At 40.5% G+C, this 226,244-nt stretch overlaps 5 protein-coding genes across 18 annotated transcripts in view; 3 read left to right on the top strand and 2 right to left on the bottom strand.

The window, feature by feature from the left end:
• Positions 1–28,657: 28,657 nt before the first annotated feature.
• add3a (adducin 3 (gamma) a) lies at positions 28,658–128,017 on the bottom strand. Of its 14 annotated transcripts, none has more exons than XM_020084132.2 (17): positions 127,912–128,012; positions 111,450–111,487; positions 65,912–66,149; positions 53,930–54,068; positions 53,062–53,213; positions 51,004–51,084; positions 45,759–45,908; positions 44,533–44,676; positions 43,854–43,952; positions 42,437–42,613; positions 40,821–41,075; positions 39,833–39,937; positions 39,524–39,610; positions 38,499–38,522; positions 37,678–37,801; positions 34,247–34,339; positions 28,658–31,618 (listed from the first exon to the last, which is right to left on the bottom strand). In XM_020084132.2, exons 3-17 carry the CDS (start codon positions 66,104–66,106, stop codon positions 31,374–31,376), a joined length of 2,070 nt encoding a protein of 689 aa, XP_019939691.1. In that variant the 5' UTR covers positions 66,107–66,149; positions 111,450–111,487; positions 127,912–128,012; the 3' UTR covers positions 28,658–31,373. The 14 variants fall into 14 exon arrangements, with proteins under 14 accessions (XP_019939691.1, XP_069385991.1, XP_019939696.1 ...); XM_069529890.1 differs by lacking the exon at positions 38,499–38,522 and adding an exon at positions 96,445–96,744 and having other exon boundaries at positions 127,912–127,976; XM_020084137.2 differs by lacking the exon at positions 38,499–38,522 and having other exon boundaries at positions 127,912–128,017.
• A 3,395-nt stretch (positions 128,018–131,412) lies between these two features.
• cusr (Copper-only SOD repeat protein) lies at positions 131,413–145,674 on the top strand. The gene is made up of 10 exons (XM_069530756.1): positions 131,413–131,584; positions 134,248–136,315; positions 136,851–136,950; positions 140,700–140,774; positions 141,549–141,644; positions 142,147–142,279; positions 142,381–142,495; positions 143,404–143,528; positions 144,617–144,697; positions 145,184–145,674. Exons 1-10 carry the CDS (start codon positions 131,545–131,547, stop codon positions 145,273–145,275), a joined length of 2,925 nt encoding a protein of 974 aa, XP_069386857.1. The 5' UTR covers positions 131,413–131,544; the 3' UTR covers positions 145,276–145,674.
• Positions 145,675–147,257: 1,583 nt separating this feature from the next.
• On the top strand, positions 147,258–158,024 carry xpnpep1 (X-prolyl aminopeptidase (aminopeptidase P) 1, soluble). Its single transcript, XM_020084469.2, has 20 exons — positions 147,258–147,415; positions 148,517–148,641; positions 149,258–149,321; positions 150,284–150,388; positions 150,774–150,866; positions 151,273–151,416; positions 151,764–151,859; positions 152,913–152,994; positions 153,627–153,837; positions 154,273–154,362; positions 154,476–154,526; positions 154,851–154,909; positions 155,201–155,278; positions 155,389–155,460; positions 155,637–155,697; positions 155,863–155,932; positions 156,529–156,702; positions 157,129–157,205; positions 157,444–157,542; positions 157,751–158,024. The coding sequence occupies exons 2-20, from the start codon at positions 148,525–148,527 to the stop codon at positions 157,868–157,870; spliced, it is 1,863 nt and encodes a 620-aa protein (XP_019940028.2). The 5' UTR covers positions 147,258–147,415; positions 148,517–148,524; the 3' UTR covers positions 157,871–158,024.
• A 794-nt stretch (positions 158,025–158,818) lies between these two features.
• Positions 158,819–160,613, bottom strand: LOC138411204 (uncharacterized). Its single transcript, XM_069530593.1, has 3 exons — positions 160,405–160,613; positions 160,113–160,209; positions 158,819–159,302 (listed from the first exon to the last, which is right to left on the bottom strand). Exons 1-3 carry the CDS (start codon positions 160,538–160,540, stop codon positions 158,966–158,968), a joined length of 570 nt encoding a protein of 189 aa, XP_069386694.1. The 5' UTR covers positions 160,541–160,613; the 3' UTR covers positions 158,819–158,965.
• A 57,323-nt stretch (positions 160,614–217,936) lies between these two features.
• The window catches only part of cxcl12b (chemokine (C-X-C motif) ligand 12b (stromal cell-derived factor 1)), a 13,232-nt gene continuing 4,924 nt past the window's right edge, over positions 217,937–226,244 (top strand). Inside the window, exons 1-3 of the mRNA XM_020084401.2 lie at positions 217,937–218,106; positions 220,419–220,536; positions 225,094–225,177. Coding sequence (XP_019939960.1) covers positions 218,040–218,106; positions 220,419–220,536; positions 225,094–225,177 — 269 coding nt within the window. The 5' untranslated portion in view covers positions 217,937–218,039. The remainder of the gene's footprint in view (positions 218,107–220,418; positions 220,537–225,093; positions 225,178–226,244) is intronic.

Here is a 226,244-nt window from a genome sequence, read left to right on the forward strand (position 1 = left end):
AGGACGGTCAATTACCTGTAATGGCCTTTGATCATCAATTAAAAATGCCCTGCAGTTGATTTAATAATTGAAATCATTCTTTGATGAAAAATTAAGTGATATCTTCAAATTGCTTTTTTGTCTGACCAGTAGTCTAAAACCCAAAAATCTGTTATCAAAATAAAAAAAGCAGTAAATTACATTGGAGAAGTTCACACCAGGGAATTTTTTTTTTACATGTTACATGGATAGTATTTCAATAGAATAACCCAGCAACTATTGGATGTTATGCTATCAAAGTCCATACTGATGTTCATGATTCTTCACTTCTGTGATCCCTTGACCTTTCATTTAACACTGTAGGTCAAAGTAGTAAGTTGTTTCCATAGCTAATCAGTTTGTGGTCACCTGCGAAGCTAATGATATTTCCATCAGCATCAGTTGTATATTAGTGCTAATTGACAAATGTTAGTATTGTTTAACTTAGCTGGTGAACATAACTTCTTATAAAAATCTGCATATAATCAGCAGCTCAAAGCTCTTCTGTGCTTAATTACAATTTCCCTGAAGAAATCAGAGGGGCTGTATGTGAGAGAGCAAATGAGGGAGTTGCTCCAGACATTTTCCGCAACTTTTTCTGTGTGAGTAGGCGTGTTGATGACATATCTCAACATGATCAAGAGGTGCGATACATTCCATAGGTCCCATACAAGGCGCTAAAAAAGAAGATGACTTGGAAAGACAACTTGATTCGAGAGCTTTTTGCAATAAGGACAGATGCAAGTGTTGATTGGCTGTAAACAAAAACCGAATAGTACGTTATGTCCTCGCTCCTGCATGCTCTACCAAAATGCCACAACTTGCCTAAAGGCTCTGATTATTTTCCTGTTGTTGCAAACAGGTCTGACCAGGACAATCTCCTGTTATGTTCTTCATATGTGAAAGTCTGTAAAATGTCCAGAACCAATTTCCTGAATGCTGATGACAATGTTTGCCCACAACTTTGTTTTCAGAGGATTTAAAAAACACTCAGAGGCATGTTGAACATTCATCTAATTGCATTTTTCCTGGGAGAAATTGCAAACTTTGTTTTACAGGAACCGTTTTGCATCATTCTTGAGTCAACACCATCTATTCAGCCTCTGTGGACTTAGGCCATATTACAGTACCCAGCTAAATGAAAGTCAAATCTTCTGAAGGCGGTCACATTGGGATGGAAGACGCATTGACACAATAAAAACGCTCAGCTGTAATGGGGTCTCTCTCTTCCGTTATCGCTTCCTCAGAAAACTCATTGACATTTTCGTAAATGCCAGCGATTTACATCATTCTCGGAGGACCACTTCAGCTGTTGGTGTTCATGGGTAATTTGGCAACACCCACCATGTGCACCTCTGCAACACAGGCAGGAAGAGCTGGTGGAAGGGATAGAAACAAAGTGGAAATGAATGATATGAGGGGGAGGAAAGAGAGGAAGAGAAATTGAAGGATGGTTGGAGAATATTTTTACGATAAACACGACCAGCTCTCCAAAGGGAAACCTTTTGTCCTGGCAGCGGGGCGTAGAGAACGAAGAGTGGCCATTCATGCTGCTGACCTTTTTACAGCCTTGTATTTCTGTCTGTTGAGCTTTCCAAAACACCAGAAGCACCCTCCTGCTTCCCATTCACACAAGTGGCCTTTTGACCTCAGCCTACACTATGTCCATGAGGTGAATGAGTTTGAGTATGAACTTTATTTATGACAGGAGGAAACTACAGGAGGAAATTACAGTTAAAGCATTTCTAAAGTATTAAAATACAGTAAGCACATCACATTAAATGTGATGCATTTCATTAAATGTGATGCATATCAAAGTACATTGTAAACAGTTATTTCCCAAATGAGGAGATAGAGAACGTGAGCGTCAGCTGAATGATCGCACCATCCTAAATCAACCTCTGTCTTTTGTTTTGGCCCCTGTCAACTGGTGTGGTTAACTAGGCCTCTGAAAGAGACCCTTATCCTTAACCTTTATGTCCACTTCTCATCAGCCACAATAGGTATTTGTTCTCCATGGGAGGTCAAGCCTGATCACACAAAGACTGAATACGTGTCCTGCCTGCTGTTTTCTTTCCAGCAGATCAATTACTGTAATTGTTGGCTTACACATGAACCAGCCATGGTGGCGCACACACACACACACACACAAATATGCAAATCCCAGGTTGAATTGACCCAGCTACACAATGAAAAGCTACCACTGTTTTTCAGTTGAATCTTATTTACAAAACTCGCTGTGCAAACTGACTGCAAGCTTGCACAGGTGTCTGTGCGTAATCGCTGCCTGCTCAAAACACCGTCCATCAGATAGAGGGAAAACTAACTCCAGGGAAATGACTGGGTCGGGGTGACAAAGCATTTTTTCATGGGAGCCTCTTCCACTGACCTCATGTTGACACCACCAGGCTATGCTACTGTCAGTGCGCTTATTTTCCCAAGGGTCTCCGGCTGTATGGTTGTCTGCTTTGTCAGGACTTTCTAGCCGAGATACTAATCTGTCTTCCATCAAGATTGCAGTCAGGCTTTTCTTTTGTTTGGCTCAAACCGTGAGGCCACTGGGGAAAGGCTTCCTGGGTATTATCTCCATTCCAGGATATTCTCAGCCCTGCCTTGTGATACAGTATCAAAACAACACATTACACAGCTGCACCCCACCCTCTTCCTTAAATCAGGGCTGCTGATTCGGCTGCTCCTGCACCTCTCAATCTCAATTCTCACTTCCTGTTTCAACACTCTCCCAGGTGCATGTATTCATCATTTCTTTCTTTTAAATTTCACTTCAGTGTCCTGAGGTGAGGAGAGACACCCGCAACACTCACAGCACCCACTCGCAAACATGCTGATGAAACGACAGGGTGGATGAAACATAAACCTGTTAGACGACAGACTGGTGTCGCCCCTCCCCAGGCGATTGCCCTTTGGCTCTTGGTGACCATTGTTTGCCTCTGTTCCCAGGCACTGACATCTGGTGACAATAGCCACCGCGGGAAAGAGGAAAGCGAGTGCACACATGCACAAATTCATACATACAAACACAAGCGCAGACATTTGCAGCCTTAGAGAAACAAACAAACTTAGGTGCACACAGAACCAATACAATATGGCAGGAGCTGAGTGAAGAAACACGTACGTACATGTGCACAAATTTTGCACACAGAAATGAACTCAAAGGCAAGAGCTAAACCTAAAATGAATGACAACACAAACAAACACACACATTTGCAGACGTTTACACACACTCCCCAAGGCATGGGAGGGGCGAGATACATAGTGGGTGGACACATACACAAACATGTAGCCAAACACACACAGAGGTACATCGAGAGCCTTACAAAGTGGTGTACACATAAGTAAGATGTTTAGATGCTTATTAAGAGTTTAAAGGATCACACAAAATCAGCACACACAAATACACAGAGTCATGCATGTTAAGGGGAAAGTTAGACTGTATAAGCAGAGAAGAGGAAACACATATTCAGCTCATCCTTTCTCTCTTATCAGTGGCACCAGCGTCAACACACCAGTCAGAACATTGTTTGCTTCAGGTGCTGTGCAAACCTGTCATTTATCCACGGGGGCCTCAGACTGCTGTCTCTGTACGTCTCTCTGTACGTCTGTGGCACCACACTCCCCCCAAACATCAAAACAAGCCCCCTCGCAGCCACCCAACTCTACCACAATGTCTCTGATGTGGGGAGCTGCCAAATTAGCGAGGGGGGCCTTGAGGCAATGTGTCTCCTTTGCAAATTAAAGAGGAGAGCAAAGGCAGACCAGAAAGAGAGAAAGAGAGAGGGTGTGCACAGGGAGAAAGAAATACAATGACGGGAGGTAGAGGTGTTGCAGGTTCAAAGAACCAATGACCTGCATAGGTGGGGAGCTGTAACGGGAGTTGTGTAGAGGGAGTCGGTGGACAAATACATGAAGGATGAGACGTGACCTCATCCTTCTCCATTGTTTAGCCTGATCAGACCAGGAAGTCCCACGATGACATCCAGGTTCACATCCTTACAACATACAGGGTCCTGGAACATATCCATATACAACAAGCTCCCCGTCACTGTGCTCATTTGAGAAAATGTATTTGCATCATCCACTCCTGACTCAAGACTGTTTGTAAACCACCCTGTATCTCTTCATGGAGCTGTTTATACTTCAGCAGAGTAAGCTGATATTATTTTGGATGATGTGACGCAGCCATTATCATACCCTCCTCCACTATCGCACACTTGGATTCTGTCCGTTCCCTCGATAATTTGTGTGATAATTAATCACAGAAAATTTGGCATTTGGATTTTGTGTGTCAAATTTGACCAAACTTGATTTCTACAACTAACCAAGACTCTGCATGAATTGATTTCACTTCAGTGAGCAAATTCACTGTGATTCCAATGAATAGAATTGGAATTAAATTCAGGTCACATTGGGAATTAACAGTGTGTTGGTTTCTCTATGAATATGTCAAGGACTCTCTGATCGACTGTGTGTGCGGCACTCATTCCCAAATCCATCTGAAGAGGTACATCTTTAAAACACAAACATGTTCTTTCATTTGTTTTTCAGCTAATGCTACTCAAATAGAAATGGAGCAATTATTGGGTACTACTTTCTGGTGTGGATCAATCCACAATTTGGTGCCCTAGCAAATGCGTTTAAACCAAAATGAATTAAGGTGCATTTACGTGGAACATGTTACCCAGTGCAATGATATGTCAAATACAGTTTTTGGACAATGGAGACATGGCAAAGGGGAAATAAATATTTCAGGCTTCAGCTCTAAAAACGGTCCTTTTTAATATGAAAAAATAATTGATGGCCTTTCCGAGGAAGTCATTGACAACAAGAAAACTAAAGAATATCACCTGACTTATCCTTGAAGTGTTGCAGATTTTATTTTCTCCCTGATGAAACCATAGTGCCACAAATAGCATTGGAGTTGCTTTTGGACAGTAAATACTCATGAAGGTTTGGCATGACTTGCAGGAAAAATAGTTCTATGTCTTTGTTCTGAAGTTGATTTGTTGGAAGAATGTCTGAAAAATGTCTGTCAGCCAGAAATGTGAGAAGCTTCAAGTGTAACCTGCTGGCTGTGGTTGCATGGTCATTAGTTTGTATGTTAAAACACAGCATGAGTATATTTCTTTGTTCTCCTTTTTCAAATGAGAGAATTCAGCATGGCCAACACCAATACACAAACCACAAGCATGGCTTTCATCCTCAGCTCTCACACACACACACACACACACACACACACACACACACACACACACACACACACACACACACACACACACACACGTGCAGTTAAGCCTCCTGCTCTCATCTTTCTTGTAGCTGTAGACAAGATGCCTCAGACCCTGGAGACACCACAGCACGATGACTGTGTGCATCCAGAGAGGCTGATGGACAGGTGTGAAGAGGAGCCAGAGGAGAGGAAGAAACCAACAAGGAAATGGAGGAGAGGAGAAGACAGGGGAGGAGATGCTGTGGGAATCCTCCCGCTGTTGTTTTCACACTGGCTTCCTGTTGTCACTGCTCCCATTTCCTGTCCCAGAGGAACTCTGCCCGCACATCCCATAATTCTCCACTTCGCTTGTGTTTATCTCGCAGCCTGGTCTTGTAAACACATTTTCTTATTTTTGGGAGTTACTACCTGTGGCAGTCTGAATTCATGAATAGAAAAGAGACCATTCTCGGTGTCTTTGTCAGGAAATCGTGTCCTCAAGAAGTAAACACAGATCGCAAGATACATACAGACAAGTTGAAATGCGAACCTGAAGACTGAGTGTGCCTTCATCCATAGGGCACGAGGGGTCATGGATGGTTAGATATATATAGGTATAGAAATGGTGTGAGTCATGTGAAGTGATCTCCACAGTCACCAGATCTCAACACATCTAATCACCTATGGACGATTTTGCACAGCTTTGTCAGACAGCATCTCCACTACCATCATCATGACACCAAGTGGAGTTTACATCTTTTAGAAGAGTTCATTGTGGAATCAATGCAAGGGTGCATTGTGGCTGTTCTGGTGGCATGCAGTCGCTGAACACCTTAGCTGGCCTTGATCAGCCTTGGTATCAACACTGGTCCTGAATGTGTCACTTCCCAGCTCTATATGCAAATATGCATGCCTGTAAGATTAAAATGAAACAAGATTTTACTCATTTGAAAACAAAAGAGAATTAACATGTAGAAGTCAGTGTAAATATTGAGGCTTTGGCCTCAAAAAGATGAATCTATGGGAAACACTGAGGTGAAATATAAAAACACTTGGGTTCATTGTGAAATTGTGGTGGGTCAGAGGATGTCAGATGAGTAGGCGGCTCTTATGTGGACCGATCACGCCAGACCACATTCAGAGGTGGTCAGGGCCACACGTATCCACATTCTTTAAGCAGTGTGAAGTTAATACCATGGTCTGAACAGGGTCAAAAAAGCAACTGTAGTGCATCTTGGGTTCGTTCACACATGCTTAGAGCTGACCAATTGTGATTGAAGCACTTACAAATGTTATTACCAGGTCTGAATAGAGGTTATGTTGTTTTATCCTTTATTTCCCTGCTGTCTGTAACGTTTACTGGTCAAATGGCCCCACACACATCGCTCCTCTATTGTGTCTTCCCCTCAAAAACCTGCCTCTCTCGGTTTTTCTTTTTAATTCTTCAAGTCACTGTCTGTATATGTATCCTCCTCCTCCTCCCCTCCTCGTCCTCCTCTCTGTGGTTTTCTGTCTGTTTACTGAGGCAGGGAGTGAAGCAGACCAACGGGGGATTCTGCCTGCTAGAGGAGCAGTAACCTTTCTTTGGGTCCTTGCTGATTTCATTATTTTCATTATTGGGCGACTTCCACTGTGGCAATCCCATTAGGATAAGACGGGGCCCAGTAGGGTAGGGCACGCTGTCTGTGGGAGGGGGTCGGGAGTTTATGTGTGTGTGTACGTGAGTTTATGGCTTGGGTGTCCCCCCAGGATGAGAGTCTAAACTTAAGCATGGCTGCATTTACCCAGATTGTCAGGGGGTCTAATTTCTTCATGTCTCAGTTGTGATATTTGCCTCCATGTTCAACTTTAACAGCTGGAAAAATGGGGTTTTCACACTGATTGGTTAATAGGGTTCTAAGATGTAAATGTGCTAATAGGAAATCTAAATAACACATGAAGCCACTGCAGTAATTTGCAGTTGTTAGATATGATTAGATTTCAAGCTGATGTGCTTTATTTGTCCTTGAGCAAATACAACTTCACACCAATGCAATGGGATCACTCCAGCTGTGATGCCTGTCAAAACATTGATGTTCCAACCCATGAGTTCCCACTAGTACTACAACAGTAGAAAAGTTTCAACTAAAGCAAAGATGTCACACAACTCTATTCTAAAAAATATTTCCATTCACATGAACTTCATTTTATAAAATAGGTCTGTCCAGACAAGAACACGAATACTATAACAAAATGCTCAAACAAAGTTGATGGTGACAATTTCTCAACAATCCATCAAATATCAGCGGAGAATATTGTGAGCGTGCTCAGAGCTTATTCTCTTTTGGTGTTGTGGTCCAAGTAACATTGGATGGGTCTGTTAATGCCAGTAATTTGGTGCAGCAATGCTACATTTAGCTGCACACTCGTAATTAGACCTTACAATGCTAACCAGATGTAGAGAATCTGGTACATAGTCGCCATTGTTGTCTTGAGCATGCTCATTACGCAAAGCCGTGTCGGCATGCGCAAAGTAAGCTCTGATGTCATTGTTTCCCAGATTACATGTACAAACAAATATGTTCACGAGAGGCCTAAACGCAGAGAGAAAAAATTTGTTTTGCAAAATATCCACACTAGTGTTGACAGGGCCATAGTGCTAACTTGATCCTGAAAACACAACAGAGTTCCTTCTGTCACCTCTCAGCTCCTCTGTGCGTCAGATGAAAGCCTTTAAGAGCTGGTGAGGATCAGGTTTGCTTTCAAGTATGAAACACTGCAGGAGGCTTCAGTGGCTGAAGTAAAACTTGATGTTTGCAGAGGCTGTGATTACAACACGGACACTGGTACATCCTCTATAAAAGCTTTCCACCTACATCAAAGCATCTCTATGGGGTAAACAAAAAGGAGCAGAAAAGCAGATGTATTTCAGAAACATGCAAAGACGCTTGACATATTAGTATCCGGGTAAAAAGCATTTAAGTGGATAAGACTAGCCTGAATGGATGTAACCAGGTGTCAAATCTAATCCAGTTACCACCGATGAACTTTCCCCTGGAGACATACAATTACATGTATGTTCCTTTTTTCATGCTCGGGAAGTCCTGTTCATTTAATTACATCTTTTCCGATAAATCCTCCTGTTGGTCCAAGTTCTTCATCTATTTCTCAGAGCTGTGTTTTTATATAAACCGCAGTGCTCTAAATGAATCTAGCAGCAGGCACTTTATTATTATTTTCATGCTAATACTTCACTTAGCTATCATTTACAGCCACATCCCTTCGCTCACTTGCATCTCTGATGAGGCTCAGAGGGAGCAGAGGAGTGTAGCTGCCAATGAATCATCATGAAACTGAGGGGGTGTGACCCTCTGTGGCCTCCTTATAACATCATCATTTGGAGCCGTACTCTGGCCCTGCGCTCACCATTTAAATGCCCCATTTAACATCCTTTCTGTGTGTGTGTGTGTGTGTGTGTGTGTGTGACTGTGTGTGTAGGAGGACAGCAGGAGTGGGTGAATGGCTGAGGGGCCTCATTTTAACCTAAGGGAGTGCAGACACATACAGACACATGTATATACATACATTCAAGCAGACCAAATACTACTGGCAACACCACTACAGATACACAAATATACATAGATGTACACAAATGCATATGCACAGAGCCAGCCCACCCTATAATGGCCTTTGGCACAAACAAACCCATGCCTTCTAAACACATGACTGCAGCTGCTAAATCCTTATGAATCTAATACTTCAATGTCGCTGTCAGCCAAATAAAACAGCCTACATGCCACTTATTTGAAATTACAGGATGCCTGGGTCGCGCAAGTCCTGACCACAGGAAATGCATGTACAGAGTTTTTGTTGACAAGATTTTGATCAATAGAACACATATCTAACCCCCTTCCTATGACTCATCCATCACTGGTACTTGTTTTGCTATTTTGAACTTGTTCTTTTCCTCTAAAGGAAATTCTTGTTCTTATGAAATCTCCACTTTGTCTCACAGATTTTTTTCCTCCTTCACCCGTTAAAGACATTATCTAGACTGTTGGACCAAACATTTTAATAAGTATGAAAATTTTCTTGCTTCAATTGATTCACTGGAAAAAATGTAAGCATAGATTAGTACAACCACTCATCAATTGTCTCCAATTTCCAAACTCCTGATTCTATCAAGAGTTTTGGAGAAAGTTTTATTCATATAATTGCAATCATTTTTGACCCACATCACTGAATCTGCATTTTCAATCTTTTGTGAGGGGATTCAGGGATTCCACCAGTCTCATGGATTTAGCTCTCACAGCTGCATTCAACACCATAGTATCCTCATTGCTCACCTGGAGCATTTGGGGTAGGTTACTGCTGTGGAATTGATTTGGTCTTATTTGTCTGACAGATGTTTTTTCTGTCGGCCTTGGTGACCCTGAATCCTCATCTGCACCTCTCCAACCCTGAGTCCCTCAGGGCTCTATTCTCGCCCAATCCAGTGATGAAAAACATCCCCATCATCCTTTCATCCACTGTTTGGTAGATGACTTACCTGCCTTTGAAACCGAAAGATGCACATTATTTAAAAACATTGTTAGACTTTCTCAAAAATAAGAACAAGAAAAGAATAACCTAAAGTCCTTATATTTGGCCCTCGTTTTGCCTGTGACATCCATCAGAGGAACTGTGTTGTCTGGAACCATGTGTAGAACCCTGTGAAAAATAATCTGGATGTAATAAGGTACAGTGATTTCATATTGGACAAACAAATAAGTTCATTTTTTCCAGCTAAGGCTCTAAGTTCATATCATTTTATTATGAATGATTTTTTAAAAGTTTCTCTTGTTTTGACTTGACTGCTGTAATGCCCTTTATATCGGTGTTAACCAGGCCCCAAGTCTAGCAGTTGTCCACAATGCTGCTACTCATCTTCAAACAGGAAAACAGTACTGAGAATGTATTTTCCCCTAAATGACCTGGCTCCCTGCACGTTTTAGGATTGATTGATTGATATAATTGTTTGCCTACAAATCATTAAATGGGCCAGCCCCAACTTGTATCTCTGACCTTTAGAGCCACGTGTCCCAGCACGATCACTCAGGTCTGCTGACCAGTTTTTCTAAGTTCTTCCAAGATCAAAGTTGAAGCACATATTTCCTACCTTTGTAGTTGTAGCCCCTAAATTCTGGAAGGAGTTCCCTGTTAGGGACCACACTGCCTCCCTTTGCGTCTTTTTGATTGGTCTTAATGTTCTTTAATTGTGTTTTCCACTATTTTGTTTGTACAGCACCTTTGTCACTTATTGTTGTATTAACTGTGCTTTATTACAACCCGACTCAACATCCAATAGTATATCTGGAAAATGTTCAAAAAGGACTGAAATGGTAAAGAGAGGTTGCATGCGGATAAAATCTTAATGATGGGTTGAGACTGCAACACACTGTTAGTTATCCTCTTGGTAACCATGGTGATAAAGATCAGGTGTCACCACTACACACACACACACCCTTGGACACTATCTTCATGAGGATTTCTGACTTTAGACTTAATTGTAAACATAACTCCTAAATGCAGATAAACAACTGAAGAGGTGAGTCATAGCAATAACCAGAACCATCTGTTCGCTCAAAATTGCACACTGAAGATGTGACTCAACCTGTTTTTTCTAAATGAACAAACAATTGAAAGTCGTCAGTGCAGTTAAGGGTTGCTCTTCAACAGTTGAATGTGACTCAGGAAAAACAATGTTAATCATTGCATGTTGCACAGTCATTGGATTTGGCAAAATGAAGCTGCACTAACCAATCCAATACATGACCAAAGTCAACTAATTACACCTCAATCCAATTAAAAACACTCATTGCTATAGCACAACTGTTGAGGCAGAGAAATGAATAATTGTGTTCATTGGTTGGTGACGTCAAGTCTAGGTCATGTGTGAAGCCACCGTTCCACACACAGAGACAAAGAGCACAGAGGGGGAATTTCATGAGCAGAAGTGAATGAAGGAGATGCCATCTATACTAGAAAACCTATCTTATTGCATTTGTACTAATACTTTGCAAAACAAAATCACTGATACTGAAAATTCTTTCTGTAAACTATATTGTAGCATATCCTTGTGCAATCATGGTGTAAGGCAACACAATGGTTTTCAGCAATTCGTTGAGCTTACTTGTTTGCTTTGACAAACCGTTTGTGGAGGTTTTTCCATAGTTTCCGTCTTCTCCCTCCATGAGCCATCTGTGGACCTGACATTAATGAGGGAGCTTAGAGATGTCTGTAGAGACAATCATGGCTCCAGCTCAATTCATTCACAAAGTCAAAAAAAGTTGGGAGATGTGCGATCTGCCGAAACAACGCCGCTTGCAAGGACAGGAATGACGAGCATAAAATAAGCTTAATGGTGCCAATGATTGAGCCACTAATATGGCTGCAGCAGGTCTCATGCATAGATATGAGAGCCCTTACATACTACATTCATTAGTTCTTTAAAAGTTTAAATTAAGAAATGTTATGTTTTGTGTTCTGGTGAAAAGTAAACTAACTTGCATCATGTAAAACACTGCCATTGCTTTCAGCAAACCAAGTTCTTAACACTTGTTGTAATAGCCATAAAGTTAGCTCAACTCAACAGAATTTTTTACAATACAATACAAGATGGACTTCATCAATAAGATACTGTGTTGGGGCCTCCAGTGAGGCAGAGGCCCGGCCAAACAATAGGAGCCAAAGAGAAAGAGTGGTGGTGAGGGTCCTCCAGCCTCTACGGCCAAAACTAGGTCTTCTATTCACTGAGCTGTTCTCCACAGACAATGGGACTGAGTGAGTGAGTGAGTGAGTGAGTGAGTGACTGAGTGACTGAGTGAGTGAGTGAATGAGGGAGCATGTTGAAATTGACCGTGCCAAGTGTACACGGGTAAATTCCTTTTTTTCTGGATCTACATAAGCTATATACCCACTCATGCACACAAACACAGATAGAAGGAGCCCCTATAGCCACGCCTTGCAACCCGGTCACGGGTTCTCCACAGTCTAGATATGTCTCCCTATTGAACATCTGTGCATTATCCAAAGTGAAAGGCTCTCCTTAATAATCTCACACTCTTATTGCTTGTGAATGGTGATTTGATGTGTCTTGTTCGGCCCTCTGGTCGTGAACCCTGCTCTGGGATTTTTTACTCCCAGGGACATTTTTGGAATGGTCCTTTATTTTCCAATTTCCATGGCTGATTACACTTTTTTCACTCTTTTATCCATTCTGATTATCACCGCATATTAAAATGAGTTATGGTTCAAGCTATGGCTGGGAGACATTTGTTTTTTTAACTTTTCTGATTTTGGCTTTGCATCATGTTTGATATTCAAATGTACCAATCTTAACCCACTGTTTAGTGAAAATGACTTTGGTGAGAAGGTACTTCTCTGTTGAATTATTCAAACATAATCTTTCAGAAGGTGGTGTCTGGTATTTCTTTCCTCAAAAAGTCTTTGCACAAACAATGAGCTATGGGAACAAATTTGGCGAGTCAATCGGCAACTCCCAGGCAAACACAGCCGGTCATTGTGTGGCAGTGAGATGGGACGGAGGAGAAGAAAGAAGAGTGAAAAGTTGATATTTCAAGTGAGAGGAGGAGCAGTGCTGAACTAAGGCACCTGTCTCAATAGGAATCATTTTTCTTTCTTTCTTTCATTCTCAAGATGGAGAAATATTGAGGGATACAAGTAGTTATAGGGGTGAAGTCTCTTCAACCTTGAAGGAAAATCTTTAATTCTGTCCCTCTCTTGCAGGGTTTCCTTCGTGTGTGTGGGGGGGAGGGGGTGTTTGTGTGTGTAGGGGTGCATAGAAAAGAAACGAGGTGGCTATATCCCCCTCCTTAGACAAAGGGCGCAGATGGCTAGCCCTCCTCAGCTTTGGGGTGGGGCGGTGTGGGCAGACGCCTGCGACGGCGCGCTGTGCCCTCCCATGGAGTTCATTTCAGTTCCCCACTGAAAGAGACAGCAGACAGGGGGGCCCTGCCTATAACAAGAAGAACTTAGAAACCCCCTTCAACACCCCGACGCACCCTCACCACTGGCCTGTGACCCTTGCTCCTCACTAGGTCACATACACAGTTACGAAGGTGGGAGGAATGCCAAAGCAGAGGAGGGAGAGGGTCAGGCAGAGAACACCGCCGAGAAATAAAAACTGGACAGTTTAAGAAGAAAGAAGAACTCATTTTACTGTACTGTAAGAGAGATGAGAGCCTAACAGAATGAATAAAACATACCGTGTGTTACTAGTTATTTAAACCTAGCAACATTAAGTGAAACTTAGATTTCACTGCAAACTTTGACAATGTAGTTCCACTTCAATGTAAATGCATGCATGTAATTCAATGTAGTCTTTACACTAAGCTCTCTTTATGCTGAGCCTGCTGACTCTCGATTCATTTACAAAGAGTTTTAAACATTATAACTGACTCTTGGCAAATAAGACTAATATTCAAAATGACAAAATAATTGAATGTGTCATGGTTAAAAACTACAACAATGCTGACGATCAGACCACACACATACAGCATCAACACAGGGCAACATAAGGTGACAGAGACAGAGAAGCTGTTTTCAGACATGAGACCGGAAAATAGGGTTCAGATATTTTCACATACGAAGAAAGCAGCAGAGATTTTCCAGGCCAGACATGATCACAACAACAGGAAAATATCTGGAAAAGTCTGGCGAGGGAAGTGAATGCCTGAAGCAGGACATATAACGTATAAATTGCGGAAACCAGTGTTTTTGTTAACAGCACGTCAACACCAGCCTCAGCCCTTTGAACCAAAAGCTCTCGCATCACATTATCTTTCCAAGTGGATATCCTAGAACAAAAAGCTCCAAAAAGAATATTTCAACGCGCAGAAGATGTTGAAACAACAGTTGCTGGCTTTGACATTTTCCTGCTGTAGTCTCCCATGTATGTTCAGACTTCAGTACATGTCTGGAAGAAACTATACACAAGAAAGAAAGACACAACAGGGAGGAGAATGATTAGAAGATTGACACTGACCCAGAATTATCAGTCCCCTCCACCTATCTCAAATACTTTCTAAATCTTTTGAGGAGTTTGTTTGACAGTGTGTTTATGTTCATGTCCCAATCATCCCTCCTTAACTTCTGTTCTGACAGTCTAACCTACTTCGGTTGGCTCGTTCTTGTTTCAGAAGATCTTTCAGTTCCACGGCAACAACATGGTCAAACTGTTACAACTTGCCTGATTAGTGGTTAGCCGATCCCGCTCATGTTTAGCCTACGCCAAAACAAGTCAACACACCCTGTCTACTTTCTCTAAGAGGAGTTTGATTAAGGGCAGCATTCGACCAGGGATAATCTGCAGGTGATTATCTGTGGTAGACAGGGAAGAGGAGCCGGGATGCACATCCATAATTCCTATGTAATACACAGCACTTAGTCCCTTTGACCCAATGACCCATATCCTGTCTTGTAGAAGGGGGAGCCTATATTGTGATAGTGAAAGGCTTACAATGGCTTATCTGGAGGGACCTCAGGCACAGTGAGGCGCTTGTCAGCCCACTCCTGATCCAGGGGATTTGACCACAATGTGTGCATTATAATGGGCAGTGGGATGTATGTAGGCACTCTAGCAGCTGCCCCATACACTGTACAGAAAGTATAGTCATGTGTGTTAATGGAGGAAGAAGGGAGGGGGGTTGTTTTTAAGAAAAGACTGAAAAAGTAGGAGATTATTGTTTGGCATGTTGAAGGGGGCAAGTATTGTGTGATATTTATTGTATAAGTGTGTGCCTTTATGGGCATCAGTGTGTGTGTGTGTGTTGTACAAACCAATTCCGGCTGGGGTAAGAAGAGGACATGCACATACATATTAAACATTTATGAATATGTACACCCAGATGAAGATTGTTTGCAATTCTGAGTATGTAGTGTTCAGTGTGTGTGTGTGTGTGTGTGTGTGTGTGTGTGTGTGTGCGTTGGTGTGAGTAGTTTGAGAGATAAAGGACAGATTGTTGTCAAGCCTGTGAGCATGAGGGAGACGTAGTGAGTAAAAAAAGGTTTTGTGTTACGGTTGCACAGTGTGTGTGTGTGTGTTGTGTAGTGTTACAGTGCGTAGGGGTGGAGTCCTTGTTAGTATCTTGTGAAGGATGTCAGTGTGACTCCTGGATAGCAGGGATGAGACAGGAAAACATGACAGCGGGATCGACAACTTCTCCTCATCTCTCTCTTTCTTTCCACTTCTCTTCTCCTTCAGTCAGTTGACCCCCTCCTCCCTCCGTCCCTGGTCTCAGTCATGTTTCAAACCAGGGGAACTGCCTTGTAACCCAATTACTGTATAGCTATTAGATATGACTGTGTGTAACTTTACAAATATAAAAGCAGGAAATTGCTTTCCCAAGCACAATCCGACAGTGAAAAAGACCACTATTCAGATAAAAGAGAGAAAGTAAGGACTGTAGTTCAGGGTGTAAAGAGATAAATTAAAATGTAGCCACCACCGGGTCAGCATAGTTTTTTTTTTTAACTGTTCAACAAATCTTGACTACAACTTTTAAGTCAGTCGACACAGACGTACTCGACTCTTTCAGGCCCCTGCAGTGACCCTGCATGTTTGACACTGGTGTGAACGGGTCAACAACTGAACTGACCCATGACCCTGCTTCACACCTGTGTTTGATGTGGGTCACAAGCTGCTCAGCTCTGGTAGGACTTGGCGAACAGACATGGGTTGGATGCTTGTGCAGAATCCCACTTCAAACGCGACCTGTTTTTGGGTGAAAGTGGTGTTAGTCTAATCAGCCAATGTGGATGATTTCCCCTGTGGGGAACATGAAATTGGGCAAATTCTTTTTTACCCCTGTTTTTATATAATCCACAATAGATGTTACATAAATTATTCTTATAATATGTTTGGCAATTAATATATGGTCCACTTTTTGCTTAAATACAATTTTTGTCACACAAAAAATAGACCTTAATATCTTATAGTCACATGGGACGTATACATGTATTTATTCATGCATTTCTTATGTCATGAGTCTCTCCACATCAGCCAGAGATCAGTGTATATAATATACATGCGAATGGAGCACGGAGGGAAATTGATTTGGAGGCAGTAATATGAATTTAAACCACCCAAGTTAATATTATCTGTATTTTCATGGGATGGCTGTAAACATCTTTGATTTAAAAGTGCATTTTTGTTCTCCAGAAAATGCAAAAACCTATTTTTCATTGTGCTGTCTCTGCTCTGACCCCATCTCTTCTATTTCTCTGTTACGATGCCGCTCACTTGCAAGCAGCAGATCAATTTCCTCAAAAGCACCAAGATAGCCCCGGCAGAAAGTTTATCCTGATCCATATCCCCCCATAACTCATCTCTCTGCCCCCCGCAGTCCTCAAGCTCTTTTCCGCCTCTCACACCTCTCCTCTGTGTGCTACACCTTCAGTCCCCCTGTGCCCTTCATCCCCTCCATCCACCTCTCCCTCTTTTTTTCTTCCTTTTCTCACCTTAGCACAGAGAGATCGAGAGAGAGAGAGAGAGAGAGAGAGAGAGAGAGAGATGCTCACTGGGGAGTCACACTTCTGTCCCTCCTCCCTCCTCCCTTTCAAAACTCCCCACTGCTGTTGCCCTCCAAATCTCTGCTGGCAGACTATGGAGAGAGAGAGAGGAGGAGAGACAGAAAGCAATAGACTTCGGCCTCCCCCCTACTCCAGCCCACACACCCCCCCCTCCCCTCCCCTCACCATCCCCCACTGTTGTTACTGTTGTCGCCCCCTTCAAATGTCTGCAGGCCGGCTCTTGAAAGCTAGAGAGAGAGACATTGAGGGAAGGTGGAGGTTTGGGAGTCTTCGCAACAGGGGGATAGTTCTCAGGATGGCAGGAAATAACCCGTGTTGTGTTTTTTTTTTTTTGGTAATCCTTTTTTAATATCAGGTTTTGGGACTGTGGGGGTGGGAGAGGATAAGAAGGCGGAGTGGGGAGAGAGACAAAAGAGGGATACAGGCCAGACAAAACGATTGGCGGCTCCCAGGGGGACGATATGGTGTCTGTGTGTACATAACACACATCTCAAGAGGTGGAAATGAATAGCATTATGAGACTCACACAGTATGTCTTTGCTGCTCAGTGATATAACTGCAATGAATAATAAGTTTTTCTCTTTTTCTTTTTAAATTTGCAAAGCTCTTTTCTAAAAAGATAAATAAATTATTGAAAGACATACAGACTTCTATGTCATCCACATAATTCAGATACTCAATGTGACGGCTTTAAATTAGCTTTCCTCGTTTGGTAATAATATTTGAATCATGATTTTGCCATATTGTTTTTAGTATTTCACAATTTAACTAAGTTACAAAAGTTTGATGCTGCATCAATCAATGGTTTATATCACTAATAAAAGCATTATGTATGATTTGAAATGTGTCACATAGAATTATCAATTTGTCTCTGCAGTGTCCCCAAAAACCTTGTTCCTATACCCGCCAAGCTGTGGCCAACCTCGTCAGAATCATAAGGCAGGCAAATGTTTTAGCAGCTGACTGGTCTAAAAAGTTTAAATTTTGCAGCTAGAGATCATAATAAATTTAGTTTATTCAGAAAATTGTGACCAAAACAGAGCTATACTAAGATAAAAGTAGAAACATGACTTTAAATGAATGTGATTGTTGCTCTTCCCCTGCTGGATGGTCAAACCAGACTAGACTAGACTAAAGAGGCAACTTGCCATAGCATCTATGTAATATGACACAAGGTGTCTTCAGCTTCGGTGATTCCTTCTTTCTAAAAACAAGCCAAAAGCTATGAAATGAACCTATAGCTTGTTTCCTTTCATTCAAAAATCCAATAGAAACAAACCTATAAACATTTTTTAAGTTCACTAATCAGCAACTCAACAAATGAGTTAATGAACATAGTGCAACATTCACTGTAACTGCTAAAGAACAACATATTGACCCCAGGAGTTGGTGCCTGGAGACCAGACTGAAGTTAAAAGGAGAATGATTATTGGAGTTACACTTGGTGACCAGAGAAGTGACTCCAAATGCTAATGTTGCTCCATGTGTGCTTGATGTGTAAACAGGCAACTGCTTGCTATCACTTTTGCCTCAATAACTTAACACAAAGAGGTGAAACATGACATCACACTTGTTGATTCCTATAGATGCTCACAGGTTCTGCTGGACTGTTAAGTTAAGATACGTGTTCACATTTGACTCAGATATTAAAGGTGAGTTTCCTGTATAAAATGAAACGTCCGTACTTTCAAACTGTTCAGTACTGCAGCAGCTAAATCCAGTTCATCACAGTGGTTATGTTATAATGACAAATGTACTCATCAGTGTTCTCTGTATCACTCGGGTGAATGTACGTCCTTACAGACACAAGAAAGTAATGATCCCATGATATTAAGAGGCTTAAGTACCTCACATTTCTTTTAACATTTAAATCTTATAAGTACAGACCTTGATCCAATAACCACTTAACCTTATATATCCCTTATATCCCCACTAATCTTGGCTGAAGTGGTCTCAGGTACTTTATACCATTCAAACTAAATTAATTGTAAAACTTCATTATCTGCTGGGGGTTTTTCAGACTCTCATTTCCATTAGTTGATCCTTAGTTGTATCATGTTTGTTTCCTGTGAACAAGAGATCTCATTCTCAATTAGACGACCTATTCGAATAAAGCTTCAAATAAGGAATTTAAAACATGGTGTGTTTACAGCTTGGTGGGCTCCCACAACAGGCCTCAAACAAGTGACGATGCTTCAAACTGTCAAGACTTCAGATAAACTTTATTCCACTTCCAAAAAGTCGAAACATTCCTTCAAAGGCACACTTCATGCTTCAGGGCCAGATAAGTACGGCCTCACACTGATAAGGGAGAGAAGGACCTGCCCTCTTTCTCAGTCATTAATCAGTGTCACTTAGCGAAATCTAAGCCTCCCATTAGCGTGCCATTGTAGAGATAGTGGCTGACACAAAAGAGGAGGATCAGCCCACAAGACACAGCTCACAGTAGCCTGGTTGTACCTTATTGACCCCCTTTATGGCAGATGCACCCTTTTCGTAAAGGAGTTAGGCATCTGCCTTGGCTGTCTTCCTCTCCTCCCCCACCCCCTTTCTTATATGGGGTGTGGCGGATAGAGAGAGGAACAAAAAAAAGAAGGGCAAGAGGCAAAAAGAGAACGATACAGTGTCTCTATTAAGTCATTGTCAGTAAACTCTCTTTTCAGGATGCCTCGTGACCCAAGCATTTAGCACAGCAGTGATATATATACACACTCACCACACATGTGCGCAGTATTTGTCCAGCAGCAGTCGGATAATTGCTGAAATTCCCGGTGTTCGGGGAAGAGGAGTGGTTCACTCAGCTCAGTGCAACATGTACGTCCTGTGACATAAAGCCTGTGGGCCGAGTTAGTTTGAAAATCTGCCATGGAATTACAAAGTGCAGTGATGACATGTTGCATTATGTGACGTGTTCAGCTTTCCTTCAGTTCGATTTTTCTTAGGATCAAACGTCCTGGTTTAAAAAGTAGTACAGAGTGTAACAGTGACGTTAAGATTCATTTTCTCCATTCACACTTCACAAAGTCCTCATGGAAAGAGCTTTGAGTCTGGAACCAGGTCGACCAGCAACGGGACAATCGTGACCATAAAACCTTTGATTTAGAGCCAAATTTTTTATTGGAAAATAGAAAACAGGTACATGTACAAGACTGTTTACATAAATATTTCAAGGCTGAAGCCATAAACCATTGCGAATGATCCTTTTCCAATGACTTCCAGTCTGTTACTATGTGTATACAATTGTAACAATGAATGATCTGATTGCAGCCAATCATAGCCATGTTCTCAGTTGTGGTTAACATTTCCATGGTAACAGCAAGCTCCACCAATCAGAGACATCACTATTACACCTAAGGATTGTGGGAAGTGTAGTACAAATAATGTTAAAATAATATAAGACATGTTTTCTTAAAACGCAGTTGATATCATACAGACTTGTACAGGCAAATATATTGTTTCACAATGTTACAGCTAGTTGTGAGTTTATGGCTGATAATCAAAATCTTTTTTACTTCCAGAATCACACTGTTGAGCTCTTTTTGAGGCATTACAGCATCAATATCTGATATATCATATCTAAATACTTTGAATTTGAGTCTAGATCTATAGTCTAGATGACTTACACATATTCTTAGTATCTTTACTTTCTGTAATTTCTATAGATTTTACATTTTTATTTTGTATAGAGAGATAATTACAAAACATTTGGTGAAAAAATAGCTACCATAAAGTCAAACAAGGGTCAGATTGAAGGAAAATCCTACATGGATTATAACTTTAGCATACTGATATCTAACCATGGCTGTGGAGGGATGTTTAAAATTAAATCTAGCTAATCCTAAATTAATACAAATTGAATTATTTCTGTATTTAATTCCAGTCAAGTACGTTTCATTCTAATCACACTCATTTTAGATGAGATTAGTCCTGTAAATTCACTCGTCCAATCCAATGCGACTGAGTTCAGTTTCACCGAGTGGAGTCATCCCCAGGGCAATCAAATCCTGCTCAATTTAGTCCACTATACCATAACCTACTTCCGTCCAGCCCAACAGTCTGACCAAGTTAAGCCTTGAACGTTTTCGCCAGTTCATCCCTGTCATCTTAACCTCCATGACTACAACAGTGTAACGCTGTGAGTCGATCCCTGCTCAGATCAGCACACTTCAGGCCCTTCTCTGTCTCTTCCTTCCTGGATCCCTGGTTTCTGTTGATAAGGAGGTTAAAGGGCGGCATGTGTGCGTATGTGTGTGTGTGGGGGGGGTGTTTAATAGACTGTAGATCATAGTGAGTGGCCATAGTTCTTCCTTTTTCTGCTGAGGATGCACAAAAAAACACTGTCATCATCCACTTTGTGAAACAACATTGATCCCTACAACAGTTTACAGCAATATTATGAGATAATCAGGTCAGGTTGATTGAGGTGACATGGTCCAGTGTACTTAACATAAGTACACAATGTCACTTACACTCAAACAATGTACAGAGTTAATCCATTCTATTGTAAGAAAGCTTTTCCTCAATGAAAAAAATCAACATATTGTGTTATGTATATTAAAATGTACACATATATACAGTCCACATTAGTACTATGCTGAATTCTTGACAAGTGAAGAGGAAATTGGATGCTATTGATCTCCGATGGAGGATTAGATTTCCAATAGCAAAAGGATGCATGTCTCATTGTACACTGGGAGGAGCATATGACAGAGTGGCCTATATATAACCCATAACAGGGAGTCAATAGCTAGGGAAACAAATAACTCTGTGGCCAAAGGCAATCTATGCCACTAGTTCCTCTCAGCAGTTGCAGCATTTGTCACTTGGATCTCTTAATTGTAAGAGTGCAAATCAGGTCGCCCTCCGTTTACAAAGCTGAAGTCAGTGGGATCTCCTGCATGGTTTTAGTTTAAGGCCACTTCATATCAGTCACTGTTGATTATAGCTCCTTTTTGTGAGCTAAGTGGAAAATATCATGGACATTTATATCATTATTTAATTGTAGTTCTGTTTCATATACTGTATTTATATTTGTAAACCTGTCTACTTTGAACAAGTGGCAACAACAATATTGTTGTTATGTTTTTCTGTCCAGTTGGTTTCTGCCATTGCCCTACTTGGTAGAGCCTATAGCCTGTGGGGGTTGTATGCTGTAGAGACTGTACCAGCTTCTGAAAACAAACTTATAAAGTTGTAGAGTATTCAAAAATGTGACTATGATTTTCAACTAAAAAAAAAAAGCTGTGTATAAGTTAAAATAAATGTATAATCTAATTTTGACAAGTTCTACCATGTATTACTTCAGGTAATACATGGTAGAACTACTGTTCACATTAATTGTTGAAGGATTGATAAGTATCTTTTACATGCATACTTCAAGTAATGTCAGTAACTGGCCTTAATTTTGGGAAAATGTAGGTATACAGTGGCGGATCTAGGATTTTTCTAAATCAGGGGCCATGAAGGGGCCACAATTCACACAGTGGGACCAGTTATATGTCCAACATCCATCCATGATTTTTTGACAATTATTCCATGTTCAAGTAAATTGTATACTTCAAAAAGCTTAGAGAATAAAAATCCTGAACAAATTATTCAAATTATTGTGACAAAGTACTTTATTGGAAAAGTGACTGCGACAGGGTCATTCAGATTTCAACTGGGGCCAGTGCCCCCTGGCCCCGCCCCTTCACCCCCAGGTATGTAATGCACTCTAGAGTTTTTTATTCTTCTTCATTGGTCAATAACATCATATTTTCAACACTGTCTTTGTGGCAACCACTATTCGATACTGAAGATAAACAGCTTTATATGCTGAGGAACTGCACATGCACAAATTGTGCAAAATTGTTAGAAATTAAACACATGAATTGATTTGCAAATGCAATAACATTGTTTATGAAACTAAATCATATCAGAAAGTCAGGACGAAAGTGATCTGCTGCATGTTTGTGAAAAGTTTGGCTGTAGACAACTTGTTGACAGTAACAAGTCAGTCAGCTCAGTACTAAATGAATCGAGTTCTATTTTTTCCATTGTGTTGCTAAGTTTGAATGCAGAGTCTGACTTCCTCCTCTGACAAATCAATCACAAACTTACTTCTCTAACCAACAGACCATGGTTGAGGGCTCCCCTGCCCTTGAATGTCTGGTTAAAAAAATGGCACTGGGCTCCATACTGGGAGAGGAATGATAAAACACTGAGATAATGCTGCTCAGCACACTTCTCTGTCTTGGTTTCCCCAAACAACATCTATAATCTCTGTCCAACAGCCTTCAAGGAATTAAAGATTAAAGGGCAATAAGTGAGATCCTTACTGCCCCATAGCACCAAATGAACTCAATACATCTTCAAGGATTTCAAGGAGCAGCTGATCAATAACAGTGACTCCACAAAATAATCTAACTCACACACACTGACTTGCACTTTCCCCTCCTCCTCCTCCTCCTCCTCACTGACGGAGCACAGTGTTATAAGGAGACCATTATGTTCTCAGGCCAACAAAGCCAATAACAGCAGCATTAAAATCATAGTGTAATGCATTCTATTATCTGTTGCCCCATCCCAGAACTCTGCTGCTGGAGTTTTAATTAGTTATCTATCCCATCTCTGCTGTGAAATTTGACTTCATTAGTTTTGTTGCTTACAGGCCACTGGGAACTTTAATATTGCAGCGTGTGTAGAGTGTGCTTTTATAAGGTGGTGATTTGAGGTCATAGATAACTGAGCATTATGTCAGTTTAACTCTGTGATGAAGGGCGGCGTGTGTGTGTGTGTGTATATACATATATATATATATATATATGTGTGTGTGTGTGTGTGTGTGTGTGTGTGTGTATATATACAGTGAAGGAAATAATTATTTGGTCCCTAGCAGATTTGTCCACTGACAAAGAAATGATAATAATAATTGTAATGGTAATGTAATGTAATCCTGCCTCTAACAGTGAGAGACAGAATAAAAAAAGAATCCACAAAATCACATCATATCAAAGTTATAAACTGATTTGCATTTCATTGTGTGAAATAAGTATGTGGGCAAACTTACAAAATTGGCAAGAGATCAAATAATCATTTCCTACACTGTATATATATATATATATATATATATATATATATATATGCGTTTGGCTGGCATATCTCAAGAACTGTTCATCTTATCGACTTTTCATAAGAAGAAGAATTAGATGTGATTTCGACATGTGATACATTTAACATTAAGCTTTGAACAAACAGACGAGCAGCTAAACTTCTGTAGCAGCACCGCGGTACAAGTGACAAAGACAACTTCATTACCAACAAAGAGTGCGTTCATGGCAAAGGCGATGAATTCTCCAGTTCAGGGTTCTGTGAGTCAAGCATAATCCAACTTTGAATAAACAGGTGATCAGCTCTTTGAGCAGCAGCGACTTCAGGGTTCTGCAGACTGAGTCCTGCAGCCGGTCTGCTGCAGCTCTCTTTCTCAGTTTAAAAAACAAGGCGGCAACCAGCATCACCACAGGCCAAGCAAACAGTCCATTCCAAACGAGGGGTTGGCAAATTATACTGCACTAGTTGAAATAATAAAAAAATGAACTAATTCATCAGCTATAGCCTGTTTGTTCAGTTTATCAGAAAATACCAACTGATTCTGTTGAAGACATGTACTTAGGTGGTAAACCGATGACTTTTAATTCATTCGTTGGCATTTTGAGGTCAGGCCTTTACTCCTCTTGTCACCTCATGTTCTCTCTCACACAGGAGGCTCTTTGGATGCACAGAATGTACCAGCACCAGCTTGTGTGTGCGTGGGTGGTCCCATGGGGTGTGCGTTTGGGCACAGACCTAACTGACCCCTTATGTTGTTTATCAGGCCCTAATTCAGCCCCGTGGCATCTGGGCATCACTGCAGTCTCAGGAAGCTGTGAAGCACAGTAGTGGGGTGTCTAGCCGGGTGTGTTTGGGTGGGGCATGGACATATGCATGTGTGTGTATATATTTACAGGGGAGTGGGGGTTGTCCCCACCCTAATATGGCCTATCATGATTTCCCCACTCCCCTAACAGAGCATCCATCTGGACACAAGTAGGCTCATTGTTTTGACACTCACAGTGTGGTGCTGTCTGGAGAGGAGAGGAGACACCGCTCTTCACTTCCGTAATTGTGCTGAACATGATGCAATGGGACGGACGTGTGTATAATGTATGAGTGTTTGTATCTGCGTCGCTTTGTGGTCAATTTAAAGTGTTTCAATCAATCACTTGTAATAATCCTTGAGATTTTGCCTAAGCTGAATGATAAACCTCAATTGTTTTGTTGTATCAACAGAGTTGATGTGATACCATTGCGAAGGCCCTGCTCACCATTCCTACAGTCCCAGCTGAGGACCAGAGGTGGCCGGGCCATTTTCAGTGGGGGTCCCCACTCTATGGAACAATCAGGAGATCTGTCTGACAAACTCCTTCTCCTCTTTCACATCTTTCTTAAAGACACATTTTTGTGATTTCTATGATCTTTGTCCTGATAATTTTATGATGTATTGTTTGATCTTGTTTTTTTTCTTCTCATCTGTAACATTTTTTATTTTTGTATCAGTGCTCTAATGCTGTGTGATCTTCTCATTGCTTTTAATTGTTTCCAATTGTTTACTATTAGGCCTAATGAACATATTTTCCATTTTTCTTAATGGAACAGTGTGTAGAATTTAGTGATATCTAGAGTTGGAATTCCATGTTGCAGCTGAACACCCCTCACCTCACCCTCCCCTTCCAAACAGGAAAAAGAAACTGTGGTAGCTTCAGTTGTCATAAAAACTCAAAAGTTGTTTAGTTTGTCCAGTCTGGACTAATGTAAAAAAGATGGTGGCCTCTGTAGAAAGGACCCCCTCGATGTAAATATAAAGTAAAGAAAACTACAATTCATACAATTTAGATGTAATAATCTAGTGAAAACATCATGAGGATTATTCTACATAAAATTTCTGCCAATAGTTCCCTTTCACCTAAATCTTACACACTGGACCTTTAAATTCCTCTCGTCTGCAAAAATGGAAGAGTAATACATGATGAGCAGGCCCAAACTAAATTTGCAGATTTTTTTAGTTTTGTACTCGAGGAAAATCTGTGAAATGTTTTAATATAATGTGTTAGGTAATACTCATTAAAGATAACAACGATTGTTAATGCAACTGATCCCACGGGGAGATATTGAGATATTTTTAACCATTAAATTTGATCTTAAAAAATCTAACATCTGCAGAGGCGTAGTCAGAATTCCACAGGTTGCGCAGGCCTGAATGTATACAGGAGCTTTATTGGTCCCCCAGAGGATCAACAGTTTCACATCCTGCATTGTCATTTGGGTTTTAATATACTACAGTTAAACAATGAACAACGCACAAGTCAAACTACCACAGAATCATCATGTGTAACACAAATCACATCACACTGAAGGTTTCTGGAGCCAGATGGAGGCTTCATTACTTCATCTGAAGTCGTGACAACCACAAAATGCACTGAGTCACAGTATCGCTCATAGTTTTTATTGTTTATATATCAGGAACGTTGCCAAATAAAGTGCCATATCACATTCACTGACGCCAGGACAGGATTACAACGTTGTAAATACTTTATATGGAAGCTACACCTAGTGATATGGAAAACTTAAATGATCCTAGACACGGACAGTCCAGTTTTCATTCTCTCCACACACCAACACAACCCCTGATGTGTCTCACTGGGCCTCAGTCAAATGAAAGTTGATGGTGATTGATTGATTTTTGCTGTAGTTATTATTCTCCTTTGAATACCACAGAGATGTCAGAACTTTACTTTCCCTAAAATGACATTTAGATGATTTTCTCTACAACTATTCAAACATTCCTTAAAATCTCAAACAAAATCATTTGGTGCACACATTCTTGACAGTAGCTGATTTATATTGTTTTCCCCAGAGGAGTGATGTGTTTTTTGCATATTTTATTTTGTATCTGTGGATATAAATGCAGTCAAGGCACATTGGCTGCTCTCGTGCACACAAAGTCCGCCGGTTGCCTGGATACTCACAGTGCAACATAAACGCCATGTTGTGTTAAGCCATGTTCTAGTTTTACCAACATGACCAGGACACAGATGTGGCATCATATGTTTGTCCTGTGGATTTCAGAGTGAAGGACTTTTTGGTGGTGAAGTGAGCAGCTGTAGTCACATTGAAACAAAGTTGAAAACTAGAACACAAACAATATTTGTAGCAGCTACCTCAACCTTTCTTGGATTTGACCCGTTAAAAAGGGAACTCCACCAATTTATTCCAGTCTCTTACAGAGACACAAGTCGTGCAAAGTATTCGGTGGCTCCTGTGTGAAACCTGATAAGTGTCCTCATGAGAGGTCACTTGATGTCACTGTGGGTGTGGAAAAAGGAAGAGATGAGCTAACCAGCAACCTGCTTCTCATCTCTGCTCCAGGCTGCATTAGCCACTGACACACCCGATTCTCTGACTGATCTGCAGCTGAGATGCATTGTGGGTAATGTAGGTCACAAAAGGACTGTATGAAATAAAGCTGACCTAAACAGAAGTTGTGATAATGGTGACATGTCACGTACACGGTGTGTCACAGTTAACACAAACTCAGGAAATGCAATAACGAAAGAGAGAAAAGAGGAGTCAGGAATATCAACATTTTCCTCAGAGGTTTTTGAAGAACTGCACCACGCAGAAATGTCCGGGGGCTCCTAAAACCGAGAAATTCAAAGATCTTATTTCAAGTGATATGTTGCTTTAATTTTGCATTAATTAGGCTCTCAAGATCTCAAGAATTGATGTGCTTGAAATGACTGTTGGATAATGACATCTTATCACGTGAAACTCAATAACCTCAGTGGCAGCCAAATTAAATGATAATTTGAATTTATTACTACTTGTGAGCCATTTGAAATCTCAGAGATCCAAAGTTGTAAACATGCAGAGAAGGAGGGTTCACGGTTAATGCGAACCAATTTAAGAGCAGAAAAAAATAGTTATTTTTTAAAAATTGTGCAGCGCTATGATAAATTGGTGGAGCACTCTTTTAAGATAAAGTGGCTGCTGACATCCCACATGTCATCTGTGAATTGTGAGCAGAGTATTTTTCTCTTGACAGATTGTTTGACTTTTTTAAGAGGTAAAAACTATGCAGTAAGAAGCAAGAGTTGGAGAACAGTTGGAACAATAGAAATAATTTGGGGTAGCAGAATTTAGTTTCCTGCGAGTCACCATCTCACAGGACCCTTGTAGAACTTTGGAAACTGGCTCAACCACGAGTTCACATGTAATCAAAACGACATACTGTATTTATAGCGTGTGAATAACAAAATATAGTTTTTAAAGAAATCTGTGTGTTTTCAAAATGAAAACACAAAGATGTTCTCCTACACGTCACTCTATATTCCACAGAACAAACCCTCCCTTGTTATGGCCTCAAACAGAACGATGCATACATTTTGTGTCAAAGGAGTCTACTCTCCACTTGACATTTCTATCCAGTGCTTCCACATTTCCTGTGCTTCCTCATTTGCATGTATGCCATCTATTCACACATACAGTACACTCACTATTATCTTTCATCGTCATGAAAAAAGACAAAAAAGGCACCAGTCAGTTTTTCCTGCTCGATCAACATTAAAGTTCTGTGGCATAGGTCCTAATCTATGAAACTGTTCCACAATGTCATGAAATTATCAGCAGCATTAAGTTCTTTGCATTAAAATGCTCAAGTCATGATCGTGGTATAATGTGAAATGAGTGTGTATGGATATTCTCGAACTTAAAGACAACTTAAAGAATGACGTGGACTGTCATGCACAAACATGAAAAAATGAGCTTCCGTTTCTTAAAATACAGTTTTATTTGTGAATGTACACTGATTAGCAATACATCTAAAAGCAACTCCATTAGATAACCATTTATATAGGATTTTCACAGGTCACAAAGTAGCTTGGCTCATTCTGGCATGCCAAAGCAAAACTCGATCTTTTTTTTTCTTTTTTTTTTTAACAGAAAAAAAGGTGGATAGAGGCATTAGTAAAGCAAGGTGCAAACAGCTGGAAACAGAAGAGGAGAAAATAAAAAGGATGCAATGCATATTCAGTTCATCTGGAAGCAACGTATGCTCATAAAATGGCTGATTAAAAAAAAAGTCTTGTGCCCTTTGCAAAGTAAGAGATGAAAAAGAAAGCGTACTGCGATACAAATGGAGGATGGGAAAAACATTTTCAGGAGAGATGGTTTGAAAGAAAAAAAAAGAGACAAGTCTGCGTGATGAAAACATGGTGCGTTAGTCAGGTTGTCTTTACCCCGTGCCCCGTCTCTACTTCTCTGTCACTCTCTCACACTCACACTCGCTCGCACACACGCGCACACACACAGATGCACTTTAATTTCCAAACTCACACCTCTCTTCTCCATCACTCACTTGTGTGACCTCAGCTCCTCGCCTTAAGCCGAAAGCGCCAAACATGGCTAAAGATGAGTCTCGAAACCCTCCCTCTATCCCTCCGTCCAAATCCAATACTTCACATTGCTAGCTGGGATATTGGTATATCTGGTTAAACTCCGGGGGAGGGAAGATGTGTGTCAACCCATCACGCTTTTGCAGAGTTCAACTATGGGTCGTCTGATGGTTGCACCACAATCTTGTTTGCAGGAGAAATTACATGAGGGGAGGCTTTAGAAACTGAAAAGACGACCGGGCTTGCAGAGTGATATAAAAAAAAAAAACTGTCCATACGACCTCACTCAAATGGTTCCAGTACCATTAGAAAGTTAATGACAAAATTAAGCGAGGAAGTGTAGCTACTGTGAATGTAGCTACTGAAAACAAGAGTTTTTTTTGGGGGGGGGGGGAAGCCTGAGAGATGTGAATGCAGTCACTGGGGTGATTTAACATAAGTCTTATAAGGGTCCTTGACGGCTGCACAGGCAGACGAGATTTGCAACCCTTGTCTCATCATTTAAAAGAAAATTAAATGGTGGAAAAAAAATTACAATATGGCTTTAAAAACAAACACACAAACACACCAAAAACAAATGTCACCACTCCACAACCTGTGATTCTCATTTCAGCAAATGACTGCGGACAGTTCGATGCAGTATTTCAATGCTACACTCCCTGTTTTCTGTTATTTCTGTTGACTTACTGATCACTTCTCATGTGCGACACCGATGAAAGATTTTTCTTTCTGTCTTCATGTGACTCACTTTCTGGGCCCCTGACTATGCCTTGCTTTGCTACTTTTACCAAATACTTCACAATCTCCTTCACTGGTGAAACCACCTGCATCTAAAATGTGTTACATACCATGAGAAAAGTGCAGCACAATAAAATAAAAAATATATAGTTAAAAATCTATAGCCAACATATCCAGTTTTCATGTTATATAGTAGATTTGTGTACTCTGAAGACTAGAATATAATTTGAGCAATCAGGCATCACTACAGCCGTAGAAATTCAGCTCTCGCAAAAAAGAGAAAACATGCGTAACATCCGTATTCTCTGTAAAAGCTTAAAAATGAGTACAAAACATAGTCCACTAATACCAAATTTGTCTTCAGTAAAAAAGTTTAAATTTCATGAGATGACAAACTAAGAGTGAAGCTTTACTAAAATGATAGTTTTTTTTCCATTCTTTCATTTAGTTTGGCAAAAAACACTGAGATGAAGAAAAGACATGAAAATGCTACATAAATATATTTATTAGGTCGGCAGCTCGTATGAGATAATGTCGACTTGGCCGTGACGGACCAGCAGCCTTCATCCTGACCCTCTAGTCCAGTTTGTTAACTCGTTAACTCGTCAAACACCATCGGCCGAGGAGAAGGTTTGTATCTTATGCCTGCGTCTAAAGAAGCCTGAAGAGTGTGAAGCGAGGCGGAGAGATAAACTACCCTCACAGTAAATGAATCAACACAAACCCATTCCAGTGTGAATTCAAATTTCATGTGGCCGTTCGGTTCCCGATGAGTCAGGTGACCAGAATGTGAAAAAAAACAAAAACCTGAAAAGACCCGGAAGCCTGGACAGATTTAAAGAAAAAGGTTTTAGTTTCGACTCTGAGCAGTTTTACAACATTCAGGTTGCAATCCAATCATTTCATAAAATTGGATTTTGAAGCAAGAGATACGCTCTGTGGTTTCAAGTTCGGATTTTCAGACGAGGGGAGACAATTCAGGAGGAGCCAGTTCCTCAGGATCTAAATGGCCTCAAATGGCACTTGCTGGCTTCTATGGAGCCCTGTTAGAGAACTGCATGGGTGTTTAGTTGTGTAGACCAAACATCTATCCACTGCAGTTTTAATATGTGGACCCCCACAATCATCCCAAATTCCCCGAACATACTGTCGTCGTTACAAACCAATTCTTTTTTTTCTGTAATCCTTTCTTTTGCCTTTTGCACATAAAACCTTTTGTTAAAAAAATCTAATAAAATTAAAAACATGAAAGGACATTAAAAACGGAGACAAAATAAAAACACAGACGCTTTAACAGAAACGTCCCTCACTCTTCTACACAGAAGGATTTCCCCGCCTGCCTCGCTACTTTAATCTCAGGCTTCCGTCTTCTTTTTGTTCTTCTTCAGGAAGGAAGGGGTGCGGAACTTCTTCTTCTTCTTGGTGTTGGGGGATTTGGAGGGCGAGCTCTCGGGAGACAGCGCCTCCTCGATCTTCTCGCCGGAGCGCACTGTTATTTCCACGCTCTCCACGCTGGTGGTCAGCTGGCTGACGCGCTTGGTTAGCTCCTCGTCCGCGTCCCTGTGGTTGTCTTTGCCGTTCATCAGGCCCGCGTGGTTCTCTGAGGGAGGAGTACGACACAGGTTAGGTGAGGGCAAGAAAACACAGGAGGGGCCTTCATTCTGCAAACCACACCCTTTAACAGACAGCAACCACAATCATACATAATCATAGGACTAACAGATTAAGATAAAACATCTGATCAATTTTTACTGTGGGACATTACAGTCTGGAGCTTACAGGAAACACATCAATTGCATTTTCTAATCAAATAGTTTAAGAAAGTCAGAATTGAACAGAATTTTTTTTTGTTTTTATCAAAGAATTTGGACGTGCAATACTTTCAATATTAATACAATTTAAAGAATCAGACGACCAGCGCTCTGTAGCAGCAGCAGCTGGGACTCTGTGACGTTGTCGATCGTGACAACTACGTGTTCTTGACGGCAGGCACGTTCACGGCAACGACAACTGATTCTCCAGTTCAGGTTCTGCTCCACTGAGCTTTGAATAAACAGGTGACCAGCTCCTTGTGCAGCAACAGTGATGCAGCTTCAGGATTCTGTGAACTGAGTCTTTATTTGCTGCAGCTAAGTCTCTGCAGGTCACTTTTACAGTTTCAGAAAGAAAAGCTCACACCAGCATCACCACAGCCCATTCCAAACGGACAGGTTTAGAACAAGCCCAGTTTTACATAAATTCTATACCACTTCATAATGTATGCTTTATATTATAATAAATTATCATATAAAAATGTATAAAAACTTAAATAACGCATTCTACATAAATAATACAATTATTAAATATCTAACAAATCATTTCTGTAAGCTTCTTAACATTTACCCTCATGTAGTAAATTCATAGCATATATTGGGTTCATGTCTTGTCAAACACTATATACTTGTGTCAACACCTGTAAGACATAGTTTCTAATAGAGCAGAGCATTAAAAGCTTCAGCAGAGCAATAACAGTTTGATTTACTGCAGGACCATTGCATTGGGCTCTATTAAATCCTACAAGTGTTGTGCTTGAATGTCTCTCAGCCTCCTGATGCGAGGCTCCTCTGTCCCTGACACACTAATTCTTTTTCAAATGTGTATTCAGCTTCACGGAGACGTGCAGTCCCTGTGCTCTACATATTTCGTAACATGCCTGCGTAAGGCCCCAGTGACCTAATAGCCCAGTGTCTGTCCTCCTTTCACCTCAAAAAAAAAAAAAAGGGCTTTGAACAGTGGACTACACCCACACTGCCTTAACGACTCCTCACCAAACAGGCCTACTGGTGTGGCATCCTTTTCTCTGGGCTGCGAATGGGAGTTACATGGGGAATGCGAGGCAGTGGCGTCATGTTACTACACTGAAACACAAAGCCGATGATGACTTCATCTTAGCACAATAAGTAAAAAAATAAATAAAAATGGAGCCTTTTACAATAATTGACCTGAATTCAAACACAACGACTCACTGACCTCACAGCGATGGCGTCAGAAAATATGGGTCCCCTGAGCCGGTGCGCTGTCCTGGGTTAATTGTTCCTCATTGTGTGGTTTTTGCGTGTTTGTGCTGGAGGGAAGCTGACAGGAAGTCAATCCCATAGTGTCGTTATTTACAACCTGCACTGTGGCCGCTGTGATCTTTGTCTTTCTTGGAGGTTCAAATGTCAGACACGAGAATGTCTGTGTAACAGATGAAAGTTCTATTGTCTTTTTTCAGATATATGATCTGCTGAAGTCATAGTTTGATATTTTATTGTTATTGTGCGATATTAAACACTTTTATGGCTTTTTGTATTTTCGAATGATTCTGTGATTTCATAGATATTTATATATATTCTTTCATATTTTTGGCTTGTTTAGCACATGAGTCAAATGTGGTTGTTTTAAACGTGCTGTACAAGTAAATAAACTTTGACTTGACTTTTTTGTTTCTTGGCGAGAGCTTGGAGAGAAGATCGATACCACTCTCACGTCAAAGCCTTAAGTGATTAAAAAGTTGAACATTTGACTGACATTGTTACGACAAATTGATGTTTTGATGATTTGGTTTATTTATAGCCTGATTTTGAACTGATTTCTGAGTTGCGTGACTCATTTAACACTTAAAAGACTGAATTTCAACTTCGCTGTATGTTGTTGCAGTGTATAGTGGGGTGCGAGGAGCGATCAGTTCCTCATCGGACATGTCAGAAATTTGACACCTATGATCAGGCAGCTTGTTTCTCTCTTGTTAGTATTGTTGGGAAACAAACTTCAACTTCTTCTTTGAAAAGAACACCAGCCTGTAACTGGTCCGGAGGAGGTGGGGACAATGTACTGTGTGAGTGGTTGGATTGTGTCAGACGCTTGGACTGTAGTCTGAGCTCATCAACATTTCTACAGTCGCACTGGGCGGACGGGCTTTCATTATCAACAACAGAAATGTGAAAAAAGCACAAAGGAGGTCTTTATAGTGGAGATGGGAAACTGTTCTCTGATTTTTTTGTCAAGACAAATCATTAATGCAGAACAAACCTATAACACAGATCAGCAGTGTAGTGTAGTGCATTCAATTCTGAGTTCAGTTAGTTCATTTCATTTAGTTAAACGTACACTTCTCATGCACACACGTCAGATCTTAAAGACAAACACAGCATGACAGTGAAGATCATTCTGACAAGTGTCTCTCAGTCCCTCTGTGAGTGAGTGATACCTTCTTTAGCCGGAGTGCTTTGCGGGGACTGGGTGAGAGACAGAGACTGAGAGAGAGTGGAGCCGTCGTCGGAGGTTAGCTCGTGCTCGCCATCTGCGGGGGTTGGAGGGTTGAGGGACAGGGCAGGGGATTGGAGCGGAGGGACGACAGCACGGGTGAGTGGGATGAGAGGTTGGGGTGGTGGTTATGGAAGGATTTGGTATGATGGGTCAGAGGGGGGTGAGGGAGTGGGGGTGGGGGGGGTGAGAGATTAGTGGTAACACACATGTTAGAATCAGGCCATGCACAGCTGCTTTTCCACAAAATTTCACCAAATCCCTCTGATGATGGTCAGGACCTCTGAGTGCCATCACTCGTTTGTGCGCTGCAACATTTTGTTGATCTATAATAACCCGAAGATGGGACAGATGTCCTGAAAAGTAACTTAAGCATCGCAGGTTTGATCCCCAGAGCAGCAAATGTATCCTTTCGCTACATGCTAACACTCAACATGTAAAAAAACAAGACAATTGATTGGCTTTTAGGGACAGAGTCTTAAAATCAGACAGAATCAAGAAAAAAACCTCACAGATTAAAAACATTGTGATATTCTTGACCACATTATGTTGTCCAAAATTGTGTCATTGAGATAATCAACATTATAATGAGGCTGTTGCAATTTCAATTTAATTAATGCCTGAAAAAGAAGATTTTTAAAAAGCCTCCTTCTCCTTTTTTTTTAAAATTTCCCTTCCTGTCATCATTTCTTCATCTTCAAGAAAACCCATCACATTGTGGTTCCTGACTCTTAATGCAGGACAAACTCATAGTACATCTCTTGATTATTAAGAACCAGTTTGCAGCAGCTTTTCAAACCATGTTTGTAAGTGCAGTATATGTTACAGACCAGTCCAGCATTAGCAGCTTCATTAGTTAAACACTGAGCAGTGTGAATGAATAGCATTCCCATGGGCACATTCAGGGTTACACATTCAGGGTTACACACTGGCTGAGATGTCACAGTCACAACTCCATCATGGAGAGTGTGTCGCACACGATTACATAAGATTCTGTGCTGTCAAAGTCTTCATATGTGAAAATAAAAAGTGTACACGTAAAAAGACGCCGCATAAAAAATTATAAGATTAGAGAAATTCAATTCACAGCTGTTCTTTTTGAGGTTTAAAGTTGGAAACATTACTCAACCCAATACACACAACTATTTAGAATTGCCCTCCAGGGACAAATAAAGTTGTTTTGAATTTTTGAATTGAATTTTGTATTTACAGAAGGTAGTTTTAAATTGACAGCGTAATATGCACATACACGATATGTGCGTCAGTTATCTCAGCTTTGATTTTATTTGTGTAAAATAATCACATTTTAGTTTACATTATTTATACAGAGAGCGGACTACACACCACAGGTTAACACTGTGTGTGTGTGTGTGTGTGTGTGTGTGTGTAGCCCAGGCATCTATCAGGCCATTCCAGACGGTCTCCAGCTTGCATCCAGATTGGTCACCGGGGATTCATGGGGCTGTGGGGGCATCAGTGTCATAGCAACGGGCTCCACTCATGTGGCGGGTGTGAAGACCTGCTGTCTGCTCGATCTGCCATCTTAGTCATACCGACCTCTCACTCACACACATTTACACTTTCCACTGTGTTTCATGTGCACGTAAGAACACTTTGATGATTCCATAAAAACACATGAACACATGCGCATGCTGATGTATACGTGTGTACACACACACACACACACACACACACATTTGTACTTATATCTTAGTGGGGACACTCACTAGCCCCTTACACTTACCCTAACCATCCAAACTAAATGCCTAACCCTAACCCTTAACCTAACCTAAACCTAAAACCAAGTCTAAACCCCTAAACAGTCCATTAAAGTTGGGTCAGAAAGTGAGGACCAGCCAAAATGTCCTCAATTTCCCAAAATGTCCTCACTCTGTAGGTTGTAGGCTCAAACTGGTCCTCACAAAGACAGCTGTATAAGAGCACGAGCACACACACACACACACACGCACACACACACACACTGACATATATACAAATTACAAATACACACATTCATCTGGTTGAACGTGGAAGCAGCTCTACACAATGAGGACTGGTGGGTAACCCCATTTACTATCTATACTATTGATTTTTCCCTTGTCTCTCTGAAAGGCAGTGGGACAGAGGGCTAATATGATTAGCACTGACTGTGTGTGTGTGTGTGTGTGTGTGTGTGTGTGAGTACAGGAGGTTAATGCAGCAGATGAAGGCATTGGTAGAGCCCGTGGGGACAAACCCTCATGTTAAAAGGAATATGTGTGTGTAAGTGTGTGTGTGTGTGTGTGTGTGTGATACCAGGCAGTATTAGAGTATAGGACTGTCCACTGTGACTGCTGCTAAGGCAACTGTGCTACAGACCCTGGATTATATGGACGTTTTTAAAAACCAAAACAGCTGACAGAGAGAACACAGCAAACTGAGGATGTGCAGTGATAAATCTGCAAGTCATGGTTTGAGGAGATGCTGTCACAGATGTTTGAATATAGAATATTTTAGAAATCCTGATTTAGTTTAAGCTCATTTGAAATCTGATTTTAACAGCTAGGACACTGCAAATATCTGCTTGTTAGGGTTGTGTCTATTCTTGCAGTTAAAGTCGAGTGGGGAAGTCTATTGACAAGTTTTATCAGTATTCAATTTGACTTATAAGATATCCAAATTCTAAATTTCTACATATTTAATTTAAATTATTATTTCAATGACAGTCAAAGTAACAATCATCTTTCTAATTTGACAGTCTATTTAAACAGTTAAGCAAAAATATATCATTAATAACGATACATCTAAACCCAATATATTAAATTATATAAAACTGCTCTACAATTGCTTTCCGCTGACATACACATGGATAAAGTAAGTATTGGCTGGTTACAGTGGCCCTGCTGATACATCAGTTGTGCTCTAATACAAACTGCCAAAGACTGAAAGCACACATTTTATTTAAAGATCTGCTACTCAATCAAATCTAGTGACACAATTCATCCTGATGGCTCAAATTCATCTCATGTGCGCTTCAAATTGAGCCTTACAGATTGATTATTGATCCGATATTAAGCCTGGTCAATAGTTTGTTGTGAAGTGAACATTCAGATTGATAGGGCTGCTTGTTGCTGACACAGAGGGATATGTTTTTGGCACAGAGTCCAGGTCAATGTGACTGTGTGTGTGTGTGTGTGTGTGTGTGTGTGTGTGTGTGTGTGTGTGTGCGTGTGTGTGAGAGCATGTGCAGTCCATATGTCTCTGAGGGTGACTGGCCTCTTGCAGTATTTTCATCACATGAAAACCCATGATCGTCCATGCAGTTATGGACTGGTTGGTATGCGTTTGCATGTTTGTTTAAGTGTGTGTACTTTTCTGTACGTGTGCGTGTCGTACCACTGAGTCCCAGTTGCCTCCTCTCTGCGTTCTTGCGGTACTCCTCCTGGTCCTTCTCCAGCAGCTCACTGAAGGGGTTGGGAGGCAGGGGAGCCATCTGCTCCTCCTCTGTGGGCACGTATGGCTGGGGAGGAGAAAAGGAGAAAGGTAAGCATGGGATCAAACACATACACCCACGTGCACTCACACACTCCCACGTGCACTCTCTCTCACACACACACTGAATTGAAGTGCAAAAGCAATGCACAAATTACACACAAATGGTACAGTGCATAGCATAAATGCATGCACACATAAATAGCTCTTACATACACACTCAGACAATGAGTTAAATACACAACCTTACAAATCACACACACACTTCATTACAGGCTTCTTACATAAAGATAAAACATGAGTGTTGACCACATCACACAGAACTCATCTAATCACCAGCTCTGCACTGAGTTTCTCATCCAATTACTGCCGACCCTGACATCTTTACAACAGACATATGAAGACAATTGTACCCACAAAACAAGTCACACACACGCAAACCAAACACACACTCTTTTTCAACATGTCGGCTCAGGCTTGCGAGTAACAATATGTCCATTGTCCAACACACATGGGAACGAAAAAGAAGTGCAAATTCATCTTAAGCAAAAATAAAACTTGTGCACATAAATTGAAATCGGTGTCAGTCTAAATAACACAACTCACACATGCAGTAATTTAATTCTGAGCAGGCAAAGAGTGTCAGATAAGTCCCCAAACATACAAGTGAGTGAAATGAAAATATCACAGCAAACATGAACAAATACAAAACTCTGGATATTTACCAGAACTTTAATCTGCACCAGATCCTTCAGGACAAGATACGAACCACAAAACCATCAACATCAACACGAGTACATTTAAATGTATTCTATCTATTATTTCCTTATTTTCTTTTGATATGTGAAGCTTACTAGTTGCTACTATCAGCATAAGTGAGTCCCTCCATCTCTGCATGGTGTGCTCACTTGACTCCCCCTAGTGGTCAGGACGTGTCATTATACTGGCAGTGCTGTTTGGTGAGCTACCTGAGCACAATGAAGTAACCTCTGTTTTCACTTGTTTGATTCCATCTCCTCTCATGACTGTATCAGCTCTAATATGAATTTTTCTTGTTTCACTGTTATGATTATTATCTCTCACCTCAGGTCATTTCCAGCACTACTTTACCAAAATGCAGCCTGAACTGATTTCCAATCATTAGTAAACACATCCGCGTTACTGCTCAGTATGGAAGTAAATAAGAAAATCTGTTCTTATTGCTTCAGTGCAGCAGGACGGCTGTGAATCCTGCATAAACCACTGCATGTCCATAAACTGACACATACTGATGTGTTTATTAAAAGCTGATACCTCAATATGGAGTAAGAGTCTTTGACTCTGCCATCAAGAAATAAAACACTACAGGAAAGCAATTAGAAAAGAAATTTAAAACAGGTAAAAATGGATAAAAGTCTGGATGAAAATCAGATTTTGTAGTTTCTCAGTTTAGTTGAAAATACAGAAGTAACAGATCTATATAATAATCAGCAGCTCTTTTGCCTTTCGTCAAACTTCTGTCATCAAATAAAACACGGGTCAATGCAGCCTCTAATGTCACTGCTAGTTTCCTTTCCTACTCTTCCTTCTCGTGTAAATGACCAATAGCAGACATTAGATGTGTTAGGACACAACAACAGTTACGTTGAAAATCAATCTAAAACAAACAGGCTTTGGTGTCCGACACTCACGACTTTAGAAATTAGGTTATAAGGCTGTAGATTGTTAGGATTGTTTCCTAAAGTGGTGACATCACAAAGCTCATCCTCACCTGTCGTGGTGCGTCGACAGGGATTCCTGCGAGGTGCTGAGAGCGTGGACCTGACGTCATCACATCAAACCGGTTCTGCTCTCTGATCTGCAGCAGGATAAAACACACCGGGATGTTATCAGCAAAGAGGGAAGCACCACAAGAGACTGTGAATCATACTATGGTCACAGAAAAAAAGATCTTTCCACGTTCAGTCTCATCATTTTGATGATTGATTTTAAATGTTTAACCACTTAAATGGCAGCGAATCACTACAACTATACGTGTGTAAAATTTCATCCTGAGCAAGAGGAAAGAGTTAAAACTCACTTTGTTCCTCTTCAGCAGAACCTCACTGGGGTCTGTGTTGAGAGGGACAAACTGATTGGGGTCCTCGATCCTGATCGGGGTTCCTGTCTCTTCCGCCTTCATCCACTGTCAAAGGTCAAAACAGATCAGATCAGAACATACAAACTGCAACCAAGCACTTCTAAACACTCTATTGTCTGCCAACTGGATACAATCTCTATTCTGTAATCTGTCTAGTTCACATATTCTTAATATAAATCATGGAGAGTTTCTCAAATGAAAGAGGCATTTTAAGATGAATTATGGGAATTGTATTAGTCACTTCAGTACTAGTCTTTGATTTTGATATTTAGTTTTTTAATCATATCTCATGTGAGCTTGCCAACATTGTTGGTTAAAAATACATAAATAAAGCCTCTTTTAAAAGTCTGATTCATTGTTGTGCACCAAGCTGACTGCTTCAAAGGTGATTGATTCACTGTAGGTCTCTGTTTGGCCAGTAGGTGGCGATCTAGTATCAACTTTTAAACACTAGGGAGCTGACAAGTGTCAAAACTCAGCTCTGTGAATTAAAGTGAAATTAATGTCATTTTAGTCCACAACTTACTCTTTGCAGTTTCATGTTTAGACTGACTACACCAGCTCACATGTAAACACGCGAATACACATTATTCTATGAAAAACACAGGAGCAAGGGTCATGTCCTCTTATATTTTCAAATCTTGCTTTGGTGGAACATTTGCACGAGGGGAGGCGACCACTGAAAACAGTACAAGACATATGTTGATTTTCCACATGAAGCTTGCTAACATGGAGGTCGTTGTTTCCCCGTTGTGAGGGGAATTATGATTAGGATTATACCCACAGTGTACATCTGATGAGTCAGACAAGCTTAACCCTGTTTTCACCTTAACATTTTATGTTTTATGTTACAGGGACTTATTCGTTGTCCCCATAAGGTGAGTGTGTAAGCAGATTTATGTCCCCACAAAACACACAAACATCTCACCGTGGTTGTCCGGCTATTGTAGCGCTCCTCGCCGCCCTCCACATTGACCTTGGTGTAGCTGTTCGGCGAGTTGAGCCAGCGCGTCTTCTCCCTCTGCTGCCGCTGCTGCAAAAACTTGAAGGGCAGGCGCGTGGCACAGTCCCCATCCTCCTCGAACAAAAACGCAGTGACGGTGGCAGGGATCTCCACATCGCTCTTGTGTCTCGGCTTCTCCCGGATGATGGGGTGTCTGTAGGCGTAACCCGTCCGGTAGCCCTGCGGCAGGAAACAAGATCATTCCATCAGATTTGGTCTGTTTGGGCTCACAACGAGCAACGACAAGGGAACAAAACCGCATGGCCTCAGAGGAAGCTAATTCATTTATTTGTACATGGTGTATGTTTATGTAGCCCCCCACTCTACTCCAGCTTCGACACGCTGCTGCAGCACAACAGAAATAAGCTCTTATTATTCTGTGACGTTTCCTTCCTGTAACGCTGGCTGAGCTGCCAGTTTCACAGTTAGTGAATGGAAAAGAAAGACAGAAACAGTGCAGTGGCCGCAGGGTTTCTGGCAGCGAGTCACAGTGTCATTTCCTGTCTGACCCTTTCTCTCTTGCAGTTCTCCCTCCATCCCCCTTTTATCCTCATTGTCCCTTTTCTCTTCTCTCTCTGTCTGTCGCCATCCTCTCACATGATCCCACTGGTTTTCAGATGTTTTTCCACATTAGGCTGACAGCTAAGATCCGTTCTTTTCTCTTTGGTCCTCTTCCTCTTCGTCTCAGCTGCACGGTCAAAGCTGACCTTTCAACTTGTATTCATCAGTTTTTATCTGGAAACAGTCAACAAGGTGGCCTAATCCTTTCCTGCAAAAATCCTGATATTCAGACAATCACAGCTGGAAGCTTGCTGCACATACTTGCTGTACTGCACTGGTTGTTAAAGGAGATTTAAGTTTGTGGATCCTTTATTTTCCTCCCACGTCTTTCTCATCACTGTATCTGGGTCTTGTGAAACTGAGAGCTTATCTGTGGCAAATGTTGTGTTTATGAAGTGAGCGAGAAGAGAGGGATGGTTAGAAAGGTCAGGAGACACAGAGACGAGCTGTTCTGAGGCTCGACGGGCTGATTTGTCGAGAGGGGGAAGAGCAGAGAAAGAGAGAAGGAAGAGAGGGAAATAGGCAGGCAAATGAAGTGTGTCGTGAAAGAGGTGACACGGCAATGAAACGCTGCCTCCAAGAAGTAACAAAGATGCTCTCTGATGTGACACACTCCAATCTTTGTGCCTCATTCCCCCATCTCTTTCATTCCTTTCCCAAATTACTTATCGTGTAAACGTGATTATTTTTTATTTGCTTGGATTTTTACCTTTGTCTTTCTGTCTGTTCATTTGCAGGATTACCAGGAAATTTGGGTGGAAGTATTAATAATAATAGCTTGAATTTATATAACGCCTTTCAAGAGACCCAAGGAAGCTATACATATGTCCGGTTAGTTAAGGTTAAGTGTTTATATAAAGTGTAGTTATCCAGTGAGCCCTAGGCCCTACGATACACAGTATACAGTATATTTATTTTTTAACAATGCATTTGTGCCAAATGGACGGATCTCAGTCTCACTCTGACGTCTGTGGACTCACCAGGTTATCCAGCATCCTCATCAGAGCCTCAAACTCCAGCTCCCCGGCCTTCCACCTGATCTCGCTCACCATGTTGATGTCACCTGCTGTGGATATGTCGGCCGTTCGTGATTTGTACTTCTCCTGGTCCAGCAAGATCAGGTTGTCCACGCCGCCGGCACACGAGATGGCGTTCACCTAAACCCACACAGTAAGGGACAGAGAATGTGAACCTCTGATGGAGACTGGTGACATACAGTATGTAGCATACATTTAATGGAAAGGCCTTTTTTTTAAATAACCAAGCATATGTGGTATCAGATCATGCATCTCTATAAACAACACAAAGGGGACAAACCACAATGCACCCACAAGAAAGATGAACATTTTGCACAAACAAAATGAGATCCACCCACCCCCATTCTGAACCCACCACAGCATCAAGGAATATACAGTACATGGCATGCAACACCCGTGGCTGGGGGGATTTATTTATAGAAATTAAGCTGGGTTTTGCAGGATGGATTAATGTTTTCCTTTGCTTGACTGTCTGGGGACAGTCAATCAGGATATTTGGTTTTGCCTGCTACAGCTGAGTTAGGGGAGGGGGGCAGCACAACAACAGCCCAAGAAAACTCAACACAAAGACGGACAAGAATCTGACAGTGCAGAGGGATCCTATGAAAGCAAAATAAACTGAACAATACACAATGATTAAAATAATAAAATAAAATAAAAAGGTACAACAAGAACGCCGTTATAAATTAAGTTCAACCCAAAAGCCAAGTAAAACACATTTATGATTATATGTTTGAAAAGCAACATGGTGTTCAGGTGTAGATGACTCAATATATATGAATTCTTTAAATCAAATTTCTGTTTTCACAAAAGTTGCACGACTTCTTCTTCTTTCCATGTAACCCATAACGACTGCAGAAGTCCTCCACGGCTACAGGTGAGAAACTGTAACTGTCTTATTTTTAAATATAACACATGAAATATGATTGTGAAGTATTAATACTAACTAATAATTAATTCTGAATAAATAAACAGTTAGATTTGTATTCCTCCCTCCTGATCCAGGCCTCCTGAAAAACCCTCCATCATATTGAGTAAAAGAGAGAACAGCCTCCTTGTCTTCTTTTTATGTTGCCTTGGATCAACAACAACATCAGCTTCTTACTCTAGCCTCTCTAGCCTGTTATAGGACTGTGTTTAGCCAACATGTTTCTACATGACAAGAGATTATGACTATTGGAGGAAAAAAAAGAGTGGAGAAATGTGACAGCGGCTGTGGGGAGATTAGATTTTGAAGGGCAAGCTGCCACCGTGCTGGTCTAATTCATGTGCAGGGGAAACTGTGCTGGAATGTGCTGGGTGCCCAAAAACAGCAGCATGCAGTTAGCTGCAATGTGTGTGTGTGTAAGTGTGTGTGTACCTGGATTTCGCAAGCATAGTGGACAGTGTAGACTTTATTAAATGCCTCTTCGACGTTTTCCCCAAGAGCAACCACACCATGATTCCTCAGCACCAACACCTGCAACACACACAGAAACAGTGATTTAACAGCAGATCAGAATGAATGTGACTAAACATTTTTGCCACAAGCCTTTTGATTTATTAGTGACCAAAAAAACGTTCTGGATGACTGCGGCAGGACCTGGCAAAAGGTGGTGGTGGAAATTTCCTTGATTATGTTTAAAACTATGAGCCCATTATTTTCAGCTTTCTGAAATGTTCACTCCTAATACTTTTTCTTGTTGTGAGAGTGAGTGTAAAGTTTGAGTGTAAATTATTTATACTGAAATGGAATAATTGAATAGCTTTAGAGGTACTGGGATTTAGAGCTTGTTTCCTTAAAGCTAGGGTTGGTAATCCTGGAAAAGCTAGCAAGAGCAAGCTACACTTTGAAAAAATGCAACCAATCTTCTGCTCCTTTTAGAATGATGCAGGGCGACCTTACTCAGTTAGAAAAAGCTGTATTGGTTCTGGCACCGTTTAGGCACCAGTACCCTAATTACTAATTTAGATCTATATAATAATTTAACAGTGGTATCGAAAAAAAATCCCAATGATAACCAACCCCACCAAACTCTTATATTTCTAGGTTTTCCTACCTTTGTTGTCGGCCCCAGGGCCTTCTGCAGGTCTCTGCGGTCCTCCTGGTCGTCCAGGCTGCCCTGGTAGTCGTAGTACGCTATGTCACCCAGGATCAATGCCTCCTGGGAAATGGGCAGGATTCCGCACTTCATAGATGACACCTAAATGATCAGAGAAGTGAGAAAAAAGGGAGGAGAGACATAGGAAGGTTTAGAGGCTTTGACAGCTGCATTGTAGCAGTTTCATTCATCCAAGTTTGTAGCCTCAATTCTCCTCAGATGTTTCTGTGTGAAGAGACTGTACTCTTTGCTTGCATGAGAGTCGTAAATGAATTCCTGCAGTGTAGGGTGCACATCACTATCACTTCAAGTATCAGTGCCTGTTTAGATAATTATTCCCTTTCAGTAGAGATGTTCAAGACGTTTTTCTCCAGTTTCATGAGTTCATCTGGGTTTGTTTGTTTGTCTAATATTTAGCGGCATTACCAAAAAACTACTGGATGGATCACCACGAAACTCGGATGTGGTATGGGTCAGTGAAGAACCCATTTTGGTGCAGATGTGGATCAGGGGGTGGATCCAGGAAACTTTTATTTCAGATTGCATGGTAGGACATTGTTGAACATTTTTGTGAATTTCTCAAGACATTATGCAGAGGTTAGTCATATGTACAACGCTAATATTTATGAACTGGTGAAAATTGGTGTCGATCTGGACAATTATCCGGATGTATCTTATGACAACTCATGATGAAGTGGCCAATCACCTTAAGGCACCCCTCGAGTATCCTTCAGTAATATGATTCCACAAATCTAATTTTTACATTTCCTTGAGAGAAAAACACTGTCTGATTTGGTTATCTATGAAAGCTGATTGCCTGAAAAAAAAAAAAAAATATATAAAAAGCCCTTTATATAACCAGGATGGAGAGGTTCGACTGTCATTTGCTTGTAGTGCAGGGTTAAAAACACATTGTAGTGTAAAAACTCAAAAGGAGTTTAGTTTGTCCAGTCTGAGCTACTGTAAAAAACATGGCGGCCTCCGTAGAGAGGACCCACTCCTGATGTTAATATAAAGTTGAAGTAAATATAAACAACTTATTCTAGGGCAGAGAAAACAGCAATTTGTACAATTCAGATAATCACACACTAGTGAAAAGATCCGTTGGATTAATTTACATTGAATTTCTGCCCATGAATCCCTTTCACCCAAATCTTACACACTGCACCTTTAAGTAAACTTACGGCAGCCGTGGCAGGAGTGTGCACATGTACGATGCAGCGTATGTCTGGACGCATTGAGTAGATGGCGGCGTGGGGGCTGAACCCTGCAGGGTCGACCCTCAGGTTGGTGGAGCCCTGCTCGATCACATCCCCGATGATGTTGACCTTCACCTGGGGAAACAACGAGAGGAGACGGAGTCAGTTCTGATGATTTCTGAGTTGGATCTGGTGCTGGTGGATGTAAATCTCTGAACAGTCTTTTCTAAAATGGTGCAGAAGCAATCAAACATAAGCTGTATGAGCTTCATGGAAGTTTTACAGCAGCATTATTTAGAGGGAAGGAGGAGGAATATAACAAGAGTGAAAGAGCGCACAAGGAGAAAACAGAAAAACTAACCAGGCCCTTATCAGTTTCATCAAATACACCCAGGTAATAACGGACATCCAGAGACTGACACACAACAAGATCCACATCCTCAAACACAAAAAAGACCTCCAACATTAACTCAAAAAACATGAATACAAGTTAAATCCAGTGCACGTTAAGACGCAAATCACATTATCAAACATTCCTCTCCTCTGTCTGCTTCTCCACACGAGATGAACATAATACTGTTAGAGACATGAACATGTCGACGTCTCCTATGAGTACTTCATTACCAGCCAGTTATTAGATTACACGACAGGAGAGAGGGAGGGAAAGATAGAGGTCGAAACCTGGAGGGAAGAGAGTCGGATAACCAGAGAGAATGAAGACAGAGAACTGGACAAAGAGACTAAGGCATAAAACCCGGAGCAAGAGCAATGACAAAACCCAGTGCAGATGTCAGTCCCTGCAGAAAGAAAACATATAACCGACAGAAAATCCATTTTTGCCTGCAGACCTCGTACAAAATTGATGTCACTGTTACCACATGTTCTGTGATATGAACCAGAACCTACGAGCTTGCATTTCTCTTTCATAATATAAAGCACAAGTCTGTGCTATCACAACAGGAAGGGACATCCATCATGTAGTCTGAGGCTAATGAAATACACCCAGTACAGCTGCAGTCTGGAAAACATGAACTGAGGCTCTACTTCTGTTACTCAGGGCATTTCTTCTGAGACAAGTTTTGTGTTCCAGTAATAACTTTTAAAGTAGAAGATGTACCAGAGTGTGTGCACCACCCATTTCCTCTCACCAGCCTCCCTCCCATGAAACCTCAGCTCCACTGGAAATATCTTGCAGACCAAAAATTCAATTTAAATCAAATATGGAGAAATTAGTAGGCATATCAATAAGCATATACACTACAAAAGTTATTTAAACTCAAGAAGAATAATTAACACTAATTAAAATCACATGATTAAGTAATCGATTAAACTTTAAATTAATGTTCTGTTTTAAACTATTAATAACCCAGGAGTAGCGCTTTTAACAGCCATATGGATGTGTGGATGAATGACTACATTGATCGTTAACCAACCAGAGGAAAGTGGATGGCACCAGCCGAGCGTAATTAAATACTGCCATCTTTGTCCCAGCGGTCAACGATCGAACATCGATTGGGTTACATCACATGTCTAATACAGTATTAGTTCACCCTGTTGCGTCCTTCAAAATGCTGCTCTCTCACCCCACAGCACCCTGTCAGAGACACAGTCTTACATCTGAGGGGCCCATCTGATATATAAAATATATATTAAAACTACCATGTCAAGACACGCATCAGAAAGAATCTGCAATGTGACTTGGTTTGATGTAGTTGAGTTGGTTATAAGTAATCTATAAAAAAAAAAAAAAAGGCCTGGCACAGAGAAAGAGGGCCCGAGGAAGGAGCTGAAACTTGGAACATGAAGTCACTGAATTCCTTGAGGAAAATTAAAAGATTCACTTCTGATGCAAAGTCACGCTCTGTCATTACTAAGATGATGTTTGAAGCCAAAGTCTGATGTCAAACTGAACTAAAACTAAGCTCAAACTACAATATTCACCGAAACAAATTTCCCTGTGAACTCAAATGACCCTACCTCCACCTCAGAGCTCAAACAGAGACAGGGAGAGGGAGAGGCAGATGGAAAATGACCAAAGACAACTGTACTTCAGCCCTCCTCAGATCCTCCAGAGCCTCCACCAAGCTGACCCCGACACGACCTCCAACACTCTTTATTCTGGACGACTTCCTTTTAATCAATCTGAACACTTGAGCTACGAGCCATGTGACTGTAGAGGTCGCTGGAGATAAGAGAGAAACAGCAGCGACGGACTACCTTCCAAATACAAACAAACTTAAACACAGTCAGAGAGAGCTGACAGATCTACGCAGACGACATCATTTTGTTCTGTCCGCCAGCAGTTACTGTGTTTGTGGTGATTCCCACTTATACAGACAACCACAGCAAAGATGGACACGATCCAGACGCACAAACTATAAATACTCCATTTTAAATAATGTTGCCTTAGGATTCTAACTACTGTATAATTTACTCCACCAAGGAAATTATGTTTCATTGCCGTGTGTCTGTCAGTCAGCAGGGTTACTCAAAAACAACTGGACCCATTTCCATTACATTTTGTAGAAGGGTGGAGGTTGATCCGAAGAAAAAAAAACATATATTTCTGGAGCGGATTCTGATAAACGGGCAGATTCAGGATTTCTTCTTCTTCATCTTTAACATGGTATGTTGGGGCGTTGGTGGGGGAATGCACTCTCTGTGCACCTTTCTAGTTTGTACTTTAAGTTGCTGTTTGTAAAATGTTTGATTTGGAGTAATTCAACTTGTACTATATGTGTTTGTAGTAGTTAAGACATTTTAGGCTCTAAATGAGTCATTTTTCAGACACTAAGAAACATAAAAGTGTTCAGTAAAAAATACTTCAGAACTGGTCAATGCACACTATGTACTCAACAAAGCAACACAAACTCTGGATGGGAAAAATAACTTTGTGATAAAAGTTTGTCAGTTATGTAATATACATGCTAATGAATAAAAAAAATACCTCAGACATTTGTTTCCTACAGTAGTGAATACTGTTTGACAACTGAAGTCATTTTAGAAACAGCTACAATAACCTGGCAGCGCAAATTAACTATTTACTTTTAGCTAACCATTAGCCAGCAAGACAGCCTAACTGCCTGTTTGGCATCAAAAACGGCACGTTTATTCTTCGTCATAATGTATTTTGTGAATAAAACATGAGTCTGTTTATTAAAGGATTGTGGTAACATGAACAGCATCATGCAATAATTAACACAAAAAGCTAGGAATTACAAAACAGTCATTTTGAAGCAGCCACTATGCATATTTTGCCCTGTAAGCTTGAGCCAAATTGTTACACACATTGTTGCTTTATTTTATTTGGAAGATAAAAACATACATGTATCTTTACTATGCCCAAATTATGTTCGATTCTGTAGTTTATTTTAATTTCTTAATAAAAGCGTAACTCAGCAATGAATCTGATTCACTTTTATGAGGCTTTGTTGTCAGACACCTGCAGAAGTTACCATCTGAACTTCAGCTGAGTTTCTTTGAATATCTCGTTCCTGCCAACAACTCTGGAGGGTCAAACAGTGAAATGTGTCTGTCAGCAGCAAGGCTACTACATCCACTGTCGGCCAACACCTGCAGTATCACTACACAGGTGTGTGTGGGTACTTGTACGGATATCTTTGAGAGCCCACAACCTACAGAGTGAGGACATTTTGGCCGGTTCTCGCTTTCTGACCCACTTTCAATGGGTTTGAGGGTTAATACTTGGTTTTAGGGTTAGAATTAGGTTTAGGTTAGGGTTAGGCATTTCGTTGTTATGGTTAAGAGCAGGGTAAGGGCTTAGGAAGAGCATTATGCCAATGAGTGTCCTCACTAAGATAGAAGTACAAACGTGTGTGTGTGTGTGTGTGTGTGTGTGTGTGTGTGTGTGTGTGTGTGTGTGTTTGTGTGTGCACAGGTGTTGCAGATAAAGTAGAACAAAGCAAACAGAACAGAAATGAGAAAAAAGAAAGAAGATATGATGTGTGAAGTAGCTTTTATGTAAACTTTTGCAATGTCACAAATCATAAAAGGTGAATTATGTGGGATTTTTGTGGCTTAGTTTGGCAGATAAAAATAAAGATGCTTTTCAGCAGAGAAACCACATCTGCAAGTAACACAAGAGACATTCAAAGAATTGTATTACTACAGGGCAAGTTAAATTGATTCTTTTAGTATCCTTTCATGCTTTCTTTATCTTTCTGATTTCATGGATTATATTAATCAAATAGAGTATTTAAAAAGTAATATTCACCTGCCTGGTCATAGCAAGCACATGCTTTTATTTTATCCCAGTTATTTAGTATGTCTGTCTTATGTCTTATTTGTTGCTTACATTATTATTTACATTATTGTTTTTATTAACATCCCCATAAGGGTATTAAATCTTGTTTTAACAATGGGATTTTTGTCATTTCACCCTTTTCAACTCATTGGAATAACAAGTGATGGAAACCAGGGACAGAAACAAGAGCGGGAGCAAAATAAAGAGACAAACAGATGGAAATACAAACTGAATTAGAAGGAGTTCAAATGCAAGGCAGGAGGAAATGAGGTTGCCAACAGATTATTAGGCAGGTTGTTACACATCTATCAGCACGGCAGCGCTGGGCGCTGTGACGACATGTGCACTCTCTGAACCAAAACTGGAGACAAACAGCCTGACCCACCCACGACATTTGCAGACTGGTTACAGGAAACCGCTCTCGTCAGACAAATGTCAATATGAGACCAACATGGCAAACACATAAACAGAGAGGGATACAGAGAGGGGGCGGGAGAGATGGAGGTATATTGTCTCTTGTGCTTATAGAAGACCAAAACACTGAACTGTGCTGTATCTACAATCTGCCCCCTTTATACAAGTCAAGGATTTTAATTGAAGGAAATAAATGGCTGATTATGCAAAGTAGAAAAGTACAAGCCCTGTCCACTGGAGACCAAAACTTTAATACGCATCATGATATTTACAACCTATTTCATTTGATCCAGACTACAATGCGATCAATGGGCTATATTAATCTTACACTATGAAGAAAATCAGTTTCTAAATGATCCTGTGCTTTGGGTTCAATTCTGGTGCTACACTACACGTAGAGCTATCTTCTTTTTACCTAGGCAGGTAAATAATCTCACTTTATTAACTAATGTTTTTGTTGCACTGCTGAAGTAAAATTATATTTTCTAATGCTGGGCATATAACTGAATATAAACAGTATGTTGATAATGGTCCACAGCTTATTTTTCTTACCAGGTTTGATGCAGATGCCTCAGCGTATGACAGACCTCTGGGGCTGATAAGGATGTGGTCTTGCTCTTTACTGACTCGGGCCTTAGAGAGAGAGAGGAAAAAGTCATTTTGTTATTTGAACAGATTCAAAAATAATGGCAACTGACCTGAGGAAGAATAGGTGTTTGAAGAATGAGAATTCAGAAGGTGACTATGTTAACATGAACACCAATATTCCGACTACTGACCTTATTTTGAATTTCGATTATGGTGTTTACTTAAGTTGCTACTAGAAAATTCCATTCCCTTTAACATGTTACAGAGCATAGTCTGATTCAAACTACTTGTTTACACTCGAACCCAGGGCATGTGTCATTAGGAGCTCTTAACCATCATGTGTTGATATCTACATAACGCGACTGATGTCTGGATACTACTCATTTCTTAATTAGAATTTAGTTCATTCCGAGTATGACCTTATTTGTGTTGAGTTAATCAGTAAATGCTGTTTAAAGTATTTGGACAGTGACATTGTAATTTGGCCTCTGTACATCACCACAATGGATTTGAAACAAAGCAATCAAGATGCAATTGAAGTGTAGAGTTTCAGCTTTAATTCAAGGGGTTTAACAAAAATATCACATCAATTGTATTGGAATTACACCCATTTTTATCCATAGTCCCTCCATTTACAGAGGTTCAGAAGTAACTGGACAATTTACTGAGTTGCAGTTTTATGGCCAGCTGTTACTTGGTCTGGAGTTTCTTCCAATTGATTTAATTTGCATTTGGTAGATGTTCATGGACGGTGTTAACATGCTGTCCAAAGAGATGCAGATGCAACTGAATGAGGCCATGATTAGGCTGACAAAACAAAACAAACCTATCAAACAGACAGTTGAAACTTTAGCAGTGGCCAAATCAACAATTTGGTACATTCTTAAAAATAAAGAATGCACTGGCTAGCTCAGCAACACCAAGAGCCCTGGAAAACCACAGAAGACAGAAAAAACATCTTAACATCTAGAAAGTCAAGAACACTCTCAAGGAGGCAGAAATATCATTGTTAAAGTCTACAATCAAGAGACGCCTTCATGAAGGGTTTACCAAAAGGAGTAAAACACTGGTAACACAGAACAGGAAGGCCAGATTAGACTACGCCAGAAAACATCTAAAAAAAACCTGGCCAGTTCTGAAAAAAGGTTCTTTGGAAAGATAAAACCCAGATGAATTTGTACCTGAATGATAGTAAGAGAAAAGTACGGAGAAAGGAAGGAACGGATCATGATCCAAAGCATACCACAACATCTGTCAAACATGCTGGAGGCAGTGTTATGGTATGGGCATATATGGCCACCAGTGGAACTAGGTCACTGGTGTGTATTGATGATGTGTAGCAGGATGAATTCTGAAGTGGGTCGTGCAGTACTATCTTCTCAGATTCAGCAAAATGCTTCAAAACTGATAGGACTGTGCTTCACAGTACAGATAGATAGTGACCCAGAACATACTGCGAAACCAACCCAAGAGCTTCTCGAGGCAAATGGGTTATTCTTCGTCAGTTCCCCCTCCCAACTGAGCATGTTTTTCACACACTGAAGACAAAACTGAAGGCAGAACGACAAACAAGCAGCAACCGAAGGCAGCTGTAGTAAAGGCCCTTATGTTAGTTTGTCCAATTACTTGTGAGCCTCTGAATATGGAGGGGTGATGTTTAAAAATGGCTCCAATTCCTAAACATTCATCACCCCCCACCCTCCCTTTAATTAAAGCTGAAAGTCTGCACTTTAATCACATCTTGACTTTCTTTGTTTCAAATCCACTGTGGTGATTTATAGAGGCAAAACTACAAAAACTGTTTCACTGTCCAAATACTTATGTACCTGACTGTATCTTGTAACTATATCAGTCAAAATCAAAGAGCACAGTAAGACTAACATGGAAATACAAGACAAATCAGTGATCCAATCTCATTAAATCAATCATATACTCATCTATTCATACTGTTTTCATAACTCACGAGTGTCCACACTTTAATCCCTCTTTTAATCCCCTGCCGCTCCTCCTGTGTTGACTTACCGTGATGTAAGTGTTAGTGAAGTGCGACCAGTTGAACAGGTCCACCAGTCTGTAGAGGCTGGCCAGTTTACAGCGCGTCAGCTTCTCGCCTTTCACCATCGTGGTGGATTCCACTCCGTACATGTCGTTGATGGGAGTGACCGCCCCCAGACCTGGAGTATGAGTATGAGGAGAATGAGTAGAGTTAAAAAAGAGATAACAAAGTTTTGCTGTGTTTTCTAATTGGGGGGGCGGTAAAACAATATTGTCTCCCTTGTGTAAGTGCAGACACTTTTATAGTTGCAGATCACATTCTCCACTAGTAATATTTGAAACTACACAGGGACTCAGGACTGCAACATCTGGATTTCTATTTAACGATTTCCTGTATCCAACACATCTGGCTCCATATCAAACATTTGACTAATTTACACACTGACATGTTTCTAACAACACTCCTTCCTTTGAAAGTGTGTTTACTGCCACGCCTCCTCAGACTCCCTCATTATAGTGGTATTATAGTGAAAGAGCTGAACTGAACTATTATATTGACTTTGACATTTTCTTCAGCATTAGTTGTGCATTCCAGCCCTGTGATTGGAAGCAGACTTCACATATGGACTCCTGGATAGAACTCACAAAGGATCAAAACTTCGGGAAAAATGCACGGCTCTTCCGGAGTCTGGGGTTGGGTTGTCTTTTGGTATTCGTGCCTTTAAGCGCACAAATCTCATGTTTGCATATCTTCTCTGTTCAAATAGTGATGCCGAGGGTTTGGTTTTTCAGTGCAGATCAAAACAGTGGCCTTCTGGGTGAGGGTGGTGTGTTCCTACTAAATGTCAGTGCCCGGTTGCCCCTGGTAGCGGGATGCAGCACTGTGTGCACTCACTGAGGGGGGAGCTGTTGAAACCAGCCACTGAGCTGGTCATGAAGAAGTCTGCAATCTGTCTGAGGGCGAGCAGGCCGCTTGGGTTGTTCCCCTTCTTCTGCTGCTCATGGATCAGACCCTCCAACTCCTCCTTGAAGGCCTGGGACAAAAGAGAGCAGAGTAAGAGTTGAGAGAAATAAGCCTCAGATTTTCCTAATCAAGAAGGGTCCAGGTCCTGCATAGGTTTTCGTCACTGTTGTCAAGCTTCATCCCACACACCAAATACATGGGAGTTAATTGATGACTCTAAATCGCCTGTAGGTGTAAATGCGAGTGTGGGCGGTTGTTTGTCTCTAGCCCTGTTAACATCCGTCCTGAGAGATCTGATCACAAGAGGACAGCACCAAGTATGTGTGTTCACACCAGGAATGAAAATGCGTCCCGAATGTGTCTCTTGTGACTGAATTTTATATGCAAATAATCATGTATGTCATTTGTTTTCACAAAGACCAAATGATGTTGTTTTTACCCAGTCTGACTTCACAGATGTCTGTGTGTGGGTGTTGGCAGGAGTGAGAGATGGAGAGAACGAAAGCGAGCTGAGTCATGGGGGCTGAATGAATACATGTGCCCAGCTATGAAGAAAGAGTGTAACCAATATAAAAAAACATATCCATCATTATGTGGTTATCAGTGTTTATATTGGAGCTGTGATTCCTCAGAGGAAATAAAAAATATGTTTGAACGGTAGCAGGACAGAGGACGTCAGCTGAGCGTTTGGTCCTTCACAATTGGCCGAGGACACATTTGCATTCCCACAGCGAAAAGAAAGAGGCCACATTCGTCCCAGACCGACCCTGCATGTGGCTGGAGTTAACATCTAAATGCATTTGGATAAATATTTCTTTTGATTTTAAAACCATTTTTCAAGCCAGAAAACAAACACTGTCATGTGACCAGTATCTCTGTGCTATAAAATCAAGCCTTCACTTTAAGTTACAATATACCATGCTTCAATGTGTGGCTTAAACTGTTAAAATTCCTTCAATTCACTTTAAAGAAGAAGCGTCAGGTATGTCAACTTCCTTGGGTTATCATCAAACTTAAAATGAAAAAAATGTGATGAGGCATTTGAGAGCAGAGGGCTGTAGAGAGCAGGGGATTAGTGGTGACAGTGATGACAGAGTGAAAAAGATGTGGGAACGTGTAGAGAGATGAGATGAGTGCAAATAAAGAGAGGAAGAATGAGGAGGATTACACACGCTCCTCTGGTGTCAGCGTGACGCGTCCTAACAGGGCACCAGATGAAGCTTGATCATGATAGGCTCGCTTCACAAGAAGCTGAGTCAGGACTGGCTGTGTGACGAGCTCTCAGCCTGCACTATGATTGGCTACTGGAAGTGACTGGGAGAGAGTGTGGATAATCCTGTCCCTGTCCAGACTGCAGTCATCAGCTGAATCCACAGACACAATAATACAGTATATGCTGACACGCTCTTATGCAAGACCAGATACACACACACAGCTGGATGCATTATGTCATGTCAAGCACTGTATGATTTGATGCTTTCACTTTCCTTCAAAGAAAACGTTCATGATCATGTAACAGCTCCTGAAATGTTCAAACAGCAAACACAGGCTGTGCAACTACTGCAGACATGTTATACACTCACCCAGCTGCAGCAGGAAACAACAGACCAGGTTATACTGTGTGTGTGTGTGTGTGTGTAGCTCCTGATAATCTCAGCGGTCACACTCATCTCTGCTGGCTAATGCAATTAAAGCTGTGACCAGGGCGGACGATTTCAACACGCAGACCCAAACAGGAACACATACTGTATGTGTATAAACCGAGCCACATCTTGCGAGTGGTAGATGTTCTCATTACAGCAAGAGAAAGCATATTAAACTGTCAAACATTTTAAAGTTATTATATATAGGGTTATATTGCCTTCATCTGACAGTAGCCTCTTTTCCACTTGTCAAATATCCCACTTTTACCTACTAATATCTGGCTTCTGTTTGCAATGGGAATGGACGCAATCAGAATTCAGTCCTAAGTTAAATGACTCTGCAGTAGACACAGGATTGAATCGGCTCCAATCGGAAGTTATGGAAACATGACACCAAGGTGAACTTGTTGGTGAGAGCACCTTGGTTTTTGGTGCGCTTGTGATGTCAAACCGGGAACAATCTGAAAGTCGATCACCTTTTATTAGAGGGTTAACCAGCTGTTAAAAAAGCTAGTTTTGGAGTAAATGAGGTAAGTGACAGTTGTGGGACGTGAGGGACGTGAGGGACGTGAGGGACGTGAGGGAGAGAAAGAAAGGAAAGAAAAGTCCACAGCCTGATTTGAAGCTGGGACATTGTGATTTGTTATTGGGATTGTAAGCACCTCAACTGTCTGCATTGCATCTTGCAACTTGTGGACAAGCAGATCATTGACAGAGCCATATTAATAGAAACACATGATGTTCTGATCTACAGCATGTTCATAAAGTTTCAAAGTAAAGCTGGAGTTTTTATGAGCTGAGTCGATATCCGACCACCGGTGGGGCTCCCGATAGTTCACCGTGCTGAGTGGGTAACCACGTACTGAGGACTCTGCAGCGGCTACAGGTTCAGTTCGGACACAGACCTGTGCTGCACGTCTTCCCTGCTCTCTCTTCCCCTTTCATGCCTGATTACTGTCCAATGAAACTCAAAGTGCCCAAACATATCATTCACATCATCATCAAACATTCCATGTTGCATGTTTATATTCTATGACTTATGACCTGCTCTTCTGACATTTTTCTTTTTTCTTTTTGGTATTCATGACTCAGAATTCTTTTGGTCTCAAGCAATGCTCAATCTTTCCAACATTCTAATGACGTTTTCTCCATCTGGTCAAACTTTCTATCAGAACAGTGTGAGAGTGAAAACAGGCCATGACACTGCGTCCATTTGATGACTCCTCTAACAGGGTGACATCAAATAGTCATACATTTACTTCATCTCAGTGTTTAGTTCAGTCAACACATTCCAATAGAGCTGTGTCTGCACAAAAACATCTCTGACATATAACTGCCTCTTGTCTTTGCCCTTCATGTCCCCTCCCATGGGACGCTCCATTAGTGTTACCCAATGGATTGGGGGGCCTTTAGTTTTATGCCCATGTGGTGGTGTTTTGTTGAAACTGAAGCAACCCGTACCCCCACCCCCTGTGTCAGGACACATGCAGTCCTGTGGCGCTGCTGGTTCTGAACCCCGGCCAGACATTCCTTTATCTCTAAAGACGAGGTTCCTCTGGAAACTGGCCTGTTGCGGATTTGTCTGACAGCGGAGGGGGTTCTTGTGCCATCACCCTGACATTGGACCCACTCTACCAAACTGTGACACTGACTTGACTGAAACATTTGCACATATGAGGTCCCGGCAGTGTCTAGAGAATCAGGCCCTTTATCACATCACATGCAGCACACAACTGTAGATCATCTGTGTGAGAAGTGTTCACACCTACCGGCTGGCTAGACTACAGGAGGCAGTATAGAAACGCCATCAATACGCCCACACACACTCTGCAATTCTCTGGACAATGACCGCCTCTATCCACACATTGGTTCAATCAGACATTATCCTCGTGAGACACCCCTTCCAGGCAGCAAAACTTTCATGACACTGGACTGTGGTGGTTTGGAGTGAAACCTATTAAAAAGCACATGAGCACAACCACACACAGAGCAGCAGGCATCTGCTCTACAGTTTGTGCATGTGTGTGTGTTCCCAAGAAGATTATGACAGCAGGGATTTGATTCCCATCATAGAAACAGATTAATCCAGGGACCTAAAGTGGATCGTATCATTCATATTTAGGCGAAATCCTGCACATCTGCAGCAGTGAAAACAACAGCACATGTCAAGTTTGTTTTTTAGCTGCTGCGGTGGCGTGTCTTCTTTTCTTTTTAAAATCACACTCTCACTTCAACAGAGAATGGAAGTCTGGTGATACAAAAAATGCCTTTACATTGTTACAGTTGCAGCTCAATCACACAAATGTATTCTACCCTGCCAGATTATAATCACTGACAACCAGGTAGAGCAGGTCTATGCACTTAGTGGTGGTTAAAAAATTCCATGGCTTCTCTGAAATGACAAAAGCTAATCTTTTAAAATGTAGCTGCGGCAGTCTTGAGGGTATTAAGTGGACCTGCGGACTGGAGCTTATCCAACTCCTCAGTGGAGACGTCCAAGCCAAAAACTGGGGAGAGAATAGAGATGTGGCTATGCACAGTAATACAATTTTACCATGAGAAATCTAACACAGATCCTTCTGAGGAACACAATCCGACAGAAAGGTTTCAGACATTCTTAATCTCAAATCTAGGTCCTTGTTACATTATTGGTTCTTGTGGGGATCACTGAATTCTGTGTTTCCTCCACTGGGCAGTCTGAATGATCTGCAGACAAGCACAGGATTCATGTCTCCGTTCAGGAAATTAAATCAGGGCCGATGTGACCTACAAGTGTTTCATCACCACTTCCCTGCTTGGTGCATGGTGAACAAAAAGACTTGTTCACCTGATTCTCTCTCGCTGAGAGACAATAGAAAGTTTCCTCCACCCTCTTACTATAACAGGAAGTTTCTAGTCTTCCAGGAGCTTGTGTCATCATTGCACTTCCAGAGAAGTTTCCTTTTGTTGTGATTCCCTTGTTTCTGCTGCAGTTATTGTTGCACATTCATGTGACGCTAGAAATGCTGCACGTCATCCTGTGGGAAAGGAAGGCAGGACTTTTTATATCTTGGTTGGGCCAAGGACTATACTGCACATTTGATTGTTTGGCCTGATCAAAGAATTGTGTGTCACTCCCAGTTTCATCATCTTCACATATAAAGTAACGCAGCAGGAGCTTGTTAACAAAAACACAAAAATGTCTGTAACATTCAGATGAGGGGTGGCGCCTGAGTAGAGCATGTAGGATAAGATAAGTGCTGCAGTGTTTTTGTTTACAGCACGTTGACACTGGCGTCTGTCCTTATCACCAGAAGCTCTCAAATCAAATTGTCTACCAAGACATCTTCCTTGGTGTCTTTTATGTGTATGACACCTGTTTTTCATTCTGAGACATTTGTATTCTTCCAGTTTTGCGTCATCAACACACCCACTGTGAATTCCCCTGCTGTTTGTTCACTCTGACATTTTCCTGACATTTTCCTAGGGTGCTGGCAGCAATGGACATGGACATTTGCATTCTCACATACAGTCCCTTCTGGATAGTTGTAGGAAAATGTCCCGGCTTCAGCGCATGTATGAAAGTGGCTTGAGAGTCAAGGAGCTTGTTGGTGTATCAATGCTAAAGGCTTCAGCTTCTAAATATCTAATGTCAGCTTTTCTTTTCTTATTCCCATGAGCATGTGTTTTGTTGTCCTGACCTGCAGCAGATTAGGGTTTTTTTTTAAGGTGATAAATTCCATTCACCTCTACGGGTCAAATAAATGAAAACCTCTTGCCGGAGTCTGAATAAAACCTCTTCAAACACGTCAGAAAGGACTGAAACGTACACAGAACGGTAGTTAAATGATAAAAGGCAAATGCACACTCAAGTTTTCCTAAAAGAAAAAACACACCAGGTAAGACCTGTAATTTCAGCCTCCCCACAGTTATGTCAGCACAATGCTTTTCTTTCAAGCAGTCCACGTGACAGTGCTACAAAGAAGCAGAGTGCCTTGCTGCAAGCTTGCAAGTGCTATTGACCCCCCCCCCACCTCAGAGGGTGCGTCAGTAAAATTGGTCCCCTGCCCTGACTGCAATGTCTCCCTACCCTGCATAAACTCCCTGCCTCGCTTGTATGCTGTGACAGAAAAGATGGACCCAAAAGATAATTTACACTTTAAAAGTCATAAGAAAGTATAATCTTTATCTCCTGTGGTTTGGTCACGTCATGGTCGATACTGATCTGGCATATTAGATCTGCAAATATTTTCATGCATCAGTTTCAACAATAAGTCTTTCATTACATTTATTTTTCTGAGTGACCAAAATACTTTACGTCTCTGGTAGAAGTATAAAGAGAAGATCCCAGGAGTCACAGGTGTTGAATAAGGCCGACGTCCAGGGAACGAAACACTAAGGTGCTCTGTGTTTGGATGAAATAATGTTTTTACTTTATTCCTCAAGCATGTAAGCAAATAAGCAGACCAATAAAGACCACCTGCCAGATCAGCTGGTGTCATGCAGCACTTCCTTTTCCCTCTGTAAACCATTTCTGTCCTTGGAGACAGATGGAGAAAGTAGTTTAAAGCTTATGGCCTCAACACAAAGGGTATTCCTCTGACTCCTGGCCTTTCCTTTTGAGTTTGTGCATGAGCTGAAGGGGACTTCGGTAACATTTCAATGTGTTGCCCTCTAACCCTGAGTGCACTGCTGGTGGTTTTACTAAATTCAGCACCCAAGAGATGTCGTGAAATGCCAAAGTTAAACATAGACATAGCTCTGAGAGGAAAGAGGGGTGGTATTAAAGAGTCTCTGGAGCGGGTTCAACCACTAATGTTCGATCAGATGAACCAAAAGGGCTTTTAAAAAGAAAAAGAGGAAAACAGAGCAGAGAGCAGCGCTGACATTTACCCGACACGAGAGAGTTCTCAACAGAAGCACCATAAAATATCCACTGGTGATTTTTGTCAACTGAGTGGGAGAGGAGAAAATGTGCACTCTCTCTCTGGGGTGCGGAGGTCTAAAGTGCAAATGAGGCTGAACAAATTTACCACTTGGTATTGCTAAATAATCTCAGTGGATGATGAACAAACTGTGTCACATGCTGGAGAAGAGCAGGAGACGCAAAAAATAGACTGAGCATGTGGAAGTGAAACACAAATTAAATTTCATCTGATTGAATCTCGAGCCTCAGAGAGTTATTTACCTTTTGACCCTTTGGGGCAAATAGAGACATGACAACCCAGAACCCAGCTACTACAGAGAAATTCATACAGTTATCAGACATCCACAAATTGTCTGGAATATTAGGTCTTGATATCTTCTGGAGTTTGCCTTTCACATATGAGGAACGCAGCAGGAGATTGTCCAGGTCAGACGCTCTCACAACAACAGGATAATATCCGGAGCATCCAGCAGAGGGGTGGGTTCTTATTAGAGCATGTACCAGACAGGTGATGAAACATGAATTCTGCTTTGGAAATTATATTTTTTTTTTGCAGCCATTGTCCAAATCGCCTAAAACTCTCGAATCTTGTATTTCCAAGTTGACATCTGCATCATCTACAAGTATTGCTGCTCTTAGTCATCCTGAGATATTTGGAGTCTTCCAGTTTTACAAACTGTGTTAGAAACCTCTTCATCGTGCTCACTCACTCACTGTGAATTTTCCTGCTGTATTCTCATGTGGGCTCAACAGGGACATTTTAGTGGTCGGAAAAGTTCGGAACAACTGACCCTGACATTTGCATTCTCACAAACAGCCCCTCCAGCAAATTTCATGAAAATGTCGGTAGTTCACCGCATGTCGGAAAGGAGCTAAAGAGAGACTGAGGGTGAAAGAGTGAGAGTGGGGCTTGACTTCAGAATTTAACAGGAACAAAATATCACGATTTAGAAACCGTGACATCATGAGACTTGGCTTTTCAGCCAGAAGTTGTATCCAAGCTCATTCTTGAGAAGAAAGTGCAAAAGAAAAGCAGCTAACCTCACATGTCAATACAAAATACTGGTTATGACCGCTGACATAAAAATGATCCTGTCTGCTCGCCTCCTCCTTCTTCCTTCCTCATGTGAATTTAAGTAAACAAAATAAATAAATCAAGTACAGCAAGTTGATACACAATGAGTTTTTTTAAAGATTGTATTTATTTTTACAAACATGACAATTTCACCCTACAATAGTTTTAATGGTCACTAACTAACTGCCTCCAGAATCTTGGACTTTGTTGGTCTAATTTCTATAAAAAAGATGTGATCATTACCTTGTGCTGGATAAAGCGACTGTGCCGAAAATGTATTTATTAGGTTTTATGTGAGCTGAGATTTTGTCCATGCAGCCTCGCAGGATGAGAAGACTTAAGGTCTTCAACGTTGAGCTGTAGCCATTGACTTTTAAAGGCAAACGCAGCTGCATGAATGAGGCGAGTGGATGAAGTCAGCTCAGTTGATTCAGTCCCGCCTGCTCTATATTGGTCCGACTTTAAGTACAACCTGCCATCTGAGCGCTGGAAACCATATAATCTGGAGCTGCCGCTAGTCCCATAACACTGGAATCAAAACAAACAGGGGTGGGGAGAGGGAGGGAGAGAGAGAGAGAGAGAGGCACATGTGTGGATGTCCAGCTGGTGACACGCATGTTGTTGTTTTTGTTGTATGCCGTTGAACTCGGTAGAGCGACAGGCAGAGAGATGGAGAAGAAATAGAAACGATAGGAAATAGAGAGAGAGAGAGAGACAGGGGGTGGATCGAGTGCACGTGTCCTGCTCAGCTGGTGACGCTTGTTATTGTTGTTGTCGTAGTTGAATATGAGTAAACCGGCGCTGTGAGGACGACTGTCCTGATGTGAGGGCTGCAAACAATCTGCGGCACGCGGGGAAGCACCTGTTACTGCTGACAGAGAGCTGATTGGCCAACGTTCAAAACCACATTAAGCTGCATAATATACTTGACAGCAAGTGAGACACAGACACCGACGCTCACAGTGTGATGTGGTGGTAAATGATAGTGTTGGGGAGCCTGTGAATGCATTTGTGACTTTAAACCAAAGGCAGCCAAAAAGAGATATTGATGAATTTGACATCTGTGACGTTTGTGCAGCTAACGTCAGCAAGCAGCTGCCTGCACATCAGGCAGACACAGCTCAACCATACATGGATTTAGTGTTGATGCCAATATTTATTCTCCCTTTTAGCTGTTTGGTCCCAGTTTGTTTGCCAGTTTGACTTGAATTAGTGGTCGTGCAGATCATGTACAGCAGGTTTTAGAGGTTTTTATCCCCAACAATTGGTTGCTTTGTTTGTTTGACAGCAGGATTACAAAAAAAACTACTGAACAGATTTCCATGACACTTGGTGGGAGGATGGGACATGGGCCAAGCAAGAACCCATTACATTTTGGCATGGATCTGGAGAAAGGGGAGAATCCAGGAATATTTTAATCACTTTCTTTAACATTTTAACTGATTTCCCAGAAATTAATTCATGGATGTTGTTGAAGAAAAATATGTTTAGGGGGATAATGAGTGAGTACAAATCGGTGAAAATCCAAGTGAAGATTCAGATCTAGTCTGGATGCACTCGACTGAGAACCATGACACTGGATCGAAATTGCAGGTCTCAAAACCAAAACCATTGAATGAGCTGAAAGACACTAAAACACTTCGCAGTGAGGCTGAACAGTCAGACAGATCTCTCTCTCTCTCTCCCACAGACTGCCTCTGCTTCTTTTCAACATGAACTGCAGCTGATAAGGACAAACTGCAGCCAGCTGTGTCAGACACACCGCAGAACATACCAGTGATGGTCGGGATCAGACGCTCCAATGGAGGCCCAGCAGTGCACTGCAGTCTACATAGAGCAGAGCCCTTTAATGTGCTCATTCATTTGCTCACCCTGAACTGCACTTGTGGTACTTAATCACACACAAACACACAAGGATACACACATACGCAGAGAGGATCAAGGAGAAACCTGCATCAGCAGCACCATGCTCCTGCCCCTCCAGACATCTGGTGCAAAAACGTTGTGTGCCAAGGAAACCACACTGGGCATGTGCAGAATGTGGACCACATTTAAAGCTAAAAAAAGAAACCGCAGCGCCGCCACTAACAAGTATCAATCACACACACACACACGATTCCAGACTTGTGTTACTGTACTTGTGAGGAACAGTTCATTCATGACATTCATTGCTGCAGCAGCACCTGACCTTATCCGGTACCAACTACCATAAATATAAGAGCTGTAACGATTCTCCAAATCCATAGTTCAGTTTGGACCTCAGTTTTTGAGCCATGGTTTTGTTCATAACTCTTTTTTTAAGGGTGCACTCATTGTTCTGAAGCTACTAGACACTTCTTTGTTGCTTCAGATTACACAGGGTTGTGATGGGATTGGAGTGTGATCGGACACATGCAACAGGCTGCACTTGAGTGGAATTCAGCAGGGAGATGTTTCGTAGTTCCATCTTTGTGAGTTGCGAACCGAATTGTGGTTGTTAAGACTGAGATTTGGGTTTAGGTTCGAGAATCATTACAGCCCTAATAAATGTCACTGCTGACTCCAAAACCATCAAAGTGTATTTGTCACTCCAACGCAAATTAACCTACAAATGCATATGGACAAACACCCTGTATCTACAAATGTAAGATCACATTTTAAACAGTGAGAAACACTCCCTCAGTCAAGAGACCAGCCCTGTGCCAATAGTGCAGAGTAAATATTCCTCATACTGTGTAAGTGGAGGTTGGGGGACTTGTTGTAAAATATCTGCACATGGTGACGCAACTGCTGAGAGGACACAAGCAAGAAAACAGAACAGTGCTGTGTTACGTATGCCATGACTTTGTCTCGGACTATGATTACCAGGATGAGGATGAAATGCATTTAGGGGCTAGATGAAAAAGAAGCATGGAAAACATCTATAGGGTACATGATGTGTTTCTTTGTTAAGTCTGATATTGTCGTGTATAGTTTGATGTTCAAGTGTTGCTTTAGCTCCGCACCTCTCTGAGCTTCTCCCGGTTATAATCACAACCTTTGCACTACATTCAGATCCTGGCAGAAGTTGCAGCCAACAACAAACCTACAGCAAGGACACAATATCCCCTTGTTTTGTACAATACCTCAAGTGCCTAAACAGTTAGTATGTGTCGCCCCAGCAGACCTGTAACTGTACCTTCAAAACTTAAAGCTTGGCTAGCGAAGCAACAGTAATTGTCAAGAATTCAGACCTCCGGGCAAAGAAAATCAAACAACAACAGTACTTGTGTTGGCTGAATTTTGCCCCATGCTCGCTGAATTTTTTACTTCAGCAAAATCTGACCGAGCATGGGAACCGCTGGCCTGGAGGGCAATCAGAGAGTGCCAGCAGTAAGCCTGAGTCAGGGCACGGCAGCTGGTGGTGATATTAGGGTGTTAGTGGGCTGCTGACTTACTTAGATTCTGTGGTCAGTGTCACAACATCAACACAAGCACATGTGATGCACTCACTGCTGCTGCTTTTTTAGAAATTACTTGATTGGGGAATAACAGTCAGAAAGAGAAAACGGGGAAGTGATTTCACAAATTGTTAGTCGGTAGGGTGAAAATTTCTCCATAATATCTTGTGTAATCTTGATCGTGCTACTCCTAAACTTCTTTTGCAAGAGTAACAGGCACCTTTCACTCAATCTGTCCATTAACGAATCAGTTGATCCTGTTCAGAACTGTGGGAAACTAGTGTGACAGTTGTAGAACATCCTGGATAAGATGTCAGTCTACAGAACCATTCAAACCCTTTTTAACTTGTCATAAAACCCACTAACACTTGCTAACATCTGCCTTTTGACTGCAGTAGGAATGGCTTCAATCAGCATATACTTCCAGGTCAAACGACTAATCAGGAAATACAGGTTGTAATTGACTTAATTGAATCAGCAGTGATGGAAACAACGACCTAATTTGGCAAGACAACGAGGTGAGGAAGCGCCTCAGTTCTCGGTGCTTTTGTGACATCGAAGTCAACGCCCCAGAGGAAAAACACAGAGGCAAACTTCTCTACTGCAATATACTACAACAGCAATGGGGGAGGAGTTGATCACCTTTTAGCTGAAGTTAAAAAACCTAATTTGCCACAAAATTGATCTGTGATCAACATTCTGTAGGGAGAAGCTTCTGTGAGCAGTCCCAGCAACCTGTCAGGATCAGTGACTATAAAGAGCTGGACAACATGGCAGCTCAACAAAAGTCATTGGTGTACAACTCTGTATACAAGTATACATTTATATTGTCTGGCCTGTGCATATTCTCTTTTCTCTCCTTTCACTTACGGGGCTCTGTAGTATCTGTGTGACACGTTTCTTCTGCTCCAGAACGTTGAAGTCCTGCCTCAGGTCGGGCGACATGTTCCTGGCCCTGATGTATTCAGGATCGTTGACATTGACCCGGTCGAAGTAGCGCTCCTTGGTCCCTCTGCCAGGCGGAGGAGGGGTGGTCACCACCTCCTGATGGCTGTCCGCACTCATGCCTGCTTCACCTCGCTCACTCACTCTATGGCTCGGACTCTACCTGAGAAGAGAGAAAGCAGGGAGGTGTACAGGTTAGAGCATGAATCATTTCATTTGAAAGAAGAAAAAGGTTCATATCGACGTTTCATAGCATGGACGAGGATTCAAACTCACAGCAAATAAAGCAGTAACCAAGATTCAAAACACTTTTGCTTCTTGAGGCAAAATGCAAATGAAAAGATTTGTGTATTTCTATTGTGGATATAAAAACAGGTTTCTGTACTGTCCTGGCCGTACAATTTTGCTCCATATGCACACTGTATACACTCACAACTGCACACTGCCAGGTCACTGTGACACACCTCCCAACAAAGCAGAGGAGAATAACAGGAGGACTTGCTTTGAACGTGCTGACCTTGACTGGTGAGCTGGTTTACTCCCACTGTTCATACTCAGGTCAGCTGGCAGAGACACAAACATTTCTCAGGATGCAGATTGTTAAAGTAAAATCAACGATTGTGACCGACCCTCTGAATGCCTTGTTGTCCTGCCAAGGGACACAGCCAATAAATAAATGAAGGAAATACTTAGACTTTATTATGTTTTCGAAAGACTCCACAAAAAAAGAAACGTGACGCAAACGGAATTTATAGAGGAATCTGACAAAGCACACAACAACACAAACTGGGAAAGACTATTTTTTCTTTTCAGTGGATAAAGATCATAATAACCTGCGCCAGGGTTATGTTTTCATCTGCATTTGTTTGTAAGTTAGAAGGATTACTCAACTGATTTCCATTACGTTTTGTCAGGAGGAAGGTTCAGGCAGCTGGGGACTGTTGGGAGGTGTGCACTCTACTGACAGCCATTCTAATTCCTAATCATTCCCAATCATGATTGCAGACTTGTTCTTTGACCAATGGGCTAACTCTGATATCCTGAAAACTAACGGGTAAACAAACACATGATACAAACACTTGTCCTCCTCCGTGAATGTAACACAGATTGATTCGCAGGAGGACAAAGACAAAACATATAAAACTGCAGTGTGGCTAAAGTTGTAGAAGTGGACCATAAGCTGGTGATGTATTAGGGAGAGGCGGGACTTATGGGATCTCTACCAGATGGCGTCTCTTAGGGGAATGAGAGAGAGAGAGAAAGAGAAAAAGAGAGAGAGACAGCAAGAGATCATTTAAGAAAAAGGGATCCCCGTTGCTTCCGGTAATCATATGACAGCAGGAGGCTCGAAAATGTAGGAGTTACTCCAGAATCGACCCCTTCTCTCCTTTTAACCTTCACTGCTGTTTACTTGCTGTGGTGGGAAACAGCGGCCGGAGAGGTGATTTGGTTTGACACATGCTGCTAAGCTACTCATTCAGGTCAAATGGCACTCAGAAAGATGGCTGAGATTAGTGGAGCGACACACAGATAAGTGAATAGAGAAGACATCCTCAGACCAAACAAACAGCCAGTTTAAAGAAATCCTTCTGAGTGGATGAACCCAGGCATGAGGAGTTTTTTGGGTTATTCTCTTCACTGGTTCCTGGGGAATAAAACCTTTCTCAACTTTGTTGAGACTTGAAATGTACAGTACTGCTACTGTACTAAATATGTAAAAAAAAGCCAGCAACAAGATTCAACACTTTTTGAGGAATTACAAAAGGCTCACTTTTTACTATATTGACTAACTTAAACATGACGTTTCTCGTAGTCAAACAATCAGACCTTAGTTGTACTCCTATACGACCACTGTTGCTTCTTTGGGTGTTTAATGCCTTGCTCAGAGTTTAGTAGAAGTTCAGTGTATTCATCAATCACTATATTTTCCCCATTTCCACTGGGAATTTGAACGGCCGACCCTCCCACATCCCCTCTCTGCAGATGATGGGTTTGTATTCTCACGACAGACATAGTAAAAAAAAAATAAAAAAAAAAGTACAACCTTATGTCGATCATATTTTAAAAAGCTAAAATATTTCTTCAAACTACCAGCGTTTTCTTGATGGTGTTATCTGGAAACAGGAAGCCTCTCGTTCTCGACCCGATCCCTCTACTAAAGCTGTGATTTATATTGTGGAAATGAATAAAAGCCCCATGAAAAATCCTCTTTAATTGAAGGCAGCTGGGCAGCAAAGAGTTATGTAACTTGATATTGAATCTGTCCTCCTGCGCCTCTGCACTATTCTGCTTTGTTTTTTTCTCGACCATAGTCACTGTAATTGGAAGTAGTATGGAGATATACTCTAAAACTGAGGGCAGAATGCATAATTAAACAGAAGGCAGACATGTGGCTGCAATCACTTCATGATCCTGTGCCAGAATCTTTAAAGTAAATAAAACTTAGAGCATAAATAAATACTCAAAAATACATCTAAGAATGTGCGACTGACAGAGCTCATGCCTGAAATTTTCTGTATGACTGGAATTCTGCACGGCCAGCTGTAGCCTCACCAAAATACCCCCCCCCCCCCCCGCGCTCCAAACCCAGCCTCTCAGTTCAACGCCCAATCACTGCTCTGTCACAAGACACACAACTCCAGCAGTCCCCAGCATGAGCCCCCCCTCCCCCCTCTGAACTCTCTGTCTCTGTCAATAGATCATTGTCCCCGTCCCGAAACCTCCCGGTCTGGTCTCATCCAGAGGGGTCGACGGTTGGGAGGTTTGAGAGGGTGAGGGGGGGGTTGTTGTGTGTGTGCATGTCAGAGAGCGCACAAATAATCTGAGTGAGAATGAAATCGGATCCTCATATTACAGCATCAATATTTACAATTCAAATGTCATGCGTGATGGTTTTATCTGTTTGTTTACTTCAATGAAACAAATTCAAAATCCACAACCACTCCAGAAGTTTGGAATTCTGAGTTTAGCGTCTAACCGGAAACTTGCAACACAACTGCCCTTCAAAGAAGTGGCATTAGAGCACTGTAATCTAATTGATTTAAGCACTGTTATTCTGCAGCAGATAGACGAGGCGAGCTGTGTTTTAGCTAGGGGCGCTAGACCGCAGCCCGAGGCAAGGTGACCGCAACCTCTCACCCCGTGACCTTTACTGACCCTCCCTCTACCTCACCCGTGTTCGGCAGCTCTGCAAACATAAACAGCCTTCATGTGTGGGGAGGCTGTCCAATTTTCTTGAACGTCCATGAAAACGTTCTCGCCCATAAACAGTTATTTAAAGAGTGCCATAAAACCAATCACTGCTGTAAACCAGAGAGCGCTAACGTGTTTTTGGTTACTATGAGTAACTGATGGAAAGTTTCATTCACTGACACTAAACCTCCATCTAGTCTGGATTTAAACTCCCGGTAAAAATAGCATGAGTGATACAGATTTATCAAATACACCGTAGGATTCTTTAATGTTTTATATTCACATTAAAGATTATTTTAATTATTGGTGAATCCACCAAATGCTTTCTCAAGTAATTTAAATGATAGATAATTCATTATTTGGTCTATAAAATGTCAGAAAATAATGATTCCATTTGCTAAATTCCAATGTCTTCAAACTACAGATCGAATAGAGTAGCTGACAATTAAGATGCTAGAATGAGAAACCCTAAATAAAAAAACCTAAATAATCAATAATTTAAACAGTTGTTGATTTAATTTCTGTCAATCAACTAACTGATTAATAGACTCATGATCTCAGCCCAACAATATACAAAAAATATATTTTTTTATAAATATGCATCAAGTTCTTTTTGTGTAGTGACATAAACAAACATTTGTGTGCTTTATAATTTTCGGTGAAATATCAGTGAGGCAACACTGCTGCGTTCTGGTCTTTCATATTTCCCTTTGATAGACGTTAGTTTCCTTCCCTCATCTCCGTTCTGTGTGTTTTATCCCAGAGTGATCACCCATAGTGCATCAGTCGTCCTCTGACATTTGGAGCTGGATAAGAGCCAGCGACTCAGGCAACACACTCCATCGGATGACAGGCGGCTAATCTGGAAACCAATCACTGTTTATTTGTCAGTTGCTGCATCTCTCGGTGTGGTGCCATCTCTCTGGTTTCCTACATCTCTCTCCAACTCTCCCTTTCTGACATTGTTTGTCACTGTTCTTTAACTGAATGCAGAAGATAACAGACGCTGTTTATTACCAGGCAGCAAACACAATTGATAAGTTGACCACCAACATTCACCCAGACAGTTAACCCTCATATCGTCATCTGGCCTGGGGTCAGCTTCAAAGCATGCGTGCTTGACTCTCCACGAGCTACCACCACTAAAAATAGGCAAACAGCCTTTTAGGTTGTGTTTCAAGCTGACGGCAACAATACCAGGAAAGAATCTGTATAGGGGCTAATTATATCCATACACACTGTAAATGGCAGAGTGAGCACACGCGCACAGATCTGCACACTGTGACCTGCAGAGTTAACCCTGTGAGAGCAACTCACACATGCAAGACACACACAAACAGAGGAGCAGGTGTGTACGTGTCTAAACATGACTGCATGACAGATCTAGCAGTGGAACTGGAACCAAATGCTCAGCAGCTTACAGATCATCCAGCAGCTTTACTATGAGATGAGGAAGACTTCTCCTGCGCCCAACAGCGAGCCGGCTGTGCAGCCCGTGTTTTGTCTGTTTGACACATGGAAACATCTGATTGTAGTTGGTGGTGTTTGTTTATTGTGCAACCCTTTTGTCAGTGGCAGCAGCTGTTTCTAACGCAGGTTAGAGTGCGCAAAATAATCTTATCTGGATATTTTTTCAAGTAGATATCCATCCAAAGGAATGTCTGCATGCTAAACGCTCACTTGTATCGCCACATGCCTCCAGCGCCCAGTGTTGGACACATCAGAGTTAACAGCCAGAGCTAATCTTCTCTGGTGCTCACACTCACTGCACTGTTACTGCCAAGCGTGTTTATAGTGCAGGAGTGTGTACTCGCCTGTGTGAGTGCCCAGGCGGCTGCACTAACTTGGAATTCCCCTAAAACTACAAGTCAGTTTTATGGATGGCAATCTGAAGGCAACTTATAATAAACAGAAATGAATGGGATTAAAATACTAGAAGATCTGAGCACCAGAGGGATCAAATTCCCAAAGAACTTTCCAAATATCACACGAGAGAACAAGAGAATAAGCCAGAGCCCAACCAACCTTGTGTTTCCTCCTCGGTCAGTGAATGGGAGAGCACAGGCAGTGGTAGTAGGCGGCTGAGGCAAAACACATGTCTCTGTTTTCCTCTGCTGCTCGCCGTCTGCGCTCAAAATTCCAACACTGAGTCCCAGAGAGAAGACGAGAGAGTCAAAGAGAAAGAGCGGGACAGAAAGTGAGAGGCAGGCAGCGATCACAGAGAACCAGTCCGTCCACTTGTCCCTCCAGGTTTTTCCAGCAGAGAACAGATTTGTTCCAATTCCTGCCGGCTCCTCTCCACGTCTGTACCGGTGTTCATCAGTGAGAGAGGAATCAACAGCTGTGAGTGTATATGTGAGGGGATGTGTGTGTATGTGTGTGTGTGCCTTCAGAGAATGAGGGTGTGTGTTTGTGTGGTAAAGAAGCTAAAGGGACCACGTGACGCAGGCTTAATCCCCCGCCCACTGGCTAGGGGCACATGAACACACACACACAGAATGATTCATGCAAATGCACACACACACACACACACACACACACACACACACACACACACACACACACACACACACACACACACACACACACACACACACACACACACACACACACAGGCAGCTGGACCAATCAGAGCTCCGGCTCACACACACTAATCACCCCTCCTCCTCCCTGCCTACTCCTGCTCTCTTTCTCTCTCTCTCTCTCTCTTTCACTCTGTCTGGTCTACTTGTCTTTTTTTCCTCATCTCTCTTTTTCCTCTGATCCATTCACTTTCTGCTCTCTCTTCCACATTCCACAACCCTCTCTCTTTATGCCTCTCATTCACACACCCCTCGCCACCCCCTAAGGGCGACTGTACTAAAGGTCAGTGTTTATGAGTCCGTCTCATTTATGAGCCACACAACCTGTCCACACGGCCACTGTGAATCAAAGCAACCTGTCGCTGCATTGAACTGAGACACCAGATGCCATAAAAAGTCAAGAGGACACTGTTGGAATGACTTTAAAATGGAAACGTCACAATTTAATGATTCTAGGTCACATCTCAGGTCAGAGGTCGGGGCCAGAACAGCTGTTGGTGCTTCAGTGTCTTGCCTGGAGGAGAATTCAGTTTGTTTTAGTTAAAACTGCGTCAGTAAACTACAATAGTGAATTGATACCCAATTCTATGACCATAGAGCAAATCCAAGACATACAGTCACATGTTTTAAAGTAGATCTTTGATTCTTTCACTGGCCTCGAAACTGAGTGAAAACAGAAAACCTTGGCCTTTAGAGGAGACTTCAGGATGTACATTGAAGACAAGGTCTTTTACTTAATGATTCACCAGCTATAAAACAAAGACCATGACCTGAACCCAGCCCACGGAGAAAGAACTGAGCCACAGACCAAGGAACCACCAGAGTAACACAACATCATTTCTCCTGTAATATTAAGCAGCACAAAAACCCCTGTCAGCCAAGCCTGAAGTGACTCTGCATCACACTTCACCTTGATCGTTCTGCAAATTTGGATCTCATTTACTTACGATAGCTGCTTTCAGACATGCACTGAACTGTGGACATTTTCCTGAGATTTTCTGGAGGGGCTTTTTGTGAAAATGCAATTGTCTTAGTTAGTTGCTACGGACATTTTCCAGCCCCCAGCTATCTCTCTTTTACTTTTTAACTTCAAACTGTCTTGTAAATCTGTGTCACAATATTTCTTTTTGGACTGAACTCAAAAAATATAACTTTCAGTTATCCAAGAGGAACTGCAGCTTTTTATGCCAAAGGATTTTGGCTCTGAGCTCCCAGGTAATGAACCTGTTGGTGTTGACTGTCAGCACCTGATAATAAGATAATAAGGAGCTTCCATTAAGGCTCCTGCAAGAGAAACTGTAACAACACTGCAACGACAGACGCCAAAGCCATCGGATGATCTGCACTGATGCTGAACTTCGAAATTAAACTTCAGCCCTGCACTGGTTTGAGAAATCAGACTCTGAATTTCATCCTGCTGCTTCTACAACTGTGTAAAGGAAGATTTCATGCAAAAACACAAGGTGGTTTTGTGATTGTTCAGATTGCCATTGAACCAAGTGTCAAACATCTTAGGCAAGTGGTGAAAATAAAAGTGCTGATTGTACACGATGGATGAATTGGTGGTGAGAGAATGATTAAGCCGAGATTAATGCCCAGACACAGCATTTTCAGGTGTGTGTGTGTGTGTGTGTGTGTGCACATCTGAGCCAACAGTTAAAATGATAGGGGCTGAGTTACTAACTGTTAACAGCTCAGAGGTGCTGTTCAATTCAAAACCTTAGTTGCAGGTCATAATACTGAAGTTTTTTTATAACAAATTAAAAGAAGTAATTTGTTGTGGTTTTAAACTGTTTCATATTTTCAGGTTTCTGGATACATCTTTGAGGTTTCCCTTTTGTTGAATTCAGGATAATAAACTTACTTAAACTCTAATGACTCAAACCCTGTACCCTCACAGACTTAATTGACTGAGAGTGACAGGCAGCAAAAGCTTGAAGTGGCAAAAATAGGACTGGGACAGCACGCTGCACCATATTACATAAGTTTGGGGCTTTTTATTGTATGTTGTTTACTTTCTTCACGGCCAAGTGGCTTGAGGGACTGGTATCCCCATGTTCCTGGTTCATGTCTTACAGAGAGGACGGGAGGTTATTTTAAATAATTAGCTTACTGTTTTTGGATCATCATTATGCAAAGACAAGTAATATACACCAACTCTTGACTATGAATTTTGGGTAAGTCCTATTGGCAAAGTCCGCAAAATGCAGACTTGTGTATAAAGGGCTCAGAAAGCCTGAGAGGGAACCCTGTCGCAATTTACAACTGGAACGCAACTCAAAGTCTCAGAGTCCTTGAGAGTGGACATTGGGACTGAGCCTATTTCACTATAAAGATAGTAAATGTTATTTATTGTCTTTTACTGTGTAAATGTTTTGTTCAGTGTCTTCACCAGACTGCAAGTTGTTGTGTCCGAAATCACAGCACTCACTATGCCCTACTTCACTGTATAGTGATGACTATATAGAGCACTACATAGTGAGCTCATCGGGAAAAGAACGCTACTCGGTGCATTTTCTCATTGTTGACGTACAACAATGAGGATAAAGTAAAAAAACATGTTGAATGATCATCTTTAAATGTAGAAGTAAACTTTGTGCTGTGATGCGCTGCTCTGCTTCTTTTTACATTCAAACGGCGCTGCCCTCGCTCCTCTTGTCTCTCCGCCACCAGTGCAATGCATGATGGTATATATTGCTCAGTTAGTGACCACCAGTTGTACAATACTTTTCATGATGCATTGTGGGTTACAATGAGTGTACTATGGGGTATAAAATTTTAACTAATCATTCGGATTGCACTACAAAATGGTGAACTCTCTATACAGTAATCAGTGAATGACAGCCCGTCACACTAACTAACACACACACTGTGATATACATTCTGCAGACATGATCTGGGAGCGGCTGGCGATGTCAAACAGGACGATTCCTCTAAATGGTATCAGATGCATGTGGAGGAAATAAGTGGAGTGATGGCTCAAGGGGCTGCAGCTGGTTTGTTCCAACAAACAAGAACTATCATCATCCTGCTGTCGCCACGTGACCTACTGTCTTCACCCACAAACTGAGCCCCCTACACAAATTCATAATAATAGGATATGCTTGCACTTTATAAAATTTCATTATAAGCAAAACAAGTTTTTATTCGTAAAAGGCCCATTCTAGGGAAAAGAAAACAACAATTTGTACAATTTAGATGAAACAGACGAGTAAAAACATCACTAGGATCTTTTTATATACAATTTCTGCCAATAGATCCCTTTCACCTAAATCTTACACACTGGACCTTTAAAGAGAACATTATTCTTCACCAGTGCAGCAGATATGCAGAGACTGGTGGTGACAGTGATTCACAAAGCCTCAGGCCCTTGTTCTGCACTACTGACCTCTGATGATGATTAAATATAAACATGCTTTTTTTAATTTCTAGGAAAATCTCATCTGACAAAAACTGTTTTTTGTTGTTGTTTTGGTCCTTATGTGCTCATCAATGTGCCTGTTTAATATATTGCAGACTTAGTTATACATTGATCTTGGTTCACATCTCAGCACTTTATGTCAAACTCCTGGACACACTCAAACAAACCTGCATAGTACTGAATGCACAGACTACAGCCACAGGTTGTATGTGCACATTTATCAAAGAACTGCATCTCCTGTGATTTTGATCAATAATATTTAAATTGTTTGTTTGAAAATGGTTCTAGCTGTCTAAGCACAGGGAACCCATTGAACTAGGACATTAAGTCTCAGGACAGTGTCCAGGCAGTTGCATCTCACTGGTCGATAACAGTAGGCTTGTCTCTTAACAACAGGTAATCATGAGCCTGTGGAAATTACTGTTATTGCTTTAGGTTGACTTATGTGACATATTACAGACAAAGTTAGACTAAACCCAGACGGGCGAGTGTGTGTTTGATACTCTACTGTCTCCATGCAACTGTTATCGAGTCTAAAGATTAATAAGTCCTTTGCACACAACAGTGCTCTTAAGTAATCCCATATTTTTGTGGAAGTCAGCCCCTCCTTGACCCCGGTGATAAGCTGCGGACAAAAGCACAACACGACAGAGAGGAGGACCTGAGCGTCAGCTGGCCCGAACGCTCGCTGGTATCCATTTACTGCCAAAGCCCTGCTATCAGCGTTCTGTCGGCGTTTCCCACAAAGTGGCGAACGGTAACAGGAGAAGAGCGAAGGGGCACGTTCACTGATGCTAACTGTTCAGGAATGTACAAAACACTTGAGCTCAGTAATGGGAATTCTGAGCTTTTCTCCCTAAGAACAGAAATCGGAGAGAAAAAAACTAACCGACAAGCGTGGGGACCCCACAGTGGGAAATGGATAGATGTGGTAATTCTTAAGAAAATAAAACTTGTTCGGTTAATGGCTGTGAGGCAGAACCTTTGACATCTAAGATGTATTTTTGTTGCACTCAGTTTTGACTAGTCTTACTTCAAACATTATTTTCCCGCATGACGCAGAGTTCAAGTTGATCCCTGGAGGACAGTATAAAGTCACACCCCGGCCTCCAAAATAACCCTGTGAAAAGCTTCTCAATGTATACATAACATCCTCGACATCGAGTCTAACCTGCAGGAGACATTTAGGATAACCAAGCATCAGCTGATCCATTGATCAGACTCGGATCCCTCCAAGCGTTACAGCTCCTTGTTCTTGGGTTCAATCGCAGGATTCAATATGAGGTTCTTGACGAGGTTTATGTTAATAAGTAACAAGAGAAATAGAGGGAAAGCAAACAATAAGGTTCACAGGTTCTTGTTGACTTCTTGTTATCAGCCTTTATGACTGTTAGGCCATCATCATTTTTTAACCCTGCAGGGCTGAAAAAAATATCCCATCGCCTGGTGTACAGATGCAAACACACGCAGACATGCACACACCCACTAAGTGTGGAGCCGTCACTCAACGGTTTATGCGGCTCTTAACAGCCTGTCTAGTTTTACGCTTGTATGGGAGTGATCCTAAGTAGCCACTAATCCGTGTTTGAGAGCAGCTAATGTTTAACGCACTGAGGAGCGTTCAGATTCACTTCCTGGAGCGCTCACCGGGAAGAATGCTGTCACTGTCTGAGCAGCTGTCTTACTTAGCAAACACACACACCAACACACACACACACACACCATTATAGGGAGGTACTCGAGTGTGACCAGGGGAAGTCTGATTCAGGTAGAGAGATAACAAAAAAATCTAGCAAGTAACAGCGTACTTGATGTGCGTGCCCGCATTTGTGTATTTTTACTGAGTCGTTGTTAATACTCATTTCCTCCTGATGGAGCAGATGTAACGAGGCATGGTGAGGACAATGGGAAGTCCCCACCCACTGGTTACCTGGGTCAAGTGTGCTATTCCAGGTCAAGTTGAACAACGGCTGACAACCACTTCTATGACAAATCGCTTAGGAGACAGAGTTTCCCTGCAGGAAATTTAGAACATAAACAGGAACTTTTCTCTCATCTCCAAGTGCTGATAATTAAAACTATGACAAAACAGCTAATAATAATGATTTCATCTTTTTTATATTTTTAAGTGACATAATGATTCTTGTCTTTTCTATCTTGTTAAAAATAGGCTCATCAAATAGGCTGAAATTTCAACTTTTCTTGAAGTTGAATTTCCTGTCAAAACTGGACAGTGAAAGAATCAATTTGAAGTAAATTAATCTGATTCATGATGTTGGCAATGCTTGTAAGTACAAGTCTATTCAGGCACCGAACAATGCATTTATCTGTGCTGTATATTGTATGTGGAGGCCCTGGACCCTTTCTAACTGGCGTCACTCCCACAGCCATCACAGCATACCAGATAACCTTATACACACTTGCATGGTCCGTTTCCACTCCCTGCTCACAATAGAATACCACACACACCTTGAGTCAACACAACAAAAGAAAAAAGGTTTACAATAGCTTCACCCCCTCTGGGTTTGAAAGTGGGTATATACATGTAATTTCAGATTTCATGAAATACTTTTGAATTGATTTTACTTAATAGAACTGAAATTAGTATGAAAAACTGAAAGGAGAACACAAAACAGACACATATTTCCAGAGGTCTTTCAGTCCTTGGTTGACTTTCTGTGGTCAGATTTTGAAGGAGCCATTGGGACCAAGTTTAACACATCAACATGTCAAAAGAAATTTCCTGTGACGGTTCAGCCCAGAATGACCAGACGTATTGGAGCCAAAACTGTCAATGAGTGTGGCACATTTGGTAGTTGTTCAATCTCACCATAGGAGCTTGAAGCAAATGTTATATTTCTGAAGTTCATGAGAACCAAGTCTATCTCAGGTTCCACTCAGTGCATGACTGAAACAAGGACATGAAAGCCAAAGAACTGCGATGCACACAAACCTTCACAAAACATAAAAGTGCTTTGTAGCTTCACATCTAGGCCAATTCCTCCGAATCAAAGCCGTGAAGGCAAGCGATTGCCCACTTTTATCTGTTGCACTGAAAGTTACTGTTCATGGAGCATGAAAGAACCCAGTGACCTTCAAACCAGGGGAATATGTGTGCTTGTGGGAGTCTGAAGCTGCTTTCAGACATGAACTGAAGTCCTGACATTTACCTGGAATCATCTCGAGGGGCTGTTTGTGAGAACTCAAATGTACGAGCAGGTTGCTGCGGACATTTAGCAGAGCTTTTTCTTGTCAGAACATTGAACACATTCTTAAGTCCACACGCTAAATGTTAAAAAAAAATAGCTTTCAGCTGGTTAGCTTAGCTTTGGACTTGTACTTAAACAAACCTTCCCAATACTGGCCGTTTGCAGTAATGTCACCAGGACAAGGTCAGTTATTATTTTACATTTAAGTTAATTGGGGCTGCTTTAGTATCTCTGACTCTGAAGGAACACACAATAAACCCATGTGAAACAGGAATTAAAGCGCACACACACACACACACACAAAGTTGGCTGCTAATCACTCTGTAATTATAGTAGGCAATGACAGAGCCACAGACAGAGCTTAACAGGCTCCTGTTGCTTCAGCCATGCAAACAAAAACAACCCATTTCCAAGTGTTGCAGCTGCAAACTGCTACCGTATGTCCTCTCATCCAGACACTGGGCTTTTCAGTTGGGCGGCAGTTAAACAGCAGAGCGCCCTGAGCTGCTCAATGGCTGCACAAGACAAGGTCGTTTTACAGACCTGTGCTGAATTAGCTTCAGGCCGAATTACTTGTCAAAGCTCTTATTGAGATCAATGCCTGATCTCGAGAGAGACAGAGAAAACATGTGGATTCTTGCTGCCATTACTAAGCCCTGATGGTTCCTGTTAACAAAATCACTTCACAGCAGTGGTCATGAAATCACTGCAAAACTCTGTACACAAAGCCTCAGGCCCTTGTTCTGCACTACTGACCTCTGATGAACTGGATTCACATCAGCAGTATCACCATGTTAACTCTCTAAATACAATTTTTCACGCTGTTCAGCTTCGGACTTGCACGTCTTCTCCCTTGCAAAGCTACATTAGTGTCAGATTATGCTCGATGAGAGCTACTTCAAACTATGTGTTGTCCGAGCATGTTGGAAGTGTTTACAGTTGTTCCAAACAGTCACAGTCTAATGTGGAGTGAAAGCTTTGGAGGGGGGATTTTTTTTTTAAGTGAAGAACATTGTGCACAATTTTAAATGTATGACTAATTTATCAGATATGTTAAAGTAATCAATATTCAGTCTTCGTGAACCAAAACTGCATTTTCTCTTCGGTTGTTATATCAAGGTTTGTACAGAAGAAACTTTAACAACTTTAATACAGTTTTATACAACTTTTAATATTTACAGCAGTAGCTCATACACTCTGCAGTAGAGCATAAGAATACACTGCTGTCCTGGATTTCCAACAAATAGACAAGCTATTTTCTAAATGGTCGTCTCCGGGGCAAAGACTTTGTCCCTATTCCAGTGACAGCTGATATGCCATATGGGAATGAAATGTTTCATTTTGTATGTTTAGGAATTAATCAATGTGAAGAATTATGAAGAATGATAAGTAGCTTTAATGCCAAATGATAAACAACCAAAAATAGACAGCTGCATTTCAAAGCATGGGTGTTGCACCATAAAACTCAAGGGCAAATTTAACAGGCAAATGGTTTCTGTAACAATCCCTCCATAACAATCTGAGCCTCTGTCTGCACCAGTCTGTACACACACTTTGCCTCAACTAAAATGTGGGAACAGATAGGCAAATTACCCATCCAGCACAAGGGGATTTCTGTGCTACTCTGCTGGAGTTGATACATGTTGGTAAAAATCCCAGACTTGATGCAACAACCTTTCAGACGGGACCAGTTAAAGACAAAACCAAGTCAGTTGTTATTCATTTTTTATTTATCCAGATTAACTTGGATTTTGAGTCAAATTTATAAAGCTGCACATAAAAAGACCAGTGGTCGTGTGAATCCATATGTAACTGATTTACTTTTCTGTGTTTTGAACAGTAATGCAAGTGACAACAAACAAGACGAATGCAGCAGCAGCAATGATCTATCATCTCAAGCATGTACGGAGCCAGTGTCTTTGGATGTGGCCTTTTCACAGTAACTATCGCCTTTTTATTGAAGGCCACAGTCACATGGCAGATCAATAATTGAGCCTTTAATAACTGTGTACGTTTATGCTTTGGGGGAGAGTACATCTTCCAGAAATCTCTGTGAAATGAAGCAGAAATTTCCCCCCTCACAGAGAGCGACATTCTTTATCCCACAGAAAAGATCTCTTAGAGCCGACTTGACTCTCCGCTGTAATAAATACACACAATAGCTGGGCTGTGCTCCACATTTTCACACTATCCTAGATTAGCAGCTGAGAAACGTCAAGTGTTTGACCCCGGGTGATGAGGTGGGAGTAGCAACAGTTTTGTAACAACATGAAACGCTGAAATACGGAACATGAGATATGTAAAGAGCTGTCAAGTGCAAGGGCTCGTTGTCAGTTCATGAACTTTCTTTCAACTATTCAACGCATGAGACATAATTCAGTTCAAATAAATCTAATTCTACATCTATATATCATAAGAAATCAAATAATGAAGCAGTCACACATTGTTCTTGATGTTAAATGAAGTTGTACTGTTGTTGCTAACTGGTGTATGGTCCAGCAGAGACAAACAACACTGAAGGGGCGTCGGCTCGAGGGCTGGCGTGTGTTTGGGGACTATCCATTACACAATCCGAGGAAGCAGACGGTTTCGATATGTCGGGGTCTGTGTGTGGATGAGGTCATTATGCATGAAGCAGAACTGCGGCCCTATCACACCAGCGCAAACACACACAGAGGAGCATGAGCACATTAACAGTCACACACTCACAAGTTTCTATGGCAACTCCAAACAAACAGTCCGTGCATGTGGTGACCCCACCCCTGGAGAGAAAAAACAGCGAAACCAAGACGCCGAGACAAAAACAGAACAGAAAAGGACATTATATATGATTCTGCAGCACCATATGCTTCATTTTATGCATGCTCTGTGTGTTAATCATAGCTGAGACAATAAAAAGAGATCACAAGCATTGAAAAAAGACTAAACTATATGCAAGTGTTTACCCCTCCACATACAGGTCCTAAACTTTTCACTTAACCATGCATTCATGTTCTTTAAATCTGTCTTAAAGATAAAAACTCCACGGCCTAGATTTGCTTGTTCATTCACTTGGAAAGACTTGATTTCACAAGAAGGCAGAGGAATTGTGAAATAACCTCATCCCACCAGCATCTCATGGGCCTCTTTTGTTGTTTCACCACTCAGTTTAGAGCCTGAACACACAACGACCACACATCAACCAGCGCCCCACCCCCCAAAAGGCTTTATAAATCACCTTCGAGCTCCAGAAACCAAAAGGAACAAACCAGCAATAGACGTGCAACTTGTATCAAAGTCAGGGTCGATTATTGAGGCTTAGCAACTTCCAAGTTCAATCGAGACTGAAGACGCCCACATCCGCACATGAAAAGGACCCTGGCATTTAGATGTTTTGATGGTTGAAGAAAAGTCTGACCACTTGGACGATTGGCATTTACCTTGTGTTTTGCAGAGTCTATTCTGTCTAGAAAATAACTACTTCTAACAACTAGGCATTTAAGGAATAATTTTTCTACTACTAAATATTTTATTCTTCCCATTTAGTTAAGTTCCTGCCAACAACTGCTTATATTGATGAACTGTCTTTTTTGTGATAGCACTAAAGGGGCGAAATAGCATCTTAAGAGCCACTGATATCCCACTAAATGCACTTTCACTGCTGCATAGGTAAAGGATGAAGCTGGGAATTCTTTGCTGTACTTATTGTCAACAATTATAATCTCTTACCTTCTGATGTATACCTCTCTCATCCCCCAGACTACTGAAAATGTGCACAGTCTCTTTGATTGGGTGATGAAAAAACAAGGGCATGAATAATGTACTCATATTGTATATTGTATAATCTCTGCACTATAGTATTGAGCAAACTTAACTTAAACAGGCATAAATGGTGCATCGGCTGGGGACTATTTTTCAGCTGCAGCTTAATCCACAATCAGCAGTCCATGGTATTCATGGTACTAGGATGGTGTGGGTCAGTCAAAATACCCATGTTCAGTTCTGTGACATGTCAGGCAGTACAGCTGATGTGTTTTTATAGTATCACAGTAGTGATAAGATCCATTCTTCTTCTTGATGAAAAGAAGCCAAAAGAAAATTACTATTCAAATCCAAAAAGAGCAGTGATGCAGATTACCAATCAGAATGAAGATCTGGCTGAAAAAAACTGCAAAACTGGTTCAACAAGCTTAAATATTTAGGATATTAGGAAAAAATCATTCAAAAGCAAAACACTGACTTGCATTCAAGTTCCAAAAGCTTCTCATTGGGCAAGACTTTCTGGACTACAGCAAGCTGTGGATCAAATGGGTGGTCGCCCAAGACTGGAACTCATCCTGGGGTGCTTTGATGAATGCTTGCTTTATTTGAAAGGACATCTCAGCATGTCTCTACCACAACAGGAAAGGAAACATGCAGAGTTCTCTCAGAGAGTCACTGTCACTGAGCTGTGCTTTGACCCCTTGTATCACATCTGACCGTTCAATGGCACGCTGTCAGAACAGAGTGAAAAGAGAGCCGCCAGAGTATGTGTGTGTGTGTGTGTGTGTTTCCGGGACTGCTGGGCTCAAGCCTTGAGGGTTTTGACATGAATCCATACAAAGCATTCATCAAGGAAAGGAAAGTGGCAGCAAACGATGATGTTGACATCCAGAAGGTCTGCCATCCTGCTGCATAGGCCCCTGAGGTTCTCTCTTTCCTCATCAGCTATTCACTCACTGACAATCACTGTCAGGGAGAGTCCAACAAACATTAAAGTGAATCTAATCCTTGAGGAGGGTCATGGCACTTAAAATCCCACGAAATAAGATTCACAATTCAATATGCATCAATATTATTAGTTACAGCATGGACACAGTCCTGAAAGTAATTATTGTGCAGAGGCACTTTGGGATCCCAGGACCTCAACATGTGTGCAGAAGTCCTGGTTCAATTTAGGCACCATTTCACCCATTTGTGGTGTATGTAATAAATTCTATTCATCCGTTTTAATCTCTGTCTCCTTATCACTGTTTTCTGACTGTACAAATGTGTGTGAAGGAAGGACAAGCTTCCTGTCAGGAAGTGGGCTCCAGCAGTTGGACAGTGGCATATCGCCAGAGGTCAGAACTTTCGGCTGAAATTTAGTGTTCCAGATCGAAGTCGTGTGTGTGTGTGTGTGTGTGTGTGTGTGTGTGTGTCGTGCATGCATTAATGTGCAGTTGCCCGTGTACTAATTGCTCTGACCATTGTCTGATTATACGTTGGTTGTTTCATCAACTTTGGGAAATTCTTTAGAAGGCTTCAATGGTCTATACAAACTCTAAATAATTAGACCACCATGGAGGAGGAAAATACTCAAGATCTTTGGCGTCATACAGTAGATGCCCTTTCTTCCTCTCTTCAGGCCTCTCTACTCTTTTACATTATATCTGCTCTCTACTTTCATCTCATCAAACTCTACATTCCCCTCGTGTCACCATTGTTCATGTTCTTCTTTGCTCATCTTTTAACCAGAGTAGTTAAACAGAAAACCTTCAGATTTGCACAAAAGATGAAATATAGTGAAAAATGTGTGATCCTGTTGAAAAATAATTATGCTATATTTTAGGGGTGAACAATCAGATTCAAGAGGAGGTGGAGCTGGTGCCATTAAAGACTCAATGTTGTGTGTACATTGGTAATGGTTCGGCTCTTCACAGTCTAATTCACAATGCAAAGATTATATATAAGCAGGGGGCAAAAGTTGGCACTTCTAAAGGTACAAATCTAGTCAAGAAAACTTAAGAAAAGTGCAGTGTTTCACTCAGGTTTGTACAATCTGACTCATCTGTCTCACACGAGGTCCCGAAATATAAAAGCCGCAAACGATGGACAGAGGTAACTGAGGAGTTTGAATTCTATCTTAAAAAGGATATGGTGTCAAAAAGCTGTGGATAATGTAAGATGTCTGATCTGTCAGTGTCTTATTGTGTTTGAACTATCAACTGTTCATTTGAAAATGTAGAAGAAAGATTAGAGTTCAGATTGTGGATTCGGATATCACATTAAAAACTTGGAAGACATTCCACCAATACTTTATTCACCGAGAAATGTAATGTAGCTTTAACTATTTACACAGCACATCAGGGGTTAAAGCGATACCGTGTCAAATACTGTGAAATCACAATTTTCTCAGAGCAACTTAGTGTCTGTGGCTGTCGGGTGTATGAGAAAAATTGTGATGTTCCCACTATCACAAGTTGTCCAAAGCAGATTCATGCTTTCATTGGCATAATCACACTTTTAAGCCATGAAAACACAGTAAAGGTGACAGAAGACAAATGACCACAGTCAGCACTGGACCATTTTAAAGGAATTTAAATGGAGACTGAACATACATACATGCTTCTTTAGGTAATAGATGCTATAAATTGGTACAATGTCAAGAGACATAACTTCTTTCTTTATAATTCTGTAAATAAATTTGTATTTGTCATTACCAGCTGTCCAGATGTCGATGATGGATTTGTGTGAACATGTATATGTGCCAGCAGGTCCAGCTGTTTCCTCACACATCCTTCACATCTACACTCACACACCAGCACAAACACTAACTACCATCCTTCCTGGTCAGGAAAAGCTTAAAGGATATCCAAAGAGAAGCAGTGTATTATTGTGGCTACGTATTGTTCCTGACAAAAGTGTGTCGTATGGCTCACAGTCACCAATGAGAACTAGTGATGCAATCAGGAAGGAAAACTTTGAGGCATGGCTGAACCAAGTAGCAACTACAACAGCTGAGTGCTGAACTAAATGTGCTTAAAACTTCTGTTCCTTGTACAAGTTTCTAGAGGAAACTCCAAATTCTTCTTCCTCTTCATATGTACTTTCATATATACTCTAAGACAATTGTTTTTGGAACATTTTGAATTGATGTAGTTTTGGGACATGTCTGCTCACCTCTTGAAGTGAACTGCCGGGCTGGTATAAAAACTAGAGCTTTGGTGTAGCATTCATCGCACTATTTTTTTTTTCGCAGAAGTAAAATAGTGAAAGTTTATTTTCATGCTGCAGGATATGTTCCAGCTCTGAACTTGTACAAAGCACATCAGTGGTAACACATGGTGTTCACCTGAATGTCTCGAACACATTCTTGCTCTTTTATCTACTTGGCATGTTGACAAGAGGATCTTAGATTCTCCAGTTGATCATCACACATGTCGACATCTTAGACTGACACAGAGTCTAACAAAGCATCTAGTGACAGATATCTCAAAGCCACTGTAGAAAGGGAGGCCTATAAAAAGGTAGAATAAGAGCAACGCAGGCAAAGAAAGGATTACACTTCTGATGGAGGATCATAAAGCACCAGGGATTATCTTTTCAACTTTCAGGCTTAGAAGTCTGATCTTTTCCTGCTGGGATAAAGATTACTCAGATGTTAATTCAAGAAAAACTCCTCCAGGCTAATGGTTACTAGGAACTTGTACAACTTGCCACTGTGCCTCATGGTCAACTCAAATTTGCTCAGCTCAGTTGTCTGAGAATTTCCCAGAAAACTGAGATGAATCAAGAGACAAACACATTTTATTGAGACAAAAGTCAACCAGGGTCAAATTTAGACTCAAGCTCATGCGATGGATGACAATGAATACCACTGAAGGAAAAGTTCAAATTTGCATATCACCAATGTTGGTAACATGTAGCTGGGGTTGTAGTGTTAAGATAATCAATCTGCTGAGCGCTTACAGTTGAAGCAATCACTTCCTATGGTCAAAGGCCTGGATACAGGAGACATTTCACACTTGATACAAATATGAAATCTTTTTCCTTGACCTCTTAATTTTTAAAAAGATGGAAAATAGAGGACAGACCTGGGATGGAATGCCTTATCTCCCGGACTACACATTACAAAACTCTTTGATGGATGGATGATTAAAATGTATTTACCAACTTCAGCACATGGGGATGATATTTCTAGTTTGTCTTTATGAACTCAAGATGAACTTTGCAGTGGAAGTTTTTTCACATTTTTAAACATCCTCATGAAACCCGATGCCAACCTCAGTAAACTCTTGGACATGTGTTTCTAAGTAATAGGTTTAATTTGCAATACCCTGCTGTTATTTTAAACATACCCAACTTCACGTCATTGGTATTAAGGAATGCAGCTGACCCAAGGCACTGATGTCATGTCTGATGTTGTGTCAGCTATGCATTGTAATAACTTAAACTGGCATCACAGACATGTAATTGGACACTTGAATCTATGTCAAAGGCCACTACCTTTAGGGAGGGTACATTGAGCCGGGAGGTAAATGTAAGGTCAAATGTTACATCTCAATTAGTCACTGATTTGTTGGCGAGGCAGGTAAATACCAGGGATCACCCCCAGAGTCCACATTGCAGTGTCACTTTCAATTAGAAATGATCAAACGCAGGAAAATGCAGAGAAAAAGAAAGAAAAAATGAGGAATAAGAGAAATGGAGATGGAGAATGACCTCACTGAAGGTCTGTTGTTGCAATCTCTGTCTCCTGGTCTAGGATGAGGGGAGTATCAGTGACGAGGAAGATCACTTTGATACATTTTTCAGCTGCGCAAGACGATACCACAACTATGCAGCATGAAATTCCACAACTCCCTTTTTCTCCCTCTGGCTCTCCATCCTCCAAAGCTGACAGCACCATCATCATCCCTCCATCCCTTCCCCCTGAGGTGTCCTTACAATCTCCTCATCCATTATCTCTGGTTAGTAGAGATGAATATGACAGAAAACATGGGGAAGAGTGGGAAGCACAACAATGGTCTGAATGTAGATAATCCAGCAACTATAATGTCAGATGGTATATGGAGTATTGTCACTAGACAAGAAAATGGATTCGATCAATCTTGAGGCAGTGACTAAACTCTGTTTAAAAGAAACCTGATGGAACATTGTGACGCCCCTTCCTCTGGCTTCGGAGGTTGTCTTGGAATACCATCATACAAACCAGGCGCTTCTGTGTGACACACTCACACAGAAAAACGGTAAATTAAAGTATCGGTTCTCCCTGGGTTAACATCCCACACCAATATTTCTTTAAAGTCATACCTTCTGTTTAAACAATCAAATAAAAACGCCCACCATCGCAGCAAGACGTCCATAGGTCTGGTGTTCAAAAAAAGCATGAAGGGATCTTTCCACATTTAAAATGAAGGCAAGGAGGATTTATGAGTAGTTGGTGGGCGATGTGCAGCATGACTGTGTGTTGCACACAGAGGAACTAACTTGCCATGATGCCATCTGAGGTCTGATTGTCCAGTTAGTATCATATGTGCATCTTGAAAAATTATTTAATATCTCAGTTTACTGCAACAGTAACAAGCACAACATAATTTTAAAAAAGAATCAGAAATCTTAATAAAATTTCATCATGTAACGAAAATATTTACAGTCAAAAATGGACAATTGTATTTCAAATGGTTGCACTCTCTGCAATTGAATGACTAGTTTTCTCTTTACAGACATAAGCACTTTATCTTATGTGATATATTATTCAGTTGGACAAGATGAAGCTATCGTCATTTAGCTACAGCTCTCTGTCCTTTTCTGCATCCCTCCCACTCTCCATTCCTCTCTCCATTCCTCTCTCGCCTCCAGCCTGTGTGTGAACCCATCCGTCTCTAATCCTCCTCTTGTACGGCTCACTGAAACCTCAACGTTCATTTTGCATCTCTTTGTTGGCATCCAGTTGAGGTTGTCTAGCCTCTCTCCCTCTTCATACTCTCCATTCATCCCTGCATCCTCCATTTCCGTCTTTCAACCACTTCCGCTCTCCCTCCATCCCCCCGGTCCCTCAATCCGTCTGTCCTCTGCCTCACTCGTTCCAACCCTCTCCCCTCATCTGTCTTTCATCTCCTTCCTCCATCAGGTCCTCCTCCTCGCTCACACAATGTCCATGCTCTTTTCTTGCTGAGAGGACAGTGCAGCGTCCTGGCAGCTTTCCACCCTCCCAGCCTGGGTGGAAAAATAAACAAGTGTCCACATGTTCTCAAGGAATTTTAATGACTTCCATGACTCGGGCTTCTTTACCTGCCAAACCCCAGGCAGTGTGAGGGAAGCAGCGGACTCCAGACAAGTCAGTGTAGCAGCACGGATGACGAGCGTTGTGAGACTGGGCCAAGTAACATCCTTTGAAGTGTTGAGCAGGATTCAAATGGGCTGGAGTTTTCTCATACAAGAAGCCATATAGACAAGTTTATGATCACACATCTTACTAAGAATATAATGTAATATAAAAATACTTGCTATGCTGGCAGACATGTGCCAAATCAACAGTAACATGCAGATGACAGATTTCTCTCTCATATATGCAGACACGCTACTTTCGATAACGCCCCAGGGAAGAGGGGGAAATTAAATGCCCCATTGTGTTGGCCTGGTATAGCATGTATTAGATGCGTAGTGATGTGCTGTGTCATGATCAATTCACCCTTACGGAGGAGGACCGCTGCAGAAAGACCAAACCATGACCGTCTTTGTCCTCAGCTGAGCTGTGTCACAATGCTAAATCGGTTTGACATTTGACAGGATACCACAGATCTATAAAAATATGCTTAACATAGTAGTTCTGTAGCTCTGTCGCTGTGGTTTGCCTCACTACCACATTAGAGGTCTTATTTTAATTTAACTATTTTCAGTTACACTCTATACCAACACTACTATAAGGGCTGTAGAACAATGCAGGCGAGCATGTTGGATTGTTGGTTTTGGGCACGTTACAAAAATTGTACCATAGAAAGGGGGTTTCAGATGCCATTTAATATACAGATGCCTTAACATAGACTTCTATTGTGCTTCTGCTATTTCTACTTAATAATAAGGTTTCCAATGGCAAACCTCTGGAAGACTTTCATCGTGAAGCAGTAGGCGCTCTGATAACTGTTGAGTAGAGTACGACATGTGGCGGATATCACAACCATATGGAGAGCATAAAGCATAAGTGAATCTTTTCCGGTGCAGGACGGTGTGCGGTGTGTGGATAAGATATCCACACACGATTTGGTTGTGTGTGAGTAAGAGACCCCACCGATCTGCACTGACTGAGGAGCGGGAGAGGCCGACAGGCTGTCAGGTGAGGAAACTCTTGTTGGGAGTGTATTTTAATAGGGCCATGACCCGTTGGATGTCAGGTCAGAGAGGAGACGGGGGTGTGAAGGAGGTGTCTGCCCTGGGCTGAGGCAGGGCAATAAATCTGTGGACTTAGTCCGTCAGGCTTCATATTGAAACCATTTTAAAAGAGCGAGGAACAGACGACGAACCAATGAATTCAGGAACTAGCTCATTAAATGCTCTATTTTCACTTTTGACAATAGCCAGTTAATTCCTCAGTTACTAACTTTTGATATTAATGGGATTATTACTCAATACACCAATCCTGTAACATGAGGTTGCGTTACATCTGTGCAGTTTTCTCCGGTTGGACCTTTCCTTCACCTTCATTAGCACCACATTACAACATTAGACATCTGTTATATTACAGTGTCAGGGGTGGGGAACCTGCTGGCAGGAGCGCTGTTTAGATTTCTGATCTCCTCGGTTATGTGGGACCAGCTGCAGAGGATAAGACAATATAAGGGGAAAACCACAGAGATTAATAACATCTATCGCTTACACACTCCCAATTTAATCATTTACTTCTCCCCTCATACAAAACTGGTCTTTTCCCCGCCCCATCTCTCAATCTGCACTTTCATCTACAGGGCTGTGACCCTCGGCCCATGAAAATGATCGACTTCACTCTGTCTTGCCAAAACTATGGAAGCTTGCACACTCACACAGATTCTGTTTTCTCTCCCCTTTAGACCCTGTCCTCAGTCATGCATAAGGCATCTGGGATGTGTTCTCCAACTTCAAGCCCAAAATGGTTGGTTCATTTTGGACAGTGGAACCACAGACCGCCGCCACCTTTCTGTCTTTTACTTGTAGTCCTCAGGTACACGCTGTATTTAAAACTCTCTCCTGCCACCATTGTTTCCAGCAAACCTGATTACAGAGCCTAAGATAAGTGAGTACAATGACAGAACAAACTTGAGTACAACGACAGAACAAACTGATCATCTCCTGGCTCTAATCCAGACAGGAAGAAGAGGAAGTTTCTTTTATAGCTGAGATGCGAGTTAAAGAATAACAGGATTCACAGTGAGTGGGAACCAATGGAAACTAAAAAAGGATAAAGGTTTGAACTGAAACCTGGAAACTGAGAAAAAAAAAAGTGTTCTTCTTGGAGAGAACTTTGAATGACAAGACCCAAGTTGGATTTGATTCCCTCGACAGTGAATTGACAATTCACCCAGACTTGAAACAGCAGGTGCCGTTTGAAATATACCTAGAAGTAGCACAAACTATTTGAAAATGTATCTAATCCTCTACCAAAAAGACAAAAGACCTAATATAAAGCCATAAAGGTATTCATCTTATTAAACATCCTGAGAATGAACTTCTGGCTTCCCTTGACTTGCTGTAATTGAACCCATAAAAAAATACAACACAATAAAGTCTGGCCATTTAAGTTTCTAGTGAACAGTATGTTTACTAACCCCTCCCCCCATATTTCTTTCTGTAACATCTACAGTGACTTAACGCCAACACCACTGACTTAAATTGCACATTTTCGTTTTACTAGCCTACAGGAAACTCTGTTAAAAAGACTGTGGCACAGCCTCTGCTTTAGTAACTATGTTTGGTTAAATCCAAACATCAAACCACAGCTGTTCCAGCTCTGAGATCTTCAGCTCCACTCTGATGCAATCCCCTTGATGGGAGGTGTGGGATGTCAAACTGAAGTCCCTACTCACTGAGGTCTACTCACATATCCACTTCTGGACGAGAGAAACCCCATCCTGACTTCATAAATTACTTCCAGGTTTTAGTTAAGGAAGGGGGAGGGAAGGAAGACAGGAATGATAGAAAAAAAAAGAAAAAAAAATAGATTTAAGGGGAAATTGGATGGCTGTGTGCTCAGCCTCTTTGCCACCAGAGTCAATATTTGCCAGGACAGAAAATCTTCACTGCTGGATGATGAAATCATTGTTTTTGAACTTCTAATAACAAGGTTCTGTGCAGAGGTTTTGCAGAATTTCCCATGGATGTACTGTAAGCTTGCACCTGTGTGTTTCTAGCTGGTTCGCATGATTCTCAGTTATGCAGGAACTGACAAGGTCAGAGAAATTAAAGCATTATCCTCATGCTCCATTTAAAGATCCCTGAACCTGCCACACATCAGATCAGTTTCAAATCCCTGCAGACAAATGTGACATCTGGAACACACTTCAAAACCTCTTTTTCTCTGAAATTCTCACTTTCTTCGCAAAACTTAGAGTACAAGTTTTTATACTAGGGGATTGAGAAATTAGTGCTTAATATGGCATTTTATAGCAACTGTGAAAGTCAATGGGGCCTTTACCATTGCAAAACAAACTCATAAAACACCTCAGTTCAGTTAGAACTTCTACAAGAAAACCCAAACATTTTAACCACTTGGTGAGTAGATACTTATTTGAGTAGATTGCGTCAGCATTAATAACTAATCCTAAGAAACACCTATATCCAGTTTTTGTACAAACAAAAACCTTGAAATTCCCCCTTAAACAGCTAATCTGGTGCAAGACACAAGATTATGTCTGTGACTCAGCAACAGTCTGATACTCTCACTGACAAGACAAGGAAGAAAAGCTACATCTTTGACAAATATGAGACTTGATTAAAACTTGATGCAAACACATGAAAAAAATAGAATAGTTCACTTGACTCGATTGTCTTGTCTTAAAATACATTAGCATGTACATGGTCATATTAACATGCAACTACCTCCAGAAGGTGGCAGTAAAGAACATAAAACCTGTTCGCTCACCGCCATATAATAACAAAAGAAGAAGAAGGAGAACGTGTTAGTATGAGGCCCCAGTTAATCATATGTGGTACTGTATATAAAGGACAAACTTTTGTCAAGAGGTTCTATGTAGAATTCCATCAACAAAGAAAAAATGTGGTGCAGTGCAAAATCTTCCAGCTAAATCTAAAACATCATTATATCAAAAAATAAATGTTGAATGATATTTTTGGTTGTAATTCCCATTACAAGCTACATCTATAAAATGTTTCATCGTGCATCTCAGTTCCAAGGTAAAATACAACTTTAGGATGTATGGCCAATCGTAGTTAATTGGTGTACAGTGATATTCATAGATGGAGACGTGAGCCCAAAAGGAACTTCAGCATAATGGGAAGTAAAGGTTGGTCATAACGGCTGTGGAGAAATGTCCTGTTGAACCGTCTCCCCGGGGCCTGAGTCATCTGGTGGTTTCGGTGAATACTGCCAAAAATTGTATTTAGTGGAAAAGTTAACTCATAGGCTCTTTCTAGACATGACCTCCTGGTAAAATCTGGAAAATTGGCCACAGAGTTTACCCGGAATACCCGCAGTCTGCCTTTTACACATGCACAACACAGCAGGAGGTTTTCTACAGAGACGCGTTCACGACAATCAAATCCTCTGCATTATTCAGGCGAGAGGTGGAGCAGCCGAGCAGCAGAGGCAGGAAGCGATGCATCATCTAGCCACTGAAATAATGTTTAGTCAGATTCAAGAGAACATTTACAGAATTGCAATTTCAACACAAGTCCAACAGGTGCATATAGAGTCTTCTCCTTCAACAAATAACTGAGATCCAATTTAGTGACAAGTCATGAGAAATATGTAAGCAGATCCAGTCACTTGATGAAGTTCAGCAAAGCTTTCCCATGAACTCTGACCTGGCCAGAGCCATCTATAAAAGTGTGGGGAGAAGTTAAAGTCAATACTGGTTTCACCCTACAAGTCTCAATCCACTGTGGTTGAGCGCAACTGGGAGCCCGGGATTAGAAGGGTCTGACCACTGTGGGTCACGAGCAGAGCCACCAGACATTTCAATTGGCATTAAGCCAGTTAACCGATATTATCAATGGATATAGTGAAGACAGTTTCTCTTTCTAGCACAGATCCTGTCTCAACATCCTCTCAGATATCAATCCAACACTCAGTGCTGATGCATGAGAGGTCCTCAGTAAATCAAACATCAAATCAACATCCCAGCCTCAGACTCTTTTCAGAGAAGTAACAGGCCGGTACCTTGTTGGAGAAGACAACAATGAGTCAATCTGTCTATGTCAACAAGAAAGCTGAAAGAAAACAGAGGATAGGTTTGAGGAGGATAGAGGATAGACCTCATTGCTTATTTAACAAAATTATCACGACTGCAAAACGTCATCCACTTTCACACTGCAAGTTCAAAGACGTTACGCTGCAAAGAAACCTGATCTTGGAGAGTTTGGGGTGCCATGTGTGCACCTGCATTAAATCTGTAATGGGTGCTGTCCTTTTGTCAAAACTCACATTTAAGCCCCTCACTGGGACCCAGCCCAAATACATTTGGTTTAACTTAAGAGTTGGACCACAGCGCTCCGTCAGACCCAAATCACAATCATGAAAGAGGAATGAAAAAAGAGTCAGAGCTTTTATCAGCCAGTAACTGACGGCTATGATTTCTTCGCTCTGTGGGCCAGCATGTGACTACAGAGTTTATTGAGTGTGCATTTTTAAGCAGACGATTTCGGACAAATTCAAAAGCTACAAATATATGTTGCGCGCGCCCACACAAACACACACACACACACACACACACACACATAAAGTAAACAAACACACAGACTGTACTTGGGGATGACTCTCTTGAAAGCAAAATTAAATGCAGCTGACTCGGACAGCTGGAGACCATGCTGAATGACATAATCGCAGGCGGGCTAGCCAAGCTATTTAACACACACACAAACCCAGAGTACCATTACATAACCAGTGATTTATAGCACAAGTTAGCATGAGGAGCAACACCCATTTCTTGGATGAGGAGACACACCCCTTAGTATCTTTTTGTAACACACACACGCACACACGCACACCTTTAGCCAAACCCCAAAGGTTGGAATATTGCAGCGTTGTTGCGCCTTATCATTTAATGTGCAATGTGGAGCATCTAGCCAGCAGACGTCCAAACGTCACTCACAGCATTAAGCTTGTTTGTCCATTTCAGTATAAACAAGCAAAGCTGGCAAAATAAGAGGTTTTCTTAACTGCAGTAAAGCAAGATCTCTGTTAGAAAGCTGCTGTACAGTCCATCATCCCTCCTAAAGTGGAAACATAAGGAGAAGAGTTGGAGAGGTGCTTAGGTCACTGGGGTTGATTGAGAAAGAGGGACCATACTTCACATGGAAGCACTCTGTGTTCACCTCCTCAGACTCTGCATGTGGAGAAAACTAACTTCCTTTGGCTACTTCTAAAATGTTATCGAATTACACGTCCAGGTTCGAAGAGCGATAAGTCACATGGAACGCTGAGAAATCTATCTTCCTACGCCACAACTTTGTATCTCAAACCTTGACCCCAAGAGCAGGCATGCAGTGTTGAATTCAGACAGATACAAACATCTCCTTGGGGGAGGAAATCAAGGCCAGCAGGGCTGCAAATCATTCGGCCTAAAGCCGCAATTTTCTCCAAGGAACCCGGCACACTGAGTCATTCCTGAAACAATAAGAAAACCTCAGAGAATGGCCAAAAGATGAAGACCAAACAAGGCTCGCAGCAAAAGTCCCCCTTTTATTGCTTCTCTGCAAAAGATCTCTGCACAAATATTTGATGAGCCATTTCAGGATTTGTTAGGGAACCAAGGCCATCACCATGTCAACCAGCGCCATGGAAGCAGCATACTCCACTACTGACAGAGTTACAACACAGAATGCTCTTTGGTTTCACATCTGCAAAGCAAGAGTATCACATAATGAAAATAGAGATAGCGCATTTCTAATTGAACTCATCAGAATTTGTGAGTAATGCACAGTTTGATGGTGACAAGATCCAATATCCTCCAACATTCAGCCATGATGAGAAGACAGAGGAAAGTGTTTCATGGTTAAGACAAAAGAAGATGTATTGCCACAGAACAGGAGGACAGATTTAAGGGGGTCACTGTCTTCAGGGGACAGCATCGTGGACACAGGTGGCACTGCGGTGAATCCATCATATCAGCACAGAGAAAACAAACATGACAGGAAGTCTGGATATATTCGCCTGTGGCTAGAAAGTTATGTAGCTGAACTCCTCAGGAGATAAAGTCAGATGACAGGGAGGGAGGGACACCAAAACCACTATTATTATATTATATAATAAGAGTTATTTCTATATGGACAAGAAACTGACATTTTGAAGCTTTGTTTGCTAATTACATCCAAGTTGTATTATTGCCCCATAGGACTGCAAGTTCTGCAAGCAACTCCTAACGTCTCCTTATTTCTGGCCAGTCATGAGTAAACAGACACCTATGAAAAGCCAGATCTACCACAGTACCTGACGTATCCTCCTTTCCCTCAGGGCGGTAAACAGTGGGACAGGAATCACTGAACGGGAAAGAGACTAAAATCCTGAGAATTGGAGAATTAAACACAGGTAGCACGCCACACATCGATGTGTCCCAGACGCATCAAATAAACCCAGCCACCCCCCTGCCGCAACACCCCCCCACCCCCTACCCACTGAGCATGCTGACACTTGAGAGGGCGGCACCTCTCCTCTGCACACAGAGAGCCAACCCAGACCCATTCACAGCTCCCAGCTCTATTCTTCTCCATGGTAAAAGAACCCTTGATCTGAAAGGAGGGAGAAGGGCCTCTGGTATTTCATTTAGCACGAAGCAACCAACAGAACAAAGTCTTCCACTCCCTGTTGGCAGCGTAAAAGTTTCTCATTTAGCCTTAACATTTTGCACATGCAGCAAAACACACACACAAACACCACATCTATGCCCCAGCCTCGAAAACATGTAAGAGATCATCACAGATTTGTGTTCTTTTACTTAGATCTGTCAGCTCGGGGAAATGTAGCAGCTGCAAAGAGGCAATGAAAGTAGTGAGATAACAGCCTAGATTGTGTAGAACACTGCATCTATTATATCAGACAGACACACACACACACACACACACACACACACACACACACAATATGCAACAATCAGCTATCACTATAAAAGTAACTGCAGCACAAACCTGCTGAACCGACGCTCAGAGTCAAACTGCTGCCTCTGAGTCGACCTCTTCACCACACGGCTGTGATCCACCTGCACTGCAGCGAGTTCCTCTGCCTCTCCGTCCGTCTCCCTCACTCTAACATGCCTCTCGCACTGTAGCAGTGTGAAACTGTTGCTGCCCTCCTTCCTCCACGCTCCTCCTCCAGTATCTCCCTCCTTTTTTTTTTATCTCTCTTTCACTCAATAAGGCAGGAGGAGCCGCTGAGCTTTATCTGTGCAGAATGGGGCCGAAGCAACACTGACAGACAGCACAACTTATCTGCAGCAGGGGACACAGACAACCAGCCCGCAGGGAGAGAGAGAGAGAGAGAGAACTGTGAATTCACTGGGTGCTGATTGTGGTGGTGCAGAGGGTAAGGGGGAGGGGTGGACCTGATTTAAATTCACACACACAGGGGTGAGATGGCAGAGTCTTTTGCCCCCCCCCCCGAGAGCTTCAGTGATCTTATGGTAAAAAAAAAAAAGCTTGACAAACAGCTTATTGATTGGTTCAGCCTTCACAGCAAAGTGACGAATCAGGGTAGAAGAAAAAGTTAAAGTCTCCTCAATTGAAGCTTTCTGGATTTACTCCCTCCATCCCTGTCTTTTACTTTATTTTCCTCCACCCAAACTCTCCATAAACCCTGTCATCCACCCCCTCCTTTCTTTTGAGACCAAACTTTTAATTCAAATCCCTCCTCTCCTGCAGTCAAAATCATTGTTGCTAAATTTCACAAAGTCTTTGGCAAGGCAGTAAGAACACGACCACTTGATCTAACTGGGTCTGACAAGAGGGCCGTCGGCTCCAGGGTCCCTCCCTCCCCACTTCACTTCCAAAAGACATCCAGCACTTTCCCTGAGAGCAGCTCGACCGTCTCGTCATATGAGACATTTCCATCCACTCGAGTGTGGAGGGAGATTTTTTTTTATAAACATTCAACAAGAACACATGGACAAAAAAAAAGCTGAATTCATTTCATCAATTATTGCAGCTCTACAAACAAGATGTAATGTGTTATGTCTTGGTTTAAACAAAACAACTTTTAGCCAATTTTCACCTCGTCAACACATGTTGTGAATCGTCAACAAAAGTTCCAGATCAAAGCAAAATCGGCATTTGATCAGCCAATATCCCATGTATTTGATTAAAAGTCAGATACAAATAAATGGTAAAATTTTGAATATAACTAATTGGTGAACATATTCGGGACTATACGTTTTTTTTACACGTTTTAAGAGGCTAAAGTTTTTTCACTGCTGTCACATTGTCGTGATAAGATCAATTTGTTAACTGGGTTGAAATAAAAGGAGGCCGGAGGAATGACATTAAATTAGCATGTGAATGGCTCAGTCACTAACCAGGCTGTCCATGCAAAGTTCAACTGAGGAGCCATTTCCACAGCCCTCCGACTTCTTAAGACATTATCAGACATCACCTGGTAAAATCCAAGGAATTGGCTATGGAGTTTACCCAGACTTTGCCTTTCGCACAACACAGCAGGAGGTTTTCTGCAAAGATGCATTCAACATCAAATCCTCTGCATTATTCAAGCGAGAGGTGATGCAGCTGAGGGCAGCAGGCAGAGGCAGGAAGTGATGTATACATGAGATCACAGACATCGGTGTCGGCTCTTATCACCACAAACTCTCTTGACATCTTCATCATTGTCTTCTGTGTGTGACACTGGAGATTTTTTTTACTTTTATTTAATTTTTATCATTTTTCTTTTAGTTTCTTTCAATTTTTTCCATCTGTCACGCGTTAGAAGCTTGTGGTTAATCCAGCGGGATCCCCTCCCCTGCTGTGTTCACACATCTACTTCTCCTGGATATCTATGGACATTATACTAGAAGGCCAGGCAGAGAAAGTCCGTAGAAACTGCAGAGTCTCTCTCACACATGCACTTCCTCTGTAGGAACTGTGGAGTTCAGTGCATGTCCGAAAGCAGCTTTATTGAAAGCAAATTGAAGTATTTTATGGACATTATTTCAGTAGCAGGTTTTTAGCAGCTTGTAAGAAGATTAAAACATTTGCAAGAGGCCTCAGTTTTCTCAGTCATGTTTAGAGGAATTAAAAGGGGCATTGACTGACATTGTGCAATTTATGGTCAGTGAGGGCAACAGAAAAAAATCTAAAAGGAAATTTTAAGTGCCACTTTGTTGAAAATGTTTCCATGTGCAGGATTAAAGCTTGGAGTCATTGCTGACCTGCAGAAAAACAAGGCTGACAACAATTACAGGAAGCAAAAATACATGGCAGTGCCCAAAAGCAACTGAGCCAGCTGAGCCCAAATCAATTCAGAATCAATTATTCAAGCTCAGAGAGGGGGATTATGGGGAGACTCAGTTCAGCCAAACTGTCTCACCAGCTATGAATTTCTAAAGCTGCTTTCAGACATGCACTGAACTCCACAACACCTTTGGACACATTTGGTAATGTCCGACCGTGAGAGCCTCAAGACTTTCTGCGGAGTTTCTCCGGCCAGGGACCTGGAAAAAACTCTGCAAAATGTCCGAATCAGCCAGTGAGAACACAGCAGGAGATCCTCCGCAGGATTCACCGAGAGCCAGCGGGGGTGTTGATGATGTTTCTAACACGCAGCAAACACAAAAATGAAAAATAATAACAAAAAGAAAAGAAATACCTTAGGATGAAAACGCGGAACCACACACTGACAACAATGTCAAGAGAGCCTTTTGTAATAAGGGCTGACACCAAAGTCAATGTGCCTTTAACAAAACATGTCATCTCTGCAGCAGAATCAATAAGCTACGTCTTGCATCTGCCTTCTGTCCCTCACCTGAATCCTCCATCCTTTCTGGATTGTTGTGAACGCGTCTGAGCCGAGAATCTCCTGCTGCGTGGTTCATGTGTGAAAGGTATACTCTAGAGGAAGTCCGGACCCAATTCTGCACCTTTCCCTTGACTGTGTTAGCTTATATTTTATACTTTATTAGCTTATATTAATATTTTATTTTGAAGTTGCCTATTATTTTATATTTCCTTAGCAAATCTTTATAACAGGCACAATTTGTTTTAATGATGACACTCACAATTTTGTTGCGTTTCCACATTGTCAATAAAGTTCTTGAATCTTGAATACTGCATGTGGTTACATATGATGTGTATCAATCCCTCATCAGGTCGGAGGAAAGTGAGTCATTGGAAACTGTGAACTAAAAAGCAGCTTCAGCATTGTCAAGAGTCATCTGTAGCTGTCAGCTAATGGACCGAGCTTCCAGAGAAATCCCAGACCTGTGTAGTCTTCCTTCACGGAGCTCACTGTCATGATGCCACTTCAGATGCAAACACTGCACCCATGCATCCATTAATCATGTAAGAACCAGGACCTCATCCCTCCAGCTCTCGGCGACAGTTCATACTTGTCCCAGAATAAACCTCGCCCTCTGGCCTCCTGCGGTAAAGCTGGAGCTGGATGCCTGGTCTAACATTAGCACATATCTGAGTGAAATGTGCAGGGGCCCGGCACTCACCATGGGTTAAAAAGGGAGGCATGTCTAGATTATTTATGAGTGAGATTGCTGGTTGTAACTTTCTACAATGCCACCTTTAAGGAGAGGAAGATGGAGGAGGGCACTTTGTAAATGGTGAATGTATAGTGCATGTTAAAAAGCACTCGTGCTGGTGGGTAATTATATGGTGCGTGGGGACAGAGTGAGTCCTAAAGTCAGTGTAGAGATATAAATCTGCAATGGTTGTTAATTCTGTGCTTACACATGAATCAACAAATCATCAAGTGCTTGTGCGTCAGTCTCCTTCCACTAATAGATCCAGACATAATGTTGCTCCCCTAAAAACTGCAGACTCAGCAACTGCACAGCAACCAGTGTTTGCATGTATGATGTGATGGACACTGACACAAGCTGAGGCTGAATATCAGCAGCTGTAGATCTGACTTCAGAATCTTAATGACTTTTACATGTACACAAGACTTTTAAAACATTTTAGGTTTCCATCACATCCACACTAAAACTACTTACATTTAGTTTTAAAGCAAAAAATAAATAAATCAAAACACAAACAAAAACGCATATCATGTGACCATTAATGTCCTCTGGGCATGTGTTTGTTAGTGTTAACAGGGACTATCTACTATCTACTCTGCGGTTGGTTGCTTGGTTACAGAAAATACTACAAACAAGTAACAACAATGGTGAAAAATAAGGGCGGGGATTTATTTTCTGGGACCAACAATGAAGTGGAATTATGGCTTTTACATCTTTTACACCAAAATTAGCAGGTATACACAGGATTTTATAAACACTGGTTAACCCACAAAAATGCAACATACTCATTTTTCATTGCCACTTGAAGAGTTTCTCTTTGTTTCCCTGGTGCGTTTGTGACATTAAAGATGATGCACCAGAAACTGAGAAGCTTTCTCACCCCAAGTGTTGCATCTTGCATGAAATGAAAAAAATATATACATGAATAAAAAATATTTCTATTTCATGTAGTTCCCAAGATGTAAAAAACAATAGATACACAAATGACAGTCTTATCATTGTTATGACAGTCTTATATGACAGTCTGTCATCATTTTGCAGTGGGAAATGTTGAGCGTCAAGACCACCAAAACAGAGAAGAAGAAATTAGTTATTGATGTTTCCATCACTGCTGATCATTGCCGGAGCCGATAAAAACCTGTGTTTACAGCAAAGTCATTTGACTTGAGATTGCATGTTGAAAGTATCCATTCCCATTGAAGACAAAAACCAGATGTTAGTGGGTGTTAGTAAGTTTTTTGATAAGTGGAAAAAGGCCTTTTGTTTCTGTTTTACCCATCAATACTTCAACCTTTACATACAGTCTATGACTTCAACTCAGAGATTTCAAAATAAACGTCTTCATTTTAGGTGCTCAAAAAGTCCAGAGTCGTGTGAACAGCAGGCGTAAACATAGCAACAGTGATGCATTTTAAAACTAAGATGCATTAGTGTGGATGTAAACCAAAAAACAACAGACTTTCTTCTCTCTCCTCTCAAGTTGACCAAAAAGCAAAGTGTCATCACAGTAAATGGAAGGGGACAGAGGGGGACAGTTACCATGCTGGGTCAGAGAGGGTTAAACCTCCACTGTGACATGAAAAAATAAAGCTGTTATGTGTGACATGTTATACTGACAATTACAATGAGATCTCAAAGAGAGTTAGAGGCAACAGAAAGTTGGCCTCTTAACACTAATTCTACAAAACAGCTGACGGTACCGAAGCAGACACACAATTTTCCCTGTCAACACTAAATTCAGAGATGCAAGAGCAGCGTTTTATTAAGTATTTACTCTGCTGAGTGTTTTTGATTCTGACTATTTGGACCAAGTTCATGCTGACACAGTATCCATTTTAATTTGTCGTTTGTCTCCTCTCAAGCCACAATAAATGCTCTTGCCACTGTTACATGTCACAAATATGCAGCTTTCCTAAATCAAAAACAACCAAGTACACACAAGGAGCAGTAAAAACACATACCAAACCCTTACAACTGCAGCATCAACAATAAAACAACAATACAATAGCTGTCTTTTGTATTTGCCTGCATATATTTTCATGAAAAAAGAACATACTGTGCCTAAAAGAAGATTGAGTGGGTACAAAAACAAAAGTCCTCTGCTCTGGCTTCAACCCTCTGCATGCAGAGTAAATAAACCCATTCTACTCCCTGCAAAGACCAGAGGATAGAAAAGCAACATAGCTGCTGACGCAAGTTCAAATCCCCTGAAAACCCCAGAGGAAGAGCTGGGATTCACCTGCAGCCACCTGCAGTGACCTGTCAGTCTGCATGCAGCATTGAAAGAGAAGTAGCTATGTGGAGTAGAGTGAAGTTGGTGCAGGAAAGGCCTGTATCACAGTGCGCTTGTTTGGAAATATGAACAATGTGTTGTCATATTGTTGATAAAATGATAATGGTGGAAGGATTTGTAGCAGCCAGAGTAGTTTGTGTGTTTGTGCATGTTGGAATAATCCAAAAAATGTGTTCCAGAATCAGCTTGGAAGTCACTGAGGTCATCACAAACGAATTCACCTAATTTACAATCAGCTCTAAATATTAGCATTAAGTCAATAGAGTTTCATGATTATCATGCATCATTTTTAAATGACTCTTTTTGCATACGCCACACCTCATCATTTTTCTTTGCTCTTCATTGCTATGCAAATTTTGGGAAATAAAACTATCCAGTTGTTGATTAAATAAACAAACATATTACAACCGATTTTGTTGACAGCATTCATGTTTTTTCCACATTGCGACTTCAATGTTGGAAAACAAACTCGGGAAACTGGACCTTCCGAGGAGCATGTGATATAAGTTGAGTAAATGTCATAAGTGAACCTGACAAATGGCCTGATTTTTCCCTTGTTTTTTCCCCGATTTCAGTCGACTTGTGTCCTGGGGCGTCACCCCCCCACGGCCAAGAGTCAAGGGGGTGTCGAGACTCAGAGCCTACGTGTGGGGGGTGGTGGGGGTAGTCTTTGATTCCCCTTGTTGACTGTAACACCATGTGACAAGAGATAAACATAGTGTTTCAGCTAATGAGTCCCTGTCTGGAGCAAGGTCAGGAGGTGCTCATTATGGTCAAGATGCACACTGTGACAGGGACCGAGAGTATGTTTCCAGGGTTACCTTAAATTTAATAATCTAAACTGCTGGTGACAAGGGTATGTTGTTTAAAAGTGACTTTAATTCAGCTGAACACGTATAAACCATCCACACAGAAAAACAACACACAAGTCGGCAGCTTCTGGGATAATTGTATCAGGTTTAGCGAGAACAAAAAGTCATCTACTGTCAACAGTTCATAAAAAATATGAACATCCAACCTAATCTCCCAGTGCGGTCCAGGAGGAGCAGTTAAAACATGAAGTAAATCTTACACACAGCCGAGAGGGTGGGGGAGAGAGCACCTCATCCACAGAAGGCCCAGGCCCGGAGCCCGTCTAACTCCAGTGGAGACGCGGAGCGAGACAAACAGAGGTCGCTGCCAAGCATCGTTACTTACAACACCCACTGCACTCCAGCGCACATTTCCACTGCTGGCTGCCAGACCCAGAGATGGTGACATTACATAAAAACAATCTGCTTAAGAAAATAACAGAAATCTCTCCCGCAGAGAAAATCTAATTAATTTGGGATGTGCTATTGGAAACAAAAGGGTGTTTTTGGAGTGTTTTTATGCATCAGGACCGTATGACTAAAGACTGTAAATATTTTTATATCACTGTGTGGCTCCATTTTGAAGAATTATGTGTAATGGAGGCTGTCCTCTAAATGTTCAGTTTTTGGACGAAGCAGAGAGCAAAATAAAGAGTTATGATGTTTGTATTGTGGATTTTTATGACGACTATGATGACACTAATGAAATTATAACATTTAGCCCTCTGAGCAGAACTGACCCACGATGGAGATAAATTATTTTCTCAGTTTTGGGATTCCTACTTAAGAGTTAATCATTTATCATCATTTATAAAATTTCAATTTAAGCTGATTACATCTAGAGCCTGATCGATAGTTGGCAGATAAGACTCTGGCAATATATGTTTTTCACAGATATATTGGTTTTGGTGTTCATGTTTACTGATATGAAAACTGATTTTACAGAGATGCAAGAAAGGTGTGTATTTATGTTTACAATTCACCATAAAAGTTGTCTTTTCTGTATTAAAGTATTGAGATAGATTTGTGTTTCTTTATTAGGAGTTATTTATTATTATAAAATGTATCGTTAAACTGTAAATATCAAACTTCAATTACATTCCTCTGTCTTCAGGGTGTGATGACAACTTATGAATCATGATAAATATATCCAGCCCACAGAAGCCTTTAATGACATTTATCTAAAATCATAAAAAGAGAAAAGGAACCTGGAAAGATTAACACAAGAAAAAAAAAGTTGTTATCAAAGATGTTATGAGGTGGGTGTTTTCCATTAAGACTGACCTGACCAGTGTCAGGTCATGTCAGACTGGAGGTGCAGAGCACTGAGCTGTAACGCTCCTCCTCATCCTCTCGTCCTCCCTTTAATGCAACTGCATTTTCTCTTCTGGTGTCATGAGGAGGCTCAAATGAATCAGCCTATTGAGCTGGGCAGAACTGTGCACTGGCTTTGACACTGCCCAAGTGTGTCCATGTGTGTGTGTGTGAGAGAGCAACAGAGCATGTATGTGTGTGTGTGTGTGTGTGCATGTGTGTGTGTGTGTGTGTGTGTATGTGTTGCGGTTCAACTTTCCCAGCCTTCCAGAACACAAAGCTGTCCTTTGTAGCCTCTCAGCACTACAAAGCCCCACAGGCCACCAGCGCTGAAAGTGAAAAGTGTGTGAGCTGTTGAGTGAGTTGAGTCTTTGACTGTCGGTGTCTATACGCTTATAACATGTGCACTTCACTAAATTGAACTAATTCAACTAAAAAACTACAGATAGTTAAGATAATCAAAGCAATCATCTGCATGAGTGCAGTATGTGTACATGGTCAACCTGTGGTCACAGACAGCACCGACTGCAGTTGGCTGGGATGCACCGAATGATTAAAAGACACACCGTGTGGCTCAGAACCAGAGTCGAACACAAACTCCACCACAAAAGCGCGGCACACAGACATACCGCTAAAGATATACGACCACATCGACAAGACACAACTATAAACAAAGAGCAACAACTCATATCAGACACGTCGTAAAACACAAACCAAATACACAACATGTGCAAACAGTCTTAGACACAGACACACACAGACACACACAGACACACACAGACACACACACACACACACACACACACACACACACACACCACCTTTAGCTGTTGATGAGTCACAGATGAGACGGCTGTTATTAATCAGGGACACACCCACACTGATTATAATAAAACTTTTTTATAACTACACATAAGTAGATGACAGATGTTGGAAAGACCCTTTTTCATTTATGTGTGTGCACGTGAGTGTGCGTTTTTCAAGGTCTGCAGAGAGAGAGAGAGAGAGTGGGAACTTTTCCATAATCATGTCTAACCACAGTTTTTTTTTTTTATACTGACTGAACCAAATATCTAAACAAAAACAGATACAACGGTTTTGTTCTGTCAAGATGTGAACACTTAAATCAATAGATTTGACACAACCGACAGGATTAACAGGAACAAACTTGTTATAAGCTCAACCCATTTCATGCTACAGGGTTTGGCTGAACATCATACACCACAATCGACGGTGGATGTGCATGGGAGTATCTATAACTTACAACAAAGACTCTCCCTAAAAGTCTGAGAACTGCATGCCTTTTATTGTTTCCACCCTTTATATAATCCATCTCTTTGGGCGGATGCCTGCAGGACTTATGTTTCTATAACTGCATCGGCCACCAGCTGTTCATCTCTGTAGTAAAACGTTTGCTAATTCAAAACCTCTGCCGGCTTGCAGAGTCGTCTCCAAACTGGAGCCAGTGTGCACGTCAATACTTGTGTTTGACAAAGACAAATACATGTCCCACTCAGAGATGAATGGTCGTTACTGTACAAAAACAGTACACAGGCTAATTGAAGTTTGGGATGACACTCCCTTTCAAATGTATCCGAAAGAAACACATCTCCAGAAACGATTAGACCACGTCAAAATAAAAACTCATGAACAGGAACCAAACTGCTCTGTCGCTTTCCATGAAGAAGGATGAAACGTTCAAATGGAGAGAGAGTGCATGCAGACTCAAAGTCATCAAACTGTGATAGAGGGTCATTAAGTATCAGTTATGTTCAGACTACTCTGTCTGGAATTAAATAGGGTTTACAGAAACTGAGGCACTGATTTTCTTAGGTCTCTGCATTCATATATCATGTGCTCAAAACAGCAACCACTGAAAATGTATTAGTTCTTCACTCATGTTAGGTCAATATTAGTGCCAGTATCTGTGCATATGTGGACTTTTTTTTCAGTTCTTATAAATTTACAGTAAGATTTAAACAGTAATGTTCGCTGTGTGATCCAGATCTGACACTATTCTCCACTCTATGTTAAGCGCCTTGAGATAATGTCTGTTGCGATTTGGTGCAAATGAATTGAATTGAAATATCATCTTCACACTGGTCCATTTCATACCAAAGACCAAGGTAATTTGTCTTCTAAAAACTATGCTTGTCAACAAATACATGTCATGAAATTGCAACTGAATTAAGTTTTCTTTTTATAATAAAGAGAATATGTTGTTAAAAGTTCAAAACACTTTGATAAAGAAGAAAATGTCCACAGACCATGTATTTGTTTTCTGCCAAAATGTAGCAGTATAAAAGTTTTTCATGGTTTTGGTAAGGCTCTCACAGTACTTCGGTAAGGTTAGGGTAAAAAAGTGGTCTTGTTAAATAATAATTTTCACAGTGACATCAAACACAATGTATAGAGCATGACTTTCCCCTGTAAGTACTTCTGTTACATCAATCTAACCACAGATGTTAATCTGGATGCAAACCTCAGGCTTTCGTGTGACAATTGTTTGTTTTGACTACCAAACCTTTGTGGAACCCCCAATCATTATCAATGTAGCATGTTGTTAACAAAAAAAAAACACGTATCCTGCCAGTGATTACAATGTCACCACAATGTAAACTAACTGGAAAAATAGTTCAATAGAAAATTAAAGTAATTTTGAAGTGACGTGTGTGTTTAGCTGATGGCCGCCTGGGTTTTTACAGGGAGGAGACTGGTGGCAGGTCTGAGTCTCCAGACCAGCTGGCAAATCATCATAAATGGAAAACTTTTTCAGGTAAATGATGCAAGTTCTCAGAGGGTGTGACATCAACAGAGGATGGATTGATCATGTCATCATTTTACAATGATTTTAATGTTGTGTACAAGAATATAAAAAGCTGAATAAGACACTATGAACAAAATCTCTTTTGTAGTCTGCTGTTATTTTCTGCCAGACTGTGGTGGACAAATGGCATTTAATTATGAACTGCTAGAATAACATGCAGAACTTAGTAACCCCCCCCCCAATATCACTGCTTTTGTTAACTTCAAAGTACAACACTTCAACCACTAGGGTACTCTCTAGAAAAATTACAAAAACAATCTAGTTTGATGACATCATGAAGCAGCATGGGATCATGGGAGTTTTGTCTGTTATGTATTTAGGTTGCATAGCAAATGGAAATGAATAATTGTGATCCAATATGAGTGACCAATAAAAAATAGAGCGGAAGGAAAAAAAAGCCGAAAAAGCCTGGCTAACTGGCTAACAGCGCGAATTTCCTTTGACAGACGTAATTTGTTCCATGAGTTATAGTAGAGACGAGCACAGCAGCAGCTAAAGTGGATAAGATACAATTAAAAATCGACCAAAATTAAATGTACCATTACCTTGAATAAAATTGTGGAGTTTGAATGTTGAGGTGATGTAAGTGCACAAGTCAACAAAATAGGTAGCACAGGTCTATGTAAGGTCTTCTAACAACATTTACATAATTTAGTTTATAAATTATCTTTTTCAATAAGTTCTATAAAAACTCAATATAATGACATATCATCCTGGTACATGACATCAGGACCAGGCTCCTTGCTGGGTAAAGTCAATGTAAAAGAGAAGAAGAAAATGGGCAGAGGAATGCAGGAGGAGAATAGACAATGAACAGTAATGGAAAATAACAGTGAGCGGAGAATACAGAAGAAGAAAGAAAAACAGAAAATGACCGATGGAAAGTTTTGACCTTAGCTTTCTAACTCCAGTAAATGGTTTTGCAGTCATATGCGCTTTATACCTCTGTTCTCTTTTTTTGTATTTCTGGCTACTTCTCAACTTTTCTTTCAGCTCTCCTCGTGCAGACACAGTCGAAACCCTCAGGAACGCCTGCTCTACTCTTTTTTCCTACCTCTGCTTCTGCCTTTGTTATCTGGTTACATGGACACCTAGACCACTTCATGAGACGCCAAGTGTTTCGCCTTTTCACTTTGGACAACTCTCACTGACTGAAATCACATGAGACTGGTTTACAGGAATAGTTTGTTGCTTGCTGAACAGAAAGATAAAGGAAACCGACGTATGTTTTTAGATTTTTTTTAACCATATTGTCATATTAGCAATATATGAAAGAACGTGCGTGATGTGCAGGAGACACTTCTAGAGACAAACCTACTGAAATTTCCCAGAGAACACAAATATCTGAATCAATTGCTCTGGACAATTTTGTGAAACCTTTCCTGCGAGGCTCCAAGCAAAATATCCAGAAAATGTCCAAGTGAGCCAATGTGAGAATACAGCTGGAAAATGTCTGGAAAATCACAGCAGCAGAGAGGACGTATTGATTACGTTTCAAACACATGATGGATGTAAAAATGAAAGAATACAAATATCTCAAGATGAAACAGAGCTGATGATACACGTAGAAGACACAGATGTAGGTGTCAACCCGTTTCCAAAATGTTCTGTACCACATTTTCCGGAGTTCATGTCTGAAAACAGCTTATATTTCAATATAACTATTAAATGTGAATGCAGATCAAAAGGCCTTATATGACTCATTCATGTCAATTGTGTGTATAACTGCTGAACTCCTGTTATCACCACAGACTAAATACCAGAAAGCACCACGAAACTCATTAAGGGATTAACATCAGCAGCTGTTAATCCACTTTCTATTATGGTGTAATTTATAAATGGAGCATAAGGAGCTTATCCAGATGTCTTTGCTGTCGTTCCCACTCTAAATGGCAAACACATCCAAACAGAGCTGACATCTCGAGTGGGAATCCTATGGCGGATTCGTGACAGTTTTTAAACAAGCTTAGACCGAGTTTAAAAAAATCTCAATGCACCCTTTAAGACAATTTGAGATTTACTACATTAGATCAAGGCAGATGTTGAGGAGATAAGAATATTTGAGAGCAATTGCTTCATGGAGACAATATTTAAGAGTTTTGGCCCTTGATGTCAGATAAAAAGAGGCTGCTATGATATGGATGGGCCGTTGATATTAAACGGATTATGCCAAAACACATTTGGAGTCTCAGGGGTAAACAGTGTTGCAGCCAAAGTGATCCCTTCACCTTCTCCATCTGCATAGTGGTGAGTAGATAACGAGTCATTTTTCAGTGACCTATCTCTTTAAAGACTAATTCATAAATAAGGCTGCAGCAGTACATCGTTCAACATACTGATCTAGATAGAAAGCACAATATTATCAACCAGCCAAAGCTGCAGTAATAAAGCAGCTAAACCTGGTTAATGTTCAAATGGTCCCATGCAGTGATGAAGAACCCAGATATGAGATCGACTGTCGCCCAGCTCAGACTGCAGCAGGACCCTGAGAGGTATTTGACACATTTGACACGTCAGCGAGCACAGCTGCAATGTTTCCCCTCTATGACCTCATGAGCTCTGGACCTGGGAGATTTGCCAAACTGGGACTGAAAGGATGAGAGAGATGCACTGAGAGTATCTGACAGAGAGCGAGGGAGAGTGGGAGGGTAAGATAAGACTTATGAGAGGAGGCAGATAAAGAGTAAGAGAGATGGAAAAAAGAGGATGGATTGACAGAGACGACCTTCCTCAGCGTGCATTCTTGCCCCTTATGACACATTTCACATGTTTCTGCTGATCTAAAGCAAAATACTACAAAGATACTCTTCTTGACATCTGCGTATGCATCCTACTGATTGTTGAGAACTAAAAACAAACTCTAAAATGCACTTAAAGGAGAAAGTAAAAAGCTCTAAATGGTGTTGTAGCCTTCCTTTCTCGAGACGTTCACTCTCTCAAGATGTTTTTGTGCTTTTTGGTTATGATGGTCATCAAAAAAGATAAAAAAGAAACCAGCTTCCAATTCGTTGTATATAGATTAGTAAGTTTTGAATTATGACAGAAGCAGAAAACTGACATCTTAAAATGCATAAGCAAGGCCGACACTCTACAAACAATCCAAGGAGTCAAATGTATCTTGGAAATTAAATATCTGTACCACTTGTCACACCTGTGCACAATACGTCTGCCATAGAAATCTAAATTTTACTATTTTTGTCATTCAACATAACATATATATCCCCAACTCTGAAGAACACTGACAACATGCTCAATACAAGAATTATTGTTTGCCTCTTTGTCTTTATGTAAATTAACCTCATTTGCAAGAAAACAATTCCTTGAAAGCTAAAAGTGAACATACTGACATGGCCTAGACACAGATAAATCACGAGAGGAATAAACAGTCAAGCAGTGACGTATTAAAGAGGGGAAAACAGAGAAGAAATCAGAACCACACATTGGGAATTGGAAAACTGACAAATATATGACTGTTAAAGCAGAAACTGCTGCAACAAATGATACTATCTCAGTTTAGTTTGTATAGGTTCTCAAGTTAATGTGCATGAAAGAAGAAAAGATCAGTTTATCAAAAAGTGGAAATGACGTCTGGCAGCTGTGGCCCGTGCAGCAAAAAGCTGTTCATGTGTTCTACCACTACAGAGGTGACACCATTGACTTAATCCAAAGGCTGAAAACACTAAAGTGTGACTTCAATGACTTGGAAGGTGTAGAAAGTGATACGCCCAATTTTCTGGGTAGAAGAAAGTTGTTTTTTTTCTCTTCATTGAAGTGAATGGGAAAGTGGTCTCAGACCTTTCTACAGAACAAACAGATGGACAGACAGATTGAATGCTGTCCCTCTGTCTTATACAGTATAAAATATATATATTTTATATATATATAATACAGTAAAGAGTCTGACTAGAGGCTGTTTATAAGCTTAGCACTGGCCATTTACATTTTGAGTCCTCGAAAAAAAACACAAGGAGTGTGGAGGTGGAGGCGATTGGTTGGCAGCCCCAAACTTTCCACTTCAGTCAACACTACATTGCAGATTTTCTTTCCCATCTACTGTGAGTGTTATGGCATAAATAATACTCCAGACAGAAATATGCTACTGATGCAATCAGCAGGTGTTTCAAAAGCTTGAGCAAGAGCTGAAATGGTGCGTGTTGATGTAAAAGTCTTACCTCCCGGGGGACTGTTTGAGTTAATGATGTCTCGACAACTAGGACAAAAACAGACACAAACATGTTATTACTTTCTGCATCCAAGTCTTCTGAGGCCTGCAGCAGCTAACCAGGACAGCTCTCAGCCATATTAAGTGTCTTAGGTGAAGAAAAATGTCACAACTAGATGCATACGTCAATTTGTTTTAAATAATTATTTTGAAGCCATTTTGTGTTTTTTGAAATTCAAGTACAATCACAAGTTAGGCAGAGTGAGTGAAGTCAAAATCTGAAATCACAGCTCTCAGAATAAAGTCTACTTTACATGCTGAGGGATGAAGGCTTTTCATTATCCTTGAAGACGCTGTATGCTCTTTAATTAAACATATTTCACATACTGAAAAATCGAATCAAAAAGATGAGACTCAACTTTAGCAAACACCTGTAATCTTTCTTTTTCAGCAAGTGCTCAGACATACCAGACCTTTGACACAATGGTATAAAAAAATACAGCCCCTTAAAGCATACCAGCAACAATCCTGGCAGTCATCATCTTCATAATGGTAATAATACATGTGTTTAATATTATGGAATGGTCACAACTTAGTTATTTATAGGAACAAAAATATTTGCTTGAGTCTATGAAAAGATCACGGTTTAGTTTCAAGTACTTCCTTAAGGTTAGAGGAACTTAGGGTTGTGGAATGGTCATGGACAAAGGAAACAAAATGGGAAATGAACAGCGATCCATTCACCCCATCCTTCTGCAAATGGAGAATAGGTCACATAGTATACTACACCACCTGAATTCGGCCTTTACTCCCATCATAATTACTACGGTCGCCTGGGTTTGCTTCACAATAAAATGTAACCATTACTGTGGGTCATCATTAGATGACCTGTGGGGTCTGTTTCATTTATAGGATTAGGGTTAGGACAGGTTTTTTTCTCTGGAGGTGCCTGACATGGATATATGCCTTGGGAATTTTTTTAATGCACGCAGCCTTAATTACAAACCAGCTGCCCTGTTTTGAGACACAGCAGACCTTGGACCAGCTTCCTTACAAGTGGTGCATATATTTCCATTATGATGTCCCTGCGGTCCCCATAATACAGGAGCCTCTGCCATCTCTGGATGTGATTCAATTACTACCTAGTATGCCAAGTGTATTTCCACTGGTGAATTCTCTTGAGGCTTCTACATATGTGTTCTTGGTCACAGCGGTCTGAAGTTTTAACTACTGAGATTGAGCTGTGCCTCTGTACTGTACTGGTGGCCACACAGAGCAGCAGGTGATCGGCCCCTGACAGCCATCTAGGTCATCTGCACAAACACCAACTGTGTCAACACCAGGGAGCACAGCTCACTGTAGGAGAACATGAGGGCTATTGATAGCATGTGAGATGTGTTATTGCTGAGGGCGCTACGCCTGCATTCCATTGTAATGATAATTGGCTACCGGCAATTTTGAGATTGGCCCAGAATAGCATGTCAAAATATTCCATATTTACCTCTAAAACAATATGTTGCGAGAACAACCTCTGCAACCATGAACGTTAGGATTTGGTTATGCCTAGTCAGAACTGGTTTGTAAGAGATGTCAACCTATTCTGAAACCACCAGACTCATTGGTTTGTAATTAGTAGAACAGTGAAAAGGTGATAAGTGTCTGTTCAGTTAAAGTTACATAACGGTGGGTACAACTGGAAGCGTTCTGCCTTCTGGGAGTTGTGCGAGAGGTTGTAGAACACCTGAAATGTGAAAAACCCCAGATGGTACAGCTGTGGAAATACATTTCTGTCCAGGTTGACTGAATAAAAAGGAAATTAAAACCACCTGTTGAATCTGGCAGGAATGTTTTCTTAGTGGAGATAGAGAAATGAATTTCCCTTCTCTGGTGTGCGATGACAATGAGCATTGTGAGAAGCTTGTGGACAGAAAGTCTGCATTCTTTCAAAGCTCAGACCTGTCCAGCCATATAAAAACAGTAAGAAGCCAGCAAATCACTCAGCTCATCTGTGAATGCCTGACAGAGAAATCCAGCGATTAACTTTCGTGACAACATTCTGCTCAAATCTCCGCTTTAGGTTGAAATCCAGGAGTGTTGCTCATTTCCTACCAAGAGCACCGTCCGTCATTTTCATACAGATTTTGTAAAAGCCTTTCGTCAAATCCTGGCCCTCTCTATCAAATAGCCCCTGCTCATTTGCTCAAGACTGTTTGCACTCAGATACTGTCGCCGCACAAATGTCCTGTGCCTTAGGTTCAGTCTGTGTGATCGCGAAACCTCTTCTCTCTGATTTCTGCCTTTGCTCTCTTCAGTGGCATGATGACCTTGTCAGAATTTCACAAAAAATACAACACCATGTATTGTATTTTACTTCTTACAGCGTCCCTTTCAGGTGGTTACTGGTTAAACCACCTTTAGTGGTCTTGTGTCTTGTGTGCATGCTGCTGCAGTCTGAATGTGGAATGAAGCCCTCTAAATGGAAGACTACACTTTTGAATAACGATAGAAAATAAGCTCCATTCGACAAAGGGTTCCTGATGTCCTGTAACCATTACAGTACCAAAACGGTGCCTTGATCAGTAAATGGAGCCTAGATTTCAGATGTGTTTTAAATGACAACTTGTAGCTTGTGGCTGAGAATCAGGAGGACTGACTGTCCAATTATCAAATGGTCCGATGGTTCAGTCCGCACCTCTCCATGTCCTACAAGTCTTCTCGTACCATGGATCACAGCATGTTTTTGCTTGGACAAAGGTCTGTGTTGAGTGTAAACCTTTTGTGTATTTAAATTCATCTTATGAATTCAGGGCTGTTTGAAATGTCCCAACCAGCCACATATCTTAGGGTCAACCAGTATTATAAAGTAACATCATTGCTTTAGTCTCTAGTCAGTGAATCAAACTAAGAACCACAACAAGGGCAGTTTTACTAACTCTACCCTGAACATTAGTCTAAAGACTGGGCTCACTGTCAGCAACACCTCTAACAATAGCAATGGGAACAACCAAAGTGAATTGCACCTCAAGTCATTGGAGTTGGACACTGGACTTGACGCAGGGATCACTCTTACTTTGGTAAAGATGCAGAGAGACAAGGAAAACCAGTACAGTTACATAACAACCTTTTTCTGCTGACCGCTGTGGTGGCCTCAGTTAATTGACTTAGTGGATGTGACTTCTCCACACACACAACACGTCCCCCTTTAGCCTCATTATGTAAAATACCAAAACATTTCAACCATTGGGTTTCCTGAATTATCCACTAGCCTTACCGGGGGGGTGACTTTCAATGAACAGGCATCACCTAAAGGTCTTTGACTTTTGGCCTGATGTATAAACTTACAAAACAAAAGCCCAGGAACAAAACAAGAGTTGACTTTGCTTATTTTGCCACAGTTACATAACAATCCCGACATTTCATTAGTGTGATTCTGTCAAACAGGTTAAGTGAGACAACGTGAGAGCTTCAGTGTCCAGTCTGTCATTCTCGGATGGTGGGGTGTTTGGAGATTCACTTAACTCAGGGTTATAAAGGGGATGACAGCTGATCCTTTCAGTGCTGCTGAGCTGATTTGTGCCTTTGGAACTGAGTTAGGAGAAGTCAGTGATTTGAGATGGCCGAGACATGGGGGAAGGCAGAGATAGGAGGCCAAGTTAACATGAGAGGTCAAATTGTAAGCAGAGAACCAAAATAAATTAGTCAAGCCTAAAGAAAACGCTGGCATGTGTTAGAATCTGTTTTACATCATCCAGAGCAGATGGCAGACAACACAGTCTGCCAGGACTGTGCTCATTTAGCTGGAAACATCCACAGATGACATTTTGTAAAATGTTGGTCGGGTGTGAAAATTAACCCATTTATCCAAGTAATCACACATGGACCCAGCAGCATCCGACTCACAGAAGTGACAGAACAGAATATTCTGCATTTGATACAGTTTGATGTAATTAAATTATGTTGACAGAAAACTGATCTGGAGAAGACTTGATGCAAAATATTCTCTAATTAAATCAGTTTCAATTTGAGGAGATAATATGCTTCATTGGTTTAGTATTCAATCATAATTATCTCATCCTGAGTTGACTTGTGGCATCTGAGTTTATTAGAATTAATTGCGTGTCGTGTCAAATTTGTCCTTCAAGTTTTCAAACTGGAATTTTTGGGAAAAGTGATAGTCCTAATCCCTTACACAAAAACAAAATTAGCAGTGTACACTTACATACTACAAACAATATCATTTAACAAGGGGAATCCCACCCATAAAAACCAACACAAAGCCATTTACAGCACTACAACTTTTATTCATATATTTTTCCACAGTGAAACCATTGGGTGTCCTGATAAACAGCTTTGGAGCGTCTGTGCTGTGTATGGAAACTTGTGGTGATGTGTTTGCAAACACAAATCAAAAGCAAATACTGCAAATACAGAATTCTTTAATGATACAGATCCTCATCAACACCAATAGTGTCCTCCTAAATTAATTCCTTTTAAAGTGATCATGCATTTCTTCACTAGATTTTGGTGGAAGGGACATATCCTGGCAGCATACGCAGAAAAGCATTGGGGTTTGTGGGGAGAAAGATGATACTGGGACCAGAGTGTCACAAGTTGGACTTCTGTCAGTGCTAATGTGTTGGACTAAACATTTTTCATCAGTGTAGGTGGGTCTGGATAACATCCATCTAGGCAATCATTAGCTGCACTGCCTAATCTCTGAGGCTCACAGGGGCTGGAGCCAGTCCCAGCTGATGTCACTGAATTCTACACACTGAACCTTTAAACACTCAATTTTGTTTTCATTTGTTTTTATCAATAACAACTTTTAAAATGTGATACTAATCCCAGCAGGCACACTCCTCTTTGGGGAGGTTATCGGTCAGGTTGAGCCTTACAGCACTGTCTCTGGAGCTGTTACACCAGGACACCATGTGATGAGGACACCATGTGATATAAGTCAAATACTGTAGTTCAACCATGTAACATCCAACCAAGCTGCCAAAATGGTTGGAAAGAAAAATGAAATATTTACTACAAACTCAACTATTCCAACATTTTAACACTTTTACACTTTAATCTTTCTCATTAAAATTCCCTGAATAAAGATATGTCAGAGAAAAAGAGAAAGTAAGATAATACTTGAACTGTTTGAATGGCTAATGTGAGACTAATGTTTCTTTAAATGTGGACCATTGTTTTCCAACCCACAAACTGTCAGGTCTGAGCAGCATTTGGTGCCTCTGAACTTAAACCAGATTCTCAGAGAGAAACTTTGCCAATCTCTGGAATCATGAAATATGAATGAAGAGAACTGCTTGCTGAAAAATCACAGTTAACAATTCTCATGACTCTTTTTAGGAAATTATAAGTCACTCATGTAAATCTGTGGCTAGAATAACCAGACATATCTGCACACACATACGCTTATTTTGTCATGTCTTCAAAAGCATTGGGTTGGACTCTTTCTCCCTAACCCCGACATCATCCATAAAAGTTTAACCATCATGAACCACATTGAAACCTAACAATCACAACCACTACTGTAACTGCAGCACTGAACCTAACCTTTCGCCAAGCAATAACATAGCATTAACCTTGTCAAAAAATATGGCCTTACTTGATTTATGGGATAGTCTTAGCTTATATGGATTGTTGTAGAAAGTTAGATGATTAAAATCCATTTCAGGTCTCAGGTGAGCTTTTTTTTTTTTAACAGAAGACATGATCGTTGTATCAGTCTTTTCATGAGTAAAGCCCAATTCATGCTTCTGCGTTGAAGCTACGCCATAGCCCACGTGTAGACTTTTACCCTGCGCAGAGCCCTACACCGTACCCTGATGTGTACCTCTCCAGGTGGTTGGTCCACTTGATAGCATCGCATTTCTGACATTTTTGAATTGAGTTGAAGGAACAAACACGGACGACATCTTTCATTTCCTCGTTGCAGTTCTTTCAGAAAAAGTAATTGCTCTTAAACATCTATCTGCTCCAAGTCCAACACGATCCACTTGGAAGACGATCGTCATTGTTCTGAAGTAAACAGAGACGCCAGAGAATTTTTAAATAAGCGAACCAGAAACCAGAAGACACTCAACACCAGCATAGGATAAGTGTATTTTCTTACACTAACTATCCCTTTAATGATTACCCCCCCACACACAGGTCTGTGAAGTTCACACGTAGTTGTGATTTCCCTTTGTTGGCTAGTTGTGAAATCATTCAGTCCCCATATTTATCACTTCAATGTAAGTCTATTAATTGAGAGCTACACTTTTGCTCCGCCAATGAAAATAGTAATAATATGTTCAGAGATGGATCAAAAAAACTCAGCATGTGAAGTGATAGGTTATAAAGTGATAACACAAATAGGGGTGGGCAAGCTGATTGAAGACGTTCACAATCTAACTTTCAAGCAAGACCAAAGAGAGTTTGAAATGTCCTCCTCTTGTTGTCATGTCCCAGAGGCCAAAAGGCAAACCAATGACATCATCTTTAGGACACGCCATAGCACGCCCTTGACTAACAAGATGACTGACATCACTTGTAAAAGTCGTAAACAATTGTTCTTGAAGCACCACATTGTGTCACTGGCCCATAAAGGCCACAGAAACATGCTAAGTTGCCATATCACATGACCTTGTGCTACATGCTGTGTTTGTCTAACTTCCCACTCAGAGTGAATCAGTGACCGTCCTGGAGGGGCAGAACAAAAGATGGGGTCCTATCCAGTGATTTCCTCTGCTGAGTTAAAGGAAATACAGCCATCCCATACTTCCCATCCTGCGACATGAGTCCGAGACGTGTGGCACGACACTACACACACATCTGACACGGTATCTCTCCCTGGCTCCAGCCAGATACATCCTCAGTGGAAACTCAGTGAGTGTAGGCGTCCATTCATCAGGAGGGGGAGCTGATAAGGTTGAGAGTGTATTTGTCAAGAGATTCTATTTATTGGCTTAAAGGAAAAATGGATTGAATTTCCATTTAATGAAGTATAGAAGCAGCTAATGTCAGGAGTTTAGTATGGGAACATGAGTTATAAATTCTTTGTCCCTCTCTGAAATTTGTAAGAAATGGGTAAACCTACAGGACTCTGTTATTAAAGCTACGAATCAAATTAGCTGATTTGTAAAAGATGTATGGATTTTTCACAGGACCCAAATATTTTAGGATGAAGCTTTCCTTTAAAGGCAGGGTTGTGTTGCCCTGTGAAAGTAATGCATCTCCTTAAGTAACTGAAACTGCAATCTTGGGTGCAAATTTGACTCTTCGTGTCAAGAATATTATTTAGGTTCTCAACATTTTACATGTTAGTGACAGCGATAAATAGTGTTGCGCTCTACAAACAAAATTTTATTCTATTGAATTCCTATTTTAAATATCTACTTAACTTACTTTAAAATGATCATAGGAGGACTAACCAATAAGAGTGTCAGTAAAGAACGGCATGAGGTGTATTGTATTGATAAGATGGATATTACAATATAAGGTCACACCCTGATGAGAGTACCCTCACTTCCTCACTGCTGCAACCTTTAAATAAACTCTCTAGAAGCTTAACACCCTGCATTCACACGCTCAGTATGCAAATACTTTGTTCTTAGATGGAGATGGAGCTCTGCATGCATGGAACATGCATCCACACCATTAAGATGAAGACCCAGCTATTTGTGCTAGTTAAATTAATTGATGTCTAATAGGTTGGGACTGTAAGGTTAGCTAGCACGATGGCTGAGGAGGACAGATCAACAATATAATACTGCACATTGTAGATATTCCTCTTTTCACACAGGTTTACTTTGGTGCCTTCTTGTGTACATCATGTGCTGAGTGGTATTTCTGGATGCATAGATGAGAGGTCATATTTGTAACTCAATAACGGCATAAAGGAACAAGACTATTTCAGATCCAGCAGAACGATGAAATACACAAACTGTGGATTGGCTCGATGGTGGCCCAGTGGATCAAATGTCACCACATAGCTCCCTCTCCCCCACCATTTACCCATGTGCTGTAGCTTTAAATACATCCTGTTACTATGACCAACCACCATGCTAAAAACACACACACACACATAATATATTATTGATATTAGCTCTCTCTCCCCCACCATTTAGCCACACATAATATACACGTAACACACGACTGTCGGAAAAGTGATCTCTGGGAAGCACAAGAACAAGAACACCACAGTTCAACCTATTCCAATTGTCTCCCATGTAAACAGCTGCACTGTTTTATGAAAAGACATTCGGCATTATATAACATCTTGTCATGTCCTTCCACACCATACATTCTAGTAAAGCTCATCGAATCAATTAGAAACCATAACTCAGAACAACAAATAACCAACAACACTCAGCAGTGCTGACTCAGCGTTTTATCCGAGGCGAATCGAGGAGGAGATTTGATGTTTACTACACAAGCTGACCCAGTTAGAGACGAGACAACAGAGGAGCACAACAGAGCACATACCCACATTAACACCAGGACACAGTCAGCGAGCCTCAGGGCTGCCAACTGGGATTTGTTAGTGGGTGCGTGATGTGACAATGCCACAGGGTGGGTGGGAGTGTGTGTGTGCACAAACAGGAACCGAGGCATGGGTGTGCCTGTTAAAACAGTGGTAGATGATGTGGTAAAAGTAGGTGTTAGGTCAGTGAGGCAATAAAGTGTGCTTCCTGGAGGCCAACAATAGTTCATATATGCACATATACACAAACACACACATTTTCATTTACTGGATTTAACTATAATTTAAACTTGATCACTGTTTAAGTAAAATTGAATGTGTGTGCAAGTAGAATTGCAACAATGAGTTATAATTCAGCCCTTTTTTCTATACTACACGTTCCTCAAATACCTCAATGGGTATTAGATATACAAACAATAAAACATCTACATTCAAATACAGAAGTTAAAACTGTAGCTAATGCCAAAATAACCCCAATGGTGGTTGACCTACTGAGAAAGTAATCAGTGCAACAAGTTGGTTCTACCACATTTAATTGTCATCACCCAGAATGCTTTTCACTAGCCCAGTACGGCCACCATCATGTTGTGTCCATAGTTGGTGAAGTCAAAATCCAGTGTGTGCGTCTCCTTTTAGAAAATGCACAATGCAAAGCAGCATGATGATTACACAGAAGGTTGGTTACAGAGTGATGTATATCTTTCTAAACAATTACAAAACAAAGGGTGTCCTCAGTGAAAGTCAAGAGAGTGAACAAAGCTCAGCGTCAGAGCTGAATGTCACAGCAGGATTCAGAGCCCAACTGGGAGGTTTAATGTGTTGCAGAAGAGTTATGTTTTAAATAGGACTTTTATAGCAGGGTAATAAAACAGCAGAGCAACATGGCACAATAGTAAGGAGAGTAGAGACGGTATTTAGCTGCGGTGCCCACGAGAGCACCAGCGCACTCATGCACGTACACACACACAAATTCAGAGGACATTGCCTTACATTAATTTACTACAGACTTAGGTACCCGAAACTAACTTTGCTCCAACTACAGATGAAACAGTGGGAATCACAATATCACCAGGTTCAATCCTATCGCAAGATTTTCAAAATGCATTGAAAATGTGCTGAAACACAAACTGAGGCAAGTTTGCTAGGTTTTATATTTAAGTCATATATTTATTATCACTAAACATAATAATATGGCACCATATAACACCTTATCAAACACTGAAGAATGGAGGCTTTGGTTTGCTCAAGCTTTTTTTTAAATCGAAAAATGAAAACTTCCGATATTGCTGGTTTATATAAACACAACCTTAAATATGTAAATCATATGTACTTACTAGCAGTTTCTAGATGTTAAATGAAACCGGTAACTGTTTCATCCATAACCTTAAAACATGTCTTCAGACCACACACAAGCGTGCACCCGCACACACACGCACAAGCACATACACACACACTTTCCATCACATTCAGAAATAGTGGCAGCATGTCTTTTACAGATCCCCCAACAGCCACGGGATCAACGTTTATAATAAAGGAATCCCTAGAATCTGCTCACATGGCCACTCACACATACGCACGTGTAAATACACACACACAGCTATAAATGAACCACACATTGAAATAATTCACACACTAATGAATACAAACCCCAGTGGTATATGCGCTTTGCCAGTGAATATTCAAAATGACAGTCTGTTAATTGAACAGATGAGGTGACCTGGAAGATTTCTAATATAATCTCCATATTAATGCAGACCCTCGGGGCAGAGTGTCGGGAAGCCCCCCTTCCCTCCTCCTTCATTCACAAACAGTGGCTGCACACTCGCTCTCATGACTGGCAAGCAGCCCAGGCAGAATAGCATTCCAAATCAGTGCCATTCTCCGCTCACAATGGCAGCATTTCATCAGTCAGTCAACAATAAGATCCACAATTAACTTTGATGAGTGAACAGGGATTTAAAGCTTCATGTATCTGCTGCATTTATGATCATAATTATCCAATGCTAAAATACGATTTGCCTTCTCACATGACTGAATTTCCATATCAAGTTCATAAACTCGAACCGATTCTGTCACAAGATTAAAGTCTAATTGTCTGGTGGAGTCGACATTCCCATGTCTGCTCTGAACTTTCACCATCTCAAACGTTCAACTCTCAGGGCGACACTTTAATAAGGTGACGACCACAGGGATCAAAAGAGCCGCTGTCTGCCTCAAAAGCTCGTTTGGCCCAAAACTTGGCACCTCTCCTCCTCCCATGGTCAGAGGCTGACCCCGTTGCCATGGTTACACCACTCTTAATATCTATGCAAACGCCTTCTCGCTGCACGGGGAAGACCCACTGCTGGACGGGGCCGATGCTCTGCCAGGGACTGCCCCCTCATGCACAAACAAAGAAAGGTCTGTGTAAACACAAACATGTTATGAGCTCAAACAGACACACATGCACATATCAATACACATGCACATGCAAAGTGATGGCATATGGATGCACATATGGACACTGACAGTCAGCTGTGCTCCATGTGGGGCCGGATGCTTTCAGTAATACATCCACCCACAAGTGTATTATAAAGTTATTCTAACCCCACCCTGCTGGGGCGTCTGGCTCTGACAACCAAACAACTGTGGAATCTAAACACAGCCCACACATGTATCACATCAAACAGCACCATGACTGTGGATGCACAATAGACACTTCAGTTTCATCTGACTCCTTCAGTCTGAGCATAAATAAATAAAACAATGAAGTTGGAGATCAGCTGCACAGCTCAATCGCACGTCATCAGAATCTGGAGGTAAACCGAACTGGCTTGAACCAAACAAACAAGCACATAAATGTAAGAAGGAGGAAACATGAAAAATAATAATAACTTGGTGCTGAGTTAAAACTTGGTCGGTTTTAATCTGCACTGTTGTCCTGTAGCAAGCCATTATAACAGTGTTGCCCTTTAACATAACAGTGATTCAGGGAGTCAAAAGTCAGGAGAGCTACTGTAGCTAATTTGCCATGTAATTGTGTGGTGTATTTCAATTTGAGCTCCTCGGTCGGAGAATGAAATGTTTCATAATAGAATAAAAACAAATTGGCAGTTAAGGACTGGAGTTAGTTAGAGTTAGTTTGTTACTTGTTTTGAATAAACTGTTAAAAGACATCGCCCCATTACCCCTCCTACTAACAAACTGGTAACCTGACCGCTACAAAGCAGTTAAGAAACTTAACAGAGAGCTTATTGACTGAAATGATGTACAATCCCTAAAAGATCCCCACACTGCCAGAAGGAGTAAAAGAAAATTAACTGATTCTCATAAAACAATTGTGACCATAGACTGAAAATAAAGATGGACGACACGTCTCCACATCCTCCCACTGTCCACAAATGAAGCCAAAATATCCCGGGTACCAACCAGTCAGTCTATTAGTCTTTTTACAGCATAAAATAACTGACTCAAATCAAATGAAAAAAAAGAACACTACCTAAAATGACATAAACCATCTTTTAGAAAGATTTATTTGATTTGAACTTTGACTTTTTTGCTTAGTCAATGCACGATCCACTAACATGGAGGAGATGGGGTTTATGACCTATTCTGCAGCCAGCCACCTTTACTTTTGGGGAGCTGTCATGTTGTCCATCTCTATATACACTCCATGTGACTAACCACAATTAGCATGATCCCAGCCAGAAAACTCGACTACTTTAGGCCATGCCTTAATTCCTAACATAATGCTTTAACTTTGCCATCAGATACCCAAACCTCAAGTCTATAGTCAGAAAGCGTTTTCTTTTTTTAGCTCATATCAGGAAACAGGAGCAGGATTTTATTTCATATGCTTCAGTTTCACTACCTGAAAAAACATCCAACTTTAGTCTTTTTTCTTTCTAATCTCCTCAAGACGCATAAGTTGACATTTGGAGAGACATGCTTATTTGGTTTCTCGTCCAGAGTTAAATGAGAAGATTGATGTCACACTCGTCTCTGTAAATGTGAAGCTACAGCAAGCAGCCAGTTAGCTCGATGTCTGTTGTGTTTTTTATTGGCTGTCATTGGGTGTAACAGACATGTACACACAAGCTGATGAGTATAATCCTGTTCAACTCAGCAGGTCCTCAGTCCTGTCTGACTGAACCCAGAGTTACTTGCTGAAGCAAAAATAAATGACAGTTGAGGCCAAAGCGCGCAGAGAGAGACGAGAAAATCCAACATAATAAAATGAAGCCTGGTTGCGCGCAAACACACGTCTTCCTCTAACAAAGGGAAAACATTGGAATCCAAGGTTCAATCAATCTGCAGTGTGCAGGGAGAGTGGAGCCACATGTTTTTGATAAGTCCTCTAGCAGAGCAGGGTGAGGTAATGATGAAGTCATCTCTGTCCTCTGGACAGGTTCAACTTCACTGGGCTGTGTGTCGAATGGCTTCAGGCTCACCAACACACACACACACACACACACACACACACACACACACACACACACACACTTTTTTATATGCGTTTTGCATAAAAAGCAATAAAAATTTACTGTAAGAAACATTTTACTTAACTTTTTGTATCGAGACCAGAAATGAAGGAGCTACAAGTTGTGAGCTGCCTTTTTACTCACTTGCAACACAAGATAAAAGTTCTTCAAATATTATGTTTTTAAGTTCCCTAAAACATTCCCGGGCAATCACGTCTTAGTATGGACACGCCTCATTAACGGTCCACTAAATGGGTCACTGCCCCTCCGTTATGGGACGGTCAATCTACTCCCTGACCATAAAGGACAATGTACTTCCTGTGTCTTGGCACCGATCTTAATGTTCACTGCGCTCAATCGTGCCTTGGGTTGTTATTATGAAACCATTCGTCAGGGGAGAGAAAATAGAAGAGAGGGAACTGCTCGGAGAAACAGACTGAGTTGAAAAAACAGATTAGCATCTGCTCAGCCCTATCTAAATGTTATTCTGTGAGCCTTGTAAAGGTCAAAACTATAAGCCTATTACAAACACAATATAGTCATGGAGTATACATTAAGCTTGGATGACCGCATGATTCTGATGTACATGTTGTTCTGAATAAATACAAATATCCAAGTTACACAAATAACCCCACAGTGTATATATTACCAGTCCCAGGGACAGACACCCAGGGAACCATGCACAGCTCAACTAACCGCTTAGAGTTCATTTTGGGTCTTTTCAAAGGTTTGGATGGTTAAAAAGTTCTTTTTTACAGTTTCCCCGGCTCTGTCAGTAAGTTACTGCTCCTCTCTGTGTCTCTATCATTTGCGCTCCACACTGCCAAACAAACTGAGCCAAACCAAGTGCCCCACCATCTCCTCCAGCTCTCCATATATTGTCTCAGTTCACAAATGATGTTGTTTTTACCCATTCTGAGTTTACACATGTGTCCTATGACACTGTTTGTGTGTGTGTAAGTGTGTTTGGCTGTCTGTGCGTCAGAGGTAGAGGGAGAGGGGGAGAGAGAAAGGGAAAGAGAGAGAGAGAGAGAGAGAGAGAGAGGCAGAAAAGTGTGTGGCTGTGTGTGTGTGGCTGTGTGTGTGTGTGTGTGTGTGTGTGTGTGTGTGTGTGTGTGTGTGTGTGTGTGTGTGTGTGTGCGCTGTTACCTTTCCCTCAAGTTCCAGGAGTATCATATGTAAGCTACACAACGATATATAGTAATCAACCGCTTATCGTGATGAATTTGGCCCGGGACAAATGTGATCACTATAAGTTGTTTCCACTGTGCTAGCATTTTGTCAGGAGGTGGAGGAGGCACGAAATTTGACGCAGGTCCGCCTTGCAATTCTCTATGCAGCTAAAACCCTGATTTAGGAAATTTTGGCCTCTCCTTTCACTTTACCCAGGTAAAGAGCGGAATCTGGCAGAGTCTGCTCCCTAACAAAGCCAGGGGGTGAGCCAGACTAGCTGCTTGGAGGCACTGCGCAAATGTTGAAAAATTGTGATGTCAAATTACATCACGAATCAGATGTATCGCCCGGATTACTGACGAGGTGTTTTCAGGAGCTACAGGAGCAGTGTTTTCAGTGGCGGAGATGAGCTTCCTATTATACACAAAAACCTTATATTGCACAGTAGAGGAATTAAACTGAAAAAGGCAAAGCAGGGCACAGAGCGGTCGGACTATTCTGCACAAGCTTTTGAGAGCAATCCAAAGGGCCTGTCATGAGCATTTTGAAGCTCATCTACTATGTCTACCAGAGTTCTGACCTGCAGAACCTGAAGGAAAGAAAAGAAAAAAAGGTTGCCAGAGACTGGCAGGAAGTGAGAAGAGTAACGCAGCTGTGGGCCATTTCACAGTTAAACTTTTATTCAGGACAGAGCTATTTACACACACTGTTGCATGTGAACCTCCACTGAGGAAGAATCACTGCAACACAATAAACCAGCTAACAACACTTAAACCAGTTATCTGCAGTCATGCAGCAAAAAGAATGGAAATATAGTTTCGCTCCAGTTTTCCTCCTTGATTTAGCACAAGTTCTACTGCAGAGTGAAGTTATTCTAATCCCAGTCATTATATTAACTACTGCTTGCTTCACTGTTTTATGATGACATCCACGTGTAACCAGCCTCAGCTTACGCTCATCAGGAGAAGTAAAGGTTTGCACGTGGACACGTACCAAAGCCTGGAACTGTCAATAACTGCACAATACAAATAATTAAAATAAATAATAAATAATTTTTCACATGGACACTTTTGCCAAAGAAAGAATTAACCTGCATCCTTAGACATTTTCAGAGTATAGTCAATAAAAGTAAAACCCTCAAAATTTACAGCATTTTAAACTCATGGTAAAACCCCTTAGAGTTAGAGTACTTGGAGATCTTCTATAAAATTTCACATCACATTAAATTATGTGTGAAACTGCATGAGTAAAACAACACAAAAAAGTCACATTGAACTATTAAAAACCTTAATAAAACTGTGTGCTTCTTCTCCACAGGTCATGAGACCAACTGTATAAATCATTTTTCCAGTATCTTACAGATTTTCCCATTGTGGGACTAATACAATATTATCTTATCTTAAAATAAAATTTAAAATATTTGCAGGGTTACAGTAACATATTAAAAATGAATTAAAGGTCCAGTTTGTAAGATTTAGGACAAAGGAAACTATTGGAAGAAATTTAATGTAGAATAATCCTCATGATGTTTTCACTAGTTCGTTTCATCTAAATTGAATGAATTGTAGTTTTCTTTACCCCAGAAAAGACCCTTTATATTTAAATACATTATATTTACATCGAGGGGACCCTCTCTACGGAGGCCGCCATGTTTTTGACATTAGTCCAGACTGGACAAACTAAACAACTTTTGAGTTTTATGACAACTGAAGCTACCACAGGTTCTTTTTTATGTTTGGAAGGGGAGGGTGAGGTGAGGGGTGTTCAGCTGCAACATGCAACTTCAACACTAGATATCACAAAATTCTACACACTGTACCTTTAAATAAAACAGATTGAGAATCCATTTAATTCAACGTAGTCAGAATATGTGAGAAAAGTGATCAGCTGCTGCACCTGCTCTACCGTGAAGAGCAGTGAACTAAACCTACAACATTTAATATAAGATATTATATTTGATATAAGATTTAATATATATATATTAAAACAAAATGAAAGGTATTATGCTGCTGTAGCCTAGACCTACAGTAGTTGTATTAAGTAATAAATAACCCAGTGTGGTTGAATATGATAGAGACAGTGTTTGTGTGATACTGTCTGTTGTTTACATGTCGTGACCAACTCATGCAATGAGCACATGGCTTCATGTTCTCAAAATCCCAACATCTTAGTAAATCAGTTTGAATGAGTGGCAGAGTTTCTGGTCACATGGCCACAACACGTCTCATTACATCCACCGCGTGAAACACCGGAGGTCCCAGCCCCTGCAGAACATGCTGCGCAATAATGTCAAAGCAACACACTGACGAGAGGTGTCTGTAAAACAATCACAGGCTGTTACATACAAAGACAATGACAGGTACCTGGAGGGAGGATGGTCCGCGTGAGGAGCTGACTGATCTGCAGACTCACAGGTGTCCCAGGACCTTTCCTGTCTCTGTGAACTCAGTGGTTCCGGTGTGTCGGGACACTTTCGCAGATGCACACAGGCTGTGGATGGTGCTCACCCGCCCCCTGCAGGCCGGCTCTGCAGCGCACATGCTGTGTAGATCTACTGGGGGGGAAACGGACTCACAATGTGGCAGGAAATGAGATTCCGCACTCTGAAACAAGAGGATCACCATTTTGCAAATCCCTCGCTGCTTCAAGCTGAGTACATGTGATTCAGGCAGGCTGCACGTGATGTGTATTATTTATGTTTGTCCTAATTCTGAGAGACAGACTTCCCATGATCAGCCTGGTTCCCCACACATAGCTCATAGTATGTTAACTCATTCCGGCATGACATCCTTTATATTATTCACAGAACAAAGCATACAAGTATATCAAACTGTCCCCCCTGTCCAAACAGGCCACAACCTAAACAGATAGGTTACTGCTCAGTATAATCTATAGGTTGTTTATTGTCATGACAAGTGTAACACGCTAATGTAGATTTCTCAGGCTCAGTGCAAGTGTACTGTGTACAGAAATCTCAAATATGACTTGTGCATATGGGCTGCTCTGACTCCATCTGGTGGCCTTAAAGGTGCTTGTGTAAAATGCCTCATATCCACTCCATCCCTCCACATGCTTTAAGGTGCAATGGCCCTTTAATGATGCTTACAGCTTTAATGTCATTATGGCAATTTCATTGTTCCTCAGTCTTAACTGCAGCTGTGTTAAGATGTGTGTATCAGGTTTTGCCGAAACAAATTCGGAGCTTGATAAACTGTGGCTTTAGTGTCTTTGATCGAAAGTACAGTCTGTATAAAAAGCATTCATTATTAATACTGAATAATAGGACGTAGTTCTGTTCGGTGCTCGTCTGGAATTAACAGGACAAAAGAATGAAAACAAAGTCAGCTGCAAGTGCCACAAATTGAAGTTCCCTTTTTTCAGCATCATACATTTTGCTCAGCTGAGGAAATTGTGCAAGAAAATGAAGTACAGGGATAAAAGTTTTGGTCTGGGCTTGATCACTGGGAAAGCACTGCCCCCACCCAAATGACAGAAGTATCTACCTTGATAAAAAAAACTGCCAGAACTTTAAAGTGAAGAGCAGACTCCTAAGCTTCCAGACAGCTCGATCAGCAGTCTGCTGCATATGAATGAGATGCTGGGAGGAGATCAATTTAGTACGAGAGCATCTGGCTTGTTCCTGAGGCCTTCAATAAATCTGGGATAGAATGTCCTCAGTGCTGCTAAGATATCTGAAATGTGAGGATTTGGTTTTCCTTGCATACAAAGAGGAACCCAGCTCCAAGACAAAGGATTATACATGTTTCCAATTTATTTTTCTGGAGGCAACCGGTTGTATGGATTACACGTGGGCAGAGGGGCCCCAGGAAGTAAATCAATAACAAAGTAATGAGCACGTTTTACTGTACCCTCCCCACTGGTGGAAAGGTCTGAAGATGATAGAGCAGGAGCTCCCTCTGTGGCTGATAAGGTAGACTGCAGGAGTGATTAAAATGACTACAAGCTAAAACTTCCTGAGTTCATTATTCTAACTCATTATTCTAAGATAATTCCTCACTTTATCCTTCTATGTGAACATTTTATACATGTATTCATTTATTCGCAAGAAAGGCATCCTGGCATTTTATAAAATAAACATAAGACAGTTCAAAATTTTTGTTTTATACATACGTTTTATAAAAGAAATAGCTGAATCACTTGATAGAGCACATCATCATTGTATTCTCAGTGTGAAATTAAACCTGTACATGTCCAAACCTTTAAAATTATGGTTCTGTATGTTTTCATGTTGAACTCTTCAGTTAACTTAGCTCCTGATCTTACATATTGTCATATCTTTTACATATCTTTTATTCCAAAAAATGATTGTGCCCATTGTGCCATATGGTAAATAGTAAATTAGACTCTATTCATATGGCACTTTTCCATTCTTATCAACCACTCAAATCACTTCACAGTACAAGTCACATTCACTCATTCATACAGCGCTATGCAGCACTTTATTTTTCGCACACTGTGATTGGGGCAATCTAGGGTTCAGTATCTGGCCTATCTTCAGTTAGTTCTTCCAGTATGTGTTTTTTCCTACAAGACCCTGTGTAATGAGGAGTTCTCCTCGTGGAGAAAACAGCCTGCGATATATCGTCTCTGCTCTGTTTCTACTTTCCCAATCTTCAGCAGTCACCACCTAAATTCTGGATGTGTGTGTGTGTTCTCATGTGTGCGTGTGAGTAAATGGTAAACTTGTGTGCACTTTCATGGACAGAGACACAGTCACGTCATGATTCCAGCTCCTGCCGCAATCAGATCTAAAGGAGCCAAGTGAAGCACCTGACCCACTTCACTGGTCCTCCAGTATGTGTAAACAGCTGCGTGGCCCACAACAAATAGCTCAAAATGATGGGTCATTGGCTGCTATTCTTGGAATAAGTTACTATTTTTATGCCTTAATTTTTCCTCAACTCTCTCACAAGGACAGTTAATGGATACTCTGTGACAGTGGTCACCAACCTTTGAAAGCACAAGATCACTTCTTAATTCCAAATGTAAGCCAAGATCTACCACCCTGATATCTTCCAAAAAACCCACTTAGGAGAGTCACATTTATTATTTTGGCAAATTCTGTTAAAGGCTCCATGTACGAGCATTAATATATACAAAAAAGGGCCATTGTGCTACTTTATCTGTTCAATGCACAATATTCCCATTAATATAAATTCATTTTTTGAATTGTTTTGTAGTTTTTATGTGTAATATTTTCTATAAATATATCTTATTGTGCTTTTATGTTGTGTCCATATTTATGCTGTGTATTGTATCAGCATGCCGCTGTTTTAAGTGCAAACCAAAAATGGGATAGTAAATAGGACAATGAAATTGAATCATTTGAAGCACTGGATAAAAATATTAGCAATGTATTTTAGCAATATTGAGGAGCAGGGAGTTCATTTTACATCCTTCTTTATTGTATTAAACAGCTCAGAGAATGAAAGTGTTATCTTACGAAACATAAAGCCTACTACATGTACCAGTTCACTAACTGAGGAAGTTTATCTTTAACTCTTGTACATTTCTGTTGAATAGGTTACATGTGTTCTGTGTGCACAGCCACTAAATGCTTCCTCTGCATCTTGCTGTGACTGAGCCCAGCAGAATATATTAATACTAAAACCACACCAGGGGCAGGCAGACCACCTCCACGCATCTGCTGCACTCAAATATTCCTCCTGCCTCCCTCCTGCATATGAGACTTGCCCTGTCAACCAATCACAGGCAGACACAGACAGAGTGCAGGCTGAAAAACAGTGGCACGGGGGAGGCTGCACGCATTTGAAAACCAGTCCCACATGACACGTTGCTGGAGCACACAGAAATAACCTCACACACACCATCATTTTGTCGTCACTGAACTTTTTGAATGACAGCAAACAGTTGTCTGCATCTTAGCTGTGTTCTTGACTCTCCTTTGCCATCAGTCAGGATTTACATGCCTGCAGTGAAGTTCTAATTCTTTTTTTCCCTGACACATCTGCAACATGTACCTTCTGAGAGGGGCCCTGGTGTTTTCTTTACTCTGTGAGTATTTTGTAAACTTTTACTTTGCTGAGGGTGCTAAGTGGGCCTCAAGGATGATTCATGTGTCATTATTTATGCATGTATGCCACAGTTTTTAAACTATGTGCCATGGAGGACAGAGAGTGTGTTCAGGTTTTCTTCTTCCAGCTGCTCATATCCACAGTTAGCTTTTGCTCTGTTTAGTGTTGCTGTGTTTGTTGGTGCCACCAGCTGCAGTTTCATTTTCTCTGTCTGAAGGGAAAACCAGTGGACTTTCATTTACTCAGTAGCTTGGACAATGGCAATCTTTTTGACAATGTTTAACTTGTTCTGAGACAGGTTTTCAGAAGTTACATCAGCAGATCAGTGTTATTGATGAAATCTTAATGGTTTACATCTCCCTCTGAGAATCTCACTCTGTTGTGAAAAGCCTTAATGCTATCTAAACGAATAATTTAGATGTCAAGGCACCATTATATGCTGAGTTTGCTGATATAACATGTGTTAATGGGCAATAACCGGCCAATTTGGTGGTACACCATTTATTCTGCATAAGTAATTCCCTGGATTAAATGTAAGTAAATCTAAGCATCTACACCTTGTACAGGGAAGCAAGATGGATTAAGGTTTTATATGAGTATGAAAATGATCTGTTATGATTTGTACGGGGACTGGACCCAAATGCACAATTAAGACAAAACCGGAACCCGGTTAACGAGTTGAGCATGTTTCATGATGAACAAATTGGCAGGACAAAAAATGATATGGCAGGAGAGTGAGTCCATTGTAGTGGGGGAGATTTCGAGATACTAAGAGATCTTGTCTTTGTTTAGCCCGATCGAGAGATAAAATAACTTGTCTAGTGTGGACCTCTATCATTCCAGCCCTGCCATTAACAGGGTGGTCAAAAACGTGTTCATTTCTTTCATAAAGGTTTTAGAAGAATTCCTGGTTTCAGCTGACCTGTTCCACAGCCAATTATGTATGCATTCTTAGGTCTATGTGATGCATATGTTAACGGCTGATTGGCCTATTTCAAAAACTATAGCATTGCAGAAGAAGTGCACTTGAACCCTATCATAACGCTGATATGTGAAAGATTACTCATGCTGACCAAACATAGCTGAGGGATAGGCAGAGTGTCTGGTTGCCCAGGTGGTTGTCTGAGCCTGCTGGGTCCATAGTGGCCAGAGTATTCTATTAGGGTCTGAACAGGAACTTGACTCAAACACACAACTCAGAAAACCCCAGAAGGTTCTAATGAAGCATTTTAAAATATAAAAGCTGCTGGTTCAGTGCTCATAGGTAATACGCAGACAGAATTCAGGCAGGACAGACAAGCAAACTAAACTATTTACATTATGTCATTTAGTGGATGCTGTTATTCAAAGCGACTTACAATAACTACATTCAACTATGAGGGGTCATTTGGGGGTTCAGTATCTTGCCCAACGACACTTCAGCATGCCAATGGGGAAAAACCACTGACCTTCTGGTTGGAGGACAACCGTTCTACCCCTCAGCCAGAGCGGCCCACCGGTAGGCAGCTAGTTACCTGAGGGAGGAAAAAAAGAAAAAGAAAATGAAAATACTTTTTCTACTAGTAGAACAAAATAATCAGCAGGGAGTGGAAGGCATACCAGGGTTCTTATGCCCAGAAATGCCATGCCAATCACGCACACACTCAAACATAATAAACATGCCACACCAGCCACATTCAAACATTCACTCACTCAGCAGCCAGGGTGCTACATTCGTACATCACATTTTAATTACAGGGAAGTGTCAGATATTCTAATCTGACACTACCCAAAACACATTTTTATCAAACACACCTTGATAAAAACATGTTCATCCAACATTGTATTTCTCATTAAAACAGTTGTCGGCATTACAATTGATCATGAACACTATTAAAAGGAAATACAAAAGACTTCCTCATAAATATAATGTGTGTGAGTGTTTGTGAGAGTCTGTGCGTGCGCATGCATTTGTATGTTTGTAAGCGTGTGTTCAAACTTTATGGTGTGTATTTCTATCAGAGGAAAAATAAATTATGATCACGCTGATTGATATGATTTACATCCACTGTCGATGCAGTGTGACATTTATGCAGTGTGACAAAAAGTAAAAGTGGAGACTGAGAGTCCATGTCAATGTCTCCAACCATTGAAGTAATCTTCACTAAAAAATGTGTTTTACTTATACTTTGATGGTAAAGAACTGTTCATGTACTGAAGGAGCATCCAAACTTCAATTTATACAGTAATCTGGAAGCTTGCATCCAGTACAAACACTCTAAAAATGTACTTCTCAGTTAAATGAGTTGTGTCCAATATCAAACGTTTGACATTAACAGTATCTGCCTGAGGGAGAAAGACTAGATCTATTTACATTTTTAACCATAGGAAATGTATTAGTTTTGGTGTAAAATATCAGTTGGACACAAATTATATCAAGCTGAGTAATTTTGTCATTTGAAATATATTTGAAACATGTCTACAGGGGACTTGTGATTGTATTTTTAATTCACTAGGAGAACCTTTCCTTAATCGAAACCAACTGCTGTAGTTATAACTATTTTTTAATGTGGACATATTAGCTGTCTTTATTGAAGTGGAATGTGCATTAAGAAGTGTTAGAACATATGATTATCATTGTTTCCTCCTTGTCGTCCTTTTCAGATTCCATCTCCTGTGTTCAGTTTCGGGCGCCTCTGAACATGCGTGGAGTCACAGGGCTGGTGGAGTTTAACTCCACCTCCCAGACAGCCACTGTCACTGTGTCTGGAGCTGGATCCTGTGGTTCAGTGAACTTTTCCCTCAGTGAGTTCCCTGTAATGTACGGACATTTTGCTCAGCCTTGCTCGGAAGCAAATATCGGCTCCAGCATTTTCACCTTCACAGCTGATCCTTCCTCAAGCTCCACCATTAACGTGTCACACCTCTTTGAACAAAGTCCAAACCTGGATGACCACTCGTTGACTTTGCAGACCTGTAGTGGCACTAAAGTGTGTACAGTTGTAAGTCGAGGGCAAACATTCTTGACTCGTCAGGCAAGGTTCTCTGGACCTATTGCTGGTAATGTGTACATCCGCCTCAACAAAGGAGAGACCAATCCCAGGCTTCTTGCAGACCTTGTTACAATCGGGCAGGTCAATGCCTCACAAACAACCATTACTCTCTTTGGATCTGCAAGCACTGCGGCAAACTGTGATGTTCTACTAGGAAGCTTAGATGTCTCGACTTTGACCACTTTGGGTGTGGTGAAGGTCGGAACACCTTTGCAATTGGAGAAGTCCCGGTTGAACGAGACCAGCTTCAACAACAGACCTGGCTTTCTTCTCTTACACATGGGATCTAGTTTTAAGTGTGCTCAGATTTATGATGTGCCAGAGAAAAAGGTGACTGCTGTTGTGAATATGAGAGGAATCAAAGGATACTTCAGCTTCCGCCAGGCTTCCTGTTTTGATGCGACAGAGCTGAGGTTGAACCTGACTAACTTACAGAGCAGAGTTGGCCCTTACCATGTCCACCTTTTTCCTGTCCCTTCACCGAGGCTGTGTTCAAATAATAATGTGGGTGGCCACTGGAACCCATTTAAAGTCAACACTAGTGACCCAACATACCCAGAAGTTCCTGGGTCAACACATGATATGTATGAGATTGGTGACCTAAGTGCCAAGCACATGTCGCTTGCAGGTAAAAATGAGACAGATATGGTGTTCACCGACTTCAACCTTCCTCTCTTTGGGCAAAACAGTATTGTAGGTCGCTCTGTTGTAATTCACCAAACAGATGGTTCCAGGTATGTTTGTGCCAGCATCAGCTATCCAGGCAGTGTAACAATTGGCAGAGCCAGATTTCAGGGCCCTGTGATTGGTGAGATCTTGTTTACCCAACTGAAGAACAACCCTCTGTCTGACGTATCCATCTTCATGGATCTGTCGTATGGAAATCCAAAAATGACACCAACCAGGAACCACAATTGGCATGTTCACACCTACCCAATTAGTTCAGAGAGGGATGATGATGAAAGGCGTTGCAGCACAACAGAAGGACACTGGAACCCCTTTAACATCAACACAGGAGACAACAGTTACAGTTTACACTGTTCCCCATCCAGTCCCTTCTCCTGTGAGGTGGCAGACTTTTCCAACAAACACAGCCCCATCAACCTCGGCACCAGAGTTGGTGTAGTGGAGGCAAAAAACTTCCTCACTGATGTCACCTCATGGCTGTCTGGATCAGGCATTATTGGTCGTTCTGCAGTCATCCATCAAGCAGACGGAGGAGGGCCAAGGATTGCTTGTGCCAATGTTACAATGGTGCGGGTCCGCAAAGCTAGCTTGGATAACTGGTTTGGCCCAGGGATGTCCAGTGGCCAAGTGCGGTTCTCCCAAGCTGTCCCACAGGGCCCCATGACAATCAATGTATCCCTGATGAACCTGAACTCCTTAGCTGGGGGCTACCATGTTCACATATTGCCCATCAAACCTGGCAGTGCACAGCCCTGCTCCGATGCAAACATCATGGGCCACTTCAACCCATTAGCTTGGAATGTATCAAACTCTCCCAAACCAGGAACTGGAACTGTAGACCAATATGAAGTTGGAGACATCAGTGGGAAGTTTGGGATGCTGAATGGCCTCAGCCAGTCAGAGGCTCTATATGAAGACCCTAATATGCAATTAAGTGGACCCTACAGCATAATGGGAAGGTCACTGGTGGTTCACTATGCCAATGGATCAAGGTGAGAACTTGTTTGTGCTGGGAGAGACAAAAAACAAATAACAAAGTGAAACAAAGAAGAAGGTGTTAAGGTAGATGGGGAAACATACACTAACACATGATGAGGATGACGGCAAGTTATATTATAAGATTAAATTGTAAGAAATGTCACTAACATGCTGTAGCCACTGACTAAACCTTCCCTAGAACATCAATATTTCATTTTTTAGTTCAATCATTGTACATTATATAACATAAACAAAAACATACAAAAAATGCATCAATTCTAGCCAACATTTACCCCCCTGAGGGACTGGCACAGTAGCAGACTTGGCCAGTCTGCTACTGGCAATAACAGGTATAAAATATCACAGACATTGAGTCACATCCCCATCATGTTAGATAATCTCCCCATTCATTAAGAATGACTCAACAAAAATATTGTGAAGTATAAAATCCTCATGGTTAACCCTATAGGATTTGAATGTGTTTTGCTTATCTTGTTTGTGTTTTTGTGTCTCTGTACGTGTGTGCATGAATCTATTCTCCCTCTGCAGAATGAGGTGTGCTGACATCTCAGCTGAAAGAGATACAGAAGGACAATGGACTACTGCCAAGGCTGTATTCACTGGTGCAGTAACAGGGACAGTCCGACTGGTAAGAAGTATTTTCCACTAAAAAAGTATACACATTCTTGCAGTAAAAGCTGCATATATTTTGCTGCATTAGTAATTTTGATAATCTTTCTATTTTGTGCAGCACACACCACGTTCAGCTCAGTTCTCTCTCGTGTGAGTCATTATCTATACAACATTATCTTTAAATTATAGACAAACATAAGATATTTAAGTTTGTTACTTTGTACTTTAGTAAAGCGCAAATGGTTTCTGCACCTGGTTTAGCTTTGAACTCGTTATATTGTAAGGCTCATGATGGCCTATGTTACCTACAACTTAAAGTCACCACCGACATCTCAGTCAAGGTTTCAGGTCTAAAGCCATACACCTTAGTCCGAGATAATTAGTGCACTGCACATGTCTGTTTACCTCACTTCTCTCTAATTTCACACCCCTAGATCTTGTTCATTTTTCAAATTTGAAATTAAATTTGAGATCATATGCTTTAGAGCAGTGGTAAGTGGCAAATTCTGTTAAAGGCTCAATGTACGAGCATTAATATACACAAAAAAGAGCCGTTCTGCTACTTTATCTGTTCAATGCACAATATTCCCATTAATATAAATTCATATTTACAGCATCTGTTCAATGCACACTATTTAGCTTTTCAGTTCAACAATATGTTTTGCAGAGGAGCTGCTACTGCAGCACAATATTTTTGCATACGCTTTGCATTATGGCCATAAATATACCGTGTATACCGTAATATACAATGAATACCATTGTAGTCATGCATCTTTTGCTCAGGCAAATATTTGGTCAACAGAAACGCTGGAGTGCTTTTATTTTGAAACACCTACAGAAAGTGTTTGTGACATAAATTCAGTAGATAAAAATTCAAACTCAGGTGAAAGGTCATTTTCTCTGCTTTATTATCTGTCCATGTCACAAACGTATTTACAACGCTTGTACCTGGTAAAAGTAAAAGCACTCCAGCATTTCACTTCTGAATCTATTCATTGGTTCTAACAGGGCTTTGATTGTTGTCAACAGACCGGAAGATGCACGCCTTCACACCGTAGTGTCCTCTCATTTAGTTTAGTCTATAACCCGACTTGTATTGAATGAAATGCAGGAGCTAAACCAGCAGCTCCGCAGACTGTGAGTCCAGAGATTTACAGTGATTGACGGTGAAGACTGTTGAGATGGAATGGTAGATTGCTTTAGACAGGTTAGCAACCTCTGCTTCAGACCCAACCAAACCTGACTGACATGGTTATTGAGGACAATTTCTAGATTCCACACAAGGCTGCCTCGGGAGCCTGACAAGGGTCGGTGCAACTTTGTTCACATATGCAGTGGCACTCACCAACACAGACTCTGACTCTGGTTTCCTTTAAGACAGACAACAGCGGTTCTTATCCCCAACACCACCAAGACTGCGTTAATCTGTGGCTGACTTACACCAACAATTATTGAAAATCTTAACTCAGCTGCCCTAATTTTATTTCACAAGGTCCGACTGCTGAACTTGCCACAGTTCAAAATATCAACACATTAAGAAGGGAGAAAAACAGTGTGGCACTTTGCAGCATTAAATGGAGAACAGTGGCATTTGTGTCTCTGCATCCAAGGTGGTAGCACTTTCTGTTTAATGAAATGCAAAGCCAGTTCAAGTCTTTGAGTTCAATTCAGCATTTGCAGATGAATTCAAGTATAGGCTTTTATACCTGCTGGTTTGGTCACATATTATCTAATGCTAAGCTAATGCTGAGTTACATCCTAAGATGCATCTGAGCATCTTCCATGCTATTTTATTTTGAGCTGTCATTGGACATTGAGTGAGGTGCTGCGAACTTGTTGTCTGCATGTTTTACTTCTCACATAAAGATGTGAAGGGTAAGTTTGATCACAGTAATTCAGCAGAATAAATAGGATCTAGGATCCAGCACCAACTATCATTATCAAAACACTATTACTATCATTATCCAAGTATTGTTTAAATGATAAATGACCACAATTTCACTTCATTACAGCTAAGCAGTAACAGTAAAATGTCAATTGTATCATGAAATGGTGGAGAGCACTCCTCCTTTATTGATAAATTCTCTGGTAGGCTTCTTTTCACCCAACTCGTTCTACAAAGCCTATCCCTCTGGAGTTTGAGCGTTCTTTCTTTTCTTTGTTGGTTGAGCAAGTAGTCATGCTATTTGAAATGTTCATTATATCAATAATGCGGTCTGTTTCGATGTTGTGAAAGACTTCTTGATTGGCAAGCATCACGCCCTGGATAACTACGTTTGATGAATCGGTGCCAACACAGCTCCTCAGATCTTCTGTCAGTCTAACAATAATAAGGTGACCTCTCTCCCAGACTGACGGTTTCTTGAGCTGGGGTGACATGAACACTTGGGGCTGTCTCTCACCCTCCCCTATACGCACCATGTCAGAGCAGGTTGAAATTCAGTGTATCTCTCTGTGCACCGTGTTTTCATTCACTGGTGCACCTCCAGTGATGGGTCATCTATCGGTTCAAGAACTCTAGATGAGCCCTTCCCTTTCTTCAGTTCATCCATTGGTCAGCAGGTTCTCAGGGCAGTTTTGTGCCATATGTCCTATTTTTTCCACACTTCACAGTCAGATCAATTAACCCTGACCTCTTCTTTGCCCTCTGCCACAATTTTCGTACACCATTAGCTGTGCCATCTGTCTGTCATCTGCACACTTTTCCTCCTTGTTTGGCGTTTAGCTACTTTCAAAAGTCTCCAGGTTTCTACAGTCCTAGTTAATTCAGTTGCGCTTTTCCTCTTCACTGATTTCTGGTTTTGATAAAGCGGTACAAGCTCTCCGTGGTACAGTTATTTCCTGTCTGAATATGGCGTTGTGATGTTCCTCCAGCCCTGAGTTTCAGATGTCCTCTCACACGAGTGATCCTGTTTACAAAGCCATGTTTGTGGTGACAATTTCCATTGAACAAAGAACAAATATGATTTGATTTGGTCAAAGTAATTCAACACAATACCAAGGGTCTAAAAATGTCCATTTTATAACTGAAATTGGCATCTGAAACTTATCATGTGTGTGTAATTGGTGACAGTTCACTCCTGACATTATGCAATGAATTTTGAAAAGCCATGAAGTCATCAACTCAACTTCAAGTTAAAAATTAACCCAGCCAGCCCATCACATCACAAGTTAAGTTACAAGATCTCACAGACAAGCATACAAGGTTTTCTTTCCTGCTAACTAAATGGGGGCCAAGCTGCCACAAAAACATGACAGAGTATTTCCTTTGTACTGGATAGGCAGTGAATATGTTATGCCCATGGCAGCTTGCATCAGAGAGCTACGGTTAGCATGCATCATCATTAGTTTCGCCGAGCGCATGTCTGCTACTGTCCAGGCTGTCTGAACTAGGAGGCTCACCGGGAACAGCTGTCCCTGTCAGCTGCCCTCCAGAGGCCCCATACTGAGCTCTGCACCACATCTATGGATAAGCGCTCATGATATGTCCAAAAAAAGGCATTTTTTGAGGGAAAAAATATATAATCATGTCGCCCCAAGTTTATTCAGCTAATTTTGCTCATTCAGATTGAGCAGACGGAAGGAGTGTTAGAATGCTTGAAGTATGCAACACACAACCATTTATAAATGCTGATATTTCAGCGAAAAAATCAGGTCACCCATTTTGTCTGAGCTCCTTGCAATGAGGATATTGCAATCAACTGTCGTTTGAATCCTTCTATTTGTCTACTAACGTTGGTGCATTCTGTCTTTTCTCTCATCCAGCGACAGCAGATGTTTCCTGATGGGAGTAACAGTGATATCACCGTGGACGTGACCCTTCAATCATCAAGACCAAATGTGGGTATAGAGTCATATACACATATACACACTAATGTAAAAATGTCCGAATTCAGATCAATTCTCAACAATCATCTTCAAAACTAAATTTCTATGTACAAGTAGCATTAACAGTCTAAGCCCATTTGACATAGAAAAGCTTGGAAAGGAATAACATGGAAAGTGATCAGGAAGAGAACTAATATCCAATATTCATTTGGCACCCGAAACTGCTGCCATGTTGACGCCATGTTGTCTCAGGAGGAGGAAACGCTCACAAAACAAAAAGTTCAACATCTATTGTGCCAGGGATGGTTTCATAAGTGACAAAAGAAAGGTGTTGAGTTTTCATACTCAGGATTTAGTTGCAGTATTGAGCTGAATCCAATGAAAAGAGGCTCTCACTCACTAAAACAAAGTATTGCTGCTGTTTTCTTGGGTTTTAGGACAGTGTGTGTAACCAGTGCCTTGTAATCTAGGAACAAGAGGTTGTGCATGAGGGTGGACAAATAATATGTTGCAGGTTGCAGTTCACAGATTATTTCCTTGTTTTTGACTAGGAAATAAACAAGAAATTATAAATGGAATAAAGACTAATATTCATATTGTATATATATATATATATATATATATAGTGAGAGTTTCTATCAGAATCATACTACAATTTACAAACACTTATTAAAGCTGCACATCTTTATGAGAACAGGATTCAGAGCAGATTAAAAATCGGTGTTTGAGGTCAATTGCTGTTTATGCATAACGAAACAAACACTCACTCCTTAACCTTTCCTGCAGACGACTGTGGCATCCTTGTTTATCACAAATCACCGTACACGCAGCCAGTGCAGCGATGTGGGGGACACGTACAATCCCTTCAACATGACATCAATGGTGAGTCCACACTCTTGCTTCTGCTCCTCTTTTCTCTCCGATTATAGAAGTTGACTGATAAAGATATGTTTCCTTCAGAAGCGGCTCGATAAATCAAAATCAGTGGGCCTGTTTCTTGATTCTTATTATTCTGTACATCTGAGGGATTTTATTTTATTCTATGCTGTGACACATTATGCAGAGCAGTTTACTGCTGGTATTCAAGTTTTATAACCATCTGGTTTTTGTGTATCAATATATTTCTTCCAGTGATCTTAAACAATACAATCTACATAAAAAAATAATTTCTACATTTTCTGAAGAAAGATCTTCAATGATAATTAATGCAATCAGAGGTTAAAAGGATATTTTCATTTGTCAGGTAAGCACTTGATCCTTTGATACATACAATAGGACCACATTTCAAGCAGTGCAGGTTGAGAAATGTGTTTCTCACAGAAACATTTTGATGTGTAAGAAATATGCAAACCAGCAACTATAATTTCTCTTTTGTGCCCTTCAGGACTCCAGGTGTTCAATAGAAAACCCTCTGAGCTGTGTGGTGGGGGAGATATCCATAAGGCAGGGCCTAGTCAGGCTGACGGAGGGTCAGTTCTTCACCGACAGTATCATCCAGCTCCATGGAGACAACACAGGTATGACACTGACAGAGCAGTTTCTAGTGACAATCTTGACAAATGTGTGTATTTAGCAGCAGTAGAAGCTCCTGCTTTAGTAGAGTTTCTTTTGTTCTTAGTGATCCACAGATCTCTGGTGCTGAAGAATGGAGGCAGCATCATTGCATGCACAGACATCCTCCCAGAATCCCCTGCAGCAGAGCAGATCTTTCCCAGAGTGACTGCCTTCAGCAGGTGAGTTCAATAACGATCAACTCACTTTCATGAGAACTTGATCCTCAATCAATTTAGTATATTTTCCACATTTGTCTGAGCAGATTAGCTTATTTTATATTGTTTGTGCTCAGGCTTGATGGCTTTTTTTTGTACGAAAAAGGTCTATGATTGTGATTGCATTTGTGACCTTTTTCCTGTAAATATTTTTCTGACTTCATACATTGGTTTGCCAAAACTACTTCAGTGACCCCAAATTATTTATATTATACGTACAGGCATTGTGAATAAATACTATGTCTAGGTGAATAAGTAGAAAAAGTGTAATGAAAATACTAATTAGGATAATATTAATTCAGGGAAATCCTACATGTTTAAGCCTTAAAATCAAAAGAACTCAAAAAGATGTAATCTAAATAACGGACAAACAGAAAGAAAGTTGTCACAGTCCAACCCTTGTTATCAATTAAGACATCTTTCCCTCACTATACAGAAAAATGTCTGAACCATTGGGGAAGATAACTTGTAGCCAAACAAGGGAAACACACAATAAACTTACTGATCAATTTAAATGTTATTATATTTCCTGATAGAAAGTGCCTCTCACTCAGTGATAACTACACTGTTATTTCTTCAACAGTTCTCCATCCACAGCCATACTAAAAGGATAAGATAACATAAGATAATCCTTTATTAATCCCACAACAGGGACATTTGCAATGTTACAGCAGCAAGAGGGCAGTCAAAAATAATCATCAGTAAGTAATAATAAATAAACATGCAATGCTATAATTATAGGGAAATGTAAAAAATATAAAAGAAGTTGCCTGGGTTAAGATGATAGTAGGGATTATAGCTTGAGTTTAATTGTACTTATTAGGCTATATTGTATTAGTACCAACTAAAACATGATATTCCTTTCTGCTCAGATATGACTTCCGTAAGAGAGTTGCAGATGTCCTGCAGTTGGAAATGGCAAGAGTCACCATCCTGCCCAGATCTCCCCTCTCTGCAGCAGATGCAAGGTGCCGACATGTCAACTTCATTGTATCTGGTAAGACAATATCAGTACAACTGTTTGTCTAATATGCAATAAAATGGACTATTGTAATATCATTTTACAAAACACAGCCCTTGCAGCATTTCAAATAGTTAGGCTGCAAGGACATGCCAGTGCCAATTCATAGAAAAAGCTTAATATTAGCATTGTAATATGTTATATACTCAGAAAATCCATTATTTACTGAATAAACTATATTTACTATATTATACACTTTTGACCCTTCAGATAAAAAGTAAATGTACATATGGAATAGAGGATTTAGGGAAAGTGCATCTTGTTGGATGAAAACCTGCAATATGGACAGTACCAATAGATCCTGTACCAATGAATACACAGAGGTTTTGGGTGATATAATATGAATCTATTCAACTCTATGTACAACATTTACATCTATAAACTCTTCAGAAGAATCAGGCCTCCTTATTATGGAGCTATCTGGGCAAGCAGTGTGTCCAGACTGGCTGTGTTCATCAGCACAATGAACAATTATGGGCATTGAAAAATCTTTAGAAATCCCCAAAAGTTGCTCAGTAACCTGATGCTGGAGTTGAGTGTCTGTGTCTCATTTTCTGTCCCTTGCTCCTTCCTGGAGGGGGGACAGAGAAGTATCTATACCGATGTTTCACACAGTAGAACAAAGGACTGGCATTTATTCCCTCAGAGGAAGACTTTACTATTCCTGAGAAGGCCTCCATTACTGAGACACTTATGTGTGTGACGCTAATGCAACAGAAAGACACACACAAGAGACTTCAGTGAGAGGAGTGGGATGAAAATGGAGCTTTGTTCACTTTCATAAACTGAAAAGCCAAAACAGTTATTATCTCAAGGGCTGTGCCTTTTTTTACAGAAATTACAGATAATGATACGTATGAAAAAGGTACCTGGAAGCAGAGTATATGACAACAAATGGAAATGAAAACATTACTTGCTATTACTGCATTTGTTATTTCTGATATGCACTGCAGGAAAAACCACAACTGCTTTTAGGCTCAGTAACTTTTATTATCAAGTATGAGAAATCTGTAGGCGTGTTTTAATGTGCTTTCGTCTAAATGAACATTGGCTGTCTCTTTAAGGGAACGTCAGCAGAGAACTTCTGAAGTCTGTCAAAACCAGTGAGAAGATGGGCAGCTACAGAGAGTCAGAGTCATGTACAAGTAAGTATGCTCCACATTGTAATTATAGCGTTCACCACACGTAAGCTCCATACTGAGAATGTGAAATGGTTCATGTACATTTAGAACAGAATGTTTACCCTCTTGCACACTTTTACTTGTATGTATGAAAATAACCAGCTCTTTTAAACTAACATCAGACAACCGTGTCAGATTGTCTACTCAAGTTTCAGATTTGTAAAAAGTAATGCAGAATTGAACTGCATTAACATCTATAAAGTATTGTAACATCACATAAGTTATTATTTAAAAAAAAAAAGAATCGTGAATTGTTTACCCAGTGCCAGGTTTTCACCCTTATTATCCATAGTTGTAATATTTCTAAACAAAGCCTTTAGTCATAGTCAAGTGATTTTTAATAAATAAATTACAGCAGCATCAAAATAACAGTCAGTGAGTCATGGCCTCTATTAATGTAAAACTCCTGGCTTTAATAACCTGTGCACACCTTTCTTTCGATGCCCTCAGGAAATGCTGTTGTGCCACTGATGCCGGGAGGTTTTCTTCTGGGCTTGATGTTTGCTGCCGCCTGCCTGCTGCCTTCGACAGCTTATTTATAGTTTTGACATTGAGACATGTTGTGCATCATTATCTGGGATATGTGGATCTTCATATTGTAAATCTGTGAATATGTATATGAAACGTAGCCCACAAAGTGGTGTGATCATCATCCGATCAATGATCCGATAAACAATAATCGTCTCTCTTCGTACAACATCTGTCACCCAATAAAGATCTTGCCTTTAACATTTAATTTTGTAATAACCATTTTAGGCAATGTGCTGTTCATTAACTGTCTGGTGTGGTTTTTATAAACAGGTTTTATTCATTTGGACTTCAGGGGAGTTAACATGTTACATTTTCAGGTTTCCAGATGTTTGTCTTTATGTATGCATCAATAAATCCAAGATTTGTGTAAATATACAGAAAGTTCTTGATTCAAATAAAGTAATGTTTGTATGACTTGTGTCAACGATCACTGTTTTTTTTGCTTCAAATCTCTGTGTATCCCTGTGAGAATACAATAAAGTGTCATTTGACATTTAATGTGTCACAGATCATTCAGAATAAAATCTATTTATTTACAGGCTATTTTCATTAGCAACTAATAACAGTGGATTATTGCAAAAACCTATATAAGCATTCTCTAAAGCTAGTTAATTGTTTATTTTATTAATAAAATGCATAAAATATATATATCAAACTAAGCAGTGTTTTATATATGCTGAAAGAAACATTAAAAAAATACACAAGGGCTTACTTAAACGTCAGATTGGCCAGAAATAACATTACATCAATAATAAACTGTTAAATAATGAAATGGAGAATAAAACTAAATGTAACACTTATAAAGTAATTGGTATGTTGGAAATATTTTTGTTCCATATACTGATTAATGATGAAATATGTACAAAACATAAATAGATGAATATAAAAATCGTGATATTATTATTCTTATTATTACTATTATTATTACTATTCTAGTGTATTTGGTCATATATGCACACATATATATTTTTACCTTGGATTAATATTCCCACACTAATATTCTGCTGTGTTTTTATTTTACACCTAGAATATTAATTGGAAGTATAATTTTGTACTTTGTATGCACTGTAACATAAAATAAGAATTATGGTTTATGATTCATCTTTTTTAATTGTCTTTGTATACAGTGAGAGTTTAAATCAGTTAAATTCACTTCAAACGTGAATACTTAAATCAGAGATATCTTATTTAAATATGATTATTTGATTTATTTTAAATGAATAATTAAATCCATTAGTTATCTTTTATATATGATTATTTTCTTTTATAAAATGATGTATGACCCATGTGTCATACATGACTGAATCAGTTATATATGTTTTCTTTATGATTATTTTCTTTATGTAAAGTGAATTATTAAATCAGTTAAGTATCTTTTATATAGGATTATTTGATTCATATAAAGTCCATGCAGTGAATGATTAAATCAGTAATGTATCTTTTATATAGGACTATTTGATTTACATAAAGTAATGATCCATGTAGTGAATGATTAAATCAGTAATGTATCTTTTATATAGGATTATTTAATTAATATAAAGTCCATGTAGTGAATGATTAAATCAGTAATGTATCTTTTATATAGGATTATTTGATTTATATAAAGTCCATGTAGTACTTGATTCCATCAGTAATGTATCTTTTATATAGGATTATTTAATTAATATAAAGTCCATGTAGTGAATGATTAAATCAGTAATGTATCTTTTATATAGGATTATTTGATTTATATAAAGTCCATGTAGTACTTGATTCCATCAGTAATGTATCTTTTATATAGGATTATTTAATTAATATAAAGTCCATGTAGTGAATGATTAAATCAGTAATGTATCTTTTATATAGGATTATTTGATTTATATAAAGTCCATGTAGTACTTGATTCCATCAGTAATGTATCTTTTATATAGGACTATTTGATTTATATAAAGTCCATGAATGGTTCCGCGTGGCTGCTCAGAAAAGGAGGCGTGTCTCGAGCGCTCCGCGTCTACTGGCAGAGGCTGCAGTCACGTGACCTGTGACGTCGGCGGTGACATGGCAGCCTCCTGTTTTGTAAATTAACACAAGGTCCAAGCTGGAGGAGCAGCCCCGCGTGTCTTCAGCCCTTTAACCCCGAGAGTCGCAGCTTTGACCAGGCGGAACCAGCGGGTGTGTATCCATCATTTCACGGGCTACACGTGGAGGGTCTTGGGGGGGTTTCAGCGGCTTGTGGAGCTCACGTCTCCCGGCGGTGCAGAGCGAGCTCGGGGTGATGTTGACGGTCTCCAGTCGAGGGGGAAGCGGATGCTCGTCTCACGCCTGCGCCTGCAGCGTGTTGTTCGGTCACTAAACTGAGTGAGGGCCGTCTTCATGGAGCTGAGAGGCGATTAAAAGCAGCGAGTAACTTCACACACATCCCACCGCCGAGCCACCACACCCACCGCTCAATGAATCAGTTGTTCATGCTCGGCCTGTTGACAACAATGTGTGAATAAAGAAAATGTCCGTCCACTTGTACAACCACCTGTAGTTTATTGAACATCTAGTAGAAGCAGCTGTGTAATGTTACTGTAGCTACTAAGCTAGCTAGTTGGTTAGATTGTGAACGTCCCAATTTCATCTGAAGCCAACTTGTAAACAACAATCGCATGTGGAGCGTTTAGCCAATGGGAGAGCTCATCGATGAGGATCTCTGCAATGTGATTGGTCGGTGTTACACCGCTGTACACAGGCTGCAGACTGTCACAGTGAATCCACTGCTCCGTGTCCCTCTCAGCTTAGTTTAAGGAGGTTATTGCTGTGGAAATACGCCATAAACCTACCCACTGGAGCTAATTACCACCTTCTTTTAATATTTAACCCTGGCTCCTCAGACAGTTGCTTCATCAACATGTTACAACAGGTTAAAGATCCAGGTGTGGACTGTGAGCTCCACGATAATAGTCTGCCAGTCAGTGTCCAGCTGCAGGCACCTGAAGTCAACATGGCTTCCCAGAAGTCAGGTAATCTGGATTATTAATGTGGGAATGTCTCTTTGCTTTTTGCTTAAACGGTTGATTTGTCTGTTATTGCATTTACTGCATTCGGAGCAAACAGATTATTTTCTAGTGACAAAACTGTCTGCAGCCTTTGAGATACTCCACATCATATGTTTTATTTTATATTAAGTACACTGCACCTATTTTAAGATAAAGTTTGGTATCAGGTGACATCAGCCTATTTGAAATGTACTATCATTTTAAATCATATCTCTCATCATCGTCCATACAGATACGGCCATGTCTCCAAAGATCACTGGAGAGCTGCTCAGGCAGCTTCGCCAAGCAATGAGGAATTGCAAATACTTCTCTGAGCCTATTCAGGCCTACATTGTTCCCTCTGGAGATGCCCACCAGGTAAGTGAGACCACACTCAACATAAGATAACTCTTAAAGGTTCATTGTGTAGAATTTAGTGACCTAGTGTGATCTAGTGATCTAGTGTTGAAGTTGCATGTTGCAGCTGAATACCCCTCACCTCACCCTTTCCTTCCAAACATGTAAGAGAACCTGTGGAAACCTTTAGTTGCCTTGAAAACTCAAAAGGTGTTCTCTTTGTCCAGTTTAGACCAATGTAAAACACATGGCAGCCTCCGTAGAGAGGACCCACTGTAAATATAAAGTATTTAAATACTACATTCAAAATCTACTAATCAAACCATTCACCTAAATCTTACACACTGAACCTTTGAATCAAAACAACGACATGTATGTATCATCTCTGTTGCTCCTCCTGTCTGTCTTAGTTCATGCATGTGTGTCAATTCACTTCTGATCGTCTTGTCTGACCTTTGCAATTAATTGTAGCCCTTTGCCCACCGCTCCTCCTTTTTCCCTCTTCAATGCACAAGATGTGGTGTGAGAAGAGCAGAGAAGGTGGCATTTAAAATGGCTGACTGGTTGATGGCCACTCCACGCTGATTGTTAATGAAGCTGATCTTTACCTGTCTCTCTCTGTCCCCGTGCCTCACAGAGTGAATACATCGCACCGTGTGACTGCAGACGTGAATTCATCTGTGGATTCAATGGCTCTGCAGGTAAATGTTGCAAGGGTGTGAGTTGAAATGAGCTCATAAGTGTAATACAATTTAGGATTTAAGTTGGAGAGTTGTGTAAGAAGCCAAGATCTAATTTCTGGTGTAGGTAATGTGATAAGGAAATGTGCAGATTCTGTCATGTTCACCCACTCAGGGTTAACCACCCACCTCCAAACACATCTCGTCTCATGTTCAGTTTAGTGGCAACAGTACATGACTTATGACGATGTTGGCGATAAAACACAGTGGGAACACTTCCCTGACACAAGTGCACTTTTATAAGGATAGAGGACTGTTGTTATGTTATAATTTTAGAAGTATGTGCTTCTTGGAGCGGATCACACAACTTTTGACCCCATGTCTTACTGATACCAATGACTAACATTGGAAATGCCTCTAATGCCATAAATGCCTGGGGGGGCAATGAAAAGTAAGCTAATCTATGTTCTGATTTGATACCACGTTAGATAAAACTAATATGATATAATATTAATAATATAATTTCCAATGTAACATCAGTTACACTATACTGCCACTGGCAAGTACTGTTTTTATAGTGGTTAAGAAGTGATTTCCGGTAGTGTAGCGTTAGCCAGAGCTAGCTAAAATGTCACCAATTTGGCGATATTTCACGCTGAAGTAAAACCATGACATGTGCAGTTTGCAAGTCTTCAGTTTAGAGGTTAAAATGAGCTGTTAAACTCCCTGATATAGGTTTTTTTTATGCATGGGTATTTGATCATACTTTGTATTAGCTCATATGCAAAGTCCAGATATCTGAATCATTATCAGGAAGGAAAAAGTGGAACATCTCTAGCACCAATACAACTGACACACCGGACATGTAAGAAACAGTAATACACCAGTGTTATTCGCAAATGTTTTTCATTCTTTCACATTCATCCATTGTACAAATAAGATCCAATGCATTTTTTAATGATGGGAAATTCTGTGATTTGTAGGTACGGCCATCGTCACGGAGCAGTATGCTGCGATGTGGACTGATGGGCGATATTTTCTTCAGGCCAGCCAGCAGATGGACAACAACTGGACCGTCATGAAGATGGGTAATGTCCCACTTGGTGTCTCTATTGCACATGATGAAAATGATAACTGCCTCAGTCAAGTTGACTTAGCTATAAATACAAACTGATTGTTGTTCTCATTTTAGAAGTTGTGCTTATGTTTGAGTTCAACTTTCATATTTTAAATATTTTAATTATAAATGACATTGGTCTTCAAACATAACACACTTCCTGAGCACTCTTTGCATCAAACTGGTTTCAGAGTAGTGATGATAAGATTTAAGAACAAGTGTCCCATGTTTTGCCCAGAAAAAGTGTTTCATTTATGTCTGCTTTGGGTGAAACAAATGTAATATTGTATGTTCTGCCTTGGCATGAATCAGGCTTGTAGTACATCTTTTTGTCTTTGGTGACATGTGACATATAGGACTGAAAGAGACGCCCTCTCAGGAGGACTGGCTGATCAGCGTCCTGCCAGAGAATTCCAAAGTGGGAGTAGATCCTTGGATCATCGCTGCTGGTAGGTTGTGGTCACATCTCCCTGAGGACAGTGGATTGGCAGTATTAGGCAGACATGACACACAGAACAATAAGAGCAGTGGGAGCACTGTGTTCTTCCTGGTATACTGCAGGAACTGTGTTCAGTGTATTTTACAATGTTTGGTAGGAAAATATCTATTTGCATACAGCACAGCTGATGGAATACAATAAACTGAACTCCACCTCCCTGCCCACTGCGACTGAGCATACAACCCAGTTCCTGTGCGTTTCCACCTTATCTAACTTTATTGCCAGCCATAGAAAATCCATGAGCTTCCCAACTGGTGCACTAATGCTGTGATTCACATTGCTTCTCTTGTCGTTCACAAAATGTTTTTAACCATAGTTTGTGCATTTGAACTCATTCCTCTGATGTTATGTTTCAGACCAGTGGAAGAATATGTCCAAGGCGCTGACCAGTGCAGGCCACTCCCTGGTGGCAGTGCAGGACAACCTGATCGATGCAGTTTGGACCGACCGTCCAAAAAGACCCAGCACGCAGCTCCGCACACTGGGATTAGAGTACACTGGTCTGTGCCCCTCTGCTTTATCACCTATATTACACACACGATTATTGTATTGTAGCTAATTAGGTTTGTTTAGGATAGATATTAAAAACATCAAAAATTAATGGAGATCTAACAAGAGCATTGGCACCATGTTTTTTATTCTTGTGGAATTCTGAATGATCTCAATTCTAGCAGATTTACTTCCTTTAACCTAGATTCTGTTTAATCCTGTCGGTCTTATCTTCTTTTTCATTTGTTTCAAAGCCAGACAAAACCAATTCTTCAGTTCCCTGCAACTATACTGTATGTGCATGATTTTGTAGAACCATGAATTCATTTACATGTCATGTTGATGCTTCTATTTGTAGGTTTGTCCTGGCAAGACAAGATCACCACTCTGCGAGCCAAGATGACTGATAGGAAAATCAACTGGATTGTTGCCACTGCATTGGACGAGATTGCATGTACGGTTAATTTTTCAGTATTACTTCGTAGTTTTTTTACTGCTGGCAATTATTAAGACAGTAATGAGTTGTTTTAGCCACTTGACTTACACCAACACTGTGTATATGTAGTAGCACAAGGTAACTAGGAACTTTAGTATTGTACCTACAATGGATATAACAAGTTTTCACAACTTTACTAAAATGGCAGGATTTAACCTGTTATGTCAACGGCAAAATCAAATAAACGTGCCCTTTTAACAATCCACTACTACAGTAACTGAGTAAATTAACTTTGTTACTGTCCATCTGGAAAATGCACAAATACGTTGTCAGCAATTAAGCCTTTAAAATGTTTAGAAGACTAACAAGTTTTTTTAATTTAACATTATATTTCAGTGATACCTCTTGAACCCACAGGTTCAAAATATCCAAATATTCCACTGGAGTAAAGACTCAGGGACTTGAGGCCAAACGGAACACAGACTGAAAATCCCTTGTGAGCACTCATTTGCAGAATTTATTGTTTTAGTATTTAGTAGTTTTTGGTTATTGGTGTAAAACTAGCAGCAGCTGTACCCTCTGTCACTTCTGTTACATAAGTCCGTTTTGATACACGATCACGATCCAAGGACCCAGGGATGCACGGGTGTCCCTCTCCATGTCTGTTTGAGCACCTCGTTCACTCTGCCTAATGAGCTCTTGTTTCTGATTGTTCGGTCTGAGAGCTTGTGTTAATTAGAGTGATGCTGATTTTGATTGTCATCAAGTAGCGTTTCGAGCAGAGAGTTTCAATGGGCAGTAAAATGAAGGAGATTTGCTGAGGCATCTACTGAGGAGGAGTGATGCTCTAATAATAACGTTGATATTCAACACCAAACGATGTGTTTGCAGGTTTGAGATGAGTCATAAAAATGGATTTTAAGGCAAATTGGGAAAGTCATGTGGCTAATTTAAATTGTAATGGCCATTAGGTGAATAAAACATTTTTCTTAATTATTTCTACATGTTACTTCTACACAAGTATTTTCTTCTAGTTAAAATGATATTTAAAATAATGTTTCCTTCTCTCAGGGCTTTTTAACCTCCGTGGTGCCGACATCGAGTACAACCCAGTTTTCTTTGCATATTCCATCGTGGGAATGAACACATTGAGGTAATGGGACATAACACAACATGACCGATCAGGGTTCTATTGATTGACATTCATGCTACCAACTGATGTGAAGGGCTTCAGGAATAAATTACGATGATGAATTTCAATAAAGCAATCAATATTTCAATTGACAGTTATTTATCTTTTTCTTTGGAAACATTCAAAATAAATGTTTGGATGTGTTTAAATCCCTGAGGATTGTGCGATAATTGTTTTTCTTTATTACTGCTCGGAATTTTTTAAATTAATTTTTAGACTGATAATTACCTTTTGAGTCTAAAATAAAGAAATACTAGTAAAGTACTGATTCTGCATAATTTGTAAGTAACAGGGTCTCATGTTTTTACATTTTACATATACTTTTTGAGATTAACTAAAAACTCTTTTATTTCATATAAATAATCTTAATTTTGTAACCACAGAAGATATACTACAGTATTTTATCATTTAATACATAACAATCTACTGGACAGCCGAAGCTCTTGGTCACAGGCTCTTTTGAGTTATGTTGAATAGTCAGTTAGAGGCAGCAGACATTAATGATAAATAATAAAAGATCTAACACAGATAACTCTATTCATTTATTCAAACCACTAAAACTTCGTCACCAACCGACCCCGTCCTCTCTGCAGGCTTTTCTTGGACCTAACCCGCCTCTCCGATCGCGCTCTGAGAGACCACCTGCAGCTGGACACTCCCAGCCAGCCTGAGCTGAGCATCCAGGTGTTCCCGTACGAGTCGGTCCACACCGAGCTCCAGGCCATCTGCGCGGCACTCGGCCCCAAGGAAAAAGTGTGGATCTGCGACAAGGCCAGCTGTGCTCTCACACAGGTCATCCCCAAGGTGAGAGAGCAGACTCATGAAGCAGCAGCATTCAGAAGAGCGTTCACAGCAGAGAATATAATAGCTTGACCGTGACTTGATTGTGTTTTCGTAATTCTTATGCTAAACTTCAAGAAACAAATGAAGAACTGCTGCATTTCAGATCTCATCAGTAGCCTCAAAGCTACTGAATTATTCTGTGGTTGTTTCCTGTTACTCTTTCAGATTTCTGTTAACAGTCTGCGCTTCAGTTTTTTGTGTGGGAAGACAGAGATGTATACTTTCACTTTCAAATAATATTAATGCCCATCTGACCTGTTCAAATGAGTGAAATGACAGAAAGGCTCTTTTTTAAATCATTTACAATATGCATCATTAAACCAGAGTTGTTTTATGAACCTCAACCTTTTCTTGTAACTACTTGCATCTGTAACGTTTCCTCTTGATCTATCTCAGGAGCACAGGACTCCGATTCCCTACACTCCACTCTGCCTCGCCAAGGCTGTGAAAAATACCACCGAGGTTCAAGGCATGAAAATTGCCCACGTAAGATTCTATAAACCTAAGATGTTTAGTGCATATTTGTTAATCTTTGATTTGGTTTATGACATCGAATGCAAAAAAAAAAATATCACCCTCTGCACTTTATTTCCCAACAGATCAAGGATGCAGTCGCTCTCTGTGAACTCTTTGCTTGGTTGGAAAAGGAGGTCAGTTTTAGATTCATGATGGAAATCAGTAGATTCCTCTTGTCTGTTTTCAAGGAAAATTAAAATGTACTGTTATAGATGTTTTTATTGATATAACAACAGTTTTCCACATTAATGATTAATGAATCAGAATTTTGATTCACCATTTTAAATATAACCGTATTTATTGTTTTGTATTCTTATAGCCTAGGCATACAAATCTTTTTTATTAACTGGAAAGTCACAGATTTCTGAGGTTGTCACCTAACTTTGCTCGTACTCGACCCATAGATTGTTTTTATGACTGCGATTGCGTGACTGACAGCGGCTATCATTGTTTTATAGATTCCTAAAGGCAACGTGACAGAAATCTCTGCTGCTGATAAGGCTGAAGAATTGCGCAGGTAGGTTTTTTCAAACTGATGTTTTACATGCTTTGGTAACAAGCTCATCAGGTTTATCTTGTCAGTTCTCAAACATAACAAGCTGCATCAAAATCTTCATTAGATAACAGATCCATTGGTCGCATTAGCTCTGATTGTGACTATTTTGGAGTTTTAGCCCCCTCTGCTGGACATGAAACAACATCTTTACTGAGGCTTTGTTCAGTTTATTTTACTTTCTCACGAAGCTGCTTTTAGAGTAATATTTTTTATATATTCATTCTGTTGACATCATGTGTGTGTCTTTTTCAGTCAACAGAAAGATTTTGTCGGCCTCAGTTTCCCCACAATCTCCAGTGTTGGTCCAAATGGAGCAATCATACATTACAGGTCAGTGGACAAAAGAAACATTTAAAAAAAATCTATATTTCCATTTATTATTGTTCTTTTGAAAATAGCTCACTAATCTTTTTTCCTTGACTTTTTCCTTTTTCCTTTAGACCACTGCCTGAAACCAACAGAACTCTCACCATGAATGAAGTTTACCTGATTGATTCTGGAGCTCAATATGTGTAAATAAGATATTTATACTACACAACAAATGCACTTAGACTAACCAGCCCTGTTTAGTATTAGACGTATTATCAGCTCCATTACTGTTAATACCAAGAACACAGACAACATAGTAATATCTCAGGTTCGTGTGCATGATTCCCTTACATTTGCATCCACATTGTGTCTTTGGCAGTGATGGAACCACAGACGTCACTCGCACCATGCACTTCGGGACACCATCTGCTTTTGAGAAGGTAAATTTGTGTGTTTGCAAATTAAATGTTATCTCACATTTGATTCACCAAATTTATCCCATTATGTAAAAATGTATCCACGAATCAGTGCTGTGTGAAATTGATCCTAAATGTGCATTCCACTTAGTTTTTAATATTGTGCCCTCTCTCCTTTATCCCCTGTAGGAATGCTTTACCTATGTACTGAAGGGACACATAGCTGTCAGTGCTGCTATTTTCCCCAATGGAACTAAAGGTGCCAGCCTGTGTATACCACTATGAAGAATTTTGTTGTTATATCAGAACATGTCAGATATACAGTATTTCTTGATTCGTTGTGTTGAATATTTTAAGTATTGTTTTAATCTCAGTTTCTAACAAAAACAAGACCTCTGTCAACATGTCATTCAAGAGTAATACAAGCGTCCTTTTTACAAGTTTGTATCTATTACTGTTACTCTCCGTGGACTGGACAATTTCCACCTCAAACATTCTTTAGAGAGGAGAGGACAGTGGGCTGTTTTCAAACCTCCAGCTAATATAATTAAACTTGCAGACGACCTTTTAATTCAAGCAGTCACATGAGGCCAATCATTTTAAAACATTGAAAACATGAGTTCAAGATACAGCGTGTCACAGAGGTTCAGGAAGCAGAGTAACAGAACAGCGTTACACATGTACAAAGATACTGTTTTTCATATCCAGGCAAAATGATGGTTCAATAATTTTATGCCATATAAATGTGAAAGAATTGAAAGGGTTCCTATTTTTATAAATATGTGTATATTGTATATCTGTATTATAGTTGATTACCACCTGATCTCGAATACGAAACCTCTGTGATCTTCTTAGGCCACCTGCTGGATTCGTTTGCCCGTGCAGCGCTGTGGGAGTCGGGGTTGGACTATCTTCACGGGACAGGCCATGGCGTTGGCTGCTTCCTCAACGTCCACGAGGGGCCCTGCGGCATCAGCTACAAGACCTTCGCTGATGAACCTCTGGAAGCCGGCATGATCGTCAGCGATGGTACAGCAGGTTTTTGAAGTAGTATTAGGAACCATTACCCAATATTTATTTTCACAATTTATATGCAAGTGTTGCCAAACATTTAGCCCATTATTTCAACTGACTGATTTGTTTGTTCTTCATTTCATTGATGTCACTGGTGACACAAGTGCAGGCTGTAATTTAATAATGCCTCACAAAAGTCTCAGTAGTGTCAGTGACTGCAGAGAGGAAGTGAAGAACAGGATACATGTGTACATTTTCTTATTAGGTGTGTATTTTCCTATAAGCAAATAAAAATTAAGCCCCTCTAATATTTCATTGAATGTTTGAAACGATTTTAGTCCTAGTGGAAGCAATAAACACCTCAACACAAAAACAGTGAATTTTTCGAAAACTTATCATATTTTCAATCTTCATCACATCTTGTCTTTCATTCTTTTCTAGAGCCTGGGTACTATGAAGATGGATCTTTCGGCATTCGTCTAGAGAACGTGGTTCTAGTTGTTCCGTCAAAGCCCAAAGTAAGTCTTTAAACTGAGAGCCAAATCAGAGGGGACTTCAAAAATATAGATCAGACTCTGATACTGAAGTATTTGATAATTCCTCTACTCAAACAGTAGTCAAAAAGGATTACTTATATAATAAGCACTATTTTAAAGCCATTATGCTTCATGAAGATCTTCTTTCCTGTTATATAAGTCAATAATAATAATATGCTGATAATGAAAATGTAATAAAAATGTTTTCGTTTGTGTGCAGTACAACTACAGAAACAGAGGAAGTCTGACATTTGAGCCCCTCACTCTGGTCCCTATCCAAGTCAAGATGATGAACACAGATCTGCTCACTCAGAAGGAGGTAAAGAATATCCAGCAAAAACACATTTTATTGGTAAAACACTTCAAATACAACAACACATTAAATGTAGCCTACTTAACATTGTGTCGGAGCAATAGGAGCAGTTTAGCTTAATATTACCTACATTAAAACCATTAATTATGGATTTGAATGTTTGATAATATTATTATATTATTCATGGTCTGATGTGCACTTCCCTGTGCTGCAGCGGGACTGGGTGAACGAGTACCACAGGAGGTGCCTGGAGGTGGTGGGAGCAGAGCTGGAGAGGCAGGGCAGGAGGGGGGCGCTGGAGTGGCTGGTCAGAGAGACCCAGCCAATCGTCTGAGGTCTGATCCAGTCACGTTGGGAAGGAGTGTGATGGATTGTTCTGAACTGATAATCGTTTGTATTTTTCATCTTTCTCTGTGTCTCACACTCGGCTTCTTTTTGTAAAGCACATTGTATCCGCAGTTTTATTAAAGATCAGTGAAACTAAAGAATCTATAGCTTGTCTTTACTACTCTGTCAGAAAAAGAACAGTTTTAAAAGAAGTATAAACATCCAGTGAGGTTACAAGGGGCTTTGTAGACAAAACAAAAAGTAGAAATAAAAATTTAAAATTATAAAGATAGCATTTATAAATACACACTATCCTAACATGCATTCAAACCCTAATATGTCATATACAAAATTATAGGGCCTCTTTGAAATAGCATAAATCCTTTACCTGATTTAACTATCTATTTAAGATATTCATCCACTTCTATCATCCCAAATTGTTATACTACTTTCTATTGGCTGAGCCTGTAAATCATTCACTTTATACAAACTACTGACGAGTAACTGTATCTGTGATGACTCTCAGTCATCCAGGTCAAGGCATCTTCAGGTTTTGTATGTTTGTGAATAGACAAACCAAGCATGTCAAGTTGTCTTTGTACACATGGTGAAGATGCTCATTTCTGTTTGTTTGTCAGCAGGATTACACAAAATCTACTCAGCCGATTTAATTGAAACTTAGTGGAAGGATGAAACAAGGAAAACCCAAATTGCTTGAATTTTTGTTATTAACACAAATCGTGTCTTTAAAACACTGGATTCTGCAATAATGTATAATTCATTGCATCTTTAAATTTTTATACTTTATACTTTTATACTTACTTTGGCCTTTTTGAATTAGTGGTCTCCGAGTGTATGCACAGATAATCCTCAGGACATTATGCGACTTCATATCTTAGACTTTACAAACCTCCAGAAAAGCCCCAGAAGACATTATATAACCACTTTCACATACGTATTAATCTCCCCATGACATATACATTTAACGTGTAAAATCTGTGGAGTGCCCCTTTAATGTGAGTCTCCTACAAATGGTGACTTCAGCTGCAGCCTGAAGACAAGTGTTTCTAACCAACCTCCCTCCTCCTAACCCCTCCACACTCTAAAGTTGCATGTAAAATATCGGAGGGTCCAGGATGACGCCACTGCCTGGATCGCTGGTGTACTCTTGGATCAACAGCGGCAGCGACAGTGCACATTTGTCCTCAGATCTCTGTGGGACTTTAATTTCCTCCTCTTCCTCCTCCTTCAGGCCCACAGGCAGTGGGTTACTGTAGATGTAATAGATCCTGGAGTTGTCCTTCGCTGCCTCCGGCTTCTTGAAGAAGGTCAGAGGGTTGAGAAAGCTGGTCGACCTCTTCACTGCTTTAACCGCCACGGGGTCGGCCGGCACCCCTCGGGTCACTGCGCTCTCATACACGTGGGCTCGCTTTGACTGCCTGATGAAGGAGATGGCACTAATTGGACAACTGAATTGAATGGAATTTCACATCGGTTTGTACTTTACAGCTGCTTTCAGACATGCACTGATAATCGACATCATCCGGAGCTGTATCCAAGCTGTATGTGAGAACTCTAATACCCAAGTGACAGCCTCCGGACCTTCTCCGGAGTTTCTCCCGCCAGCCCCCGAGTAAGAACTCAAAATAAAGTCCGACTGAGCCGATGTGAGGACAGAGCAGGAGATTCTCTGCAGGATTCACTGAGTAGGCTTGTTGATGATGTCTCTAACATGCGATTGAAAAATGAAAGAAACCAAAAGAAAACAAACATCTCAGGATGAAAAAGTGGAGCCACGCACATAGAGCTTTTGGCGATAAGGCCTGACACCGGTGTCGATGCGCTGTGGACAAAAACACCTCCCCATCAGGTTGAATATGTTGCATCCTGCCTCTGCCTGCTGCACCACAACTCACTTGAATGCTCCAGAGATTTTACTGCTGTTGTGACTCTCCTCCTGTTTTTTTTCATGTGCGAAAGACAAACTGTCAATCCAATTGTCCAGAAATGATCCAGAAATGATCCGGATCATGTCTGAAAACAGCTTATCTTAATTCACAGAAGAGTTATTATAGAGTCATTATAAAAAAAAACATCTTTCTCTGACAACATATACATCAGCTCACAGGATATGATGGAGCTATCCTAATTTTAAACCAGGGGATGAACCTACATAGAAACGTCTATTACAAGTGACAAAGTGATGGTGCAAATTCTGAAAGCATCAAACCATGGAGTGTGATGTTCACCTGGTGCGGTTGTAGCAGGCAGTGATGCAGTACAGGCCGGTGATGGTGAGGATACACAAGGCCAGACCGATGAGGACAATATTAAACACTTTGAATTCTAGAGAAAAGAGAAAAACACCAATGTTTCACTCAGAAGAACTCAAACATAGTAAGTTCAGACAAACTGTATGATGAGACTCAAACAATGTTGAAGACTAGTGAGCAATGACTACGCTTAAGTAGAAAACAGCAAGACACTGATAATCTCTTGTGTTCACACTGTCTGTAAAAGTGAAATGAGAACACAACACACCAAACACTGCTGTGTCCATGTCCTCGTCATGCAGACCCAAAGCGGTGGTCCCGTTCAGGAGGCTGTCCGCCGTCATGGCTCGGTCCTGTTGGGCTCCGCTCATGTCGCTGCCATTGGCATCCCCCAAAAAAAACATGTACTGAAGGCCCTGGAGCTCCGAGCCTCTTCTCACTGCTCTCAATAGAAACTCGGGCCCATGTGACTCGAGCAGCTCGACTCAGTTGCTGCGGAGACACCCCCTCTTTTGTCACCCCCCAGAGTAGCACAGCACCCCCCTCGTCTCCCCTTCTCCCTCCCCGCTAGTCCCCTTGTTTACTGCTCATTATTCTGTGCAGCTTTTTTGGATGGGTGGGGGGGTTGTTTGGGCCTTTCATACTCTTGGTAATAAGCGCTGAGTGGTGACCCAAAACCACAGAGTTTGCAGGCTTTCAGCTGAGACCACCAAGGAAACAAAGAGGAATTCATATGTGGTTTTAAGGTGAACCTGTCGAACAGCATCTGTCGAAAGTGTCCTGTAAAAAAAGTATGTAAAGATTTGTTACCTTCAGTAATCAGATTACATTTTATGTATGCGCCCTTTCCCCCTTAACACTTAAACAAGTTTACCCATGAGCTGCAAAATAACAATGTAAAACTAAGACCTGATCATAGCCAGTGCAATTTGTGGCTTATGACCTTTAAAGCAAAGCATGTCCACCTATACCTAGACCTATAGCTGCATATAAACCACTCAACTGAACTAACATATGAAGCTGTAAAACTACAACATCATAAAATATACCCATGATTAGAAAAATCTAGAAGAAACAGACTAAGAGACAAACTGACTGAAAGATTGGGACGCCCTTATTTTAGATCAATCCCAGATAATAATCAACGAATCACGTGTGGTCATGTCTGCTCTGTTGTTAAACGTGTTGTTGTCTGGGTGTTTGGAGGAGAGGGCTACACTGAACCAAATCCCACACACCAGAAAACCAGGACCACCTCCACAAGATGATATTTTCAGAGCCTCCACAACCAAAGCCAGTAAAACAGCAACAAAGAAATCATTCTGCTTTCCCCCCCGATGTCTCGCTTCACCCCACAGCACCATGGGAGATATTATGCAATTAGTTGAGAATCTAATTAAAAGTTTTGTTTTTTTGTTGGACGAGACGAGCGGCTCTATAGAGTGAACTTGGAGGGAATTTAATTCTGAGCGACCTTTGTGTCCCACTAGAAGTGTTTGGGAGGAGTTAGCATACAGGATGATTCACTATGTGGGCTATAAGTTCAGATAAGAGGAGGAGAGTCCATTCAGAACACTTCTGCCATGCCATCATGATAAAGACATGATTTTTGTGCAAAGAAGAATATTCATTATTTACTTTACTTTTTCAAGATGGTTATGTTTTTGCCCATGTCTGTTAATGTGTTTATTTGTCAGCAGGACTGAAAAAAAACGATTCCCATTAAACTTGGTGAAAGGTGGGACATGGGCCAAGAAAGAAATCATTTCTTTCACTTTTTTTTAACATCGAACAATGAAACAGTCTTCTTCCACTCTCGGCTTATTGGCAGGTGGCAACCAACGTTAAGAACGTCTTAAACATAATATCATAGACATAATCAATAAAGCATAGAACTAATTCAAAGGCATGTTCGTCTTCACAGGCAAAACACAATGTTTTGTTCGCCAGAAACAACACAAGTGTACAAATTCTCTAAAAACCTTAAAAATAATAAATGTTGAGTCTCTCTCTGTTTTAGGATCTGCTTCCTGATGCTGCACACTGGTTTTATTTATGATGTGGTTGTGAGTAATAGGTTGAGTGAAAATTACTTTAATTGGGAGAAATACTGTAATGATCTGTGAGTTATAGGACCAAGTGGACAATCACAGTCTTGAGCTGTCTCCACCTTTCACACATTACTTTAAACAAACATTTCTAACAGCTTTTCAATACAGAAAACTCCAGGTCTAAGTATTTACTACTTTAATAACTGCAACATACAACTAGTGTCACTTCAGTCTATAATCCTCCACTAGGTGTCAGTACTCGCCTGTATGACTGTACCTCAGTCATCAGTCCCACTGTAACTCTGTGAAGGAAGTTGTATTTATTCAAAACAAAGACAGAGAGATTGACTGAATGGGCAATAAGCAATGACACACAGACTGAAATATCTGTTTATTTACCTCCTGAACGTCGTCTGTTTAATTTTCACATCCACCGTGGTTCTCTGCAGACAGAAGCTGTTTTGATTTGAGGGGCATGTGGGTGGCATTAGGATGGTTTGGTTTATTTGAGCGGAGCAGTCTGCATAAACCAACTCTGTCGGTGGCAGCAATCATGAAAACAAGACTGGGCATATTCCCAACTGAGTTTCACCCAGAAATCAAAGTTTAAACCTGCGGAATTCATCCGTTTCTGTGGTGGGAGAAACATTTATTTATTTTATTTTTCCTTTCCCTTTTACCATGGTATTTGGTTTTGACTTTGCCCAAAAATGAACTGAACCCTGGTGCTGGGAAACTCCTCTTTAGTTTTAAACTGATGACAGTCATGTGGTTTTTATTAATAGTTTAGAGGAGCCTCCTGTACTTTTACAGATGAGCAAAAGCAGTTTCATTCAACTACTTTTACTCTTTGAACATGTTATTCCATACATTTATTGCTGTTTAAGTATATTTTCAGTAAAATGCTACTTATATAATTATATAAAAACTTAATTGACAACAATGGCACAAAATTCCCCCTTTAAGTTACTGCAGCAGCACCACATCATGAAGGTTACAATATATAAATAAAACAGACTTATAACGAGACTGATAAGATAAGAGTATAATAGACCAGATCAAAAAATAGATACGATTTAAAAAAATTGAAGACAAATAAAATGGCAGGAAAAGTGAAGGTATATCCTTCTTAAATTTAAAACATAAAATAATAAATCAAACAAAATACTGAGAACATTTTGATAGAAATAAGCCATTTAAAACTGTGACAGTTAAATAAACTAATTCATGGATGGAAAAATGCTCCTCATTTCATTTTAGTAAATCACTGTACTTCATTATGTTTAAACTGTATATACATAGTACTTTGCAATAACACATTTTTGAAGTGCAACACATACATAAAAACGTTGAATCCAATCAGAAAATGGAAACAAAAAAACTGTTTGCTCACTACCTTACACAATCATTACACATCTGGCACATCTGCCAGCTGCTTGCATTAGTAGGACGGACAGAAATCCAGAATTGAGGAGGGAGATTTTTCTACTGTTTATATAACATAAAGCTTCTGTGATGTGTCAGCTTCAGGAAACCCAGTGTATAAAATATTTAACATCAACGTTAATGTATGCTCTCATTCTCACAGCCCATCCACAGCCAGCACCTCATGGATCTGTGTAACACACTGTTCATATGCTGCCTCACAACTATTACCATACGTCTCTCCTATACACAACCATGAGGTCCCTTATCAGGACAAGAATCAAGATTCTGTGTTTTTATCTTCAGGTTTTAAGCGTGTTTCTCTCCTCAGCAGCTTAATGTGACGAAGCAGGTGAAATTGTTGCTCTATGACTCACAGTTATTAGACCTACCACCATAAGTCACTATTTCCTTCACTCATTTCCTCACTCGTATCCCTTTCCTCTCTCCTCTTCGTGTAAACTTCTACTTCAAATATTGGAATCAATCCAATAAAATCAGTGATCACCACCATTAAATTAAATGAAGGCTTCTTGTAATGGTGTTTCAAGGTCTTGATTGACCATACTGATGCTTTCACAGAGAGGATCCACCATGAGTGCCATACTCTGCCATGGGCCTTTCAATAGAATCCTTTATATTTTCTTTGACTCATAAAATGCAGCAATCAATCATCTCTCCTATAATCTCCCACAAACCCTCCTCATCCTTTTCTGACTGGTCAGTGAATTCCTGACCATCACTCATCGCCCAGCCTCACCCTTCCTCACCCTCTGGTACACTCTGCTCCTCTGCCTCCCCCTCCTGGTGTTTATACAGAGGCTGGTGGGGAATTAGCGTTCTGGCGAGATCCATTTGTTCTGATGTGGTTCAGCGGGAAGGTCCTGCCTTGATTTATTGCACTCGTCTGTTAAACTTGTGGAGGTGAATTTTAAGACACAAAAGCTGTGTGCCGTATGTTGGTTTGTTTTTCTTTCTCTCTCTCTATGATCTGATCTGACAAGAAAACAAGAGGACAAATTCAAATATCATACATTTGCCAGGTCGATCAGGTGTTTCAAAAAGAAATCCTGCAATGAGAAAAATTGAGCGGAAACTGACAGACCTTATTCTACTTCAGTGAAAAGTCTTACAGGTTGAAGCTGAGAAAAAAAAGGGTTTTAGAATGATCTGCTTCTCTTGGCAGCATGAATGTAAAACATTTGATGGTGAGGATGGATTCACAGTTTCTGAGACCAGAGACATTTAGTGTAATTTAACGATTCCTGCTCTCAACACTCTTCTGTCCCAAAAGACTCGAACACAGGATCGTGTGACCCTCAGTGAACGGCTGTGAGACTTTACCAAGTCGTATCAGAATGAGGCTCGTTCATGGTTCATGACCCATAAAACATGCTAATCCGCTACTTCCTTTTATCTGACCCTGAAAACCAAACCGTACTTCACAGGAAATGTGCTCTGAGCCAGATCAAGTTCAGTGTATTTACAGGTCGCTGTTAACAAACACAAGTCAGCACCAGGCAATAACACGGAAGTTACTGGGCCTGCGTATGTGTGTGTGTGTGTGTGTGTGTGAGTCACATGTTGTAGAAAACATTAATATTGTCTGTTTAAGCTGTTGTCAAAGATTTATGTAGAGATTTATTTATTTTCTCCTTTATGAAAACAAACTCTTGCCATGGACAGTATAGTCTATTGGTAATCTCTTAATATCTAATGGTATTATATGAGGGGTTTTGAAAATCTCTATTTCAATACACTTTCACTGATCCTGAGCCTGTCAGCCTCCAGGTACAGTCAAAGGTCGGCTTAAGATGTTGTAGCCTATACATCCTCAGGCTAGGCTTAACTTGTGTCAGTATGAGTATAAGAGACCTGTTGTTTCAAGTCTTTCACTATGTAAAAGGTTTTTAAAACAATCACGTTAATATTTGGTTTCTGGTTGCTGCTGGACATTAGATCACCACAGTCAAATGTTAATTTCATTTTACAGGCAGATTTCTTTAATATTTCAACTTGAGTAGCAAATCTGCACAAATCCTTGGGGGTTTATGAATTATGAAGAAATGAGAGAAAAGTGGGAAAGACCAGGGGGAAATAAGAACGAATTGTATTTTCTGATGAGTCCATTTATTCAGGGACTGAACACAAACACACCAAGGCTCATTTATGCTGCCTTTACGAACAAAAAGAGATACATGCATTTAAAATGATGGAACCATCACTGTTCACATGGCTCCATGAGTCTTTTGCATTGGCATGGTTATTAAGCAGTACATCTACTGTTCGAGTGTGCAGCACAGAGATGAGAGTTTCTGACAACAACAAATGCTGCGAGGGTGAAGGAGGTGGTGATAAGTATCTCGCAAAAAGACTTGAAATAAATTTCACCCTGTAGATATCTGTAGTTTCTTACAAACTTACTCGAACTTTAACCCAGATGTCCTGTCTGCACGTTATGTCTCAAGTTGTGTGCAAATGTCTTACTTTTAAATAATATTTTAGTGTTAAAATATGTGTCTCATGAACTCTAGAGCAAATCAAACGAACACAAAGTAAACTTCAAGTACTGTACAAGTCCTAATAACCTCTGATTAGTGTTGGTGTTTATCGTTAACATGTAAAGTGAGCGCAGGTCAGCGGGGGAGTGTGGAGGGAGGACATGCAGCAGGGTAATACAGCGCGGTACAAGGAGACCTGCAGAGCTCATAATGTGAGTCTGCACTGACCCTGAGGATGCAACAGAAAACGAAACACAGGAACAAAATAGCCATAAGCGATCCCCAACTCCATCTGTCAAGTCCAATAACAGGAGCTTTGTGTTCAGTCACGGTGCCCAGCTGCTGAGTAATAGCTTTAACATGTGAAAACTATTCAAACTATCTTGTTTCTATAATTATTTAAAGATTTGCTGCTTCTTCGTAGCCTTTGATTTGTACTTCATAGTGAGAGAACGTTTGTGGAACAAACAAGCATATTTTCTCAAATTTCACACATTTTCATTATAAACATTTTCACACACAATGTAACTGTATAAGTAAGTAGTTTACTTTGTGAAGCTGACATCTTGATTTTCTTTTCTTAATTTTCAGTAAAAAAGAATCCTGCACTTACACACAGACTATCTTCTTAAACTACCACCTGCAGTTTCACAGTGGTCATTTAAATCACTGAGCTGTCACCAGACTGTTGTAAGTCAACATGACGGAGCAGGACGGTCCGCCACCCCCCGAACCTCTGTACTCAGTTTCAGCTGGGCTCTGTGCTCCATTGGCTGGACACCAAGAAGCTGCTGCACCACTGAGGATGTCCAGGCCTAATGCTGTGCTTGCCAGTAGTAAATACAGTTTGGCAAATAGGCCTTGGAGAATGTGTGTGGGAACTGCAGCCGAAGGTTTTTGACAACTCCACACAGATTCTGTCTGTCTTAAGGCGGTCTACAAGCGGCTGTTGGGAGATGCTGGATGTCTCCAAAAGGAGGGAATTCAGTGTCCAAACATGAGTCATTAAGAGGAAGGAAGGGTAAAAAAAACATTTGTAAAACACTGTTGCTGGGAGTTAAGGCAAGAGGAGCTGAAAAGGAGCTGTGCAAATCTTTATGTTATGTATTATGCAAATAACATCGGGATGATACAGAGGGATCGGCCGAGCTACTGACGAGGTTTTTCAGGACCTTCCAAGCGGTGCTGTCGAAAAATCCCTTAAGACACTATAGAGGAAAGTAAAAAAAAATTCTTCTCAAACATAAAATCTGCATTAGATTTACTGGGCACACTGTGGTTCATGTAACGGATTTGCAGTTGTGCTCACAGGTTTTTCTCCTTCATACAGGAGAATAACATAATAATGAAATGCCTGCTGTTTTATAGCACACAGAGTTTGTCAAAATCCTAAAAGCCGTTAGAGGAAACAGTGAAGGTGTAAACACTGAAGCATTTGGTTCAAGTTCAGACTTTACCAAGTTCTGTTGATGTAAAAAGGATTAAGGGAGTAACTGATTGAAACAGGGGAGTAATGATCTGAAGCTGCAGCTCTCCATAAAAAGTCAACAGTGATCCACCGCTTGAACTCACTGTGATGTCAGAGCGAATGAAGAGCAGAGGCCACCTGAAGATTATCCTCATCACAATATGTTGCTCGCTTTAATTTGCTTAGTTTAAGATGAGAACAAGTTAAAGTTAAAAGTTCCTATAAACTCAGACCAGACAGTCTTTCTCCACAGTGAGAGGGGGTCTGCAACATTGCTTCACTTCAGCCTCTGAAACAACATTATGATATAAATAACCTGTCAGTTGAATAGACAGAGGTCAGAGGTGGACAGCAGACTGATGATTGTACTTGTTGATTTTATTTGATATATTGACATATACATTCAGAAAATGTTTAAGTGCAACATCCATTCTGTGCAGAAACTACTAGATAGCTGCTTCTATTTTAAAGTATTTATTAGTTTCATATTCACTGGCCTTTTGTCAGATTATTAACTTGAACTTGTTTATAATTTTAGAGAGTACTGCCCATCACCTGAAGTTCTTTACTCTGGTATGACTACTGTGTTTCTTTGTATAAAAGTAGCCTTCGACTCAAATATATACCTACAGTACTACAGTATGAAGCTGTGCATCTTCCACTCCTGCACATATTTCACAATTAGAACCTTTTAAATACAAATGAATGGATTCAACAGAAACGCAGTTTTTATTTTTAGAAAAACAAAACGGATAAAGGAAGTGTTGCAAACATTAATGTGACATATTCAACAGCAGAGCTTTGACGTTAACCTTCATTTCAATGAAAAAGAAAATACTATACTATGTTGAGCATGTGCATTCACTGGTTGCACTTGTCTGTGCGTGTGTGTTTGTGTGTGTTGACCCTGCAGGGTCCCAGTGAGTCAATTCTGTTATCTGAACAAAACCCATCAGACATCTATTTATCTTGGTGTGTGTGTCCGAGCAGGCTGGGGAGTCTTAATTCAACAGTTTCTTCAAAACAAACTCCTTCTGTCAAAGCTGCTGTTGGACAGAAGATGTCTGAGTCGCTGCGGAGGGGAACTGAGGCCAAAGATCCATTCTCTGGAGAGGAGTAAAAGACATCACAAGGCAAAAATGTAAATCTGGAGATGAGCTCAAGTAATGTACAAGTGTAGTTTTTAATATACGCAGCCAATGTAGAAAAGTAAATGTCTGACAAAGACAATGACTGTCCCAGATTGGAAAATGTTTCTCTTTATTTCTCTTCATCATTACTTTTGCTCTTGTAACTTTTAGCTCTAGTTTTTCGGTTCATACTTTCTTTTCCTCTCGAGAGCTCATTTATTACATTTGACAGGTGACTTTAACAGCGGGCCGCCTCTGTCTTGATCATGCACCTCTAATTTGAATGTATAAACCCCTGGACACGATCACACCACAGCTATCTGCAGTCCATCGTTATCCATTCTGAACGGCTCCCAGATGAGATAAGGACATCTTTTGGGGAAAACACTCTGAAGAATGTACAGTGAGAGTGAAGTAACAATCTAAATAACATTAGTGCAGATTGTATTGATATTATGCATCATTTATCATGAGTCTGAAGAAAGACAAATGAGCCGTGCACTTTGTGAGGAAAAATGTCATTAGCTGAGTTTCACTGTTGACCTTTGAGCAACCTGTTTAATGTATAAGACAAAAAAGTGGAGTGAAGTGAAGCTACATAAAATTTAGATTCAGAAAATTGATGATACATTTCCCGTGTGTTAACTCAATGCTTACCGTGTATAATGTTCTTAAAGGTACTTCACTCTAATTTACCTGCAGTCATGCAAGTTGTGCATTAAAAACACCTTTGAGAATCAGTCATTTTCAATTAATTTGTGTTAAAGTATTTTCTACAATTCACAAATACTTAGTCAAATACTTTGCAAATATCAGACCATGTACTTGACTGCTATGACACCATAGTCTCAAAGTGCAGCAAGTGGCATCTGCGATGAATGAAAACCCAGTAAGTATTATCTCTCATGGCTTCTGGAAGCTGCAAAATAAAACTCTTGCTGCAGTGAAGTGACTGGAAAGCCCCAAAGTTAATTCTATAAATACAAAGTACATCAGAGACGTAGTGTTTACTCAGACTGACAGCTCTGTCAATTTTCAGCACTCAGCAGAGGTCAGTGTCACTTGACCCACCTAAGCTTCATTTATCTCCCAACTCAACCAAATGCGGTGCTGTTAAAACAGAGCTGACTGGCAAACCCGATGAAGCTAATGATTTAAAACTTTGTGAAACTGAGGTATAATCATTTTAGCTGCTGCGCTCATATTGCTAAGTCAACTCACCTGTGGTGGAGGAAGTAATCCAACATTTTACCTATGTTAAAGTACAAATAAATAGTCAAACATTTTCAAAAGTAGTGAGAAAGTGTCACATTACTTGATTGAAGTACTTTCTAAAATACACTTTAAGTATTAAAGTAAAAGTACTTGCAGAGTGTAGCCTGTTCCCTATGCTGCTATGTCACCTCTCCACTCTGATCGGATCAGGGGAGGGTTGTGAATGAGGCCCAATGTGAACATGCAACTCAATGCATTGTATAAATGTAGTGGAGTAGAAAGTAAGGATATTTGCCGGTATATGTAATATGTGGAGTAAAAGTGAAAAGTACCTTAAAATCTTTACTATTTAAGAGAAGAACAAATATATACAAATTGACTTAAGTACAGTAACAATGTAACTTCCTTTGTTACACCCCAATCACTCTGTTATTTCCTGGTGAAGGCTGCAGTGACCGTGAGGAAGATCTCAGTAAAATTATCTATTGAGCTAAACTGGATCATTCACTCAAATGAAATCATTTCCATGTTGCCTCAGATCAGGACCTGCCTCCTGCTTCGACTTGTAAAGGCTTAATATGTCTAAAGAAGCTATTACAATCAAATTGAATGGCACCCCGGGATTAAAAGGTTTGTGAATGACGTCAGGGAGGACTGTGCTGTATCAGAGACGGGAGGACACACTGCTGCTCAGTTACACTTTACACACACTAAAGGTTGCCACAGTCAGCATGAGGAAAATAAAGATATGCAGCAGCCGGTAGTTTTCTTTTTTCCATTAAGTTGTCATCCCTTTCAACCACTTCTGCTTGAAATCTCTTACTGAGAGTTTTGCAATTCAAATTCACATGTAAATTATCATTTTGTTACAGTAAACAGTCAAAGTGATTGATTGGTTTTTGGATTGAGAAATTATTTTCCTCTTGTCTGCCGCCCTTGTGCTGATAAATGACTGGACATGAATAATAAGGAGCTGAAATCATATTCTTCTGCTCTCAGTGAAACAGTCTTTGCTTTGTACCATGTAGTCATTATTCTTCTTTATGATGTGTTACTCATCTGAAAACTATTTATCATATCCCCAATCAATCTTCCCTGCAGAGAAAACCTGCCAGATAATGATCCCACCTAGCAACAGGTAAGCTATTTTGTTATATGACGTATCGATCCACAAAAACACACATTTTATAAATTTAGCTCATTGGAATCATTCCATACGAGCTGAATAATCATTTCATTCATGATTTTCTTCAATGAAAAAAATATTTTTCCTTCCTGTAACTTTGCATCAGGTTCTTTTGACTAAAGACTAAATTGAGTTTGTTGCCAGTTTCAACAAAGGACCCAAAGGCAGATGATGGGTTCAGGTGAAAAACTAAAATGTCTTTTAAATGAAAGGCAAAGGTGCTTGAAATAAACAGTAGGGTCCAAAATAATAAATGAAGAAACAGTAAGAAAACTAAAAAACGTTGGCACAGACATAGAAAAGACAAAGTGACATGGGAAACACAGAGACTATATACACCAGGGCGGCAGGGAAGATTGAACACAGGTGAAACACATTGGGGACAGGTGCAGACGATCACATGGGCGGCACCGGACACAGGACAATGGCAGGACATAAAGCAGAAGATACACAAGGAGAGAACATTTCTGTGAGAGTTGAACAACCAAACAGAACACAAATCCAAACATAGGAAAAAAAAGACAAATGTCCATGAATTCAGAAGTCCATAAAAAAGAAAATCCAGACCAAAAAGCTTTCTCAATAACTCAATGTTCCAGGGGCAGAATCCAAATGTTTCAGTGCAAGTTAGAAAAATAACTGCTGACTCGCTGACCGGCTCTGAGTTGAGAGTTGAAAATGATGCAAAGATCTGTCAAACAAGCCCCGGAAAAAATGTACACTCTCCTGCGACCATTAACCCGAAACTCTATATTTTAATGGAAGCAAGTGGATTTGTTCTTATTTTGTTCAATTGTCCAGTTATCTGCACATCTGCAGCAGCTTGCAGTGCATGTATATTTTTAAGTGCTCTTAAAATGGTGACCTATCTTACTCGGCCAAGAAAACACATTTTGGCAGCAGCACAAAGGAAGATGATAATGTGAAGAAGAGACAAAGGTCAGTACAGATGGTTTCTGTACTGCATGGAGCTTCAAAGACATATCTGGCTCAAAACTCAAGTTAAATGTAAGCACTGTACTTATTAATCAGATTTAATGGTACGTAGTATTGATTACACTGTGATCTACATGTGAACGCGGCTCCAGAGGATAACAGAGAACATTTAGACTCAAAACATGTTGTAAATGAAGCTGTTTCAATAAAGGCTTCAGGACACTTTGACATCACAGGTGCAGTATGGAGGCATTTCATGTATTTTTCTGTTGTTTTTAATATGTTTGAAGAATCGCCCACCATCGACTAAAATTGTGTTGGATTTGGCTGCAACGCTGTTTTCCCCTGAAACTCCAAAAATGTTCTGTGGACTCAAACACTTCACCCACCCCTCCATCAGCATAGTGGTGCGTAGATAATGAGATAATTCTCATTTCTGGGTGAAGTATCTCTTTAAGTCAGCAGTTTCAGTAGAGACACAAATCTCTCAAGCGATCTTAATTACACCATGACATACATACAAGTAATTCATTAATTGATTTAATGAATATTACAAAACATGTACAAATCAGTGACAGATGTATCGTGCTTTGCAGCAGAGAATGTGGAGCTTCTGCACCTGAGACAACATTTTATTGGTTAAGATCCTTGTTGCACTTTCCACTACTGTCCTCAATCAGATGAATGTCAACTTTACTCAACATGACATGTTTATTTAGAGCTACAGTGAATCCTAAAGCGAGCTGAGAATTTGATGTTTTCCCACAACTTAAGTGGAATTGATTAGTCAGTAAAATCGTAATAAATCCCTGCTGTGCCTTGTAATAGGCTCAATTTGATGTATGTATCTAAACTGTGAGTGAGGCTAATCAGATGTATGCAAACACTAACTGCACATCTCAGTTGGTTTTCTCACCACGAGGTTCACTTCCACAAGGTAAATCTTGTCTCTGGGAACCACAGACTTGATGTGGAAGTGGCTTCATGACAAATAAAGATGACCCAGGACACGTGTATATACATAGATCTCTGGGAAAAAGATGTCGCCAGACACTCGAGGGGAATCATGCATGTGTGGGACGCAGGAGCTGTGCCAAAAATAAATACAGACCTCTTGTTTGGAGATGGTTTGAGGAATGCAGCCCCCCCCCACTTTCCCTTCTTCGACAAATTATTTTCACAGGATTGAGACGGGAAAAAAAGGCAAAGATCCTGCTGAAGCAGCAGCCACATCCAATCTCATCATATTGAGTTTTGTTAATTTGGGAATTTTTTATCAGGCCTCATCCCCGGAGAATGAAAACATTTTTGCTTTTGGTTTCAAAAAAATTAACTGAAAAACCTCTTTTTCCCAAAGGACATAATATAAACACAATAAATAGATAGATGGGATTAAGTAATATCACCAATTTGTAATATTTTACTCTGTGACAGACAGCAGTTTGTTTTTATTCATTTTTCAAGCAACAGATGAACTTTAAAAGATTTGAAAACAGAATAGAATAAATCCCCCATGAAAGTCAACGTAATTCATTGGTTAAAACTGCTTCATCCTCATGTTGTAATGCAGATATGATCTAGGACCATTGTGAAAGACCTCATTGTTCGCGTGTTTAAGGAAGTCCAGGCCTCTAACACTGGAGAGTCACACACTATAAAGTGGATGTGATTGAGGCTGTTTATTGAATTCAAATGTTGCTGTGTGGTAGGTGTTCAGGATCAACTGGATGGTAAAGTACATGAATAAGTGCATTATAAACTGACTGCATATAAATAAAAACTAAATAAAGGCAACAAAACATTACTTATAAATATAAATAAGATTTCTCAGGGTTCTTAAGATTTCTACAGGTTTATTAAATTCAAACTGAAATCAATGGGGACCATAAGCTCCCTTCAATTTATTGACCAATAATTTGAAAGATTTGTGTCAAACTAGAATGGCATGTAGAACACATACCTTAAATTCTGTCAATCTGCACCAAATTTCACAAGTGAATTATTCTCAGGGAAATTAGTGAAAATGTAAAACAAATGCTCTATCTTACAATGTTTAGAAGGAATTTGATTGTTTTTTCTTTGCATCATGCCGCAGCCCTCCCCAAACTTTTACAGAAATCAGTTGAGTAGTTTTTGTGTGATCCTGCTCACAAACATAAAAACCAACAAGCGGTCGAGCAGGGGGTGAAAACAACTCCTTGGCGGATGTAAAAACTATTTTCAAGTAGACCTGTTGCCAACAGGATAAAACATGCAAAACTACCAATAGCTGCTCTTAGCTGAACACCTTACAAAGAAAAACTGTCCCCTCCCCTCCACATACAGACATGACCTCTGTGCTACATTCACTGGATTCAGCTGTGAACATCAAAAACATGAGCAACTCATGACACAACACCACTGAAATGCTTCAGCACTGAAGCGATTGTTATGAATTATGCATCTATTGTACCTGAATACACAATGCACAGCTCCACACAACCAAACAGGGGATGTTTCACATAGCTGCACTGTGATGCCTGTCTTATCCCTCGCAGACCAGCAGGCTGCTCTTTAACACGCAGTCAGTTTTGCTGTGGGCTGCCAACCCAAACAGTGAAATCACATACTCCGCGGCTCATGGTACAGTGAGCGCACTCGTCCAAGCGTGGAGGGAGAAAAAGGAGGGAGGGAGGTATTAGGTTCTCTTCCCCGGAGATCAGACACACCGGAGGCACTCTGCTCGTAAGGTCTCAGCCAGCTGTATGGGCCTGTGCGATGGAGATCCACCACTCCTCCCGGATTGGAACACTGGGGGGAGTGAACCTTCAAATGAGCCTACACGGAGAAAGTAATATATTTATTTAGTAATTGAATTAGTCCAATTTAAAAAAGTATAAATCACCACATCCACCTTTTGGCCAGCACAAATTTGAGACAGATTTAGCTCAACAATAGGAGTTGGGAGTGGGTTGGTATGTTGTACCATGTTATATGCTGTAATTGTCTTAGTACATCATGATGCACTTTATGTTTATATATTATTTTACTATCTCATCTTGTGAAAACTACTAAACCAATTTCCATCAAACCTGTTGGAGGGATGGGGCCTGGGAAGAACCCATTCTGTTTTAGTGTGGATGTGGATTAAGGGGCGAACAAAAGACTTTTAAAAACATCTTATTTCACTATGTTTTAAATTATTTGGTTTATCAGACCAAACTCTTTTTTATATTTGTACCACAAGTACTAAACAATCATGTACGATTGTTTGGCCTTGAAAATGCCATATGTGTCTACTGTGTCCTTGGAGTCAACCATATATTTTTACTGTTGTGTGAAGAACAGTGCATTAGCACCACATCTTGTATGTTGTACCGCAACACACAACTTTTGTTCTGTGTTTTGAAAGCTGTGTTTAAACTACTTCAAATGAGTCAGGGAATACTTCTAAATTCTCCTGTTCAGGGTTTCATTTTTCATATTTCCAGACTGGAAACATAGAAAAAAATATTTTTAAAACAGGAAAAAGTTGTTTCTACATGGAAGTCTAGAGAAAATAGACGAGTGAAGGAAAACCCTTTAACTGCCCTCGTGAAAGCGGAGACTTGCAAGAATGCTTTTGATTTTTGGCATGGGGAACGAGTTGGCATGGTAACAGTCATTAGCACATTTTTGTGTTTGTCACAATGAGATAAATTTAAATCCTATTCTATATTGGTCTTGTACCATTGCTGTGTTCATTATTCTAATAGTGGTGGAGGCCATAGTATCTGAACACCCACATTTAACACAATGCAGAATTGTATATATCCTCCCTAAAGGCCCTGGTGTAGATTGTCACAGTCTGACATTCGTCCGGTAATGATGAATTATACTGTCAACAGATGTAAGTGAGGATGTAATATGATTTATTTTTGATTAATGAATATTTTTCTCCAAATAAATTTTATTGTTTTCTATCATTAAGTGTCTTAAGGTGAGCAAAGCTTTACCAGTGACAGTTTCATCAGGAATACGCGTTTCCCCACACTGAACATTTCTAATCATCGCAGAGCTCTACCAGAGGGAGACCTTTTAACCCTCACCTCTAAATTCATGTCACTGTTGTCACGCTGCTCACAGAGGCCTTCATGTGATCACAATCAGTGATGATGAATTACTGCAGCCTGAGTACATATTTGTCTTCATGGAGAATTTAGCACCAAACTGCATCATCAGCGTGATGATGGTTGCTGAAACACGAATCAGTGGAATTATAATTACTTTCATGCTCCAGTATAAAAACATCTAATATCCAAAAAATAACATTTCTATTATTACGTGAGTTTGAGAATTTTGATTTCAAAACACCACATGCATTAAAAAAGAAGATGTACTCAGGTCCTTATTGAAGCGCCATGTTTCTACAGAAGTGGATTCAGAGAGGGCCTTTAGCTGTCAGCCACAGTGTGTTCTCCTATGTGCTTGGAAAAGCTGGGTTAAAAGGTGTTTATTCAAATGGTTGCAATCTGCCACCTCATTACTACATGCCACTACTGTAAGTAGTACACTGGTCCTTTAAAAAGTATACAGTGTACTAATTATCCAAAATGTTTCGATAATGTTCAAAAACTTTAATCAAGGTAATGGCACATTTCATTGTGGTCGCCTTTTGATGGCGTCATATCCACTTTCCCCGTAGCTTCACTCGTCTCTGCTATAGAACACAGTGCTAGTCAGTAAGCCAGTTAAACAGCTTTTTCCCTCCACTGGTAGTCGATCACGATGATTCATTGTTTTCCGAGTAAAGTGAAAAAAACTTTAATACAGTGCCTCATCCGTGAAGATGTTTTGCACCTGAGTCGCATCGGGCAGATTTTCAACAGCAATGGTGGTGACGATAATAACTCCCATGATCACACACTGCTCCGTCATCAAACTAGGTCTTTATTGTTTTGATTGAGAGAAAGTTACATATTGTATATTTAAGTAAACACACTGAAACCTCAGTGGAAAAAATATTCCATTATAAGTAAGAGCACACAAGTATTAAGTTATTAAAGAAGTTGCAAATATAAAGTACTTTGAATCATTGAATCTCTCTTATTATTTTATACATCATATTACTTGGGAACTTATGTGTTACTGTCAGCAGCTGTTATGTTGTTTAAACCTTAACAAAGTATCATACATCACAAATGAACTATTAGTAACCCTGTTTACTTTTCAGTGTCAAATGTAGTAAAGAATGAATTAAAATACTGTGCCAGAATAGTACTTTAACAAATAGACCTTGCTACTTTCCATCTCTAAGCCCAATAATACCATCTGCAAATAGAATATATCTTAGTTCTTAGAGGTAACGGTATAGTGGGTACATCCGAGTGTGTGACTTCTTCCTGCCCCCAGCTCCATCTGGCCCACAGCCACGGTAAAGTTCTGCACATAATCGTCAATTGTAAACAGTGTGTCGACACTGAGAGGAAACTGTTGGAAGTCAAAGATTGTAGCCGGTTTATTCGGCCAAGATGTTGAACAACATGCTTAATGTGGCAATAGAAATGCTTTATGACTGTGATTGTTGAAGAGGGAGAAATACTCAGCGTACAGTACGTGAAGCAACTGGGCCTGTGTTATTACTGAATGCTCTCTGCACATTAAAGTGATTTATCAGAGGTAGATGTAATCATAAATTTGCAGCCTCAGTTGAGGTGGTTTAGTTTCGCCGTACGTTTTCTCCTTTCACACTTCACTGGAACAACAAGTGTAGAGCTGCCGCAGCCCCACATGACTAACTCCACTTAGAGGGTTTGTTTTGAGAAGCTAAGGTCAAACATCAGGTTGTAAAGGCTAAATTCCACCAAGTTCATAGTTGAATGGCCAAACGTCATATCTGGAAGATCGGAGGGGAATCCATGTCTCTATGTTGTCAAGTGAGATGGGGAGAGTGTCCATAAAATGTGCCGCAGCCATATACACAAGGGTCTGTAAAAAGAGGGAAGCGGCAACGAAACATGATTCATTCTGGACCTGTGAGCGATCACATGGATCCTCACCTCTGCTGAATACAATAAGGTCCACACAAGCAGGTTTGGGTGAACATAAAACAGAAGTGACCTTCTGCATTTGAGGGTCTCACTCCCACATCGCTCAGACATGGGCCCACCTCTCTACGAGCCCACTCTCGCTGGGAAAACAAGGACTCTCAGACACTGAGAATCCAGTCAAAGTACACCTCACAACGTGTTCTCCCAAACATTTTTTTAGCATCGTGCTGAATGCTGCGCTCAGCTTGTCAGTGTGGACGTCCCAGGTTGTGTTAGCTTTAACCACACCTCCCCCCTCAGCCAAAGTCATGAACCTGGGGAGAGTTTATTATTTCTACTCAATTAGAGCTTAACCTGATCCTCCAGAGGGCCTGTTCATAGCTCCGCACCCAAATATGAAAATGTATTTCATTCAGGGGAAGGCAAAGTGGCCCATTAACTATTTCCTTATCAGACTAATTGAGAATGGCATCAGAAGGACACTTGGCTTTGTAAGTCATTATCAAGTTCTCGTTTGGAAACAGACATCCACTAGGTGGGCCGCTTCAGAAACATGTTGTTGCCATAGTAACGATCACATCAGCGAATCACACCCTCGAGTTTGAAAATCATCTTCACCACGATAAGGAAGTGGAGGACATATTGATGCTCTCCAGAACTGTAATGTCTCCGTCAACATACGGCCTTTAACATCTTGTACTCACCATTAATTGCCATGGGGTTTGGTCACAACGTATCGATTTCACCATGATCCGCAGCCTCCATGTGTTTAAACGCAGAAAACCACCATGACTCATTAATGGAAACCAGCTGAGTACGGTTGGCACTTAAAAGTTAACATAAACTTTTTGTGCGGCTAATAAACTGAGCAGCAGTGATTATTGTGGAGGTGAAACTCTGAAATGTAGCTCCTTAGAGAAAACAATTAGAGGCCTTGATAAAAGATGGAAGAAAAGGGTGGAATCACACTGATGAGACCACAAGGTATTTTTTTACATCTGAATAAATACCAATGTTAATTAAAATCCATCTCTGCCAACACTCTGGCTGGTGATGGTTAATGAGCTCTTGGAGACAGTTAAACAAGCGGCCGGGTTGACATGTGGGTTAGGTTAAGATAACAACAGAAATGTTCCTTTTATGGGGACAAGGTGATTTCTGCATTGAAATATTCAAATGTCTTCATAATTATTATAAGTGTTTACATATTCCAGTCATTCACAACACCCTACAACTATCACAGCCCATTAGATTAAATCAAGTGATACCCCTCAACAACTGACATGTTCCTCATGTGTTCATTTAAATTAAATTAAATCACATTAAATAACAGCTTAAACATAATTAAGCCTTGAAATCCAAATGATCTTTATGATCAAGTTTCCCTTTCACACTTTTCACTTACAGTGCACAATTCAACCATTTCAAATAAAAAGATGACCAAATGTTAACTAATTCAAATAATAATCATTGACATTAGATTTATATCATTTTATTCCGGCAGTGTACAGAGAGATGAATGATAAAGTGCTGCACATAGATGCACTGTGTGAAAGGATGAATGGCAAAAAGCACTTTGAGTGCTCATCAAGACTAGAACGATGCTAAATAAACAATGATACTTTTTTCAACCAATGTTACTCAATTCACTTGCTTTCACACATACTCTCAGTAGCAGCACGTGGCGCTCATGTACAACTGACTCATGACAGTAAATCAGCATCGCACCAACATTATTTGCACAAAGATATTTTCAATACATTCTTTTACAAACTGAGCTATTCCACAGTCTTTCCACACACCCACTTGTCAACTGCAGAAGCGTAATCTTGGCTGCAAGTATTTGGGAATCATGGTTTATATATAAATATTTCAGTCTGGTAGTAAAAGGAGCATCTCAGTGATCCGAGCTGGACCGGCATAACAAGTCTGATAGTAAACTGAGGGGAATCCCATGTGGGCGTGTAGACAGTTGGAGCATTAACATGCTGATTGGCTGCAGATGCGGCAGGAGTATGAGGGTGTGAGGGTGGATCAGTTTCAGTATCAGTCCATAGATCAATAGCATGGCAGAACAGTCACACCAGTGCACACAGACAACAAATGCATTGATAGAAGGACCTTGTGAGAAAATGTGCCCTGCCTGTAAATCAGTGAAGGAGGAGCTTTAGCTGGGAGATCCTGCTCTGCTCTCTATCTCTGTCTTCATCTTGTTTCTTTTATTTTCCTAAATCAGGCTCATTGAATTCTTTTAATTAACTCCTGCATATTAAGTTGCAATGGCATATTTTTTGTCTTTTTTAATTTGGGTGACGGGATTACACATTATCAAAATAATGCTGAGATGAAAGTGAGAAAATTGGTTGAGACATTGAAATAAACCACTGGGCTTCTCTTATTGCCACGGTTACATTTCCTGCAGTGTTAACTACACTAGATAAACTAGAGCCAGTGTTTGTCCTGCCTCTACTGGCCGCACACAAGGGCACAACTAAATCCACACACATGCCATCCAATCATGTTAACTTGCAAACACATATAGGGTCCCTTACATCAACATATATGCATACATCCTAACCTCGACCCTGGTGTATTTAAATACAAACACACCCAGAACCGCCTGCGTGACTGCAGTAATGAAATAAAACATCCGGCGAATCACAGTGGTCCAGAAGGATTCATTTGATTGAGTTGATAAACATTTTTATGTTCTGAATCAGGACCCAGTGGACCACTCTCTAGAGGACGGTTGCTCTTTAGGGGCCAGTTGGTTTCCATCTTGTTCTTTTTCACAATGCAGCACGCACTTACTGTTTTAGCTCCTAGTCAGGAAAGTTTAAATTTGGGGGTGGCTTTAGTTTTCTCCTGTTGCTGCTTTCATAATAACCAGTCCTTCTGTTTAATGCAACATATCCCAGAGACCTCCTCTTCAACCCCGGGACATGGTGTCATGATGTTTCTGCCCCTTTGATAAATGACTGTCTGGAGCAGGTTCCCTCTCTGCAGTCCGTCCTCTTGATCACCTCCCAAATGCTGCACTGCTATCAACAACACTGTTTTACAAAAGACATGACATTCTCTTTTTGGTAAATTTGCTCAAGTATGATCAATATGTGCATCTCAACAGCTCGGCCTTTCTATGCTCCTACAGAGTGGTTTGGCAGAAATCTGTGCAGGAAAAATATCTGAATAAAGAGACAAGAACAAGTTACAATGGATAAAGGAAAGAAATGCTCAGTGGGTTTATTTGGCTACTATGTGAGGACACTCTAAATCCAATTTGTCCTCAATTTAACAATAAAGAAGGTTAAAAAGTAAAACCTCTAAAAACAAATCACACTGATATTAGATTTTCAGATTTTGTGATATTCTTCTTCGTCTTTGCAATTTCTTCCCTTTCATTTCCTCCTGCATTCAGATGAACAGTGTCCCCATTCAAAACTTGATTCTGAGACAATTTGACCTTTTTCCTCTTTACAGAGTCATTGGTAGCAATACAGAGAGTAACAGTGAAAGAAGGAAAAACAAGTGAGAACAAAATCCTGGATCTGCACCAAACTTGAATCTGTTCTTTTTTCAACTATACGTCATCCTTCCTCCGAGTTCATCTGCTAACTAACAGACAAACAAACAGAGGCAGACAAAACATAACCTCAACACATTGCAAGTTATGTCAAAACACAAACAAGTTCAGAAAACGTCTTCATCAATTTGATGTGTTTGCAGCATGTGTTGTCAAATTAGTTCATTTGGTTGTTCTTTCTAATTGAATGTTATTTCTTAACTTGCTGCGTATTGAACTTTCAGAGCCACCTCACAATTTATTTGATTTTAGTTGAAGTCACAACAAGAAGTCAAAAGTTATAGAGTTTGATGCAGCGCTGTGGTCTATGTTGGTCTTGGAGATTTTATAAAGTATCTCGACTGTGACAAACCAAACAGAATCAGATCTGCAGTGGAGAGAGACAGCGCTCAGTGGAACACAGGAATCACAGAGGGGAGCAGCCGTCACCACAACACAGGGCTGTGTGGCAGACAAGATCGGATCTGAACCATAAATCAGACCAAACAGACGAGCTGGAGTTCTCCATCTGGTCAAAAGTAAATAGACAAATCTGAATGTGAGTGGGTTTTAATGCTCTGAATTATTTAGTTTACAGTCGCCGCTCCGGCTAATGCAAAAATCACAGATTGCAATCTTATGTTGGTGTAAGCCTCATGTGTATCTATCCCACAGATCATTCATCAATGGCTGCTCTCTATCAAGGAGCAGGAACTACTGTAAGTGCCCTGCGCTTCAGAAAGAGCATTTAGTGATGAAGACATATGTTTTGAGTTATCGTCGTCTGATGAAGAGCCTCACTTCCTCATCATGATCCAAACTGATTATTTCATTGGGACACATTTTTGGAAATAAATGCTGATTTTAAAGCAGTCAAGCCATCTGAACTTTAAGATTTGATGCTCTACAGATTTCACCATATGGTGCAGTCTAGATCAATGGCAAAAGATTTAAAATGCACAAGATTTTCAGTGTGTGTCATTTTCTGTAATTTCAGAAATGAGACCTGAAAAATGAAATGAAAAACGTTTTCTTTTTATTTCTCTATCTGTCACAAAAATCATCAACACACCCGTTCACTCATTCTAAATCCTGTGGAGGATCTCCAGCTTTGTTCTCACATCAGCTGATTCAGACAGTCCACAGTTCTTACGAGAGGACTGGCCGGAGAAACTGTGAGGAAAGTCCGCAGGCTCTCTGTGGGACATTTGCATTCTAAAAAACAGCCCCTTAGTTATTAAGTTTGGTTTAGTTACTTTCAAAAACTTTATCCTCACATCTCTCCCATTTTAAAGTACAACAAATATCTGTAAATACACACATTTTTTCATCCTGGACACTTTAAAAAGATCCAATAAATGCTATCTGACATCTGTCAAAGGCCATAAATCATGATGGATGGAATTGTTGCCTTCTAAAGAAAAGAGGTTTGCGAGGCTCAATCACTTCCATATGCAACATGCAACACACACATGCATGTGCACATGCAGTCATACACACACCTGGGAAATGTGTGCATGAATAGAAGTTCAATGTAGTTAACATCCACTTCAGTATAATCGACTACACACACACAGGGGACAGTGATGTTTGCTGGTGTGTATTCAGATGTTAGGGGCGTTTGATTCTGTTCATCAGTGGGAAAACTCATTAAAATGTTCACGTCTGTGTTTGAATCAAATTTTTTCTGTCATTTATAATCTCTCATTGTATTAATAATTATATTAAAATATCTAAAAACTGTCTGTCCAACAAACTCTTTGTTAATTTATTTAAATGTGAAACGTTTTCTAAACCCTCAAAATAGACTCTGTCATCCTGCTCTGTTTTGTTTAAATTATGTTTAGCTTAACGTCCATATTACAGCCTGCAGCGTGGAGGAAAACACTTGGCCAATAATCGTATTGGATTAAACTTTGGCAAGCTTCTTGATCAACTAAGATATTCATTTATTCTCATGTGTTTTCTTGTTTAAGTGAGCTGATAGATTTGTTGTATTGTGAAATGAGAAACACATTCATATCCTCGTGTGCTTCAGGTCTTTGGCCGACTTTCAGTAGTTTCTGGACAAATGAAAAGCAAATCCTATGCTTTAGCCCGGCACTGAATGCATGTCGGCTAATCTTTTTTTCGGAAGACCCCCCTTGGAGTTTGCACAAAGACGTAATATTGCTTCAATATGATGTTTATTGTTCTCTGTGTAAGAAGCTTAAGTGCAGGCAGCACCGGGATGTACTGACTCTGCGGCTCTGTCTATAGTATGATGTTAATATAACATATGGTAAATACTTGAGATAAAAAACAATGTAGACACGCAGGTTTATTTAACAGCATAACACTCCTTGATCACATGATATGAGCTAGTGAGCCAGATATGTTCCTATAACAATAACTCACCAATATATCCTACACATGTTCCCATGAGCATGTCTCCACAGCGATAGCACTTCACTCATTAGATCATTATTACCCAGAGCAGCTTGAGTCCATTCACGGCTCCCTATACGCACTTTAGGTTGAAGTTAATTTGAGTTCCAGTGGGGATAACAGGACGTCAGGATTGACTCACGTAGATGCACCTTTGATTGGCAGCTCGCAGGAGAACTTTCCATTAAGGGAGCTAGACTTGACCTCTGACCTCATAGGAAGTGTAAATATCCCCATCGGCCTGAGGCTAAAAGCTCAGTCAGTAAATATACTCATGATGACCACAGTGTGGAGGTCAGGGGGGGCAGAGGTGGGAGGAAATGAGGTATTGACCTGAGACCTGAAGGACCGTACATGGCATTTCCTCTGACTCACCAATGCTGTGGTAAATCTCAAAGACTTCTGATACTATAATCACAGATATGATCACAAACATCATTAGAATATAAGAGAGTAGTGGTGTCTAATTATCTAGCTACCATGTCAATCAGTTTGTAAGGGCTGGAGTATGTGTATTGGCAACTACTGACTGTTTATAAAGATGGACACCATGTCTGCACTTCCTCCCATTGCACAAAAGTGAAGCTGAACTCACTATGGATAAGGACGCTGCCATCACGCACTTTCTCTGTCAGTTGGAGCTGATACACAGGCTCGACCAATCGTGAGTCAGTCTCAGCTGTCAATCACGATGTTTCCCCCCTCGTCAAGCAACTAAATAAATTCTAACTGGAAAGAATAATCAATTGAACTTACATCAGTTTGATGATCAATCAATCATCAATCCCATTTTTTTTGTATAAACCATATTCGCAAATCACAATTTGTCTCATAGGGTTTAACAAGGTGCAACATCACCATTGAGATTGAACTTGATGAAAAATGAACCGACCCTGTAAAAACTAGGGACAAACCTGAAGTTACATCACTAACCACGAATTCCTCATCTCTCCCTTACAGTTCCTCTGCCCTTGCCTGTCCATCGTCTTCCTCTCTGTCGAGCTATCAGCTGCGTCAGTTTGAAAACAGAGAAAACACGTCTCCTACTAACGCCGTCTCACTGTTATCAGACTAAACTAAATGAAAGAACTCGTTTGCAAACATCAGCTTGCATTTGCATTCAAACAGCGACCTAACGTTAGTTATAAAGCGCTGCCACAGCGTGGTAACATCTTTTCTACATGTAAACTATAAACTACAGTTTTCAGACTAAATGTTCAGATCATATTTCTAAATATATCAATCCAAAGACACCTCATCACTGGAGAGAAGACTGCTGATTGCAGTCGTCAATAATTTGACGTAGGAAGGCCGCAGTTGTTCTCCTCATACTTGGGAAATGGGGAGTGAAACCAATGGTATTCGGTTGGTTGCAATATAAATTTCACCACTCGAGGTTACACACTTAACCTTTAACATGCCCATATACTCTCTTTATATGCAGCACTTTTTTAAACATCTTTTGGGATATACAGTTTTTTCTCATATACTTACAAAAGTTAATTAACTGTTGCAGTATATTGACAGAACGGTGTGATCTCGCTGATTGGGCTAAAATCGGATCCAGTCATCTTGAGCAGGCTGTGATATATATATATGAGATATTTCCATCTGGTGCTGACTGCTGTCTGCTGTCTTCCTCATGTGGATTTAACAGGACAATAAACAGCCTGTGGCTCTGTTTCCACTGAGGAGCGCTCTGTGATCTCTCGTCAACACCACAGGAGAAGTAATAAAACCTCCTACTACTGCACTCTAACCAGTTTGGGGCCTATTGGTGGCAGCTTTGTGGTGAGGGACACTGTCTTTCAGCTGTAGGGGATCAGGTTTTGTTCAAATAATAATCATTATGATTATGCAAGAATAATTATAATACAAAAACAAACCTTTGTGATACTTCTAATAACACAATTTGTGATGAAACTCAGTACTGGTGTAACTACTGTAAAATGTGAACAATTGCAAGTTGAAACAGGTTGGCCACTCTCCTTGGCGAAAAAAAACTACTAGTACTAGGTTCTTAGAAATCAGAAAGCAGCCCTACAATTATCTAATATTGCAAACACGCACAAGCACACACACTCTGCTGATATGAGTACACATGTCTGACTCACAGGCCCCCTCCCTGGTCAACCTCCATCACTCATCACATCATATGAACAACCTGAGTGTGACTTTAATAACATAAAAATATATTGTGGGATACTTTTTGTTGTATTATTTTGAATGTGTTTGTGCAATGTCCAAAGACCTTTTTTATTTTTATGATACAATAAAGGAGGGCGTGGAAAAAGTACATATCAGAATTTGATGCCATGTACTCTTCTGCAGTCTGTGCCACTTTCAGGGGCGACCTCTGATTCCTATCGATGAGACAGGAATGTAATGGTGTGCATGCTGCTCCTGAATAATGGCAGACGTTGTGGCCAAAGTGCTGGCTTCATTCTGTGTATCAGGTTTCCTCGCTTGAAAGAAAAACAAAAAAATGTCTTTACTGCACACACCAGCACTGCAGGAGAAAATGTTCATCATGCAGGGAATGTTACCTCTCTGCACTTTGCCTGACAACGTTGGGATTGCTTGACTACGCTCAAATGGAGGATTTCCCCTCTAAACTGCTCTATACTGTAATTATGTTATCCAACAACAATTCAAAAACACAGCTCATCTGTAATATACTGTCATGCTATTTAAATTAATTAAGAACTTTGCCTCACTTTTGTGTTAATACCTTTTAATCAGAGACGTATCATATGTTTAAAATGCTGAGCCTTGTTGTTGATTTAGTTGATGTTGCGTTTGTCTCTGAGCGCAAAGTGTGATTTCCCTGTGTTTTTGGCTTTAGCCTGAGTGAGAGATTGATAAATGAGCTCTGTGTGGATTCCTCCACTAAATGACTCTCGAGCTGAATGTTTCACAACCATTTGTCATGGCCGGTTGCCTGCATGCTCGTGGTATCACACGTGGATCATCTAGATAACAGATCCATTAAGACCACTTCGATATGACATGATTTCCTCCTTTCATTCGCGCTGAGGAAAAGGAGGTTAATGTGCGCTGCGTCCGATAAGGAAAACAGAGTCGATGTGACGTCTGAGTGCTGAGAGGTGAGGGAGACGATGATGATCGGTAAATGCAAACACACAGTGGATGAATACAGTTTGTTTTCTCGTAAGACTCTCAAATATCCATATATATTTATTAAGCTTATAAAATAATGGCCTGGATTTTTAAATATTTGTTCCTCTGAATCCTCACAGCATGATAACATTTACAACATATAGAAATTCATTCAGTTTTGTCCTGTTAAACGCAAAATAAATCTCTTGGGCCGTGTTTATTTACACAAACAAACAAGACACTATGGGAAAGCTCGACAGTGTGTAATTGGCAGGAGGTCCTGACTGCTCTCAACCAGCTGACAAGCCGACAATGTCGTGCAGCCATGTGTGGAGGTAAACACGCTCTTCCCCTCTGTCTTCCTGACTCCATCCTGACACCCCCACCTCACCTCCACGTCTCCAGCCGATTGGGTGAACGCAGAGAAGCGTTGATCCCTCTTGTTCTGGTTCACTAATGTCTGGAATTCCCTGTTCAGATCAACAGGAAAAGAATCTTCTCGCTCCTCCGAGACAGCTAAAAGCCTTTAAAGAGGGTTAGGGGGGGGGTGTCTCATAAACCTGTTGGGACGCAACGGTGTCCTTTTACCTTGCTAGCTATAGTCTTGGCTCGGAGCATTCCTGGACACTCTTAAATGGTGGTTTATGGGTAACCTGCGCGCCCCAGGATCATCAGGGTTTTACAAGCGACAGTAAAAACGCTGCTGTGATTCGGAAGCTCCCTAACTCATCTCCCATCTTCAAACTCAACCCCCAGTTCACTCGTCTCCCTCAAAACATTACAGCAGACCCTAATAAACTCGCCAGCCTTTCCCCACTTCTCCTCCATTTGCCCCTTGCATCCATCTTCTGTGGTATCTGAGGCAAGGTTAGAATTTACAGTCTGACCACTTTGGCTTTTCTGTGGTAGAGATGGCCATGTGTTTTATCCCCACAAAGCTGTCATGTAGATGAAGTGATCATCCGAAGCTTAATGGGTTTGTAAAAAAAAACCCCACAACATTTCCACACTTTGGGGAAATATGCTCATTCACCTTCTTGCCAAGAGTTAGATGATTAGACTGATAAGAGTTGTACAAGTAAAACAGCTAGAGCCTGCAAGTAGAAATTTAGAAGTATTTTATTTTTTATCTTTATATTTGTCTTACAACACATGCACAACACAGCGGGAGGTTCTCAAAGACGTGTTCACAACAGCAACCAATCCTGAATTATTCAGGTGAGAGGTGTTACAGCAGACATACGCAGGAAGTGATGTTTTAATTCCCCTGCTGAGATCATATGATTTTTTTTTTAAAGCACCTCGACACTGATGTCAGTTCTTATCACCACATACTCTCTTGACATCTTCGTCTGTATCTTCTATGTGTGTTTATAAGTTATGTTAGGGGGCCAAGAGGAGAAAGTCCACAGATAATCCGGAACATTTGTGTTCACACATGCACCAGAGAAAGTGCGGAGAATCTTTGGAGTTCAGTGCATGTCTGAAAGCAGCTCAGGAGTCACTGAGGGGTGGTGCAAAGCGGCAGACTGTCACCCTCCCAGGATGTGAAGAGACTTTAATTTCCACTGAGGTTCAAATGCTCAGTTTTCCATTGTATTCAGTTTGAAGTTGAGTGGAATTCACTTCGAAACAACATTTTATTTTAAAATTATGATTTTGAAAATCTATGATTATAAATATATTATTTTGATGACCTAAAAACATTTTAAATGTATTTATTCAAGTTGAGTTGACAGACAGTTCTGCCCATGCAGCTAGACTGTATCTGATCTCATCCCATCTCATCTGATCTTATCTTCCTCCTACATGCGGCTGTGTTCCGTCACCAAAATATTCTCTGTTTCTCTGTCTATTTCTCTTTGTTTATCTTCCTCCCAGAACTGTTACTGTTCCTGATGCTTGACATAACATCCAACAATTCAAGCACAATAAGAAAATGAAATACGACGAGGAAGAATACATTTCCCAGACGTTCACGTGTTTTATCAGATGGGCGACTTGGCTGATGAGAAGCTCAGAAGCTACAAACACATCACAGAGCAAACGTCACATGACATGTAAACAATGTCTTGTCTGTTGTAGCGAAGCAGTTAAAGCAGCTGAGACAATACACAGCCATGTTCTTTAATGAATGGTTCAATGTCAAATGAACATCCATCATAAACACTACAGATGCTGCTGTTAAGTTCCTGTGAAGTTTATTCAGTCTATAACAACAAAGATTTCCCCTCTTTACCTTTTTCAACATATAAACATTCACAAACAGCATCTTTCCATATGGCAACATTTTATGTTATGCATTTTCACGATTTATTTCATCTCTTTCGCTGGTCAAACTTTACAGCAGCTGACCTCTCCTCTGCAACAAATTGGAGGTGACAGTTCTGGACAGGACAGCCAACGTGGTTGGAGGCAACCATAAAATCAAGCTGTTGGGGTCATCGCTGTCGGTTCCCATCCCTGGTCATGGTTTACATGACTGATGGTGGAGTTACTGCTAAAACAACATGTCTCCCACTAAAGGGAGTTGTGTTGGCTTGGAGGGGGTTGTTTGGAGATGTTGTGTGTCTCTGTTTTTGGCTTTAGTTGAGGTTTAATTCTATTTTTATTTTAACTTATGGTCTTAGTTAAGCTTTGTTTTCAAAGGTTGTTTTACATAGTTTTATTCTGAAATGAAAAAATGAAATACATAAAACATAAAAGAAACCAAAACCTTTGGGCCACTCCGTGGCAGTGTAACACCGATGTGTTGTATTTCTTTAATTCTTTGAAGACTCAAGAACTAGATTGCACTTAACGAGTATTGCACTTTACTTTATTTTCAACTGCTTTTTCTTATTATCTTTTCACTCTTCGAGTGTGCACACAAGTCCATGCAAATAGTATTTTGTTCCACTCGATATATTTTTACAGATATGGCAGGAATCACATAAACTTGAAACTTTTTCATTGGTTCAGACCATAGACTGTAAATAAAGATGGACGCATCTCCATTTCCTCCCACTATCCAGAAACAATGCTGAACGAATGCTGCCATCTTGCAACGATGACATCCTTTGGAGTCAAAGTCTGCACAGTTGTGTTCGAGGGATGGAGCTGCGGCAGTGTTGCCTCACCAATTCATGCTATATATACCCACCAATCAAAAGTCAGTCTCAGCTGTCAATCATGATGTATCAGCCAACTTTTATAGCATCAAATTGAAACAAAATTAACCTGAAAATCTGTGAGATATGACAGAAACCATCTTTGAGAGACAAATGAATATTTGATGGGAATTTTGACTTTTTAGTTTGGTCCATGTCCCATCCACTAACATTGAGGATTATTTGGCTTCACTTCTGGGGGCGGTCATGTCATCCATGTTTACATACAGTCGATGGTTCAGAGCTTTTGGGCTCAATAATAATTCACAATCGCTGAATGAGAGTATGACAGAATGTACCTTTGCTCTGTGTGAGGCCTGAAATGGAATTCATTTCACCTGTTTTCTTTGTATTCCAGAGCAGAAAGTTATTTCTCTTTCCCTGGAACATTAAGTGACCTTGGTCCAGGCTTTTAGGAGAGCAGTGATTCAATATTTTAATGAAGTTGCTTCACTCGTGCATGTTCATCGTACTCCTGTGCAGCTGTAAAAGCAAAGTATTGGCTTCAACTCAGGGACTATTTAATCCAAATGATATTCATTCTCCCCTGGAAACAGAGGTGAGAATGATGGTGGACGTGGACAGATGCAACACTGTGTTTTGGCATGAGGTCTGCATACATTTATGCAACAACCACTGTGTTATCATATTTTTGTGGTATTTTTAAGACATACAGAATTGACTGGATGGATTTCTCATGAACACAGCCAAGTCTTAAGTTAAGTTAGTGTCATGATGAGGAAATAACTGTCCCCATAGGTTTATCCTCCCTCACTTCTATTTGATACTGTCTCTGTGATAAATGCTCAGAAACTCAAGGATATTCCTCCTCTCAGTCCCTGTGTTGGTGATACAGTAAAATGAATTATGTCCGGCTCTCTGCTGCAGCCAAATCTCAAGATGCTGTCAGTAAACATTTTTACTACTTCATGTGTAAAAGCACTTTCTCTTTGCCAAAGACAGATGTAGTTGATGCATGTACTGTGCAACCAAGACGTTTTTTCCATTATAACAGCATAAGGAAGAAGAGACACTGATGTTAAATGGCCCAGGTTCAATTCCCAAGTAGGGAAAGCAATAAACAAAGATTCACTGTAAAGGTCTTTGTGCAAATTTCAACGTCCCTGACTATTCACATTAAGCACAATGCAATTAAGTGAATCAATTATAAGGATAGAAAAGATTACATCACAAAAAGAAAGATGCTGAGGGCCCTGTGTTCCTTTTACTTAATGAAAGGAAAAAGAGATGAAGTGGGTACAATATTAATGAAGAGAGGAAACTGGGTGAGTGCTGCTTGATTCAGGACGGATTTCAGCATACATGCATTTGGTCCATTCATTTTCTTCGACAGAAGTTGTGTCACCTGAAGCTTGATCTTAGCTGCAAGTAGGCCACATCATATCCCTGAAATATGTGAGCAATGATATGGATGCTGGTTAAAAATATTAATAACATTATTTGCACAAAGAAATTAGTCTAGTGTGCAAAGGCCTTCATTCTAAGGCTTATCCTTAAACACAGTTATCACACATTTACCACAAAGATTCCATTAGTTTGTCAAGGAATTTGTGAAGATAGACCTTATATGTTAAATATGAATGTTCTCTTGTGTAGTGTCACATTGCACACACATCAAGGACAAAATCAACAGTTTTATGTTGTTTTTTAAATAAATCAGTTTAATCAGATTAATGACAACAATTTTTGCTAACAGACTTGCTAACTTTATGTGTAAAATCCAATAATGCAGCCTAACATCTATGAATGATGTCACTTTTGTCAACCGTATCATTGTGTGACAGACAAGTCTTCAGAAATAGTCTTATGTGCTAAAAAAAAAACTTGGACTGAGAATGAAATGCATCTTAACATCAACATATTCAAGCACTAGATTAGAAGGGAAAAAATACTGGAGAATACTGTATAAACCTTCCTCTGACGACCACAGTCCCTTAGCTACATATATATGTGAAAAACAATTCATTGTTTTCAACAAATCCATGTCTCTATACTTCAGGGCTTCTGTGTTTTTTTTAACACAATATATATTTCTAATTATAAATTAACTGCGCTGCTGATGACATTTCCCAAATTTCTACCCTACACAGAGACCTGGAAACACAGCTGCCTCTGGTATCACCGCACCTCTACTGTCAGAACATAATACACTCATCCATTAACTAAATCCACGATAAACACATGCCAGGCCCTTGATCACACTTTCCTAAATGCGTGTGTGTGTCCCTGAGCCTGACCCTTTGCTCCCTCTAAGTGGACGATAACTCTCATCTAAAAGTCGTCTGGTTGGCTTTGCAGCCTGTAGGGGGGTCAGGAGATGGAGCACCGTTAGCTCCATCACTATCTACACCAGTCAGAGCGGCCCTTTAAAGTTTAGATGCATGAAGTAGTGGTGAGACGAGTGTGACACAAAGTGAGACAAAACATAGACATGTAAAGATGCAGAAATGGGATGAAAGAGACTGGCGAATAGGAACTTTTATTTTAATAATGCTGATTAGAATATGTCTATTGTGTGTAAGCAATAAAATAAAAAGTGCTGGTGACTGGCAAACAGCTTCAGATGCAATTTCTGTTACAATTTCCTCTTCCACAACTATATTCCTTTTGGAGATGAACACACATAAAAGTATATTCAGGCAGGCGTTGGCGGGGATCAGATCATAGCCTGTCAACAATATAACAGCCATCTAAGCCGCCCTCAGATGGACTCGCTGATGGGATAAGATGGAGCTGTTAACCTGAGAGCTCCATTGATCTATGTACATGATGAAGCGCTGATGGAGGGAGATGAAATGTTTGGGAAGAGAGAATGAAAGCAAGCTGAGAGACAGACGGAGGAAGGAGGGAGTGAAACAGACAGCTCAGAGAGAAAAGCTGAGAAGTTGTGGAGGACTGTTAAGTTCATGAGGTGATGAGTTGAGGTGATGGTTTGTTTAAACTTCCTATAAATCTCTCACACAAGAAGGAATTGAATTACGTTCATGAGTTTGGGTCCGAACCATGTCCAGAAGTCAAGGACGAGACCTGAGCAATCAAGTTTAATTCAACATATAAACAGACAGTCGGGTCTCATAGCCTGTATATTTTTACAAAGATTAGAAAATAATGCTTAAATAACTGTGTGGTACATAATCAAACTCTGTAGTTAAACTTTGACTCATCCGTGAGTAGATGTTGATGTTGTACATGCTGATGGCAAACATCCAGATGTGTCTGAGACAATGCTTCAAATATAGTGTTGCACATTGGAGTCCAAAAGAGAACTATATGTATATGTAGTCTAAAGTGAAACTTTATCGTTATAGCACTTTTCAAAAGAAAACATTTACAAAGATTTAGGTGAAAGGGAACTATTGGCAGAAATTTAATGTAGAATAATCCTCCCAGAAAAGACCCTTTATTTTCAAATACTTTATATTTACATCGAGGGGGTCCTCTCTACGGAGGCCACCATGTTTTTTACATTTGTCCAGACTGGACAAACTAAACACCTTTTGAGTTTTTATGACAATTTAAGGCTGCCACAGTTTCTTTTTAAAGTTTGGAAGGAGAGGGTGAGGTGAGGGGTGTTCAGCAGCAACATGCAACTTCAACACTAGATATCAGAAAAATTCTACACACTGTACCTTTAACTAATTTTAACAGGGTAACAGATTGACTTGAGGACATGAGGTGCATCGCTCCGCTGTGATTTGTAGAAATCTGAGCAGGAAAAAAACACTTGAAGTATCTGTTGCTGCCAAGAACAAAGTCAGCTGCTGTCAGTCATCTCACCAGATGAGCTGACAGCTTTAGCAAAAATAAAATTTAAAACACTCCCAGCACCATTTCACATTCTATAACACAGAGCAAAAATTACTAGACTGCTTTTATTTAATTGAACACAAGCTAGTTGCAACTTTTAAACTTGGAGAACACAAGGTATTCTTGGTGTATAAATGAAATGTGCCTAGATCACAAAAGCATCACTTCTCTGGTTCTGTGTGAGTCCAATCTAATGCTGGTTTTCACACTTTTCACTCATAAGTGAAAGACTAGAAAGAGAAATACTCTCAGTGAAATCTCTTTGCAAAACCAGCAGGGTTTCATGACTCTTTAAGTTTTTTACTGAGATGCTCTTTGCCTCTTTGTTGCCCAGATCCAGACGTATGAAGGAGACCGTCCTAAAGTGTTGCAGCAGATGTGCTGCAGAGCTCATTTCCTTTAACAGAATCCACACTTTGTGGATTTTTACTACAGCGCAAAGTCGACCGTAATCTTTCATGTTTACCTTTTATGGGAAAGCGGTCACAAAATGACATCTGTGAGTGGAAAACAGTTGTTTGAGTGTTACTCTAAAGTAAAGGCATGTTTGGCAGATGGACGGACTGTGTGGGTGAGTTACTTTGATTCCGATTGGCATTTCTAAGGCGCAAAACAGAGAAGCTGGTGATCTAGAAACAAGGGGAGGGAAAGCAAAAAGGTTTATCATTAAAGAGTGAATAGAGGTGGCCTTCGCTGGCCTTTGGACCTCGGTGCAGTTCAAGACGTTCTTAATGACATTCATCAAAAGCCCGAACATCCCCAAAGGCTCATTCACAGTCTGATGCTCAAAGGTTGACCATGGACTTAGAAACATGAAAACTCTCCCTCTTTGCAATGTTTTTCCCCCTGAATGGCAGCTTCTCTGCCTTTGTGGGTCGGCCACTGGAACGAGATGGGTTTTGAATGATGGCTGTCCGTTTGTGTGAGGTAAAAATGTGTCGTGAAAAGGAGGGCAAGAGAGGACTCCTGTTTGTGATTTGCACAGAGACTTCACAAAACTAACATCCTATGGAGTGGTTTCTATAGAAGCCAATGTTTTTGTCTCTGGAAGTCATGGGGTTAATGCTATTCTGGAGGAACCTGGGTTCCAGTTGGTTGTTCTGTGTGGTGAAGTGGTCCTTGTTGACTCTCTGCTTGTCTCTGTGTGTGTCTATGCATTTTACTTGTGTGTGCAAGGTAGCGTCAGTCAACATGTGTATTTGTGTTTGTACAAGATTTAGGAAACACAATTCTTCACAGCTAACTAACAGTGTCAGTTTGTGGATTGAGAGCTGAAACACTGTTGATATGTTGTATGACCATTACATTCTTTCAGCCTGAAATTATTGTGTGATGATTACATGACTTGAAATTCAATTGTCATGAAGCCTGGTCACACAACAGTTAAAAATATCCAAATTGTGAAATAAAGTTCACTGGAGCTGCAATAATCAGTCAATCACTCACATGCACTTACTATAGTGTGCTGTCTTTTACATTTTAAAACAGTTAAGACATTTAAGACATATTCAAGGCACAGAGACCTGCACTGGTCCATTTTTAGAAATTCGCACCCAACAACACCTGCACAACTTCATGCCGGACCTGTTACCCACAATTATCTCCAAGTCAAATCAGGATCTGCTAGGACTCATTAACATAAGCTCCGCGACCAGACTGTCAATTAAACACATGCTACCCACAAAGTCACTTACATGAAATGGGTTATATCCTCCTTGTCCTCTTACTTTGGTGGTTAAGTTTTGTTATTGGAAAAGTATCTGAAGTGTAGCTGCACTCAGCGACAACATGCCTAGCTTGTGGCAAAGCTGCTTCTTTCTGGCCACTGAGAAAATATTCACACGTTGACATATTATCTTTGACTTTTTGTGATTCATTTTGATGTACTTGCTCGTTTGCTGCCGGTAGTGACAGTTATTTGAGTGGAAGTGAAGTCATAGGCTTTCATAATAAAACAAATACTTGCCGCTCACCAGGATTTACATGTTGAAAATACTGCACAATCTTTTGTATATCTGATGTCTCTTGTTGTTCTCATTCGCTGCCCACACACACATTTAGTCCATTTAAACCTGTGAATTTATAGAATCATAAATTTTGTTAACAGCTACACAACTTCCCCCCAAACCAGTGCCGGTTTCTATCGCAGCAGATTAGCTGTGCTGCTACATCCTGTTTGACTGAACCCAAGTGCTCAACAAAGAAACAGTATATAGACAGTTACTCCACAGGGGTCAATACATCAGTACAAACCATGCTCACAGAGTTCTGGGAAGAATCTGGTGAAATATAATCATGAAATTGGAACTTGAAAATCCTGCTGATATGATAAGATGTATTTGTTTGAAACACTGTGGCTCTCTCTTTTGTAGCTGCAGATCTGACGTCTCTTTTACGTCTTTCCAAAGGGGGAATCCAGTTTCTGTTGAGCTTGTTTTACAAAACCTCTGTCGTAGCTTTGCTAATACCAACTCAATCTACATTGTTTGATACACTTTTTTTTATCAAACCTTAGAGTTACAATTTTTATGGGCAGGTGTGTCTATTGAGTTATCAGTGAGAAACACAGGCAGTGAAGTGGTGATCCTGGATATCTGAGAGCAAAAGAGGAGGCTCACATCGGGGGGGATTTTAGCCTCTAGCAAACTGGCCTTTATTGAGGTCTAAAAAAGGAGAGTATGGAAGACTATAGGAGTACAGACCCTGTATGCCAACAGACCCCTTAATCCTCAGACATGGAGACATGACGAGACTCCCAACACACTGAATCTACACTCAAACAGATTGACACTGTGATTGAGATGTTAAGATTTGTTTTTTGTTTGGGTTTTTTCCTCTGGACGGGTGGGCATTCGCTGTTTGGAGTGTAAATACTGTTTTTAAGTGTGAGCCGTCTGCCTCAGGGAGTTTTCTTTCGCTAAAGGTTCTTCTTCTTCTTCTTCTTCTTCTATTCGGAGACTTTGTTTCCAAAACACTCAAACACTAAACAAATACCTGACGTTTCTTAGTCAGGAAATAAAGAGAAGATAGAAAGTGCCACAATATGATAATCTTCCATATGCAGCACTTACGTGTAAAAGTTTATATTTGTTATGCTACTTCACTATGTCTATCATATCTCCTTTACCCCAGCATGAACTCTTGAAACAATAGGGATTTGTTGATGTTTCAAATGATCCTTAAACTAACTTGGACTGGTTACAGATACAGCTGAGTGTTTTCTGTTAAAGCTAATCACTCGTAAATGATTTTGGCACAGCGAGAAAATAAAATAAATCATTTTGGACGTATAAAATCCACAGTGGCCATTAAATTTGTATTGTAATGCATCCATCGTCCATCTGTAGTGCAGCTGGTGTGTTAATGTAATAATCCCAAAGCAGCATGTGAATACCAATCAGGGAAATCTATTGTTTATGCTTTAGGCGTCTCCACATTCACTGAACTGAACTGGTTTGTAAAGGACCACCTGATGAACATGGTGTGTTTTGGCATTCATGGGTCTTTTAACTTTGATCCAATTTAATAAACCTCTTATTTTACTTATAGAGCAAAGATAAATTGATAAACATTTATTTGAGCCTTTATCACAGATTTAAAGGCCTTTGCAAAAAAAAAGACAGACCTCTCCACTTGATCAGATATCTGATAGGGGAGAACTAACAGGGCTCTTATTTTTATACCCTCATGATGGCCAGATGAAAGAGGAAGTGAAGAGGAAGTGATGGAGGAGAGATTGGTGCTAAGTGGATTGACCCTGGCCATCACCATTAAAGCCATATAGAGGGATCTGGTCAGAGGTTATGAGGGATTATAAAGGGCTCAAAAGGGTTATACAGGCAGGTCTGGAGATGATTACCCAACACTGCCAGTCAAATCAACACCGCTTCACATTCCGAACCAGACAGACATGGCGTCAGTTTAGGTAAATAAACTTGTAAATAACTTTGTGTCACTGCTTTGTCTTTGAAAGTCAAATCTGGAAGGTGGGCAGGATGATAAATCTGCAACTGTACTTTGACTATGCAAAAGAAAAAGCAACGTTTATAGTGGTGAAGAGGAACATGAAGGCACAAAAAAACAGCTTTACCAAAAAACATCTAATTTGTGATCGGCCTTTACGTGTAGACTGTGAACTGGCAATAGCCAAATTAAAAGACATGAACATTTCAATCAGTTATGGCAGAAATAATATTGTTTTTGTATATATTGTGGGACACCGATACTGATTATATTAACTTTACGTGTTCACACTTATGATCACACAGATCATTTTAAGATAGTATAATTCAAATTATATGTCTGCCTTCAACCAAAATATTTTACACAATCTAAGGCCATACCATCACTGTATTTTGTATTATTTTACACCTTACTACCCAATTTATTTGTATTATTTCACTTTTTCCTTTCTTTTTCCTCTTTGATTCTACTCTTTTAAATCTTACAAATGTTTAAATATATGCTTGTTTATTTTAAATTCATCTCTTTTAATCATTTCTACGTGTCCTTAATGCCCCTGTACAGTAACTTGAATTTACCTCTGTGTGTGACATGCTTTATAAATAAAACATCCTTGCCTTCTCTCGATTTCTATCATAAAGCTTTTAAATAGACTTTCCATCTTGTCCAAATGAGGATGTTTGTATAGTCAAATGTTATGATCATCAGACCAAATGTTTGAGGTAGTTCCATATCTAGACGGCAAAGTTGCTTATTTATACATTCATCATTCAATATCATTATTCAGTTGGAGTTGTTTTTCTGGCCACCTGTTGAATTTAAATCCATTATTCACTCCTGTGCAGCTCTCTAATATCTCCTGAGGGAAACAGTTGTTTAATGAGCTTTTAAAAAACTGCCTGCTACAGTATTAGAGCAACTAGAATGAATTAGAAAAGTAGGGCTTAATTCAAACTGCCACGTTATGTTCATGATTTCATTACTCTTTTAAAATATTAATCAGAGATAAACAACTGCTACTTCATCCACTGCCAGAACCAACATTCTCATTTAGAGAAAGGGTGAAAGGTGCCCCATGCCTGAGTTTGCCTGTGGCCCCCAAATCACTGAATCCGCTCTTGCCCATGTCATCGTCCCGTGTGCTAGACAGATCCAGAGTAATGAACTGGGTGCTAATGCAAACCAGAGCTTCCTTAGCTAATCAGACACAGCCACCAGTGAAGACGGCAGCACCATCACTCTCTCACTCTGTCGCTCTATCACTCTCCTTTTCTTTCTTCTCCTCGTATGAGTCTCGGCTGACTCCTGCTGCATTCACAGTTTATCCTACTTATGCAAAGAGTCACTATATGCTCCCTTCTTTTTTTTTTGTTGTGTCTGTTTTTCCATTGGTCAGTTCTGCTCTAAGCTCCTACTCAGTGTCACACACACACACACACACACTCCAGAGTCTTAACCATTCATCAGCAGCTAATCTCAGTTGTCTGCTTTGAGGTGTTTTGGGGCCACGTGCTCATAATGAGAAATAGCTCCTGGGTAGAGTGAAAAATAGATCGCTGTGTTTCTGTGCGTGTGTGTGTGTGCTTGCCAGTTTCCTCACTAGTGGCCAGAGGTCTAACTTACATAAATATTTGGTCCCATAAAGGCCGTTAGCGCTGGCTTATGAATCATAAAGCTTGTTAAACAGGAGGGTAAATAAACAGCAAAGCGAGCGCTGGCGCCCCACCGAGCTCCCTCTCCTTCCATAACTCAGTCTGGGCTCGGCCTGCTGTGGACGGACGTGTGCGGCCCTCCACCTGGGCAACAGGTCCTGCTGTTTGGCTTGCTAACCTGTTCAGCTCGGCGGACCCACACACAAGACAATAAATTAGCCGATAGTTGGTGCTTGGGTGTAAACTTGTGTAACAGCTCACTGGAGGCTCTGGACATGTTTGGAAATAATTTTGTGAAGCTTTTTTCCTCAGAGGTGATTTCTTTTACAGGGTTTGTCTTTAGGAAGGAGTTAAAGTTTATGATGCATGTAAGTGTGTGTGCATGTATGTGTGTCAGACATTTACCAAAGGGCTATAGAAAAGTTTAGAAGTACTACTTATTATTGTTCTTTAGCTGACCATTTATAGAAGTTGTTTTCCTCTTTATACCGCTGTGCTTACTATCATGGAAAATCATCATCATCATCTACATTTTATACATTAAATTTCTTTAATTGTTTAATTGATTTTATTGGACTCCAGTCAAAAAAACACTCTAACAGTCTTCATTCAGTATAGTTCTGTATTCCTGCCCATCCAACACTAGTACTAAACCAATTACACATTAAAATGATCAATTACAGTTGGATGCAACAAGGCAAGACTCTATCGACCCTTAATTTTAATGTGATTGTAAAATAACTATGAATGTCAGCTTTAAGTGTTCAGTAAAGCATTTCAGTAATTTTCCAGTGTGTGGGTGTGTGTCTGTGAGAAAGTGTGAAAGTGAACATATGGAGCATACAAGGGCAGGATGTGTGTGTGGAACTACATTTATCAAACTGAACATTTGAACAGACGCAGAGCCGACAGAGATAAACTGAAGTATCTGAAGATCTAAAGCTCAGTTTGATGTATGAAGCATGATATCATAACTGAGTCCAGCGGTGGTCTCAACACTGGAGCCACAGTGATGTGAGTCTTCATTTCTTTCTTTTTTCAGTATTAGAAGTAGCTGGACCAGAGTACCTGTGGGACGGAGAAGATCGAGGAGCATTATGTGTCAAAGAAATGTTGCAGATTCTAAGGGATATAAATATAAAATATAAATATATCCTTATAGTCACACTCCACTCTCCCATATCTTCTTCTCTACATGCTCGAATACACTTAATCTTAACAAAACAATACTTTGTGTTTGTCTCCTCAGCTCTTACACACACACTCACAAGGTCACAGGAAGATTTTGTTTCCTCAGGGCACTGGATCTTCGGTTTTTACACGCCTCATGCAGTCTTGGTAAATTTAAAACCATGATGCCGTTCTGTTCTTTACGTCTGCCAAGTTCACCGGTTTCCCTGCTGACGATGACAAGGTGTTATTTTATCGATCCCTGAAGGCAAAAGTTTCTTTTATTACTTGCTCTGACTCAGGGAGGTCAGACCACAGGATGGGCTCTGGAGTAGCAACCCTGGAGCTGGAGAGGACCCGCGGTCCTGCTCAGGAACATTTCAACAGGGCAGATGGTTCAAATCCAGCTGTCACTGTTTTATCCAGTCTGCCAGGATGACACAGACTGCTGCTCTCACTATTGTTTTTCTTTTATGATAATATTAAAAATATGGAAGATGAAGTGTACAAACATTAGATGATGATTATTCAGACGTCTTCATAGAGTCTCCTGATCGAGGAGGTCACATCAGCCAACCCTGTCTCGTAGAAGTGACACTGATATTTAATGTTATATATTTATTTTATTAACATGAACAAAAATAAGTTGTTTGTTGCCAATAACTAATCTTGTGCAATTTGTTATTATTACTGACTGCTGCAAATAACACCTTTACTGAAAAAAAGTTTAACCAGACATATTTCATTAAGCACATTATTGTCAAAATAATTTGCTTGTAATAAATGTAATCAAAGTAGTTAGGTTGATTCATTCGATTGCCTGAAGATTCAACATTCAAATTGAAAAGTGACCACACACAACTATTATTATAAATAACTGATCTTGGAACTTTTCTATGTTAGATTCTTACCCTTCCACTGTGAAAAGGAAAAAGTCTCACAAAAGTCTCAGCAAGACGTATTTTGACGCCCGCAATGCAAACACACTTTCAGCTGGACCGTGTAATCCAGGCAGCTATTTTCTTTGCTCATTCACAGGGTATCTGTGTGAGTGGTTCCTTCGATGCTACCGGCTCCTGTGTTCACCTCTGACGTGCTCTCCTTTTGTTTGCCGCTGCACGGTCGATGTGGTGACCTCACGAACCCTGTGGTGATTGCCTCACACGGTTAAGTGCCTCCTGATTGTGGGCAGAGCTGAGCAGGGATAATGCCTACCAGATTCTCCTCCTGTCATACACTCTCTGCATACATGCAGCAGCACGTAGGCATGCATTTCAACGTGCACCCCCGCACACAGAGCAGGCCACTCCTCCATCCAAACAGTAAACACTCTCGTGATTCATTGATGCCTCAGAACGCTTTCAGATGGCGGAGGAAGCCGTGTCAACACGCAGCCGACACGCTGACAAGCAGATGTTGAAACATGTCAAGTGTTTTCTGGTGTGTTTATTTTGGAGGCTGCATGGAGCAAACTCATCCTCCGATGTGCATCAACTCCTGTAAATGATCATGTTGGAGACATGGACCTCCATTTTGTCTGTAGACATTTGTTAATATATTTATTTAGTGATTGAAGGACTGGATGGAGGATTGGGTCCTGTAAGAGCATGTGGTCACCTAGACCTCAAAATAAAATATACATGTATGCAAACATGCACCTCAGCCACTCACCCGTCTCCCTCCTCTCACCCCTGTAACCTCAGCCTTCACTGGAATGACCTGAGCTGTCAACAGATGGCTGGTCCCACACGCTGAGTGTTGATTTAGTCAAAGATGTGAAAACAAACCAGGTGTCTCCTCTCCTCACCTCTCTTCTCTTTCCTTCCTTTCTGCAGCTTCTCCAGCCTCCCTTTCATGTGGCGATTAATCTTTCTCAGTGGTGACACTGATTGTATTGAAACTCCTGTAAATGGTGAAGAAACATCACAGGTCGACAACTCACATCTGCATTAGCATCTTAACTGTTTATTAGGGAGGGAATGTATTTTTCTCTAGATTACCCAAATCTACAGAAATAGCTAAACGTTTAAAACTACCACTTACTATGGGGAATGTGATTATTCTGTTGTTAGCACGTTGAAAGTATCCATGCTTAACTTTAATGAGGACTAAACTCAAAATATTTATCTGAAGACATTCATTTCTTTTGGTAAATAATATCTTAAAATACTAAACCATGTTTTGCTGATTTTTAAAAATGATATGAACTGAACTACAATTGTACAACATTTTTCCGTCATTCCCAAAGTAATTGAATTAAAAAAAAAAAATTTGGAAATGCTAATAAATAAAAGAAAACAAATGTCAGCACTGATGAGATCAGGTGACAAATGTAATGAAGCCGGGAAAGATTTTCAACAGTACAAATATACCTCAGCTACCTGGACATGGGGTACTGCAGAAGCCTCAGTACCTTCTCATGATAGTGGGCATCTCAGATTTCTAACCTCTGGTACACTATTAGTCTTCCACTGCACCTCTTTGATCCAGATCCTCCTGGTTGGAGCTTTGTAGCACACCACATGTTACTGAAATATAAAAAGGTCACTGTTCAATTCATTGTTCAGTCTGTAATTCCATCTTTACAAGGTGCATCATTGAAAAAGCCAAAGAGCACATTATTCAAGTTGTGTATGTTTTCTCTAACCTCTCTTCACGTCTTTCAACATGACAAACTGTGTTTTTGAGATTCAGGCTCTAACTTGCTCCACTGATGCTTTTTAACTAATTTATGTGGGAACCCATGATCCCCCCTGAGTATTGCCAAAGCAATGGAAACTTTTTACCAATAGGCAGATCCAAGGTCAGAACTTGGCACTATTTTAGGCACATTTTATTATCAGATGCATGTGCGTCGCACTCTGGGAATTAAAAGTTGCAAATCTAATGGAAACTTTGTTTGGGTATCTTTTTATAGAAGCTGCTGAGTACAGGAACAAAGATGTAGCAAGGGAATGATCTGTATGTCCTTTTAGAAAGAGTAGTGCAGAAATGACTCAGAGATACTAAATACTCACAATACTTCACCTTTAGCTAATTGCTTATATTTTCTGTTAATCTGCTAATATGTTTGTCATTTACAAGTAAACAATGCCCTGTCAAAACTTATGCAAATAATATTTGCTCTACATGGGGCCTCTCGTCCACATTTAAACAGTCTTCTAAGTCACTAAAACAGAGATTTTTACAAACCTTGTAAATTGCAGATTTTTCTTCAACGTTCTGCTGCTCTGTGTAATGTACAATAACAACAACGATGGCAACTATATACCAGTTTCTGGATGTACTTAAACTAGCATTGATAGGTGTTATTACAAGTTTGCAACTAATTTAGCATCACTGAATCACAGTATCGACATTCACTGGGGCTGCCTTCCCAAATATTACTTGGACCACAGAAATTTTCTCTGGTATTTGACGGATCATTGATGTAGACTTAAAATCATTCTTTTTGTTGGGGTCTGGACTGAGTTAGTTTGTAAAACAAAGGCCGTGAAAATCTGTTCTAAAAAATATCTGCAGTAGTGTAGACAAACTCACAATCTAATAAACAATCCGGCAAAACAGATCTTCTTCGAGGAACAGCTGCAGATAATCGATAAATAACTGTGTGTGGACACTCAGTCAGGTCTGCTGCCATGAGTCTGATGACTGGAGATGCAGATGTTGACACAGTATTCCCCTGTAGGGAATCCAGCAGCACACACACACATCTGATCCAGATCTGGTAGCGTGTGTGTGGTGGGGGTGTTCATGCATATTGCACAAACACAACAGTATTAAGTTTCATTTTGTAAACTGCTCCTGGATAGACAGAGTGAGTTATATACAGATACTGACAATGGAGTAGACTATGATGTGCACAAACATAAGTGACGACACAAACTTGGAAGGAACCTGCACACACTCATAGACGGACATACACACCTGCCCACTCTTAAAAGCTTCCTAATCCTGGACGTCCTCCTGAGCTTTTCTTCTCTTCCTTGTACTGTTTTTCTTTTCTTTCTCAGTTTCCATTGAAGCCACCTCTCGACCATCTGCTCTTCTATTCAGGAGGGTCGTCGGCCCCGGGCCTGGCACCGAAGGTCAGAGTATGTGTGTAGTTGTGTGTCTTGGACAATGACCCGGCCAGACAACCCCCCTCACACACTTCAAACACTGAGACCTTACACCCCAACCAGTCCATAGGCATCTTTCAAGATGGGTGTTAGGTGCATACAGAGGTGAGAGATGATGGAATTTATATGTGTGTGTGTGTTTTCCTTCATTTTAAGGGTTTGTGTCTTTCTCTAAATGAGCCCTGCTACTCACATCCACATATCTATTCATCATTATTTCATACAAAGAGGATCAGGTCCTTAAAAGCTGTGCAGATGAGCATCTGATCAATATAAACGGTCATCTGCTTGTCTCCTGAGAGTAACTCAATCCTTTACTCTCATTGATTTCTAAAGGAGAGATCATTATGGGTGGCTGAGCTGTAAAACACTTACGGTTTCTTCCTTTTATTTCATGGCTCAGTAGTGGACAACTCTACCGTTACTGCAGATAAACCTTTAAAGGATCAGACACAACAAATAGCTTTTGCCATGCATCATTTCACACATATCATTTGACAAGACTGAAATTGTCTGTATCAACACTGAAGGTCTTAAAATGCTCACAGTAGATGCTGCATAAATACTTTGTAGTGGGATCTCTCTCTCTCTCGTAAAATTATGTTTAATTATTGAACTTCATTCACAATTTCAACCTGAGTTTAGAAAACTCACATATCTTCAGCAGCAGTGGAACTCATGTGTCTTAGTTTGGCAAACTTCAGATGATTTACAGAACACATTGTCTGTCTCACTGCACAGTGTTGGCTGAGGTCTTTTTAGGGGTTTTGTTGAGAGTAAGATCAATTAAAACAGACTTATTTCCACACTTCTTGAAAAGCTATGCTATTTTTGAAAGTTATAAATTGGCCGTATATAAAGGAGCGGACTCATAATACCATTAAATCTGTCTCCACTAAAAAACAGAGTGGTCACAATGGTTTTAGAGGCAAGAAACTTTTTCAAATTCAATGCTGAACACAAAAATATGTTTTGTAGTACATAATGTGATAGAGATAAACTGTTTATACTGCAAACTGTATTAAAAAGAGGGATGTTTACACCAAAGCGTGACATGACTTGTTGACTCATCAGTGTTATATTAATTGCAGATGGTTTGTTTTGAACTTCAGGACCTCTTGGACCAGTTTGTCACATTACTCTTTCTTGTTTGTACAAACTAAGAATACACAGACTCATTCAGAGCATCTGCTGATATGAGATCTGTCTTTTCACTGATAACATTCACTAGTCTGACTTTTTGAAGCAGTTCATCAGAAAAGAGCTGCTTAATTGTGATGGGACATTGACAGTTTGTTTCGTGTAATGTCAACTGGATGCAGTGTGTGTTGAAACAAATATGCCAGATCAATACATATGTTGCAGAAAACATGAATCGTCATAAAACCAGCAATGAACCTCTATTGACCAGTTGTGTCTTAGCAGTAACAAGTACATAGGGTAGTAATGTGAGTGGTATTTGATTAAAGTCTGTGAAAGGTCCAGGCTTTTTCCAAAACCAAACATACAACCGCAAAAATGCAAGGCATGAAGTTGATTGTGTGATTTTGGTTCCTTCTTAACCAGATTCCCATGACACACTCCATTTGCAGAAGAATTGAAATGAGGGGAACATTTCTGGTGAGATTGCTTTGTCAATTAATGTTTGGAGTAAAAATCAACTTAAAAAACGCAAAAATTAAATAAATTCGTCAGGCCTAATTTTTCTGAAAGGACACTCAGAAGTGTTGGTTCTTGGGTTTATACTTGGAGCCAGAAATTAAACATTTGTTTGTGTTCAGTGGCAACCATCACAAAAATTTCAATAAAATCCAAAATGTCCAAAAACCAACAAGTCATCCAACCTCAATTAAATAGTCGGTTCGTTTCTTTCCTCGAATTAGAGGCATACCAGCGGTTGGCGAATGAGCCTGTTGTCATCTTATTAACAACAATAAACATGTGATTACGTTTGCAGAGTGGTTTGGTTTGGTTTACATTTAGGCACAAACATGCTGCAGAAAGTGTTTCACAAAAAAACTGAACTGCAGATGTTTAAAAACAGAATGTTACCACAATAAAAGGACATTAAAGCAATAGAATTTTTAAATGCTGCAGACTCTATATTCTATATCACCGATCTTGCTCCTTCACTCCTGCCATTATTACTACAATCATTAGAGGTCACTTTAAAAAGACTTATAAACGTATAAGTTGTTTGCACAGGCGACCATTTTTTTTCACATGAGATCTCCTAAAACAAATCTTTTCAAGTCTTAATTGTGTTCTATTTTAAAAATAACAGTTGAATAATAACTTTTTCCAGAGAAGTTGTGAGCTGTGAGCACTTAATTTGCTCAGCAACAAATGACGGAAATGGTCTTTTATAGCAAATAGTTATACCGTTATATTCGGTCACAAACTGTTGGAGCAGCAATAAGGTTCTGACAGCCAAGTAATCCCCCTGAATATGATTGGTCATTATTTGTCACACAGCTGATGAATGAGTCAATGACTATAATGCATTGTCAATGAAAAAGTGCTCTGCCAAAACTAATGCTATGTTTCATTTAAAGTTTTTTCCTGTAGTGACAAACGAGTGGCCATACGATGCAAACACAGAAGCAGAGAAAGCAAGAAAGACACTTCAAATTTCAAGACTGGTGATGACTGGTATGGTATGTCTTTGAAGCAGAGCAGCTGGACCTGCAAAGTGGGTTTGATCATGTGTGTAATCTTTCTGTGTACGGACATGTCTGTGACTTCATGCTTCTGTATATGCATTTGTCTGTGGATAACCAGAGTCTGGCTGGGCCGACCGTGCACACTATCATCTTTCTCTCTCCAGAATCTGTTGGCAGGACGGCTCTAGGTCCTATCATCTGCTGGGTTTTTCTCAGCTGATGGGGAGAACAAGCTCTAATGATCTGAAAAGAAGGCTGCTGTGGTCTGTGTGGGGGATAGAATAAATGACTGGTAACATTAGAAGAGGCATAGAACAGAGGAGAGGCGGGAAAACAACAAAGAAAATTTGAAAGAGATGGAGAGGTGAAGAGTGAGTCCGGGAAAATGACCAAACCGAGGGAAACAGGAGGTTTTATTCAGAGCTGGGCTTGTAAACATCTTCACAGTCGTCTGCCTCTCACGCGTCTGACAAAACACATTTTCTTCTTTTTTCATCAAGCCACATATCTACACAAATTGTGTGGGCTATTGTTTGACCTGAAGTGTGTTAAAGTGTGTTTACCCCTTCATTTTGGACTGGACTGTTTGTGCTTCCACAACACGACCTAAGATGCTTTTAGACATGCAATGACCTCTGGGTAATCTCTTAAAAACATCAGTAGGGGTTGTGTGTGAGAACGCCAATGTCCAAGTGAGAGGATCTGGCAATTTCTTATCTATTGCGTCAATTTCTGCGTTCACGTCGCCCAGTGCAAGAGATGCGAAATTCACATCTGTTCATGTCTTTGACTTTGTAGAAAATGTTATTGAGTGGAAGATTTGCTCTGTGTTTGATGTGTAACCGCATCATAACACCTAACAAACACAAAACTGAAAATAAAGAAGAATACCAATATCTCAGGTTGAAAAATAGGTGCCTTAAATGAAGAAGACGGCGATGAAGATGTCAACCTGGGAGCTTTTGGTGATAAGGGATGACATCTGTGTTATTGTAAACAAAAACAAGTGAGCTCCATAGCTGAATAAATAAGTCGTGTCCTGCCCCTCACCTGAATGCATCTGAAAGGAGATTCCCCAGCTGCGTATCTCATATGTAAAAGGCAAAGGACACCATTGTTTAGAAATGTCCTAGAGTTCATGTCTGTAAATGGCTCCACTTTCAGATTCACTGTGTCTGAACACCGAGTTAAGAAGATGTTAAGTGGCTGTAGTGACTTTGAAGTTGTCAAAAGAAACTTTCAACCTTTCCAGTCTGGTCTGAGTAACATTGTCAACATCCAACAAGCAAGGAAACAAAGTTGTTTTGATGCAATAATAGGTTTAAAAATATTTAAGTGATGTGACCACTGTTCATTTACAGTGTATAGATTAAATACCATTTTTTAAGTATTACTTACTCAAAACTGATACCTGTCACCTCAAGGGAGGAAGGTTCAGGGTTCGAACCTGCCGGCCGACCGCTGCCTTTCCGTGTGGAGTTTGCATGTTCTCCTCGTGTCTGCATGAGTTTTCTATGGGTACTCTGGCTTCGTCCCTTCCTCCCATGCAGGTAAGATTAATTGGAAACACTAAAACTTCCCTAGGTGTGAATTTAAGTGTTGATGATTGTTTGTCTCGATATGTCAACACTGCCATGGACTCACATATTCAATCATTACTGACAACACCTTTGCACATGTGCTCTCCATTCTGGGAGAGGGATCTGGCTCTCTGAGGTTTCTACGTTTCTTCCCCCTGGTTATAGGGTTTTTTGGTTAAAGACAAATGATGTCGCACCTTGTTAAACCCTGTGAGATAAACCCGGATTTGTGAATATGGATTATACAAATAAAATTGTATGGATTTATTGATCGTTTGATTGACCAGCAACCAACATCAGCTGGAATTGGCTCCATCAACCCCACGATCATGAAAGGATAAGTGGTATAGATGGATGAACATAAGACCTTTTTTTATTGGTACAAAATAGTCCGAATTTCCATCCGAGTGTGACGTGTAGTCAGAATTAACGCTCTGGTTTCCTGTACTGAAGAAACACTTTCACACAAGTTATACTGCCAAGCACAGGTGCGTCCAGTGCAAGTGTTCTGTGCCAAGTAGGAAATTGCACGATGTTTATATAGTGTAGTTAAAACTAAGCATGTGGAGAATTAAGAAGCCTCCTCAGCTTTAACACCAATCTAACTTCTGTTAAGACCGAAACACTTTAAACAACAAACTCACCAGCAATGTTGAGTTTGGAACAAGTAGTTTGGACTAAAACGTCTATTCAGAACAAGCTGTCTCTGTTAGACACAGGATTACGTTGGCTGGTGAAGCACAAACACTGTCAACTTTTGTGCCTTTAACAGTTTATACTGGTTACCCCCCGTCTGGCTGAGTTCTGGGAGCATTGAGGACTCTCACCAACGCTCGGCGTCCAATCTGCCAGAGTCACGACCTCAGCCCAGTCCCAGTACAGCGGGGATCTCAGCCCTGCCCGGCCTCAGCTCTGGCCTCGTTCCACAGACCCGCTCTGCCCGTTTTTGTGTCGATTGAGAGGTGCCGAGAAGCCGTCGCTGGAAATAACGTGGATGTGTGCGGTGTCTGTGTGTGGTGTTTGAATAAAAGTTGGCGAGTATGCGCCAAAGCCAACAGATTTGTTCCTGATGTGCCAGGCATACAACCCATTAAGCCTTCAGAGCCCATTAGTAATTTACATCACAAAGACAGCACCCGTTGTCGTTTGACTGTGCAGGTTTTACACAGTGAACCGCTTCAGAACAAACTTCAGATGGAAAAAAAGAGCAAACTCGATAAAATGCTGCCGTTTGCCGAGTTGTTACTATCAAATTCAGAGCTGGTAGATGTGTGCGACCCTTTTCAGCTTTAATTGGCCAACTCTGAAAAGCTCAGCAGACGAATGTTCTTTAAATCTCTGCCATGTAGCCTGATGTTTTCAATTTATCTCCCTCCAAGGTCTCTTGGCCTTCATGAGCTAAAGACAAACTCATGGAAATAAACTCTGTCAATTTGAATTGGCCCCTCAATCAGGCGTCATCATGGGACGGCTGGAGGAGGAGGGGCTAACGGGCCCTGTCATTAATGTGTCTTTTCTAACAAGAATCTCAGAGGTGATGTCATGAAAACTGTCAGGTCTACGTGAAGGCTGCACCCCTGGCACAAAATGAGAACACTGGGAACTAAACGTGTTATTGTGCATCTGCAAAAAATTGTAGATGATTTTATTGATCTGTGAAATAACACATATGCACTGTAGACCAAAGCTTTTACCAAGGTTTAAATTACACTTTTCATTCTTTTACAAATGTAAAAGTGCTGTCTCACAATTGTCTGTCCCCTGACTGAATCCCTAAATTCCCAACAGGTGATATTTTTCTAATAATAATGTAGCTTGTGGGAACAAGTTAATATCTGCATAGTAAAGGCATAAAATGCATAATTGGGAACACATTAACACATGTGTGCGTGCAAGATAAATTGAAAAATAAGCATTTGTGACTTAAAGGGTTTTATAGATTTGTAATTAACATTTTTTTGTTGTTTTGTGTTTTGCTGCAGTTATTTATGGTCGTTTTTTACTGCTTTTACTAAATCTTTTTTTAAGTTCATGCTGCATAATTTTGTTGAGCAGGAACATATGCATACATAAACAATTTGTTTTTTATTAAAATAATTATTTACACTTGCCAAAATCAAATGACACTTTTTAGATTTATAAAATGGCATTTTTCCACCATCTCAGTCCAACTATATAGACACAATCTCTTTCTGGCTTTTACCATTTTAATTCCATATGTAAACATTTGTGGACATTTTATGAACTTATAAGTGCGGTTTCATCCCCAACTCTTGCTCTTTTCTGTTCTCCAAAGGTCAGCCTTTACATACAATAGTCATGCATGCTCGCCAACAGAAACACACCCATGTGATTTGACCACACGCCTGTGGTCACGGAGCGTTAACTGTACATCCCATTCAATTAGAGTTTGAGTTGTGATGATCTTCCCTTCCTGTGGCCTCCTGCTCCCAGCGTTTCCCTGAGAAGAGGAGCCCACCATTAAAAACACACACTGTCTCACACACTTGAATGTGGCACCAAAGGGCACCAGCACTCCAGACCTCCCTCTCTTTTCTCAGCATCCCATAATATATACAGTAAACACATGTCCTGCCCCTTGCAGGGGCTGGAGCCATGGCAACAGGGTCAGATACGAACCACACTCTTGACAAATATCTGAAAGACGCGACGCATTCAGTGCACTTGTCAAGCAGGAAACGAGAGTGAGGAGGAGGAGAGCAGAGGAGGGGCAGCCATTTTTTTTTTTTTTGCCTTTGTTTGGAAAAGCATCTATAGAGTGGCATTTGGTGTCATGCCAGATTCTCTCCTCCACAAAGTAAACTGGATTAGTCACTGAGAGGCCTTTCTCCCATAACTGACAGCCAAGGAGAGCAGAAAACTTCAAACACATTCAGGACGTGTCTACCTAAAGACCAGACACTTATTCACATGGAAATGTCTTTATCATCGCTCCACGCTGGCATCCGCAGCTTTCTGACTGTATGTGCTGTACATGTGAATGGGAAGTGCAGGATTAAAATAGTCAAGAGGCTGAACTCAATGGAGAGCTTTCTCCATCTTTGTTGAGCCAAGACCTCTGTGGTCTTTAATCATTGTTTCTTCAGAGCTGCTACTAGACTGCTGCCCTCTCAGCGCTCATATAATCCTGCATGGGCTGTTAACATTGCTCATAAAAAATGTTGTATAGTGTTTCCTGCAATATTTCTTTTGTCATTGAGAGTTTCCCATTTTCAGTGCTGAAAAGCTTCTTAACTGATAATTTACTTTGCAAATTTTCATAGTATTGGTGTAAACATCTTGTGTAAGGACTGACAGATAAATTAACAGTGATAGTAGATTAATGTGTGTTGACATTACAAATAAAACTTAAGTAAATGATGAATTAGTTAAATAAATTTAGTATTTGAGTGAAATGTCACCATGTAAGTTAAGTGCATTGGTACATGCAGGTGTAAATACCAGGCTCATGTAACTCCTAAATAAAATGCAGAGCAACACTCCCCTACTGAAACCATATTTGAATGTACTAGATATTTGGTTCCTCACCAAATTGCATTCTCATAAATATCAGTTCCCCCTCTTTTAATTCATCAATATCCATTATTTATTCCCTGGAAAATTGGTTGAAATGTCAAAGAAGGAGTTCCTTCTTGGTCCATGTCCCCTCTGGCCAAAAGGTTTTGTATCCTGCTGCTAAACAATCAAACCAGCAGACGAGAGTGAAAACATAACTTCCTTGAGGAGGTAATAAGCAGAACCATGTAACATATTATTGTGCTGTTTCAAGGACATTGCAGATACAGATACTTTGTGGTAATAAGAAGTATATTGAAAAAGTCACAATTCCATACTGACTGCTTGAATAAGCACGTTAGTCAGAGTCAAATGAAATTGTTAAAAGATCTACTCGTACACTTTCACATTAGCACTGATTTTTAGCAGCTTCTAAATCTCTTTTAGCCTCTGATAGAACAGCACTGAGCTGCAGCATTTCTGATCCACCGACAGTTAAACAAATGGTCAAAGAGAATATATGCAGATTTACCGATTAATGGACTTAAAGTAATTAACGAAGCATCAACCTTAATCAGTCCTCAGCATGCATGTGTGAGTGTGTGTTCCTCCTTCCTGAGAGACCAGCTGCCCTGATAACAGGGACCCCCCAGCCACACCCCCACCCAAAAAAACACACATCACACTCACATCACACACCCAGCCCCCTCTCTACCCCCCCCCCCCCCCCCCCCCCCCCCCCCCCACACACACACACACACACACACACACACTCTTTGAAACCCCCAAAACCTCCTGTTTATCCTGTTTACAGAACCCTGCAGAACCCTCACACACATCCTTAAAATAAATCAAGGTAGTAAATCACTCAACACGAAATCCTAAACCTAATCCAATCCAGACTACACTGTAAATGTATTAACTATAAATAGAACTCGCTTTTACTCAACACTTTCCCTGTTTATGATACAGCAGCTGATACATTTGGTGTTCTAAGAAACGTTCCGCGTGTTGATTAATGTGTGTTTACGCTGCACATATTGAGCCTCTCACATAGAGGCCTATGCCCTGCAGTGATCGTTGTACTACTGTTTATCTAAGACCAGTGGAGGGAAACCTTTCATCTGCTCCGCCACCATAAAACAAAATTCAGCACCAGACTCAAACTGCTGGACAAACACAATAAACTCTGCACCGCAAAGCAATTCTCCACACGATAGATCCCAATAATAATCTGCCGTCACACGGCAGATTACTGAAACGATTAGTCTGTGTTTATTTGGGTTCATTTTTACACGGAAGGCAGCGAAACACGCTAATAACATGTTTGTGTGCGTTTGGTTTGAGTGCTATGACACACCTGCTGATGAAAGATGGTTATTGGAGTGGACAGAGAGCATTAGACTCTTTATTTTCATACTCTTTAGTTCTAGTTTTACATATATATGTTTTCTTTTTCTGAGACTCTTTCACCACCACAAACCCTGAATGGAGGCTTGGCCTGAAATAGAGTCAGACTGTAAAAAACATTTGAATTATTTTCTTCTCTAATTAAAAACCCAATTTGTTCCTATTTAACCACATTCTTAAACATTCAGTTCGGTTTTACAAGAGACAAACTGTTATAATCATGTTTATTTGGGCAATTCCTTGATTCAGATCAGATTCAGGGTGGTGTAGCAATCATTACATGTGTGGACCAAACACTCGTCTGCTCTCCATCACCTCCCTCATCATGGCAACTGTTTGTGCAAGCCCGTCTATCTGAACTGGTCCGCAACAAAGACCTGGCATCTCTACTGCCTGTAACCTTATACAGGGACATGAAACGCTGACCTCTGACCCCACGTGTGACACAAGTGGTAGCGTTGTCCCACATGTCTGCGGTGGACATGCCAGACGCATTCCCGGCCTCTGTCACAGCTGTGCCTCTGTGGTGTGTTAGGGCCAGAGCAGCTAAAACACTTGTGACATTTGTTTTTAGTCTCGATAAATACAAGCCCTCGGTCAAGTGATGATAAGATTGACACTGTTTTAGCTTATTTGGGAATTTGGGGTTTATCTGGACTAACATATAAATGTTACTGTTCGCATGAAACATGATACAGACTTATTTTACACTGCCATCAATGGAATGTTACATGCATGTTGAAGGTTGAGCTTCACTGTGTTTAATCAAATCAAACCATATAAACCCACATCTGTTTCCCAGCCCTGCTTTTAAAAAACTAGTTCTGTGGTCCTTTTTCAAAGCTCATACTCTGATACAGGAATGGCTTTAAAGATTAAAGGATCAGTTCGTCCAAAACAAGAGAAAAAAACAGTTTTAAACTTATAGCAGATAGATGTGCACCTAGTTTTGGTTTTATTTGTCCAGGCGGCTAAATGTTAGTTTTGTGATGCCTCCAACAGTGGAAAAATAAAATTTGAATCATTCATCAGCGAACAATATGATTATTTTGGATGACAGATACAGTTGTTCTGTTTCTGTGAATCTGAGGAACCTTTATGTTTTGCACAGTTTGCAAACAGCATTCAGTGTTTTTCTATGAAATGAATCAATGGTTCATTTTCATTTTACCCGTTTCTTTTACTCTGGATATTCCATTGCAGTTCCAATGAAAACTGCTCACAGTGTGGTCTTTGGTTTGTCCAGAATAAGTTGGACATTTGTTTCTTGAAAATAAATGTTGCTGATAAAATGTATTTTGAAATGTTACATTTCATTGATTTCCACACTCAAACCAAAACTTCATAATTCATAAAGTGTCAACCGAAATAACTGAAGCAGGTATTTCAATCTCTGTGAAGATACAGATCAACAATCAAATATCTGAATGACTAGATATCACTAGAGGTAAGTTAGAATAAATGTATTTTATAATTTACAGGATAAAACTATCAGTTGGTCTTTATGTGGGCCATAAATCAACAAAGTTGTATTGTTTGTCTTAAAAGTAAAAAGAATACAGATTAAATACTTTCAAGGTATATATAGCTTGCTGTTTCATCTCCTCCACTGTTAATGGTAGTTAAATGGGATTTATATTGGTCGACTCTGGCTTATAGTAAACACCCTCTCAGGTTTACAGCCGACAGCAGGACTCAGACCTGTGAGGACTCTCTCAGCACGCTGCCATGCTACAGGCCTGTAAACTACAGGGGAGGGGTTTCAGTGTATGAATTGATAGACAGTGTTCGGCAGTGTATGGTTTTTATTACAGTTGTGGGGGGGGGGGGGGGGCTGCAGATGAGGGTGGGGGTGTAGAAGCACTTCCAGCAGCTCTGACAGAGAGGGCGTCAAGTTCTGGCATGACCACCAGTTTCAGTTCACCAGCTGCTGGATTCAGAGCAGCACACAAAAACATGTATACCTGCATGCATGTTTGCAGACACACGCACACACGTAGAGACATGTACACGCATGTATATTCTTACCATTTAGCCACATCTACACACATGTGTCCTGTTACATGGACGCTCACTGTTTCTTCTGTCCAGATGTAGTTCTCCATCACATCAACATTTAGACCATGTGCTGCTGACACATGTACAAACTGACTGTACATCTGTCTCAAGGCTTTTATCTCCCCTCCACCCATTACAACTCCAGTAACAAGTAAAAGAGCTCAAATCTTAATCTAACAGGAGAAGCACGAGTTAATTACATGTTATACACAATTATGAGCATCTGATCAGCTTTTAGAAAAAAATGAACTTAAATCAGCACTTTTTTAAAAGCATTTTAACAAAGAACATTGAAACATACACTAAAAACTGATTTTAATTAAATTAATGTTTCCTTCAGTGGCACTAACCTTAGAAGAGGACAGAAATATAGATAATGTTCTTTATGAATAAGAGAAAAATAACAATTTGGACAATTATCTTTGCCGCTATAAACAGATAGCACATGTATCAACTGATAATTCCAACCTATTGCACGTACCTGCTGCTTTTTCTCTATTTTGGTTTCTGCAATCAAGTCATTATTATAATTTGAATGGTGCTACATTTAGGTTTCATTATTGAATTTATTTTCACTGATTTGTTGATAGTGTGAAAAATCACTGTTCGCTGTTTTTGTATTGACTCTCTAATACAATTTCTATTTTAAGAAAGGATTTGTTAGATAACAGTCCCTTCTTTTGTAACATCATAACTTTTGTCATTGTTTATGTATTGTACTGTAATATTATATTTTCTCACAAAATAGTTTTCTTATTTTTGCTTTTAAATTTATTTAGAAATATTCATCTTAAAGCTGGGGAGAAGTGTCACATTTTTCAGTTAACTGATTTTGGCCAACATGGCAGCCCGTCACTGAAGCTTCACCTCCACTTGCAGCTTTATGTTAATCATTTTCACTGACAGAAAACCTTCACAGTCTATCACAGTTACATCAGGATCTACACATGCTCTCATTTTCATTCAGCACTGCGTTTCCCTGCTTCTGTTATTGGAACAATTGTGAAGCCTTCACAGGCCCCTGATGGTCTCATCACAGAGCAGACAATACAATCCAGAGGAGCCCAGTAAAGACAAGAACCAGGCGTTATGGATGAGAGCCGAGACAGATGACTGAAAGTCAGCAAGCAGGAAAAAGAGACAGAGACATGGCAAGTACAGAGAGAGGAGGTGGAGTGACAGTCTGTATCCCAGTCAACAATAACACAACACTCAGCTGAAATATACAACAATATTAGTGCAACCGCAGGAGACCTGGCTCTGAAAATAGACTGTGAGTGATTGGCGGGACGTGGTGGAAGCTGTGTGTGTGTGTGGCAGATGGCAACAGGGAGGAAAGCAAATGAACCGAATAATGCAAAAAATTGAAATAGAGATGAAACTGGCAAAAGTATCTGAAATAAAAGAAGAATAAAACTTAGCAGGAAGAGAGAAAATGAAGGAGACCCACTGGAGAGAGAAAGAGAGACAGAATTCCACAGAATTTCTTCTTGATTCTCAGCCAACACATTTACAATTGAGGAAGTCTGTACTGACTCGCTGCCGCTCCCCTCCCCTCCCCTCCCATACTTTCACCTCCTCTCCTCTCATGCTGGGACCCCCCTCCTTTCCTGAGAAAGTGGGACTCCCTCTCCCTCTCTCTCCCTCTCTCTCCCATCTGAGGCTTTAACACAGCACAGAGCAGAGCTGCCGGTCACAGTTGTGCCCTGGATTGTAGCTGAGAGAGAGAGCAGCCCTCCTGCAGCCTGTGAGCCCACCACCACCATGGATGTCAAACTGCTGGCACTGATGGCTCTGCTGGCCGTGGCCACACATGCACCAGCCTGCAGCGGTGAGTCCAGGAGAGGAATTGCAGATTTATTACTGAAAGTTGTGACTGCTACATGGAAGTTTTTAGAAAAAAACTAAGATGTGGATTGGGGTTTTGCTCCATCCATCATTTGGATAGTTAATATTGGTATTTATATTAGCTATTGAATGAAAAATCTGCAGAATGTCTCACATCATGATGAAGATCTGGCTTCATATTAAATTCCTTTTTAGTTGTCAAAGCTGTACTTCTGGTCTTTGTCAGGTTTTATTCCTCTGGATTTAGGTTGATATTGATGATGAGCTTCACTTGTTGACATCTAGAAAGAAATCTTTTTTGTCAAATCCTGTTGTGTTGCTGCTTCACTTCTGACTGTTACAGGAAATACAACACTTAAGTTCACTGCTTCATTTCTATTTTGTAATGGATCATGTTATTTAGTGAGGAGAGAGCAGAGTTTTACTTTATATTTCATTATTATTCATCTGTATTAAATGCCTATTGTACAGATGTAATGATTAGTGGATAAGTCCAAACAATATTGCAGCTAGTTTTGGGATTGATTAGTTGATTATGCCATTAATTGAAAATAACTGGATGACTTTTCAAGTGTTAATTTTTGCTGGTTTTCAAAGATCTCTATCTTCAGACAAAACAAACAATTGGAAAATCTAAAAAATAATGAAACAAAATAATCATCAGAACATTTTAATGATAATATTTATAGTTCCAACTCTGGTTTCATGGTATAGAAGTTGAAACTGACTGTAACTGGTAATCTATATTACTATACTACAGGGTTTTATACTGTTTTTTAACAGTAATATCTTTTTTGCTTTTAGTTTTTTTATCAGTAAATCAAGGTGAAATTAATCAATTGCTATTTGATGTAAAATCCTTCACGTATCAGAGGTGTGGTGCAGTTGTGACCCAGCAGTAATCGGAACATGTCAGGGTGTTGGGTGTCCTGCGTTCATTCTCAGCTTGAGGTTTCGGCCCCAGTTAGACCTCTGGTAGCACATTAAAGAGTCAGCTCTAAATGTGTCTTTTCTCTTTGCTTTCTTTTAATTAGTTTCTAATTAGGGATAAACAATGCGCTGGTGATAGTGGTGGATGCTCGCTGCCGGCCCTGGTGCTCCGTGCTGCATAATGATCCCTTAGTTTGCATGAGAAAGGAGCCTGAATGGGTGAGAGTCATTAGGCCGATATTACTGAGGATTTAGCCATTTGTGGCAGCACATTTGGTGTTGCATTATAAACATGCATATCAATGGGAATATGCTGAAGCCCAGAACAAAAGTCTGTTAGTTCCACTTGATTTTGTTGATTTGTGTGTTTATCTGAGCAGGAAACAGCTCATACACAAAGAATGAGTTGTTTGAATTTTCTAAACATCCACAAAATCAGCATCTGCTCTGCGTCCCTCTGTAATTTCTTGACTCTCTTTTTTCCCCCTTTTCAAACCCAGTCTATTAAGTCCAGGCCATTAGCTGGTTTCTTAACTCATTTCATTTTTTATTGCCGACTCTTTGCTTTCATCCGTAGCACTGACATTTTCACAACCTTTCACTTTTTCTTTAGAAACTCTGCTGTATTTTTAAGAAGGCAAACAATTACAAAACTACAATAATCGCCTGCATTTGGAAGTTTTTGCCTCTGGGCCCCCACAAAGCCTCAGTGGAGGCGCGGGGGTGATTTGTAATCATTTTAAGAATGTACTTGAGGTGATTTCCACAGAGGCTGTTGATGCCGTCTGAGCCGCAGAGTGCCCTTTCATAAAAGAGGACGAATATTGCAAATTGAATGTCGAGGGCCCTTCTCCTTCAGGGAGGCCTCGCTAAATGCTCTGGGAGTGAAAAGCTAAAATTCTGCGTGTGTGTGTGTGAGTGGTCAGAAAGCGCTAATCTCTTTTTAATGAACATGTTGTTCAGAGCTGTAGCAGGTAAACCTACACGTTCCCATATGATTAAAGACTTGTAACAGTACATTGGACATGTTTTTTCATTTGTCTTCTGAGGGAAGTGATGCATTTAATTACAACTGAAATGGAGTCAAAGCTACTTTCATTTGGATCTAAATTTTATGTTAATATTTAAATCCTTGTGTGGATCTTAACAATCCCTTCTCTGTGTACGACAATTAAATGAAACATTTCAGCAATTTTCCATCCTCTCCAGCAGGCACATCATCTGCTACTGGACTGCGAAAAAAATTCAGCTGATTTATTTCAAATCCTGTCAACGCTTGTGTCAATTTATCCCCTTGTAATCCTATTGAATTTCTCTGCTGTCATATATAATGCTAATTTGTCATTTTCCTTTGTGTGTATGCAGCGAAGCCCATCAGTCTGGTGGAGCGGTGTTGGTGTCGTTCTACCCTCAACACGGTTCCCCAGCGCTCCATCAAAGAGCTCAAGTTCCTCCACACGCCCAACTGCCCCTTCCAAGTCATGTAAGTAAATACGTATAAAGTTACTCCACAGAGTAAAACTTGAAGAAACACATATCCTGAGTGGGTCCTTTAAATGATCCTGTCACTGATGTAGCTTGTTGAAGTTCATTCTTTAGGATGTGGGTGAGATTAGGTGAATGTTAATGACTGTCTGAAATATGCCAGAAGTCTGCAGGATACTAGAAGCTTGGCTCTAAACATCACAATGTCTCCCTTTCCACGAGCAGGAGGTGAAAACACCAGCTCCAGCTCAGTGACTATTCATCTTGAGAGGCTTTAAAGTCTTTGTTTGTACTGGATGTTCATGCACTGGAATATAATAGCTGGGTGGTCGGTGACAGGGACATTGGTGGGTCCATGTGCTCATTGGATGAAACATGACGCTCTTTAGATATGTTGCAACACACAGTGGAGCAACGTGTCGGAATGATTTCATGTCTTTTCTTCAGGAGCAGCACTAGTGCAAAGATTATAATGGGGCTCTATATGTTTTTATTAATCTCGATGGTGCAAGTGGAATATTTGATACATTTGTTATGGGTGAGTGTGAACTCAGCACAAACATCTTTATCGTGACATCAGAGAGAAAAAGGTCCATTTAGCAGCTTTTCAGCGCAGAGAAGCTTTAGGAACACATGTAAGTATCATTGCACTGATTAATGAGAATTAAAAAGAGGTTGAATGAACCTATTAGGCTTTTTTCACCATCTTTGATAGTTGATAGCTGCACAGTTTTATTACGTAAGCCCTAATCATTCGGACTATAAGGCACCTTCAGAGTGTTTCATTATCCTTACGTATTTATTCTGTCAGTTATTTGTCTTTTATCCTGTTAGTTTTCATTTTCACTGTAATATGATATGATATCAAATCAGAACCCAACAAATGATACATTAATTAAATCCAGTGTAGATTTAAAAAGGATGTGTGAAGTATGGTGTTAAAATCCTTCTATTCCTTCCTGATTTAGAGGCCTGAGTTTAAAACAACACGATCCACTCAGAGAGAGGAAAGCAGCGACGGCCAGAGCTCAGGGGACCATTTATGTTTTGCAAAGGAAGCAATAATTGAGGGTCAAAGTGATTACCTTTGTATTTCTGCTGACCCCCTCTGTGTCCCTTATACACTTTTTCTTTTATTTCACTCAAACATTGAGAAATATGTCAGTGGTCTGGAACACATTAACTAAGACAGCCTCATTCATTTGTTCGCCATAGAAAACTTGACGGCAGAAGATTCACAGCCAAAAGGCTAAAAGTCTGTGGGGCTTCTGCCAAAAAAGGAAGGGAGGGATGGCGGGTTGCAGAGTGGTGAAAGGTCAGGGAGGGCATGTGATGCTCCGGCCAGGGCCACACACACCCTCTGACTTCCCTAACCTGCCCGAGGAGTCAAGAAGTCATTCAGTCGCAGAGCGCTGCGCCTGTATCTCTATTGAGACAGATGAAAGAAAGCCAGTAACACTATAGCCTCACCCCCCAGACCTCCTCTGTCCCCTCCACCCCCCCCAACGTCCCACCGTGCGCCCTCATCCTACCCACTCCCAACCCCCCCACCCGGCCCAGCATGCTGTTGGTATTAACTTGCTGTGAAGTAATTACTACCTGCTGCTTGTGGAACTTCGCTCCTCCAATTCCAGCCAAGTCAATTAGGGCTTAGGCTCTCGGTTGTTCATCCAGACAAGCAGACAGATAAACAGGATGGAGGGAGACACATGAAAACAGCGGTGAGCTCCCTGAGCGGATGAGCCGGGCCATCCCTAATAAAATAATAGTGGTGAGGGAAGAAGGGGCATCCCTGGAGGAAAAGCAAACACAGATCCAGTTACTGAGCTGTTTGGCCTCCTGACTCACATGTTAGTTTGAGGGATTTGAGGCCTGATGCTCAGACTGATGCTCCTGAACTGCTCTTTTAAGTTGAGGAGCCATTTGCTCATTTGCACGTGTGCATGCATCTAAATGGGGGTGAGGAATAGGGGAGGTGGCACATTAAAGGGGCAGCAGTGGTGGTGGTGGGGGGGCTCAAATTGAATCAGCCAGCAGTTCGAGGCGGAGAGGAATGTGTTTAATTTGCAGAGTTGTGTGATGGAGCGATGGAGGGCGGAGAAAGAGGAGCAGCGAGGCACTACACCTCTGAGTTGTTAAGTCTCATACACGACCTTTTGCCACCGAGGTGTGAGACCCACATGTTTGGAGGGAGCAAGCCCCCGACCGCCCACCCCTCCTGCTCAGCCCAGCGGATCTGAAGCTCAGTGTCTGATAACAGAACAAATCCTCTTCTAAATATTTGGCTCAGTTCTTCATCAACAGGCCAGAACACACACTCTGTCACAACAGAGCTGCAAATCATAAAGAGGGATTCAACTCTTATTTATTGAACCTTAATTTCACCAGGAATCATTTTTTCTTTTTTAATCTCTTTTGCACGGGTGTCCTGGATAATAAAAGTCAGGGAGACAGATAACACAAGAATAAATAGAAATGTAACCAGAGGGGCAATTCAATCACATTCCACTAAATCTTAGATCTTTTTATGGATTGCACACACTCATAAATATCAGTCCCCTAAACCGGTCGGATTTTTTTGTCCTAACGTCCTATCTCAGAATGTTAAAAAAAAAGAAATAAAGAATGATCCAGATTTGCACAACATTGAATGGGTTCTTCCCTGACTCATATCGCATCCCTCAACCAAATCTTGTGGTAAATCCGTCCAGCAGTTGTTGTGTGATGCTGTTAACTAACAAACAAACAAAACATAACTTCCTTGGTGGAAGCAATAAAATCTCTAAATCAATAAGAGTCAATCTTTGCACAACCTCAACACAACCACACTACGATAGCAGTGGTGACTTTAAAGAAAACTTTAAAAGGTCATTTGGGGAATTTACTTACGCAGAGACTTGGATTCCTACAGGGATGTACTTACTTCCATACTCATAAAATGCTATTCTTACATCAGGATGGAAACACTTTTGCTTTAGCTGTTTTATAGTGTCCTAAAATAAATGTGTCATGATGACTAAATGACTAAAAATGCACTTGTGTGGGTGCTGTGAGACTTTTCCACCAGTTTGGATCATTAATACCGTTAAATTGGGCCTTTTAAGAAGTTTAAACGTGATGAAACTCTTGTGTCTACGTCAGACTGCGTGTTATGATGTTTTGTGTGCAGAGTAGAGACAGTTTTACAATTCCTATACAGTAGAGTGCGACCTGCGATGGAAGCTTCCCTCCCAGCTGTGCCTGAGTGGAAACAGAGAGCTGTGATTTTTCACCACCTAGCAGAGGGTGACAGCCTGTCATGTGCAGTAATCCTCCACCGTTCAGCTCTGATGTGTATGTTCGGAGGTTTCCAGAGCTTAGCCGAGGTGTCGCTGAGCTCGGCCTTCATCAGCCTCATCAGACATGATCCTGACGTATCGTGCTCATTTCCACAGTGAGGTCCTCTTTATCCAAATGTTAAATAAGGACGGTGTTTTTTATTTCATGTTATGATGGGTTCCAACAAAGGGCTCTGTGTTCTCTTCATGGTTGAACAATAATGCAGGTTATCTGATGTTAGATTTGGCAGCAAGCTCTGGTGACAGATTCTAATCCTCTGGTTTAACTGGGAAGTGTTGTAAGATGTTTTGGGGTTTTCAGAGGTTAAAGTTAAGCATTTGGTGAAGTGGGTTTACTTCTTTTTTTTAAAATACCTGATAAATTTAAAGACATATTAGTATGCAGCATCTTTAGACTATTATCTCTTCAACTTTACCATTATTACCATCTCAATAATTTATTGTACAAATAATTTATTGTATGTATTTGTTTTAACCATTATACCTTTTAAAATCACAGTTAAGAGAGATTTTAAAAACCATACCACTGATATTGTTTATTCAAATTTAATAACTGTGCCTATATTGTATATTTCTAATCATTAATGTCAAAATTATAGCCTACAATAGTTTTTTGCTAATCTTTCTAGTTTGAAAGATTCCAGTATTTTCCATAGATTTCTGCACTTGACACATCAGAGCTGCACTGTGCACTGTCAGCAGATGTTCAGCTCCAGAGGAAGCTAAGAGGTGACGGTGTTCACATCAGTATCCAAGTTTTGATCCGACTCAAATACACAGCCTCCTCTTCATCTCTGCTGCTTCTGTTTCACACCATATGCAAGAGTAGAAATTATAAGAGCACATGATCATCCTGTGTTAGAGGAAGTATTCAGACATTTTACTAAAGTAAAAATACATAGATAAAAATGTACAAAAAAGTACAACATTAACTTTTGTACTTGAGTAAAAGTAAGTAAATACTTTTAAATATACTATATATACAGTCCACTAGTATTAAAAATAAAGGTTCTAAAGATATTCGTGGATAAATGTAGTTGAGTAAAAGTGAAAATGAATCTACCTGAGTAAAGTACAGATACATGAACAATGTACTGAAGTACAGTAACGCAGTAAAAGTACTTTGTTACATCCCACCCCCCTGTACATTCGGACATAAAACAGGTTAATCACACAATATAAGATACAGTCTAATCTTTGTGTTTTTTCTCCTGCAGTGCCAAACTGAAGAGCAACAGGGAAGTCTGCATCAACCCAGAGACCAAGTGGCTGCAGCAGTACTTAAAGAACGCCATCAACAAGTAAGAGAATCCTCCTCACTCCCCTGCCTGAAATACAGCTGCTCTCTGAGCTGCTCTCTGAGTTTGGAGATTTGCAAAGAAGAAATAAACCGTGTGTAAAAAAACGGTCATTTCTCAGTTTCCTGCCAACAATTACTCTCCCAAATCACGGACACGGTTGATGTAATCAGCTGAGTTATTATCTGTGACGTAATTAGAGTAAGAGCGTTGATAAATCTGCCGCTGGTGTTTCATGCTTCCTTCTTTCTCATAACATGGGTCTCAGGCTGTAGCAAAAACTTAATGAGTTTTAAAATGACTTCCCTTTTTTTTCTTGTTGATAGTAAAAACCTGCTGCAGCCCCTTTAATTTTAAATGAGCTGCAAAGTTAAAATGTGCGCAATTCCTCATAAAGAGTATGTTCCCCAATATATCTGGAGGTGATTATCGCCAGGCTGCAGGTCTGCTTATTAAAACACCATAAACACTTGAAGTGCACAGTGTGAAAATTAATAATAAAGTCATTTCTAAAGAATTATGGGATATTGTTTCATTGTGTTAGCAAAGGAATAACGTGAATTAAACACTTTAAAAAAAATCAATGTAGTTCACTGAAGCTGGCGTGAGGCCCAGCACCAACCTTGTCTGTCAGGAATTCTGTTTTTAATACAACCAAACTGCAAACACCTTTTTTGGACGCAATCATTTGGACGCAATCAATGAATTAATGAAGCTTTGCATTTATTAACAGCAGCAGATCTGCCAGGAGCTGGTTGTGGTGGATGGTGGGAGAATAAGGCCCCGTTCAGGCCCGGTATTAACATCCAGCCTCAGATCTCACTTCCCTGCTCTGTATGCAAATAAACATGCATGTCGTTTCTGATTAATGCACCATTTCCACACTTATTTACTTTACATGAACCTATTTATTTAGACTGAGACTATTTCAAGATGAGTATCATCTGTTTTGAGTCTTTTTATTGTCTTTTTAATGTGAGAAATAAAGAGAGAGCAGAGCCAGAGTGATTCAATTTGTAGCTTTACAATGAAACAAGATTTGAAGTGAGTGAATTTAGATTTTCTTTTTC

This window comes from Paralichthys olivaceus, chromosome 8 (genome assembly GCF_024713975.1).
Source record: "Paralichthys olivaceus isolate ysfri-2021 chromosome 8, ASM2471397v2, whole genome shotgun sequence".
Classification (NCBI taxonomy): Eukaryota; Metazoa; Chordata; class Actinopteri; order Pleuronectiformes; family Paralichthyidae; genus Paralichthys; species Paralichthys olivaceus.

Coding starts and splice junctions, on each gene's coding strand:
- LOC138411204 (XM_069530593.1), bottom strand. CDS start 160,540: ATGTTTTTTTTGGGGGATGCCAATGGCAGCGACATGAGCGGAGCCCAA. Junction 160,210..160,404: donor CATGGACACAGCAGTGTTTG/GTGTGTTGTGTT, acceptor TCTTTTCTCTAG/AATTCAAAGTGTTTAATATT. Junction 159,303..160,112: donor GCCTGCTACAACCGCACCAG/GTGAACATCACA, acceptor CTCCTTCATCAG/GCAGTCAAAGCGAGCCCACG.
- cusr (XM_069530756.1), top strand. CDS start 131,545: ATGTACCTTCTGAGAGGGGCCCTGGTGTTTTCTTTACTCT. Junction 140,775..141,548: donor TTCAATCATCAAGACCAAAT/GTGGGTATAGAG, acceptor CCTTTCCTGCAG/ACGACTGTGGCATCCTTGTT. Junction 144,698..145,183: donor AGAGTCAGAGTCATGTACAA/GTAAGTATGCTC, acceptor CGATGCCCTCAG/GAAATGCTGTTGTGCCACTG.
- xpnpep1 (XM_020084469.2), top strand. CDS start 148,525: ATGTCTCCAAAGATCACTGGAGAGCTGCTCAGGCAGCTTCGCCAAGCA. Junction 154,527..154,850: donor TTGCTTGGTTGGAAAAGGAG/GTCAGTTTTAGA, acceptor ATTGTTTTATAG/ATTCCTAAAGGCAACGTGAC. Junction 155,279..155,388: donor GGAGCAATCATACATTACAG/GTCAGTGGACAA, acceptor TTTTTCCTTTAG/ACCACTGCCTGAAACCAACA.
- add3a (XM_020084132.2), bottom strand. CDS start 66,106: ATGAGTGCGGACAGCCATCAGGAGGTGGTGACCACCCCTCCTCCGCCT. Junction 51,085..53,061: donor TCACTAACACTTACATCACG/GTAAGTCAACAC, acceptor TCTCTCTCTAAG/GCCCGAGTCAGTAAAGAGCA. Junction 31,619..34,246: donor AAGCACTCCGGCTAAAGAAG/GTATCACTCACT, acceptor CTCCTCCCTCAG/AGAACCACGCGGGCCTGATG.